Source organism: Pelobates fuscus, chromosome 6 (assembly GCF_036172605.1).
Source record: "Pelobates fuscus isolate aPelFus1 chromosome 6, aPelFus1.pri, whole genome shotgun sequence".
Lineage (NCBI taxonomy): Eukaryota > Metazoa > Chordata > Amphibia > Anura > Pelobatidae > Pelobates > Pelobates fuscus.
In genome coordinates, this window is record NC_086322.1 from 203,152,186 (window position 1) to 203,440,543 (window position 288,358).

The following is a 288,358-nucleotide window of genomic DNA, read 5'->3' on the forward strand; positions in this document are numbered from 1 at the left end:
AATGCTACTCTATGATTAGTATTGGACTGGGCACTCATTATGGAAGCAACATCTCCATGAAAAATTCACCAGTGGCAGAGTGGGAAGCAGCATTGAGGAAGTCTCTGTGGTGGAAAAAAATGTAAGTAAAAATATGTTTTACTTTATAAAAGATGGGGGGGGGGGGTCTTAAATTAAAAAGGGACTAGGGCACAATAGCATTAGGAATACAGGTTGGTATTCCTAATGTTATAGTTACATAGTTACATAGCTGAAAAGAGACTTGCGTCCATCAAGTTCAGCCTTCCTCACATGTGTTGTTGCTGTTGATCCAAAAGATGGCAAAAAACCTAGTCTGAAGCGCTTCCAATTTTGCCACAAACTAGGAAAAAAATCCTTCTTGACCCCAAAATAGCAGTCAGATGTCTCCTTGGATCAAGCAGCTATTACCCCACTAATTAGAAATGATATCCCTGTGTGTTATGTTTTTGTAAGTATTTATCCAATTGCAGTTTAAACATCTGTAGTGACTGACAAAACCACCTCTTCAGCAGAGAATTCCATATCCTTATTGCTCTTACTGTATAAAAACCTTTTCTTTGCCTTAGATGAAATCTCCTTTCTTCCAGGCTAAATGTGTGACCTCGTGTCCTACGTATAGCCCTGTTTATGAATAGATTTCCAGATAAAGGTTTGTACTGGCCCCAAATATATTTGTGTAAAGTTATCAATAGTCTTTAAATCAGTACCAATGCCACAGAAATTGTTTAAAGTTTATTTAAAATATGTCCAGCACATATTTGACTCATAGTTTGCACACAAAAAATGGTGCATTTCCATTGGAATATTTGAAACTGCATTTATTTTTACTAAGCCAAATAGAGCTCAGGAAAAAATAAAGCCAGCATATCACAGGAGAACCTATATGCCAAATCTTGGCCTCTCCTGAAAGAGACACATTTACTATGAATCTCAAGTGGCCTGTTCTAGTATTCATTCCATTTTGGTCAGAACAGGTAACACTTACAGCTATAGAATAAAAAGATAGATGATATACTCTGTTAAGGGAATTTTAAAAGACAATACAATTTAACCTTGATTTCTTAAAGAAGGAGAAGCAAAATACATCAAGAATGAAGACAAAATGGCAGAGACTTTTGAAGATTCATGTTGCTTTATTTTGAACAGGACACCATCGTCTTTTAATTAGAAGTATACATGTTGCCCACATTTCTAATGGTCGGTTAAAACGTTGTTCAGCTGACTTTGTTTTAAACAGAATACTTCTAAGATGTCCTGTACAGATTATATATAAACAAATGTTTCCCACTGTAGTCATGTGGTGATGAATGAAAACCAGTGAGTATATGTGATTTAACCAGCATAACTAGATGCATCGTTTTAACTTTTGCTTATAGTAAAGGAGTGAGATTTAAACAAAAAGTTTAATACCCATTGTTTGCACTCTTAAACAAAAGTAAATTATTTTATGACAGGTTCAATTAACGGACAGACATGCATGTATGTATCTGCAGGCAATTCAAGGCATATGAAATATATTTTGCTACGTCTTTTTTTAATCATGCTTTTTTTTAAGGAGTTACAAAAAGTCACATTACACACTTTCCTTGTCTTAGTACTCCCACTCCCTTCCTGAAGTTCTTGTCTCCAGTAAATGGTAGATAGTATATTAATACATGAAAGGTACATGCCAACTTGGAGCCATCCATCTAGTTCCATCTACAAATTGGACCTGTCTCAGGCATAAACAGAATTCCTTTCCTGCTCAGTAAAGGTTAGTAATTCCTAAAATACCATGCTTATCTTATATTCAGACAAAGTAATTAAAAATGTGCTTTATTCATGCAAAAAGTGATAGGTTGGATTAGTTACATCACAAGTCTTGGTAAAATATAACTACCTTCTGGCATTTGAAATGTGTGGAGATAAAAGACAAAAGAGATTGAATGAAGATGACTACTCAAAAGCCTTATTAAGAACTTTTTTTATAAATCCAGTCACAATGATACTGCTTGATTACCTTTCAGATTAAAATCAGTTGAATAAAAATTAATTGAGGATAGAATAAAACCAGTGTCTCAAAATGGCCGATACGCTTAATAGTCTTTAATATGTGTGCATGGACAATATAGGTTTAGTGCTAAGTGAAATGCAAGACAGGTAGTTAAGAGTATACTATTGTGATATAGAAAGGTTCTCTAGGGTCTCTCCTCTCTGATTGACAGCTGAGTAGGAGGTGGGACTATATTATATGAAATTATAAGAATGGGAAAAATTAAATCTGATAGTGGAGGGGAGTCCTGAGGAAAGTCTCAGACGGGGACTGAAACGTTGACCAGGCTTATTTTATCACAAAGTATTGTGATTATCCGTATGGGATAATGAAGAGTCTTTTTTAATTACTAAAAGGCCATGAGTGCTTCCATAATCTCTATTTATATATACATTTCTCAAAATTCCCTTACATTGTCTATAATCCTCTTATACATTCTGTAATATATATATATATATATATTTCTATATTGTACAGTATGTATAGGAGGATTATAGACAATGTAGGGAAATTTTGAGAAATGTTGAGAAAACACTGTTTTCATATATGTAACTTCATTATTTGGTACATGATAGTTTAAATGTTTTTTGATCGTAAACATTTTTTGTTTTATTTCCATATGCTGAGATGAACAACACAATCAAACATTACTTGAATTCTCAGGGCATTTTTTTTTTTTTTTGCAAACCGTTTGGGAATTAAATGGTGAATGGTTGAAATGTTCATTCTTGGTAGTTAGTAAAGATCCTTATGCTTCTGCATTTTAGGTATTTGTATTCATCATCCCATGGTAACATTAACCATTATGCAAACCACAACTATATTTGACATATCATCCATGTACAGTAACATTTTCACAGAAAGAGAAGTACACATATCTTTTACTTTCGTTTTTTTGCACCCACAATAGATGTCCATTGTGGGAAATGAGATGGTTGGTAAGCACTGTGCTCCTCATTTGGTAGGCAAATTATATGCTCATAGAGTAGAGATTGGTAGGTTAAATACATGCTTATAGAGTACTCTCTCCAGAACAAATTCCAGATCTTCCCTTTATTTTTTTACATCTAGAAAGAAAAAAAAAAAAACAGCATTGTATTATGTTTCCAATATTTTACTCATGGCTCATTTTCTTATTATAAGTATGCATTATTCCACATAGTGGACAAGAATGTGGTCCAAAAGAGTTAAATTGATGTCAATATTAGGTCAGACAACTACAACTACAGGGGACTTGGACAAATCTTATGGATCATAGTTCTCACATACCTTATCATTCTGAGAATAGTTAAAGAGAGCTATCTCAATGAGTTTAAAGGATCGCGTAAGTACCCTAACAACTGTGCTCAATGGAGGGCTTGTGGCAAATAAAGTGGGTTATAGATGCAGTGATTTGCAAAAAAACGACAGTCACCTATTTTATGGTAGGAATTTTATTTCCTCCCTGGCATCCAATATGTGTCCAAGTTGTGAAAACACATCATTAACCTATTCAGGTTTGGGTCAACAGCAAAGAGGAACTTTCTAAACAACCCTATTCACAAAACTATGAATGAGGCTGTTCATATACTAATAGCAACATGGTGTGTTTACTAAAAAAATGTTCAGGAGATCTCATCATCAGATCTAGTTACATGCTTTAAAAGTTTTTATCTCCTGTTCTGCAAACTTTAATCACACACATGTGGCTAGAAGACTATTAACAAAGCAGAAGATAAGACATTCTACATTAATCAAGATGTGCAATAAAGGAAGTTTAAACATTAGATTTCACTTTGCAGGAAGTGTTTAAGAAGGCAGTGTAAGTCACATGCAGGGAGGTGGAACTAGGACTATATAAAAAAGTTATTTAACTCCTAAATGGCAAAGAATTGAGCAGTCGAGCTGCAGAGATGTGATCTATACACCAAAACTGCTTCATTAAGCTAAATTTATTTGGTCCCTTTAGTGTCCCTTTAAAAGATAAGTATTGAATCAATTCATAATTTGTATGTTTTAATATTTTATCTGTATATGCATTAAATAAAAAAAGATCACATGCAGGTCTGCAGTAAGAAGCAATTACAAAGGAAACCAATAAATGATTTACCCTGGGATTACTCCGATTGTGCCTTAATAAATATGGCTTCAGCCATAGAATCTGGTCAAACATTAACCTTTAAAGTTACCTGTTTTGTTTACATCAGGGCACATCAGAACTTTATCCTTTAATACTTTAATGGGAGAATATATATATATATATATATATATATATATATATATATATATATATATATTTTTTTTTTTTTTTTTTTAATGTCTCCGGTTGTTTCTTCCAATTACTTGGAGTCACAAATCACTTAATTTTTCCAAGTAAACTACATTAATTATTGTTAATAAACTATATCGAAAGTACATACCCAATGAACTGCCTCCATAAGAACATACTTCCGAAGGGGGCTATAAATGAAGAGATAACTTCCTGGACTGTGCGTGAGCCTCAATCTTTTCTGTGTTTCCATCTAGCTACCAAGTTAAGGAGCAGCTAGGAAGGACTCTGAGCAGCAATCGGGCATAAGTTAAAGAGCACGACAGTATCTGTCACGACAGTAAACTCTTTGGTATGATAATACTTGGCTTAAGACAAAGCTCTGCATTTTCTGTATGTTGGTACTTTGTTTACAGTCATAATATTGATGGCATTTAAAAAAAAATCTGTATTCCAAAAAATACCAACCAATTCACTGGGAATACCCGTCAGATCAGCATAATGTTTTTCTATTTTCATTTTAGTTTACCAGTTACTGTGTATTACAAAGGCCCTTTTTGTAGACGTATACGATTATTTTTCTGATCTTGTCTTAAGTACTGCAATACAAGAGATGCAGTATAATCTCTCTAATAGTTTGTATTCCACAATTTGTTTGGTAAAAGGTAAAAGAACATATGAAAAAATTTGATTCTTTAGCTCTACCCAATTACATTTTTTATATAGTCTTAATTGGTGGAGAATAAGTCAAAGCCTTATTACAAGTGAATCCTTTATTACATTTGATTATATACAATCAGACAATAAGCTTTTGGAAAATAAGACTAACCCAGTAAACATCTGAAAAAAAGTATCAGACTTTTGGAAAGCATGTGAGTTCCAAATGATTGTCTGTCTGTCTTATATGGCCACAAGTATGTGGAACCTGGCCATTATACCTATATGAGCTTGTTAAACATGCTTTTACAAAACCATGGGCATTAATATGGAGTTGCAGCGTGCACACACACACACACACACATTTGCGGCATCCTCTCTTCTTTGAAGTTTTTTGGATTGTGTCTGTCACATCCTGTTCCTGGCTGAGGATCATTTCTGGCAATGGATTCTGGTATCCAGTACTCTTTTTACAATAGTGTTTAGTTTTTCTTGTTTTTTTCTGGTTCTCTATTCCATGTCTCATTTTCTTTATGCTGGCTTTTCTGGGTCCATTCCTGTATTCCGTTCCTGGAATTCCCAGTCTCTTGGATTCATTTAAATGTTTGTTTTTTGTTGCCACACCTGTTGCTTTGCCATTAATCCTTTTGTTTCAGTTGGTTCCTGCAGGCAGTTGTTTCATGCCCTCTGCCCCATTCTTTGCAGGTAAGTACTGTGTTTTATTATTGTTTATTTAGTCATGCATAACTAGGCAGTTAGGACCCACCGTAATTGGAGTACTTTGGCACAGTGGTGGGCTGCATACATCTTGGCCATTTATGTATGACTAAATCTCCAATGTTTATTGCACATATTAGTACTTAGTTATGTCTCCTCTTGTTTTGCCTTGTATTTCTTGTCTTGTTTTATTTTGTCTTGTATTTCCAGTTCATGTACATTCCTGTCCTGCCCTGTCCATGTCCTGTTCATGTTTCCCTCTTGTATTGTGTACATGCTCTGGGTTCTGCTTTCTGTCCTTCTGGTTCTAGGCTCTTCTAGTCTTGTCTTGCTATCTTCTTTGGTGCCTTTTCTAGTCTCGCCTTTTTTCTATCTGCTGCAGAGCCTCCCTATCCAGATCCTGGGAGGCCTGCATATTGTCATCTGGCACCTGGGTTCCGCAGATGTTGCATCAGGGCCCTGGTATGTGGCTGCACAAACACTGGTGCACAACACACAGTGACTCCTACTATCAAGATCAGGCATACTGGGTCCCGGTCACCGGACCGCCACCCCTGACAGTGTCTATGGGACATTTTTTCAATTCAGCCAAAAGAGCCAAAGCTCAAGATTGCACATGCTGATGTAAGGCTTGTGTATAGCTGCTTGACCATGGAAACAGTAATGGAGCTCCTGTACTCAGACTGAGTACCTGAGCCTCCTCTGCTGTACAGCAGCAATGTTTATAGCCCTGTCCCCCACACATTAGTCGAGACTTCATGTAGGGGATAAAATGTACCACATTTATTGCACCCACAGCACTCTAAGCACAGTTCAGATTTGAATTCCCCCCCTCAGGGGGTCCTCCATACAGTTCAATACAGGTCACAGTAATCCTCTCTCCAGCACCACTTTGTCTGGGGTCTTAATTATGTTAGTCCCAGCTAACAAGATAGACTCCCTGCTGCGTCCTCCAATCTTAGAGCCATGATGTACAAGTAACCACCAGAAATCAATTTTCCTGTATAGCACCCCACACATCACACACTATATGGACAAAAGTATTGGGACACCTGACCATTACACCAACTGTGACTTTTATGAAATCGCATTCTAAATACATATATATCAATATATTGTTGGTCCCTCATTCCAGTCGAGCATTTGTGATGTCAGGCACTGATGTTGGACCAGAAGGCCTTGTTTGCAATTTCTGTTCTAGGTCATGCCAAAGGTGTCCAATGGTTTTGAAGTCAGGGCTATTTACAAGCCAGTAACATTCTTCCATACCAAACTAATCTAGCCTTGTATGTATGGACCTTGCTTTGTCCCCAGGGCACAATAATGCTAGAATAGAAAAGGTCCTTCTCCAAACTGTTCCCACAAAGCTGGTAGCAAAGCATTGTTCAAAATGTCTTTGTATGTTGAAGCATTAAGATTGCCCTTCACTGGAAGTAAGGGGCATAGCCCAACCCTTGAAAAAACTGCCCTATTATACCTTTTCCACCAAACGTTACAGTTGGCACAAAGCAGTCAGGCAGGTTCTCCTGGCCTATCCACCAAAACGACTCGCCAATCAGATGGTCAAACATAGAAGAGTGATTCGTCACTTCACAGAACATGTTTCCACTGCTCAAGAGTCAAGTTGCGGTAAGCAACTTACACTATTCAATTTCACCAGATCGCAGCTATACTCTGATCTAGCTTGCAGTTCAGGTGTGTGGCTAGTGGTTTCTGGTCTTATCAAAAGGGGTTCCTTGAGCTCAGGGGAGAGGAGCGCCCTTAAGTCCTGGGTATTCCCAGATGCCTTCTCATCTTCCTGGTATCCTCTCCAAATAGCTCTGTGATTTGTGTCATGGGACAACAACTCAGGGTTTCTCCCAGTCATGCACTCGGTGTGCAGAATAGATCCAGGCAGTCTGCAGTGGGCATTCATCTCTGGATGTGAAGTAACGTAGGTGCCCGTGGCCCCCATATCCTGTTCCCACCATGACAATAGTTATTTTTTGATTCTTTAGAGGTTCAGGAGACCGGGTCCATAGTCAGTGCACAGGAGGCTGTCCCCCAAGACCCTACACTAACCACGGGCACAGGGGCTTCCATCACAAAAACCTTTTTCATGAAGGTTGCATAATTTATGTTGCTTCCAGAGACAATTGGGATCTCTGTAGGTACAACAGATGTTATGTGATTTTTTTTTACATACAGCATATTTTGGCACCCTGTGAGTATGCATGGTCTATCATTGGTTGGTCTGTTGTTGCTCCAAGACGCTTGGGGCACGTCTTAGAGAATAGAAATTTCACGAACTGGCGTGACAAAGGTGGCATCCTATGACATTGCACTTTTAAAGTCACTAAACTCTTTAATGTTATGCATTGTACTGCCAATGTTTGTCTATGTAAATCTCTGGAATTGCTGGATTTTATGCACTTGCTAACAACTGAAATTCAATAATTATTAGGGGTGTCCACATACTTTTGTCTATATAGTTTGATTTTGTTTTTAAGTTTTCTAAGTCATTTAATATCTATAGTGGAAGCTTTTGTTTTTTTCTCCATTTTTTTCATTTGATATTTTGTTATTGAATGCTGATTAGCAGCACTCTATATTATAGAATGCAAAGCAAAAATAAGTAGAAATAAAACAATACTGTTAATAAATAACCAATAGACTTCAGTCTCTGTTTTACCTTTTATTTATTCTTTTTTTTTGTAACCAACATTACTTCAGTATATGATCTTGTATAGTCATGTCTTTAAAGAGTGATTAAGTGACTCTGTGATGTACCAAGATCCAATGAAAGCAAGCCACAGAGATAAATAGGTGATATGGCAGGTGTGAGATCATGCAGTATGTTAAGAAAGGGTAAATGACTGCTTATCTTTCTTCTCCTTTATTTCAAAACAGAGACCTACCCTTTACAACCATCATCCACATGAAAGACAATGCTAGCCTATGAAAGACCAAAGCAATATATTTGAGAATCATTAGACAGCAGAAAAGTTAAAGGGTTTCTCCAGCAACAATGACAACTTCCATGATTTGAAGTGGTCATGGTGGTAGGAGTCTGTATGTGCAGTGTTTCAACTTGATAGGCTGCACATACAAAGACCCTCGACACACATACCTTAGTGTGGAATGTCCCAGGACTGTAGCAACCGTTGTCCTTTTTCCAGTATCTGGATGAACTTGTGGCACCATTTTGGGTTATAATTAACTTTATTGGATATCCCCATTTGTATATGATGCTATTTGCTCTCAGAGCTTGAGTGATGGGCTGAAGACCCTTTCTCTGAAGCATGGTAAAAGCAGATAGGTCAGTGGAAAGGGCATGTACTTGTCAGGCAACCTGTTATAGGATCTAGCTCTTGACATAATAAGGGCTTTCTGCTGAAAGAAGTGCACTATTGTGTCTCTAGGTACGCTTGGTGGAGAATTGTGGCCTTTAGGAATGTAATGTATGTGATCTATGATGATTTCAGAGCTAGGCATTTTCCTGCTCACTGTTGGGGATCCCCTCTAAAATACCCCTAATACGTATTATTTATGCATGACCTGTCTTCCATGTCGGCAATTTTCCAATGTTAATTTGCCACTTGATCTGCCACAGCAGAATGGTTATCTGCTAGCAGATTATGTGACCCAGCGATGTAATCTACTTTGGATTCTAATTTATTTGTTTGCTCAATTCATTTACATATTTGGTAAATTTGTAAAAGAGCAGAAGTGATTTTAGCAAAATCGCTGTGGAGTACCTTCCTGAGGTCTTGCATAGTGCTCCTTATTTTATTTGTAAATACCTGTGAGTTCAGGAGAGCTGTAGCAGAGAGCACAGGCTCCACCATGCTATCTAGGCCTTGTGATGGCGTCGACATTGGGGAATTCTGCTCACCTGTTCTTGTAGATTTATAGGTGTCTGGCATTAGGTAGATATTTAATTTAAATCTAAGAACACTTCCCATTTACTGCAGCTATCGGAAGAAGCCAAATGGGCATGCAAAAAACAAACTTAAATTACTGGGGTAGCCGCGGTTTAGAGACTCTCGGGGAGAGCAGCTGAATCAGGCAGCCATCGTCATTGTGCACTAAGTCACACCTCCACCTTTACATGTTTATGATTTTCTGATCGATTAAAGTAGTTGTCTTTACGTAAAAAAACATTTTAACAAAGCGGATGCCTAACATATACACTGTGTTTTATGTGCACTGTACACCTTTAAATTAGTATTTTACTACTGAACAAAAACATCTAGACCAAGCTAGCTGATCCTCCAACTCAGCTATAGTCACAACATTTTTTAACCTATGCATTGCACTTCAATATTTGTTTCACAACATTTGCCGAAATAGAAAACATACATAAAAAAAGTAGTCACTACTTTGTCTGATGTTGTTTCGTTTTTTTTTAAATTAGATCATAAATAAAGAAAAGAAAAACAGATTCCGAGAGAGAGATAGAAGAAAGGTTAGACCACTAGACAACAATTGATCTCGATTTGTTTTTTTTTAAAGGACATTCCAGATTCTTAAAGCCCTTCAGCTTGCTGACATGCTTTTTTTGTAAAGAGAGTGTCCTCATTTAAGGTATAGATCTCAATAGAAATTGGCAGGTTTATGAATTAACCTGTTACACCCCCTATGGATGTCAAGCAGACATCAGGCCCTGTTACTTCCTGGTTTGTTTATCACTGTGGAGTTCAACTGAAGAGGCAGGCAATTGGCCAGATCACCTGACTTGCAAAGACCTCTTTGTGACTGGACAGACAGGGAAATTCTAGGATTGGGAAGAATGGGAGGGCTGACAAAGGCTTCAGTCCAGAAATCTGCAGCTTTTGCAAGCTGTATATATATATATATATATATATATATATATATATATATATATATATATATATATATAGAAGATAGAATTGACAGCACTCCAAGGACTTCTTCATAAAAAATAACTTTTATTGTTCCAAAATAAAATATCAACGTTTCAGTCTAGCGATTCTAGACTTTCATCAGGACTTTCATGAAGAAGTCCTTGGAGTGCTGTCAATTCTATCTTCTATATTTCTGCCGAATAAGCACCGGGCATTCAATTGGAGCAAACAGTGAGTGCAGCACCTTTCGAATTTTTTTATATATATATATATATATATATATATATATATATATATATATATATATATATACATACACATATATAACTATATATAAAACCCCAATTTAAAAAAAAATGCATATTTAAAAGCATGCATGTTTTCATTTGGGTTATATTTTTATTTTATTTTTATTTGGGCAGTGGAGTGTCTTTTAAAACAATGTTATGGTAATTGTTAAATGCAATATAATCAGTTACTATAATGGCTTAACCCCTTAAGGACTAAACTTCTGGAATAAAAGGGAATCATGACATGTCCCACATGTCATGTGTCCTTAAGGGGTTAAATAATCAGCCTACCTAGAGCTTCACACAAGTTGATTGAAAAATCCATATCTATTACACATGTTTATATCACTCACCTAATAGACATACATTTTATTTTTAAATGATAACCATTTTTATTTATTTATTTCTATAATTTCCTATTATTTTCTAAATTAATTTACAATTTTCTGATCCTCAACAAAATAGTTTCAAATACCATAACTTTAAGAACATGCTTACACACTGCCAATGAAGCTATGAATGCATATTGTTTTCCTCTAAAATTATTCTGCATCATACTGGCTATCACACTATATTCTAACTAATATTCTAACTTAGATATTACAAATAACATTTTTTCATTCATATTCAGTGTTATAGTACTTATCGCTGGGTTGTAAATCTTACCCTAACCTTTAAGTCCATAAATGGGTTGTGTCTCCCAAATACATTTCAAAGACGTTTAAACAGGGAAATAAGTTTAATCATTAGCTGGCATGCGTAGAGTTATGTATTAAAAATGGAATGTAGCCATGTGCCATAATGTCTGACCTCTGCAATACACAGTATTAACTTAACATTACAAGTCTGTGGAAAAGATGCAGCACTTAAAACTCTTTGTAAAATGGCTCAACTGTCTAGGTAGTTATCTATTTTTGGAGTATTCACAAGACTTATTACGCATTGGAGAAAATGTCGGGGATGCATTAATGCCATTTATGACATAACTAATAACGAGAAGTCAAATAAATACTTTGAAGCTCATATGACTCTTAACTACATCAACATTCTCCTTGTCAGCCATTCTAACTGGCCTACTGATTCAAAGCCAGCCTTTACAAAATACATTCTCCTGGCCTGTGTTACTCACATATACAGTGAGAATTCAAAATTAATTCAAAGTGAATTTCAGATTTAAAGGAACAACCCTGTATTCCTAATGCTATAGTGTCCCTGTCCGTAGTTTTATGTGTGCCTCCCAACTTTTAATGCTTAAAGGGCTAAAGACTCTTTTCTACCTGAGGACCCCTTCAGCGCCGACTAACTCTCGTTAACCTGTGATACTAAAGGGATGGTGGGACCCAATGCGCCTTCATGGTGAGCACCACACCCTCATTCAGGCTTCTCTACAAGAAAGCAATGCATCAATTAATTTCTTTGGGTACATGAAAGATGTTAGACGTCATCATGCAACGTGTGTGGAAGGCCAACATCGAATAGCAGAGTAAACTCCGCTAGGACCCGGAAGCTCTTCTAGTGGCAACACAGCCACTTGAGATGGAGTAAACCCTGCTATGTAAACATTGCATGTATTACATTGCAGTGTTAAACAGACATGGGCACTGCACCATGAATACTTCAATGAGATGAAGTAGTCTGGGTGCCTATAGCTTCCCTTTAAGGCCAGAGTAGCTGAACTTAGAGCACCAGTTTGGCTGTTTTAATCTTAAATTTCAAATTCACTTCTAATTCACTTTTTATTCTCACTCTAGTAAATAACCCTGTTAATGTAAATCTTAAAGCCTTTCACAAATCTATCCTCTCTTTATGCCCTACTCTTTTTTAAGTTGTTCTCCACTCATATGAAGAAAGCTTTCTACTCCTCTTATTAATCCCCCCATCTAACAAATAATTTAGTTACTCCATCTTACTTTACTCACTACTCCTTGACCTTTGCTTCTATATCTTCCCCTCCATCTTCAAATGTTCTTTTAAAATGTATATCTACAAACCAGTTCATTCATCCAACACTCATAGACACTTAAAGGACCACTATAGGCACCCAGACCACTTCAGCTCAATGAAGTGGTCTGGATGCCAGGTCCCCCTACTTTTAACCCTGCAGCTGAAAACATAGCTCTTGCCGTGCATGCGCATTCGGGAGCCTGGTGCTGGATTAAGGTAAGTGGCTGAAGGGGTTTTAACCCCTTCAGCCCAGCGGGAGGGAGGCCATGAGGGTGGGGGGGGGCCTAATAACCCTATATTGCCAGGAAAACAAGTTTGTTTTGCTGGCACTAAAGTGGTCATTTAACCCCTTAAGGACACATGGCATGTGTGACATGTCACAATTCCCTTTTTATTCCAGAAGTTTGGTCCTTAACCCCTTCACGACGGGTGACGGACGAGGTCCGTCATCCTGGGGATGCCCTTAACGACGGGTGACGGACCTCGTCCGTCACGCGGTAAAATTAACCCCAGATCGCCGCAATCGCGGCGATCGTGGGGTTAATGGTGCTCCGGTCTGCCTCTGCATTAGAGGCAGACCGGGAGCACCGGATCGGGCTGTCAGAGTACATGTGCCCGCTCTGACAGCATGCCAGAGCGGGCACATGTGCTCTCTATACTCACCTCCGCCTCCCTGCACTTCCGGGTTCAGTGTGAAGTGCAGGGAGACGGATCTGCAGTGATCCTGCCCCCTGGTGTTAAAAAAAAAAGTTAAATTAAAATCCCACCCCCCCTTTACCCATATTAATAAAAAATTAACCCCTTCCCTGCCAATTGATCACTGACTACAGTGATCAATTGGCAGGGATTACATTTTAATATGATCTGATTTTTTTTTTAACCCCTGAGGGTTAATTCTTTTTTTTTTTAACCCTCAGGGGTTAAATTTATTTTATTAATTAATTTAAATATTTTAAAATTATAAATTTAGCTAGCTGGGGAGGGTGGAAGTTAGTGGGGAATTGGGGATTTAGTGTTAGGCTAACTAGGGGTTAACGTTAAAAAAAGTTTTAAAATAAGCTTTAAAAAGTTAAAAAATTAAGTAAAAAAAAAGTTTTAATAACGTTTAAGTAAAAAATAAAAAAAAATAAACCCTTTACCCAGTCCAAATAAAAATTAACCCCTTGCCTGCCAGTCTATCACTGCCTACAGTGATCAAAATACAGATCACAGTATTATACTGTGATCTAATTTTTTTTTAACCCCTGACGATTAACTTTTATTTATTTTTTAACCCTCAGGGGTTAAATTAATTTAATTAACAAATTTAAATATTGTATAATTAAATATTTTGCTAGCTGGGGTGGGTGGGAGTTATGGGAAAATGGGGAATTTACTGTTAGTGCTGCTTACTGCTAGTTAGGGGTTAACGGTAAAAGAAAAAGCTTAGAAAAATTTTAAATCTGTAAAAAAAAGTTTTACGAAAGTTTAGGAAACTTTAAAAAAATGAATAAGCAAAACAAAAGTTTAAAAAATAGTTTTAAAAAGTAAAAAAAGTTTTAAAAAGTAAAAAAATACATTTAATAACGCTCATTACCACTACACCTGGTACAAGCTAGCGGAAAAATGATCCCACGCTTAGGTTCAAAATATGCCTTTTGAAATACCCTGGGATGTCTTCTTTAAGAAATGGTATGGCTTTATGGGGTATTTGGATTATATAGCCTGGTAAAATACTCTAAAATGGGACATGGGCACAGCGTAAAAATTTAAAGTTTGAAAAAAATGGAATGGCTGTGTCCCAAATGTGCCCCTCCGATGTCCACATATACCTGGCAAAGGTACATACGGGGGTATTTTTGTACTCAGCCGACATAGCTGAGCAACATATAAAGTATTATAGAGTGGTGGTACACATAAGGTTTGCAAAATATACTGTGCAAACTCACTTTGTGTGTCAAAAAGGCAGAAAAAACGCTTATTACCACTACACCTGGTACAAGCTAGCGGAAAAATTATCCCACACTAATTTTCAAAATATGCCTTTTGAAATACCCTGGGATGTCTTCTTTAAGAAATGGTATGGCTTTATGGAGTATTTGGATTATATAGCCTGGTAAAATACTCTAAAATGGGACATGGGCACAGCGTAAAAATGTAAAGTTTGAAAAAAAATGGAATGGCTGTGTCCCAAATGTGCCCCTCCGATGTCCACATATACCTGGCAAAGGTACATACGGGGGTATTTTTGTACTCAGCCGACATAGCTGAGCAACATATAAAGTATTATAGAGTGGTGGTACACATAAGGTTTGCAAAATATACTGTGCAAACTCACTTTGTGTGTCAAAAAGGCAGAAAAAACGCTTATTACCACTACACCTGGTACAAGCTAGCGGAAAAATTATCCCACGCTAAGGTTCAAAATATGCCTTTTGAAATACCCTGGGGTGTCTACTTTAAGAAATGGTAGGCCTTTGTGGGGTAGTTTGAATTTAAAACTTACGAAGATGCTTGGAAATTGCACATAGGTCCAGCGTCAAAATTCAAAGTTCTGTAAAAACTGATATGGCTTGGTCTCCAATATGCCACTGTAGCTTCACAAAATAGTGCCAAAGACATTCATTGGGGATGTCTTTTTACTCAGAAGACTTATCTGAGCATAATTTGAAGGTTTTGAACTTAGTGGCACATATGAAATATACAAAATGCCCAGCAAAAATGCAATCCGTATGTCAAAAAATGCACAAAATTATTTTTTACCACATTCTTTGGCATATATTGGTGAATAAATGGGGGCATGCTAAGGCACAATATGCACCTTATGAGATACCCTGGAGTGTCTACTTTTACAAATGGTAGGCCTTTGTGGTTTTTTTTTTTGAACAGTCAAACTGTTATAATACCCCAAATGGAAGCATAGGCTCATTAAATCCGTCTCTCAAAATTCAACTGTGAATACTGAAAAGGACAGGTCTCCTGTATGGCACTGTAGCTTCACGAAATAGTGCCATAGACATACAATGGGGGTGTCCTTTTACTCAGAAGACTTAGCTGAGCATAATTTGGGGGGTTTGAACTTAGTGGCACATATGAAATATACAAAATGCCCAGCAAAAATGCAATCCGTATGTAAAAAATGCACAAAATTATTTTTTACCACATACTTTGGCATGTAATGGTAAAAAAATGGGGGCATGTTAAGGCACAATATGCACCTTATGAGATACCCTGGAGTGTCTACTTTTACAAATGGTAGGCCTTTGTGGGGGTTTTTGAACAGTCAAACTGTTATAATACCCCAAATGGAAGCATAGGCTCATTAAATCCGTCTCTCAAAATTCTACTGTGAATACTGAAAAGGACAGGTCTCCTGTATGGCACTGTAGCTTCACGAAATAGTGCCATAGACATACAATGGGGGTGTCCTTTTACTCAGAAGACTTAGCTGAGCATAATTTGGGGGGTTTGAACTTAGTGGCACATATGAAATATACAAAATGCCCAGCAAAAATGCAATCCGTATGTAAAAAATGCACACAATTATTTTTTACCACATACTTTGGCATGTAATGGTAAAAAAATGGGGGCATGTTAAGGCACAATATGCACCTTATGAGATACCCTGGAGTGTCTACTTTTACAAATGGTAGGCCTTTGTGGGGGTTTTTGAACAGTCAAACTGTTATAATACCCCAAATGGAAGCATAGGCTCATTATATCCGTCTCTCAAAATTCTACTGTGAATACTGAAAAGGACAGGTCTCCTATATGGCACTGTAGCTTCACAAAATAGTGCCAAAGACATACAATGGGGGTACCGTTGTACTCAGCAGAAGTAACTGAACACATAATAAAACTTTGTACAGGAATAGCACACAACAACTTTACAAAATACACATGAGAAGTTCTTTGTTATACGTTTGTGTGCGAAAACCCCCCAAAAACACAATTTTACTCCAATATTTAGCAGAGGTTGGCGGTAAAATGGCTACGTAGAAAGTGTCAAAACAACCTTAGGTAAATAGCCTGTGATGTCTACTTTATATAAATATATACTTTTGTGTGGCAATTTTGTTTTATTTTATGGCTATTAGGCTTACAAGACAAACATACCAAATTCTAAAATCGCTCCATATTAAAATTTTATTTTACTCCTTGTGCTTTGTGACCTGTAACTACCAAAAAAAACTTAAAATCCCAGACACATTATATATTCTGTAAATCAGAACAAATAAATGAATTTATTTTTAATTACTTTCCTTAACCTGCACTAATTATGCACACATTATGATTGCAAAAACTGTAAAAAAAAACAAAATTTTTCCTTTTTTTTTGCATTTTTCTGTATTTTTTTTATAATAAGTAAGCATTTATATATTTATATGTTATATCAAATTAAAGCCCTTTCTGTCCTTTAAAAAAACAGTATATAATATGTGTCGGTGCAATAAATGAGAGAGATGCAAATTGCAGTTGAACGCAAAAATTGCTTGTGTCATTAAGCGTAAGTCAAGCTTCTGAAGCTCTGTCCTTAAGGGGTTAAGGGGTTAATATCTGCAATATAACCTGTTTTACATCTGTGGTTGAATTCTTCTACATGTCTATGTCCATCCCATTTCACTTTGTGCTATAAGATCATGGCAAGAGCCCTTAAAATTCAGTTTGTTTGTTTGTTTGTTGGCTGTATTAAGTTGTATGAAAACATTCCCTTAATGTATCTGGCATTAATTTTATGTTTTATACCAATAAAAACAACTGTAATAATAATAATAATATAAATATCTGCTCATAAGCTAAAAGGCAACATAATACAATCAGCTCTTAATTAATTAATTATGAATTTCTGCAAAAAAATAAACATACCTTTTATTCGCATGGCACCATATAAAGGCTATTAACCCACTTATTAATAATCCCACGCCAATTCCAATAGCTAAATATGTGGCTTTGTCATCTGGATTGATAGATGCTAAAAAAAAATGTTCACATATTTCGCCTGTGTAGTTTGATAGACATCTGTAAAATAGAATAGGTGCAGTTTATTATGTAGAATAGGAATTTTAGGAATTTATTTGATTTTAAATATGCATTCCACAATGTTAAATAGCACAAATGTATATACCATACCTCCCAAGTATCCCTTTTTAGGAGGGATAGTCCCTATTTTGAAATCCAAGTCCCTCTTTTCTATCCTAATGGTCCTCTTTTCTAGGAGCTCCACTGCAATAATGCTTACAGTAATGCATGTTTAAAGTATGATAAACGTGTTTAGAAGCCAGTCTGTGTAAATAAGATACATTATTTTTGTTCTAAATTATGTTTTATTTGCATAAATTGTTATTAGAAAGTTACCTACAATTTCTTAGAATAGCACCACTCCAGGCCACACCCACACTCACACCCCTAAATTTAAGTGCATCTTTTTGTCCATTTGAAATGTTGGGAGGTATTATATAGCAGATATATTTAAAGAAAAAACGGTTGTGTTTAACATGCTATAAATGTTTATTTGTGAGTTGGTACTATCACACACCACTGCCAACTAGTAATTAACACTTGCATATGTTTCTGGTATGTACTTTCTCTGGTTTGTGGAGAATTATGGGAGATTTACTCTAACAACATGAATTACTTATTTATGAACCCAAACTGGCTAAAACCAAAATGAAATCCAAACAAACCTCATACAAAAATTCCAACACGTGAGATTGTTTGACTGAAAACTGGCCACATCACCATTATTACAATTATAAACAACCAACAAAAAAAGTGCAGTGGAGAAATGCAGGACTATAAACGTAATTATAGATAAATATGATTAACTATTAAATACATAAACCATAAATAAATTACATTAGTAAGGGCAGCATTATTCAAATTTTTCAGCACTAGCACCCTTTATTGCCCAAATGTGAGGATCATCAGACCCACCCTTCCACTAATTCTAGAATATTCTTACTTCTTACCTGACTACTGACCCCTAATAATGGAAAACTCCCCCAAAACAATTTGGGCAAACAGGGTGGATGGGTAGGAATCCGCTTCCAATATCACAAATGGTACTGGAGATTACTGCACACTTGCACCCTTAAATAACCCCAAATCCTAATCCATACTTTAAATTAATTGAAACTAGTATTACCTACTGACCCAATGCTAGCTAGTTAAGAAGTATTTTGTGACCCTGTCACTAAACTGCATTAGTTCCCCTAACAATGTCTTTGCATAGCTGAATTTGACAGACATGTAATAAAGCCATCAAATGAGATGTCTAACTTAAAATAATGTTTTCATACATTTTCTATAAATGTACCTGCACAGAGGAATTCTGAGCTCTTTGTGAAAAGTACAGTGACCATTAATACAAAAGTGTTGAAATTCGTCAAGACAAGGATTGTTATTTTGTTGTTTTGGTACCAATTCTTCGTCTATTAAAAATAAAATTGTCAACAATGTAGTAATACGTGTTATTTTTAATAACAATATGAACTCATCAGAACTACTAAAATTAATTTTACAGTTTCAAATATACAAATGTTTCTGCATCTTCCACAAATGCTTTTAGAACTGTAATTACAAAATGACCAGTTAGGCGTGATCACAGCAGCATAAAAACGTAATCCCATGTCTTAACTCATACACTGATCAATGCAGAGAAATCTGACTGAGGTATACAAGCAAAATGAAGTGTGGGGGATTAATATAAAACAGAATTGGAGATGCATGAGTATAATTTGTTGTTTAGAGAATATGCCTCTTTCTATACACCTGATTTGCAGCCTTTACTTCAGATCCGGCCCACAGGTTTAAGTACAAGACGAGCTAAAAGTTAGATCCACTTATTACAATCTAAAGGCAACACACCTGAGGCTCTCTTAATCCCTCTGCTCTATGTATACTTGTATGCTAGAATGTGCTGGAAAAAAAAGTATTATGTCATTCTACAGGTGACATACAGGAATGAGAGGCATATGTACTAGCCCTGATCCACACATACCATTACTAGTCTGCAAATGAATTCCAGGACTGGAAAGAATTTGATTCAAATGACCCACATTGTAGATACTCCTTACACAAATGACCCACATTGTAAATACTTCTTACACAAATGACCCACATTGTAAATACTTCTTACACAAATGACCCACATTGTAAATACTCCTTACACAAATGACCCACATTGTAAATACTCCTTACACAAATGACCCACATTGTAAATACTCCTTACACAGTTTTCTAGGGTGCCATTTTGATTCCATCCCAGCTTTTACTATTACTTATTATAATAGTATCCATATATTCAAGTATATGAGTCAGACCTGGAACCATGGCATTATATGAATATAACATTATTACTTTGCTACTAAAACACAGGCATCTATCCATATATATGATATATATATATATATATATCAGGCACAACTTGGAAAAAAATACCTGGATAATATCATGTAGGTGTCCCCCCCCATGCTGCCAATATAGCTCTGATGCGTCGAGTCATGAACTCCACAAGACCTCTTAACGTGTCCTGTGGTATGTGGCAACAAGACATTAGCAGCAGATCCTTTAAGTCCTACAAGTTGTGAAGGTGGGGCCTCCATGGATTTGACTTTTTGTTCCAACACATCCCACAGATACTTAATTAAATTGAGAAAAACTCCACTTCCATCAGGAAACACCATTGTATTGAATGGGTGTTCTTGGTCAACAGTCTTGAGATAGGTGGTATGTGTCAAAGTAACCTTCAAGGTCAAGGTTTCCCAGCAGAACATTTCCTACAGCATAACAGTGCCTCTGTTGGCTTGCCGTTTTCCCACAGTACATCCTGCTGCCACAGGTAAATGAATCATGCACATCCTGGTATTCACCTGATCGAAAAGTAAACATGATTTATCAGACCAGGCAACATTCTTACATGGCTTCTTGGTCCAGTTCTGACTCTCACATCCCCATTGAAGATGATTTTGCTTGTGGACAAGAGTCAGTCTGGGGTGAGTGTAATAACATATTTTATACTTTCTATAGACACATTCCATTGGTGACTGCTTGACATTACTATTTTCATACTGCTTTTAAAAACAGAACAGTTTAACCCCTTAAGGACAGACGACGGATATATTCCGTCATGATTCCCTTTTATTCCAGAAGTTGTGTCATTAAGGAGTTAATAAATCTACCCCAGGGTCTTTTCTAATGCTTGTGTCTGCACACAATGTGACACTGATGTAGTACTGGTGCACTGAGATGTTATGTTAAGGCCGGTTATTTCAATGTACCAGAGGCATCAGAGGTAGACTATGTGATAAGTAGGATGGGGAATGAGCAGTAAGCAGTTTCCTGATAGACCAGTTAGAGTATAAAGAAAATCCTCTACTGCAGTGTGAAAGGATTGCTAAAAAGACCAATAAGAGATACAAAAGGGGTGGAAGGACAAGCGATATAAGGTCGGTGTAAAAAACACTGGTATTGCAGGTACCCGTTCGTCTATTTTCTCCAGAACTGCTATTATAGCTCGCAGTTCGGGTGTTGATTTGAACGTTTCTCCAGATGAAGTACAGCATCCAAGTACACTGCTCAAAAAAATAAAGGGAACACTTAAGCAATACAATGTAACTCCAAGTCAATCACACTTCTGTGAAATCAAACTGTCCACTTAGGAAACAACACTGAGAGACAATCAATTTCACATGCTGTTGTGCAAATGGGATAGACAACAGGTGGAAATGATAGGCAATTAGCAAGACACCCCCAATAAAGGAGTGGTTCTGCAGGTGGTGACCACAGACCACTTCTCAGTTCCTATGCTTCCTGGCTGATGTTTTGGTCACTTTTGAATGCTGGCAGTGCTTTCACTCTAGTTGAAGGATGAGAATGAGTCTACAACCCACACAAGTGGCTCAGGTAGTGCAGCTCATCCAGGATGGCACATCAATGCGAGCTGTGTCTGTCAGCGTAGTGTCCAGAGCATGGAGGCGCTACCAGGAGACAGGCCAGTACATCAGAAGACGTGGAGGAGGCCGTAGGAGGGCAACAACCCAGCAGCAGGACCGCTACCTCCACCTTTGTGCAAGGAGGAACAGGAGGAACACTGCCAGAGCCCTGCAAAATGACCTCCAGCAGGCCACAAATGGTCAGAAACAGACTCCATGAGGGGGGTATAAGGGCCCGATGTCCACAGGTGGGGGTTGTGCTTACATCCCCAACACCATGCAGGACGTTTGGCATTTGACAGAGAACACCAAGAATGGCAAATTCGCCACTTGCGCCCTGTGCTCTTCACAGATAAAAGCAGGTTCACACTGAGCACATGTGACAGACGTGACAGAGTCTGGAGACACCGTGGAGAACATTCTGCTGCCTACAACATCCTCCAGCATGACCGATTTGGCAGTGGGTCAGTAATGGTGTGGGGTGGAATTTATTTGGGGGGCTGCACAGCCCTCCATGTGCTCGCCAGAGGTAGCCTGACTGCCATTAGGTACCGAAATGAGATCCTCAGACCCCTTGTGAGACCATATGCTGGTGCGGTTGGCCCTGGATTCCTCCTAATGCAAGACCATACTAGACCTTATGTGGCTGGAGTGTGTCAGCAGTTCCTGCAAGACGAAGGCATTGATGCTATAGACTGGCCCGCCCGTTCCCCAGACCTGAATCCAATTGAGCACATCTGGGACATGTCTCGCTCCATCCACCAATGTCACGTTGCACCAAAGACTGTCCAGGAGTAGGCAGATGCTTTAGTCCAGGTCTGGAAGGAGATCCCTCAGGAGACCATCCGCCACCTCATCCGGAGCATGCGCAGTCGTTGTAGGGAGGTCATACAGGCACGCGGAGGCCACACACACTACTGAGCCTCATTTTGACTTGTTTTAAGGACATTACATCAAAGTTGTGTTTTTCCACTTTAATATTGAGTGAGTGTGACTCAAAATCCAGACCTCCATGGGTTGAAAAATTTGATTTCCATTTTTTTAATTTTTGTGTGATTTTGTTGTCAGCACATTCAACTATGTAAAGAGCAAAGTATTTCAGAAGAATATTTAATTCCTTCAGATCTAGGATGTTAGTTTTGTGTTCCCTTTATTTTTTTGAGCAGTGTATATTCTCCAGGCAAAGTAGACAGGTACCCAAACATCAGCCTAAACTAGATGAAGGGTGTAACAGAAATGCTTTATTCAGGCTAACCGCCTGGTTTATATGCAGTGAATAGTGTTGTTGCGAACCCGAAATTTTCGGTTCGCGAATGGCGAACGCGAACTTCCTCAAATGTTCGCGAACCGGTGAACCGCGCGAACCGCCATTGACTTCAATGGGCAGGCGAATTTTAAAACCAACAGGGACTCTTTCTGGCCACAAAAGTGATTGAAAAGTTGTTTCAAGGGGACTAACACCTGGACTGTGGCATGCCGGAGGGGGATCCATGGCAAAACTCCCATGGAAAATTACACAGTTGATGCAGAGTCTGCTTTTAATCCATAAAGGGCAGAAATCACCTAACATTGACACCTGTCCTCAAAGCCCCTGATACACACTGACACAGAGCAGAATAGAGACTGTTCCCCGTCCTCAGAGACCATGATACACACTGACACAGAGCATAGGGTCACTTGGCAGATATGGCGGGGTCGTGGGAGGGGGAGGATGACTTTCACCTCTTCCCCTGTTAGATTCCCGTTGTGCTGTGACATCACCCTGTAAAACTATCCTGGATATTCTCTACAAGTTCTATGGATATGGCATTGATTTATGTAACAGGGAGATGGAAGAAGATGCTTGGTCGGTCCTCCTACTTGAAATTTGTGGCACTGTGCGGGCAAGCTAATGTGCCTCCAGATAGGAGTGGTGAGTTTAGTATTGTTCATATCAGTTTAATACCTTCCGCGTCTCCTATCAGTGGACGTGTAAATGGCAGAGATTTTTAATTGTTGAATCACCTCCCCTTTTTAGGCCAAGGTGGGAAGATGCTTAGACCACTGGTATATTGGTGCCATCTTGGAGGATTTTTTTTTGGTTGGTTTTTGAAGCCACAGTGCTGCACCAGTGGGCCTAAAAATTAGGCATGTACACATGCCTGAAAAATTTGGTATTGTTGCAGCCGCTGCTGTAGCAGCGGACAGAAAAATTGATGTTTGTTTCACAGGCAGAAAGTGCCCTAAAACATGGCGGCTTGAACCCTAGTTGGTGGCGGATAAGTCACGCAAGTCAAACGTCATTCAGAGCTAAAATACAGCAGTGGACCATTTTTAGCCCAAGGCAGCTCATCTCATCAGGCCTTTTTTAATCTAATGTATCGCCCAGTGTCAGTCCCTTCGGGATCCATCCCTCATTCATCTTAATAAAGGTGAGGTAATCTAGACTTTTTTGACCTAGGCGACTTCTCTTCTCAGTGACAATACCTCCTGCTGCACTGAAGGTCCTTTCTGACAGGACACTTGAAGCGGGGCAGGCCAGAAGTTCTATCGCAAATTGGGATAGCTCAGGCCACAGGTCAAGCCTGCACACCCAGTAGTCAAGGGGTTCATCGCTCCTCAGAGTGTCGATATCTGCAGTTAAGGCGAGGTAGTCTGCTACCTGTCGGTCGAGTCGCTCTCTGAGGGTGGATCCCGAAGGGCTGTGGCGATGCATAGGACTTAAAAAGGTCTGCATGTCCTCCATCAACAACACGTCTTTAAAGCGTCCTGTCCTTGCCGGCGTGGTCGTGGGAGGAGGAGGAGGATGACTTCCACCTCTCCCCCTGTTAGATTCCCGTTGTGCTGTGACATCACCCTTATACGCTGTGTAAAGCATACATTTTAATTTATTTTGCAAATGCTGCATCCTTTCCGACTTGTAATTCGGTAACATTTCCGCCACTTTCTGCTTATACCGGGGGTCTAGTAGCGTGGACACCCAGTACAGGTCGTTCTCCTTCAGCCTTTTTATACGAGGGTCCCTTAACAGGCAGGACAGCATGAAAGACCCCATTTGCACAAGATTGGATGCCGAGCTACTCATTTCCCGTTCCTCCTCCTCACTGATGTCATTGAAGGTATGTTCTTCCCCCCAGCCACGTACAACACCACGGGTACCAGATAAGTGACAACGAGCACCCTGGGATGCCTGTTGTGTTTGGTCTTGCTCCTCCTCCTCCTCCTCCTCAAAGCTACATTCCTCCTCTGACTCCTCTTCCTCACAATCCTCTTCCAGCGTTGCCGCAGGTCCAGCAAGCGATGCTGATAAGGCTGTTTCTGGTGGTGATGGTGACCACAACTCTTCCTCTTCCTCTTCATGCTCATCTACAGCCTGATCCAGCACTCTTCGCAGGGCACGCTCCAGGAAGAAAACAAATGGTATGATGTCGCTGATGGTGCCTTCGTTGCGACTGACTAGGTTTGTCACCTCCTCAAAAGGACGCATGAGCCTACAGGCATTGCGCATGAGCGTCCAGTAACGTGGCAAAAAATTCCCAGCTCCCCAGAGGCTGTTCTAGCACCCCGGTCATACAAATATTCATTAACAGCTTTTTCTTGTTGGAGCAGGCGGTCGAACATTAGGAGTGTGGAATTCCAACGTGTAGGGCTGTCGCAAATCAAGCGCCTCACTGGCATATTGTTTCGCCGCTGGATATCGGCAAAGTGAGCCATGGCCGTGTAGGAACGCCTGAAATGGCCACACACCTTCCTGGCCTGCTTCAGGACGTCCTGTAAGCCTGTGTACTTATACACAAAGCGTTGTACGATCAGATTACACACATGTGCCATGCACGGCACATGTGTCAACTTGCCCAACTTCAATGCCGCTATCAAATTCTTTCCGTTGTCACACACCACTTTGCCGATATCCAGTTGCTGCGGAGTCAGACACTTTTCCACCTGTGCGTTCAGGGCGGACAGGAGTGCTTGTCCGGTGTGACTCTCTGCTTTCAAGCAAGTCAAACCCAAGACGGCGTGACACTGCCGTATCCGGGATGTGGAATAGTACCTGGGGAGCTGGGAGGGTGCCGTTGATGTGGAGCAAGACGCAGCAGCACAAGAGGACTCAGCCGAGGAGGTTATGGAAGAGGATGGAGTAGGAGGAGTAGAGGAGGTGGCAGCAGGACTGCCTGCAATTCGTGGTCGTTGCTTGTCAGCCGTCAGCAGGTTTACCTAATGCGCAGTGTAGGTGATATACCTGCCCTGACCATGCTTTGCAGACCAGGTATCAGTGGTCAGATGGACCCTTGCCCCAACACTGTGTGCCAGACATGCCATGACTTCCTTTTTCACAATCGAGTACAAGTTGGGGATTGCCTTTTGTGAAAAGAAATTCCGGCCGGGTACCTTCCACTGCGGTGTCCCAATAGCTACAAATTTTTTGAATGCCTCAGACTCAACCAGATTGTATGGTAAAAGCTGGCGGGCTAATAGTTCGGACACGCCAGCTGTCAGACGCTGGGCAAGGGGGTGACTTGGTGACATTGGCTTCTTACGCTCAAACATGTCCTTGACAGACACATGACTGTGGGCAGATGAGCGGGAACTGCTCAAGGCGGGAGACGGAGTGGCGGATGGTTGAGAGGGGGCAAGAAGGACAGCAGTGGTTGACGTGGCTGAAGATGCTAGACCAGGAGGAGGATGGCGGCTTAGAGTAGGCGTGCTGCTTGTACTCATGTGTTGATCCCATAGGCGTTTGTGATGTGAGATCATGTGCCTACGCAAAGCAGTTGTACCTAGGTGGGTGTTGGACCTCCCACGACTCAGTTTCCTTTGGCACAGGTTGCAAATGGCATCGCTGTTGTCCGAGGCAGACACACAAAAAAAATGCCACACTGCTGAGCTCTGCAATGACGGCATTCTGGTGGTGGACACAGCATGCGTTGATTGGCGTGCTGTCGGGCTGACCCCGGGTGCCAATGCATGCTGTCTGACTGTGCCACTAGCTCCTTGCGATGACCCCCCCCTGCTTCCAACTCGTCTCCTCCTCTCTGTCTCCCCATCTGAACTTTCGCCCTGTTCTTCTTCTTGCCGAGCGGGCACCCACGTGACATCCATGGACGAATCGTCATCATCAACCGCTTCGCTTGTATCTGACAACTCAGAAAAGGAAGCAGCAGCGGGTACAACATCATCATCATCACACCGTACCTCCATGTGTTTAATGCTGCCTGCCTGAGACATATCCCTGTTATCTACATCCTCTAGCAATAATGGTTGTGCATCACTCATTTCTTCAAACGGGTGTGTGAATAACTCCTCTGACATACCAAGTAAAGCGGCTGTGGTGCTAGTTTTGGTGGTGGTGGCAGGCGGGTGAGTGGTATCTTGAGAGGTGCCTGAAGCTAAGCTGGAGGAGGATGGTGCGTCAAGGTTCCGAGCGGAGGCTGTACAAGATTGGGTGTCCTGTGTTAGCCAGTCAACTATGTCCTCAGAACTTTTCAAGTTCAGGGTACGTGGCTTCTGAAAACTGGGCATTATTCTTGGGCAAAAGGGAATCACAGCACCACGACCACGACGGCCCCTGCGGGGTGGCCTGCCTCTGCCTGTCATTTTTTGGGGGATTAGTGGTACTATAAGTGCAAGCTACTGTGAGACCAGATATGATTGGCAATGTGAACTGTAAGAGTTCTGCAGAGCACACACTGTAGGCCTGAGACACTTGCTTGAAGACAAGTAACTGCTATTCAATCTATAACAGTGAAAAACAAATTTTGGTTTTAAAAGCACGCTATAGAGACACCAGATATGATTGGCAATGTGCACTGGAACAGTTCTGGAGAGCACACGCTGAAGGAAGGACTGACAGAGCCGCTTGAAGGACACTGACTGGCTGCTATTAGCTTACACTAGAAACCTTTTTTCTTTGTAAAAGCACGCTAAAGAGACACCAAATATGATTGTCAACTGTCAAAGCACGCTAGAACAGGTCTACAGAGCACACGCTGAAGTAGGCCTGACACCCAGACGCTTGCAGACAACTAACTGCTCTTCTATTACAGTGAAAAAAAAAAATATTTCTTTTAAATCTAAAGCTTAAGCTATTGTAAAAACAGATATGAGTGGTGGCACTAGGCAAGAGGGCACAGTATCCACTGTGAACCTCACACAGAAGCTGGCAGGCAGGCAACTGCTCTTCTATTACAGTGGAAACAAAATTTTGGTTGTAAAAGCACGCTATAGAGACACCAGATATGAGTGGCAACTGTCAAAGTACGCTGGCAGGGTTGTGCAGGGCACACGCTGAAGGAAGGCCTGACAGAGCCGCTTGAAGGACACTGACTGGCTGCTATTAGCTTACACTGGAAACCTTTTTTCTTTGAAAAAGCACGCTATAGAGACACCAGATATGAGTGGCAATTGTCAAAGTACGCTGGCAGGGTTGTGCAGGGCACACGCTGAAGGAAGGCCTGACAGAGCCGCTTGAAGGACACTGACTGGCTGCTATTAGCTTACACTGGAAACCTTTTTTCTTTGAAAAAGCACGCTATAGAGACACCAGATATGAGTGGCAATTGTCAAAGTACGCTGGCAGGGTTGTGCAGGGCACACGCTGAAGGAAGGCCTGACAGAGCCGCTTGAAGGACACTGACTGGCTGCTATTAGCTTACACTGGAAACCTTTTTTCTTTGTAAAAGCACGCTAAAGAGACACCAGATATGATTGGCAACTGTCAAAGCACGCTGGCACAGGTCTGCAGAGCACACGCTGAAGTAGGCCTGACACCCAGACGCTTACAGACAACTAACTGATTTTCTATTACAGTGAAAAAAAATGATTTCTTTAAAATCTAAAGTTTAAGCTATTGTTAAAACAGATATGAGTGGTGGCACTGACTGTGCAAATGGGCAAGGCATCCAACCTGACACAGAAGCTGGCAGGCAGGCAACTGCTCTTCTATTACAGTGAAAAAAAATTATTTCTTTTAAATCTAAAGCTTAAGCTATTGTAAAAACAGATATGAGTGGTGGCACTGGGCAAGAGGGCACAGTATCCACTGTGAACCTCACACAGAAGCTGGCAGGCAGGCAACTGCTCTTCTATTACAGTGGAAACTAAATTTTGGTTGTAAAAGCACGCTCTAGAGACACCAGATATGAGTGGCAACTGTCAAAGTACGCTGGCAGGGTTGTGCAGGGCACACGCTGAAGGAAGGCCTGACAGAGCCGCTTGAAGGACACTGACTGGCTGCTATTAGCTTACACTGGAAACCTTTTTTCTTTGTAAAAGCACGCTAAAGAGACACCAGATATGATTGGCAACTGTCAAAGCACGCTGGCACAGGTCTGCAGAGCACACGCTGAAGTAGGCCTGACACCCAGACGCTTGCAGACAACTAACTGATTTTCTATTACAGTGAAAAAAAATGATTTCTTTAAAATCTAAAGCTTAAGCTATTGTTAAAACAGATATGAGTGGTGGCACTGACTGTGCAAATGGGCAAGGCATCCAACCTGACACAGAAGCTGGCAGGCAGGCAACTGCTCTTCTATTACAGTGAAAAAAAATTATTTCTTTTAAATCTAAAGCTTAAGCTATTGTAAAAACAGATATGAGTGGTGGCACTGGGCAAGAGGGCACAGAATCCACTGTGAACCTCACACAGAAGCTGGCAGGCAGGCAACTGCTCTTCTATTACAGTGGAAACTAAATTTTGGTTGTAAAAGCACGCTCTAGAGACACCAGATATGAGTGGCAACTGTCAAAGTACGCTGGCAGGGTTGTGCAGGGCACACGCTGAAGGAAGGCCTGACAGAGCCGCTTGAAGGACACTGACTGGCTGCTATTAGCTTACACTGGAAACCTTTTTTCTTTGAAAAAGCTCGCTACAGAGACACCAGATATGAGTGGCAATTGTCAAAGTACGCTGGCAGGGTTGTGCAGGGCACACGCTGAAGGAAGGCCTGACAGAGCCGCTTGAAGGACACTGACTGGCTGCTATTAGCTTACACTGGAAACCTTTTTTCTTTGTAAAAGCATGCTATAGAGACACCAGATATGAGTGGCAATTGTCAAAGTACGCTGGCAGGGTTGTGCAGGGCACACGCTGAAGGAAGGCCTGACAGAGCCGCTTGAAGGACACTGACTGGCTGCTATTAGCTTACACTGGAAACCTTTTTTCTTTGTAAAAGCACGCTAAAGAGACACCAGATATGATTGGCAACTGTCAAAGCACGCTGGCACAGGTCTGCAGAGCACACGCTGAAGTAGGCCTGACACCCAGACGCTTGCAGACAACTAACTGATCTTCTATTACAGGGAAAAAAAATGATTTCTTTAAAATCTAAAGCTTAAGCTATTGTTAAAACAGATATGAGTGGTGGCACTGACTGTGCAAATGGGCAAGGCATCCAACCTGACACAGAAGCTGGCAGGCAGGCAACTGCTCTTCTATTACAGTGAAAACAAATTATTTATTTAAAATCTAAAGCTTAACCAATTGTTAAAACAGATATGAGTGGTGGCACTGACTGTGCAAATGGGCAAGGCATCCAACCTGACACAGAAGCTGGCAGGCAGGCAACTGCTCTTCTATTACAGTGAAAACAAATTATTTATTTTAAATCTAAAGTTTAACCAATTGTTAAAACAGATATGAGTGGTGGCACTGGGCAAGTAGGCACAGTATCCAATGTGAACCTCACACAGAAGCTGGCAGGCAGGCACCTGCAATTACATTACACAGGAAAAAAAAAGCAGCCTGATGTTATAGCCCTAAAAAGGGCTTTTTGGGGTGCTGTCCTTACAGCAGAGATCAGATGAGTCCTTCAGGATTGTAGTGGACACTGAATACCCTAGCCTAGCTATCAATCTCCCTATCTAATCAGCAGCAGATAAACTTTCCCTCCTCTCACTAAGCATGCAGCTTCAGAATGAATCGAAAATGGATGCTGGGAGGGAGGTTGGAGGGTGTGGAAGGGAGGGAGTGCTGCTGATTGGCTGGAATGTGTCTGCTGACCGAGAGGCACAGGGTCAAAGTTTGCCCAATGATGACAAATAGGGGACGAATCGAACCACCCATGTGTTCGCCCGCGGTGGCGAACGCGAACACGCTAAGTTCGCCGGGAACTGTTCGCCGGCGGACAGTTCGGTACATCACTAGCAGTGAACAATGCACAGGGTTTCAGTTGACATATTCCAGGGCATTCCCCACTGGACCTGAGAGGGGAGAGTGACAAAATATATTCTGCATGTACATTGGCTCTCAGGTCCAGGACACTCCTACATACAATAATATAATCTTTCCCCCGTACTGGATAATTGGGATAATTGAGTCAAGCGCTATACTAAACTCAATTATCTTCCAACACAAAAAACATACATTTCCATAAAACTTAGAAAGTACCCCAAACTCCATGGGAACCCCATAAAAGTCATATCCCCTGATAGCCCGGATCTGGGGGACCAACATATTTAAAAATCACCCAGATTGGCTCAGAGGTTCAAGAGTTACATGGAGGTCTTAATTTGACACACCACACATAATGCTCCTGCCCAGAAATAGTTCCATGAAATTGGGCTGTGCGGTCGGTCTATTTCAAAAAGTACAAAAAAATGAATAAATCCATGAACGGTACCCCTGGCTCATAGGCAGCCTTTTCTTCCCCTTGTTCATGGTAACAAATATACCGAACATCGCTCTCCTGTCTGGTCTGTGAGAGGAAGCAGGCGTTTGTGTAGTTTGACCGGCGTTCGGGAAGTCAAGTGTACAATTTTGGTTCCAGACACTCGACAACCAAGTACCACTGCCTCCTTTCGTGTGAACAAGATGGCCACTGTTTTCTCTTGCACGTGGCATTCAACTATACCAATGGCGGCCACACAGAGAGAGCACTAAATTGGCAGTTTGCTTTGAAGTGAATGAGCAAGGGGGTGGCCGGTGTTCGGTAGTTTTATCTACCGAACAGGAAAAAAACAGTACTGAAATAACAGGGGTAGTTTCTTCACTGTCGGTAAAAGACACAAAGGAGGAGTAAAACACAAGTAGGTGTAAGAGATGGAATGAGGTGTAACTACACAAAAGGGGGTAAAATACACAAGGGAGCAAGAAACACAGGAGGTATACAAGACACAAAATGTTGTGTAAGGGACAAAAACAGGAGAGTGAGAGACACAAGGGGGGATAATAACATTTAAAGGGAGTGTAACGGACCGTTTCAGCATAAAAGGGGAAAAATGCGTTTAGGCGATAATCCCCTTTTCCATAGACCAGCAGCTACCATAAGTACCAACTTCCCGAACTCCCAAACTGCACAAATTCACCAACTCTCGAACAGCAGACACACGAACCCTGGAAGCAGCCGAACAGGAAAAGCAATATGGACAGCTTACACTCCTGGCAGTCGGCATACAGTCCCCTTCCCCCCAAGAAAGAGACACACTCCAGCTTCAGGGTTAAACAGCAACTCATTTACTCAGGGCTACCTGCCCAGTATTTATGCAGGTCTCCCACCTGGTGGACACTCCCCTAGGGGACCAAATGGAAGACTGTAACAAAGGACAGACATAAACCAATTACAGACACACAGCAGTAAACATTCCCACAATGCATCCTGGTTTCCTCTCTTCTGCCCTGGAGATAATTGTAGAGGTAATCCAATTACCTCCCAGGACAAAGACAAGACTCCATTACACATGTGGGGATCTAAATACAGTATTATGCTTTAAAATATATAAAGTCACTTTTATTCCACCCAACACAGACATGTTACATATCCCCAGATAGCTCAGGTCTGGGTGCACATTATTAAGTGACTGGCACCCAGACTACACGAATACAGTTTAATCGCCATGGAGCCAAAGTCTTTAATCACACAAATAGGCTCCATGGTATAGCTATCTGGGTTACTACAATTCCCATAGAAATACCGAATTCCAGTGTTCGGTTAACCTTGTACGATAGGACCCAGGCGACAGACGGCTCAGCGGTGTTCGTGCAATTAAGTGTCCATTTATAGTTCCATAGAATCCTCGCCGAACACCGCTGGTCTTTCGCACGATTAAAATGGCCGCTACCTCGTGGTCGGCAAACGAACAAAGGCCACCCAGCGTTCATCAATTAAGCTGCGGTTAACCGCAGCTTCTGGGCGGTTAATTGACGGCACACTCCATCTCCTAGGTGGTCCCTCATACGGTAGTTTGTTCGGTAGCTGGAATCTACTGGACACCCCGGCTGAAAGGCACGAATATGCCTTTCTGCAGGTAAAATAAAGCTTTTTAAAGTCTGGTCCATAGTCCAAAGGAAGCAGGCGAGCAACCAGGCTTCTCCAGCTCATAGTGGCGAGGTTGGTTTCGCCACACTTCTCCCCTTTACCAACTAGACTAACAGGGTACCTGACCTCCTGCCGGTCAGTGCCCTGGTTAGTCCAGCAACCCACCCACAAAACACAACTATTAGTACAGCCCCCCCACAATAACTGGGTACTACACCTGAAAAAATTACAAACTTGTCCAGGTCCAGGTGTCTCACCATGACTGTGTGGCTGCCCACCAAGGCAGTTAGGCTGCCTTGGTGGGTTGCTGAGGGGGCAGAGACCAGCGGTATTCTGTCCTGGTGCCAGCACTACCACGGAAGTAGTCTGGTTGGAGCCTGGTTGCTGGAGACTGACTGTCTCCCCTTTAGGTGCATAGCTCGGCTGCCGGAGGGGGAGACCGACTGTCTCCCCTTTGGATACATCGCTCTGTGGCTGGGGGACAGGACCGACCGTCCCTACCCCTTGGGCTGTAAGTACAGAGACTACGGTCCCATCTGCACAGTCGTGGGGCTTAACATCTCCCCTTGGTGGGTTAGGCTGCCGCTGGAGAGAGGGTGTAACAAGCTCCTCTCTCTGGACGGTAAACTGCCGCTGGAGAGAGGGGGTAGCAGGCTCCTCTCCCTGCCACTCTCTCTGCTGGTGGAAAGGGGGACCAGCTGTCTCCCCTTTCATTCTCTTGTCCGGCTGCTGGGGTGCGAGACTGACTGTCTCTGCTCCCGGCAGGACACACTGCCGCTGGGGAGGATGGACGACACCATCAGCTCCCTGGGGTACACACTGCCGCTGGGGGGGAAGGACTGCACCTTCTGCTCCCTGGGACAGACACTGCCGCTGGGGAGGATGGACGACACCATCAGCTCCCTGGGGCACACACTGCCGCTGGGGAGGGAGGACGCTGCTCTCCTCTCCCTTCGCTTCACACTGCCTTCTTGGCATATCACTTTGCTGCTGGGGGGCAGGAACAACAACCTCTGCCCCCTGTAACTCAGCCTGCCGCTGGGGAGGAAGGACTGCACCTTCGGCTCCCTGGGACACACACGGCTGCTGGGGAGGATGGACGACACCATCAGCTCCCTGGGGCACACACGGCCGCTGGGGAGGGAGGACGCTGCTCTCCTCTCCCTTCACTTCACACTGCCTTCTTGGCATCTCACTTTGCTGCTGGGGGGCAGGAACAACAACCTCTGCCCCCTGTAACTCAGCCTGCCGCTGGGGAGGAAGGACTGCACCTTCGGCTCCCTGGGACACACACAGCTGCTGGGGAGGATGGACGACACCATCAGCTCCCTGGGGCACACACTGCCGCTGGGGAGGGAGGACGCTGCTCTCCTCTCCCTTCGCTTCACACTGCCTTCTTGGCATATCACTTTGCTGCTGGGGGGCAGGAACAACAACCTCTGCCCCCTGTAACTCAGCCTGCCGCTGGGGAGGAAGGACTGCACCTTCGGCTCCCTGGGACACACACGGCTGCTGGGGAGGATGGACGACACCATCAGCTCCCTGGGGCACACACTGCCGCTGGGGAGGGAGGACGCTGCTCTCCTCTCCCTTCGCTTCACACTGCCTTCTTGGCATATCACTTTGCTGCTGGGGGGCAGGAACAACAACCTCGGCCCCCTGTAACTCAGCCTGCCGCTGGGGAGGAAGGACTGCACCTTCGGCTCCCTGGGACACACACGGCTGCTGGGGAGGATGGACGACACCATCATCTCCCTGGGGTACACCTTTGAGTCCCCGAAACGCACTCTGCCGCCGGATAGGGCGACCAATACCCTTGGCTGGATCTGCCATGAACCGCAGGTACTCATCTACATGTCCACTCACAAGCCGCACGCATTTCTCCGGGGGGTTGGGTCCGAAGAAAATCAGTCGTGATCTCAGCTCTTTGTCAAACTCCTCCTGCGTGTAGCTGGGTGCCATGCTTGCTCTGCTGCAGTTGGTTCCTTGTAGATAGGGGCGCTGTACGGGTACTGGCGTTGCCCTCACTTTGTAATCCAGAAATGGTGTTGTCTGTAGCTGTCCCTCTGGTTGTAGGAACGATCCCGCCGCTTGCCACCAATTGTAACGGACCGTTTCAGCATAAAAGGGGAAAAATGCGTTTAGGCGATAATCCCCTTTTCCATAGACCAGCAGCTACCATAAGTACCAACTTCCCGAACTCCCAAACTGCACGAATTCACCAACTCTCGAACAGCAGACACACGAACCCTGGAAGCAGCCGAACAGGAAAAGCAATATGGACAGCTTACACTCCTGGCAGTCGGCATACAGTCCCCTTCCCCCCAAGAAAGAGACACACTCCAGCTTCAGGGTTAAACAGCAACTCATTTACTCAGGGCTACCTGCCCAGTATTTATGCAGGTCTCCCACCTGGTGGACACTCCCCTAGGGGACCAAATGGAAGACTGTAACAAAGGACAGACATAAACCAATTACAGACACACAGCAGTAAACATTCCCACAATGCATCCTGGTTTCCTCTCTTCTGCCCTGGAGATAATTGTAGAGGTAATCCAATTACCTCCCAGGACAAAGACAAGACTCCATTACACATGTGGGGATCTAAATACAGTATTATGCTTTAAAATATATAAAGTCACTTTTATTCCACCCAACACAGACATGTTACATATCCCCCGATAGCTCAGGTCTGGGTGCACATTATTAAGTGACTGGCACCCAGACTACACGAATACAGTTTAATCGCCATGGAGCCAAAGTCTTTAATCACACAAATAGGCTCCATGGTATAGCTATCTGGGTTACTACAATTCCCATAGAAATACCGAATTCCAGTGTTCGGTTAACCTTGTACGATAGGACCCAGGCGACAGACGGCTCAGCGGTGTTCGTGCAATTAAGTGTCCGTTTATAGTTCCATAGAATCCTCGCCGAACACCGCTGGTCTTTCGCACGATTAAAATGGCCGCTACCTCGTGGTCGGCAAACGAACAAAGGCCACCCAGCGTTCATCAATTAAGCTGCGGTTAACCGCAGCTTCTGGGCGGTTAATTGACGGCACACTCCATCTCCTAGGTGGTCCCTCATACGGTAGTTTGTTCGGTAGCTGGAATCTACTGGACACCCCGGCTGAAAGGCACGAATATGCCTTTCTGCAGGTAAAATAAAGCTTTTTAAAGTCTGGTCCATAGTCCAAAGGAAGCAGGCGAGCAACCAGGCTTCTCCAGCTCATAGTGGCGAGGTTGGTTTCGCCACAGGGGGATAAGAAACATAATAAGGGGGATTAAAGACAAATGAGGGGGTAAGAGACCGCAAAAGGGTGATAAAGACACAAAAGCTAGAATAAGAATGTTAAAGGGCGGCGGGGCCTGAACGCAGAGCTGAGCAGATGCATGCAAGCACAGCTCCTGCTCAGCACAACCTTTCACTCGACTAAAAGGCACAAATTAGCCCAAAAAGGCGATAAAATGAGCTACCGGCGGGTAAATGAAGCTAACCTGAATAAATTGATACCACACACGAAGCAATTTACACCGGCTTACCGGGATCAGAATTTGAGGCCTAACAGGGTCAGCAACCTGAGTGCCGGGAGAGGCAGACGATCTCCCAACGGAGGGTCAGCAACGCACTGCAGCTCTGCTGTTCCCCTGCTACCCCCCCCCCCATGGACCGGTGGGGATATCCCGGTCCCCGTTGGAGACTCACACTTACCTACACCTAAACTACAGTCCGCCGGCAAGCCGCACGAGGCACCTAAGATGGCCGCCACGCTATATCCTGAACACGCTACAGAGGACCCGGGGCTCCAACATTGGAGACAGCGATTTGAAGCCCGGTTCGATCAAATCTGCAGGGCCTTCTGGAGGTGACTACAGCACAAATCTTCATCCCAAACCCCACATGAAAAGCAAGAGCATGCACCAGAGGCTGCCTGCCAGACTCACTTCCATCACGGGATCCATACAGAGGTGCACCCGCCCTGCCGCCCAACCATCCAGAGGGCACCCCACAAGCTTCATTACCACCCACCAAGCGACGTACCACAAAGCAGAGGAAAACGGAGAAGCGGCGGAGGGAAGTCAGACTCCTCCAGTACAAGAGCTCCAGCTACCGACCTACCTCTGACCCTTCAGAACAAGCAAAGACCAAGCGGAGTGCCCAAACAGCCACTCCATCAAACGGGACAATCATCCAGCATCGAGACCCCTCATAGGTACCACTTGCCCCATGATGTGCCCTGGGAGTTTCCCAAACCTGGGGATTGGCTGAGCCGGAGTTTCCCCGAGGACAGAGGTCTAAGCAACTAATCCCTGAGTCCCCTATACTATTGATGGACACCATCTTCTTATAATGCGATACCATACCGTCTTAGTTAGCCTGTATCCCAGCGGTTAATTAATGTATTCACCAGCGAGTAATAAACATATGTCTACAAACCTTTTAATATATATCTCGCAGACTATCACCCTATTACTAGGACATCTCACCTTTTGTACACTCATAACTTACTTAGTGCAGACAGTATACCTAGCTTGAGACGAATGTCCATAATAAAATAGTGCAGAACCATTAAGAACGCCATATAACGTGAAACTAGAATATGCATCTCATTAGGCAACGTGTTTTATCAATCTTGCGGGCAAGTTACTGTCTACCTATATGCATTATCTGTACCATACTTAATCAGCCTAGCTAAGGGTGTTTTCTGGTTATCAAATGTTACAACTAGTGGTTACTCCTCATGTCCTATGCATAATTGGTCTGACCTATATCTAGGTACGATATATCTCGTTAATAATCAGATGACTACTCATGCATATCCAACCTAAACCTGTGCTTCCTGATGCATTATTGTGATCTCTTACAATGTTTATTTTTCCTTTTACTTTTACAAAAAAATTGCAGATTACCTTGACATGTAAATTACTTTTGTCTTCCTACTGTTCATGGATATACTATTTGTCACTGCATACCTGTGTTATTACCACTGCACAAGAAAAATAAAGAATAAAAAAAAAAAAAGAATGATAAAAGGGGGAAACAATAGGATTTGTAAAAGGGGCAAAATGGGGGTTAAATGACACATAAGCCTACACAGACGAAGGTACATTTTGTGGGGCGTCATCGGTGAAATAATAGTACATTCTTTGATATTGTTGTGGACAGGTATGAACAAGGATGAACTGTTGGGCACAACTTAGCCCAGGCTAGATACAAATATAAAACTTCATACTCATGATACTGACTAAGGCTGATGCATATGCATTGGCTGAACATCAAGAATTAGACATGCATATCTTATTGTCTTATTGCCCAAATGGACTCTGACCTTTATCATGCTCAGTCAGTTATGTAGCCTGTGAATCATGACTCTCGTTATCTTCAGCTTAGCTCATCAGCCATGTAATTTAAGATTTACAGTTCATTTCAACTCATCTATCAGAATAACATTCACTTCTGCTAACATATGCCTTCGTGTTTATTTTACATTATCATTTATCTTTTTTTTTTTTTTAATTTAATGAAAAAACGTATAATTTGAATCAAAATACATTTTACTTCTAGGGCTAAATGTACCATCTATACTATTAAGTATTGATGGTAGAATCAGGTATTGTTCTGTAAACTTAGAAGATTATTACCCAGGGAAACATTCATGAAAACTGGCTACCAGTAGGTGTCAGTATCTGTCATCTAAAACTAGATACTGTAAAATTATCATACACCTTAATTCAAGCATTTTAACTGCTTTTGTTTAAAAAGGCACAATTTTACATTATTACATTTATTTTGCTAACTTACATTTATTAATTTAGCAAGAGAGTATAAAAATGTAATCTATATTAGGAGTATACCACATAGTTTTCCAAAACACAATTTTTATTTTTTTTAAACTCACCTACTCTTTATAAGAAGAAGAAGTCTAGCCTATTTAATGAAATCTCTAGCTATTTTAGACAGGACCCTCTTCACATTATGTTGCTATTACGACTTGCTCTTCCGCTCTTATTTGACGCCTGAAAATGTCGGCGTTATATACATGGTTATAACAACACATAAACACACAGACACATATAAACAAATGTTGAAACATACCTCCTGTCTTTGTTATTGTAAAATTCCGTCTTGGGGAGGCTGTTGATTGAGGCATAAGGACTGAAGACTCCTCGCTTAATGCAATACTTAATGCTGAGTTTTCAAACACAATAAAAATAATATCAAGATGTGGCTGATTTTGGACTTTCAAATATCACATTTATTGCACATTTATTAACTTTATACAAGCTATTTTTATATATTTAGTAATGTATCATTGTATTTAAATTACATCCCAATGTTGTATTTTATACCAGCAATTGTCCTGAGCAGCTTCTAATGCCAATCCTGTCACTAGGGGATACTTATATGGCTAGATTGCACAATCTTACTACCACCAATTTGGCACGGAAAGAGGTGTAATGTAGAGTTCTCAAATTGATACAGTTTAAACTGTAAAGATAAGAACCATTACCTTAAAAATTTAAATGCTAAAAAAGGAATGGTGGGAAATGCAAAAGGGAACTTTTTAAGCCACAATAGCTAATTTGGAATAGAATCTCCAAGTGCACTATTTTTCCCACTGTAGTATATTAGTATATTCACCACAACAGCTAGTTTTGTAAATAAACCTGTGTGATGATGGTTTATATTACGCTTTTTCGTTTTGGCATCTGTGAACACTAAACAAAATATAATTGGATATAAGACAAAGAGACACCTACCAAGCATGAGTATGGTAAAGAAAATCTGCCAAGCCATAGAAAGATCAGAGGAGCTCTTTTATTCATCAGACTGCAGTCCAGGTTTTATTACAAGTGCATGGATTGTATTTTTACTCATTGTCTAACACTTACAGTGACATCAGTTGTACCTAGCCAATCATAGTTGGTGGTAATTTTCAGTGACTCGATATGTCCCTTAGGCAGTAAAGTTACATTCCTAAAACTAAGCTATTCTAGAAGGTCATTCATACTTTACATTATCACAGTTCTTTTCAATACATCCTACCAGCATAAATGAAATTTACAAATGAGCTAAATTGACCCAAAAATTAACCCTAAAATGCTTGACCCTAACCCTAACATCTAAGTTCTAACAGCAAAGTTCAGCACAAATGCTAACACCTACCACTGAGTTGTAGGATCTTAGAGATGTATCAGATCCTTCTGCTGGGCTGTGCATAAAAAGTGTTAACCTGGAGTATGTAACCTTCATATACTCTAGGAAGGCAAATATTTAGGGATAATTCCCCAAAGAAAACACCTTGATTAGTTAATTAATTATCCTTGTACAGAATATGAATGCTACATACTACAATAGAGCACTTTTTGCTTACATGAAGAGGTGGTTCTTGTATCCAGTGAGCCTTAGCGTCTGTAGTTAGGTCGGGAACCCCCAGATGTAATATAAAAAAATGAAATAAAATGAAATAAAACAAATGACTCAGCATTACTCCAGCACCAAGTCTCCCTCAGCAATGCTGCGGCCTCTTCTCAAGTGAGATCATCGTAAAGCCGTGCCTTCAGGATGAGAGTACAATCCATTGCTCCTCGTAGAGGAGCACTGTCCACCATAGGTGCCTGTGCTTAAGATTCTGACGTAGAGATGATTCTCTATGGCAGACTGTGACGGCACTGTGTATGCACATGTGATGTCACTGTATGCTATGGTACGAGAGCTATAGAGTAACAGTCCAGAGGACTTGGAAGCGTGCATGAAGCTGTGAATCCAAGTCTTCTAATTATTAAAATTAAGGGTTTTACGGGATAGGCGGGTTGAGTAGGAATGAATGCACTATAACAAGTTTAACAAGATGAAGTTGTTATAGAGCATACAGTGCCTCAAGAAATTGTAAGAATTGGAATTAAATGTTTTAATATAGTTCTCTCAATCAAACTGATAATCATAGCTAGCTCAGGAATTGCTAAGGAATGGATCTTCGAAAAAAGAGAATTTTTCATTTAAGTCCTCCAGATTCCCTTCTTATCAGGAGAAGCCAGCAATATAGCAACTTCCTATTCTCTCACAATAGCAGGGTTATTTACTAAAGTGAGAATTCAAAGAGAATTTCAAATCAAATTAAAGCCAAACTAGTTGAACATAAAACATAGCTGCGATTTTTTTTCCAGTTTGGCTATTTTGACCTTACATTTAATATTCACTTTGAATGTACCTGTAATTTTCACTTTAGTGAATAACCCTGTAAAGTAGGGGTGCACAAAAGGTAGATCTTCAGATGTTTTAAAACTACAGCTTCCATAATGCTGTGCATGTCTTAACCCCTTAACGACGAGTGACGGACGAGGTCCGTCACTCAGGGGAAACCCTTAACGACGAGTGACGGACCTCGTCCGTCACGCGGTAAAATTAATCCCAGATCGCCGCAATTGCGGCGATCGTGGGATTAATGGTGCTCCGGTCTGCCTGTATTAGAGGCAGACCAGGAGCACCGGTTTGGGTTGTCCCAGCACATGTGTCAGAGCGGGCACATGTGCTGTGTATACTCACCTCCGCCTCCCTGCACTTTCGGGTTCAGTGTGAAGTGCAGGGAGACGGATCAGTGCTGATCCTGCCCCCTGGTGTAAAAAAAAATAAAGTAAAATTAAAATCCCACCCCCCTTTACCCATTTTAATAAAAAAATTAACCCCTTCCCTGCCAATTGATCACTGACTACAGTGATCAATTGGCAGGGATTACATTTGACTATGATCTGATTTTTTTTTTAACTTCTGAGGGTTTATTCTTTTTTTTTAACCCTCAGGGGTTAAATTTATTTTATTAATTAATTTAAGTATTTTAAAATTATAAATTTAGCTAGCTGGGGAGGGTGGAAGTTAGTGGGGAACTGGGGGATTTAGTGTTAGGCTAACTAGGGGTTAACGTTAATCAAAGTTTTAAAATAAGCTTTAAAAAGTTACAAAATTAAGTTAAAAAAAAGTTTTAATAACGTTTAAGTAAAAAATTTAAAAAAATAAAACCCTTTACCCAGTCCAAATAAAAATTAACCCCTTCCCTGCCAGTCGATCACTGCCTACAGTGATCAAAATACAGATAACAGTATTATACTGTGATCTAATTTTTTTTAACCCCTGACGATTAACTTTTATTTATTTTTTTAACCCTCAGGGGTTAAATTTATTTAATTAACTAATTTAAATATTGTATAATTAAATATTTTGCTAGCTGGGGTGGGTGGGAGTTATGGGAAAAATGGGAATTTACTGTTAGTGCTGCTTACTGCTAGTTAGGGGTTAACGGTAAAAAAAAAGCTTAGAAAAATGTTAAATCTGTAAAAAAAAGTTTTTACGAAAGTTTAGGAAACTTTAAAAAAATTAATAAGCAAAACAAAAGTTTAAAAAATAGTTTTAAAAAGTAAAAAAAGTTTTAAAAAGTTAGAAAATACATTTAATAACGCTCATTACCACTACACCTGGTACAAGCTAGCGGAAAAATGATCCCACGCTAAGGTTCAAAATATGCCTTTTGAAATACCCTGGGATGTCTTCTTTAAGAAATGGTATGGCTTTATGGGGTATTTGGATTTTATAGCCTGGTAAAATACTCTAAAATGGGACATGGGCACAGCGTAAAAATGTAAAGTTTGAAAAAAATGGAATGGCTGTGTCCCAAATGTGCCCCTCCGATGTCCACATATACATGGCAAAGGTACATACGGGGGTATTTTTGTACTCAGCAGACATAGCTGAGCAACATATGAAGTATTATACAGTGGTAGTACACATATGGTTTGCAAAATATACTGTGCAAACCCACTTTGTGTGTCAAAAAGGCATAAAAAAACGATTATTACCACTACACTTGGTACACGCTAGCGGAAAAATGATCCCACGCTAAAGTTCAAAATATGCCTTTTGAAATACCCTGGGGTGTCTACTTTAAGAAATGGTAGGCCTTTGTGGGGTAGTTTGAATTTAAAACCTGCGAAGATGCTTGGAAATTGCACATAGGCCCAGCGTCAAAATTCAAAGTTCGGTAAAAACTGATATGGAAATTTCCCGGTGGGCCAGCACACTAGGGGGCCGGTGCACGGCCGCCTAGTGTGCACCAGCCCCGGCTGCAATTACAGGGTGACCGGCAGGAGGGGAAGCGCTCCCCTCCTGCCGGTCACAGAATGTAGCGTGGCCGAGCAGGCAGACCGGGTAGGGGAGCTTCTGTTCCCCTACCCGGTGTAACAGGAAGCAGTAAGAGAGCCGAGAATGCTCCTCCCGCGAGCAGGCAGGTTGGAGCGTTGCTGTGCGTTACCATGACAACGCTCCGACCTGCCTGCTGTTCTCGCGGGAGGAGAGCTAAGTCAGCCTGCAGCCAGAGGAGCTGCAGGCTGAACAGCACGTGCCACCACTGGACCACCAGGGATTGAATTGAAGCTGTTCCCCCTCTCCCCTGGGCCTTGACCAAAGGTAAGGGGGGAGGGGAGTAATAAAAAAGTTTTTGTTTTTTTTGTTTTTTTTAATATAAATATATCAATGCTTTAACCCCCCATACACACACTACACTCCTCACCCTCACCAACAGCACCCCCCCACACACACAGAACCCCCACACACAGAGAACCCCCCCACACACACACAGAACCCCCCTACACACACAGAACCCCCCCCCAAACAGAACCCCCCCACACACACAGAACACACACACACACAGAACACCCCCGCACACAGAACCCCCGCCACACACAGAATTCCTCCATGCACACAGAATTCCTCCACGCACACAACCCCTTCACGCACATAGAACCCCCCACACACAGAACCCCTTCACACACACAGAACCCCCCCCACGCACACAGAACCCCTTCACGCACACAGAACCCCTCCACACATAAACAGAACCCCTCCACACATAAACAGAACCCCTCCATGCACACAGAACCCCTCCACACATAAACAGCACCCCTTCACACACACAGAACCCCTTCACACACAGAACCCCTCCACGCACACAAAACCCCATCCACGCACACAAAACCCCTCCACACATAAACAGCACCCCTCCACACATAAACAGCACCCCTCCACACATAAACATCACCCCTCAACACACATAGAAGCCCTCTACGCACATAGACCCCCCCACGCACACAGAACCCCCCCACGTACACAGAACCCCCCCACGCACACAGAACCCCTTCACGCACACAGAACCCCTTCACGCACACAGAACCCCTTCACGCACACAGATCCCCTCCACGCACACAGAACCCCTTCATGCACACAGAACCCCCCCCCCACGCACACAGCACACCTCCACGCACAAACGACACTCTCTCCACGCACTATGCTGGCGCGATGCATTACGGGGCTGGTATGGAATTTTTTTCCAGGGCTTCTTTTCCTTCCCAGTCCGGCCATGCCTATATGGCACTGTAGCTTCACGAAATAGTGCAAAAGACATTCATTGGGGGTGTCTTTTTACTCAGAAGACTTAGCTGAGCATAATTTGGGGGTTTTGAACTTAGTGACACATGAAATATACAAAATGCCCAGCAAAAAAGCAATCCGTATGTAGAAAATGCACACATTTATTTTTTACCACATACTTTGGCATGTAATGGTAAAAAAATGGGGGCATGCTAAGGCACAATATGCACCTTATGAGATACCCTGGAGTGTCTACTTTTACAAATGGTAGGCCTTTGTGGGGGTTTTATGAACAGTCAAACTGTTATAATACCCCAAATGGAAGCATTGGCTCATTAAATCCATCTCTCAAAACTCTACTGTGAATACTGAAAAGGGCAGGTCTCCTGTATGGAACTGTAGCTTCACGAAATAGTGCCATAGACATACAATGGGGGTGTCCTTTTACTCAAAAGACTTAGCTGAGCATAATTTGGGGGGTTTGAACTTAGTGGCACATATGAAATATACAAAATGCCCAGCACAAATGCAATCCGTATGTAAAAAATGCACAAATTTATTTTTTACCACATACTTTGGCATGTAATGGTAAAAAAATGGGGGCATGTTAAGGCACAATATGCACCTTATGAGATACCCTGGAGTGTCTACTTTTACAAATGGTAGGCCTTTGTGGTTTTTTTTTTTGAACAGTCAAACTGTTATAATACCCCAAATGGAAGCATAGGCTCATTAAATCCGTCTCTCAAAAGTCGACTGTGAATACTGAAAAGGACAGGTCTCCTATATGGCACTGTAGCTTCACGAAATAGTGCCAAAGACATACAATGGGGGTACCATTGTACTCAGCAGAAGTAACTGAACACATAATACAACTTTGTACAGGAATAGCACACACCAACTTTACAAAATACACATGAGAAGTTCTTTGTTATAAGTTTGTGTGCGAAAACCCCCCAAAAAAACACAATTTTACTCCAATATTTAGCAGAGGTTGCTGGTAAAATGGCTACGTAGAAAGTGTCAAAACAACCTTAGGTAAATAGCCTGTTGTGTCTACTTTATATAAATATATACTTTTGTGTGGCAATTTTGTTTTCTTTTATGGCTATAAAGCTTACAAGACAAACATACCAAATTCTAAAATTGCTCCACATTAAAAGTTTATTTTACTCCTTGTGCTTTGTGACCTGTAACTACCAAAAAAAACTTAAAATCCAAGACACATTATATATTCTGTAAATCAGAACAACTAAATGAATTTATTTTTAATTACTTTCCTTAACCTGCACTAATTGTGCACACATTATTATTGCAAAAACTGTAAAAAAAACACAACATTTTTCATTTTTTTTGCATTTTTCGGTATTTTTTTATAATAAATAAGCATGTATATATATATAGCCAAAGGTGAAGTAGGAGCACTCAAAAGGACTTTTTCCGTGAATTTAATGTGGTAAAAAAGTTTACAACAAAGTGTAACGCATCAAATCAATCGACGTTTCGACCCCTGAGGGTCTTTTTCAAGATCAAATAACAAGTGACATAAACAGCATTTAAATATAAAATACAGATGATTGACTCACCAATCGAGTGCGTGCAGCTAGCCGAACCCGGAAGTGCCCCAACACCTCACGTGGTACTGGGCGTGCGTAATGACGTGCATCGTGGTTGCTAAGCAGTGGAGCCGAACCCAGAAGTGTCCCGTCGTCTCCCGTGATACTGGGCGTGTATAGTGACATGTACCACAGTTGCTAGGCAATGGAGTGTAAACTCCGGTTGCAAAGATACACACCACAAACCCCCGTGTGAAAAAAATACTATATACAGAATTAGGAGATCTTGAAAGCGAGATCAAGATGTTATATGTTAAAAATAAAAGAATACATAATACGTATTCTATGGGAAGATTTCCTACTGTTCGTAATATAAGAATGAGACAGCCGAGGGGTCAAGGGTGCACACAGTGTAAACAAAGTGAAGGTGTATCTATGGTGACAGAGTGACGCACACTAATAGTGCTGCAATCTACTCAGCGAATATGTCTCAAAAAAATGAACAGATGTTAGACAGCAGAATATCCTAGAAAAGTGAAATGATAATAACTTGACAAGTTGATGAGTACAGTTAAATATCATATGGATATGTATAAATTGTACTAGTAATTCATCTCATAGCTCAAAGGTATATCCATATATGAAGATTAGGGCTCATGCTTTAACCAAAACTGTAAATTATTCAAAGGAACATCGTAAAGGAGATATATTCATTAAGTCCTTTTGGAGTAACAGTGTCCCAGCGGTGTATCCAATAGGTTTCACGCTGCAGTAACATTTTGGACCTGTCTCCTCCTCTCGGGCTCGGTGGAACATGGTCGATGGCCATGAACTTAAATGTGGGAAGTCTGTGGTTCAGTTGAAGGAAATGCTTGGCGACAGGTTTGTCTGATTTTTGGTCTCTAAATGCGGTGGTGATGTTTGATCTATGGCCGCGTATCCGTTCTCGAAGAGTTAGGTCAGTTTTTCCCACATATGAGAGACCGCAGGGACATGTAATTAAATATATCACATGGTCGGTCATACACGTAATATGCTGAGTAATTGAAATTTGAGTACCACTATGAGGATGAGCAAATGAATTGCCTGTGTTCATATGGCTGCACGTGACACATCCACTGCAACGATAGCAGCCTTTCTTACTGAGTCCCGTAGTTTTTCGGTAACAGAAAGTGGGATCACTTCTGACCAATAGATCTTTTAAGTTTTTATTTCGTTTTAGACTGATGTTCGGTTTTTGGGAAAAGATCGGTGGTAGGTTCTTATCTGAACCTAGGATCCCCCAATATTTATGTATAGCTTGTTGAATTTGTGGGGTGCCAGTATGAAGGGTTAGTGGTAGATACATTTTATTCGTTGACTGAGTTTTCAGTGTGGTCTCTGTAGGTGCCTTCGTCATATGTCCAATGGCTTTGTCCTTGGCTTTAGTGAGGACTTCATGGCTGTAGCCTCTGGCGAGGAATCTGTAACGCTCAATTATTGACAAGATGGAACACAACTGAAGATAACTGAAACTGAGAATGTTTTATTGCTTTAAATAAAGAAATAATCAATTTGAACTGTCTCTTTAATTCCTGGCAGAAAATAAGCAGCAGCAGAGTTGCAGTGGGTTTAGGATAAGGCAGAATTAGTCCAACCAGAGAGGAGTTCCCAAATAGAAATAATAAATGGCAGTTGATTGATTAGTAATTGTTGGAAACAAAGTTATTAGTTTAGGTGGAGGTGATAGTGAGCAAGCAGAGAAGTAAGATAGGTATTATCCAGCTTGAGCCAATTTGTTTTACTTAGCTTTTGTAGGAGAGATAGTCCAAATTGGTGAGATAGATTCCCACAGTGGATCGAGTTACAGCAGGCAAGAGAATATCCAAAAACAGTTCCGAGGTCGTAGGAGAGGAGAAGGAGGGTAAACGATTAAACAGTCCGGGTCCGATACACAGTAGAGGTAATAAGTAATTCAGTTTTGAAGTTCGCGGGAGCTTTCAAGTTGATCCAGCACTGTGGTGTTGACGCGGTCTCCCTATGTATCCTGGGAGCGACCGCGTCAGAGGAGGGGGAGTGGCCGCGCTCCGTCTACCCGGAAGTCCACGGTTAGCGAAAGCCGGAAGGTCTGACAGAATCTCTCGGTCATCTCTTGTAGTTGGTTAGCTTGTTTTACGGGGTCGCTGTTGTATCTCAACACACGCATGTACTGAGACACAGGAAGAGATTCTCTCAGTCTTTTGGGATGATAGCTGTTAAATTGGAGTAACGTATTTCTCGCCGTGTCTTTGCGGTAAAGGGTAAATCCCAACTTGCCTTCATTAGTGTGCGTCACTCTGTCACCATAGATACACCTTCACTTTGTTTACACTGTGTGCACCCTTGACCCCTCGGCTGTCTCATTCTTATATTACGAACAGTAGGAAATCTTCCCATAGAATACGTATTATGTATTCTTTTATTTTTAACATATCACATCTTGATCTCGCTTTCGAGATCTCCTAATTCTGTATATAGTATGTTTTTCACACGGGGGTTTGTGGTGTGTATCTTTTCAACCGGAGTTTACACTCCATTGCCTAGCAACTGTGGTACACGTCACTATACACGCCCAGTATCACGGGAGACGACGGGACACTTCCGGGTTCGGCTCCACTGCTTAGCAACCACGATGCACGTCATTACGCACGCCCAGTACCACGTGAGGTGTTGGGACACTTCCGGGTTCGGCTAGCTGCACGCACGTGATTGGTGAGTCAATCATCTGTATTTTATATTTAAATGCTGTTTATGTCACTTGTTATTTGATCTTGAAAAAGACCCTCAGGGGTCGAAACGTCGATTGATTTGATGCGTTACACTTTGTTGTAAACTTTTTTACCACATTAAATTCACGGAAAAAGTCCTTTTGAGTGCTCCTACTTCACCTTTGGCTACATATTTCTGACGCTGGTAGCACCTAAGGCAAGATAACCTATAGTCGTTTAAGGGTGAGTGTCTAAATCATCTCTATTTATATATATATATATATATATATATATATATATATATATATATGTTACATCAAATTAAAGCCCTTTCTGTCCTTTAAAAACGGTATATAATATGCGTCGGTGCAATAAATTAGTCAAATGCAAATTGCAGTTGAACGCAAACAGCAAAAAATGCAAAAAATGCCGTTGTCATAAAGTGAAAGACAAGCTTCAGAAGCTCTGTCCTTAAGGGGTTAAGAATGTCTTTAGAATGATAAAGCAAAATGGGAGTTGTAGTTCTACAACATTTGGGGATCTACTTTTTAGGCAGTCCTGCTGTAGAAGTTTGTGAGGATGAATAAGCGTTTGCTCTCATCTTCTTGTTTTCCCATTTCTTTGGACTATGGTATGGGAGCTGGATATGTTGATCAAAAGAATACTCTATTAACAACCTGGTTAATATACTCCATACTCTCACCCACATAAAGTAAACGATTAATGAAAAAAAAGCATGAGCTAATTCATCCGGGCTGTGGGATCAGGGCCAAATATCTAAACCTTCCCAATACCCATAGGTGGTCCTCAGAGAACTAAACTGTTACTTCTGGGAAAGTTCACAATCACAATCAATGAACTTCAAACCTTTATTTGAGCTAATTTAGAGAATTAATCCACATCAAATATTTAGGGCAAAATGTGCAAATCCTTGGTGAATGCCTCACAATTCACAGTCTAGTGAATAACCCTGAAATATGACTGTACTGTATATGGGACCTTTGACTGTTTGTCAATTTGCTCCCTTAAAATCACAAACAATTGCTTTCAAAATCCTTTTAAATGAGACAATGGGCAAAGTTAAGTGTGCAATCCTAAATAGGTAAAATAAAATCATCAATCAAAAAACATCGTATAATATTTACACAAATCTTACAGGGTAATGGAAAGGAATGCCATGGGTATATGTTCTAAGTTATACATGTTCAGAGCAATGGTAAAATGTATTACTATTGTAGCTCTTACAAAATGTATTCCATTCAAAGTCAGAAAATGTACTTACAACTCACTCAAAATAACAGTAGTCAATGTTACTATTAATATTAACATCTAAGTGGATAGAAAAACCCCAATTCCAAATACTCAAAATATACAATGTGTTAAATTCAACCAAAATGAGTTGGAAACGTACACTTAAGGCAGGTTCTGCAGAAAGTTTTAAAGAGACATAGAGGGGATGATACATTGCTGCCCTGGGGCCTCATAGTTCTTGTCTGCTGCTATTTGTAGTCTTTTATTTATTTTCATTGTGCTTGCAGCCAGGGCAGCCCAGGGGCTAATTGCATTGCTGCAATACATACTTTCCCCAAACTGGTTCAGGATTGACACCGTTGATCATGCTCTCCTTCTTCAAACTCTTCAATCGCTTGGTCTCTGTGACTCTGTCCTCTCGTGGTTTTCCTCTTATCTCTCCCAACGCTCATTCAGTGTCTCTTTTTCTAATGATACCTGTCTCTGTCCTTGGTCCCCTTCTATTTTCTCTTTATACTGCCTCTCTTGGCAAACGTATTACCTCTTTTGGATTCCGCTACCACCTGTATGCTGATGACACCCAGCTATATCTCTCATCCCCGGACCTCTCCCCTCCCGTCCTGCAACGTGTCACTGCTTGCCTTTCTTCCATCTCTGACTGGATGTCCTCACGCTTTCTGAAACTCAATCTCTCAAAAACTGAGCGCCTTGTCTTTCCTCCTCCTAATACTGATCCTCCTCTTTCGCTCTCCCTTCAAGTTTGTGGTACCAACATCAGTCCATCCTTGCAAGCGCGCTGTCTTGGCATCATACTTGACTCTGGTCTCACCTTTGAGCCTCACATCCAGCATGTTGCCAAATCCTGTAGATTCCATCTTAAAAACATAGCCCGCATCCGCCCCTTTCTTGCACCAGATACTACCAAGGAGCTTGTCCATGCTCTAGTAATTTCCCGCATGGATTATTGTAACCCTCTCCTGATTGGTCTTCCCAAAAGCCGTACTGCACCCCTACAGTCCGTAATGAACGCTGCTGCTAGACTGATTTTCCTCTCTAGTCGTTTCTCTCACACCTCACCCCTCTGCCAGTCCTTACATTGGCTTCCTGTATGCTATAAGAGTCAATTCAAGGTACTAACTCACACCTATAAAGCACTGAACAACCCTAGCCCCTCTTATATCTCCTCACAGATCCATAGGTATGTCCCTTCTCGATCTCTCCGCTCTGCCCGAGACCACCTCCTGTCCGTTGTCCGCACCCGTACGGCCAACTCGCGCTTGCAGGACTTCTCGCGGGCGGCTCCCTTCCTATGGAATAACCTGCCTACCGCCATCAGACTCTCCCCTAGTCTTGCATCTTTTAAGAAGTGCCTTAAAACCCATCTCTTTAGGAAAGCTTATTGCCTCCAAGACTAACCCCTACCTCACATACCTGTCTCTTGCCCTCTCCTAAAGGGCAGCCCACCTTAATTGATTGCAAATTCCTGTCCTAATGTGTTTTACACCCCACCTCCTATAGAATGTAAGCTCGATTGAGCAGGGTCCTCTTCAACCTATTGTTCCCGTAAGTTTATTTGTAATTGTCCTATTTATAGTTAAATACCCTCTCATAATATTGTAAAGCGCTACGGAATCTGTTGGTGCTATATAAATGGCAATTATAATAATAATAAATAATATGGATCCATACACAGACACCTACACAAATCATCTCCTTTACAGTGCATTTTGTGAGGAGGCCTCTAGAGGGAGCATGTGGACAGGTAAGGTACCTTTTCACAATGAGGAAACATTGCTGTGCAGTTACATAGTTACATAGCTGAAAAGAGACTTGCGTCCATCAAGTTAAGCCTTCCTCACATATGTTTTTGCTGTTGATCCAAAAGAAGGAAAAAACACAGTCTGAAGCGCAGTTGGTAATGTAGAAACAGATGTATCTAGAATATCTCACTAGAACAAGTGACTGGCTCAGTTTTAAGAGTTGGTTGCAAGCTGGTGCAAAGTATATTAGCAAAAAACAATTTTTGAGTTCTAACTTAACCATATCTGAAACAAATATGAATTGGTTGCAATAGTGGACTTCACAACTGACTTACCTTTTAAATAGCTGACGTTTTTTTTTTTTTAGGAGATACCGGCTATATTGGACATTGACACACCTGCCAACTATCCTGAATCCAGTCGCACAGTTCTAATTTGGCCTATTCCATTGTCCTTAAAAAGTGCAGAATAAATATGTATTTAAAAGTTATCAGGGCTGCATTAGATGTCTCCACTTCAGTAATGATTTACACATGGGGAGCTGTAGTTGGCCACCTTACAGGTTTTTCTTGGTATGCATGCTGACATCATAACCTCAACCAAGTTACTCAGCATGAGAAGTCGGTTCATGTTTTGCTAGTGCCACCAGAAAACATATTGAATACAGACATGCTTAAAAAAAATATAAAAATATATATATATATATATATATATATCAACCATAAATTAAATATCTATTGCAATGTATGCATACAAGTGAATGGAATGTTAGAGACAGTTCAGTTGGTCTTACAATTTCCAGCGTATGAATGAAGAGTTGTACACAGGTGATTGAAATGAATATGAGTGATATAACTAAGATATATTTCAGATGTTTTCTCTAATCACCTTAGAGATAGAGGAAGGGTTACTGCAGTACCCCAAAATCAAAATTAAATATCCAGTTAACTCTGTGCTTCTAACCTTGCATCCTGTTGCTCAAGGCAGGGTCAAATATAAGTACAGAAAAACTGAAAGAATGAAGGCAGCACAGCTAGATGCGAAATGTACACAAATAGTACAACATACAATTTATTTGAAGGACAAAAAAGAAACACACATTTTGGGTTTAGCCTTGATCAATGCTAAAATTGTTTTCCCTTAACCAATATCAAAACATAAAGAACATACAATACACAATATATAGAAATGAAACCAAAAATAGTAATGTAACGACCATAGTGATGTCCCGAACGGTTCGCTGGCGAATAGTTCCTTGCGAACATAGCATTATCGCGTTCGCCACCGCGGGCGAACACATGCGATGTTCGGTCCGCCCCCTATTCTTTATCATTGAGTAAACTTTGAACCTGTACCTCACAGTCAGCAGACACACCCCAGCCAATCAGCAGCACACCCTTCCTAGCAGACCCTCCCACCTACTGGACAGCATCCCTTTTAGATTCATTCGGAAGCTGCAACCATTTTTTTTTTCAATTTATTATTATTATTTTATTTTTCAGTGCATATAAATGTTACAAGCAGATACTCCCCCCAGACACTCTGTATTACTGCAGATACTCCCCCCAGACACTCTGTGTTACTGCAGATACTCCCTCCAGACACTCTGTGTTACTGCAGATACTCCCTCCAGACACTCTGTGTTACTGCAGATACTCCCTCCAGACACCCTGTGTTACTGCAGATACTCCCTCCAGAAACTCTGTGTTACTTCAGATACTCCCGTCAGACACTCTGTATTACTGCAGATACTCCCTCCAGACACTCTGTGTTACGGCAGATACTCCCTCCAGAAACTTTGTGTTACTGCAGATACTCCCTCCAGACACCCTGTGTTACTGCAGATACTCCCTTCAGACACTCTGTGTTACTGCAGATACTCCTTCCAGACACTCTGTGTTACTGCAGATACTCCATCCAGACAACCTGTGTTACTGCAGATACTTCCCCCAGACAATCTGTGCTACTGCAGATACTCCCTCCAGACACTCTGTATTACTGCAGATACTCCGTCCAGACACTCTGTTTTTCGGCAGATACTCCCTCCAGAAACTCTGTGTTACTGCAGATACTCCCTCCACACACCCTGTGTTACTGCAGATACTCGCTTCAGACACTCTGTGTTACTGCAGATACTCCCTCCAGACACTCTGTGCTACTGCAGATACTTCCTCCAGACACCCTGTGTTACTGCAGATACTCCCCCCAGACACTCTGTGCTACTGCAGATACTTCCTCCAGACACTCTGTATTACTGCAGATACTCCCTCCAGACACTCTGTGTTACTGCAGATACTCCCTCCAGACACAGTGTTTTACTGCAGATACTCCCTCCAGACACCGTGTGTTACTGCAGATACTCCCTCCAGACAACCTGTGTTACTGCAGATACTCCCTCCAGACACCCTGTGTTACTGCAGATACTCCCTCCAGACACTCTATGTTACTGCAGATACTCCCTCCAGACACTCTGTATTACTGCAGATACTCCCTCCAGACACTCTGTTTTTCGGCAGATACTCCATCCAGACACTCTGTATTACTGCAGATACTCCCTCCAGACACCCTGTGTTACTGCAGATACTCCTCCCAGACACCCTGTGTTACTGCAGATACTCCCTCCAGACACTCTGTGTTACTGCAGATACTCCCTCCAGACACTCTGTGTTACTGCAGATACTCCCTCCAGACACCTTGTGTTACTGCAGATACTCCCTCCAGACACCCTGTGTTACTGCAGATACTCCCTCCAGACAACCTGTGTTACTGAAGATACTCCACCCAGACACTCTGTGCTACTGCAGATACTCCCTCCAGACACTCTGTGTTACTACAGATACTCCCTCCAGACACTGTGTGTTACTGCAGATACTCCCTCCAGACACTGTGTGTTACTGCAGATACTCCCTCCAGACAACCTGTGTTACTGCAGATACTCCCTCCAGACACTCTGTGTTACTGCAGATACACCCTCCAGACACTCTGTGTTACTGGAGATACTCCCTCCAGACAACCTGTGTTACTGCAGATACTCCACCCAGACACTCTGTGCTACTGCAGATACTCCCTCCAGACACTCTGTGTTACTACAGATACTCCCTCCAGACACTGTGTGTTACTGCAGATACTCCCTCCAGACACTGTGTGTTACTGCAGATACTCCCTGCAGACAACCTGTGTTACTGCAGATACTCCCTCCAGACACTCTGTGTTACTGCAGATACACCCTCCAGACACTCTGTGTTACTGGAGATACTCCCTCCAGACACCCTGTGTTACTGCAGATACTCCCCCCAAACACTCTGTGTTACTGCAGATACTCCCTCCAGACACTCTGTTTTTTGGCAGATACTCCCTCCAGACACTCTGTATTACTGCAGATACTCCCTCTAGACACCCTGTGTTACTGCAGATACTCCTCCAAGACACCCTGTGTTACTGCAGATAATCCCTCCAGACACCCTGTGTTACTGCAGATACTCCCTCCAGACACTCTGTGTTACTGCAGATACTCCCTCCAGACACTCTGTATTACTGTAGATACTCCCTCCAGACACTCTGTATTACTGCAGATACTCCCTCCAGACACTATGTTTTTCGGCAGATACTCCCTCCAGACACTCTGTATTACTGCAGATACTCCCTCCAGGCACCCTGTGTTACTGCAGATACTCCTCCCAGACACCCTGTGTTACTGCAGATACTCACTCCAGACACCCTGTGTTACTGCAGATACTCCCTCCAGACACCTTGTGTTACTGCAGATACTCCCTCCAGACACTCTGTGTTACTGCAGATACTCCCTCCAGACAACCTGTGTTACTGCAGATACTCCCCCCAGACACTCTGTATTACTGCAGATACTCCCTCCAGACACTCTGTGTTACTGCAGATACTCCCTCCAGACACTCTGTGTTACTGCAGATACTCCCTTCAGACACTGTGTGTTACTGCAGATACTCCCTCCAGACACCGTGTGTTACTGCAGATACTCCCTCCAGACAACCTGTGTTACTGCAGATACTCCCTCCAGACACCCTGTGTTACTGCAGATACACCCTCCAGACACTCTGTGTTACTGGAGATACTCCCTCCAGACACCATGTGTTACTGCAGATACTCCCTCCAGAAACTCTGTGTTACTGCAGATACTCCCTCCAGACACTCTGTTTTTCAGCAAATACTCCCTCCAGACACTCTGTATTACTGCAGATACTCCATCCAGACACTCTGTGTTACTGCAGATACTCCCTCCAGACACCCTGTGTTACTGGAGATACTCCCTCCAGACACCCTGTGTTACTGCAGATACTCCCCCCAGACACTCTGTGTTACTGACACAGAGCAGAATAGGGACTGTTCCTCCTACATAGGGTCACTTGGCAGATATGGATTGACACCTATCCTTAGGATCCCTGATACACACTGACACAGAGCAGAATAGGGACTGTTCCCCCTACATAGGGTCACTTGGCAAATATAGATTGACACCTATCCTAAGGATCCCTGAAACACACTGACACAGAGCAGAATAGGGAATTTTACTCCTACATAGGGTCACTTGGCAGATATAGATTGACACCTATCCTAAGGATCCCTGATACACACTGACACAGAGCAGAATAGGGACTGTTCCCCCTACATAGGGTCACTTGGCAGATATGGATTGACACCTGTCCTCATAGACCCTGATACACACTGACACAGAGCAGAATAGGGACTGATCCCCCTACATAGGGTCACTTGGCAGATATGGATTGACACCTATCCTAAGGATCCCTGATACACACTGACACAGAGCAGAATAGGGACTGTTCCCCCTACATAGGGTCACTTGGCAGATATGGATTGACACCTGTCCTTAGGGACCCTGATACACACTGGGGGGGGACCTACTGTCCTCCCCCCGCCCCCACCCCTGCGCAGTGGGTGGGGGCCATATAAATAATGAGGGGAGGGACCTACTGTCCTCCCCCGGGCCCCCACCCCTGTGCGGTGGGTGGGGGCCATAAATCACAATGGGGGAAGGACCTACTGTCCTCCCCCTGCCCCCACCCCTGTGCGGTGGGTGGGGGCCATAAAAATAATCCTCCTACTGTCCTCCCCCCGGCCCCCACCCCTGTGTGGTTGGTGGGGGCCATAAAAATAATGAGGGGGGAGCTACTGTCCTCTTCCCGGCCCCCACCCCTGCGCGGTGGTTGGGGGCCATAAAAATAATGAGGGGGGGACCTACTGTCCTCCTCCTGGCCCCCACCCCTGCACGGCCATAAATGCCATAAATCACAATGGGGGAGGACCTTCTGTGCTCCCCCCGCCCCCACCCCTGCGTAGTGGGTGGGGGCCATAAAAATAATGAGGGGGGGGGCCTACTGTCCTCTTCCCGGCCCCCACCCCTGCGCAGTGGGTGGGGGCCATAAAAATAATGAGGGGGGTCCTACTGTCCTCCCCCGCCCCCACCCCTGCATGGTGGTTGGGGGCCATAAAAATAATGAGGGGGGGACCTACTGTCCTCCCCCTGGCCCTCACCCCTGCACGGTGGTTGGGGGCCATAAATCACAATGGGAGGAGGACCCACTGTCCCCCTGCGCGGTGGGTGGGGGCCATTAAAATAATGAGGGGGGGACCTACTGTCCTCCCTTCCGGCCCCCAACCCTGCGCGGTGGGTGGGGGCCATAAAAATAAAGGGGGGGCTACTTTACTCCCACCCTGGCCCCCACTCCTGAGCGGTGGGTGGGGGCCCTAAAAAAAACAATAAGGGGGGGACCTACTGTCCCCCCCAACCCCCACCCCTGAGTGGTGGGTGGGGGCCCTAAATAAAAATCCCCCCCAATCAAAGGTGACTAGGGGTCCCCAAGCCCCTAGTCACCCACCCCCCCACCCCAAAAAAGTTACCCCCTACCTACCCCTCTCACCCTAAAAAATAGTGAAGGGTGAATAAAATAACTAACCTGTAAAGAAAAATTCAACTTACCATTTGACTTCTTTTTTTTTTTCTAAAATCTTATTTTTTCAGCCCCAAAAAAGGCCAAATAAAAAGCCATAAGAACCGACACAATTTAAAAACAAACAAAAAAAAATTCCATCTTCACCCATGGAGGGCTCCGCGCAGACTGAGCTCTGCAGGGCGGGGGAAGGCTTATAAAGCCTTGCCACACCCTGCAATTAGGCTAAGAACACTCTGATTGGCTGGTTTAAGCCAATCAGAGTGCTCTTTGTCATTTTACACAGTGTAGGGAAATTCCAAAGAACTTTCCCATGCTGTGTAAAATGACACAGAGCACTCTAATTGGTTAGATTCCAAGCCCACCAATCACAGTGTTCTGTGTCATTTTACACAGCGTGGGAAAGTTCTTTGGAATTTTCCCACGCTGTGTAAAATGACAAAGAGAACTCTGATTGGTGGGCTTGGAATCTAGCCAATCAGAGTGTTCTGTGTCATTTTACACAGCGTGGGAAAGTTCTTTGGAATTTTCCCACGCTGTGTAAAATGACAAAGAGAACTCTGATTGGTGGGCTTGGAATCTAACCAATCAGAGTGTTCTATGTCATTTTACACAGCGTGGGAATGTTCTTTGGAATTTTCCCACGCTGTGTAAAATGACAAAGAGAACTCTGATTGGTGGGCTTGGAACCTAACCAATCATAGTGTTCCGTGTCATTTTACACAGCGTGGGAATGTTCTTTGGAATTTTCCCACGCTGTGTAAAATGACAAAGAGAACTCTGATTGGTGGGCTTGGAATCTAACCAATCAGAGTGCTCTGTGTCATTTTGCACAGCGTGGGAAAGTTCTTTGGAATTTGCGTGGAGCCCTCCATGGGTGAAGATGGATTATTTTTTCTGCGCTCGTTTTTTTTTTTTTTTTTTTTAAATTGCGTCGGTTCTTATGGCTTTTTTTTTAGCCTTTTTTGGGGCTGAAAAAAGAAGATTTTAGAAAAAAAGAAGACGTCAAATGGTAATTTTTCTTAACAGGTTAGTTATTTTATTCCCCCTTCACTATTTTTTAGGGTGAGGGGGTAGGTAGGGGGTAACCTTTTTTATGGCCCCCAACCACCACGCAGGGGTGGGGGCCGGGGGGAGGACAGTAGGTCCCCCCCTCATTATTTTTATGGCCCCCACCCACCACGCAGGGGTGGGGGCGGGGGGAGGACAGTCCAGTCCTTGCCGGCGTGGTCGTGGGAGGAGGAGGATGACTTTCACCTCTTCCCCTGTTAGATTCCCGTTGTGCTGTGACATCACCCTTATACGCTGTGTAAAGCATACTTTTTACTTTATTTTGCAAATGCTGCATCCTTTCCGACTTGTTGTAATTTGCTAACATTTCCACCACTTTCTGCTTATACCGGGGGTCTAGTAGCGTGGACACCCAGTACAGGTCGTTCTCATTCAGCCTTTTTATACGAGGGTCCCTCAACAGGCACGACAGCATGAAAGACCCCATTTGCACAAGGTTGGATGCCGAGCTACTCATTTCCCGTTCCTCCTCCTCAGTGATCTCAATTAAGGTATGTTCTTCCCCCCAGCCACGTACAACACCACGGGTACCAGATAGGTGACAACGAGCACCCTGGGATGCCTGTTGTGGTTGGTCTTCCTCCTCCTCCTCAAAGCCACATTCCTCCTCTGACTCCTCTTCCTCACAATCCTCTTCCAGCGTTGCCGCAGGTCCAGCAAGCGATGCTGATAAGGCTGTTTCTGGTGGTGATGGTGACCACAACTCTTCCTCTTCACGCTCAACTACGGCCTAATCCAGCACTCTTCGCAGGGCACGCTCCAGGAAGAAAACAAATGGTATGATGTCGCTGATGGTGCCTTCGGTGCGACTGACTAGGTTTGTCACCTCCTCAAAAGGACGCATGAGCCTACAGACACCAGATATGAGTGGCAAAGTACACTGGCAGAGGATGGCAGAGTACACGCTGAAGGCCTGACACCCAGACGCTTGCAGACAACTAACTGCTATTAGCTTACAGTGAAAAACTTTTTTTCTTTTTAAAGGCACGCTATTGTGACACCAGGTATGAGTGGCAAAATACACTGGCAGAGGTTGGCAGAGTACACGCTGAAGGCCTGACACCCAGACGCTTGCAGGCAACTAACTGCTATTCAATCTATTACAGTGAATGCAAGCTTAAGCTATTGTGACACCAGAAAGGGGTGGTGGAACTGGGCAAGTGGGCACAGTATCCACTGTGAGCCTGACACAGAAGCTGGCAGGCAGGCAACTGCAATTACATTACACAGAAAAAAAAAAAAAAGCAGACTGATGTTCTAGCCCTAAAAAGGGCTTTTTGGGGTGCTGTCCTTACAGCAGAGATCAGATGAGACCTTCAGGACTGTAGTGGACACTGAATACTCTAGCCTAGCTATCAATTTCCCTATCAAATGAGCAGCAGCTATACTTTCCCTCCTCTATCTAAGAATGCAGCTTCAGAATTAATCTAAAATGGATGCTGTACAGGAGTTGGGAGGGTCTGGAAGGGAGGGTCTGCTGCTAATTTGCTGGAATGTGTCTGCTGACCGTGAGGCACAGGGTCAAAGTTTACTCAATGATGACGAAAAGGGGGCGGATCGAACCGTGCATGTGTTCGCCCGCCATGGCGAACACGAACACGCTATGTTCGCCGGGAACTATTCACCGGCAAACAGTTCGGTACATCACTACTCCTATGGGTTAGCTAGTCCCTCTCAGCTGAGAGGACAGTGATAGAATATTATTATTTGTATGCTTCTTAACTGAGGTTTTAAGACAGTCATCTAAAATTAAAATGTTATATAAGGAAGCCTTTTTTACAGTTTGTTTCTTGTCCTCCATCTGGTAGGCAGCACAACAGTTTTTATTTAAAACTTCACCTGCCTTTAGTTTTTCATTATAGCATCCCTGGGGAGTTCCGCCTCTGCCCCCAAGGAAGAACCCAAATACAGCCAAAGTTGTTTGGGATTCCCTGGGTTAGAATTACTATGTTAGTTCATAGTAATTGAAGAATTGGACTTTTATAATTTAAGTTATTTCACTTGTAAGGCTAAAATTGAGGTGGCGATTGAGCCTGGTTACATTAAGTGTCTGTGTTTCTATTTGGGTGTTCCAGGATGGTTTCAGCTTTGTAAGTTGTTTAAAACTATATTTCTCCCTCTTCTGAGTCTCATTCTATGTCTAAAGTATATACAATATACTTTTTATACTAGTATATAAAGTTTATACAATTTGGAGGGTATATGTTGATTGGGCATCCTCACTTAAAAAAGTCTATTATATCCTTAATCTTCCTGATCTGTTGGAATTTTTACAAAAGGGATTGGATAATGGTTTGATTATTAGCTTTCTGAAAGCACAATTGTCAGCATTTTCCACAATGAGAATCAGACCACCCAATAAAAACTTCATACAGTGCTGCATAGTCTGACAGTTGTAACTTGTTAGCCTATGGATTCTTCATCCTTATGGGTTTTGACATTAAAGAGTGTTTTTATTATTAAAATTACGTCAGCCAGGAGAGCTTCAGAACTGCAAGGTTTTTCATCGGATTATCCGTTTTCCAAATTTATTGGGGATAAGGTTTTTTTTAGATTGGTGAGGTGGGATCCCTCACTCAAAAAAAGGCTTGCCAAAAAACTCCAAAAATAATCAATGTGAATGAGAGGCTGAATCAGTACTAATAGGATTAAGAATGACCTCCTCGGCGCTGGACTCTTTCCAAATATTCAAAAATAACATGTTGAGAAAGCACCAGGTGGGGTGCAAAATGTGTCCAGGCCGTCACTTACCATTTTATGGGTGGTCTTCTTAGGTGGTCTCTCCCCTGAACAGTAGCATACAGCCCTCATCATCCTTCCAGTTCCAGCATATATCCCTAGGTAAGGGATTGTTCAACCTCAAGTTCTTCATACCAGAGCAGGACATTGCTTTGGGTGATGTAAGTAGAATATTTTAATCCATCAATACCAATTGTTTGTATATACTTTACCACTGGATTTCCTATTTTGCCTTTTACACATATACCTACTCCATCCTGAAAAGAAGCTCCAAAGACACTCAACAATATTCATAGACATGGACTATTCCATCCAGGAATTCATAATAGAGCTGAGACAGCTCTAAAAAGTGTGAGTGTGCACTTTTGCCCATTTGTACTCCCTTCACAAACATCTACTCTACTGCACCATAATCTGTTTCTTGCTTTGTACTTATAGATTCACATACTAAGAATATCATCTGTATCGTATGTATATATAACCTTAAGCGCTGATCACCTCCTGCCTGTTATCTTTACTATCCACAACAAAAAGTCTGTTTGACTTTCTAAACTTGGAACGGTCAAGGTAAATATGTACAGGTGATACTCGAAAAATTAGAATATCGTGCAAAAGTTCATTTATTTCAGTAATGCAATGTAAAAGAGGAAACTAATATATGAGATAGACTCATTACATGCAAAGCAAGATACAACAACAGCTTTATAAGTAAAAACAAATAAACTGTGGATAAAATAAGTCCTAACCGCACAAGGGAGCACTGGCTCAGAGGAGAGGCTTGCAAACCCTTTGTTTTAGTCCCTCGAGATGATAACAGTCGTCCCTACAGGATGAGGCCTACTCAGGTGGTGAGTGGGGTGGATGGCCGCTGCCCCACTATCCCGCCCGACAGTATCATCGTGCTGGACTCCAACGGATGTGCAAACAAGGCTCCGCCCCCCCCCCTCCCCCCTTGGGCCGGTGGGTGTGATCCCGGCCCACACGCTGTAGCCCTTACCGCACCAGTGATCCCACTACTCAGACCACGAGGCCCCACTAAAATGGTGGCAAAGGCAAATCCACTAGCTCACAATGGGAACCAAGCCATCTTTCCTCCCTCACTGGTTAAGGCCCTTACACATGCAAGGCAGAAGTCACATACCTGCATGAGGCAGCCTGACAGGAGGAATCTCCGCGACACACCACTCCGATGCTTGCCGGATCAAAGCTGCCACGACGCACGGGCTCACATGAGGCGAAGGACGCGAGGAGACAGCTGACTGACAGGCACAGCATGGAACATCACCGAGCGACTCAGATACAGGCTTACCCAAGCGATCTAGACCGCAGTGCCTTCCGTGACTGAGCTACAGCTCCTGAAGACAGCCACACATTGAACAACCCAAGGACAGCCTCTATCTCTCCCCAGACCAGGGCATAGGTTGGGGTTAGACTGTCTGTTCATGCCACCCTTATTCCGACATCTACATGCCTGCTAAAGTAAATATATCTATAGTTAAAAATGTGATACGCAGGGCATCACACATAGCATCCTAGCATAAATTACAAGCGCATTATAATCGTCTATCTTGCTGTCAGTAATTATAAAAAGGGCAGTAATCCTGACAAGTTAGATTCCAGCTACATTTTGCCATTACCAGTAATGCCTCGTAGAATGTCTCAGCAAACCTGTTTACCTTAATTATAAAAAGTGATGTAATCCCGACAGTTTATGCTCTAGCTTCAACCTAATATTAGTGTCATGTATACTCTCATGGAATGTCTTTACAAACTGCTTGCTCTATATATGTCACTATGTTCTCCTTTACTAAGCATTCATACGGGAAAAATCCGTGATATACAAGCAAGGTTCTCATAAGTATATGTACCGATAGAAAATGTGCAGCATACTCTACTAACCTAATCACATGCATAATTAAGCCTGTTAGCTAACTAATTTGTTGTTTTCTATAATCGTACTACATCTAAGTTTAAATGTGTACCTTTCTTGATTCCTAACAAAAATGTTCACCAGTATTGACTATATGCCATTACAGTTCAGCTTCATGTTAAAATGTATCTTGTTTTTGCTGTTGTGGCAAAGTGAGAACGCATGTAACCCTCACGCACATCAAAAATAAAGAATTAAAAAAAATTAAATAAAATAAGTCCTAACCTAGCGCGTTTCGCCAAAGGCTTTATCAAAAAAATTTAGCCCATTTTTTTCTTTTCACAAGTCTATTGATCACCAGATTCTAAATACCAAGAAATCAGTTATGCAAGCAAAGTGAATATGTATTGAATACAATTGTTCATATGTTGCACTGTTCAAACTATTGAATCTGAAAGAGCAAAATTGTGTCACAGAGATGTGGATGAGTAACTGTGGAGAGGGCAAATGCCCCCTCCCCCGCCCAAGAAATAAGTTACATTTATGTCTGCCCAGCATGGCCTTAATGAATGATCTCCCTCACTAAATGTCTGTATGTAGAAATTTCTAACTCTGTGGTTGCATATGTTGGTGTGTCTGTCAGTATGGGGTTGTATGTTCACCCATTTGAGCACTTGTATGGTTCTTTTTATGTGTGGGCAGGGCCAGTGCATACACTGTCATACAAACACAGACATACAGTCATACAAAAACACACAGACAAACAGACATACAGTCATACAGAGACAGACGTCGTCATATAGAGACATAGATGCGGTTATACAGAGACAAAGACGCAGGCATACAGAGATATACAGACGTAGTCATACAGAGACACACAGGCATACAGAGACAGACATACATAGACATACAGTCATACAGAGACATACATACATAGGCATACATACATACATCCAGAAACATTCATACATAGACATACAGGCACATATAGACATGTAGATAGGCATACTGAGACAATACACAGTCATACAGACACAGACAGTCACAATTACATACTTACTTCTGTACAATCAGGTCCATAGGGAGCATGCTGTCCAGCTCTGTGGAGTCCAGTGAGGAAGCCCAGCCCATTCACCATCTGCGCTATATGGTACACAGGGAGCGGTGATATGATGTTATTCATATTCCCACCCCCTTCACACACCCTGCAGCATGAATGTAGGGTAGAAGGCTGGGCTGCCAGAGTGTAAAACCTGGGCTGCATGCAGGGTAGGAGGCACTTGCGCTCTGCCCCGCTTCAAGAAGTAGCTGGTTGGAGAGGAGCCTAGTGCACTTCCTTCATGTCAGTCAGCCTGACATTGCTCCACCAGAGCTGTTGCACCCTAAGGGGGCCAGCAGGGAAGCACCAGCACTGTATGTGGGTGTATATATGAAACTGGGTGTGGCTGTAGATGTTATTTGTCACTGCATGTTTGTAAACATGTGTATCCATGTGTCACATGTTCATCCTCACCTCCTGGTGTCTGTAATGACAAATGCCTTTCTGGCATTGACGGAGGTGTCACTCAGTAACCCTGTACCGGTGTGTCGGACTCCTGCGGCATGTTGAAGGACACTGGCCGCTGCAGATCCATTCCAATTTGTAACCCCACGTCTACCCACGCTATTGACAACGTCAACGTGCATGTGATGTCACACACGTTCTGGGGTCAAAGGCCGAGTACGGCCAATCGGATCTGAAGGAGATTTATTTAAACTCCTTTTTCCTTTTCCTCATTGCCCTGTTATGGTTTCCCTTAGTAGGTTATCTGAGAGTGTGTTCCTGAGCATTTATTTCTGGTTGTTGACTTTGGCTTAGTTTTGACTTCCTTTTATTCTGGCATCCTTGCTTTTGGCTTTCCCTATCGTTGTGTCTCCTTCTGTGTCCCTGACCTCGGCAAGTATTCTCACTATTCTCTGGTACGTTAAGACCGGCCATTCTAAGGCCCGGTAAGATGTTACCTTTAGTCCTACGTGTGATACAATTCTGCATGCTGGATCAACTAGTATCCTGACACCATGTTTGTATAAATGTCTGTATCCATATTCTAAAGATAATACCTGTCACTAAACCCAGCAGGGCCCATCCTGAATTAGGGTGCTGCATCCACACCTGATTTTCTTGCAATGTGTTGCAAAGTGAGACAAAGAAATTGGCATTGAAAATAAGATTTAATATTAAAACAAATATAAACATTTAAACAAATAGAATATGAGATCTTATTATCTAAAACTTTAGTAAATACATTTATTACAGAAAAAGATGAACATATCCAAAAGGTGATAATGAAGGATAGAGTCTGATGTGTTTCCTGATATTGCTTCCTTAATAAAAATATTATAAGGAAAACATTTGTGTTGTTAAATATATATTTTAATTATAAAGAAATATAGATGACACATGTCTGTATTGTTATATAGTAAACAGGCAATATTCTACGAACAAAAAAAAAATCACTTTCAGACAAGAACTACTATAATTAGATCAATAAAAAAATTAAGTTGCTAAACTACTTCTTACGTATTATCTAAATGCCTTTTTGGATTTGCATGCATAACAAAGATGAAAACAAAAAAAAGATAATTTTTATAGATAATACAACTGACAATGTATTTAGACATCTAAGATACAATCCATGCATACATTTTGAATTAAATTCTATATTAAAATTTGTATTTGTTCCAGTGTATTTTTAATACAAAAACGTAATTTTGCTTTCTAATAAAGAATTTGCCACTCACTAAGTCAGCCACAGGTGACTGACTCAGAGAGTTTTGTTCCTAAACCAAAGGTCTTATATATTCATGCATGAGATCTTACTGCGTATGCATTGGTTATTTTTGGCACTTGTTAATATTTATAACTTGCTAATAACGTTTCCATCTACTTATTGGGTTTGCTGTATTAATGTTATTGAGAAACTGACTGGTACATTTTAGAAGCTGTGTTATCCAGTTTTCAGCAAATTTCAGTTTTCCAATTAAATTCAAAAATAAAAATGTATGACTTTCAGCAAGAAATTGACACTAAATAAAATAAAAGTAATAATAATTTCAAAATAGTCATTATTTCAGCTATTAGGTATATTTAATCAAATCAATAGGTATATTAAATCAAATCAATATACTGTAATATTAATTCACAAGGCAGGTAGCTTTGGGGTGTTTAATCATAAGCCCCTCTTAATATATTCATATTTTTTTGCAATAATATACTGTTGTATATCATAAATGTTTCAGTATTTTATTTTTAACATTTGAAATTGTAAATTGTTTTATGAAATATAATGGAAATTAAAACAAATATAGACGTAATATATTTTAATAAAACATAATTTACTATAATAAAAATATAATTTAAATATAATAAAATGAGAAATACGTACTGCAATGAAAATTAGATAGAGAGAATCATTGATTTTAACGTAATCTATTTTCTGAGGCAGAAATAAAATATAGAAAAATAAATAAAATTGTAAAATAAATAGTAAAACAGTGGTCAACATAATTATATCAGGGTGTGAATAATGCCCTGTATATTTTTTTGTTCCTCTATAAAAAGATTGTTTAAACATTGTTTTAACACCATTCAAAATAAAAAATATATTGCATTCTGTCTATGATTTGGTATGGCAAGTTGCATATTGTTTGCTGCTGAGATGCATTTGTTACCCACTTACTGGGACATTTAGAGACAGTTTCAGAAAATGAGTTTTTTTGCAGTCATTAGAGTATTCTTCAGTAGCATTGCAACTGTAACTGGTCCAACACCTCCAGGAACTGGAGTGATAAAATCTGCCTTTTTCTTCACCTCTAAAAAAGAAAAAAAAGAAAACAAACATACACTTAATGTTGTGGAGAATTATAAACCAAAGATTTAGACAAATGTTAGATATTGGTATTTTACTTTGGATTGCAGATCACTACAATTTGGTAATGAATACATCGTTATGTGTTATGAAATTAAATGAAGTATATCTAAATGGGAAACTACTGTATCACCTTGCATAGGACTTTGCAAAAAAAACAAAAATGAAAAAAAATTTGCAAAATTAATTTGGAAAATTGCACTTTTTGCTTATACATAGTATTTAATTTATACATCTGCTATGTTTTCTTTGCAAGGCGATAGTTCTATTTATATGCACAATATCCCAGGTAGAGAAAATAAAAGAATAGCAGAAGTTTGTTGGTGTCATGAAAGTAAAGAGTTATTCCAAACATCATAAACATAACAGATTGCTCTAGTGGCTATAATATGCCAGGAGTACCCAGGCACCATTCCCCGCTAATGGACCAAATACATTTGTACACAGAACAAATACAGCCATGATCTACAAAAAACAATCCAGGCTTAGTGTGCCAAACAGTATGTGCTAAGATAGGAGACTGAGGATACAGCCCATTCACCAACGTGACCCTCAGGAGAATTCCCCAGTATTCCAATGGCCACTGTGAACCTTATAACATCCAAAAGCTAATTACAAATTGGTGAAATCTGAACAAAGTCTTTGTTTTGCTGGAATCCAGCATAGAGTACTCTAAACAGCTGTGACCTACAATATTGGATATTTTATACTTGAAAAGGCAGTGTATTAACAGATGGGATTCTATTGCATATTAAGACTGGCTTCAAGCTATTTTGGCTAGGAGCATTAACATTGTATTCCATTGAGATTACTGTATAACAGAGAACAGCATTTAGTATCTTGATGTGCTATTGCATAATATTACTTGGGAGCTAACATGAAAAGAATCAGCTATCAAGGATCACACCAGAAGAAACTGAGATAATATCCCTACAACACCTAAAAGATAGCAGTAGAGTTGCATTGTTTCCCAGAGTTTGTGTTTAGCTGTAATTTTTCCCTTACTCATTTACTGTACCCACACATATTATATACAGTTTTTCTTCCTTTAAATGGTCTTTTTACAGGGAGTGCAGAATTATTAGGCAAGTTGTATTTTTGAGGATTAATTTTATTATTGAACAACAACCATGTTCTCAATGAACCCAAAAAACTCATTAATATCAAAGCTGAATATTTTTGGAAGTAGTTTTTAGTTTGTTTTTAGTTATAGCTATTTTAGGGGGATATCTGTGTGTGCAGGTGACTATTACTGTGCATAATTATTAGGCAACTTAACAAAAAACAAATATATACCCATTTCAATTATTTACTTTTACCAGTGAAACCAATATAACATCTCAACATTCACAAATATACATTTCTGACATTCAAAAACATAACAAAAACAAATCAGTGACCAATATAGCCACCTTTCTTTGCAAGGACACTCAAAAGCCTGCCATCCATGGATTCTGTCAGTGCTTTGATCTGTTCACCATCAACATTGCGTGCAGCAGCAACCACAGCCTCCCAGACACTGTTCAGAGAGGTGTACTGTTTTCCCTCCTTGTAAATCTCACATTTGATGATGGACCACAGGTTCTCAATGGGGTTCAGATCAGGTGAACAAGGAGGCCATGTCATTAGATTTTCTTCTTTTATACCCTTTCTTGCCAGCCACGCTGTGGAGTACTTGGATGCGTGTGATGGAGCATTGTCTTGCATGAAAATCATGTTTTTCTTGAAGGATGCAGACTTCTTCCTGTACCACTGCTTGAAGAAGTTGTCTTCCAGAAACTGGCAGTAGGACTGGGAGTTGAGCTTGACTCCATCCTCAACCCGAAAAGGCCCCACAAGCTCATCTTTGATGATACCAGCCCAAACCAGTACTCCACCTCCACCTTGCTGGCTTCTGAGTCGGACTGGAGCTCTCTGCCCTTTACCAATCCAGCCACGGGCCCATCCATCTGGCCCATCAAGACTCACTCTCATTTCATCAGTCCATAAAACCTTAGAAAAATCAGTCTTGAGATATTTCTTGGCCCAGTCTTGACGTTTCAGCTTGTGTGTCTTGTTCAGTGGTGGTCGTCTTTCAGCCTTTCTTACCTTGGCCATGTCTCTTACCTTGGCCATGAGTATTGCACACCTTGTGCTTTTGGGCACTCCAGTGATGTTGCAGCTCTGAAATATGGCCAAACTGGTGGCAAGTGGCATCTTGGCAGTTGCACGCTTGACTTTTCTCAGTTCATGGGCAGTTATTTTGCGCCTTGGTTTCTCCACACGCTTCTTGCGACCCTGTTGACTATTTTGAATGAAACGCTTGATTGTTCGATGATCACGCTTCAGAAGATTTGCAATTTTAAGAGTGCTGCATTTTTTCTGAGCCTGTCAAGTCCTTCTTTTGACCCATTTTGCCAAAGGAAAGGAAGTTGCCTAATAATTATGCACACCTGATATAGGGTGTTGATGTCATTAGACCACACCCCTTCTCATTACAGAGATGCACATCACCTAATATGCTTAATTGGTAGTAGGCTTTCGAGCCTATACAGCTTGGAGTAAGACAACATGCATAAAGAGGATGATGTGGTCAAAATACTCATTTGCCTAATAATTCTGCACTCCCTGTAAAGATACCATTATTTTCTTCATATCATATAATTTACTATAAAAAAATTATAAAATATGATTAAAAAACACACTTTTTTAAACATTGACCCCCAAAATCTGTTACACATCTACAATTGCCCAAAAAACACCCATGCTAAATAGTTTCTAAATTTTGTCCTGAGTTTAGAAATACCCAAATCTTAACATGTTCTTAGCTTTTTTTTTTTTTAAATGTATCAATAGTGACATTGTAACACTGTTATCTGTCATAAATATCTGAATCACACCTCACATGTACATATTTTTGTTAAGTAGACAACCCAGGGCATTCAATGTGTCCAGTCTTTTTTAGTAGCCACTTAGTCACAAACACTGACCAAAGTTAGCATTTAAATTTGTTTGTGTGTTAAAAATGCAAAAAAAAAATTATGAACGCTAACTTTGGCCAGTGTTTGTGACTAAGTGGCTACGGAAAAGACTGAACATACCCCATTTGCAGTACCTTGGGTTGTCTTCTTTTGCAAAAGGTATGTTATCATGGGGGTAGTCACCAAAACAACTTAAGCTTAAGAAATCAGTTTTGGTGTATAGAATATGCCTCTGAAGTCTCATTGCTTAATTCTCTGCCATCTAGGAGTTTAATCACTTTGTATGTGCAGGCCTCATCACAACTCCCTGCATATGACTTACACAGCCTTCCTTAACACTTCCTGTAAAGTTAGATCTACTGTTTACACTTAATTATTGCAAGTTATGTTTAATTTAGAATTTCTTATCTCCTGCTCGGTTAATATCTTTATAGACCCTGCTGCAGGAGCCTCCTCTGTGATTAAAATTTATTTACAGAGCAGAAGATACAAACTTTTAAAGTAAGTTACATCTGAAAATAAAACCGTTTTATTTAGCTTTTGGCTGTCTAAGTCACAGCCTGCGGAGGTGTGGCTAGGGCTGCGTAAACAGAAACAAAAGGGATTTAACTCCTAATTGGCTGTCAATTGAGCTGTGAGCTTCAGAAGCATAATCTATACACAAAAACTGATAATTGACTTAAATTTGTTTTGGTGACTATAGTATATGTTTAAGAAGGCAATTGTATTGTTTAAGTTCTGTACCAAAACAAAACCGAAACAAAACTAAAAGGTGTGCAATGTGCTTTTTCCCACAATAATTTAAGGGTTTCTCATACATATTATATATTTTTTAAAGCACAGAAAATATTTTATATGTATACCTAGGAAACATAAAGTGGGAAAAAATGTAAAAAATGTGAGAAAAATATAGAAATAACACATTTGGATTATATTTTTTGCATCCCCAGTGCAACTAAACAAAAAGAGCTCAAAATGGATTCATGCATTAATCCTGATTATTAAATGTCTTATATTTTTACGATCTAAACACATTTTTAATAGTTAATGCTAACCCTACATCAACCTCCCCCCAACACCATATTACCCCTACCCATAAATTTATGCATACACTAATTCTAACCATATACCTATCCTTACCTTTACCCTACCTTATCACAAACCTTAAAACAGCATTAACCCTATCTCAACCCTTAGGTCGAAACGTTGATCCTTATTGGCAACATTTAAATACATAATTATTTTGAAAATCTACTGAGTGCTCTCATTGTCATTATTTTTCTTCATATATTCAGCGCAGAGCAGCACCTTGGTGTAAGTTGATTTTTATACTACTTCAGGATAGAGTGCCAAACTTATTTATATATATATATATATACCGTACATATATATATATATATATATATATATATATATATATATATATATATATATATTAAGGGTTTCTCTTGTAACATTGTGCTATATTCAATTTATGACAATATTACAAAGACATTTCAAAATTATCCAATTTTTTATGGTTGGTTTAGGGACATATAGCATGACATATAAAACAAAATATATTTTCTTGTAGTTTTTGTGGAATTGTCTATATCTGCATAATCACAAAATATAGAGAAAACATTTACGGCAATACTGCCAGGACTTTGAATTTTTTAGAAATATATAGTTGTAGCATGTTGTTTGCCTGAACTGAACTAAAAGGTGGAGTGCTATGGGACATGGATTCATATATTATTTAGAGTCTATGTCACACAATCAACAGAATGTGTGCACATATGGCCCACAAATATATGCAGCTAGAAAATTAGTAATGGTTAATCCAAATAAAATTCCTTTTAATCCACACCCAAACTATCTGAATAAATCCATCTGGGATTTACCGGTAGAGTCTTGTTCAATGAAATGAAATTTAATGAGGATGAACTGGCCTAAACACATTTTGGTACAGGTCTAGTGACAATTTTAAAAGAGCACTATAGGGTCAGGAACACAAATGTAGATTCCTGACCCTATAGTGTTAAAACCACCATCTAGCACCCTGGCCCTCTCTTTCCTCCCTAAATATAGAAAAAAATCTTACTTGTATTCAAACCTGCAGCTGCTACCTCTGCTCCTGACCTGCCTTTGATCTGTCTCTGTCTACTGACATCATCAGAAGTGGTGGTCTGAGTCAATCACAATGCTTCCCCATAGGATTGACTGATACTGTCAAGGGGGAAGATCAGGGGCAGAGCCAGGACAAATCAAACACAACCATGGCCAATCAGCATCTCCTCATAGAGATGAACTGAATCAATGCATCTCTTTGAGGAAAGTTCAGTGTCTGCATGCAGAGGGTGGAGACACCAAGGAAGCAACTTTAGTAGCCAACTGAAGAGTGGCCAATGGAGGTATCCCTCGGCTGTAACGTAAACACTGCATATTCTCTGAAAATACAGTGTTTACAGCAAAAATCCTGAAAGGAATGATTCTACTCACCAAAACAAATGCAATAAGCTGTTGTTGTTCTGGTGACTCTAGTGTCCCTTTAAGCAATTGTGAGAGTAAGAAATGCATGTGGTTAGACAGGAAGAAGACGCATACTTCTGCTAGGTTATATACTACATAACAGTAAATAGAGTGATATGTTATCAGTCAGGAAGAGATATATGTGGAGTGGGAGTGCCCGAGTTTTGTCATGCCTAGGGCATCACACGGCCAGAATACACCACTAAATGCCATTCGGCAGTTCTGAAGTGCCGAACCGAACCGAATGCAATTGGTCCGAATTGCCGAAGCAGACAAACTTTTTTAGTTACCCAAATTTACTAACTGAACCAATTGTTTGCCTATGCACATCCCTAGTGGGTTTATGGTGACCCAGTAGGGGAATAAGAAATTAGTAAACCTAGAAACACAGATCTGTTTTCTACTACTCTTTTTTTTCTTTGATCTATGATTCTTCATGAAGTCGAATGGTTATGATATTACATTTAGAAGAAGCAAGGTTAGAGCCAATCAATAAATAAGCAACAAAAATGTCTCTTATCTGATCCTTCAATCTAATATATAAGTGAACACCTATCTACATTATTAAAATAAGCTGACGTGTGTACGAATACTATTTTAACATGCAAATAGGAATAAAAGGGAGGTTTAGAGGCCACCATTGGATAAAAGAAAAGTTAAGTAATCTACAATGGGTAAAAGGGAGGAATAAGAGGTACACAATTAGGAAGGGACTGATAAGAGGCACAAATGTGCAAAGGGAGTTAAGAGACACACACAAGAAGGGGGGGTAGGTTAAAATACACAATGGGTAAGTGAGGTTTTAAGACACACAAGTAATAAAAGGAGGTGTTAAGATGTGCATAAAGGTAATTGGGTAGAGACACACAAAGGTAATTGGGTAGAGACACACAAAGAGTAAGATGGTTAGGAGACAAACCCAATAGAGTAAGAATACTTTGGTAGCACACACAAGGATACAAGAGAGCACAGAGACACACAACACAGTATAGTGCAATACAAAAAAAACATTTTACAGTTGGGCTCATTTCCAAATATTTAACCTGCTCCAGTTCACAAAAAAAAAACAGAAGTAGATCATGCCAAAATTGCATTAAATAATTTCACAAAATTGCATTATAAGAGCAACAGTGTAATTGAAGAACAATAGAGCTTATTAAACTCAATATAACCCAAAAAATCCTCATAGTGATGTTACATATCCCTAAACATATTTGGCAAACTCTGACGGCACAGGATATGAGCTATTCAATTATTACAAACAATCATGAAAGGGCATGTTGTATCAGAAAAGAAACTGTATGTTCCATTTTACCCTTCCTTATGATCTACTTATTAATCACAATATTTTAAATATAAGCTAATATTTTTTTATAGCAACAAAGTTGTGAAGAATATATCATGTAATAAAACAGAGATTGACAGATATTTTATTTGGGGAAAAAAACCTTTCAAATGTCAATTTTATTATGAGATGCTGTAACGGATCACCTGGTACCCCGACTTGGTACCTCCGTTAATGGATGCTCCTAGTGCTTCCTGAGGACTCCAAGCACTCTGGCAGACACCATAATCACCGAATCCGAGAAACCTTTAAATTCTCCCAAGCGTATGAATGCTGTAGACCATTGAATAGGAACCATACGAATAGGCTTGTACTCCTAGCAGTCAACTGGAACAGCATACAATAAATCCTTCCCCCAATAATGAGACGACACATCACTTTGAGGGTAAAACAGGAACTCCCGACTGGCTCATCCAGCCTGGCTTTTATTACAATAATCCACATACAGGCCACACCCAGGGGGAGGCATAAAATAACCAATCACATACATGGTTCAGCCCACACATCCCCTCCCCTCAGATAACATTAAACCCAATTATCCGGTACACTTTTCCAGCCAAGTTCTGGATGTACCCCAAAAACAGGGGGTACACCTTTAAATCCAGCATCGCTGGATAGCCCTTATTCAGGGGGACAACATATCCAAAATTCAAGTCATTCGGATGAACAGTTCGGGAGATATGAGGTTCCAAAGATTTGACCGACCGCATGGGTAAAGTATCCGAAAACAGTTCCATGCATTTTGGCCCTGCGGTCGGTCACAAACAAGGGAATGAAAACAGACGAATTGCCTGTGTTATAGAGCCTGGAGAGGGTTTGAATGAATTCCCTTGTTTGTGGGGTTCTTTCTACCGAACGGCGGGTCATTCGGTAGTTTCTATACGGATTTCTGGAAGTATGGAGGTCTCAGCGGTGTTTGCCTAGTCAAGTGTCCGATTTTAGTTCCAGACACTCGACGGCAAAACACCGCTGTTCGGTAGTTTAAGATGGCCGCCGCCACGTGTTTGTTTCCCGAATGGCGGCCACCCAGAGGACAAAGAATACATTACACTGATTGCCAATTACCCGTTTGCAACATTGTTGCAAACTGTAATTGGAGGCACACTTATTCCTGGGTGGTCTGGTTGTTCGGTAGTTTCACTCAATATAATGAATGAAGTGATTCTACCGAACAATCAGTTGAATGCTGCATACATATCACCCAGGTTAAACTTAACACATGAATACATATACAATATTACAGGCAGTACACTAGAATATGCTTCACAGTCTTAAAGGGACAGTAGTCCCAAAAGTCCCAATCTGTCCATCGCTGATTTTAAAGGGCCAGTAGCAGCAATATAAAGTACAATATGCCCCAAATAACCCAGGGGCCATAGTCAGCAGGTAGGAGGCTAGCAAACAGGCTTCTCCAGGGCCCAGTGGCGAGGTTGGTTTCGCCACATTTCTCCCCTTTTCCAAACAGACTAACAGGGTACCTGACCTCTTGCCGGTCAGTGCCCTTGTTAGTCCAGCAGCCCACCCACAAAACAGAAACAGCAGTACAGCCCACCCACAATAAATGGTTACTACACCTGAGTAAGAGAAAAACTTGTCCCGGTCCAGGTGCCTCACCATGGCTGTGTGGGGGACTGGTAGGCTGTTTTGGTGGGTTGCTGAGTGGGCAGAGCCCAGCGGTACTCTGCCCTGGTGCCAGCACTACCCCGGGAGTAGTCTGGTTGGAGCCTTGCTGGAGACAGACTGTCTCCCCTTTAGATGCACAGCTCTGCTGCCAGAGGGGGAGACCGACTGTCTCCCCTTGAGTTACACCGCTCTGCTGCTGGAGACCGACTGTCTCCCCTTGAGTTACACAGCTCTGCTGCTGGAGACCGACTGTCTCCCCTTTAGTTACACAGCTCTGCTGCTGGAGACAGACTGTCTCCCCTTTGGCTTAACAGCCCTGTTGTGGGGGGGCAGGACCGACCGTCCCTACCCCCTGTGCTGGAAGTGCAGAGACCACGGTCCCATCTGCACAGGTGTGGGGCTTACAGTCTCCCCCTGGTACATTAAGCTGCCGCTGGGGAGAGGTGGTAACCAGCTCCTCTCCCATTAGAACACTCTGCCCATTGATGATCTGCCGCTGGGGAGAGGAGGTAACAATCTCCTCTCCCATGCCTACTTTCAGTCTTTGTGGAGGGAGACCGACTGTCTCTCCTCCCAATTCAGTGTCCTGCTGCTGGGGAATAGACACTGCGCTCTCTATTCCCAAACAATCACGCTGCTGCTGGGGGGTAGGACCAACTACCTCTGCCCCCTGTAACTCAGCCTTCCGCTGGGGAGGGAGGACGCTGCTCTCCTCTCCCTGCACTTCACACTGCCTTCCCGGCATATCACTCTGCTGCTGGGGGGTAGGACCAACTACCTCTGCCCCCTGTAACTCAGCCTGCCGCTGGGGAATGGAGACTGGGCTCCCAATTCCCTGCAATTCACACTGCCGCTGGGGAGTGGAGACTGGGCTCCCAATTCCCAACAAATCACACTGCCGCTGGGGAGGGAGGACGGCCCCTTCAGCTCCCTGTAACTCGGGCGCAGAGACCACGGTCCCATCTGCACTGGTGTGGGGCTTACTGTCTCCCCTTGGTGCGCTAAGCTGCCGCTGGGGAGAGGGGGTAACAAACTCCTCTCCCTTACACACTTTCAGCAGCTGGGGAGCAGGGCTGACCCTCTGTACTCCCTGTAGGCAGGGCGCAGAGACCACGGTCCCAACTACGCTGGTGAGGGGTTTACTGTCTCCCCTTGGTGGGTTAGGTTGTCGGTGGGGAGAGGGGGTAACAAACTCCTCTCCCTTACACACCTTCAGCCGCTGGGGAGAGGGGATAACAGGTTCCTCTCCCTGAACCGTAGACTGCCGCTGGGGAGGAAGGACGACCCCTTCAGCTCCCTTTTTGTTTAAATCTGCTAGGCGCTGCAGGAAATCTGCCGTTGATTCCCTTATGAACTGCACAATTTTCTCAGAGGGGTTGGGTCCATAGAAATCCAGCCGTATGGCAATCTCTCTGTCCAACCGCTCCTGAGTGTAGCCAGGCGCCATGCTTGCTCTGCTGCAGTTGCTTCTTTTGTGGATAGGGACGCTGTACGGGTACTAGCGTTGTCCTCCCTTTGTAATCCAAACGACCTGTGTCTCCGAGCTGCTTTACCTCGCACTAGGACGCCATCCCACCGCTGCCACCAATGTAACGGATCACCTGGTACCCCGACTTGGTACCTCCGTTAATGGATGCTCCTAGTGCTTCCTGAGGACTCCAAGCACTCTGGCAGACACCATAATCACCGAATCCGAGAAACCTTTAAATTCTCCCAAGCGTATGAATGCTGTAGACCATTGAATAGGAACCATACGAATAGGCTTGTACTCCTAGCAGTCAACTGGAACAGCATACAATAAATCCTTCCCCCAATAATGAGACGACACATCACTTTGAGGGTAAAACAGGAACTCCCGACTGGCTCATCCAGCCTGGCTTTTATTACAATAATCCACATACAGGCCACACCCAGGGGGAGGCATAAAATAACCAATCACATACATGGTTCAGCCCACACATCCCCTCCCCTCAGATAACATTAAACCCAATTATCCGGTACACTTTTCCAGCCAAGTTCTGGATGTACCCCAAAAACAGGGGGTACACCTTTAAATCCAGCATCGCTGGATAGCCCTTATTCAGGGGGACAACATATCCAAAATTCAAGTCATTCGGATGAACAGTTCGGGAGATATGAGGTTCCAAAGATTTGACCGACCGCATGGGTAAAGTATCCGAAAACAGTTCCATGCATTTTGGCCCTGCGGTCGGTCACAAACAAGGGAATGAAAACAGACGAATTGCCTGTGTTATAGAGCCTGGAGAGGGTTTGAATGAATTCCCTTGTTTGTGGGGTTCTTTCTACCGAACGGCGGGTCATTCGGTAGTTTCTATACGGATTTCTGGAAGTATGGAGGTCTCAGCGGTGTTTGCCTAGTCAAGTGTCCGATTTTAGTTCCAGACACTCGACGGCAAAACACCGCTGTTCGGTAGTTTAAGATGGCCACCGCCACGTGTTTGTTTCCCGAATGGCGGCCACCCAGAGGACAAAGAATACATTACACTGATTGCCAATTACCCGTTTGCAACATTGTTGCAAACTGTAATTGGAGGCACACTTATTCCTGGGTGGTCTGGTTGTTCGGTAGTTTCACTCAATATAATGAATGAAGTGATTCTACCGAACAATCAGTTGAATGCTGCATACATATCACCCAGGTTAAACTTAACACATGAATACATATACAATATTACAGGCAGTACACTAGAATATGCTTCACAGTCTTAAAGGGACAGTAGTCCCAAAAGTCCCAATCTGTCCATCGCTGATTTTAAAGGGCCAGTAGCAGCAATATAAAGTACAATATGCCCCAAATAACCCAGGGGCCATAGTCAGCAGGTAGGAGGCTAGCAAACAGGCTTCTCCAGGGCCCAGTGGCGAGGTTGGTTTCGCCACAGATGCACGTGAATAATAAAATAAAATATAGAAATTCACACCTCCTTGTCCTGCAACTGGGCTCCTCCATATTGACAACTTGTCAATAACTGGTGCAAACTCTGTCCTTTTTTCCTGGCAGTCTGTTTAGATTTCTCTACTTTATCTGTATTTATGTGAAAAAACGTTTAAAGGGACATTATAGGCACCCAGACCATTTCATCTCATTGAAGTCATCTGGGTGCAGTTTCCCTGTTCTCATAACCGTGCAGGTGAAAACATCACAGTTTCAGAGAAACTACCCAGGTTTAAACCTGCCTCTAGTGGCTAACTACCAGACAGCCACTAGAGGTGCTTCCTGCTCTTTCACGAAGTTTGACACTGTGAAATGAAATTGAATGTACTCATGCTTTGAATGAGGGCATCCAGCTTTTTAAAATCCCCCATATGAAAGCATTGATTCAATAATTTCCAGTGGGATAGGACTAATGCATGCGGAATAAGATGAGTGTAGAAAGGCTTATTTTATTTGCTGGCAGAGGTGGTGCAAAGAGGCGGGAGGAGCCACTTCAGTAATAGGTTTTATTCAATGGTGTACGCTCTAGAGAAGTTAAAGTTTACCTTTAAGAACTAACTAACTCATTTTAAGTACTATTCTATCCTGTGCCTTATATAAATTGATTTGACTCTATGAAGAACAAAAATAAATAAGCTTGCACAGACAATAGTTACACATAAAATAATTCAATTTTTTTTTCATTTTGGGTTGAGCACCCTACCCTACACCTCAGCTTCAGAAGCCACTTTGGAAGTGACCACATGGAAGTATAAATTTGATAAGGTTTTGGAAAGTAATTTCATTTGAATTATAATTTTAATCTGGTAAAAAGCATGTATATGAAATGCATTGTGAGTATATACATCAAAGTAATTTTTTTAGGTTTGACACTGCATTTTTTCAATTGTATTTTTTTATCACATTAATGTTGCATTTTATGCAGTTGTGCTAAAAGTTTGCATACCCTTAGAAAATTGGTAATATATGTACCATTTTTAAAGAAAACATGAGTGAGCAGGCAAAACACATTTATTTTAATTCTTATGCAATTCATATTCAACTGAAGGTTATAACAAAATGTACAATTATAAAACAAAACATGGCAACAAGGATAAAAATGTGGGAACAAGAGAATGACCACCATTTCATCACCACCATCATGAAATACTGTTTGGAAATTTGATTATTTTCTGATAACACAATTGACTTGATTTTGGGCAAAATGCATTTTGGTCCAAAATGAATCTCAACGTCTAATAGCTAAAACTATGAATATTGTGGACAATAGTCACGTAGCTTGTGCTATTAAAATCTGATTCCAACAGTTCTGAAAGAGATTCTCAAAAGGGTGCCCTGGTATTCATGACAAATTTTGAGTAAAACAAAGCTACCCATATGCTCTCACTTTGCAAGAACTATGGCTATCAAGGAAAGACACTATTGATTTGATTGATTACTATTTAAGTTGCTTCAGGATCCTCACTCAGCAGGACAAATTCATGGTCTGTGAACCACAGAAACATGCTTTCCTTAAAGATACTTTAAAACTGTAGGTGGTCACAGATATACACACAAACACTGTATGCATTAAGCATTCTGACCTGAGAAAAAAATATCATAGGAAATAAGGACATATAATTTTTGGCAGTAAATATACTCTAGATATACAATTAATATACAATCAAGTTATGAATCTTTGTATAAATTATGCTGAGTAAAATGTCATTGTAACCATGGTTTCATTCAAAACTAATGAAATTAAATATATTTGCTACAAATTTTACCTTCAAAATCCACATCACCTATTAACATTGTTTTTCCTGTGACCGGATCTTCTATATAATTAATGCCCACATCGATTACAGTAGCACCTTCTTTAATCATGTCTGCTGTGATCAGTTTGGGAATCCCTGGAAGGAAAACCAAAGATATTGCATACATCACATAAGCTGTTAAATAAAAATCCAAGAGAAGGCAGAAAACTAAAAATATATTTCTGCAGAAATATAAAATTAGAAAAAAAAAATCCAAAATTATTTCCTCCAGTCGAGTTCCACTGTGTGCTAACATCCTGTCATAGATGGTGTGCAGGATGTCTCAAAAATTGACTAGCCCTCACACTATATGGAAATACCTGGCAATTATGTTTCAATATCCAAGTATGGTTTACAGTAGGGTTGGACGTCCTCCACTACCATCACCATACCCAGACACCATGGACTGCTACCAATGTGCAAGGAAAGAAAAGCATACTGACCAGTAGGAGAACACCAGAAATCTGGGCATTCGGCTGGTTATTTTATTAGGCTGCTGTTTTGAAATGGCCCTGGAATGAAATCAAACACTGTTTTTTTAAGCGTGGGCTGGTGGATACTTCAATAGTCGTAGTAGTGGAAAAGGTGTTGCTACTGCTGCTGTGGCTCTTCCCTTTTCTTATTTGAAAAAGGCCTGTCACTGTAGTGGTTTAACCCCTTAAGGACCGACTGTTTTTGTGATGTTGTACATTTGCGACCAGGCCTCTTTTTACACTTTTGTGGTGTTTGTGTTTAGCTGTAATTTTCCGCTCTCTCATTTACTGTTCCCATACAAATTATATATTGTTTTTTTCAGGACAAAAAGGGCTTTCTTTACATACTATTATTTATATAATATCATGTAATTTAATTTAAAAAAAAATAAAAAATGTGATGAAAATTGAAAAAAATACATGTTTTTTTAATTTTACTTGAAAAATCTTTTACTCATCTACAAAGGTGAATGAAAAAAACTGCTAAATAGATTCAAAATTTTGGCCTGAGTTTAAAAATACCCAGTGTTTACATTTTTTTGCTATTTTTTTGCATGTTATAGGGCTATAAGTACAAGTAGGATATTGCGGTTTCAAAACATACATTTTTAAAATTTATCAATAGTGACATTGTGACACAATTATCTGTCATAAATCTCTGAATAACACCCCACATGTACATATTTCTTTTAAAGTAGACAACCCAGGGTAGTCAATATGGAGTATGTCCAGACTTTTTTTAGTAGCCACTTAGTCGCAAACACTGGCCAAAGTTAGCGTTCATATTTGTTTGTGTGTGAAAATAGTAAAAAACTAAATTGAATGTTAATTTTGGCCAGTGTTTGTGACTAAGTGGTTACTAAAAAAGACTGGACATACCCCATTTGCAATAACTTGGGTTGTCTTCTTTTGCAAATGGTATGCCATCATGGGGGTAATTCTCATTCCTGGGCTACCATACGCTCTCAAAGGCAAAGAACCAACCTGGCCATTTTCAATGAAAAAATATTTGACCCATATATTTGAACCTGTAACTTTCACAAACGCTATAAAACCTGTACATGGGGGGTACTGTTATACTCAGGAGACTTTGCTGAACACAAATATTAGTGTTTCAAAACTGGAAAACGTATCACAACAATTATATCATCAGTAAAAGTGCTGTTTGTGTGTGAAAAATGCAAAAAAAAAGTCACTTTCACTGACAATATCATCGCTGTGATATGTTTTACTGTTTTGAATCACTAATATTTGTGTTCAGCGAAGTCTCCCGAGTAAAAAAGTTCCCCCATCAGGTACAGGTTTTAGGGTGTCCTAGAACATTACAGGGTAAAATACAGTGCTAGCAAATGAAATTCTCTGGACTTTCGGTCTGGGTTGGCAGACAGGTCCCTCAAATTGCAATCAGAAAATTACTTAATTATGTAAAAATATTACATAAATACGCACGTAGAATTTAAATAAATATGCATATTTATATGTTTGACGTCTACGTGTATATTTATATAATTATTTATGTAATTTTGTAAATGGACATATATATATATTTAATATTTTTATTTATTTATATATACATAGATACATATACAATTTCATTCTAAGAGTATTTTGATACAAATATATATATATATATTAATATCAAAATACAGTTAGAATAAAATTTCATATAGATATATAATTTAAAAAGAACTTATTATTATTTTTACATTTTTTTATTTAATTTAAATTACTTATTATTTGTATTTTATAATATATATACAATATATATAGTTATTATATATATATTATATATATATATATATATATATATATATATATATATATACGTGTGTAATTTAATTATAAGTGTATTTTTATATTCGTATAAGTACATATTTATATAAAAATACACTTAGTATGACATTATATATATGATATATAGACATATATTACATAGATGTAATATATGTCTATATATCATATACATATATATATATATACACTCATATATAATAATATTTTTATTTATTAATATTAACCTTTATTTTTTTATGATTTTACACTAGCAGGGAGACTGCCTGTCAGCACAGGCAGTCCCCCTGCAGGAAGACACATGGACACCTATTGTGACCAAGTGATCGCTCTGTTGAGCGATCACATGGCCCCAGGGGTCCTAATCCTCCATGGGGAGACTGTCTGGGCTGCAGGCAGTCTCCCCATACCGGGAGCACCACAGATCACCACCGGGGAAACGACGGCGATCGGGTAAATATATTTTACCGTTAGGACGGTTCAGGACCGTCACCGGTCGGCAATGCAAAAATGCTGATGATGGTCCTGAACCTTGCTCGGTCCTTAAGGGGTTAATCTAGCCTCATGTTTGTGTTTAAAAAAGGGATGTTGTTTGGTGGATTTACTACTACTGTAACATTATTGTGTTGATTACACTACACACAGCACACCTGAGTGCACAGTGCTTTCGACAATTGCACAGCACACAGTTAGAAAAAAAGACTTTGCAAACTGATCCTTCATGTTCATTGATGCTGAACCATGTGGTGATGGTAACAATGACACTGGGTGACCTATTGTGCAACTGGTAGCAGGCACAGCTGATGTTACAATTGCTCAGTTGGATGAGGAAAATCCAAAGCAGGTACAAAAGCACTTGGAGATGGTGAATGATTGTTTATTGTTTAAGGTATCAACTTTATTCAGCATAAACAGCAACATTATTTTGATTGAATTTACAAAGAACTAAAAATCACACAGCACACAGAGCACTGCACAGTTGTCGCACAAAATGGACTAAACACACATAATTTTTTGTCAAACTGTAAATTGGTCATTGCACACTGATGTTAAGTGGCACTGCCTAGGAGTAGACACAGCACTAACCATTACCACCACTCTCATACGAGGATGAATGAAGCAGGCTATCTACCACTTAAAGTTTGTGTAATTGCCACTGTGGCAGTAGCTAGGAAAGAACAACTTTTTAATTTCCATTTTTAAAATTAATACTAAACAACATACTCCACATTATTTTTTTTTTTTGTACACCCAGAGGAACTAGATTGTACTCCTGGGGATATTCATACCACAGGTTGGGAACCCCTAGTCTAGACCAAACAAATAAACAACAATGCTGTAAATGTGATACTACATCTGCATGATGCAATATAAATTAAAGATGAACTGTTTAATATTTCCTCTTCTAAGTAGTCACAGTGACCTTTCATTGCTTGGCACAAATTGATTAAAAGTTGAAAAACAAATTTGGTTTCTTGACACAACCCATAAATTAAAATTACCTGACAGGTTGGGCAGATCCTGGGAAATATGCTTCCCAACAGCATTTAAAGGGCTTTAGAACCAACACCTTATTTCAATAAACTAATTCAAATGAAGTGCCCTTCCTTTTGGAAAAGAACATTGAACATAAAGTTTCTAAGCCTTACAAAGATTGACATTTATTAATAGATACTGCTTAAGTCAGCAGGCAACAGACTGATCTCATTTTAATTAATATATAAAGTTTTTGGAATGAATATACAAGAAGAAATTCAATGATTGAGAATTACTGTACATGAATTTATAAAAAAAAAAAAAACAGAAGTAGTGGAGCAGACAGGCATTATATTGTGATGGATGCTAATAAATAAAGTATTGCACACATATACAGAATATCCTTCAATTTACTTAAACAGAGCATCTGCCATGTTCCATTGAATGAAAGGCTCACGTTGTCTTCAATATTCTTATAAAGCTTTCAAAATGGTTCAACACTGTTAGAATGACTTTCTTAATGATTTATCTACGTAAGGCCCCAATAAACTACATTGGAATTTTTGTAGATAAATAATTTGGAAAGTTTTCTAGCAAAGTATTCGTAAAGCATAACTTTGTAAAGGTCAGAGTGAGGAAACCAGCTAGGTTAAACATAAACCTTGGACATTTTTTTTTCTGTTCAATTAATGGCTTGCATGACAAAATAGACGAAAATAAACAATTATGCAAAAATTTCACCCTCCACTTTAAAAATGCCTCTTATTTCATTGGATAACATAATCTTATTCAGTAACTGCAATAAAGCATGTTTCTCTCCCAATTATTCAATTACCTTGTGAGCATTGAAGAGATGCATTATAAATCTGATAAGAGTCTTGTTTTATACTCATACTTTGTATTCATACTTTATTGTATCAATTAGCTTTGTATTTTTTAACAATCTCATTAAAATATTGTAAGTAATTATCAGTTTTTTATTAGCTTATTTTAATTTTGTATTATTCAACAGTGTAATTTTTCTCTTAGTTTTGACTCATTATTTTATGTACAATGTACAGTGCATTGCCAAATCATTCTGACAAGATGATCATATATATGCAGAAAATATTTGTGTTACCTTAAGGAGAGATTTGAGAAACATGATCTAGTAAATATGTTTATAATGATTGGTAGTGTAGTGGGTGGTACATATTGTACATACATAAATATTTTAATGCAAAATAAGGCATAAACTGTATTAAAAAGGAGAATTATAGATATTCTGTGTACAGTTTGTATTTCGTATACAACATGAGAAACATACCTGCAGCCACAATAACAATATCTGCCAATTGTGTGTGACATTTCAGCAGTTGTTTTGGGGTGTATCTATGTGTAATTGTCACTGTAGCATCACCTACAAGGGAAAAGGGACTTTGTGTCAAATTAAGCAGCAGCATATCTTTGGAATGTTGTATTGTACAGAAGCATGTTTATTGTCAGCAATACATTTAAAATAGGAAACCTTTGTAGAAAATACACATAGTTTATAAATGAGAGAATGATTGGCTTCTTCAAACTTTGTCATGGCAGTGGCTCTGTGCTCACAACTGTGTCTCAGGTGTCTAAAGCCACAAAGATTCAATCTTGCCAGGCCTATTTCAGCAACAAAGTTCAAAATTATACTTACAGAATCCCATCAGATAATCATATTTTCTAAAACATTGTAAAAAAACAAATTAAATGAGCATCTTGTAATACCTTTTTTATTGGAGTAACAGAATGTTGGCATGACAAGTTTTCAAGAAAATCTCCCTTAAGTCTAAAACATTTCTTTATACTTGAGAAAACGAAGATCTCCAGAAAACTTGTAATTCCAAAAATCTATTAGTCCAATAAAAGAGGTATCACAAGATGCTAATTTTATGTATTATTTTACACCTGCATCACTGGACTAATACAGCTACATTCTCTATTCTAAAAGCCTGGTATTCTCACATATGTATAATCAAGCTTATAGATAACCTGCTGTCAGGGCCGGTGCAAGGATTTTAGCCGCCCTAGGCAAAAGAAAAATTTGCCGCCCCCCCCCCCCATGTGACATCACAATGCCCCACCCATATGATCTGCCATATGAACTAACGGCAGTGCTGCACACTGTGTTTACATTAAAAGCCTGCAGGGACACGCTATAGACACCGGAACCACTTCATTAAGCTGCAGTGGTTCTGGGGACTATAGTGTCCCTTTAATGTGAGGTTAATTAGAGATTAGTGTCACTAATAATATACTAGATTGCCTACTTACAACCAGATGAAGATGGTGATGGGCACTGGCTGCAGTTTCGCACCACTGGTCTGGTGTAGAACCGGATCTCTGGAGGCTGTTTGTAACTGCGGTCACAAAATTCAATGTTCTGGGAGAACAGGAAGCAGCTCAAGGTCTGGGCCCCAGGGCCTGACGGTGAGTATTCCCATAAGGCCCACCCATAAATCCAACTATATGTTCCACCCATTAAATTCGCTCACAGGGAGTGTAGTGTGTAGGGGATGTGTTATTTGTTATTGTAGAGGATCTAATGTGTGTGCTTATGGAATGTAGTGTATAGGCATACCAGTTTGTGTAGGTGATGCAGTGTGTTTGTGTGTAGTGGAAGCAGTGTGTGTTTGTGGTTGTGTGTAAGGGATCCATTGTGTGAATCTGTGTTTGTATGCATAAGGGATGCAAGGTGTGTGTCTGTAAGTGTGTGTATTGAGTGTGTGTAAGAAATGCAATGTTTCTGTGTGTATGTAAGAGAAGCAGTGTGTGTGTGTGTTTGCATGTGTGTGTAAGGGATGCATTGTGTGTTTCTGTGTATGTATAGGGATGCATTGTGTGTGTGTGCGTGTAGTGTGAAAGAGCTCTCCCTTCTGTCCCTTAGAGCTCTCCTCTGCCCCTTAGTGGTCTCTCCTCTCCCCCCTCCCCTGGGGGTCTCTTCTCACACCCACCCACCCACCCTCCCTGTGTTTTCCTCACCTCCCCTTCTCCTCATCTCCACTTCTCCTCACCCCCCTCCTGTGTTCTTCTCACCTCCCCCCCGTGTCTTCTCACCTCCCCCCGTGTTCTCCTCCCCTCCCCTTCTCCTCACCCCCCTCTCCCTGTGTTCTTCTCACTCCCCCCTACCTGTGTTCTTCTCACCTCACCCCCCTCCCTGTGTTCTTCTCACTCCCCCCTCCCTGTGTTCTTCTCGCCTCCCCCTCTCCACACACCCCTCCCTGTGTTCTTCTTACTCCCCCCTCCCTGTGTTTGTCTTACTCCCCCTCCCCTCTTCTTCTTACCCCCCTTCTTGTTACTCCCCCCTCCCCCTTTCTTCTTACTCCCCCTCCCCTCTTCTTCTTACTCCCCCCCTTCCCTCTTCTTCTTACTCCCCCCTCCCCTCTTCTTCTTACTCCCCCCTCCCCTCTTCTTCTTACTCCTCCCCTCCACTTGTCTTCTTCTTACTCCCCTTCCCCCCTTTCTTCTTACTCCCCCCTCCCCTCTTCTTACTCCCCCCTCCACTTGTCTTCTTCTTACTCCCCCCTTTCTTCTTACTCCCCCCCTCTTCTTCTTACTCCCCCACCTCTTCTTCTTACTCCCCCCACCCCTCTTCATACTACCCCTCCTCCCTTCTTAGCCCCCTCCACTTGTCTTCTTCTTACTCCCCCCTCCACTTGTCTTCTTCTTACTCCCCCCTCCCTTGTATTCTTCTTACTCCCCCCTCCCTTGTTTCCTTCTTAATCCTCCACCTTCCCTCTTCTTCTTACCCCCCCGTTCTTCTTATCTCCCTCCCCTCCCCCAGTTCTTCTACCCCCCTCCCCCAGTTCTCCTCCTAATCTCACCTGCCCTTCCTGTAGTGTGGCTGAGCTCCTCTCCGGTCCGCGGTACAGGAGTTTCTGTTTCCTGTACCCTGATAGGAACAGGAGTGCACTTCCTGTCAGTGTGCACTTCCTGTCAGTCCGGCCGGGTCGCGGACCGGAGAGGAGCTCGGCCACGCAACAGGGGAGGTGAGGCAGTGCGGCAGGCGGCTGCAACATTTAAAGGGCCGGCGATGGGGGCGCAGGGCGCCCCCTCCTATATGGCGCCCTAGGCAGCTGCCTAGTTCGCCTTATAGGAAGCGCCGGCCCTGCCTGCTATGGTGCAGACTAGGTTATTTTAAATGAAAGTACATCAAATTTAATCTCTACATTGTGCTAGCAGAACTGCTAGCATAATTTATAGATTATGTAATAAAACTGAGAGACCAGAACTAAGTTCACAAGCTCCCCCACTGAACCAGCAGGAATCTAGTTCACACACCAATGGACCATCAAGAAAGGTAAGCATGATGGAGGAGAACATACACACACACACACACACACAAACTTTAGCCACCACCATGCAACTCTCAACCAGCACACATAGGCAGACTTTGCCTCCCCCATTCTCAACTCCCCATCACACACACATCACTGACAGAAACAGAGCCAAGGTGTTTAGGAGAGCACCCCAATCTGGCACCCTACTTAGGGCCCTGGGCAACCTTAAACTGACAATAGAGCAAGATGATAGAGCTAAGAGAGAGTGTTATAGTCCCTCCTCGGCCATTTTACCTGTTTTTCACCCATGATATGTGATAAGGAGCTATTATTGCTTTAAAGAATATTGCATTGTTTATATTGCAAGGTTAAAGAAAGCCTCTAGTGACTGTCTCCCAGACAGGCACTAGAGATGCCTCCTCTATAGTAGGTATGTAAGGACAGGGTGTACTATAGTATATAGGATGCAGTTTTTTACCCCAAAATTTGTGTTAAAAAAACTGACTGCTTTTTATATACAGAATGCTGCCTATATTCTGTGCATGTAGTAAATATTGCTATATATACACACCCCCATGATCAGGCACAGTGAGGGAGTTCAAAGATCTTCCGCATTCCTAATTGTAAGCTTCTTTAGGTAGAGAGAGAGCCAGCAGACCCTCTGGCTGCACTTGTGCCGGGTCCGCTCTCTCGCACGAGCCAGACTTGTCAGAGCAATGCTCCGGCTCTGCACAAGTCAAAGCTTGTGATGAGAGATCACACCTGACAAAGGTGCAAGCTGGTTCCTCACAGAAGCACTGCACAACCAGGGATTTCTAGCGGCAGCTTTTTACCACAAGACCAACAGGGCATTTTTGTCCCCCCTTCCTGTCTCTTACCTGTGGTCAACATAAAAGTATAATAAAAATAATATATAACAAATTATAAAGCTGTTCTCTCCCCTCCCCCAACAGATCACATTCATTATCCCACCCTACAAATTTACACACAAACTGCATTCTCAAGACACCTGATATTTGTTGTGACCCAGGGCTCTTCACCTCGAATGCTTACACTAAGCCATCTAGAAGCATACTCCTGCTTCTCTATCGATTGTTGGGCTACAGATCTCCCAGGATCTAACACTCTCAGACATAATTACTATAAAGAGATCCATCTCTCAAACAATGTACCCTTTAACCAATCTTCACTGCCCTGTCTTATCTTTTCCTTCTTTTGAAGTTCATACCATCCACCTATTTAAATCTGCTTTTGTAAGAATATTGCCTCTCTAGTCAGTCCTCCAACACTTTTCAACCAGGTTTCCCTATTTCCTCTTTTTTCTAGCAGTTAAAAAAAAACAAAAAAACGAGCAATCAAATAATAAAGATATATCAAATGGTACTACTTGAACCATTAAGTCTGTAAAGTTTAACTGTAGAGGTATTCTAAGCCTCTTACAGTTATAGCTATATGACATTGAAGAATTCCGAAATCTTCACACCAACCCCTATAACTAATGATGGCATATGCTTTCAGAGTTCAAGAAATAGGGTCTATGAGAAAGAACATGCTTAGTCAATGCCAAAAAAGGGCTGCCAGATAGCCCAGGGGCTCCTGCAGTAGATCTTCTGCCATCTAGAAGAAAATAGATTGAATCACCTTGATGTACAGTGTTCCAGTGGTTTCACACACAAAGCTAAAGGTTAATTCAATTTAAGGTAACTTATGGAAGGATTTTATAGTATGTCATGCATGAAACACTCAATATGATTATGTAATACAGTATGTACCACATTTAAGGAATCGTTATACATACCCCCAGGTCTCTCATGTTTTCCATCCGTATGAAGTAGCATTGAAATTGGCATACCAACATTTTTAGATCTTCCTGCAACTACAACATTTTTCCCAAATGTTTCAATCCCTATAAGATTAAATTGGAGGTAGATCAATACGGTGTATAACGCAAAATCATTAAAAATATAATGCATATATACTATTTTTATAATATTAAACAGATGTATCAGATTCCATTTTTTAATACAAAGATGAAAAGGAGAACTAGCAAATTCAGACCACTCAGTGCTAAAAAAAAATGGGGGTTGTGTATAAAACTGTGCATTCTGAAAATTGTTGCAAAGATGGAAAAGGGGGGCAGAGTCACTAAAGCAAAGGTTTCCATGCTGAGTGTCACAGTTTAAGCACTTTAGACAATTTTCAGAACATGACACTTTGTATATATAACCTCCAATATATTTAAGAACAAAAATGTTTACCAATTTACCAAGGAAAAACATCTTATAAGAAAATGGTGATATTTCTTGGTGTTATGGGTCATCCATAAATACCAAGAAATATGACCATTCCCATTTTCCATTTCTCAGAAAAAAATCTCTAATCATTTGATTGTAAAAATTAGTTGATTTTCCCCAAAACTGTACCAAAAATAGAATACATATTACTTTATAGGCAAATGTGCAAGGGCCATAGTAAAAGAAAACTACAATATTAATGTTTACCCTGATTGTGGAGTGTAAAGGATCTGAGAATGATTAATAAATGTACGTGGTGCTACTTTCCCACCACGTCTATTTGTTGTCTTCCTCAATACCCTTCCTATTGTGTTTTTATACCCCAACTCCTCTAGACGCACCAGGGTCCTCAACTACCTACTGTTGCCGTTACACTTTGTTATTGTCTCATTTGGTAAATTCCCCTTTCATCTGAAGCACTGCGGAATAAGCTGGCGCTATGTAAAAACCAATAGTAATAATAATATGAGTCTAGATTGTTTATTTTGACTTTGAGAAAAAATTAGAAATCACATTTTTCCATTCAACGGAGGAGGAAACAGAGGTATGTGAGAGGCTGCACTTGATAAAGTTGAGCATTTTTTTAATCTATAGTACTATGTAATAGACTTGAATTTATTGATACTGATTTTTCAAATAGTATTGAATCATTTGGAAAGATTATTAAATTGCGGCAATAGTAATGTATTTGCTGATACCAGGATCTGTCATCAGAAAACCAGATAATTAATGCCAATTTAGACTGAAAATTCAGTAAAAGAAAATCATCCAATAAATTATCCGTGTTACAACACAGGAATGAGCTAAATTAAATATATCACTATTTCTATAAAGTGTCATGGCAGCTTTGGTTCTCTTTTCATGTGCTATTTTCAGGTGGAATGTTGTATGTTTTACTAAAACTCTATTTATTAGTATAACTGACCATTAGACTGCATTTAGCCCCATACATGTACCATATGACTAATGTGCAAGAAACAGGGCTGCCTCTTTTTTGTTTTGTAGGCATTATCATCTCACCAGTTCTTTTGATAATTTCCCACACTGCCCCAGCAGTGGCAGGTATTATGGAGTCCTGATCCAGGCAAAGTTTTCCAATATTGACAAAATGAAAACCATCAACATCTTTTTTGGGTGCAACAGCATTGCATATAACGCGCTCGCTGATGTGATCTAAAAAAGATAAAGAACGTGTATATGTCAATACTTTTATTATTGTTTTTGTCATTCAGAACATTTGTATTGTTATCAGATATTGTACTTTTATTTAATTAACTTTTACATTGCCCCTTGTTTAAATTAGGGGTGAGAAAGTAGAGTAGAGGTTTCCAGAAATGAAATCTATTATTCCAGCAGGATGACAAACAACTGTTGCTTTTAGCAGTACATACCACTATTAAACTTTCATAGCTTAACATAGGATGCCAAAAGTGCCTCTTTACATCCATCACTACTTGTTTGATATGTGTAATATATCACATGTACAAGGAGTTTGAATACCCTCACAACATAGATGGAGTCAGAGGCATTGCTAGGTGGCAATAAGACCACAGACTTCAGAAAGAGAGCACATTTTATGGCCTTTCTGCCCTACATTTTTCTTCTATTTAAAACTCTCTAGCAATTTAAAGGGTTACTCCAAGCATTATAGCCCCTTTTGTATTTTGAAGTGGTCATGTTGCCTGGATGTGAAGCATTTTGCTATGAAATGCTACACATACGTAGTTTAACCTCTTTGCTGTCAGCGGTGTAACTTCACCTCTGACAGAATCAATGGGGCATCATTAGCCAGCCTTGAAAAGTGATTGAGTAAAAGACAGGTTGATCTTATTGTTGAAAGACTGAAGACTTTTTCAGGTTACTTTACACTGATCAGCCACACAATTATAACCACCTATTCTATATTGTGTAGGTCACATTTTTGCTGCCGTAATAACTCTGATGCATTGAGGCATGAACTCCACAAGACCTCTGAATGTGACCTGTGGTATCTTGCACCAAGACGTTAGTAGCAGATCCTTTAAGTCTTGCAAGTTGCAAGGTGGGTCTCCATGGATCTGATTTGTTGTTCCAGCATATCCTACAGCTACTCTATTGGATTGAGATCTGGGGAATTTGGAGGCCAAGACAAAACGTTGAACTATTTGTCAAGTTCCTCAAACCATTCCTGAACAATTCTTGCAGTGTGGCAGGGTGCATTACCCTGCAGAAAGAGGTCACTGGCATCAGGGAATACCATTGCCATGTATGTGGTCTGCAACAATTGCTAGGTAGGTGTCAAAGTAACATCCGCATGAATGCCAAGACCCAAGGTTTCACAGCAGAACATTGCCCAAGCATAACACTGCCTCTGCCAGCCTGCCTTCTTCCCATAGTGCGTTCTGCTGCCATCTCTTTCCCAGGTAAACAACACCCACTTACCAGGCCATCCACCTAATCTAAAAGAGAATGTGACCAGGCAACCTTTGTTCTTTGTGCCAGGGTCCAGTTCTGATGCTCACGACCCCATTAAAGGTGCATTTGGTGGTGACCAGGGAACTTCATGGGAACTCTGATGCAGCCTCACAGAAAATTGTGATGCACTGACACTTTTTTGCCATGACTAGCATTAGGTTTTTCAGTCTGATTGGACCTGATGGGCTACCCTCACTTCTTATGTGCATCAATGAGCCTTGTGTGCTCATGACTCTGACACCAGTTCACTGGTTGTCCTTCCTTGCACCACTTTTGGTAGTTACCACCCACAGGATACTGGGAAGACCTCACAAGCCTTGCCATTTTGGAGATGTTCTGATCCAGAACCCAGTCCTCTAGCCAGATCTTTTTGCTTGCCCATTTTTCTGCCTCCAACGCATTAAATTCAAGAACTGACTTGCTGCCTTAACAGGTGCCATTGAAGTGATATAATCAATGTTATTCACTTCACCTGTCAGTAATGTTATATTGTTTAATGATCTGGCTGATCAGTGTATAATGGAAAGACAGTTGACCATGGATGGAAGAGCTGCTTGAGGAATATCTGCAAGTTCCTGGATGTGGCATGTACGAACATGGTTAAAATTGTTGGTTTTAATGGAACATTAAGCAGTGAGGAAATATTTATGTGTCTTGAAAAACCTGAAGAACAACAAAGCCTTGGGTTCAAATGGTTACACAGAATTTTGTCATCTGTGTGTACCTCCTCTGCAGACTCTCTTTAGCTATGTCCTAAAGGGAGGAGGGTTTCCTAAGGAGATGAGAGAGGCTAGTATAGTCGTACTGTCAAAGGAAGGCAAAAAAAATATCAGGTTACATAGTTACATAGCTGAAAAGAGACTTGCGTCCATCAAGTTCAGCCTTCCTGTTTTTTGCTGTTGATCCAAAAGAAGGCAAAAAAAAAAAACAGTTTAGAGCACTTCCAATTTTGAAACAAACTAGGAAAAAAAAATCCTCATTGACCCCAGAATGGCAGTCAGATTAATCCTTGGATCAAGCAGCTATTACCCTACATTGAAAAATGATGTCCTTGAATATTCTGTTTTTGCAAGTATGCATCTAGTTGCTGTTTGAACATCTGTATGGACTCTGAAAAAAACACTTCTTCAGGAAGAGAATACCACATCCTTATTGTTCATATAGAAAAAAAAATGTTCTTTGCCTTAGACAAAATCTTCTTTCTTCCAGTCTAAACGCATGACCTTGTGTCCTATCTAAAGTCCGGTTTGTGAATAGATTTCCACATAATGGTTTGTATTGGCCCCGAATATATTTGTATACTGTCATCATATCCCCTCTCAGGCAACGTTTTTCTAAACTAAATAGGTTTAAATTTGATAACCTTTCTTCATAGCTGATCTGTTCCATTCCTTTTATTAATTTTGTAACCCGCCTCTGCACTTTTTCTAGTGCCATAATATCCTTCTTTAGAACAGGTGCCCAAAATTGCACAGCATATTCAATATGTGGTCTTACCAGTGATTTATAAAGAGGCAAAATGATATTCTCATCCTGAGAATGAATGCCCTTTTTCATGCATGACAATACCTTACTGGCCTTGGCCACTGCTGATTGACATTGCACAGTGTTGCATAGTTTGTTGTCTATAACAATTCCCAAGTCTTTTTCATGTGTTGCTTGTGCATTCTTTAACTTTGCATTTTTCAACATTAAATTGCATCTGCCATTTGAGTGCCCAGTCCCCCAGTCTATCTAAATCCCTCTGCAGCAAAGTAATATCTTGCTCACATTGTATTACTTTACAGAGTTTTGTGTCATCTGCAAACACTGAAACATGACTTTCAATGCTTTTTTCAAGATCATTTATAAATATGTTAAATAGAAGGGGTCCCAGGTGTCAGAACTATAGAGCGATGTCTCCCATAAACTTGGATGTGAAGATCTTTACGAGGATATTAGTGAATAGACTGTCTCACTTCCTTCCTTCCACTGTCAACCCATATCAGGTAGGATTCATTATAACAGAGATGCTCCTAATGAATGACTGATTGTGATGGACCTAATGGATTTTTCACATTGTGATAACATGTCATCAATGTTTATAGGGAAGTCTCTGGAAGTCTTGGGGGAAGTTGGAATATTTGATAAAATTATTGCTGCAATTAAGAGTTTCTATATAAGATTGCAAGCTCACGGGCAGGGTCCCCTACATTTTGTATTGGTCCTTTTATATTGTACTGTCTTTTCCCAATTGTACAGCGCTGCAGAATATATTGGCACTTTATAAATACCAGCAATAAATACAATTTACACAACACCGAACCTACTGATAAGCTGGGTTACTGCAGATCTATACAGTACCATACTAACCAAGCTATCTGCCTCACACCCTTAGCATGTCTAATGCTTCCATACAAGGAGATGACCTGTCAGTTACCAGCACCCGGACCAGATCAGGCTCGCAGAGAAGGCAACTCATACCGGCAAGCCCAGCTTCAAGCTATATATCCTGGACAATCCCCATAATCACCACGGAACTCAAAAAGAGGAATATGCCATTCCTGGCTACAGCCATTAAAGCTGAACTCTTTCGTTTGTTAAACACTACCGAGGACAACGTAAGGCCTGGCCCTAGTTCAGAGTTTAATGTGCAAAACAGCCTGGAGCAACTGCACGTTATGATGGCCTCCCTAGTGTCTTCTGTAGCAACTATTAATAATAGGTTGGATGATCTGGAGTCTAATAATACTCCAACCATTTTGGAGGTTCCAGTACCAATAGCCCAGCCTGAGCCTAACCCAGGAGGTAACATTAACCCTTTACCCGCTAAAACTGCCAACATCATAAACCCTATTCACCTCATACCCCAGAATCTCAAACGTGACATAATAGAGGGGAAGGACATTAATCTGGCTTCACTACTGATAGCTTCTCAAGACGTAGTCGAGAACAGGTCATATATGTTTAATGATCTGTCAGTAGTTATGAAGTCTAGCGATCCAAGACTAAATAGGAAACTTAACATCCCTGAATTTGTCCTGGCATTCGTCCTATACAGAGACATTATCTGTACGGCTTTTCCCCTCTGTAGAGAAGAACTTGAACTATACCTAGACAAAGTCATTGACTTAGCATATAACTATGGAGGCCATGCCTTTTACGACTACCACAAATCATTCGCATCCAGATCTGCCGCATCACTGTCCCGAAACAATACAAACACATACTGAGGTCAGTTAGACACCGAACTGTTTCTAAGGCATTTTGCAGGCCTCAAAACACCTTCCTGCGCCATATGCACATCAGCAGCCCATGTGATTAACTTTTGTCCGGAAAATGTAGCAATTCCCTCTACCAGTAACGCCAACGCTGATTACCAATCCAACACAACCCAGAGAGAGTTTAGAGACAAATTAGGCAGCCCAATCGTTTTTCTGGGTAAAGCACAAGTCTGCAATAATTGCAATGCCGGTGGTTGTAGTTATAGTACTTGTAGGCTTCTTCACGTGTGCTCACTTTGTTTCAGGGCGCACGCTAAACCAATGTGCCCAAACAGGCTGTACCCCAAACGATCCTCCACTCCAATAAACATTCCTAATTTACCTGTCTAATCATCCTTCTTTACATCTGGTAGAATTTCTCACATCTGGTTTTACTAATGGGTTTCACACAGGTTTTGTTACACTCCCCACAGGTATTTTGTAATGCCCCAACCTACAGTCAGCACTCACAGATCCCAGTAGCATACAAGAACTCCTTCTTAAAGAAATCACCAATGGTTTCATGATAGAGCCTTTCACAACACCACCTTTCACCTCCTGGAGGACGAACCCTCTAGGAATCGCCACAGGGAAATTTAATAATACAAAGAGACTCATAATTGATTTTTCTGCACCTTACTCTTCCACTACACCTAGCTTGAATGCACTGATCCCGTCAGAAGATTTCTCCCTTCAGTACGCAAGAATTGACGATGCCATACAAGCCATCATTCATTCCGGAAAGGCTGCCTGATTAAGTAAATCTGACATTACTAACGTGTTTAACCCCTTAAGGACACATGACATGTGTGACATGTCATGATTCCCTTTTATTCCAGAAGTTTGGTCCTTAAGGGGTTAAATTACTACCCATTCATCAGTCACTCTGGCACCTACATGGAGTTAAGTTAAGACAGGTATTATTTCGCTACCAGACTAACTTTCGGCTCCAAAAGTAGCCCCAAGATATTTGATATCTTTGCCGAAACTTTAACCTGTCTCCTACAGAACAAGTGCAGATATCCAGTAGTCATACACTACTTAGATGACTTCCTCACTATCGAACAACACGACTGCACACCAAACAGCCTAAATCACATGCTCACTCTATTCAAAGATTTAGGAGTCCCTGTAGCCCCGGACAAAACAGAAGGTCCCAACACAGAGATTACATTCCTAGGGATAACACTCAATTCTGTTTCTATGCAAGCCAGCCTGCCCCAAGAGAAAGTAGACAGAATTCTTTCTTACATCAACATCTGCACTTCACAAGGCTCTTGCACCAGGAAACAACTAATGTCACTACTCGGTTCACTTATTTTTGCGATGAGAATAATTTCACAGGGCAGGTCTTTCATTTCGAGAATCCTCTCTCTCTTGCACGGTCTCCCTGACGACGACTCCACAGCTCTCATTAACGAACCAGCTAGAGCTGATCTTAAAATGTGGCTTCTATTCCTGTCCTCTTGGAATGGCAGGTCACTATTTGTTCCCTCCATTTCTGACGATTCCCCTGTAGTTTGAACTGACGCATCAGGTGCCATAGGTTATGCAGCGATTTTTGGTAACGACTGGGTACAGGACTCTTGGCCAATAGAGACTACCTCGCTAGAAAATTTCAATACCACCGCAGCACTATTCGAAATCTATCCAATCGTAGCTGCTGCACACATATGGGGTAAAGAATGGAGAGTGTAATCGGTCAGGTGCTTTTCAGATAACTTGACGGCATGTAATATCATTAACAAAGGACGCTCTCAGTCCCTTACCATTATGAACTTGGTAAGGAGACTTACCTGGCTAGTAGCAAATCTACAATTCTGTATAAATTGTATTCACGTTCCAGGTATTCAGAATAACGCAGCTGATGCACTCTCAAGCACTAATTTGCAGGAATTTTTCAAACTTCATCCGTCAGCAAACTCGTAACCCAGGGAACCTCCAAGCTTCACAGACCTAATAATGCGTTAAATCAGAGTTTGCAGGAATCTATGATCTGCAAACTTTCTTTGTCTTAGGGATGAGCATAACCACCTAGCAAAGCTAGTGGGTATGCGGCAGCCTCCCGGAGTCAAATGCCAGAGCTGAAAAGGCTCGCGCTGTGCATCTGCACACAACAGCCTTTCAGCCAATCAGGTAATCAGGAGAGCCGTGCTGAGTGCGGCGTTCCTGATTACCTCAGATTTTTAAAATTGGGAAACTGCGGATGGTTAGCACATCCCACGAAGTACTAAGGATAAATATTTCCGACAGTGTACGGGAATATATTTAAACGTCTAAACACAAATAAAACAGTTCAAGATGCCAATAGTACAGGGGAACAAGAAAATATTTAATAAATCATGAAGACATACAAGATAGACTTGAAACTTTGTATAAAACAGCTGAACTGAAAAACAAGGCAACAATGTATGCCAAAGGAGAGTAACAAATGAATAGTGGAAACATTCAACAAATTGCAACAAAATAAGTTCAATAAAAGAGAAGAGAAATGTTGAAACGAGTCTCAGCAAACATATTCTTTATGCAGGGAGTCCATGCGAATATTGAACCGACGAGACTACTTGCATCCACTTCTCCTATTTAGGTAGATCTTTGTTTTGTTGGTCCTGTCTTGGAGTACGGCTATAGTCTGTAAAAAACAAAACAGAGAACGGTTATCAAATGTTGAATAAGCACCAGATAACCTTATGTTTTAGAAAGCAAACTACCACCAGCAGGCAAAACTCTTAACTTGGAGGAGGGTGGGACGGGCGCTATTGCTAGGTGGTTATGCTCATCCCTAAGACAAAGAAAGTTTGCAGATCATAGATTCCTGCAAACTCTGATTTGTCCTCCGGGAGGCATAACCACCTAGCAAAGCTAGTGGGTAGAATAGCACACACCTGGTGGTGGTCCTAAGAAACTGAAGGCGTTCAACTTCTGATGGCCTCCAGTCAAATCTAACAAAGGTTTTACTGGACAACCATCTTGCAGCTTTTAAGATAGTAGGGAGAGGAAGGCCCTTTCCTGCTGCTTTAGTAGCCGAGGCTCCCCTAATTGAATGGCTTTTGAACACTGAAACATCAATTCCAGCCGTAGACATGGCGGAAAGTATCCAGCCTCTAATTGTATTAACCTTGGCTGGACGAAAGGGATTCCTTGATGTAATGAATAATTGACTGATATCATTTCTAAATACAGCAGAAAGTTGAAGGTACGATTGTAACAAACTGACTAAACATAAGCCTGGATCGGAAGAATCTTGGACCAAGTCCAGTTCTACCAGACCAGGAGAAAAATGGGATGTTTTTTGTCTGCCTTTTAGTATAATATGGAAACCTCCCGGGGTCCTGGACAACCAAGGTTCTGAAATATGGATTTGAGTTAACTCTGTGTCAGGATCGGGACAGGGATCCAACACGCAGAGTACAAACAGTAGCCAGATACGTATACGTATACTTAGAATGGCCGGACTAACGTAAGTAGTACAGTATAGAATGGTCAAAGACAAGCCGAGGTCGAGGGTAACAGAAGACAGGTAAGCGAGAGACAAGCCGAATCAAGGGTAACAGAGATAAGCAGAGTAAGGTAAACAAGCCGGGTCAAAACCAAAAGGGATAATAGAATACACAAGCACTGAGTGACTAGAACAAGCTAGAACCACGACAGGGCAATGAGCTAATGAAAGAAGCTCTGTTAAATACCCTGTTCAGAGCAGTAACCATGCCTCCGAGGCGTCCTGATTGGTCCTGCAGCAATTGAGTGACAGGTCGTTCTTTGGAGTGACAGGAGGAGTGTCCTGATGACAACTTCCTGCCTAGATGCTGTAAAAGGCAGTCACTCCCTCGCGGCCGGCCTTGCATGACCGGATAGACCGTGGAGAAGGGAGCCATCAGGCCGTCTGGATGGAGGAACAGCTAAGTCTCTACCTCTTTCAGAGGTAGAGACCACAGGTACCCTGACAGTACCCCCCCTCTCAGATACGCCCACCGGGCGGAATACACCAGGGCGAGAAGGGAATCGAGAGTGAAACGCCCTGCGGAGACGGAGAGCATGCACCTCCTCCTGAGGTACCCAACTTCTCTCCTCAGGACCATAACCCTTCCAATCGACCAGATATTGCAGTTTCCCCCGGGAGATTCGAGAATCAACGATGGAATTGACCTCATACTCCTCCTGACCCTCCACCTGAACTGAGCGGGGAGGGGCGATCGTGGAGGAGAACCTGTTACATATTAATGGTTTTAGCAAGGAAACATGAAATGAATTAGGAATGCGTAAGGCATTAGGCAACGCTAAACGATACGCAACTGGGTTAATTTGAGACAGTACCCTGTACGGTCCAATATATGGAGGAGCAAATTTCATGGACGGCACTTTTAACCGAATGTTTCTAGTACTTAACCATACTCTATCGCCTGGAACAAACACCGGTGCTGCCCTTCTACGTTTGTCAGCGTGTTTTTTAACCAGCGTAGAATTGTGCAGAAGAATTTGTCGAGTTCGGTCCCACAACTCTCTTGAATTGGCAACATGAACATCCACCGACGGTATCCCTTGAGAAGAAGACTCCGAAGGAAGGATGGAAGGATGAAAGCCATAATTCAAGAAAAAAGGGCTAGAATGTGAAGAATCACAAATGAGATTGTTATGTGCAAACTCCGCCCAAGGAATCAAACCGACCCAATCGTCCTGGTGTTCTGAAACGAAACAACGTAAATATTGTTCAACTTTTTGGTTAGTGCGTTCAGTCGCTCCATTGGACTGAGGATGATAGGCAGAGGAGAAATTCAATTTGATGCCTAGTTGGAAGCAGAATGATCTCCAAAAACGGGAAACAAATTGGGAGCCTCTGTCAGAGACAATTTGGGAAGGTATCCCATGCAAACGGAAAATCTCCCTGGCGAATATCTCCGCTAACTCGGGCGAAGATGGGAGTTTAGGTAAGGGAATGAAGTGAGCCATTTTAGTAAATCTGTCTACCACAGTGAGGATGACAGTCTGCTTTTTAGAGATAGGCAAATCAACAATGAAGTCCATTGCCAGGCAGGACCAAGGCTTTTCAGGAACCTCTAAAGGGTGCAGAAATCCGCATGGAAGCGAATGGGGTAGCTTGGTCTTGGTACAAACTTCACATGCCCCGATGAATTCTTTAATATCCTTGCGTAAGTCAGGCCACCAAAAATCTTTAGAGACCAGCGCATAAGTCTTGCGGATGCCAGGATGCCCAGCCACCTTGCTGTTATGGAGACAGCGTAGCACCTCCAGTTGGAGAGCGGCAGGAACGAAGTGTCGATCCCCAGGGGTCTGTTTGGGTGCCAAATGCTGAAACTTCATGATCTCAGAAAGCAATGGAGAGTGAATCCTGAGATTCGTGTTCGCGATGATATTCCCCTTAGGAACTATGGAGGACAGAAGTGGTTCAGTTATAGTGGATGGTTCATATTGACGAGACAAAGCATCGGCTTTAGAGTTCTTAGAACCAGGTCTATACGTAAGTACATAATTAAAGTGAGTGAGGAACAAGGCCCAGCGAGCCTGCCTGGCGGACAAGCGCTTAGCCTCCCCAATATAAGACAAGTTCTTATGATCCGTTAGAATAGTAACAGGGTGTAGTGTCCCTTCCAGTAAATGTCTCCACTCCTTTAAAGCCTTAATGACCGCTAACAGTTCCCTCTCCCCGATGTCATATCTGCTCTCAGGCCCAGAAATTTTTTTAGAGAAGAAACCACAAGGGTGTAACGGTTTATCCACCCCTAACCTTTGAGACAGAACAGCCCCAACTCCTGTCTCAGAAGCATCGACCTCGAGCAAGAAAGGCAGAGTCGTATCAGGATGAACTAGAATGGGAGCTGAGGCAAAAAGTTCCTTGAGAGTCTTAAAAGCACCAAGAGCTTCCTCAGACCAGAACTTAGTATCAGCCCCTTGTTTGGTCATATTGGTAATAGGCGCAATGATAGAGGAGTAACCCTTAATGAAGCGCCTATAGTAGTTGGAAAAACCAATAAACCTTTGGATAGCCTTGAGTCCTTTGGGCAAAGGCCAGTCTAAAATAGATTGGAGTTTACCAGGATCCATTTTAAAACCTTCCCCAGAAATCACGTACCCAAGAAAGTCTACCTGAGACTGATCAAAACTGCACTTCTCCAATTTGCAGTATAGACCATGTTGCAGAAGTTTGTGTAACACCTTTCTGACCTGTCTCTGGTGAGTCTCAATCTCCTTAGAGTGTATTAGTATGTCGTCCAGGTAAACAATAACACAATCATGCTGAAACTCCCTAAGTACCTCATTAATCAAATCCTCAAATACTGCAGGAGCATTGCATAGTCCAAATGGCATAACAGTGTATTCGTAATGGCCATACCGGGTATTGAATGCCGTCATCCACTCGTGACCTTGCTGGATTCTCACCAAATTGTAAGCCCCTCTGAGATCTAACTTGGTGAAGATTTTGGAGCCCTTAAGACGATCAAATAACTCGGTAATCAGTGGGATAGGATAGGCATTTCTGACAGTTATTTTATTCAAGCCTCGGTAATCGATACAAGGTCTCAGCGTGCCATCCTTCTTCTTAATGAAAAAGAACCCCGCCCCGGCCGGAGAAGAAGACCTCCTGATGAATCCCTTTTCTAAATTCTCCTGAATATACTCTTCTAGAACCGAGTTTTCCTGAACAGACAAAGGATATACATGGCCCCTCGGAGGCATAGTCCCGGGTAGAAGCTTCATTTTACAGTCAAATGACCTGTGTGGCGGCAAAGAATCGGCATTCTTCTTGTCAAACACTGCCCTTAAGTCTAGGTAAAGGTCTGGTATTTGTCTTTCTGTGGACTGAGTAGGATTCTCCTGTATGTTAATATTAGCTAATGGAGAAACCTTGCACAAACACCGATCCTGGCAGCCTTGGCCCCACGAGTATCTCCCCTAACTCCCAATCGATAATAGGGTTATGTTCTTTCAACCATGGATACCCCAGAACTATGGGAACGGAAGGAGACGAAATGAGCAGAAGAGATAACTTCTCCACGTGTAGGATACCAACATTTAAATCAATGGGTATGGTCTCACGAAAGATAACAGGGTCTAGTAGTGGTCTACCATCTATGGCCTCAACGGCCAAGGGTGTCTCCCTTAGCTGGGATGGGAAATTGTTTTTACTAGCAAAGGCTTGGTCGATAAAATTCTCAGCAGCACCGGAATCTATCAAAGCCATAGCCCTTACTACTTCCCTCCCGCAAGTTAAGGAAACTGGTAGCAGAAGCCTGTGATCTTTATAATTAGGAGTAGAGGACAATATAGAAACACCCAAGGCCTGTCCTCTAGAGAGACTTAGGTGCGAGCGTTTCCTGGGCGGTTAGAACAGTTCGAGAGTAAATGACCCTTAGCTCCACAATACATACACAAACCCTCTCTTCTCCTGTACTGTCTTTCCTCCTCAGAGAGGCGGGTATACCCTATCTGCATAGGTTCAGGAAGCAAAGATACCGTGGAGTCAGGACTTGGAAAAGCGGGGGCTAACCTAAAAGAAGGTCTCCGGTTCCTCTCTCGAGTGTTCTGTCTCTCTCTTAAACGTTCATCTATACGAGAGATGAACGAAATTAAATCCTCTAAATTCTCGGGGAGTTCTCTGGTAGCAACCTCATCAAGGATTACTTCAGATAAGCCATTCAAAAATACATCCATATACGCCTGCTCATTCCACTTGACCTCTGATGCCAGAGACCTGAACTCTAGTGCATAATCCACCAGTGTTCGGTTCTCCTGTTTCAGACTCCTGTTTCTGGCTGCATTAACCTTTCTACCTGGAGGGTCAAATGTTCTTCTAAAAGCAGCTACAAAGGCGTTATAGTTATAAACTAATGGGTTATCGTTCTCCCATAATGGGTTGGCCCATCTCAGAGCTTTCTCAATAAGTAGGGTGATAATAAATCCTACCTTTGCCCTATCTGTAGGATAAGAGCGAGGTTGCAATTCAAAGTGGATACTAATTTGGTTTAAGAAACCACGACACTTCTCAGGAGCCCCACCATAGCGTACTGGGGGGGTAATGCGAGAAGAAGCACCCACTGTGGCTACCTCTAGACCTGAACCGAAAGGAGAAACAGGGGTATTACGTATCTCCTCTGGTGGGTTATTGGCACGAGATAATAGAGCCTGTAGCGCAAGCGCCATCTGATCCATTCTGTGATCCATGGCTTCAAACCTAGGATCAGGAGAAGCCAGCTGACTGTTTGTACTTGCAGGATCCATTGGCCCTGTCGTAATGTCAGGATCGGGACAGGGATCCAACACGCAGAGTACAAACAGTAGCCAGATACGTATACCGGACCTTAGAATGGCCGGACTAACGTAAGTAGTACAGTATAGAATGGTCAAAGACAAGCCGAGGTCGAGGGTAACAGAAGACAGGTAAGCGAGAGACAAGCCGAATCAAGGGTAACAGAGATAAGCAGAGTAAGGTAAACAAGCCGGGTCAAAACCAAAAGGGATAATAGAATACACAAGCACTGAGTGACTAGAACAAGCTAGAACCACGACAGGGCAATGAGCTAATGAAAGAAGCTCTGTTAAATACCCTGTTCAGAGCAGTAACCACGCCTCCGAGGCGTCCTGATTGGTCCTGCAGCAATTGAGTGACAGGTCGTTCCGGAGGAGTGTCCTGATGACAACTTCCTGCCTAGATGCTGTAAAAGGCAGTCACTCCCTCGCGGCCGGCCTTGCATGACCGGATAGACCGTGGAGAAGGGAGCCATCAGGCCGTCTGGATGGAGGAACAGCTAAGTCTCTACCTCTTTCAGAGGTAGAGACCACAGGTACCCTGACAGTACCCCCCCTCTCAGATACGCCCACCGGGCGGAATACACCAGGGCGAGAAGGGAATCGAGAGTGAAACGCCCTGCGGAGACGGGGAGCATGCACCTCCTCCTGAGGTACCCAACTTCTCTCCTCAGGACCATAACCCTTCCAATCGACCAGATATTGCAGTTTCCCCCGGGAGATTCGAGAATCAACGATGGAATTGACCTCATACTCCTCCTGACCCTCCACCTGAACTGAGCGGGGAGGGGCGATCGTGGAGGAGAACCTGTTACATATTAATGGTTTTAGCAAGGAAACATGAAATTAATTAGGAATGCGTAAGGCATTAGGCAACGCTAAACGATACGCAGGTCGTTCCGGAGGAGTGTCCTGATGACAACTTCCTGCCTAGATGCTGTAAAAGGCAGTCACTCCCTCGCGGCCGGCCTTGCATGACCGGATAGACCGTGGAGAAGGGAGCCATCAGGCCGTCTGGATGGAGGAACAGCTAAGTCTCTACCTCTTTCAGAGGTAGAGACCACAGGTACCCTGACACTCTGCTCCTCTAGCTGCCAGGGCCAAGGACAGCAGAGAAGCCAACTTAATAGCAGTCCATCTTAAATCAATTTTAGCATTATCCAAAGACTTAAGGAAATTTAATAAGACATCTACATACCAAGTAGATGTGTAGCGTGGGGTATATGGGCGGCAGACGGCTAACCCTTTTAGTAATCTCAAATACAGGGCATCCTGAGTAAGGTTGGGGATCAGGAAGTTTAAGGCAGATCCGTAGGTCTTGATTGAACTGACAGATAAACCAGAATGGAACTTAAGGGTAAGAAATTCTAACGCCAAAGGAATGGTATCAGATCCTTGTGTGTTAGACAGAAAAGAAACCTCCCATTCTTTGAATTCCTCAATCATCTTTCTATATCTTACCCTAGTTCTACGTCTTAAAGATGAGTTAATAATATCCAAGACCTGATCCGATAAAAGGGGATGTGTTAACAGCCTACCAGGGCTGCGATCCACATTAGCTGCGGGAGCTTGAGCAGAAGATCGCTGGTTCCCTGAAAGCAGTCCACTGTCATGCCTAATGGGATCTTGGTTCCCTTGACTAACTGATGGATCAAGGGATACCAGGGTCTGGAGGTCCATACTGGATAAACGAGAACTAAGCTCTGCACCCTGTCCCTGATGATCTTCTCCAGCACTTTCATCAGTAAAGATGGAGGGGGGAAAGCATAAGGGGCTGGAACATCCGTCCATTGGAAAGACATATTTTCCAAGCTCCCTTTGTCCAGGTTCGGGAGACGAACCTGGGGGTTTGAGCAGATGTTTGGGATGCAAACAGATCTACCTGTCTCTAGCCAAAATTGCTTTCTATCCGTTGGAAAAGAGCAATCTTTAATTGAATCGTTGCCAGGGACAGACTTTGGCGAGAGAGAGAGTCTGCAAGCTCGTTCGCCTCTCCCGGAACATATTCTGCGAAGACCTGAACGTTGTTTGCTAAGGCCCAGGACCAAAGATCTAGAGCCTCTAAGCAAAGACCCCTTGATCTTGTACCCCCTCTGTGGTTTATATAAGCCACCGCTGTCCTGTTGTCCGAATGGACTTTTACCAACATCGGTGACTGGTTTAGAGGAACTAGGCCCTTGAGAGCTAATTTTATAGCTCGTAACTCCAAAATGTTTATATGGAGGTGACTCTCTTGGTCTGACCAGATTCCCCTTATGGCGTTCTGGGATGTAAACGCACCCCACCCGTGACTTGAGGCATCTGACGTCAGAGTGACTGTCTCAGGCTGCTCTAACAGTGGACGAGGAATTGGAATTTCTAACTCCAGAATGGACTTCAGTTCTTCTCTGACCTTCTTGGGGAGAACAAATTTTGATTCCCAATGGCCACCCTGTCTTAGTCGGTTCCCTAAAAACAGCTGACTTCTTCTGCAAAGTAAGGGGGAATTGTTGTATGCTGGTATTAAAGCTATTAATTTCCCGATAATCTTTGCTAGGTCTCTCAAGGACCAACTCTGGTGCCTGAGAGATGAGTTGAGATGTACCAGTAGTTTGTCCCATTTGTCTTGAGGGATTCCAAGAGACATAGTCCTGGTGTTCAGTATGAAACCCAGAAAGAGGATGCTTTGAGTGGGAATTAGGACTGATTTCTGTAGGTTTACTACAAATCCTAGGTCTTGTAAAAGGGAAGCAAGGTAATCCCTTTGAGAAGCAAGGGCTTCCCCATCTGGATGCATGAGCAGGATGTCGTCTAGATAGTATAGACACATGAAACCTTTTAGTCTGACATGAGCTATCACTGATTTCATAATTCTGGAGAATGTGTATGGTGCGTTGGATAGGCCAAACACCAAAACGGTCCACTGCCACACTTTCCCTTTCCACTGAAACCTGAGAAAACGCCTGTGTTTCTTGGCTATGGGGACTGAATGGAAGGCATCTTTTAGGTCTAACTTTATGCAGAAAAAGGCTTTCTGTACTAAGCCTGGAAGATCTGATAAACCCTCCATCCTGAACCTTTTCCTTTTGATGAAAGCGTTCAGAGGCCTCATGTTTAGGACCGGTCTCCAGGAACCGTCTGACTTTGGGATTGGGAACAATGGGCTGACCCATCCTGTAATAGACGTGTCTGCCAACTCTATTTTCCCTTGACTTAAAGCTAAGGAAAGGGAGGCATCTAGCACTGGGTTCATCTCTCTGAGGGGTGCAAACTTCTGGACTGGGAACCTTAAAAGGGGGAGTTGTAAACCCCTTTGAAAAATCTTTAGGACCCATTTGTCTGAGGAAATATCCTTCCAATTTAGTGGCATATGAGGAGGCACACTTACTTGAATGCATGGGTTTTCTTTTGGAAGCTGAACCGCCTCTGGAATGCGCTCCTCTGACACCGCCTGGGAGCTTATGTCTTCCACTGTAGTGGCGTTATTGGGCCTGGTGAGAGGCTTCTCGGGACGCTCCTGCAGCCCTATAGGGGCGACCCTCTGTCCGAAAGGGCTTTTTGTAGCCAGGGACAGTCTTCTTGAGCTCTGAAAAGGATCTCCTTGCCTTGTAACGGCCTTTAACCTCCTGAATGAACGAGGGACCGAATAGGTGAGAATCCTCCAAATTTGGGAACTCATGCGATTTGGGGGCTAGGTCGGACAGACCAGCTGCATGGAGCCAGCGTGATCTGCGGATGTTCGATATATAATTAAAGGCTTGGCCAATAATTAGCACTGCCCTACCAGACGCTTTTAAAAGGGCCATCTTAGATGCTAACAGAGATGAAGTGGAAGGTTTCTGGACATTGCCTTCCTTTTCTGCCTTATCCAGCATCAGTAATAGTGGGCCCACAGCATCAGCAATTTTAAACTGTATATTGCGAAAAGTCTGGTCTGTGGGATCAGAGGATACGCTGCTCCCTGTGATGGATAACAGCGCAGGGTCTACCTCTGGGGCCATTAAAGCCTGATTGTCCGGGATACCGATGTGGTTCCTGAGGAGAAGGTCATCTTCCTTAACCAAGGGGGATCTGAAGGCTAGTTTAGCAAAATCTCTAACCTCAGAGTCGTGCTCCATAGCCCATCTGGAGTGAAATAATTTTGATGGGAGAGTCTTTCCTAGGAGACTTACTCTGGCCATCTGAACGTTGCTTAGCTTCCCTCTCTCAGTGGAAGCCGCTGAACGAACCACTTCCTCGGATTCCCAGTCTATTTCTGGAGAGACATATCTGGAACTGGGACGGCTTTGGGAGGAAGAGTGAGCGAACGCTCTAGAAGAGGAAGGAGAGGGACTATCTAACCTCCAACGAGATTTGCCCTTTTCCTCTGGAAGGTGTTTCTGGTGCTCAAACGAGGGAAACACACTATTCCTTTTTTGGGGTCCTGTCCCCTTAAATTTTCTCTTACTCAAACGAGTATGAAGGGAAGGAGAAGCGGAGAAGTTTTCCTCAGACGAGGAACTGGCGGAAGAGACCAGCTGTCTTCCTTTATGCTTTTTATTTAAAACTGGGACCAAATCCTCCTCAGATGATGAAGAGGAAAGTTCCCTGGCAAGGAAAGCTCTTTTATGGAGCTTTCTAACATTGATGGGGCTGCCTTTAAGAGAGGCATCCACTAAATCTGTGGCAGACACAGAAATAGAGTCCTCCATCATTGATGCCATTTTAAAAATCTGAGGTAATCAGGAATCCCGCGCTCAGCACGGCTCTCCTGATTACCTGATTGGCTGAAAGGCTGTTGCTGTGCAGATGCACAGCGCGAGCCTTTTCAGCTCTGGCATTTGACTCCGGGAGGCTGCCGCATACCAACTAGCTTTGCTAGGTGGTTATGCCTCCCGGAGGACAAATACTCTGTTACACCTGTTGCTCGCACAGGCTGGATTATCACTTAATACAAAAAAAAGCCTATTCCAGAGCATATGATTTGTTTAAAAAATTTGCATGTGACTATTATGTAATAAATGTTTTTTTCCACAGAAACCATGGTCACATTTACATTTTTTTGCCACATATCTCTTAAATTAGCCTACAATACAATCAAACTTTACTTAACAGGCATACAACACTACATGTTAACTAGTTATCCCAACAGAACGCCATTGCTAACATCCTACCCAGTCAAAAGTGTCCTTAAAGGTATTCAGAGACTAACAGTACATAACCCCATTAGGAGACTTCCTATAGATAGTATACTGTTTAGGAATATCTCCGATTTACTAGACAAGTCCCCTTTTGAGAAGAATTTTCTGTGGAGAAGGCATCCGACATTAAGTCATGCCTTTAGCAAAAACACCTTACTATACACCAGGACCACTATATTCTATCAATCGCTCATACCAAAACAAGCCAAACTGGTCCAACAGTAGAGATTAAATATTATCCTACCTCTACCAAATTGTGTCCAATCCACGTTCCGGATAAACTAGTACAAACTCAATTTTCTACAAACCCTGAATCCCTACTATTAGCCTTTCAAGGGAAACCCCTATCATTCGTACATTACTACTCCGGGTAGGACACAACCCGCATTCGTTCTCAGGCCATTCGTTCCATATTGGAGCAGCCACAGCAGCCTCCGGTAATCACAAACCAACACATATCATGAAAAATATGGGACTGTGGAAATTATCCGCATACAACAGATACATCCCTAATCCAGAGAAGGAAATAAGATCAGCTTTCTGTGAAATGTCTAAGTAATGTATTGCTTAAATAAACATGTCTGATCAATATGAATCGTTTCTTATATTTTTGCCCTCTTTTACAGGTCTAACCTATCGTCAGTTTCGGCACACCTCATCTGACTTTGCTCTTACTAAATGTTCTTCATATCATATCATACGTCCTCTAAATACGCCGTACACACACACACACACATATATATATATAGATATATATATATATATATATCCATATATATATATATATATATATATATATATATATATGTATATATATATGCATGTGTATATATATATGTGTATATTTTTTGGCTTATTTTTGATGGCTATGTCAATTTTGGTTGCTTTCTGGCTCCTTTTTTGGTGATTGACGGTACATGGCAGACAGCTCTTATTTTTTATTTTTTATCTTTCATTATTTTTTATTTTATTTTTATTTATTTATTTTATTTTATATATCTCTTACTTTCATTTTTATTCAATATTTTTTATAATTTTTGTATTGTTCATCTTTCTTATTATTTCTTATTTCTCATTTTTTTATTTTTATGTTTTGTGGTTATTTTATTATTTCCTTTTATTACTTTTTTCATTTATTTCTTCATTCATATTTATCTTTCATTTTATTTTTATTTTCTCTTTTCTTTTTTAATTTCTTTTATTTATTGTTTAGTTAGTCTCTATTGTTTACTTTTTAACGCATGCGCTTGTTCGCATGAGCTGGTGGAGTCTTTTGTGACACTCAAAGAACTTGGTGTGCCGCCCGTGCATGCATGCGCCCTTCTGCCGGTTATGCTCGTCCTTAACTGGATAGTGTGAGTTACCTGACTTGTGAGAGGGCTTGATGGACGTGGTGACGCACAGCGCGTTCACGTGTGGGGCTCGATCTACCGTGGGTACATAGGGCCGCCGGAATGGAGGATTTATAAAGATATTTTGCCAAGTATGGGTTTATAATTTTCTATTTTAGAGGATATTAGTTACTCTTTGTATGGAGTTTCTTTATACATTTGATGTAGATTTGCCCACAGTGTGTAGTTACATTAGTGGACCTCCTATCATGACAGAGGGATGTGCACACTTTTATGACCTCCTCTGTTTGATCTGATATGTGGGTTACCTTGTTTCTGTTTGTTATATATGCCATGTACTGCCTCCTTTCGCCATGTTTTTGAAGGAGCTGGTGAGCTGAACCAATTAGTCCATTAACTTTCAATTGGATTATTATGTGTTTTAATTATATCACTGTGTGTTTTAATGAATTTTGAAATTCGCATTAATTGATTATGTGTATATATAAACGTTTACTTTTTGATGTGGTGTTAGCTTGACAAAGACTTGGGTACAGGTCGAAACATTATGGTATCCATTAAAGCTGTTTAACATATCACAGTGAGTGCCTGAGATTTTTTCCTTGACATATATTTTATGGGATATACTGATCCATACTCAGTTAGCACCCTGTTATTTTTATTATTGAGTGCAACCCTCTTTTCTCTTTTAGCAGCCAGTCACTTCCTACACTGAGCCACGAGGCAGAGAGAAGTGGGAGAGTCATACGACTCCCAACAGCCTCAGGCAGTTGACTGGACCCCATGGAAACCACCCTCCTGCATCCTAAAGGTATGAAGCAGGAGGGTGGCTTAAATTGTACAGTTTGCATGCATTTCTTGAGATGGGAAGCAGGTGGAATGTAAATAATGCTACCTTTCAGCATTTAAAGTTGTTCTTGTGTTTTATTTAGTTTTTTTATGACATTCTTATGTTCACAGAAAAGAGTTGATTACATCCCTAGGGGAACTTAAAAGGACATAAACATGAACATTTTATATCATTACACATAACAGTAAGGACAATAAAAGTATAATAAAAATGGTATTCAGATTAGTGTAGATTAAATATTGAATAACATGTCTTTGTTTACATTTCTTTTTTCACTCTCAGGTACTCCATCGTAACTTGTAATGTGCATTCCAGATTTTATCTGGCTACATTAATTTAAATGGTAGAAAAGCAGCAATGCTCAGCAATTCTGAAGATTATGTAACAAAGAGAAAACTGAAGCAAAGGATGAAAGTAGAACAATCAACGAAACAGTCCATTAATTTGCAAGTCTCTACTTTTAGATATTTGCTACATAAGTATCCTTTACATCTACCGCAGTTAGAGTCTCCAATACAATTAAAAGGGCACTGCACTGCTTAAATAAAATAAATACAAATCACCATTTGGTTGATATATACAAATATATATTCATTTAATTATGCATTTATTTTTTATTGGGAGTGTATTTAAAAACAGCTTTTAAAAGCTGCAGATCTCTTGTCTGCTGAATTTGCAATCCCTTCTTCCCCACCTCAGGCATTGTTTGTCTGTCCAATCAAATATAGTTTGACTGAAATTTCGCCTGCCCTAGTGCCGCTTTGTGCTGTGACTCTCTAGTAGGCTTCGGTGATCGCGTGCTCCTGTGACCAGCTGGTGGTCGCAAGACCTAAAACATTCTCCCAGACTGGCTGGCGGATATGTGGGATGGGTCGGCAGTGTGTTAAAGTGGTGAGAGGTGGGGCAGTGTATTAAATTGGGGGGAGGAGGGGAGGTGTATTAAATTGTGGGGAGGGAGGTGGGGCAGTGTATTAGAGTGAGGGGGCAGTGTATTAAATTGGGGGAAAGAGGGCAGTATGTTAAATTAGTGGGAGGAGAGCAGTGTGTTAAATTGGTGGAAGGGTGGGGGTGCAGTGTATTAAATTAGAGAGGGAGGGAGCAGTGTATCAGAGTGGTGAAAGGGAGGGGCAGTGTATTCAATTGGGGGAAAGAGGGCAGTATGTTAAATTGGTGGGAGGAGAGCAGTGTGTTAAATTGATGGAAGGGTGGGGGTGCAGTGTATTAAATTGGAGAGGGAGGGAGCAGTGTATCAGAGTGGTGAAAGGGAGGGGCAGTGTATTAGAGTGGTGGGAGGGAGGGGGCAGTGTACTAGAGTGGTGGGGGCTGTGTTATACATTGGGGAAGAAGGGATGGCAGTGTATTAAATTAGAGTGTTGCGAGTGGAGATAGTGCAGTTAAATAGAGTGTAGGGAGGAGGGGCAGTGTATTATAGTGGGGGGAGGGGGCCGCAGGTGGCTGTGTATTTAATTGGGGGGCATAGTAAGTAAATTGAAGTGAAGCTTTTGAGTAAATTATATACATGTACCGAGGATTGCATATTGTTAGCATGAGAATTATACAAGTAATTTTAGTTTCTGTTGGTCTAGGTCAGGGGTAGGCAACCTTCGGCTCTACAGATGTTTTGGACTACATCTCCCATAATGCTTTTACAGCCATATTGCTGGCAAAGCATCAAGGGAGATGTAGTCCACAACATCTGTAGAGCCGAAGGTTGCCTACCCCTGGTCTAGGTCATACTATTTTTTTTCTTTTTTGTTTTTGCAGCCCACATAAACTTAAACCTTGTTTATTTTGCCCGGATTAGCCTTTGAGTTTGAAATGCTTGCTTTAAACGTTGAACTTTTTTTGTGCAGTTAATACAAATTTCTTTTAGTCTGTGTAGGTGGCTGAATGTTAAAAATGAATCAGTGTGTAGGTTCTGGATTAACCTTTAGGCATTGAGATCGAAAAGCATCCCATCATTATTCACAGAGTAATGAATTTCAAGTGTGTAAATCCTCACAGAAAAAATTTAAACTCTTCTGCATTTTTCACACCTAAAGGCAGCTTCTTTATTTTGAGAGGAATGCTCAATTTCTTATTATATCGAGAGAAGTGCTCCACTACTCTGGCTCCAGGCTCTCTGATATAATGGTAGGTTTGGAACCCCTATCTTTCATGTACAGGTTAAGAAGATGAGAAGCATTATTCTATTTATTTAATAATAATAATAATATTTTATTATATAGCACAGTAGTGACTTATTTAGGTTTTCAGTTGCCCTAGATCAGTTTAAAGCTGTATGCCACCTCCACGTACACACAGCAACATACATACAGCCAAATACATACATACACATGCTCACATACAGACAAAGAACAGCATTTGACACAGTCAAAATATACAGAGGCACAACAGACTCAGGACAGAGTCATATACGTATGAATAGACACACACAGTCATATACATAGACAACCACTTGCATAAAGACACATTGTCATGCTACCTGTGGGTGCCCACATTGTCCATAAGGTGTGACCATAGCGATCTTGGCCTCCACTGATGCCTCTCACAACACTATTGTCTTAACAGTAAGATACGCCGACAGGCTACTATCAGTGGCTACACAATTAGTCCAAGATGGTAACTGATTTGCAGAACCGTGGTTCATGGGTAGGCACAATTGAAAACCAGAACAGGTACAGTGAAGTATTCAGGATTATGCTGATTCCCTGTGAATCCCTGTGATTCATTTATGGACATCACCTGGACTCCTACCTACAGGCAGGGGTGTATCCTGGTTTTGTGCTGCCCTAGGCAGGACAAAACTCAGACGCCCCCATCCAGCCTGCCCGCGCCACCCCCACCCAACCCTTCCCCCGCCCCACCTTCTAAATACACACACACACATTCACTGACAGATACACATACACTAGCTAACAGAAACACACACACACACTAACAGACACACTCACTAACAGACACTCACTAGCAGATACACACACACTCACACTAACAGACACACACACAGTCAGACACACACACACACACACTAAGACATACAGACACACACACACTAACAGACATACACACACACACACTAACAGACATACACACACACACACACACTAACAGACATCCACACACTAACAGACACACACTCACACAGTAACAGACATACACACACACGCAATCACAGACACACACTCACACAATAACAGACACACACTAACAGACATACACACACACACACACTAACAGACATACACACACACACACTCACTTTTTTATTTTTCTTATTTAACCCCCCCAGCCTCCTTACCTTTGGGAATGCTGGGGGGGGGGGTTCCCTCTCTCCCTGGTGGTCCAGTGGCTGCCGGGCAGCGCTGGCGGGCGGCTGGCGAGGGAGCACTTCCTCTGAGCTGTCTGCTCAGCTCCCTCGCGCGCCGCAGAGTGAGGCTGGGAGCCGGAATATGACGTCCTATTCCGGCTCCCAGCCTCACTCTGCGGCGCGCGAGGGAGCTGAGCAGACAGCTCAGAGGAAGTGCTCCCTCGCCAGCCGCCCGCCAGCGCCGCCCAGCAGATCGCCCGCCCAGAGGGCTTGTCAGTTAGCCGCAAGGCTATCAAGGCATTTGCCCTGGGCATTTGGGGGCGGCGTTTTTTGCCGCCTCCTGGAAAATGCCGCCCAAGGCAAATGCCTTGTTTGCCTCGCGGCTAATACGCCCCTGCCTACAGGTAAGAACCAGTCATGTGGTGCACGCCCGAGCAGTTGCTTGTTTGTTTTACAGCTTGCTGTGACTCCCGGTGTTGCTTGCTACTATCCTGCTTTTATCCCACCCCTGTGGTTGTCTCCCTAAGCTCATTGACTCACCCCAGATTCCTTGCTCTATAATAAGGCCCTGTGCCACTGCAGATCTATATTGACCCTATCTCTGCCCCCAGGCCTCTCTTGAGAGTTGTGCTTGTTAGAGTGTGGTGGATAACCACACACATTCACTTGCATATGCACACAGCCACTTATATACATAAACACACACACACACACACACACAGACATACAGAGACACATACAGTTACATAAATACACAGACACTCATACAAACCTCCAATTATAGGCACATACATACACAGACAACTACATAAATAAACACAAACATGAATACTTACATAGACACATATAAGCATACCCACAGAAACAAACATGCATAGATACATACATCCAGAGTCACATGCATATACACATTTTTAGTTATTAAATCTCCCTCTCCTGCCCCTGCAGCGCACCACTGTTGGTGCTGTGGGAAGATAAATCTTTAGTTATGGAAGACCCCAGGGTCTGGTGGTTTGGGTGTAGGAACTCCTTTCTATTTCCCCTCTGTGAGCAACACTGTCAACAAACAGCAGGAACTAACTCCACACCTGCTGCCTGTATCAGTTGTCTCAACTAGTGGGTAACTGTGAGAAGAATGAGCCACTTGGCCCAATACCTTATGGCCTGTTGTTCTGGGCTTTGTCAGTTTAGGCTGTCAGCTTAGGCCACACTACATCCCTGCAAAGGATAAATAGTGGCCTGATCATAAGCAAAACAACATATAATGTATCTTCTTGGTCCACCAGTACAAAAGTAGGTACAGTAATTATCATAAAAATAATATTTTCTTTGTAAAACGCACTGACTTTTAATTAGTACATATTGTATAAGTAATGTGATCATATGTAATATACTATAAAAGTGGAAGGCATTTTTCAGCTCTCCAGATGTCTTGGACTACATCACCCTTGATGCATTTCCAGTAGTATGGCTGTAAGAGCAATTTGGGAGATGTAGTTCACAACATCTATAGTGCCTAACCCTATACTATACTATAATAATATACCAAGTGTAATGTTATTGAGTAAAGTGCTGAATAAATGTGAGTCCAACCTGTCTAATATTGTTTAAGTAAATATTATTGATTAAAGTCGTAAGAACTATTTTGTCTTATGAGTACCTCCTATTTGCCCCTCAGCCCCCACCCCAACCCCTGCTTTGTTTTACACACAAGAATAACAGCTGGACTTATCCTACATATATGTCAATAATGAAAGAATGTGTAATAGTATCTTCAGAGACTTCACCAGTCACTAATGTGTCATGTATCCACTTATATTTGTGCACCTATAGATTGTCATCAAAATTCATATTTTACCAAACTCATTTGACATTTTTGGGAGAAGTTTATAACTAGAATTAAATTCCTGTGTCTAATATCTTACTTGATGTTTAGTCATATATATATATATTTGTGTTAACTCAGACACAAAATAGTGTGGCATGTTATATATTGTTTTTTTATATAGTGTATAGTATAGGAAGCACGGTCATTCCATATTTTATTTCATATTTAACATACACTTGGAAAATAATCTATGGTTTAAACTATGTGGAATTAAAATACCCACTCATAATTTCAAATATGCAGTCACATAACCAATACCAGTTATAGTACTTGCCCTAAAAGCTTACAGGCTTTCAAAATGCTTATAAAACTCTGCCAATTTTGCATATGTTTCCTGCACAGACTGATCTGTAAAGTAAGGGCAAACCCTAAAAAAACTGTGTTTTCCAGCTGAAACACTGCCAGACTACCATCATAGATGGAATTCAAATGAGTCATCTATGACTGTTAAGTCTACCTTTAAACAAGCTACAGGTAATTTCAGGATTTATACAATTAAACAATGTTAGCCAGAGAGTAACATGTCACTGTCATTTATCTAAAATAAAATAATGAAGCAGCCAAGATTAAATTATAACAATATAAATCTATCAGTCTGTCTGTCTTTATCTATCCGTCAGTCCTTCTGTCTGTCTATAACTTGCTTGCAATGTCATACTTCCTGTGATTTTGAATTATCACACTTAGTGATATTTCTCAGCTCCATAATTATTGTTCAGCAGTGAAAATGGAAAGGCTGACACACTACATGCTTTAACCAAAACTAATTTGATATCCATAAATTTAGTTTCATGCTCTCACATTAGCCATTACTCCTAATATTTTGGGATTGCAGATGTTAGTGGATTACAATAATAATTTAGATTAAAGAGTTTTGGAACTTGTGTGATTTAAAGTTTGTAGTTAAAGGTTTGGGCCATATTTTTGAGATTATTATTAATTATATTTTTATATAGTGCCAACATATTCTACAGCACTTTACAATTATTGAAAGTGGATATTTAGAGGTGAAGAAGGCCCTCTTCAAGCAAGCTTATGATTTATAAGGATTTGAGGAAGGCAGATCTATATCATTAGGTGTCTTGTCTAAGGTCACTTATTGGTGAGTTGGTCTACCTGGTATTTAAACCTGGGTTTCCCAGTGATGTTACCACTGCTCTAACCAGGCCATAACTAATCACTTACTGGTCAGGCCACATGAAAAAGAATACAGCTTCAAAACCAACTGTAGTTTCCTATGAGGATGGATCCAGTCATCCATCATCTTTATTTTACCTCTAGTGAGGCATAAAGACCAGGCCCATGATCACACCCTCATGATCATAGATCTTCATGTTTCTGGGTACAATTTATTTGCACTATGTGTCATTTTGACAATGATCCAATGGCACACAATCAAATGACACAAAGTATTTTTGAAACACATCGTCCGTGGTCAATTTGTATTTGATGCTATCTCTCTGCACATAGGCTGGTTCTAATAATACAAATTCAAATGCTGCCCACTACCTTGTAGCGTTACAAACATACTTGGTATTGCCTAGTTTGGAAGAATGATCTTTCTTTGAGACCTAAAGTCCTTGAGGACTTCGAATTTGGTGCCGCTCTTTTACAGGAGCTGAAAACGGTATGTTTCTGGATGCCAGAACAAAGCAATAAACTTAAAATCTAATTCACTTTTATTTGTAGAAAACATCATTTGTACAGTAAAGAATTAATACAGAGGTGATTTGTTACTGGCTTGCTTATGTAAAGAATTCAGGTGTGACTGCCTCACCTTACTTTAAACATGTTGATTTGTGGAGATCTGCAGATGCCCTCCCTTTTTTAACATTTTCTTGTGAAATTCTATGGCACACGTGGGCCTTTCCCCCACATGATGTGTGTGTCAGAATGTTCCCAGCTGATAAAACAGACTAGAGCAGTTCAAATAAATGTTGCAAGTTGTGTTTTACTGCATTCCTACAGTTCATGCTGTAGTAGACATGAGGTAGACTCTAAGTACACATTTTACCATGCAGAATGGAGTAACATTGGTATCATACATATAAGATAGCAGTTTGTTGTCTAATTGTCTAATTGTTATAAACAACAAACTATGCAACAATATGCAATGTCAATCAGCAGTGGCCAAGGCCAGTAAGGTATTGTCATGCATTAAAAAGGGCATTCATTCTCGAGACGAGAATATAATTGTGCCTCTTTATAAATCACTGGTAAGACCACATACTGAATATGCTGTGCAATTTTGGGCACCTGTTCTAAAGAAGGCTATGGCACTAGAAAAAGTGCAGAGGCGGGCTAATATATATTCAGGGCCAATACAAACCATTATGTGGAAATATATTCACAAACCGGACTTTAGATAGGACACAAGGTCATGCGTTTAGACTGGAAGAAAGAAGATTTTGTCTAAGGCAAAGAAAAGGTTTTTTTTTACTGTAAGAAAAATAAGGATGTGGAATTATCTGCCTGAAGAAGTGGTTTAATCAGAGTCCATACAGATGTTCAAACAGCTCATTTATTACACGTGAGTTTACAGAGGAAGAGGTTCTATTTCAACTGTCAAAAGTAAAGACAAATAAGTCAATGGGACCTGATGGAATACACCCAAAGCTATTAAAAGAGCTTAGTGGTGTACTAGCAAAACCATTAACAGATTTATTTAACCAATCATTGATAACAGGAGTAGTCCCAGAAGATTGGAAGTTAGCGAATATTGTGCCCATTCACAAGAAAGTTAATAGGGAGGAGTTGGGCAACTATAGGCCAGTAAGCCTTACTTCAGTAGTGGGGAAAGTGATGGAAACCATGTTAAAGGATAGGATTGTTGAACATCTAAAAACACATGGATTTCAAGATCAGAGACAACATGGGTTTACTTCAGGGAGATCATGCCAAACTAATCTTATTGATTTTTTGATTGGGTAACTAAAATTATAGATCAGGGTGGTGCAGTAGACATTGCTTACCTAGATTTCAGTAAGGCTTTTGACACTGTTGCACATAGAAGGCTTATCAATAAACTACAATCTCTGAGTTTGGATTCCAATATTGTTGAATGGGTAAGGCAGTGGCTGAGTGACAGGCAACAGAGGGTTGTAGTCAATGGAGTATATTCGAAGCTTGGGCTTGTCACCAGTGGGGTACCTCAGGGATCTGTACTTGGACCCATTCTCTTTAATATTTTTATTAGTGATATTGCAGAAGGTCTTGATGGTAAGGTGTGTCTTTTTGCGGATGATACTAAGATATGTAACAGGGTTGATGTTCCAGGAGGGATAAGCCAAATGGAAAATGATTTAGGTAAACTAGAAAAATGGTCAGAGTTGTGGCAACTGACATTTAATGTGGATAAGTGCAAGATAATGCATCTTGGACGTAAAAACCCAAGGGCAGAGTACAGAATATTTGATAGAGTCCTAACCTCAACATCTGAGGAAAGGGATTTAGGGGTGATTATTTCTGATGACTTAAAGGTAGGCAGACAATGTAATAGAGGAGCAGGAAATGCTAGCAGAATGCTTGGTTGTATAGGGAGAGGTATTAGCAGTAGAAAGAGGGAAGTGCTCATGCCATTGTACAGAACACTGGTGAGACCTCACTTGGAGTACTGTACACAGTACTGGAGACCCTATCTTCAGAAGGATATTGATACCTTAGAGAGAGTTCAAAGAAGGGCTACTAAACTGGTTCATGGATTGCAGGATAAAACTTACCAGGAAAGGTTAAAGGATCTTAACATGTATAGCTTGGAGGAAAGACGAGACAGGGGGGATATGATAGAAACATTTAAATACATAAAGGGAATCAACACAGTAAAGGAGGAGACTATATTTAAAAGAAGAAAAACTGATGGGGCGGGGCCTGGACGCAGAGTTGAGCGGCCGCAAGTCATAGCTGCTCTGGCTCTATGCGGCAAATTTTATCGACTTATAGCCACAAAACGACACCAAAACTAACTAAAGGGCGACTAACAAGGAGCTGCTGAAGCGGGCTACACGATGGCACCAAATATATGGCACCAACCGCTGAAAACCCAGCGACACAGCCCGAGGCCTACCAACATGGCTGGCACGGGGAGGCGGCCGCTCCCCCGTTGCCCCTGACGGCTCACAAAGTAAGTCCGGGTCCAAGTTCCCCCCCCTATGGACCGGCGGGGGTTATCCCGGTCCCAGCCACCCACTACCTACAACCAAGCGATGGAGGAGATACCAGGCAGCGACCGCCACACAGTCCAGCCACGGAGAAAATGGCGGACTCCACGTGGGCCTCCAACGCACGGGACCCACTGGAACCACTTGAAATCCGACTAGATCGGCTGTTCGCAAACTTCTGGAGGAGGCTCGAGGGCAGTCAGCAAGCCATGAACACGGCACCTGACTCACCTCAACCCCCCGATGCTCACCTCACCCAAACAGCTAGACGTCTCATAAAGACCCCCCCTGAGCGTCGACGGATCCGTATGAGGCCTAAGACATATAGGCAGAAAAACAAAGGCCGCCAACGAAAACCCCAAAGCAAGCCCCAGGGATTTATCTGCTATCCCTTAAAAGAACCCTGCCGAACACAGATGCAGGGCCCCACACAAACCTGGGGCTGGGGGACCCCTCACCAACCGGGATCGCTAAGCTTTACCCCAGTGAAGGGAAGAAAGACCAGTGGACTCTGGGTTCGGGCTCCCATCACAACCTATAACTGGAGGGCTGCAGTACTACACAGCACCCAGGGAGGCTTGGAGTACTTTCTACACGCAGCGGGACATGACACCCACAGAGGTACAGACCATCCTACACACACCATGTTCGCGCTGGAAAAGGATGATTTGAAGTGGCCCATGTGCGGCATTGGCTGACTCTGATCTTTCCTGATTGCCGTTCCTCAACCGAACCCTAAGCAAAAGTAACTGACGACAACTCCAACTCCCCTCTCGACACCTCCCCAGCCCTGCCATACAGAAGTCTCGACTGATCAGAGCAAAGGGACATGATGAACATAACTGGGCTTCAAGCTACTACCTGTTTTTGTATTTAATATTGTATTTAATATCTTGTTTATCGCTCTAATAACGGGGTACCTCAGAGGCCAATGGTCCACTAACATCACCTGATAACCCACAGTCCATGCTAGATTTTACTCATAGCTTGGCATACTCTTGTTCATTTACCACAAAGGGCAGGGGCCGAGCCTGGGGATATAGCTATGCAGCTTAAAGTGGACAGGGATACAAGCTACCTGTGTTGTTCCCATATCTTCTACATGTTTTAAAATCATACCCAGTGGAATGTTTTACAAAAGCTAGATTAAGTTGTCTCACGCTCAGCATGTTTAAGTTTACCTACTCCTAGTTTAATCTATTGGCAATGTGCATGTTTTTAATACCTCGCTGATCAATTATTGGCTTTCTGCGACTAAGCATGTTTTCTTAAAAAAAAAAAAAAAAGTGCAGCAAATCTTGACCTTTTTTGTTCTAACATTGTCACTATACCTCTTATCATAAAGTCACTAAGAAAGATTGTAAAACATCAAGAACCTAGACAAACTAGCCAAGAATGACACTCACCTGTTTAAACTTTGTACATCACAATTATGCCATATCCTGTATTATCTACGTTCCTATCTTGTTAAAAAAAAAAAAAAAGTGCAGTACCTCTTGACTACCTGTGCCAAATGTATAACATGATTGAACCAGTCACTGTACACAACTGTATTTAACCCTGCACTCAAAAAATAAAGAATTTAAAAAAAAAAAAGAAGAAAAACTACCACAACAAGAGGACATTGTCTTAAATTAGAGGGACAAAGGTTTAAAAATAATATCAGGAAGTATTACTTTACTGAGAGGGTAGTGGATGCATGGAATAGCCTTCCAGCTGAAGTGGTAGAGGTTAACACAGTAAAGGAGTTTAAGCATGCGTGGGATAGGCATAAGGCTATCCTAACTATAAGATAAGGCCAGGGACTAATGAAAGTATTTAGAAAACTGGGCAGACTAGATGGGCCGAATGGTTCTTATCTGCCGTCACATTCTATGTTTCTATGTTTCTACTAGATGCATACTTGCAAAAACAGAATATTCAAGGATATAATCTTTCAATGTAGGGTAATAACTGCTTGATCCAAGGATAAATAAGACTGCCATTCTGGGGTCAAGAATGAATTTTTTTCCTAGCTTGTTGCAAAATTGGAAGTGCTTCAAACTGTTTTTTTTTTTTTTTTTGCCTTCTTTTGGATCAACAGCACAAACAAATGTGAGGAAGGCTGAACTTGATGGACGCAAGTCTCTTTTCAGCTATGTAACTATGTAACATTTTTCACTCACTCAACATTACAAAGATTAGCGTAATACATATTAATTAAGTAGTGTTAGTGTAAAGTGATTTTCTCCACTGGTTTAAATGTATTTACATATAAAACAATACAAAAATAACTTATCCTTAAAGGGTTTCTCCAACCATCATAACCACTTCAGCCTGCTGTAATAGTTATGTTGTTATGTTGTTGCAATTCAGTGGCATAGGAGCAAACTGTTTAATGGCTTACCGCTTATCTAGACTTGCGTGATTCCAGGTCTCCTGTGAAGCAGGGCTTCTGATCGTGCCCCTCATTTATTGGCTGAGTGTAGGATGTCTGCTCCTAGCCAATTAATTAAAGTCTGTGAATCAAAATCTGCACAGAATTGACATTAGCCAGTCCAGATGGCACTCTAATAACCCTGTTGTGGTGTAACTCCACCTCTGGCAGCAGAGGGTTTGTACTTCTGAGGCGCTGCACATGCAAACTCCAGGCATTATACCTACGTCAAATCACTGAAGTGGTCATGGTGCTTGAGGTAACTCATTTAACAGGTCACTGCCCTTTCAGTGAACTGACTATCAATCAGCAATATCGATCTAACCCCGCTTTGGACACCTTTTTCTAAATCAGTGGAAGGATTTTGTTTTATTTTTTCCGACTGTTGCTAGTGACGAACCTACCAATTTGCACTAGAGGTCCTGTTATTTTCTCATACTTTGCTGCCATCTATTGGTTAATTTGTATGTTAGGTGCCATGGCTACATGTGATCTTCTTTTATCTCATAATGTAAATGTAAATTATGTGTTATCACATGTTATGCACCATTAATGGTGGAAATTTGTGCATTTACCCACAACATTTCTGATTCATTAAAGTATGTATGTAGCTAGGTATTTGGTTCACTTACATCCTAACCCCTGTTTGGTCTGAAAAACAAATAGGAAGCCATTGCTAAGGGACCTATGAAATATTAAGAAAGAGACAGCACTGTATGTGTTATTTTGAATAATTTATAAATATAGTTGAGCTGTAATATTTGCAGTGTTTAATGGAGTTGAGCGAACCCGAACTGTAAGGTTCGGGTTCGTACCGAGCATTACGATTTTTTGACCCCAAAGCCAGTGCAGCATGTGTCCCAGCCTCTATACAAGCTGGAGTCACATGAGCTCTTATTAGTGTAGGGAGAGGATGCTGCAGCTGTAAGGGACAGATTAGGAAATAATTCTGATGTTGAATCTGCAAACTACAGCCAGGCCCGGACTGGCCATCGGGCATACTGGGCAAATGCTCGGTGGGCCGTGATGGCCGGTGGGCCGAGGCCGGCAGGGGAGATCACAGGATCGCCCCTGCCAGCCCCTGCAGGGCCAGTGCTACCTGAGCGCCGGCCCCGCTGTGTGCCTCCATGGGCCGGTGGGGAGATCAAAGATCTCCCTCACCGGCCCAGAGACACTGAGATGCGGCTGCCGGCAGGAGAGGGAGGGAGGCAGGAGAGAGGACCGGCGGAGCTGTAGCCAGCAGCTCTGCCGGGTCCTCTCGCGAGGTCTGAGCGTTGCCGCGGTTACCACGGCAACGCTCAGATCTCGCGATAGTGAACTCTAGCCTGCAGGCTAGAGTTCACTCTCACCACTGGACCACCAGGGAAGGCAGCATGGCTCTCCCTCCCAGGCAGAACGGCCCCTCCGCCCCTCCTAGGCTAAAGGTAAGAGGGGAGGGGGGGATATAACTTTTTTATTTTTTTATTATTAAAAAAAATATATATATTTCAATTTAAATAAAAAATACATTCACACACACACACACAGCACCTCCAGACAAACACAGCACCCAGACACACACAGCACCCTCCGACACACAAAGCACCCAAACACACACAGCACACCCAGACACACACAGCACCCAGACGCACACAGCACCCCAGACACACACAGCACCCAGACACACACAGCACCCAGACACACACACAGCACCCAGACGCACACAGCACCCCCAGATGCACACAGCACCCCCAGACACATTGTGCCTCTTTATAAATCACTGGTAAGACCACATACTGAATATGCTGTGCAATTTTGGGCACCTGTTCTAAAGAAGGCTATGGCACTAGAAAAAGTGCAGAGGCGGGCCAATATATATAATGGGCCAATACAAACCATTATGTGGAAATATATTCACAAACCGGACTTTAGATAGGACACAAGGTCATGCGTTTAGACTGGAAGAAAGAAGATTTTGTCTAAGGCAAAGAAAGTTTTTTTTTTTTACTGTAAGAACAATAAGGATGTGGAATTCTCTGCCTGAAGAAGTAGTTTTATCAAAGCCCATACAGATGTTCAAACAGATGCATACTTGCAAAAACAGAATATTCAAGGATATAATCTTTCAATGTAGGGTAATAACTGCTTGATCCAAGGATAAATCTGACTGCCATTCTGGGGTCAAGAATTAATTTTTTTCCTAGCTTGTTGCAAAATTGGAAGTGCTTCAAACTGTTTTTTTTGCCTTCTTTTGGATCAACAGCAAAAAACAAATGTGAGGAAGGCTGAACTTGATGGACACACACAGCACCCAGACGCACACAGCACCCTCAGACACACACAGCACCCAGACACACACAGCACCCCCAGACACACACAGCACCCAGACACACACAGCACCCCCAGACACACACAGCACCCAGACACACACAGCACGCCCAGACACACACAGCACCCAGACACACACAGCACCCCCAGACACACACAGCACCCAGACACACACAGCACGCCCAGACACACACAGCACCCAGACACACACACACCCCCCAGACACACTCACAACCCCCAGACACACACAGCACCCTCGCTCACACACACAGCACACTCCCACACACAAACATATATATATATATATATATATATATATATATATATATACACATATATATATATTTTATATATATATAAAATAACCCTCAGTGAGTTAACAAAGAAAATTAGAAACCTCGAATGTGACGGCAGATAAAAACACCCTCACACACAGCACCCCTCTTACATACACACACACTTTTTATGCTCCAGATACACGCTAGATCCCTTACCCTATATGCACTCTTAATCCTCTATACACACACACACACAATCTCCTATACACACTCTGGGTCCTTTACACACTAGAACACCTACACACACACACACACACACACACACTGCATTCCTTGTCAGAAAACACATACAACATTCTCTAAACACACCCTCTCTACAACCTCTACACACACTACATCACCTATACACACACACACTACAGCCCGTATACACACACTCGCTACATCCCCTATAACATTATGCCCCCTAAACACACACTCTCTACAGCCCTTAGCCACACATATTACACCACAAACACAAATGAAATTGACCTATACACAATACCACACCACACTCTACATACACGCAATCCCTCAAGCTGGCTCCAAACACATGCACCATACACTTTCCTGGCCCTTTTGTCCTCTGGTATCCCACTTGTGGAGACACCAGAGACAATTTAAAAGCAAACACAGCGCAAGCATGTTATTACATTTGCTTGCGCTGTGCAGAACAAATTCAGGGCCTTTTTCTAATGCCAGAGCTCTTCAGCGCGGCTCTGCGCATTGAACCAACATGCTCACTTTGAGAGGGGGCGTGCTTGTAATTAGTGATGACAAAACACACCCTCTCTGGCCCGACCCCTTCTTAGGGGGCCACTCTGATTGAAAAATGCCCGGGCCTAATTTTTTTCCCAGTCCGGTCCTGACTACAGCGATTATTTTTGTGGGTGCTATACTATATTTTTGTACTCTGCCCTGAGCCCAGTGCCAAAATGAAATAAGCAATCAGTCTGTTTGTTAGGTGGGCACTTGCAACTGCATGTGTGCCAGGCACATTACTTTAATTCTGTACTGGTAGCTCCGTGGGCAACATCTAGGCATTTTTAAATACTGCTGTGACATTGCAGTTTGACAAATTCAAATTTTTTTGGTGCTAAAAATTTAATTTGGGGCATGCACTTCATATCTGAGAGTCAAATAGAACCATCAAAAAACTGCTGTGACATTACAGTTTGACTAATTCACATTGTTTTGGTGCTAAAAAGTAAATTTGGGGCATGCACTTCATATCTGAGAGTCAAATAGAAACGTCAAATACTGTGGTTACATCACACTTTGAAAAATTCACATTTCTTTGGTGCTAAAAAGTAAATTTGGGGCGTACACTTCATATCTGAGAGTCAAAGAGAACCGTCAAATACTGTGGTTAGATCGCAGTTTGACCAATTCACAATTTTTTGGTGCTAAAAAGTAAATTTGGGGCGTGCACTTTATATCTGAGAGTCAAATAGAACCGTCAGATACTGTGGTTACATTGCAGTTTGACCAATTCACATTTTTTTTGTGCTAAAAAGTAAATTTGGGGCGTGCACTTCATATCTGAGAGTCAAATAAAACCGTCAAATACTGCTGTGACATAGCAGTTTGACTAATTCACATTTTTTTGGTGCTAAAAAGTAAATTTGGGGCGTGCACTTCATATCTGAGAGTTAAATAGAACCGTCAAATACTGTGGTTACATCGCAGTTTGAACAATTCACATTTTTTTGGGTGCTAAAAATTAAATTTGGGGCATGCACTTCATATCTGAGAGTCAAATAGAACCGTCAAATATTGCTGTGACTGTGCAGTTTGACTAATTCACATTTTTTTTGGTGCTAAAAAGTAAATTTGGGGCGTGCACGTTGTAACGGATCGCCTGGCACCCCGACTGGGTACCTCCGTTAATGGATGCTCCTAGCGCTTCCTGAGGCCTCCAAGCACTCTAGCCGACACCACAATCACCGAATCAGAGAAGCATATGAATCCTCTCAAGCCTCTGAATGCTGTAGACAGTTGAATAGGAACCATACGAATAGGTTTTCACTCCTAGCAGTCAAACTGGAACAGCATGCAATAAATCCTCCCCCAATAATGAGACGACACTTGACTTTGAGGGTAAAACAGGAACTCTGGACTGGCTCATCCAGCCTGGCTTTTATTTCCATCTCACACATACAGGCCACACCCAGGGGGAGGCATAAAATAACCAATCTGAGATATGGTACAACCCACACATCCCCTCCCCTTAGCCTGAGAGATAATCCACTTATTATACAGTTTAAAACATAACTTTTACACAATATCTATAACTTCAAAACCATACATAACATTCACATAAAAATACATATCCACAATCAATCCATTTAGGGGAACAACATATTAAAAATGGCATGAATCAGACCAGGGGTTCAAAAGTTAGTAATAGTATCTTTTAAAACCCCTGTCAGCATGACTTTCCAGCTCAGACCGGTTTTTACAGAGCCTTCTCTGTGCTGGAGAAGTAATCAAATTATCTCCAGCACAGAGACAGACTCCATTAACCACATGGTTACAGAAAGACATAAAACACTTTAAAATACAGAAAGTTACTTTTTATCCATAACACACAGACATTTCACATATCCCCAGATAGCTGGGATCAGAGCGCACAAAACTACCGAATAGCGCGCAGATCCTATTCACACAGTACAATTGCCATGGAGCTAAAGTCTTTCCCATAGTCTTTCATTATATGAATAGGCTCCATGGTATAGCTATCTGGGTTAACACATTCACATAAAGTCTGGTCCATAGTCCAAAGGCAAGAGGCGGGCAAGCAGCCCCCTCCAAGGACACGTGGCGAGGTTGGTTTCGCCACACTTCTCCCCTTTTCCAAATAGACTAACAGGGTATCTGACCTCCTGCCGGTCAGTGCCCTGGTTAGTCCAGCAACCCACCCACAAAACAGCAGTACAGCACAATAACTGGTTACTACACCTGGGTAGAGGAGAAATTGGTCCATGTCCAGGTGCCTCTCCATGGCTGTGTGGGGGACTGGTAGGCTGCCTTGGTGGGTTGCTGAGTGGGCAGAGACCAGCGGTACTCTGCCCGGATGCCAGCACTACCACAGGAGTAGTCGGGTTGAAGCCTGGTTGCTGGAGACCGACTGTCTCCCCTTTAGATACACCGCTCTGCTGCTGGAGACCGACTGTCTCCCCTTTGGCTAAACAGCCCTGACGTGGGGGGGCAGGACCGACCGTCCCTACCCCCTGTGCTGGAAGTGCAGAGACCACGGTCCCATCTGCACAGGTGTGGGGCTTACAGTCTCCCCCTGGTACATTAAGCTGCTGCTGGGGAGAGGTGGTAACCAGCTCCTCTCCCATTAGAACACTCTGCCGCTGGGGAATGGAGACTGGGCTCTCTATTCCCTGTTCATTAATAATCTGCCGCTGGGGAGAGGTGGTAACAATCTCCTCTCCCATACATACTTCCAGTTTCTGCGGAGGGAGACCGACTGTCTCTCCTCCCAACACAGAGTCCTGCTGTTGGGGAAAGGAGGCTGGGCTCTCCGTTCCCTGCTGGATACTCTGCCGCTGGGGAATGCCCAATTCCCAACAAATCACACTGCCGCTGGGGAGCAAGGACGGCCCCTTCAGCTCCCTGTAGCTTGGCCGCAGAGACCACAGTCCCATCTGCGCTGGTGAGGGGCTTACTATCTCCCCTTGGTGTGCTAAGCTGCCGCTGGGGAGAGGGGGTAACAAACTCCTCTTCCTTACACACTTTCAGCCGCTGGGGAGAGGGGATAACTGGCTCCTCTCCCTGAACTGTAGACTGCCGCTGTGGAGGAAGGACGGCACCTTCAGCTGCCTTTTTGTCTGCTCGACCCTGCAGATACGCTGCCGCTGTTTTCCTTGTGCTCTGTATGTATTTCTCCTCCGGGGGTTCTGGTCCAAAGAAAGCCAGCAGCATTTTCATCATAGCGTCAAACTCCTGTTGACTGTAACTGGGCGCCATGCTTGCCCTGCCGACGTTGCTTCTTTTGTAGATAGGGGCGCTGTACGGGTACTAGCGTTGCCCTACCTTTGTAATCCAAATGAACTGTGTCTCCGAGCTGCTTTACCTCACACTAGGACGCCATCCCACCGCTGCCACCAATGTAACGGATCGCCTGGCACCCCGACTGGGTACCTCCGTTAATGGATGCTCCTAGCGCTTCCTGAGGCCTCCAAGCACTCTAGCCGACATCACAATCACCGAATCAGAGAAGCATATGAATCCTCTCAAGCCTCTGAATGCTGTAGACAGTTGAATAGGAACCATACGATTAGGTTTTCACTCCTAGCAGTCAAACTGGAACAGCATGCAATAAATCCTCCCCCAATAATGAGACAACACTTCACTTTGAGGGTAAAACAGGAACTCTGGACTGGCTCATCCAGCCTGGCTTTTATTTCCATCTCACACATACAGGCCACACCCAGGGGTAGGCATAAAATAACCAATCCGAGATATGGTACAACCCACACATCCCCTCCCCTTAGCCTGAGAGATAATCCACTTATTATACAGTTTAAAACATAACTTTTACACAATATCTATAACTTCAAAACCATACATCACATTCACATAAAAATACATATCCACAATCAATCCATTTAGGGGAACAACATATTAAAAAATGGCATGAATCAGACCAGGGGTTCAAAAGTTAGTAATAGTATAAACCCCTGTCAGCATGACTTTCCAGCTCAGACCGGTTTTTACAGAGCCTTCTCTGTGCTGGAGAAATAATGGTCGATCTGTGCCAGCTACACGCACAAGTGAAACACCATCCTCAGGTGCGAATAGGCAACAGAACCTTCAGCGTTATTTGCTAGGCCCGAATGCCGCTCTACGAATGGTGAGGCCAGAACAAGTACAGGCGATATTAGATTGGAGGGCTGACAGTGCCTCCAGTTCCTTCACATTGTCTCCCATCCGGCCCCTGATGAAAGCTCAGAGTTGGCACCTGCAGCCCATGGCCATCTGTCTTTCACCTCACCCCCTTGCAAATCAGCCAAGCAGTCTGAGCCAGAAGTCATGCTGCAGTCTCATATGCTTTTTGATGACTCTGCTGGCAGGGTTTCCATGGGCCATCCACCTAGCCCTGCCCCAGAAGTGGAAGAGATTGAGTGCACTGATGCACAACCACTTATGTTTCAGGATGTGGACATGCGAGGACCACATCAGCACGTCTCTGATGATGACGAAACACAGGTGCCAAGTGCTGTGGCTCGCTTCAGTGTGCAGACCGGCAAGGAGGGCAGGGTTGAGGAGTGGGTGGAAGATGATGTGGAGGATGATGAGGTCCTAGACCCCACATGAAATCAAGGTCATGCGAGTGACGTGTGAGATTTGGAGGAAGAGGCGGTGGTCACACAGAGGAACCAGCACAGCATAAGGGAGCAGGGTGCAAAAGCGGAGTGGCTGTCCCATAGACAGTACGCCTGCTACTGCCCACCGCACCCGGGGACCGAGCACACAAAAGCCAACTCCAAGGCGTGGCAGTTCTTCAGACAATGTGCTGATGACAAGACACGAGTGGTTTGCACACTGTGCAATCAGAGCCTGAAGCGAGGCATAAACATTCTAAACCTGAGCACAACCTGCATGACCAGGCATCTACATGCAAAGCATGAGCTGCAGTGGAGTAAGCAACTCAAAAACCAAGAAAGGTCTCACTTCTGGAGTGACAGTGGCACCTGCCACCCCACAAACAGAGGATGTGGCAGCAATGCCACCACGTCCGCCATTGTCCCCAAGCATCTCCACACTGTCCCATGGAAGCGTTCAGCTGTCCATCTCCCAAACACTGGAGAGAAAGAGGAAGTACCCCCCTACCCACCCGCGATCCCTGGCCCTGAATGCCAGCATTTCAAAATTCCTGGCCTTTGAAATGCTGTCATTCCGTCTGGTGGAGACAGACAGTTTTAAAAACCTGATGGCGGTGGCTGTTCCACAATACATGGTTCCCAACCACCACTACTTTTCCAGGCGAGTCATCCCTTCCCTGCACAACCAGTAAGCACGAGCAGGGACGCTATATCTCCCTAACTGTAGACTGGGCAAATGAAGTGGCGGCTGGGCCTGAGGCGGATAGCAGTTTGGCGCATGTCCTTCCACCACCGAGGATTGCAGGGCATTTATTTTTGCCTTCTGTTGCCTCCTCCTCCTACTCCGCTTCCTCCTCCTCTACCACCTCCCCATCCGGTCAGCGTAACACCTTTACCACCAACATCAGCACAGCCAGGGGGAAATGACAGCAGGCTGTTTAAAACTCATATGTTTAGGGGGAAAACCCAACACCGCGCAGGAGCTGTGGACGGGCATAGAACAACAGACCGATGAGTTGTTGTTGCCACTGAGCCTCAAGCCCGGCCTGGTGGTGTGCGATAATGGGTGAAATCTCGTAGCTGCTCTGGGCCTAGCCGGTTTGACGCACATCCCTTGCCTGGCCCATGTGCTGAATTTGGTGGGGCAGAAATTCCTGAAAAACTACCCAGATATATCAGAGCTGCTGCAGAAAGTGCGGGCCGTCTGTGCGCGCTTTTGGCCTTCTCACCCTGCTGCTGCTCGCCTGTCTGCGCTGCAGCGTAACTTCGGCCTTCCCGCTCACCGCCTCATATGCGACATGCTCCCAAGGTGGAACTCCAACTTGCACATGCTGGAGAGACTGTGCGAGCAGCAGCAGGCGATAGTGGAGTTTCAGCTGCAGCACGCACGGGTCAGTCGCTCTGCGGAACAGCACCACTTCACCACCAATGAGTGGGCCTCCATGCGAGACCTGTGTGCCATGTTGCACTGTTTTGAGTACTCCACCAACATGGCCAGTGCCGATGATGCCGTTCTCAGCCTTACTATCCCGCTTCTATGTCTCCTTAAAAAAACGCTTTGGGCGATGATGGAAGAGCATGTGGCACAGGAGGAAGAGGAGGAGGAAGAGTGGTCATTTCCACGGTTATCAGGCCAGTCATTCACAAGTGGCTCGGAAGGTGGGTTCCTGCAACAGCATAGGCCAGGTACACAATTGTCCAGCCAGGGCACAGTTCTGGAGGATGAGGAAGAGAAGGATGAGGAGGAGGAGGAACTGTGTTCACAGGAGGGTGGCATCCAACACAGCACGTGGGCATTACTGGAGCGGGCTGGGGGGATACAGAGGACACAGACAATACAACCCCCAAAGAGGATAGCTTGTCGTTGCCTCTGGGCAGCCTGGCACACATGAGCGACTACATGCTGCAGTGCCTGCTTAACGACTGCCGAGTTGCCCACATTCTAACTTGTGCTGATTACTGGGTGGCCACCCTGCTGGATCCCCGTTACAAGGACAACGCGCCGTCCTTAATTCCCTCACTGGAGTGTGAATACCCTCAGCAGCGCTGGTAGACGCGCTGCTGAGGGTATTCCAAACTGACACCGGGGGCTCAGTGGAAGCACAAGGCGAAGGCAGAGGAGGAGGAAGAGGTCAACAACGCAGCTGGGGCCCCGCCAACACCTCACAAGGCAGGGTTAGCATGGCCGAAATATGGAAAAGCTTTGTCAGCATGCCACAACAACCAGCACCGCCAGCTGATATGGAACGTCTTAGCAGGAGGCAGCATTTCAGCAACATTGTGGAACAGTACGTGTGCACACGCCTACACGTACTGACTGATGGGTCTACCCCATTCAACTTCTGGGTCTCCAAATTGGGCACATGGCCTGAGCTTGCCCTTTATGTCTTGGAGGTGCTGGCCTGCCCTGCAGCCAGTGTATTGTCTGAACGTATGTTTAGCACGGCAGGGGGCGTTATCACAGACAAGCGCAGCCGCCTGTCCACAGCCAACATGGACAAGCTCACGTTTATTAAAATTAACCAGGCATGGATCCCACCAGACTTGTCTGTACCTTGTGCAGAATAGACATTTATACCGGCCTCACCCAGCCATTTTATACTCAAGTGCACTTATTCTTTGTTTTCTTTTTTTATATGTCCCAATATTTTGGGGGCTACACCAATTTAAAAAAACCAAAAAAAAAAAAAAAAAAAAAAACAAACAAATAAAAAACAGTGTTGGCTGCCTCCTCCTCCTCCACCGCCGCTTCCACTCACACCGCCACGGTCACTGCCTCCTCAACCTCCTACTCCACATCCACCTCCTCCTCCTGGTTCAAGATTATTATTTTTTATTTTTATGTATTTTATGTTATTTTAAGTTATTTCCCTATACACATTTGTCCTACTTTTACCCCCATTTTACTTCCTTTTGCAGCCCTCAAGCCCTTTCCAGGACTTTTTTAGAGCCATTTTAGTGCCCAAAAGTACGGGCCCCCATTCAATGGGGTTCGGGTTCGGGGTCAAGTTCGGGTCAAGTTCGAGTCCCGACCTCAAACTTTTTGCCAAAGTTCAGCCGAACCTTGCGAACCCGAACATCCAGGTGTCCGCTCAACTCTAGTGTTGAACAACTAGTCATTGTGGCCTAGAATTTGCAATTCACTTGCCAAATCTTCACAATTGCTAGTCCGTTGAATTATTGGGTATATAAAATGTAATTCTTTATCTTATGTGGTGCTTTTGGGATCTCTGGTGGTTCTGAATGAACCACCTGATATGAATATAAGAATTAGAGTGATTTCATTCTATTCTGGAACCAGAAAGCAGCAGTTATGCAATCGGTTCACAGCAGAGCCCCATCTTAACTTGCAAAACTACCATAAAGGCAGGACCGACTTTAATAATGATTGGACAAGGGGCAAGCATTTGCTAGGGCCTCCATAGACCGTGCCCCACTCCCTTACATGCAATCACGCCCTCCACCCAAACAGAGTGGCAGAACTAAAGTATAAAATGATTCCTGGTGGAAGAATTTTATTTGGCCCACCCAATTGCAAGGTTGGACAAAAGGTAGAACCCTATCAGTCTGACAGGTGGGGTTCTACCAATTTCCCATGCTTGCAGGTTGTATTTTGAATGTAAACATTTTTTTTGTATGAAGTATGTTTGGCTGAATGTGTTTGTATGTGGTGTTGGAGTTTGGATGCAAGCATGCATTTATGTGTAGTGTTGTTTTTTGAATGTGTGTTTATATATAATTGTGGTGCTCAGACACACTGACACACATGCACATACACAGATACAAACACTGACTACTTACTGACACACAGACACATACAGATACACAGACATATAAACTGACATACTGACACACACAAATACATACACTGACAGACATACTGACACACTGACAGACATACTGACACACACAGATACATACACTGACAGACATACTGGCATCCACAGATACATACACTCATAGACGTGCTGACACAAACACAAACACATACACTGATAGACATACTGACACAAACACTGACAGACATACTGACACACAAAGGCACATACACTGACAGACATAGATACAAACACTGACAGACATACTGACACACACAGACAGGCATACAGACACATACACAGGCACATACACTGATAGACACTGACACACACACACACAGGCACATACATTGACAGACAATGACACACACACACACACACACAGACATACTGACACACACAGGCACATACACTGATAGAGATACTGACAGAAACATTGACATACATACTGACACACACATGCACATACACTGACAGACATATATACAAACACTGACAGACATACTGACACCCACAGGCATTCATATTGACACCTGCAGACAGGCATACTGAGGTACACACAGACACATACACTGACAGACACACAGGCACATACACTGACAGACATAGGCAGACAGACATACTGACAAACACACACACACACACAGATACACACACACAGACATACTGACACACACACAACAAAAACATACTGAAACACACACACATACTGACACACACAGAGACATACTGAGACACACACACAGACATACTGACACACACAGAGACATACTGACACACACAGACATACTGACACACACAGAGACATACTGAAACACACACAGACATACAGACACCTGTAAAACATTTGTTAAACCCACCCTCCAGTTTCCTACCTTTTGCTGGAGGGTGGCATCCCTGGGGTTCAGTGTGGTGTCTGAGGCTGATGGGAGTGAGGAGCCCCCATCCTCACTGCCTTCTCCTCACTCCCGCTCTGCTCCTCCTGCTCCCTCCTGCACAGCTGCTCTCTTTATGGGAGGAAGTGACTTGCGGCAGTCACTTCCTCCCATGTTGCCGAAAAGCAAGGGCCCTAAATGCATGGGCCACCCAGTGGGCCTCCTTAGAGTGCAGGGACCACATAAACTATTGAGGGCAGTGGGGCCCGCAGGGCAGCTGACTTGGGCCTCTCAGGAGTAACTGGGCCCGGGGTAGCTGTCCTGTTTGCCCCGCGTTAAAGATGGCCCTGCATAAAGGTACAAAGTAGAATAGTTGACTGCCTAAATCTGTTTTGTTTTTTTCAGCCATTCAAATAAGGGTGCAGTTGGAGAAAAGTCACTAGGAACCAAATGACAACAATGAATTGGCTTTAGGTGTGGTGGTGGATATACTCTGTCTGCTGTACCAGTGTCACTGTAAACTTGAACCTTGCTCATCATGTCTTCCTATGTCTGGAGAAAGTGCTGTAGTTCTCGGTTATATATGAAACTACCTGACTGCCCACGGAGAAATTATTCCACAACCATCACATCCCTTTAGGTCCACACAGATAAACACATACAGATGTTTCTTCTTCTGCTTATTCATGTTTCCTCCAGCCTCTACAGTGTGTCTTGGATTCAAAACCAATTCAGACACACACTTCACTATCCTGGGAGCAGAAGATGACTGTATCAACTCTGTTGGTGACCATCCTTTCACCTCTTCATACAAACACAGTGCTGCTTTCAAACACCAAAAGCATACGATAACACACTCCTTCACTCAAACACCAATACTACACACAAATGTACATCCGCATTTCAAAGACAACATTACATCCAAACACACCTCTGCAATCAAACGCAACCATTAGATACAAACATACCCCTATACTAAAACACAAAAATTCACATTCATTCATTCAAACACCAACACTACACACAAAAGCAAACTTGTATTTAAAAGCAAACACTACATACAAACACAACACTGCATTCAAACGCAAACACTACACACAATGGTAAGCACTGCATTCCAATGGTAACAGTATATACAAACACTCCTACATCCACATCCATACTCTATTAAAAACATGCTTTCATTTAAACAAGCAATGCTCACAAATACAACCCTGAAAGGATGGGCAAATGGCAGATCCAGAACTGGCATAGCATCGCTGGAATTGTACAACAGATGGGGATCTACATTATGGCCACTCTTGCATTAGAGGAGGTGCAAAAAACTTTCTTGCACGAGGGCTCTCTCCACCTTAGCTCCGCCACTGACATTTACTTTTTAACTTAATTTATTTATTGATTTATTTTCATCTTTATATCTGCAAACTATGCTAATAATATCAAATGTAGATTTCCATGACTGCTTTATATTCCCAGAGAGAAGACATACAGTTGTGCTCAAATGTTTGCAAACCCTGGCAGAAATTGTGAAATTTTGGCATTGATTTGGAAAATATGACTGATCATGCAAAAAATGTATTTTATTGAAGGATAGTGATCATATGAAGCCATTTATTATCACATAGTTGTTTGGCTCCTTGTTATATCATAATGATAAGATAAATCACACAAAAGGCCCTGATCAAAAGTTTACATACCCTTAAAAGTTTAACCTTTTTACAGACACACAAGGTTACAGACCCCCAAGGTTAAAATGTCAATTAAATTTTAATTTCTCACACCTGTGGCTTTTTAACCTCTTGACCAGACCGCTTTTCAATTTTCTTACCGTTTGGGACCAGGGCTGTTTTTACATTTCTGCTGTGTTTGTGTTTAGCTGTAATTTTCCTCTTACTAATTTACTGTACCCACACATATTATATTCCATTTTTCTTGCCATTAAATGGTCTTTATAAAGATACCATTATTTTAATCATATAATATAATTTACTATATATATATATATAAAAAAAAATATATATGATAAAAAATAAATTACTAAAAAAGACTGAACATACCCCATTTGCAATACCTTGGGTTGTTTTATTTTGCATAAGGTATGCCATCATGGGGGTAATTCTCATTCCTGGGCTACCATGCGCTCTCAAACGCAAAAAAAACAATCTGGTAATTTCAATGTGAAAAAACTGAAACCAAACCTTATATTTGACCATGTAACTTTCAAAAACACTATAAAACATGTACATGGGGGTACTGTTGTACTCGGGAGCCTTCGATGAACACAAATATTAGTGTTTTAAAGTTTCACAGTTTTGAAACACTAATATTTGTGTTCAGCAAAGTCTACCGAGTAAAACAGTACCTACCATGTACAGGTTTTAGGGTGTCTCACAGGGTTATATATAGTGCTAGCAAATTATATTCTCTGGACTTTTGGCCTGGGTTTTCAGCACTGGCTGAAATACAGCGTCCGCAGGGGTCGCAGCTGCGACCCAGCCCGTCATTCCAGGTGGCCCGGTCGCCCTGTCGACCCCTGTGACTGGGGTGGCTGCCAGCATTTTGGTGCAGCCCGACTGCGCGGAAAAAATTATAGAGCTTTATGGTCACAATCATAAGCGCTATGTTTGGAGTGGGGACAACAAGGCCTATAGTGAAAAGAATAGAATCCCCACTGTGAAGCATGGTGGTGGCTCACTGATTGTTTGGAGGTGTGTGAGCTCTAACGGCACAGGGAATCTTGTGAAAATTGATGGCTAGATGAATGCAGCATGTTATCAGAAAATACTGGAAGACAATTTGCATTCTTCTGCATGAAGGCTGCACATAGGACTGATACCGGAGAAACTGACGGAAGCCAAGCACAGAGAGATGGACACAGGTTTCTTCAGGAAGGAAGAGATTCTTTATTGGATCACCGATCGGGACTCAGAGGGACTAACGTCACCAAAATACAGCAAGTTCTGAGCCCAGGACAATAGTGCAGGCTCCTTATATAGGCACATAACTCCTCCCATATTAAGCTCCACCCGCACATTCTCTTAACCAATCAACACAAATAAGAATTAACTTCCTGTTTGACCGCATGGCTTGTCCAGCACAATGGAGGAGGGGGAATACTATATCCTGTATTCTTGCACATGCTCCGTACACTACTGATCGTATCTTGCCTCGTGCAACCAACTGATCGATACGTCAGCATATGCACGTACACATGCCACGTGGTAATCTCGGCCTACTAAATTTATTTTTACCGAGATTCCACCACATTCCCCCCTTTGATGCCTCTTGATATTTTACAATTACTTGAGGCATCACTTAACCTTGGTTTGCATACACCGCAAGTTACCTTGAACCAGACCAGACTTATCTTATGATGTGAATCTTTTAACACTCATCTTCCTGCATTGGTTCTCCCTGATCTAAAGCCTTATACTTATAAATCGCCATGATCTGTGCAGCAGCCTTCCTCTCTGCTATATTTTCTATTAGGCTTTGCACAGACCTAACTACTAGGGGTATAAGACACGGCAGGACTAGACACAACATTAAAATCAGTAGGACTCCACCTACCACTGCCTTAAGCCCTCCAAACCACTCATACCAGCTACCAAACCAACTACTTGGATTATACCCTTTCCATACCTGAGTAGGCACATGCGCTAGTTTAACCATATGGCTAGTAAGCTCAGCTATTGCTTGCCCTTCGTCATCTATTTGAAGACAGCAATTGCTCAGGTTAAACTTCCCACATACACCTCCCTCTACTGCCAAAAGGTAATCCAAGGCTAATCTATTTTGGTAGACTGCTGTCCTCATCCTGGTGTTATGCTTCGCTAGAAGATTGAGCGCTTGTGATGTCTCATTAGTGATAATCTCAACTACCGCCTGTAATCTTATAATACGGTTGAGCATATAAATAGGGGTTCTGTAACCAAAGGTACCATCCTCAGCCCACGTGGCTGGCCCATAATAATCTATGATACGCTGGGGAGGCCATTCATTATCTTCCCAGGTGCCTATCCCTATGGGTCCCCTTTTCTTCCTATGATTCACATCATACACTTTAACACCTAAAGTCTCACCTGTTTCAATCGGTAACAAGAAGAAGGATGGTTTGAGCATACCCAACACACATGCCCCTTCCCAGTCCTGTGGCAGCTCCGAATAGGCTTTCTTACCACAGATCCAGTACAAATTTGCTGGGGCTCTCCAGGTAGATGTGATGGATAAATCAAACCACACATCCTTTAAATTGGCGTATCTAGCAAACGGGTTAGATGGTTCTGAGACATTTGAAGCCGACCACCAAGTTGTATTCTTTGTATCATCATCATAAGCTTTTTGCCCTAGACAAGTTAATTCTCCTACAGAAGTATTATACATTATTCCTTTCCTTGCTATGCAAACATAACCTATGATGGAGGTCTTTAATCTCCACTCAGATTTACCTCTAACACTCATATGATAATCGGCTTGTGTAGATATCAATTGGTCAACTGCCTCAGAACCGGACATTACCTCCTTTGCTTCCCAAGGCCATTGGTCTCCCATGTTAGTACCTCCACACACATAGCAGTTGGTAACATTAAGACTACCGGCAATACTTTCAGCTAAATCGATGAACAGGTTTTTAGCATTATGGGGGATCTTATTATCTATACTCATCTCTTCATAAAAGGAATGGTATACTTGATGAGTTTGGGAGGATACCGTATCAGTCTCTATCCCTATAAACAATAATGTCCCAGGATCTAAACCCGTCCCGTATATCTGAAACCCAAATAAATTGCCATATTTGTCTAAGAACTTATCGGGGTTATTTATAAGTATATGGATGGGATTACATTCCATAGACTTACAATATGGGCTAGTCGGCAACTTAGTCACTATCATGTCTTTGTCTACTGTCTGTCCCCAAGTCGCCCACCCCACACAAGACCAATATGGGCAAAAGTTATAGTCTTTATTTGGGCATCTAGGACTTACATATTTATTTTTACTACTGGGACAAATATATTTATCATTAGACCCATACGTCCTCTCCCATCTAAGATCCCCACATACATTCCACGGCTTTCTACCACTCGATATCGCTTTACACGCATCAAATAGCAGAACACCCGAAGAATGTACGGATTCTAACACCGTCTTATTAATTAGGGTCCCCTGAGGATCTCCATTCCTGAGAGTCAACCAAATTGTACGAGGTTGATACTCTGGACTGAAGCACTTAGGTTCTCCTACTCCTAAATGGCACACACTATAGTCTATATTTAAGTATCTACATCTCGATACATCTCCTTTACACTCGTATTGTGAATGCCAAATTAGGGTTTGGGAAATATGGTTACCTGTTCTCGTAGTCTTAATGCATACCTCACAGCTAGGAGAATCGGTACCTCTACCTTCCTGAATATAAAAACACATATAAATAAACACTATCAAAAGCACATCTTTCGCCGTCATCCTCAGTCTTCGTCCGTGCGAAGGCGCCTCAGCTTCCAGGATGTGAGGGCTGCAGGGAATGGAGTTCTGCTCGTCTTCACAGGTGTCCCTTCGAGACTTTCCTGGCTTATATACTATGGTTGGTAAGCGGACAGGCTTTATTATGGCCTTCTCACTCACGCACCAAATCCCTGTAACAATAAAATTTGTAATCCACACGATTCCTCGTTACTCCGACTGAGTAGTGCGTTTTAACCGGATCTTGCAGGGATTCTCTGGATCTGCTGTAACTTGCCAAGAATCGACTGCTGCTGGCTTAACCCTGGAGTGATGTATCCACGGAGTCACTTCGGCTACTTTTATCGCTGTAGGGGTAGACAAAAGAACAACATAAGGACCTCTCCACTTGGGCCCTAACGGTACATTATTCCACTCTTTAATCCACACTTGATCTCCTGGATGATAACTATGAACAGGGGGATAAATATTCACAGGTAATCTATCTTGTACCCATTTCTGTACCTCCTCCATAGTCTTACCCAACTCTACAACCTGCTGCCGGGTAATTCCTTCTCCCAACTGACTCAAATCCCCCCTTAAGTTACCAAGTACGGGAGGTGGTCGCCCATACATAATTTCAAAAGGAGAGAGGCCCATTCTTCTGGTAGGGGTACTGCGGATTCGCAATAGAGCTATGGGTAAGAGAACGTTCCACTTAAGTTGGGTTTCCTGACACATTTTAGCCAACTGGTTCTTAATAGTTCTATTCATTCTCTCTACCTTACCAGAACTCTGGGGTCTATATGCAGTATGAAGCCTCCACTTTATACCAAGCATATGAGTCAGTTGTTGTAGGCACTGATGAACAAAAGCTGGACCATTGTCCGATCCTATAGAACAGGGTAGTCCATATCGGGGTATTATTTCTCGTAGCAGGAATCTTACAACTTCTCCTGCTTTCTCTGTACGAGTAGGACATGCTTCTACCCAGCCTGAATAGGTGCACACAATTACCAGCAGGTAACGATGTCCACCCGATTTAGGCATCACTGTAAAGTCTATTTGTAGATCGGACATGGGGAGTCCCCCCATAAACTGGACTCCTGGTGGCTTTACTGGTCCTTGTCTTGCATTATTTTTAGCACACGTTACACATCTGCGTACAATGGCCTGAGTCAAGTTGGACAATCTTGGTATGTAGAAATGTTTTCTGAGAGATTCTTCAGTACTGTCTCTCCCAGAATGTGTCCCGTTGTGATAATTTTGGACAATTTCTACCGCTAGTGATGCTGGTATGACTATTCTTCCATCTTCTAGCTGATACCACTTGTTCTCCAAATACTTTCCTGGTTCAGTCTTTAACCACTCCTCTTCTTGAGCTGTATAAACTGGAGTCCATTGGGACAGTGGAGTTGGTATAAGAGCAGCTATATGCCCCACATACTCCTGTCTTCCTGATTCAGCAGCACGCTTAGCTGCACTATCTGCCATCCGATTTCCCTTGGTTACATCACCATCTCCTCTCAGATGTGCTCGACAATGTATGATACCGACTTCTTTCGGCTCCCACACTGCTTCCAATAGTTGTAGGATTTCAGCTGCGTACTTGATTTCTTTTCCTTCTGAATTCAGTAGTCCTCTTTCTTTATACAAAGCTCCGTGGGCATGAGTGGTTAAAAACGCATATTTGGAGTCCGTGTAGATGTTCACTCTTAAACCTTCAGCCAATTGTAACGCTCGTGTTAGTGCTATTAATTCTGCCTTTTGTGCTGATGTTCCTTTCGCCAGTGGCCGAGCTTCTATCACCTTGTCTATTGTCGTTACTGCATATCCTGCATAGCGGATCCCTTCTTTCACATAACTACTGCCGTCGGTATAATATTGAACATCGGGGTTCTGGATGGGAAAATCACGAAGATCTGGTCTACTTGAGAATACTTCATCCATTACTTCCAAACAATCATGTTGACTTTCAGTAGGTTGTGGCAAAAGGGTAGCTGGATTTAAGGTGTTTACAGTCTCTAAATGCACTCTTGGGTTTTCACACAACATTGCTTGATACTTGGTCATACGGCTGTTACTAAACCAATGATTTCCTTTGTAATCCAACAACGTCTGTACTGCATGTGGGACTCGTACATAAAGTTCTTGACCCAGAGTGAGTTTATCGGCTTCAGCTACTAGCAGGGCGGCTGCAGCTACGGCTCTTAGACAAGGTGGAAGTCCGCTGGCCACTGCATCCAATTGCTTAGACATGTAGGCAACAGGTCTTTGCCATGATCCCAAGTACTGTGTCAATACTCCCACAGCCATTCTTCTTTGCTCGTGTACATATAAGTAGAATGGTCGTGTGTGATCAGGTAGACCTAATGCTGGGGCACTCATCAAAGCCTTCTTCACATCTTCAAATGCCGTTTGCTGTTCTTGGGTCCATAAGAAGGGGTCGTGCTCTGTACCTTTGATAGCTGCGTACAGAGGTTTTGCTAGTATCGCATAGCTGGGAATCCATATCCTACAGAAGCCTGCTGCCCCCAAGAATTCTCGCACTTGTCTTCTATTCTTGGGTATTGGTATTTGGCAGACAGCCTCTTTTCTCTCTGGCCCCATAATTCTTTGACCTTCAGAGATATGGAATCCCAGATACTTGACAGTTGGCAAACACAACTGAGCCTTCTTTCTAGACACCTTGTATCCTGCCTTCCAGAGAATGTGCAGTAGATCGTGCGTTGCTTGCTGACAGATCTCTTTTGTAACTGCTGCTATCAACAAGTCATCTACATATTGTAACAAGACACACTCTCCTGGGATGGACTCAAAATCCAGTAGATCTTGACTTAGGGCTGAACCAAATAGGGTAGGTGAATTTTTAAACCCTTGGGGCAGTCTTGTCCAAGTCATTTGGCGTTTTGAGCCCGTTACAGCGTTCTCCCATTGGAAAGCGAAAATACATTGACTTTCTGCGGCAATTCGGAGGCAAAAGAAGGCATCTTTGAGATCTAAGACTGTGAAGTAAGTAGCCCCGCCCGGAATTAAAGCAAGCAGGTTATATGGATTGGGTACAACTGGATGTATACTAACAACCGCATCATTGACTGCTCTCAAGTCCTGCACAGGTCGATACTCATCTGTACCGGGCTTTTGAACAGGCAGCAATGGGGTGTTCCAGGGGGAAGTACAGAATTTTAGGATACCATACCGTATGAACTTATCCAGATAGGATTGGATGTTCTTCTTAGCCTTCTGCGGGATGTGGTATTGTCTTAGGCTCACTGGATAAACCCCAAGTTTCAGTTCAATTTTTATAGGTGGAATATTGCGGGCCAGTCCTGGTGGGTTGTTCTCTGCCCAAACTCCTGGTATGTTAAATAATGTCTCATCACTCCTAGGGTTTTGGCTAGTCAACGCTGTATAAAGTCGCCACTCTTCTTCCTTTGGTACAGATAATGTCATGATACCTGAAGGTCCATTAAACTTTAAAGATGTTGTTCCATTTGGTAGGAACGTAATCTGCGCTTGTAATTTTGATAGCATATCACGTCCCAGCAATTGGACTGGACATTCAGGCATATAAAGGAATTGATGTTTTATTACGTGGCCTCCCAATGTACAGAGTCGACTTTTAAGAACCGGATTTTCAGCACTTCTTCCAGTTGCTCCTATCACAGTAATAGTCCTTCCAGATGGAGGAGCAACTAGATTAGTCACCACTGAATGTTCAGCACCAGTGTCGATCATGAACGCACTCCTTTTCCCCCCTATTGATACATCGACCATAGGCTCCGCTCGACCAAGGGGGATGGAGCCCGGTCGGTATCAATAGTCCTCCATGACCGTGTCAGCCAATCCTACAAAGTCCCTACCTTCTCTATCGCGGGACCTTTGCGCTGCTGGAATATACCTGTCTTCCCTAACACTTCCTCTGTTCCCATTACTCCCTCTATAACCATTACTCCCTCCGGGGCCTCCTCTACCTCTCGCTCTGCCTCTAAAGTTTACATAACCTGTCCTAGGTCTGTCTCTCTCAGACTGTTCTCTTCGCGGACACTCATTTCTCCAATGCCCTTCTTCCTTACAGTAAGTGCACTGATTTCTACTTAGAGGTTCCTCATTCCATCTACTATCGCCTCTATCTGGGCCCCGTCTATCTACGCCTGCGATCGCTACCGCTAGCATATCAGCCTTTTTACGCATCTTGCGCTCTTCCTCTTTCTTGCTTTCTGTTTCCCTATTCATATAAACTTTGTTCGCTACCTCCATTAGTTGGGTGATTGACATACCTGCAAACCCTTCTAACTTTTGTAGCTTGCGCTTAATATCTCCGTAAGCTTGGCTGACAAAGGCGGAGTTCACCATTCGGGAATTGTCTGCGTCTTCCGGATTAAAGGGGGTATACAAGCGGTATGCCTCCAATAATCGGTCATAAAAGACACTGGGCGCTTCATCGCTTTTCTGAATCACCTCAACTGTCTTCGACATGTTAATAGCTTTCTTTCCTCCGGCTTTCATGCCAGCAATTATAGCATCTCTATAGGCTCTGAGTTGAACCATATCAGCACCATTTACGTTCCAATCGGGATCAGTGTTGGGATAATGTGTTGCGGCCCATGCTGATGGATTGGCTTGGTTTAAAGTACGGGCTTTATCCTCTAGTGCTTTAATGGCTGCTTGATTTATTCTTGTCCTTTCCTCATTGTTAAATAAAGTCATTAATAACTGCTGGCAATCAGCCCATGTCGGGTTATGTGTCTGTACTATTGAGGTGAACAGATCAGTCATAGCTTGTGGTTTCTCAGTATACGAGGAATTGTGGGTCTTCCAGTTTAAAAGGTCGGTTGTTGTGAATGGGACGTATACAAAGACTGGGTCAGCATGTGCCATTTGGCCTGCGGCATCGAGATAGGCTGGCCCAGGATTCAGACGAAGAGGCATCTGATAGTGTCTTAATTGTTGGGCACCGGTCAACTGTCGGGTCTGTATGGGGCTACGTGGAGGGGCGTCAGTCATAGGTTCCAGTCGGGGAGAAATAAGGTATGGGGATGTGGGAGCTTGGTTTTGGGAAAAGGTGGTAAATAAAACACTTCGAGTCGAGCTAGATGAAGCTTGACCGGAAGTCTGAAGTGGCGCCAAATCAGGATATTCGTTTTTAATGGGGGTTGGTTCTGATTCCGGAAGGGGAGATTTAGTACGAGGGGGGGTGGATCCTGTACTGGAGGAGGAAGCGGAAGTGGATGGGGGTAATGAGGGGAGGGTTGCAGGACTTCCTGCGTTTGCGTCACTTCCTCTTAACGGAAAGTAAGGGGGCGGCAAAGGGATCTCGGACTCAGGGGGCGTGTCCAAAATGGGCCTAACACCAGTCCTAGTGGACGAACAAGTCCTAGCTACCATGAGGCGACATTGCTCCTCGTGGCATGTCCGGAGCCATTTTGGCGAGTCATTTACGGCCTGTCTCCAACAATCAACATAAGGAAACTGGCCGTAAAGTTCAGGCCTACCTGATACAGCCACGTGTAAGCGCTGTACCAGAGTTGGATCCAAACTGCCACGTGGCGGCCATGCCGCAACCAAAGTAGGCCACTCCCTAGTACACAAAGTGACCAAACGTACAGGAGACATTTTAACCCCAAAATCACAAGTTTTGAATCCCTTTTTAAAATTCTTCACCATACAACCTAAGGGATCCGGGATCGTTGACTGCGACGCACCCATACTTAACAATGGAACGTCGTCGACAACGAATACTATACACGCGTACTATTCAACAGTCACACCCGTTTCCTCTGGCAACAGCACCACGTGGTACGGTTACCAAGTGAAACGTACACAATAACAATAAACACTCAGGGAATTCCCGTACACACACAGCTGCTACACCAGTCACTATATAATCAATATTATGCCCTTTGGCGTAACTATACAGTCACCCACGCTATAATTCTCTATATATGAATTACCCGTCTATAACACACCCCAATAACATCGTCTTTTACAAATAGCGGTTACAGTACGGTTAGCATAGGTCAAAGCACAAGTTAAGGTCACAATACAATTATTAGTGGTTATGGTGTTAAACATGCACTGGACGACAATGATTAGTACTTATATACAGTGTCAGTAAATATACAGGGTTATGGTACCGTGCACTATAATACAGCAACACACTATGAACACTCTCGCTAGACGGCTGAGCTCGCGCTATCTAACAAGATATACACTTTACTAAACAATCGTTAACACATTTACAATTCCCAACTAAACTATTGGCCAGTACCTTGAATGGACTACCTAAAAACAATCTACATACGTTTTGGTTAGCCACACTGCCCAATCACCACATATATAGCGAGCTAGAGGACCGAATTTACACAGACGCCTCTTAGTCGCACTATCAAAAGTCTAGTGGGTTCCAAATTTACACGCCTTCCCACTTAGCCCAGATAGGATGAGAACTAGCGAACCGAATTTACACAGACGCCGCTTAGTCTCCCGGTCCCTCCGACCTAGCGAACAAAATGTACACCCTAGAACGCTAGTCTAGACAAGACACCGGTGTCCGGCTAGGGCTATTTACACCAGAGCCCCGCCTGACTAACAGAATCAAACGGTCTGACTAAAGAGCGTTCGATCGAGCGGTGCGCCTTCGCTCCTTCCCTCCGACAGAGGGGGCAGATACACAGATTCAAAACCCCTTTGGGCCTACCGCACAATCGGTATACCCCTAGTGGGTCCTGCTGTCTAAAACAGCAGTTGTCTTACCTCCTCGTTCCTGAACCTGAGTTCACACTCATCGACGGGGACACCCCAGCACTTCTCACGTAGAGGCCGATGATCTCCTGGACAACAGACCAGTGGCGCCGAGACGAAGGGAGGTCCACGCAGAAGTTCAGGGGTGCAGCCGTAGAGAACGTGGGCAAAGATAGACCGTCTCACGCCTCTGCCTCTCAGCTACCGTTGAACGATGAGCTTCCCGGCCAATGCACCAAATGATACCGGAGAAACTGACGGAAGCCAAGCACAGAGAGATGGACACAGGTTTCTTCAGGAAGGAAGAGATTCTTTATTGGATCACCGATCGGGACTCAGAGGGACTAACGTCACCAAAATACAGCAAGTTCTGAGCCCAGGACAATAGTGCAGGCTCCTTATATAGGCACATAACTCCTCCCATATTAAGCTCCACCCGCACATTCTCTTAACCAATCAACACAAATAAGAATTAACTTCCTGTTTGACCGCATGGCTTGTCCAGCACAATGGAGGAGGGGGAATACTATATCCTGTATTCTTGCACATGCTCCGTACACTACTGATCGTATCTTGCCTCGTGCAACCAACTGATCGATACGTCAGCATATGCACGTACACATGCCACGTGGTAATCTCGGCCTACTAAATTTATTTTTACCGAGATTCCACCACAGGACGTCTTAGACTTTCCAGGATGACAATGACTCTCAGCACAAGGCCAAGTTGATCCTCCAGTTTTTACAGCAGAAAGAGGTGAAGGTTCTGGAGTGACCATCACGGTTTCCTGATGTTACGGGTTTGTGGTGAATGGGCTCAGTATGCAGAGATTTGGACAGACATAGTCTTTAAATTTAAGGTCTTTATTATAAAGCAAATAAGTATAATGAAAAATAGAAATAGAAAATAAGGCAATATTTTCATAGGAATTAAGTATTTTACCAGAGTGTTATGGACGTGATGTTTGGTTTACATGCAACTAACTCTATGGTTTATTTTTCTATTGCACATGTTTCCTGTTGGGGTGAGTGCTTTCTTCTTGTATGTCCAGAAACAAGGCTGCTTTACACTAATAGCTTGCAGTGTCTTTATTTATATCACATGAAACACAGAGTTTCAGCATTGGGCAAATGATGAAAGAGGCTTGATTGAAGTTGTTGCAGAATTGCAGGAGTTAAATCAAGGCTGGAACAGGGTTGCAGGAGTTAATCAAGGGATTGCTGGTGTTAACCCACACAGGAACAAAATTGCTGGCATTAACCTACACAGGAACAGGATTGCAGGGGTTAACCAGAGCCATACAGCCAAAGGTTAATTCAGGAAACAAAGTGTATAACCAGAGTCCGGGCAGGCAAGGGTTAATTCAGGAAGTCCAGGCAGGGTGAGGGTAATCAGATAACTTTAGGAAGACAACAAAACAACTGAGCACAGAACCTAGAGAGTTCTGCGCTTAAATATGGGAGAGATAATAGGATCACTGTCACAAGGAGGGGTCTCAGGGCCTATATATTTGGAAGGCTCCTCTGGGTGAGTAGGTGTCCACACCTCCCTATATGGGCGGGATGCTATGTCAGTTTGTTCATTTAACTTGCAAAACACCATGCTGCTTCCATGCTTGTTGAGCTGGATTCCCCAGAGCTTTGCCAGGCTAAAGATATCCTGGAGCAGCATGGGGAACACACAGCATATATCACCCAACATGCCCACAGGATTAGAGGTAGGCATAAGAGTAGATAGGGCATGCCTGCCTTGCCCTGCATGTTGCAATACACATGGTATGGGTGCAGGGTCCGGCGGGCGTGGAGAGAGTGCGGTGTGCCTTGCACTCATGCTGAAGTACTGCAGTATAAGCTGGTGGCCTGAAGAAGGGCCTGGTGCGTCTCCGACTCCCAGGATGAAGAAATCCATGTGGCGTTTGGTGAGTGAGCACAGCGCGCCAGCCTCTCCAGCTGTTCCGTGATACCTGACCTTAGTATCATCGAGCCACTCTGGGGAGATCTCTGGGGAGCAGTTTATGCAAGACAACCAAAGACTTCTCATGACCTGGAGGCATTTTGCCAAGACTAATGTGGAGCTATACTGCCTGCAAGAATTATGGGCCTCATAGACCACTATTAATAAAGAGTGCACGCTGTCATTGATGCTAAAGGGGGCAATACACAGTATTAAGCACTAAGGGTATGCATACTTTTGAACAGGGGTCATTTAATTTTTTTCTTTGTTGCCATGTTTTGTTTTATGATTGCGCCATTCTGTTATAACCTACAGCTGAATATGAATCCCATAAGAAATAAAAGAAATGTGTTTTGGCTGCTCACTCATGTTTTTTTTTTTTTAAATGGTACATATATTACCAATTCCCTGAGGGTATGCAAACTTTTGAGCACAACTGTAACCTCAATCTCTGCAACAAGCCCTCTGACCCCTGAGATCATAAAAGTTAATATACTAAAAAACCAATATGCCATTGTTTAATCCTCTGCAGATCCGATCAGAGACTATTTTCCCACTTCCACTCCATTTTTCCCACAATATCAGGATGACAGGAGATAGGCATATTATTTTATGGGGGATTGTTGCTGGTGGACTGGAAGAAATGATGATGTAAATAGGCTTGATATCAGGGTGACTATCAGTTATAGACACATGTACAGTTGCAGCTGGCCACTTTTAATCATCATGAAAGCATAAAGCAACTTGTTCAGCCTTGATTTCTTCATTGACATTCTTTTTTTTTTTTTTATTCTTTATTTTATTTGTGCATATTGAGAACAAACATGTTTGCACTACCACAGCTGGTGCAAGCAAATACATAAACATAGCATTAGAATATTGGTATGGCATCGAAAAACATAGCACATTTTTGTGTGATGATTAGAACATGTAACGAGTCGTTCATTAAACTGAAGTTGAATAAGCTTAGTACAGGCTAGCTTAGCATGTCTACTGTGGGGGGTCACGTTGGGGTCTGTCAGCGTATTGCAGTACACATACAGTGGTCCTAACGTGTATACTAATGATTAAAGGCTATTAAACACTGCCTAACTAGTTCAAGACAACTGTTAATGCCACTGCTGCCTACGTAAATACGGCATCATCTCGGTAGTTTGTCGGCACGACATTAAAGCAGCAGTACATTTTGTCATCGATGTAGGCAATAAACATAAAAATTATAGACAGGTGTAATTACACATTTTAAGGTTAAGCAAAGATAACACTTTAGAGATTAGCCAGACACATGAGTCAACCGTGTAGCTGACAGCAGGGGGTGCTCTGCACTGTGGTTACTGGGTGCGCTATGTGAATATATGTAAATATCAATTTGTCTTAACGCAAGAGTGATAATCATCTAAATAAGTAGTAAGGTCATTCGCGTAGGGCTTGCTAAGTTTGGTGTCCGCTGGTACACGGTTTAGGATTTATAGTGTGGTGTGTTATTAGGTTAAGATGGTGTCCAGCGATGCCATGGCGGGCTCAGAGTTAAGTGATATAGCATGGATGTGCTGGTGCCTGTGGTTAGCTGTGTAATGTTGAGCGTAATAGTAATATGGCAATCAAATAAATCCAATCCTAGTGACCCAATACTACATTATAGTCCCCTGGGGTCTCCCAGGTGTAAGTCCCACTTTGGGTTGCCAGTAAGTAGAAAATTGTGCCTCCATAATCATCCTGAGTTCTTTGCCATGGCTCAGGGTGCTTGAGGGGTCTCCCGGTTAGGAAACCAGCATCCTGTTAGGTCCTGTGTGATTCACCCTATGCCTCGTTGGGGCTGAGGGCATCCCTGCTGCGGGTGTCTATGTTGCTGTGTTGCGGTACGTTCACTGAGCGGGTCCCTTTGGCGCTTGGTTGCTGGACTGTGCGGATGGAGCACGGTTACCCCTATTGCAGTGGATGCCTGAGGGGGTCGTGGCTTCGCCGGTCCGCTCTGCTTTACTGCTCTGCGTGTAAGAGGTGAGTGCTGTGCCCTCCGCCGCCATCTTATGACTTTGTCCTCTGGCGGAGCTGCTGGCTGCCTCCGAGGGGTGGGTGTTGGCTGCCGGGGTGAGTAGTTGCCTGCTGTTCATAGCGCCCTTTGTTGCCACTTGTGCTTATGGGGGAACGCTGTTGGGGAAGTCCTGGGGTGAGCCCCTGTCGAGGCTTTGGGTTACTCACCCGTGGTTGAGCGTTGGAGTGCTGGGGCTTGCAGCGGGCTCCTGGCCTCTGCCCCCCCTGCTTTCAGTATCGTGGGTTTCGTTGTGGAGTCTCTTAGGACCGATGCTGGTGGGACCACCTCCGGTGCGACCTTGTGACTGTCCATCTTGGCCCAGAAGTCGGCCAAAAGTCGGTCTATCCTAACCGATAGCGGGAGTAGGCAGGACTCAGGCGCTTGGGCACGCGTGGCTTCCGACATTTTAGGTGTCGCTGTCAAGGCGGCATCGGGGCACAGGGATTGGTGTCTCTGCTCTGTGTTACTTGCGTTTGTTGCCGGGATAAATGTTAAATGTATTAAATGAAAACTGTTCTCACGTCATGATTTGAGAGTTCTATCTGATGTCCTAAATGCATTGAATTTAACATCCTCACTTACAATATCAAAAAGAATTTGCAAATAATCTGCAGGAATTTGCAGACACTTCCTTTAGCACCTAAGCCCATTATTTTATGCCTTTTGTTACAATTTCTGTATGTTCATTTCACCAATGCAGCTTGTTGGTGCCTTATATATAATGATACTAATAATATTAATAATAACAATAATAATAATAGTAATAAAAGTGGAAACAGTGCAAGGCTTGACAGCTCCATATTGAGTGAGGGATACAGGAACAATTGCACTGGATCCCTGGTTATGAGGTGGTTTCTTGGGTCTCTTTCATAAATAAAATGTAATTGAAAGGACAGTCAACGTTATGCATCTTCACAGATCTAATGCATTGGATAGATGTTGGCCTTGTTATTATGTTAATATTCCTCATTTTCTGCTGAACTATGTACACACACTGCAAATGACAGTTTCAGTCCTATGGGGAAGCATTGTGATTGGCTCAGACCACCACTTCTAATGATGTCAGCAGGCAGGTCAGAGGCAGACGGGGCAGAGTCAGCAGCTGCAGACTTGAATACAAGTAGTAAGCTTTACTATATTAAGGAGGTTTGGGGGAGGGGGTAGATTGTGGTTTTAACACTATAATGTCAGGAATACATGTTTGTGTTCCTGACCCTATAGTGCTACTTTAAAGTAAAAATAACTGAGCCAGTCAGGTATGCTTTTAGTTTGGCTACTTTGGACTTCAATTTGAAATTTACTTTGAATTTTCTTTGAATTCCCTGCAATTCTTACTTAAGTAAATAACCCTGTAATTCTCACTGTAGTGAATAACTATCACAGATTTAAATTGAATCAAAAAACTATCAAAATGAATTACATTTCTTTACAGAACTATTGTACTGCAATTTGGAAATATTTGGTTACTTTTCTATGACATAGAAAATCTGTAATAATTGTATCTGCATCCAGAGTAATAAAACATAGTATGAACTATATACCTGGCAATGGTAACTGTACCAGCAGTCCACTAACACTGGAATCATTGTTTAACTTAGCTATGACATCTAGCAGTTCTTCCTGTGAGATATTTCTGGGTCTCTGGATCACCTCCGTTGATATTCCTGAAACACAAGAATATTTTAATTGATATGTGTGCCTAGCATCTGCAAAAAATCTATTCCTAGAAATTCCAAATAGGAAGCTTCCTTTCAAGACTTTCCCTTTACACCGTAACAATAGATGAGGGATCCTTCTGACAGGAACAGTTTAATAGATCAGTAAATGCATATATAGATATGTAAATGCAATTTTCACATTTGTCCAATATGTATGTTAAAAAAATATTTACTATTTCCTTGCTGCCTGATAATTTTATTGTTGCACGGCCAAAACATTCTCCTCTTCAAAACCACCTACCTACCTCACCTAATTTTCTTCTGCTGACTGTCCATCTTAGCTGTTCTCCTACTAGAATTGACACTAGTATGGTATTTCCACCACTCTTGATCGCACTGTAGACATCTTTATCAGCCACTGTCTGATTTGTCCTCCTTGTACTTGCTCAACCTCTCTATATTCTGCTTTCTCTTTCACCACCTCACACCAGCACATTTGGCTTGAGGCATACGGGCTCTATTCTAATAGATAAGATAGACATATATCTTCTAAATTGAATAGCACCTGCCTTATAGAAGTCAAAGGCAAGTTCAATTACATAGTTACATAGCTAAAAGGAGATATATGTCCATCAAGTTCAGCCTTTCTCACATTTGTTTTTGCTGTTGATCTAAAAGAAGGCAAAAAAAACAAAAAAAACAGTTTGAAACGCTTCTAATTTTGCAATAAACTAGGAAATAAAATCCTTCTTGACCCTAGAATGGCAGTCAGATATTTCCTTTGATCATGAAGCTATTACCCCACCAATGAATACAATGGTTTGTATTTATTCCGAAGATATTTGTATAATGCTATCATATCCCTTCTTATACAAGAAATAAGCTTATCCCGTTTTACAGAAGAAATAGCAATATAATAATGTCTTTACATAAGACTGTAGAATAGGGAAATGATGGTGTTTACATGGGGCTTCAACATTTCTGATTTGAAAGTCTTTAGAATGTACGTTTAGTATCAATGTAACATGAGATATGGGGTATTTAGTGCACAAATGAATTAAAGCAAAGCAACACCTAAAAACTTTTTAAATGTATTTTGGGCCAATAATAATGAATTTGAAGGGACTTTATCTCATGGCACAGTTTAGTCCGAATGGAGATAGATATTTGCCGTTGCGATAAAATTTTATTTAATTACTTATGTACTGACTTTGACTTTTGATTTACTCTTAATTTTCACCTGCCAATTCTAGACTGTGTTATTAACAGATTTAGGAACTTTTCACAATATTTTTTGTTAACACGTTAATTTATCTTGTAGAGAACATTTTTTAACTTCTCTGAGTAGGCACATTGAAGTAACCTAATACTCCATCTGCTCTTTTCTATGTTGGTCATTTACCTACAGTTGTTGCAGCTTTTATCTTGTTCTTTACGTAAGTATGACTTGCAGGGTTGTCTCCCACTAAAATCACACTGAGATGGGGTCTTTTGTTTCCAAGTGTCAGCCAAGATGCAACATCCTTCTGAACTTCTTTATGTATTTCTTTCGCAAGTTTTGTACCTGAGATGACTGTTGCTTTGGACCTGCAGATTATAATGAACATTTACAAGAAGAATATTAAAATCTTTAACATAATATTCATATAGAAGCCACAGAGAAACTTCCTTATTTGACATATTCTGAGTACCTAGTGAGCTCAGCCAGGGGGGGACCAGTGTCAGAGACCAATGTACCTTACTGATTATAAGAACATACTACACTATATTGTGTTTCCTATCCTCTTATTTCACATATTGACTACTTTGATTGTGACCTCAGGACACCTACAAGGTGCTGCTAACCATTTTACATTCTACTTTAGATAAGTAGCATAATACAAACATGGGATGGTCTGTGAAATTCCCCAAAATAAAACACGTGTATGAAAAAACACACAAAAATATATATATTTTGACCAAGATTCGTGATTAATTGGTTAAATAAAAAGTGTTAATATGATCTTAATTAAATAGCATGGGGATGTACTTTCTATATATGCATACATTTGTGTATTTTGTTTTTTGTTTGTTTTTGTTTAATATTTTTTATTAAAGTTTTACAAAATACAAACATGTTGGAATCCGTTTACAATAGGAAATACAGACATGAAAACTAGATCATATACAAAAAAGAAAACCAACATAAACAACAAGACCATGAACAAACATAAAAAACAAACACAATTGTCTCAGTGTTCCATTACTCCACCCTACTCGTTTACCCCCTCCCTCCATGCTTCTATATGTAAAGATCCAACATATGTATTACAAATTTACTAACTGACTAGACTAGATAATGAGTTTCTTTCATTCTAAACCAATCTTCCCATCTATTATTATGCTCTTCAATAATACCTTTGTTTAGATAAATTTTCTGTTCCATTAGACAAATTTCATCCACTGTTTCAAACCATTCTTTAATAGTAGGAGAGTAAGATTGTCTCCAATTTTTTGGAATTAACAATTAAACCGCGTTTATCAGCCTAATTGTTATAGAATTGACGTAAACTCCTACTGATTGATTTGAGTTATGAATTAAAAGCAACAATCGGTTTGTGTCAAATGATCTGTTTGTTACATAGTTTATCACACTTGTATTTTTTTCCCAGAAGGGTTTTATTTTGGGAAATTGTCCACCAAATGTGAATAAATGATCCATCCTATCCAGACAACGCCAACATGTATATGATATACTTTTATTAAATTTGTGCAAGGTTTGTGGTACGATGTACCATCTAGTTAAAAGGTTTAAATGCATTCTCCTTAATTCTTACAGGCACAGAGCATTTATGATTTACTTCCGATATTGTCATTCGTTTTTCATCTGAGAGTGATAAACCTAAGACTATTTCCCAGTTCCTAATCTAGTAAGGTTTAGTAGGTATTGGGCTATCCTTTAGATTTCTCTAAATCTTAGTTATCATTCCTCTCTGGTTATCATGTACTCTGCACATTTGCTCAAATAAGGTATATGTGTGGTAGTGGTTATTATTATTATTATTATTATTATTATTATTGCCATTTATATAGCGCCAACAGATTCCATAGCGCTTTACAATATTATGAGAGGGGGGATGTAACTATAAATAGGACAATTACAAGAAAACTTACAGGAACAATAGGTTGAAGAGGACCCTGCTCAAACGAGCTTACAGTCTATAGGAGGTGGGGTATAGGACACGTTAGGACAGGAAATATCAATCAAATAGGGTGGGAGTGAAGCAGAACTGGAGGAGAGAGTAAAGCACTGCCCTATAGGAGAGAGCAAGAGACAGGTATGTAAGGTAGATGTTGCTCTGGGAGGCCATAAGCTTTCCTCTCTTAAATGATTGAAGACTAGGGGAGAGTCTGATGGCAGTAGGAAGGCTATTCCATAGGAAAGGAGCCACCCGCAAGAGGTCCTGCAAGCGCGAGTTGGCCGTACGGGTGCGAACAGTGGTCAGGAGGTGGTCACGGGCAGAGCGGAGGGAACGAGGAGGGGCATACTTATGGATCATTGAGGAGATATAAGAGGGGCTAGAATTGTTCAGTGCTTTAAATGTATGGGTTAGCACTTTGAATTGACTCCTATAGGATACAGGGAGCCAATGTAAGGACTGGCAGAGGGGTGATGTGTGAGAGGACCGACTAGGGAGGAAAATCAGTCTAGCTGCAGCATTCATTACAGACTGTAGCGGGGCAATACAGCTTTTGGGGAGACCAGTCAGGACAGGGTTACAGTAATCCATGCGGGAAATTACTAGAGCATGGACAAGCTCTTTGGTCGCATCTTGCGTAAGAAAGGGGCGGATGTGGGCTATGTTTTTGAGTTTGAACCTACAGGATTTGGCAACAAACTGGATGTGAGGCTCAAAGGTGAAGCCAGAGTCAAGTATGACGCCAAGACAGCGTGCTTGCAAGGATGGACTTATGTGAATATCACTGACTTGAAGGGAGAGCGAGAGAGGAGGATCAGTATTAGGAGGAGGAAAGACAAGGAGTTCAGTTTTAGAGAGATTGAGTTTCAGAAAGCGTGAGGACATCCAGTCAGAGATGGAAGAAAGGCAAGCAGTGACACGTTGCAGGACGGCAGGGGAGAGGTCCGGGAAGGAGAGGTATATCTGAGTGTCATCAGCGTACAGGTGGTAGTGGAATCCAAAAGAGGCAATAAGCTTGCCAAGAGAGGCAGTATATAGAGAAAATAGAAGGGGACCAAGGACAGAGCCTTGGGGAACTCCAACCGAGACAGGACGAGGGGAGGAGGTATGTTTGGAAAAGGAGACACTGAATGAGCGTTGGGAGAGATAGGAGGGGACAGAGTCACAGAGGCCGAGCGATTGAAGAGTTTGAAGGAGGAGAGCATTATCAACGGTGTCAAAGGCAGCAGAGAGGTCAAGGAGAATTAATATGGAGTAGTGACCTTTGGATTTAGCTGCAATTAGGTCGTTAGTGACTTTGATGAGAGCAGTCTCAGTAGAGTGGAGAGGGCGGAAGCCAGGCTGAAGAGGGTCAAGGAGAGAGTTGGAACTGAGGAAGCGAGACACATGGGTAAAGACAAGTCTTTCCAAAAGCTTTGATGAGAAAGGGAGCAGGGATATGGGATGATAGTTAGAGGGGTAGGATGTTTTTTTCAGGATAGGTACTACAGTGGCATGTTTAAGGTCAGCAGGAACAGTGCCAGAAGAGAGTGAGCAGTTAAAGATGTGTGTTATGGTAGGCACAAGACAAGGGGAGAGAGATCTGATGAGGTGAGATGGGACAGAATCAAGCGGGCAAGTGGTGGGGTGAGAGGAATGGAGAAGCGCAGCCACCTCTTGTTCAGTAGGCGGGGAGAAAGTCCGAAGGGTAGGGAAGGCAGGATTTATGTGTGGTTGAGAAAGAAAATGGCAAGGAGGGGAGAATTGTTTCCTTAGCTGTTCAATCTTGTTGGCAAAGTAGCATGCAAAGCTATCAGCTGTAAGGTTAGTTTGGGGGGTGGCCACAGCAGGGCACAGAAGTGAGTTAAAGGTGTCAAAGACGTCTGGGATTGCGGTAGCATGAACTAAGGAGAGAGGAAAAGTATGACTGTTTGGCGAGGGCAAGGGCTGCTCTGTATGAACGCAACATGAATCTGTAATGGAGAAAGTCTGCCTGGGTGCGGGACTTCCTCCAGGAGCGTTCAGCACAATGGGAGCAACTCTGCAGATAGCGTGTTGATTTAGTATACCAAGGTTGGGGTCGTGTCCTCCTTGAGGTGCATGGTTGTGTAGTGGTTTTTGATTCTTTGACTACTATATAATTTGAAATCTCAGCATGCTAATTTTTTGCAAAGTTTTAGCTTTAAAACTGTAATTCACTCCTTGCAATATGTGTTTTAAACTTTTTTAAAAAAATGTGTTTTATACTTGAAAAACAAATTGAAATCCTAACCATATTGGGCATTTTAAGGAATAATTAGTGCAAGCTTTTTGAGTTAGCTTTTCTGTGGGATTTGTGTAGAAATTATTAAATGGATAAGTGATTTTTTTTTTCAATTTACATTTATATTTAATGTCAAGAAAACCCTATGAATGAACACATAGCAAAAGTGCCAAAAGGTTCTTGGTCACAAATGTATTACATCTCAAAAGAGCCTTGGTCCTTAAGTGGTTAAGCAAAACTAAAGAGGTTTGGATGGGGAGAAAATTATAGCATGAGTATGAGGCAAAGAAAATCTAAATCAAAGCCTATCAAATGCACTTAAGTTATGTTAAGTTAAATGCCCATGATGTTTCTTTATTATAGACACTGATTAAATGGCAACACAATGGAGCTGAAGATTTAAAAACATTGAATCTGCTTTTACATATATCAAATTTGGTTTTACCATGATATGACAATATATAAAGAGAAAAAATTATGGCATATGTTACAATAATATAGTCTTACATATTTAAACGGACTCTATGTGAAAACTAAAACACTTACATAAAGCCCAAAAATATATGCAATGCTTACTGAACCTTGTTGTCTGTTGACCGAGCACATATTTGCAGCAGCTTCTGACTGGTAATTCTTTTCTGGAATACATAAAAAAAAAAAAAAAAATACAAACTTTAAGGCAATAAGTGGTACAGCATCTTTTGCATTGCAAATAATGAATCTAAAAACAAAATTCTAGGTTTTTCTTTGCTATCATTTCGTTAAATTTTGTTATTTAATTGAGAAAAAATGTACTACAATTGCAAAATCATCTTGAGATACTTTACATATGGAGCATCCACTGATCAGCCACAAAATTAAAAACACTGACAGGTGAAGTGAATAACATTGATTGTAGTGATTGTATCATTACAATGGCATCTGTCAATGGGTGAGATATATTAGACAGCAAGTGAACTCTCAATTGTTGAATTCCATGCGTTGGAAGCAGGAAAATTTGGCAAGCAAAAAGATCAGAGTACCTTTAACAAGGGCAAAATAGTGATGACTAGACGACTGGGTCTGGCATCTCCAAAATGGCCATGTTTATTTATAAGCCTGGAGAACCTAGAGGTAAGTTTGTAACTAAAGTGCTGGGCCAAAAACTGATCTATCGATGTTGAACCAGCTAATAGTTTGCCGGTTAAAAAGGATTTAATTCTCAGGTAGTTAAAAAGCTCTCTGGAGTGGAGGTTGTATTTAGACTGCAGAAAGGGAAATTAAGAAATTGTCTATCTGTCTATTAGTTCTGAGAGGTCTCTCACCCCAGAATTCTGCAATTCTTGGGTGCTTAAGTCCACTATATAATATTTTAAACATTCTATAGGAGCATGACAGGATATTTTATCCAAACCTAATTTTTTCTTTATAGATTTTATTATGGAGAGTAATGCTTTAATTATCAGGTTATCTGTTCTTATACTATTCAAAAGCTCAATATCTCACTATATAAGGTAAAATGGTACTGCATTCTTAAGTCCTGTTTTTTCTAGATCTATCCAAGTTGGTCTGGAAGAAGAGAAATTATCTCAGGCGACAAAATCTACCATTACACTTACTACCCTCCCTCCTTCCTCCTTGTAGAACCTCAAGGGCTATTGTAGGTCACCTGTTCTGCAAGATATATTCAGCGAATTGTCCATGAAATCCGCGTATAGTCCATCACCGGGATGTTCCTAAATAAATATAGCAGTCTAGGCAATAAATAGGAATTAATTACCTCTATTCTGCCTATCCATAACAGCTCAGTTCCCTTCCAAGCCCTAATATGTTTTTTTAAATTGAGTGGCCAGTGCTGAGTAATTGAGCCTATTAATTCAAGCCTATTAATTAATTAATCCAGAGATAGCCTTACACCCAGATAATTTATGTTCTTCACCTCCCAGTCTAGTATATATTTCTCCTCAAGGGCATCCATCCTGGATCCACTCAAGCCCTTTGTTAGAATTTGGGTCTTTTTAATATTTGCTTTATAGCCGGAAAATTTACCAAACTCCTCTAATAAATGAAAGAGTTCCAGTATGGATCCGGCAGGGCCCATAAGGGATAGAAGCACGTCGTCAGCATAAAGTGTGATCTTAATTTCAGAGGTATTAATAGTTATGCCTTTGATATCTGTGTCTAATCGCTACTGCCAGAGGTTCAATGAAGAGGACATACAGTAGTGAGACTAACTGACATCCCTGCCTAGTCCCATTCCGAATGGGAAACTAGTCTGACTGAAACATAGAACCCAACACTTTGGCTTGCGTGTCCCCATGTAAAGCCATGGTGTAATCCTTAAAGGTGCCCCCGATGCCAAAGAAGCCCAAAACCTCCTCCAAATACCTCTAACCAACGCGGTCAAAAGCTTTCTCTGCATCTGGGGCAACCAGGGCAAAGGGGTATGTATGCTGACTTGCATAATGGATAACATTCAGAATTTTCCTAATGTTGTCCGACTTGCTCCACCCACAAAACCAGACTGATCAAGATGAACAATAACTGGTATGACCCCATTAAGCCTATTGGACAAGATTCTGCAGTACACCTTTATGTCTAAGTTGATGAGTGATATTGGCCTATAGTTACAGATCTGAGCATGGTCTTTGTCTGGTTTGGGGATTGGTATAATGGATTCCCGAAGCATCTCTGGTGAAATTGTTTTAGATCTTGCAAACTCTGTAAAGGTCCTCAGCATAAAGGGCAAAATTAAATAACTAAGCTTCTGATAAAAAGCTGAAAAGAACCCATCTGGGCCCAGAGAGTCACCACTCTTTAATGCTCGTATAGTGTCATGAATCTCCTGTAGAGATAAGGGACTATTTAACTGAGTCATTTTCTCTTCAGAAATCTTTGGAAGATTTAACTTATCTAGAAATTGCTGTATTTCCAGGATAGAGGGGGCGATAGAGTTCGGATTATACAAGTTTTTGTAATGCTCTCCAAATGCTTTACCTAGTTGAGTTGGAGATAAAAGTTTTTATTTCAAACAACAATTGTCATAATGACTAGAGATTTGTTCCTGTTTTGTAGTTTGTTTGTAAGGTTTCTGCCTGTTTTATTGCTTCCATGTTACCATCCCTGTTTTAGTATTATCATTGCTTTATTTAATTTTACTTGGGTTCTTTCTAAAATCTTCTGTTTGTTTACTTTAATATCGCTTAAAGGATCACTGTAGGGTGATATCTGTAGAGATAAGGGACTATTTAACTGAGTCATTTTCTCTTCAGAAATCTTTGGAAGATTTAACTTATCTAGAAATTGCTGTATTTCCAGGATAGAGGGGGCGATAGAGTTCGGATTATACAAGTTTTTGTAATGCTCTCCAAATGCTTTACCTAGTTAAGTTGGAGATAAAAGTTTTTATTTCAAACAACAATTGTCATAATGACTAGAGATTTGTTCATGTTTTGCAGTTTGTTTGTAAGGTTTCTGCCTGTTTTATTGCTTCCATGTTACCATCCCTGTTTTAGTATTATCATTGCTTTATTTAATTTTACTTGGGTTCTTTCTAAAATCTTCTGTTTGTTTACTTTAATATCGCTTAAAGGATCACTGTAGGGTCAGGAACACAAACATGTATTCCTGACCCTATAGTGTTAACACCACCATCTAGCCCCCCTGGGCCCCTCATGCCTCCATAAATATAGTAAAACTCTTACTGTATTCAAGCCTAAAACTGTAAGTCTGCATGCTGTTAGACTCAGAAAAACAAGCAGTCTGCTGACATGTGGTAGCCTGATCCAATCAGAGTGCTTCCCCATAGGATTGGCTGAGACTGACAAAGAGGCAGATCAGGGGCAGAGCCAGCATGATTCAAACACAGCCCTGGCCAATCAGCATCTCCTCATAGATATGAATTGAATCAATGAATCTCTATGAGGAAAGTTCAGTGTCTGCATGCAGAGGGAGGAGATACTGAATCACAGGATGCTGTGCACAGTGCCTGTGCACGTATGCCTCCATCAACTCCGAAGTCCCTCTGGTTCACTCTGAGTGACTGCAACTGGAGGTGTTCCTAGCTTTCAATGTAAACATTGTATTTTCTCAGAAAATAGGGAGCTTTAATTCTCACCTGAACAACCTCATTAAGCTGAAGCAGGTGACTATAGTGTCCCTTTAACATCCCTGGATCTAGGTGGGACTTATGAGACCTCTCAAGCTTTGCTAGCTCTAACTCATTCAAATCTTCCACTTTCTGTTTTTTTTTTATATAAGTACCTTGTTTTATAAGCCAACCTCTCATACAGAATTTAAAAGTACACCAAAGGGTAGCATCTCCAACCTCTCCATTATCGTTAAGCTCAAAAAATTATCTGGCCTGGGGACGGATATTTGTAATCTTAGATCCAGATCTAAGAAGGGTCTGATTCAATATCCAATTGTTTCTAGTTTTATATTCAGAGTTGTTTTTTTTTATCTCTAATAGAATTGGTGCACGATCTGACCCTGTTTTAGGTCCTATTCCCGCGCTAATAACCTGTTCCAAAATGTCTGCCCTGCTCAAAAAATAATCGATTCGTGTATATGACTAGTGGACGTTTGAGAAGAACAAATAGTCTCGATCATCTGGATGCTGTGTTCTCCAGCAGTCATATAAGCGTTTTTTGATCAAAAAGTTCTGCATCATAGATGCCCCGGCCTTCTGGGTTGCATAATTTAACAACAATTTATTACTGTTCCTATCCATTTTACAGTCAGTAATACAACTAAAATCCCTGCCGATGATGAAACTCCCAGACGACACGCGGTCAATCGTTTGAATAAGACTCTCGAGAAACCTATGTGGAAGTTGGTTAGGAGCATAAACAATAACCAAAGAGTATAACCTGTTGTTAATACGTACTATCAGTATCAAGTATCTTCCAATTGGATCACTCTCCTCATATACAAGCTCAATCTTCAAAATACCTGAGAAAATAATAGCTACCCCTCTTTTTTTTTTATTTTTCCTCTTCAGACTAGAACTATATATTTTTGGGAATTTTTAAAATCTCTACAGCCTAGAAGGAGGGTCAACCAAATGGGTCTCCTGAATGAATCTTATATCGATTTTACTATCCATGAACAATTTATACAGATAACCTGTCTTCTGACTGAATTTAGGCCCGTGACATTTAAAGACAGTATTTTAAGTGACATCTAGCCAGTTCCCAGTCCCCACCTTTTTCCTTCCCAGGCGCCAATCACAGTCATCTATCCAAACATACACACTCATTCCATTTCCAGAAGGCCACATTCTTGGCCTCTGGGAAAGCAACAATTTTGTTTAGTCTAACTATATGTTCTCTCTTTTGTATGGAGGGCCTCTAAATAAAGTCTCCATACATTCCCTGCGGCCGCTGCAGGAACCTGGATCAGGCAAACAAGGCTAAATAACTAATATATGTATAACAATATTATTTCTGAACCGGAAAAAGCCCAATATTGAAGAGAAAAAGAGAGAAAATGGGGAGGAAGAAAGAAAAGAAGCAAACAAACAAACAAAACATTTTTTTTTATCCCTTCCCTTTTCCTCTACCCCTTAATTCAAAAGTCGGTAGGCGCTAGTCCTGTGGGAGGTTGTAGGTTTGCGAATGTGATCATTAGTAATTAATAAATTTTAATATTCTCATATAATGTGTGCAGGACATATGAATATCGTGAATATACTTCAGTAAGTTAATCATTTATACTCAAACGTTCCTATTGTGTCATAATGTATCTGTATAATGATCCTGAGGTAAGTCTAAGTTATATGCCTGCGTGCCGAGAGTCTGCAATCCTTCGAAAATAATGAGCTCAGAGTTCATAACATTGTATGTTATCTACTTATAACAGTATCAAAAGTAATAGATATTTGGTTCCTATATCTCTAAATTGTGTCAACCTTCAAAAGATATTTATAGTTCCGAAGGTTATATCAGATAATGAATCAGTTCAATCCGACCGCATTGTTATTATTATTATTTTATTATTTATATAGCACCAACAAATTCCGTAGCGCTGTACAATGGGTGGACTAACAGACACATAATTGAGATCAGACCATTGGACGTACAGGAACAGAGGGGGTTTCCAAATGCACAAAAACGTTTTTTTGTTTTTTTTATTAGATTATAAACAATTTGGGCATTTTTAAAATTCTTTTATCTACTGGAACTTTTTTTACTTACATATTTATCCAAGAGAGAATAATGTATATAATTAAAATCCCCTGCTATTACATAAAGACTTGTCTTCACTTTATCTGCTTGTCTGCTGTAGGAGACTCAAAGAGTTCTTATTTGGAAGGTATAAATTGACTAAAGTAAAAGTTTCACCATTAATAGTGCATACCGTAATTATAAATCTACCATTCTGTATCTTTATATATAATATTAACTTTTAAAGTATTTGAGAAAAGAATCGCTACACCACATTTTTTTCCATTTTGTCTTGATGCACACATTTTTTTAGTGGGAATCTTTTATTTTCCATCTTTTTTCATCAATCTTTCACCAATGAGTCTCCTGGACAAATGCCACATGAATATTTTCTTTTGTGCAGATAGTCTTGAAATGTCCAACGTTTTTGTGGTATATTAAGACTAGTGTTGTCGCGAACCCGAAATTTTCGGTTCGCGAACGGCGAACGCGAACTTCCGCAAATGTTCGCGAACCGGCGAACCGCGCGAACCGCCATTGACTTCAATGGGCAGGCGAATTTTGAAAGCAACAGGAACTCTTTCTGGCCACAATAGTGATGGAAAAGTTGTTTCAAGGGGACTAACACCTGGACTGTGGCATACCAGAGGGGGATCCATGGCAAAACTCCCATGGAAAATTGCACAGTTGATGCAGAGTCTGCTTTTAATCCATAAAGGGCAGAAATCACCTAACATTGACACCTGTCCTCAAAGCCCAGCCCTGATACACACTGACACAGAGCAGAATAGAGACTGTTCCCCCTACATAGGGTCACTTGGCAGATATGGATTGACACCTGTCCTCAAAACCCCTGATACACACTGACACAGAGCAGAATAGGGACTGTTCCCCCTACATAGGGTCACTTGGCAGATATGGATTGACACCTGTCCTCAAAACCCCTGATACACACTGACACAGAGCAGAATAGGGACTGTTCCCCCTACATAGGGTCACTTGGCAGATATGGATTGACACCTGTCCTCAAAACCCCTGATACACACTAAGACAGAGCAGAATAGGGACTGTTCCCCCTACATAGGGTCACTTGGCAGATATGGATTGACACCTGTCCTCAAAACCCCTGATACACACTGACACAGAGCAGAATAGAGACTGTTCCCTGTCCACAGAGACCATGATACACACTGACACAGAGCAGAATAGGGACTGTTCCCCCTACATAGGGTCACTTGGCAGATATGGATTGACACCTGTCCTCAAAACCCCTGATACACACTGACACAGAGCAGAATAGGGACTGTTCCCCCTACATAGGGTCACTTGGCAGATATGGATTGACACCTGTCCTCAAAACCCCTGATACACACTGACACAGAGCAGAATAGGGACTGTTCCCCCTACATAGGGTCACTTGGCAGATATGGATTGACACCTGTCCTCAAAACCCCTGATACACACTGACACAGAGCAGAATAGGGACTGTTCCCTGTCCACAGAGTCCATGATACACACTGACACAGAGCAGAATAGAGACTGTTCCCGGTCCACAGAGACCATGATACACACTGACACAGAGCAGAATAGGGACTGTTCCCTGTCCACAGAGACCATGATACACACTGACACAGAGCAGAATAGAGACTGTTCCCCGTCCACAGAGACCATGATACAAACTGACACAGAGCAGAATAGAGACTGTTCCCCCTACATAGGGTCACTTGGCAGGTATGGATTGACACCTGTCCTCAAAGCCCCTGATACACACTGGGGGGAGCTACTGTCCTCCCCAACCCCTGCGCGGTGGGTGGGGGCCATAAATCACAATGCGGTGACCTACTGTCCTCCCCCCCTCGGCCCCCACCCCTGCGCGATGGGTGGGGGGCATAAATCACAATAGGGGGGCCTACTTTCCTCCCCCCCGGCCCCCATCCCTGCGCGGTGGGTGGGGGGGCATAAATCACAATGGGACGGACCTACTGATAGGAGTGGAGTATTGTTCATATCAGTTTAATACCTTCCGTGTCTCCTATCAGTGGACGTGTAAATGGCAGAGATTTTTAATTGTTGAATCACCTCCCCTTTTTAGGCCAAGGTGGGGAGATGCTTAGACCACTGGTATATTGGTGCCATCTTGGAGGATTTTAATTTTTGGTTTGGTTTTTGAAGCCACAGTGCTGCACCAGTGGGCCTAAAAATTAGGCATGTACACATGCCTGAAAAATTTGGTATTGTTGCAGCCGCTGCTGTAGCAGCGGCCAGAAAAATTGATGTTTGTTTCACAGGCAGAAAGTGCCCTAAAACATGGCGGCTTGAACCCTAGTTGGTGGCGGATAAGTCACGCAAGTCAAACGTCATTCAGAGCTAAAATACAGCAGCGTGTGGACCATTTTTAGCCCAAGGCAGCTCATCTCATCAGGCCTTTTTTAAGCGAATGTATCGCCCAGTGTCAGTCCCTTCGGGATCCATCCCTCATTCATCTTAATAAAGGTGAGGTAATCTAGACTTTTTTGACCTAGGCGACTTCTCTTCTCAGTGACAATACCTCCTGCTGCACTGAAGGTCCTTTCTGACAGGACACTTGAAGCGGGGCAGGCCTGCCTGCACACCCAGTAGTCAAGGGGTTCATCGCTCCTCAGAGTGTCGATATCTGCAGTTAAGGCGAGGTAGTCTGCTACCTGTTGGTCGAGTCGCTCTCTGAGGGTGGATCCCGAAGGGCTGTGGCGATGCATAGGACTTAAAAAGGTCTGCATGTCCTCCATCAACAACACGTCTTTAAAGCGTCCTGTCCTTGCCGGCGTGGTCGTGGGAGGAGGAGGAGGAGGATGACTTCCACCTCTCCCCCTGTTAGATTCCCGTTGTGCTGTGACATCACCCTTATACGCTGTGTAAAGCATACTTTTTAATTTATTTTGCAAATGCTGCATCCTTTCCGACTTGTTGTAATTCGGTAACATTTCCGCCACTTTCTGCTTATACCGGGGGTCTAGTAGCGTGGACACCCAGTACAGGTCGTTCTCCTTCAGCCTTTTTATACGAGGGTCCCTCAACAGGCAGGACAGCATGAAAGACCCCATTTGCACAAGGTTGGATGCCGAGCTACTCATTTCCCGTTCCTCCTCCTCACTGATGTCATTGAAGGTATGTTCTTCCCCCCAGCCACGTACAACACCACGGGTACCAGATAGGTGACAACGAGCACCCTGGGATGCCTGTTGTGTTTGGTCTTGCTCCTCCTCCTCCTCCTCAAAGCTACAATCCTCCTCTGACTCCTCTTCCTCACAATCCTCTTGCAGCGTTGCCGCAGGTCCAGCAAGCGATGCTGATAAGGCTGTTTCTGGTGGTGATGGTGACCACTTATCTTCCTCTTCCTCTTCACGCTCATCTACAGCCTGATCCAGCACTCTTCGCAGGGCACGCTCCATGAAGAAAACAAATGGTATGATGTCGCTGATGGTGCCTTCGTTGCGACTGACTAGGTTTGTCACCTCCTCAAAAGGATGTATGAGCCTACAGGCATTGCGCATGAGCGTCCAGTAACGTGGCAAAAAAATTCCCAGCTCCCCAGAGGCTGTCCTAGCACCCCGGTCATACAAATATTCATTAACAGCTTTTTCTTGTTGGAGCAGGCGGTCGAACATTAGGAGTGTTGAATTCCAACGTGTAGGGCTGTCGCAAATCAAGCGCCTCACTGGCATGTTGTTTCGCCGCTGGATATCGGCAAAGTGAGCCATGGCCGTGTAGGAATGCCTGAAATGGCCACACACCTTCCTGGCCTGCTTCAGGACGTCCTGTAAGCCTGTGTACTTATGCACAAAGCGGTGTACGATCAGATTACACACATGTGCCATGCACGGCACATGTGTCAACTTGCCCAACTTCAATGCCGCTATCAAATTTTTTCCGTTGTCACACACCACTTTGCCGATATCCAGTTGCTGCGGAGTCAGCCACTTTTCCACCTGTGCGTTCAGGGCGGACAGGAGTGCTTGTCCGGTGTGACTCTCTGCTTTCAAGCAAGTCAAACCCAAGACGGCGTGACACTGCCGTATCCGGGATGTGGAATAGTACCTGGGGAGCTGGGGGGGGTGCCGTTGATGTGGAGCAAGAAGCAGCGGCACAAGAGGACTCAGCCGAGGAGGTTATGGAAGAGGATGGAGTAGGAGGAGTAGAGGAGGTGGCAGCAGAACTGCCTGCAATTCGTGGCGGTGTCACCAACTCCTCTGCAATGCCACGCATTCCTTGCTTGTCAGCCGTCAGCAGGTTTACCCAATGCGCAGTGTAGGTGATATACCTGCCCTGACCATGCTTTGCAGACCAGGTATCAGTGGTCAGATGGACCCTTGCCCCAACACTGTGTGCCAGACATGCCATGACTTCCTTTTGCACAATCCAGTACAAGTTGGGGATTGCCTTTTGTGAAAAGAAATTCCGGCCGGGTACCTTCCACTGCGGTGTCCCAATAGCTACAAATTTTTTGAACGCCTCAGACTCAACCAGATTGTATGGTAAAAGCTGGCGGGCTAATAGTTCGGACAAGCCAGCTGTCAGATGCTGGGCAAGGGGGTGACTTGGTGACATTGGCTTATTACGCTCAAACATGTCCTTGACAGAAACACATGACTGTGGGCAGATGAGCGGGAACTGCTCAATTCGGGAGACGGAGTGGCGGATGGTTGAGAGGGGGCAAGAAGGACAGCAGTGGTTGACGTGGCTGAAGATGCTGGACCAGGAGGAGGATGGCGGCTTAGAGTAGGCGTGCTGCTTGTACTCATGTGTTGATCCCATAGGCGTTTGTGATGTGAGATCATGTGCCTACGCAAAGCAGTTGTACCTAGGTGGGTGTTGGACCTCCCACGACTCAGTTTCCTTTGGCACAGGTTGCAAATGGCATCGCTGTTGTCAGAGGCAGACACACAAAAAAAATGCCACACTGCTGAGCTCTGCAATGACGGCATTCTAGTGGTGGACACAGCATGCGTTGATTGGCGTGCTGTCGGGCTGACCCCGGGTGCCGATTCATGCTGTCTGACTGTGCCACTAGCTCCTTGCGACGACCCCCCCTGCTTCCAACTCGTCTCCTCCTCCTCTCTGTCTCCCCATCTGAACTTTCGCCCTGTTCTTCTTCTTGCCGAGCGGGCACCCACGTGACATCCATGGACGCATCGTCATCATCAACCGCTTCGCTTGTATCTGACAACTCAGAAAAAAAAGCAGCAGCGGGTACAACATCATCATCATCACACCGTACCTCCATGTGTTTAATGCTGCCTGCCTGATACATATCCCTGTTATCTACATCCTCTAGCAATAATGGTTGCGCATCACTCATTTCTTCAAACGGGTGTGTGAATAACTCCTCTGACATACCAAGTAAAGCGGCTGTGGTGCTAGTTTTGGTGGTGGTGGCAGGCGGGTGAGTGCTATCTTGAGAGGTGCCTGAAGCTAAGCTGGAGGAGGATGGTGCGTCAAGGTTCCGAGCGGAGGCTGTACAAGATTGGGTGTTCTGTGTTAGCCAGTCAACTAAGTCCTCAGAACTTTTCAAGTTCAGGGTACGTGGCTTCTGAAAACTGGGCATTATTCTAGGGCAAAAGGGAATCACAGCACCACGACCACGACGGCCCCTGCGGGGTGGCCTGCCTCTGCCTGTCATTTTTTTTGGGATTAGTGGTACTATGCGTGCAAGCTACTGTGAGACCAGATATGATTGGAAATGTGCACTGGAACAGTTCTGCAGAGCACACGCTGAAGGAAGGACTGACAGAGCCGCTTGAAGACAAGTAACTGCTATTCAATATATAACAGTGAAAAACAAATTTTGGTTTTAAAAGCACGCTATAGAGACACCAGATATGATTGGCAATGTGCACTGGAACAGTTCTGCAGAGCACACACTGTAGGCCTGAGACACCCGCTTGAAGACAAGTAACTGCTATTCAATCTATAACAGTGAAAAACAAATTTTGGTTTTAAAAGCACGCTATAGAGACACCAGATATGATTGGCAATGTGCACTGGAACAGTTCTGCAGAGCACACACTGTAGGCCTGAGACACCCGCTTGAAGACAAGTAACTGCTATTCAATCTATAACAGTGAAAAACAAATTTTGGTTTTAAAAGCACGCTATAGAGACACCAGATATGATTGGCAATGTGCACTGGAACAGTTCTGCAAAGCACACGCTGAAGGAAGGACTGACAGAGCCGCTTGAAGACAAGTAACTGCTATTCAATCTATAACAGTGAAAAACAAATTTTGGTTTTAAAAGAACGCTATAGAGACACCAAATATGATTGGCAACTGTCAAAGCACGCTGGGACAGGTCTACAGAGCACACGCTGAAGTAGGCCTGACACCCAGACGCTTGCAGACAACTAACTGATCTTCTATTACAGTGAAAAAAAATGATTTCTTTAAAATCTAAAGCTTAAGCTATTGTTAAAACAGATATGAGTGGTGGCACTGACTGTGCAAATCGGCAAGGCATCCAACCTGACACAGAAGCTGGCAGGCAGGCAACTGCTCTTCTATTACAGTGAAAACAAATTATTTTTTTTAAATGTAAAGCTTAACCAATTGTTAAAACAGATATGAGTGGTGGCACTGGGCAAGTAGGCACAGTATCCAATGTGAACCTCACACAGAAGCTGCCAGGCAGGCAACTGCTCTTCTATTACAGTGAAAAATATATATTTATTTTAAATGTAAAGCTTAACCAATTGTTAAAACAGATATGAGTGGTGGCACTGGGCAAGTAGGCACAGTATCCAATGTGAACCTCACACAGAAGCTGGCAGGCAGGCAACTGCTCTTCTATTACAGTGGAAACAAAATTTTGGTTGTAAAAGCACGCTATAGAGACACCAGATATGAGTGGCAACTGTCAAAGTACGCTGGCAGGGTTGTGCAGGGCACACGCTGAAGGAAGGCCTGACAGAGCCGCTTGAAGGACACTGACTGTCTGCTATTCGCTTACACTGGAAACCTTTTTTCTTTGTAAAAGCACGCTAAAGAGACACCAGATATGATTGGCAACTGTCAAAGCACGCTGGCACAGGTCTGCAGAGCACACGCTGAAGTAGGCCTGACACCCAGACGCTTGCAGACAACTAACTGCTCTTCTATTACAGTGAAAAAAAAATATTTATTTTAAATGTAAAGCTTAACCAATTGTTAAAACAGATATGAGTGGTGGCACTGGGAAAGTAGGCACAGTATCCAATGTGAACCTCACACAGAAGCTGGCAGGCAGGCAACTGCTCTTCTATTACAGTGGAAACAAAATTTTGGTTGTAAAAGCACGCTATAGAGACACCAGATATGAGTGGCAACTGTCAAAGTACGCTGGCAGGGTTGTGCAGGGCACACGCTGAAGGAAGGCCTGACAGAGCCGCTTGAAGGACACTGACTGTCTGCTATTAGATTACACTGGAAACCTTTTTTCTTTGTAAAAGCACGCTAAAAAGACACCAGATATGATTGGCAACTGTCAAAGCACGCTGGCACAGGTCTGCAGAGCACACGCTGAAGTAGGCCTGACACCCAGACGCTTGCAGACAACTAACTGATCTTCTATTACAGTGAAAAAAAATGATTTCTTTAAAATCTAAAGCTTAAGCTATTGTTAAAACAGATATGAGTGGTGGCACTGACTGTGCAAATCGGCAAGGCATCCAACCTGACACAGAAGCTGGCAGGCAGGCAACTGCTCTTCTATTACAGTGAAAACAAATTATTTTTTTTAAATGTAAAGCTTAACCAATTGTTAAAACAGATATGAGTGGTGGCACTGGGCAAGTAGGCACAGTATCCAATGTGAACCTCACACAGAAGCTGCCAGGCAGGCAACTGCTCTTCTATTACAGTGAAAAAAATATATTTATTTTAAATGTAAAGCTTAACCAATTGTTAAAACAGATATGAGTGGTGGCACTGGGCAAGTAGGCACAGTATCCAATGTGAACCTCACACAGAAGCTGGCAGGCAGGCAACTGCTCTTCTATTACAGTGGAAACAAAATTTTGGTTGTAAAAGCACGCTATAGAGACACCAGATATGAGTGGCAACTGTCAAAGTACGCTGGCAGGGTTGTGCAGGGCACACGCTGAAGGAAGGCCTGACAGAGCCGCTTGAAGGACACTGACTGTCTGCTATTAGCTTACACTGGAAACCTTTTTTCTTTGTAAAAGCACGCTAAAGAGACACCAGATATGATTGGCAACTGTCAAAGCACGCTGGCACAGGTCTGCAGAGCACACGCTGAAGTAGGCCTGACACCCAGACGCTTGCAGACAACTAACTGCTCTTCTATTACAGTGAAAAAAAAATATTTATTTTAAATGTAAAGCTTAACCAATTGTTAAAACAGATATGAGTGGTGGCACTGGGCAAGTAGGCACAGTATCCAATGTGAACCTCACACAGAAGCTGGCAGGCAGGCAACTGCTCTTCTATTACAGTGGAAACAAAATGTTGGTTGTAAAAGCACGCTATAGAGACACCAGATATGAGTGGCAACTGTCAAAGTACGCTGGCAGGGTTGTGCAGGGCACACGCTGAAGGAAGGCCTGACAGAGCCGCTTGAAGGACACTGACTGTCTGCTATTAGATTACACTGGAAACCTTTTTTCTTTGTAAAAGCACGCTAAAGAGACACCAGATATGATTGGCAACTGTCAAAGCACGCTGGCACAGGTCTGCAGAGCACACGCTGAAGTAGGCCTGACACCCAGACGCTTGCAGACAACTAACTGCTCTTCTATTACAGTGAAAAAAAAATATTTATTTTAAATGTAAAGCTTAACCAATTGTTAAAACAGATATGAGTGGTGGCACTGGGCAAGTAGGCACAGTATCCAATGTGAACCTCACACAGAAGCTGGCAGGCAGGCAACTGCTCTTCTATTACAGTGGAAACAATATTTTGGTTGTAAAAGCACGCTATAGAGACACCAGATATGAGTGGCAACTGTCAAAGTACGCTGGCAGGGTTGTGCAGGGCACACGCTAAAGGAAGGCCTGACAGAGCCGCTTGAAGGACACTGACGGTCTGCTATTAGCTTACACTGGAAACCTTTTTTCTTTGTAAAAGCACGCTAAAGAGACACCAGATATGATTGGCAACTGTCAAAGCACGCTGGCACAGGTCTGCAGAGCACACGCTGAAGTAGGCCTGACACCCAGATGCTTGCAGACAACTAACTGATCTTCTATTACAGTGAAAAAAAATTATTTATTTTAAATCTAAAGCTTAACCAATTGTTAAAACAGATATGAGTGGTGGCACTGGGCAAGTGGGCACAGTATCCAATGTGAACCTCACACAGAAGCTGGCAGGCAGGCAACTGCTCTTCTATTACAGTGAAAAAAAATATTTATTTAAAATCTAAAGCTTAACCAATTGTTAAAACAGATATGAGTGGTGGCACTGACTGTGCAAATGGGCAAGGCATCCAACCTGACACAGAAGCTGGCAGGCAGGCAACTGCTCTTCTATTACAGTGAAAAAAATTATTTATTTAAAATCTAAAGCTTAACCAATTGTTAAAACACATATGAGTGGTGGCACTGACTGTGCAAATGGGCAAGGCATCCAACCTGACACAGAAGCTGGCAGGCAGGCAACTGCTCTTCTATTACAGTGAAAACAAATTATTTATTTTAAATCTAAAGCTTAACCAATTGTTAAAACAGATATGAGTGGTGGCACTGGGCAAGTGGGCACAGTATCCAATGTGAACCTCACACAGAAGCTGGCAGGCAGGCAACTGCTCTTCTATTACAGTGAAAAAAAAACATTTATTTTAAATGTAAAGCTTAACCAATTGTTAAAACAGATATGAGTGGTGGCACTGGGCAAGTAGGCACAGTATCCAATGTGAACCTCACACAGAAGCTGGCAGGCAGGCACCTGCAATTACATTACACAGGAAAAAAAAAAAGCAGCCTGATGTTATAGCCCTAAAAAGGGCTTTTTGGGGTGCTGTCCTTACAGCAGAGATCAGATGAGTCCTTCAGGATTGTAGTGGACACTGAATACCCTAGCCTAGCTATCAATTTCCCTATCTAATCAGCAGCAGCTAAACTTTCCCTCCTTTTTTTAATTTTCGAATTAATCGAAAATGGATGCTGGGAGGGAGGTTGGAGGGTGTGGAAGGGAGGGAGTGCTGCTGATTGGCTGGAATGTGTCTGCTGACCGAGAGGCACAGGGTCAAAGTTTGCCCAATGATGACGAATAGGGGGCGGATCGAACTGCGCATGTGTCCGCCCGCCGCGGCGAACGTAAACACGCTAATTTCGCCGGGAACTGTTCGCCGGCGGACAGTTCGGTACATCACTAATTAAGACCTTGTATATTAATTGAAAAAAATATAACCATTTCTAAACCATTCTAGTCTAGTCTAGTGTTTTTTTTGGCTTTTTTGGATTTGCTGGGGAACTTTCGAGACTGGCATAACATTAAAAATAACATATACAAACCAAATACATATTACATAAAATTTTGACATAACTATACTATTCATACTGAAGCCTCTAAAAAAGAATTCTCGCCGTGTCCATCTAGTGTATGCTACTATGCACACTACAATCTGTCTAGGATATTAGGCGGGAGGGCTAGAGCATAAGGGGAGAGTGTACTGCTTATACATTCTTTTTTATTTTCTTTCCCTTCTTTTCTTACTATAAAATTTAGTACTATCCAATCTACTACTATCTGTTTGAGCCGTTACTAAATATATCTTTAGGTTCTGTTGTATTTGCTCATATTATATGGATTAATGGGTTAGAAAAGTAGGAGAAGAAAGAGAAAAAAATATCCTCTCTCAGTCCTTCTCTATCTCTGGCTTTTCTCTCCATCCTTTACCTTGCCCAAATTTAAACCAAAGGCATTGTAAAAGTGGCTATATAACTTATAACACATTTCCTTAAAAAGACCAATAAATATTAAACCCTTTTTTTTTTTTTTTTTTTAATTCTTTATTTTTGATGTGCGGGTGGTTACAGAGCATTGTCATGCGCCACAACAGCGTTCAGTAACATAAAGATACATATAGGTTAAGCAGTGGCATAATATACTTGCACAAGTTTTCTTTTTTGTAAAACATGTTAAGCTAAGCAGTTTTGTTTACACGATAGTAATCTATGTGATATCAGGTTAGCTCCAAAACGAATATTACAATAATAATGCTAATAATAATAATGCTAATAATAAAAAAGGCTTATACGAGTCGAGAACGTACTGAGTGTTGAGCAGGCTCATACTATTAATGCCTTTAAAATGAAGATGTAAATGTACAGGCTACAACAACGTTTAGGTAGCAATTGACACTTAGCTAACATATGGCATCAAGTACAGGTTTAGCAAGTCTAGGGACGCTTAAGGCGAAGTCATTGTGGTTTTAGGTGGTGCGGTATGGGTGTCTGAGAGACATAGTGAGGGTATTGAAAGGTCGTCGAGTTAGAGGTTTCATCATTATATTACGTTTAGCAGTGAAGTTGGGTCCCTCTCAGTCTCAAGCATGATGTGCCGTGTCGAGTGATAAAGCATTAATTGTGTCGTATCCCTACCATAGTGTATGTCTTATCTGGGGCACGATGTGAGATAGACGTGCAAAACTCCCTGCCTTAGTGTGCGCCTGTTCTATGGAGACGGTCCGCGCTATCTGGAGGAAGGCAACCCTGGCCTGTAAACCCTTAAGAAGGAAATTATGAACCAACGAGCTATTTGAGGCTAAGGACGAAAGCCAAGGGAGGGTGTAGTGTCGTGTGAGCCCTGTGCTGGGTAATTAGCTGTGGGCCTGCCCGGTGATGGTTTTTACGATGCCCCCTTACACCTAGAGTAGTATGATGGTATTAAAACAGTCGAGCATAATACTATCTGCTGTTCCGGCGTTTGGGTAAGCGTGGGTAGCGATTCGTAGTGAGGTAGTCATAGCATGCAACGGTAATGAGTTTGCAGTAGGGAGTATGGCTAAATTGTGTACCCCGAATTCGAGGTAGGCACAAGTGTTAAAACAGATTTACTTTTTGGCTAACCGATGCTAAGCTATATCACGGTACCAATTCCACTATCAGACTCGTCTATGCCTCGCTGGATAATAGTATGATATGCTCGGGTTGTCGGGGCCAGTGCTTGGTGCTATCAGAATGCCCATCTATCGGTGCCACTAAGGGAATGGGTTAGGCAATGCTTAAGGTAATAACAGATAACAAACCACATATATATAAGGGCCCAAGTGTCTCTGGGTGATCAACCAGTTTGCAGAAGAGTTTCAGGTAACCTGCTTTTCAATCCGGCTGGTATCCGGGATGCGTTCAGCTGTCGTCCGTCACTCGGTGCCCCCAATGTATTACGGAGGGTAGTCCATTCCATGGGTTGTGCGTTCAACAGTCCATATTGTCCATGAAACAGCGACAAGTGGGAGAGAGAGAGACGCAGATCTTCGTGTGGTTTCACGTGTGGCTCGGTGACGGCACCGCATGGGCAGATCTTCTTGGGACAAATGTTGCGGAGGTGGCCGGGTTCCAAGCATGGATGTTGGCGGGTTTGTTGGGCTGCTGCAGTGCGTCCTGTGAGAGGCCCCATGTCGCCAGGTGCTTTCTTGCCTCCGGTAGGTCGGCTATGAGGTAGGTTCTTTCGCCATGAAGCACCTGTAGTTTGTGGGGTGGGCGCCACTGATCTTTTATGCTGTGAGCGCGGAGCAGGGTGGTGAGTGGTCTGAATGCTGCGCGCCCTGCCATTGTTCCCCGGGACAGGTCCGAATAGAATGTAAGGGACATGTCCTCGAATGCATACGGTGTGTTTCCCCTGGTGGCTGCCATAAGCGCCATTTTGTCTTGGCGTTTTTGGAACTTAACTATTACATCCCTGGATGCCGACACTGGGGCTGTTGTGGGTTTGGGTAAACGAAATGCGCAGTCTATGTGTATTCCTTTGGCCTGTTTCACGGGGAGGATCGTGCTTACCAAGCATCGTACGAGGTGGGGCACCTCTGTGTCTGGAATGGAGTCCGTGATTCCACTTATCTTAAGGTTTTGGGTGCGCCGTGCATCTTCTATTGCCGCCATTTTTTGTTCCACCTGCAGGTGTTGTTGTTGCAGGGAGACCACTTCATGCTGCAGCGTGGTAAGTTGTTGTGTGTGGCTCATGGAGTCCCTCTCCACGGCACCCATACGATCCGACAGGCCCTGGATGTCCTTCCTCATATCCGCCATGTCAGCCTGGATGCCGCGTCGGAGCTCCGCAAACAGCTCCTTCATTTCGGCCTTCGTGACCGGAGCAGCATCTGAGTGCATCTTGGATTGAGCTTGATGTCGCGCAGCGGGTATGGCTACCTCTTCTTGGTCTGAGGTGAGACCGTCAGAATTAGTGAGGTCGTCCGCATAGTCGGCATATTCCGCCATGTGAGGCTCTAGGGCGCCATGTGCTCTCCGCCATAGATCCCCTATACTTGCGCCGGGTCGTGGCATGTCCGATTTGAGTTTTTTGTTCTTTTTGCCCATTGCTACCGTGATTGCTGGGGCAGTTAGCCTGTTTCTGTTGAGTTTGAGGGGTAATGGATGTCGATTTTGCCCGTATAAATGCTCGTTTTCCACGGAGCTCGTTTGAGTTGCGACCGCTCGGTTCAGTAGTTGGCTCCGCCCCCAATATTAAACACTTTTATCCTTTGTTGGATTTCCTTACTTGATTTGACTTTTTTTCTTTTTACATAGATTAACCGTTCTCCTATCTTCTTTATGTTAGTGTTTTCAGTTTTTTTTAATTGTGAGTGTTATAAATATTATAAGTGATTTCTATCTATTACCACAATTCTTGAAACATATTTATTGGTTAAGTGTTCTTTGCATGCTTATTTTTTTTTTTTTTTTCAATATATAGTGTTTATTGGTTTTATATAGAAAATAGTACAGGAGTATTAAACAAAAGTATTATACAAAAGTATTGTACAAAATGATACATCATGATACATCAATCATTGCAGCTGATGACACGGATTAAAGGTTTGGAGCATGAAAATTTCTTCGGCTGTAACACTAAGATAACATGTAGTTACATTGTACAGTAATGCGACAATTGAACAGGTTTACAGTATGTACCGAGATATATTTAATAAGGGAGCTGCAAAAAGTACGAGCTGTATGATTAATATAAACAAAATTTCAACTACGTGCTCATTACAATACATTTTGGAGTAGAGACATATATGTTACAAGATGCATGTGAGTCTGCGGACTAATCCTATGGCATCCCTTCCCATACCTAACGGTTGCCAGAAGGCATTTGGCAGGTGTAGCCACAAATTAGATCCTTCCGCAAAGCTTAATTCTTTTGTCCTTTATGCCCGTGGGCAATGTGATCAATTCCAGTCGTTATACGCTAGGTAATGGAGTTGGTTTGGAGAGTGAGCAATGATGTATCACTTAAATAAAAATATAAGAGGAAATACTCGAGTGGTTGAAAGATGTGAAAAGTTGTGAACTAGAAGGGAGAATGGGGGTATGGAACGGGGGAACATTTTACGCCAAGGATGTGTACGTGTTATGTTTATTCTGGGTTAAATCAAGTAAAGTGATGTGGTGTGATGTGATGTGACTTGACGTGACCCCAGACTGGGATCACAGCTGTTGGCCAATGTGATAAATTTTATGTTAGATGGGAACAAGGGGTGTCTATAAGTGGACAGGACCTATTGTGGTGTTACAGTCGAAGCCATAAATGGTTCCCAGTTATGCCACCTGTCCAGGAAGATGTTCATATTGCCCCTCTTTACCCATTCTCTCTCATGGTGGTATGTGGAGTCCGTTCTACGGAGTACCTCCGATATTGTAGGACATGTGATGTTTTTCCAGTGGGCTGCAATGCTAATTTTTGCTGCTAGGAGCACATTCAGCACCACATCTCTAGCTGGTATATCTTTTAATCCTGTAATGATATGAAGTAAGTAGTTCTCTGGTGTCAATGGGAGTTTATATTTACAGAGTGCGTAAATGGTTTTTCAAATTTCCAGCCAGAATACTTGTATTTTATCACAGTACCAAAATATATGCTCTATAGAACCTCTTTCAGTGTGACATCTCCAACATAATGAGGAGGACTCAGGGTAAATTTTTTGAATTCTACTCGGACCAAATACCACCTCATCAACATTTTAAAGTACGCTTCCCACTGTGTGACAAAGTTTGATGACTGTTTTGTGTAGGTGATGGCTTGTTCCTACTCGTGGAGAGTAGGAGCTATTCCTAAAGTTGACTCCCATTAATGCATATAGGGCAGTTTAGTGGATGCATGTAGATCAGCCAGCGCTGAGTAACATAAGGAGAGAAATTTGCAGGAAGGTCGGGTTAATGTTGCATTGTACCACTTAAAACCCAGTTTGCTGAGTGATGACGGATTGATAAACTTAATTGGTTCGGAAAGTAAGATATGTTTGATACGTAAGTATAGGAAGATACCTCTGGGCGATAAGTTCTATTCTTCCTGTAGATCAGGGAACAGGCGAATGCCATATTTGTTAAGTAGCTTATGTACATGCGTTATTCCTAAAGTCGACCAGTGTCGTGTAGGAAGGTCGGGGGATATGTTAGAAAGGGCTGAGAGAGGTGCGAGGTAAAGTGCTTCTCCTCTGGGCCACAATGCTGTGCTCCATGAAGTCCAGGATTTTATTAAAAAGTGTGATGCTGGGAGCGTGGAGGGACTTGTTAGGGAGGATCGTGTCCACAGGGTATCAGAGAGGGAATGTATACCTCCGCAGGCGGCTTCTAATTTGACCCAAACTGGATTGGATTTGCCTGTTAGGATATTAAGGCCCTGCGCCAGTAATGTTGCCCTATAATAATGTGATATGTTAGGGACACTAAGTCCACCTTCTTTGAATGGTCGCCATAGAGAGTGAAAAGCAACTCTTTTTTCCAGATATGAGCATTTATAGCCATTTGAAAACGTTTGATAAGAGAGTTAGGTAAAGCTATGGGGAGTGTCCTGAATAGATAAAGTATATGGGGTAGGATCATCATTTTGATAGAGTTTATTCTACCAAACCAGGACGTGTATAAATTATTCCAAGAATCCATTTGTTTGGAAAGCTTGGCTAGGACAGCGATATGATTTTCTTTTATGGTTAGTGTTTTGGAGTGTGTTAATTTGATTACTAAGTAGGATCTTGCTGTTGATTTCCATTCAAAGGGGTATGTACCTTTCAGATCAGACACTACTTGTCCATCGAGTCGTATGGGAAGAATTTGAGTTTTACCAATATTGTTTTTATAATAGGAGACAGTGCCGTAGTTAGTTAAAGTATGTAGAAGATGTGGAATAGATTCTTTCGGATTAGCGAGGAAGAGGACTACATCATTGGCAAAGAGAGCTAATTTTTTTCTCTCCAGCCGGAGTAACAAGGCCAGGTAACTTTGCATCCAGTTTTATGTTTTGGATCAGAGGTTCCAAACTCAAAATGAATATCAAGGGCGATAAGGGGCCCCCCTGCCTAGTGCCGTTTGAGATTTGGAAGCTTCTGGAGGTGAAGCCAGAGTTGAACACTTCGGCAGAGGGGGCCGAGTACAGGGCCATAACACTATTAAGAAAGGTTTTGGAGAAACCAAAGGCTGTTAGCGTAGTGGCCATGTATTCCCAATTCAGGTGATCGAATGCCTTTTCTGCGTCTAACGCCATTATGACGTCACTCTTATTTTGGCTGTTGGCCCAGTCAATTAAATCCATGCAATATCTTGTGTTGTCCCCCACTTGTTTTCCAGGAACAAAACCAGCTTGTTCTTCCGATACTAGTGTGTTTAGGAGGGGTTTAAGCCTATTTGCGATCAGTTTGGCATATAATTTTACGTCGGCATTAAGCAATGAAATTGGTCTTAGATTGCCACAGAGCGTTGGAGGTTTATTTGGTTTAGGTAATGTAATTATGTAAGCTTCCAACATTTCTCGTGGGAATTTGCCTGTTATTCTAATTTTATTGAACAGGTTGGTAAGGTGTGGAGTTAGTTGTGTTGACATTTTGATATAGTAGTAATTTGAGAGCCCATCGGGCCCGGGGGCTTTGTGTTTGGGCAGGGATTGTATTGCTAGGGCTACTTCTTCTTCAGTAAATAAGGCATCTAAGAGATCATTTTGATGTGCCGTGGTGTGTGGAAGTGATTCGTGAGAGGTAATGCGATATTTCTAATAAATTCGGTATATGCGTTTCTTTGTTAGCAGCAAGATTGTAGAGGTCCTCATAGTAGCGGGATAGTTCAATCGACAATGCCGTTGGGATTATATAGTCTGACATTATCTTTGGAAGAGATATATGGGATTTTCGTTTGTAAGTATTTTATTTTTAGTTGATTGGCTAGTAATTTGCCTGCCTTGTTACCTTTTATGTAGTATGTTTGTTGGGTTTTAATTGCTTGTTTGGTATAAGTTTGGGCATGAAGATTTTGGATGTCCCCCTGTATTTTAGCGATTTGTTGGGATAAGGATTTGGAGGGGGCTTTTTTGTTGGAATTTTCTAGAGTACGAAGTGTCTGATGAAGTGTGGAATCTTTGGAGAGAAATTGCTTTTTGGCAGTGAACCCTAATTTAATGAGTTCACCCCTAACGACCGCTTTGTGCGCCATCCATTGGGTTTCTACCGTAGTATCGTCGGTGGTATTTACTAAAATGTAAATATTGAGTGTCGTGGCAATTTGTTGACTGTTGGCGGGGTCATCTAGAAGGGATTCGTTTAGGCGCCATTTACTCCTTCCTTTAGTTAGGTATGGCACTGTCAGTGTGATCAGTATGGGGGCATGATCTGACCATGTTCTAAGCCCTATGGATTGGTCTAAAAGATGAGAAAGTGTAGATTTGTCAATCAGGCACAGGTCAATGCGTGTGTAAGTGAGGTGTACCGGTGACAAATATGTATAGTCTTGTGCAGTTGGAAATAGATTCCTCCATGTGTCATAGAGGTCATGCTCATGTATAAGTTGAGAGAATAATTTACTATTGTGAGTGGATAGTTTGCTAGGGGTTTTGTTTCTGATATGTTGGATATCCAGCGAGGGATCAAGGGTACAGTTACAATCTCCACATATAATTACATCGCCGTGTTTGATGGAGGTTATCTTTTTGATTGCTTTATTGAGGAAAGAAAATTGTGCTTCATTAGGGGCATAAAGGGAAGCCACTGTCACCAGTATGCCATTTAGTTCTCCTACTAGTATCAGTAGCCTCCCATCTAGATCTGTAAAAACATTTGCGCACCGTGAATAACCAGTCGGTGTGAAAAAGATTGCTACTCCCTTAGATTTACTCTGGGAATAAGCAAAGTACGCTGCAGGGTACTTCGGAGATCGTATCTGAGGAGGATTTTGCTTTGCAAAATGGGTTTCCTGAACACAAACTATAGCTGCCTCAGACCTGTGCATGTCTTTTAGTAGTTGCTTCCTTTTATAGGCCTTTGGCATTAAGGGAAAGAATCTTTTATGTTTGACTGGGCATGACTGTTGTTCGGTTATAAGGCGGTGAGAGAGCCATTCGTGCCCTAGGAAATGTTGTTGCAAACGATTACCTTTAAGCAGATAGAATATCGGCCCTTCTGATGGCATACAATCGGTTATTACGTCCAAATGTGTCGTGGCGGTACTGTGGCATTTGTTATTCTTGGGTGATGGGATTACCTGGGAGGTAGCATCAGGGCCGCCATCAGGGGGTGACAACCGTGACAGTTGTCACGGGCCCGGCGGCCCTGGGGGGCCCGGACTGCTCTGGCAGTCCTGGGCCCCACTTTCCCTCTCTGCATACATAGATCGCGAATATCGCGATCTATGTGTGCAGCCGCGGGCCCCCGGCTCCCTGTTGCCGCAGAGGGGGCCCAGGCATCCAGCCTCTTCTCTTCTCCTCCCTGCTAATAACTCTCGCGAGACCCGGTTGCCATGGCAACGCTCTGCGGGTCTCGCGAGAGTTATTGGAGGAGAGAAGAGGAGAAGCTGGAGGCCTGGGCACCCTCTGCGGTAACAGGGAGCCGGGGGGCCCCACCATGCCACCGGACCACCGGGGATGGAATCTCCCCCCTCCCTAGACACAGGTAAGCAGGGAGGGGGAGAAACAATTTAATTAATTACATTTTTTTTTTTTTTATAATGTTAAAATGACCCCCCTCCCCCTCCTCATTACAAATTTACACACACACACTACATACACTGACACAACACACACACACACACACACTACATACACTGACATAACACACACACTACATACACTGACATAACACACACACACACACTACATACACTGACAAAACACACACACTGCATACACTGACACAACACACACACACACACACACTACATACACTGACAAAACACACACACTGCATACACTGACACAACACACACACTACATACACTGACACAACACACACACACTACATACACTAACACAACACACACTACATACACTGACACAACACACACACTGCATATACCAACACAACACACACTCTGCATACACTGACACAACACACTCTGCATGCACTGACACAACACACACTGCATACACTTACACAACCCACACTTTGCATACATTGACACAACACACTCACCGCATACACTAACACAACACACACTCTGCATACACTGACACAACACACACACCGCATACACTAACACAACACACACCGCATACACTGACACAACACACACACCGCATACACTAACACAACACACACACCGCATACACTAACACAACACACACACACTGCATACACTGACACAACACACACTCTGCATACACTGACACAACACACTGCATACACTGACACAACACACTGCATACACTAACACAACACACTGCATACACTGACACAACACACTGCATACACTAACACAACACACACTGCATACACTAACACAACACACTCTGCATACACTGACACACACAGTGCATACACTAATACAATACACACACTGCATTCACTAATACAACATGCACTCTGCATACACTACACACTAACACACTCACTGCATCCACTATACTGACACACTCTGCATTCACTACACTAACACACACTGTGCATCCGCTACACACTAACACACTCTCTGCATTCACTACACTAACACAGACTCTGCATCCGCTACACACTAACACACTCTCTGCATTCACTACACATTAACACTCTGCATTCACTACACTAACACACACTCTGCATCCGCTACACACTAACACACCCTCTGCATTCACTACACATTAACACACACTCTGCATTCACTACACATTAACACACTCTCTGCATTCACTACACTAACACACTCTCTGCATTCACTACACTAACACACTCTCTGCATTCACTACACTAAGACACTCTCTGCATTCACTACACATTAACACACACTCTGCATTCACTACAAATTTACACACACACTACATTCATTACACTGACACACTCTGCATTCACTACACACTAACACACACTCTGCATTCATTACACACTAACACACACTCTGCATTCACTAAACTATGCATACACTCTGCATTCACTAAACTATGCACACACTCTGGATTCACTATACGACACACACTCTGCATTAACTGTACACACAGCATCCACTACACAAACATCCTGTATTCACAGTACACACACTACATCCACCACAAATTGAAACACTCTGCATTCACTATACACAGACACTGCGTCTAATACACACACTACATCAACTACAGACACTGCATCCACTAAACACATTTCATCTAGTACATACAAACACTACATCCACTACACAAACACACACTACATCACTGTACACACACTACATCCACTACTCAAACACACTCTGCGTTCACTATACACACTGCATCTGCTACACTAACACACTCTGCATTCACTGCACAAACAGTATCTAATACACACAAACACTACATCCATTACACACATTCTAATTCACTTACACTATACACACCACATTCAGTCCCGCATCATTGTCAGCGGACTAGGTAGGGCGTGGGCGGGCCCGGGAGGGAGGGGTCGGGGGGGGGGGGGGGCAGACCTTGTGCTTTGTCAGGGGCCCCAAAATTTCTGATGGCAGCCCTGGTAGCATTGTTAGTTAAGTCTAGGCGTAAAACAAGAAGGGGCGGAGGGGGAGAGCAAAAGAAGAAAGTACAACAATAACTAAAGTATATACAAACAGAAGCCTTCCTAGGGTTACCGAAATCGGTCAACTTTAGGGTAGTAAAGGTTGTACCCATAAGTGACTCAGGGAGGGTCTTGAAACTCATCCCGACCCATGTCATGCTTTCACAAAGTTACACAGTATAAGAAATTGTAATGTCAACAGAAACATAAAATTTTGAAGATACTTATAAACTGCCCATTGGGACTGATAGTGCTGGGACGCAATGTCTCCAAATGATATCCGCAACGAGTGAGAATTGCGGAATAAATTTGGTTATCATTACTCAGCCTATAATCACGGTTGGCGAAATTAGACGTTGGATCTGAATACTGCCTGGACGTGCAGTCTTCGACATATGAGCAGACCAGCAGCTGACCCTGTCATGATTGCTGAGCTGCTCAGAATATCATGTATAAGACAAGTTGCTCGTCATCATTTCCCAAATAATTCTGAATTACAGTGCAAAACATATTAAACATGGTAGAAATATATGTGTTTAAGAACAGTAAATTATGTATAGGTCGCACGCGAGATAGAATTAGGGTGCACCTGAAATAGGGGTATACACTTTGGCTTGTAACATGTGCGATGATGGAATATATACTTATACGGAGAAGTTATACTGGTCATAAGCTGCGACAGCATCGATCATTTTTTTGCCGGTGGTTGCTACTTACACCAGTCTGACCCATAAGGACTCTGAGGCATGAGAGCTGAAATAATATTGCATCAGAGCAAGTGGACAAATTAAGTAAAGAGCCTATCTTGTAATCAGGGCAGCCAGAGACTATCAGGTGCCACGGGTATAGAAAATTTTGGCCGAAAACACCCTGGAATGTATCGACATAATGTAACATGCGACATAGAGCTAATAAACATACATAGACAGTGGCACATGCAAAGTAATGGCCACACTACACATTTGTTTACCAACACGACCTTCATGTAGATATGCACAGCAAGAAAGTTCAGGGAGTCTTGGCTGGAGATTTTGCCATTTACCAATCCGCTTGGAGTCGTCGTGGGGAGGCTTTTTCGGACATATCCTGATGAGTAGGTGACCCTTTCCATAGGTCCCAGGTTGTGATCAGCTTCATTCCTTCCGCCGAATCATTCGCAGTGTAGTTTCTGCCTTGTCGCCATATAATCAGTTTGGTGGGGTAACCCCATCTGTAGACCACATTATTGTTTCTAAGAGTCTTGGTGACTGTGATGAATTCCCTTCGTTTCTCCATCGTGGCCACCGACAGATCGGCAAATAATGCGACCCTTTGGTGGGGTTCGGGAAGTGATTGAGCTTTCCTTGCTGCTACCAGTAAAGCTTCTTTATGCGCATAGTAGTGAAACTTCACGATAACATCCCTTGGGACTTCAGCAGACAAACAAGCAGGTCGTGGTAGCCTGTGCATGCGGTCATAGGCCCATGCGGAATCAGGTAGGCCCGGGACCAGGGATTTGCATATAGAGAGTACGTGGGCTGGAAGAGCGTCGTGGGATACATCATCCGGAATTCCTCTAAACCGGACATTCTGCCTTCTTGACCTGTCTTCCATATCGGCAAGTTTAGTTTTTAGTAATGAATTTTCTTCAGACAGCTTCTGAATCTTGTCCACTACTTCATTGTGGGCCACACATAATTCGTCGGTTTTATTTTCCAAGTGGCTGGTTCTATCGCCAATATTGGAAATTTCTTTCCTTAAATTCCCATTAATACGGTGGACGTGTGCAGTTATGGTTGCTCTGAGCTCTTGCAGCATCCAGTGAAGGCTGCGCTCCGTTACAGGAGTTCAGAGTATTTGGAGGAGCTCGATTCATAGTCGGATTGACCGTCTGATAAGTTAGATGTTTCGTCGCCATCTTGGATTTCCTTGCGGCGCTCAGACTTATTCAATTTAGCTGATTCGAACAGCTTTAGTTGTTTTGTAGGAGACATTATGTGCCCTTATACCCCCAGGGGTAATTAGGGTATGTGATTTGGGCGATTTAGTCGTTAGTTGCTGTGTGTAAAGTTGCTTTAGGTCGGGTAGACGGCGGAGCTCCTACACCATGCGACCGCTCTCACCGGAAGCTGGACACGCCCCCCCTTTGCATGCTTATTTGTGATGGAAAAAAAGAAGAAGAAATCTGTGATCACCTGCAATTTTCTTTATAGTATGTTTCAAACCTTGTCTATCATTACAAATGTAATATATAATTAGCTTCCTATGGCTTTCATGTGATACCTGAAATAGTACTTTTATTATTAAAAAAAAATAATAATAATAACTGATACCTTTGATGGTCGAGCACCTTATCTAATAAAATATGAATATATATATAACCTACTTACACCTTCATCTGTTTATTTTTCAGTATTTCGCTTAGTGCTCTAAATAACCTTAAAGGATCACTATAGGGTCAAGAACACAAACATGTATTCCTGACCGTATAGTGTTAACACCACCATCTAGCCCCCCTGGGCCCCTCATGCCTCCATAAATATAGTAAAAATCTTACTGTATTCAAGCCAGAAGCTGTAAGTCTGCATGCTGTTAGTCTCAGAAAAACAAGCAGTCTGCTGACATGTGGTAGCCTGATCCAATCACAGTGCTTCCCCATAAGATTGGCTGAGACTGACAAAGAGGCAGACGAGGGGCAGAGCCAGCATGATTCAAACACAGCCCTGGCCAATCAGCATCTCCTCATAGAGATTAATTGAATCAATGCATCTATGTGAGGAAAGTTCAGTGCCAGCATGCAGAGGGAGGAGATACTGAATCACAGGATGCTGTGCACAGTGCTGTCCTGTGCTCTGCTGACAGCAGATCTGAGTGGATGGAGGCATATTATGCCTCTATCACTGCAAAGTCCCTCTGGTTCACTCTGAGTGACTGCAACTGGAGGTGTTCCTAGCTTTCAATGTAAACATGAGAAAGGCTGCAGGGGCTATAGTTCTCACCTGAACAACCTCATTAAGCTGAAGCTGTTCAGGTGACTATAGTGTTCCTTTAAATCTGTGTAAATTAGCCCCTAAACATTCTTTGTATAATATATGTGTATATAATTATATTATTATCAATATCTTTCTTATTCATTTGGACACTTTCTCTCTTACCTCCTGAACAAAAAGGAAATAAAATTAAATCAACATTTAAAACTTTTTCAAAGATTGTCTCTGTATTTTGTGATATGTACAAAGTATTTTGTGATATGTACATTTGATTAGGTAGCAAAAAAAATTTTTTTATAAAAAAAAGTTATCCTTTAACCCCTTGTGTGACACGTCATGATTCCATTTTATTCCAGAAGTTTGGTCCTTAAGGGGTTAAAGTCTCTTTCTCCTTTAATGGTTTTTATCTACTTCCTATATCAGGCATAGGCAACCTTTGGCACTCCAGATGTTTCGGACTACACATCCCATGGTGCTTTGCCATCATTATGGGTGTAAGAGCATCATGGGGCATGTAGTCCACAACATCTGGGGTACCGAAGGTTGCCTATCCCAGTCCTATATGTTCTCTTTTTTTTTATTCTTTTGCGTTATCTTCATTCCCTTCTCTCCTCTCGCTTGCCTTCTATTTCAGTAAGGAGCTCATATTTCCAGATTTGATCTTTTTAGCCAATCATTGGCTTTTTTAACTGAATCTAAAACTTCTGTTTGTCCATGTGTAGTTATCCATAAATTGTTTGAATGGAACCAGGAATATTTTATATTTTGGTTTCACAGAATATTAGTTACGGGAAATAACTTTTTCCTGTGTGACCTTGTATAGAATAAAAGTTCTTAGAATATAATTATATATTTAAAAACTTCTTCTATGTTGCCCTTTGTGCGGTTCGCTCGAGTGATTGCTTCTTTAAATTGGAATGACTGGCAATTTATAATGACGTCTCTTGGATACTTCTCTGGGATTACTTTGGGCTTGTATAGACGGTGGTATCTTTCGATGTTGGTGAGAAAATTGGAAACTTCTATTTTCAATGCTTTTCATAACTTGTCTAGGTATTCTGGGATTTTGACTTGTGTAATAGACTCTGGCACATTTTCATTTCTCAAATCATTGCATTTTGAGTGGTCTTCTAAATCGCCAATCTTAGCTTCCATACTTCTCAATTGATTCAAAGTAGTTTTGTTATTTAAGTATGGATTCTTATGTTCTTAATTGAGAAGTTTATTAATTTATTTGTAGTATGGCAGTTCTTTAAGCTGTTTCTTAATTTCTGCAGTATTCTTAGTAGGTTGGTTTGTTATTGCATCTTGTTTACTTTATGTTATTGTTTTTCTTTAAAAATTCAGCTGTGATCAGATTATCAATAGAATTTGGGGAGTTGTGGGTTGAATCTTCCAACCCTGATGAGGAGAGTGACAAGTTATCTTGTTTTTTATCCTTAGTTGGCTTGTTTGTTGGGAAAAAGAAGTTTGAAAATTCTTTATCCGTTTTTTTTATTTTTATTTTTTTCTCTTCTCGTAGGAATTTTTTCTATAGGTTTTGTAGTTATTTTTTGTTAGGGTTAGTTTCCTACGCATAAATAACAAAAACAAAAGAACAAAAAAAAAACACATTCCAGCGAACCCGGACAGCAACTCTCCACCTACGTTGACCACACACCAAACCCTCACTCTATGACTGCAGTGCTGTCTAGCCTCCCCCAAGTCCACCACCAGGTACGCTTCAGCTCTCCTTCCCCTCTCCTACAAGTCTCCGCACCACAGGATCCACATACAAAATGCCTTGTTGTTTCTCTTAAATTAGTGGTCTTGCTTTATATCTCATGTTTGAATATTTGTTTAAAAAAATATATATTTCAAGGAGTTCAGAAGGTTTTTCGCTTAGATTTGATTATTTTTATAAATTCAAGCCTTTTCTGATTCTATTTTTTTTAAATTATAGTTTTGTCGTTCCTTTAACACATTTTGCTGTAACAAATATTGTAATTAAGGTGCAGAATAAGAACTGTAAATCAAGTCCTTCTGCAACTAATTAGCAGAAGATGACCCTATTAGTTGCATTAAGTGACAGTTTGGGACATGTGACTTGCATTACAAATTCATTTCTGGAAACACAGTTGTTACAGAATCAATGTGTACATCTGGAAAATCAACATCTTCAAAGCATCTTCAGACCACTCAAATGCAACATAGCTGATAGGTATCTTTCTGAAGTTAACATTACATTTGTGTTAAATTGCTTGCTCTGTATGTGCTACTTAATACTTAACAAACTGATAACCAAGTGAAGTGTCTAATATGTATGAAAATGTGTGTACATACGCAGATGCCAGAGACCAGTGCGAGTTACAGTCCTTGGAAGCAGATACATTAACTACCCCGATTAATATGGCTTCAAATACCTTATCTCAAGCACACTAGGAAATGTATGTCACAATTTTGCAGTGATTAAATGTTATCTGCCTGTTGAAATGTGTGTGTGTGTATGTGTATGTATATTCCCATTTGTACATTTATTGAGAGAATGAAAGCTCATTCTGGGACATCCAAAATGTCATGATGTTATGTTGCAAAATTATTTGTACAACTACCTCGTACAGTGATATGAAATATGTAGACATTATAAATAATAATAACAATAAGTGTTAGTATACCCACAACTAATAGTTCCCAGCTATTGATAAATTAACATAATTTAATGCTGTAGTATCTGGGTGCTAAAATAAAAGAAAATGTAAATAAAAATATAGCAAGGAAAATACAGTTTGTGTTGTATATATGTGTGCTGCCATATGGAGAGGAAGTGCCTACAGATCGAGCACTGCAGTCATCAGTTTAAACTAGTGAAGTGTGAAGGGAAGGGAAGGGAAGGAGGCGGCAGCTGCAATACATATAACTGCTGAAGCCATCATTATCCCTAATCTGTGTCTGAAAGACAAAGAGATCCCTAAACTGAAACAATGAAAATGAAAATGGAAAAAACACTGAAGGTCACGTACATACCTAGAAATACATAAATAAAGATCTATATTTACTATCATGAGCCCTCTTATTTATAAAGTACTAACATGTTCTTAAGTTCTGTATGATTGGTTTATTATTGGCTTTTATGGAGTGACGCACTAATATGTGTTTTCTGCATTTATCCTGAAAACATTGAGTATAATGCAGCGAAATACCTCACGCATAACAAATTGCTACGAAAGATCCATATAATAAACGCTTGCTACAGTTATATATAAAAGTCTCCAAAAAATCATATAAAAACATTCACAAAGCAACATATAAAATTAGGTTCTAGCCAGAATGCATGTGTCATATAATATGGTGTATTTTGGGAAGGCTGAGGTATATTGTCAGACATAGCTCTGATTATTTAAGAACCCCTACAATTATAATATAGTAATTGAACATCACTAATTTTAGAATATGTTAGTCTATATATTATTGTTATTATTATTATTATTATTATTATTATTATTATTATTATTATTATTTTAGAAAATGTTACACAATTATTACTATTTTTTTTTTTTACGATTTATTAGTATCTTACCAGCTTGAGAACTGAGCGGGGACCCACCGAAGGGCAGACTAATTGAGCTGTTGTCCGTTCTCAGCACTCTCTTGCGACTTGTTTTTCACTCTCCTTACTATTTTTATTAATATTAATTTCAGGCAATATAATCCATATGAATTGCCATTATTTCCACAAACTTAATTTTAGAATGCAATGGAACACCAATGAATGCAAGACTTGATAATCACATATATTTAGAGTATCTGTATCACATTTATAAATTGCAAATAAGATGCTAAAAATCTAAATGATTAATTTGCATGTTAATAAAGGGGGAGATATATGTTTATCAATCATGTGCTTAGGGAAACTGGGTTTGGTGGAAATGGCAGTGTACAAGTGAAGTAAAGGGTCAGTAGTTCAAATTAACCTATTATACGAGTTGGGTCTTTTTTTTACATTATGAATGTCCTGACAACATCATATCAGCCACCAGATGTATGGTAAATGTTGCAGTCATCCTTCTCATAGTCTGCTATATATTTGTATGTCCCACACATTAGAACACTAATGTAGTGTTAGTTTAATGCACTGTAATATAATAATAACAACAACTAGAATTTATATAGCACCTTTCTCCCAGTGGGACTCAAAGTGCTCTTGGAATTAACCAAATTGGCAGCTGAACAGTAATAGATGTTATTATTACCCACCCAATTGATGGTACTAATTTCATTTACCTCGGAAGAATGAAGGTCCACTGGGATTTGAACCTGTGACCTTGCATGTTTGAACAGGTTTTGTAGTCAGGGAATTTACCGGATTGCACCTACCTTATGCCCACTTTCAGTCTATAACTTTAATATTAGCCTTAAGATTATCTTCCTATTTTTTATGTTTACTCAAACAGAAGTTTAGTTTGCCTCAATATTTTCTGATCTATACTCCTTAATGCTCATCTTATGGGCTTCATGTATGTCTTATATTGTACGTATACTGTTCCAATCTCTTACCTCCCTCTCTCTATCTTGAAAATATGAGTAAAATGCAGAAAAATACCTTACGCATAACAAATGGATACAAAATATACATATAATAAATACTTGCTACAGTTAAATATAAAAAAATCTCCAAAAAATCATAAAAATTCATAAAGAACATATAAAAATAGATTCTAACCAGAATGCATGTGTAATAGGACGTGGTGTATTTTATTAACTGTAGCCTGGGGAGGCTGCACTATATTGTCAGATATAGCTCTGCTTAGTTAAAATAAAAATAATAATAAAAAAGCAAACACTCTTTCGATAGAGTCCCCATGCAGAGCCAGCTTTGTCCTTTAAATATTCATTTAGCATCCAACATCTGCATGTTTATCACGAAGACATTATTGGTAATATCCCACAAGACCCTCTTTCATGCTAAGTGTTAATATAAATGAAATGCTCACAATGACCTTCAGTATAATAGTATTGCTATAAAGCAGGGATCGTGTACTTATATAAAGGTGCCTAAAGATGAAAACCGATCCACGAATCTATTAGTTTACCTTGGACAGACTGACAGAGAGACAGACCGACCGACATATATATATCGATAGATATACCATTAGTGTTCATTGATCAGTCACTTCCTCTCACCTCTTCTGCCACATGTGCACACAGCACCTCCTGCTCCACATGACTGCGGTCCCAGACTGTGTCCTCCTCAGCAGGTACAAAGTAGTTTTGGTAATGGTAGATATCATGGCCACTGCGTGCTAACTGAGCACCCTGAGGAAGAGGGTATCCTGGAGCTGGGAAGAAGGGACTCTTGGCGCTGTTATCTCCCCTGCAGCCTCCAAGTCATTAAGAGCATCGTGTGCAGTGTGGTACCCAGTGACAAGTCTGGAGTGGGAAACTGCACAGTCTGTACAAGGCCAGCCCACCCAGAGCAGTGATTGGAGCGTTATCCTTCTCACCTGCACGCAGTCTGCTACATGATTGGTCAGGGGGGAAGATGCACAAAAGGTATCATTTGTTTTCCTTGAATGCATGTTCGATGCTCATATCGTCGGAGATAGTCGATAATGGGAGATGAAGGTTTAAATAACTGTATGGATTTCTTCCATCCTGACTGCTGCGAGCTGCTTTGATGTATTGGTAGTAAATACAATAAAGGGTGCTAGAATGGCCGGATTGTATTAACCTTCATCAAACCTGTCCTAGATAAGTTTCTCTACAGAAGTAAAGGAAATTAAATGTGCTGTGATATGAAGAAAAATCTCAGTCGAACACTAAGATAGATCTACTATAACGGATATATTTCACATTACCTTTAAAGGTTTTTTTTTTCCATTGGGATCCAAATCACTGTATATTCTAACCTGGGGAGAATTTATTTTGGAAGATTGGAATGTTTGCTTTGTATGAGCATTCCTAATAAAATAATAAAACCTCGTATAAAGGGTTTATCCACTAAACAGTGTGTTTGCAAAATTACAAAATTTTGTTGAAGAGTACATTTTGGGAAACATATAATGGATTCTGCTGGAACGGATATGTTTTCAATTCGCTGGTCCAATGTTTAACAAGTTGGTTATAATGATATGTGTAAGGGAAACAGCCCAAAAGTGATTTAACATAAGGATGGAATTTCTATTTGATTTTACAAAATGTTTTTGTTATTAATTTTAAATATATAGTTAATGAACGAATATATACCTGATTGCCTTAATATGTAACACATTAACAAATGTATGGTTTTTGTTTGTTTGTTTGTTTGTTTTTTGTTTTTTTGCAATCTCCTGAATTCCCTTTTGAATAAATTTAATAAAACATTTTTTTTCTTCTGGTTTTACTGCACCAAATCTATTTGTTCTGATAAGCTAAAGATTGAATATGGTTTGGAACAGTAGTAGATTTTAAAAATCAATGCAGCTCTGAGCCAGCCCCTCAGAGATATCAATCAAACAGACAGAAGTAAATTCTGCTACCTGATACCAATTCTGTCACTATTTTCTCCTTCCCAGAGAGAAAGCTGTACACTCTACAATCTACAATCTAGTCTCTTCACTGGATGGTGATTGGCTCTCTAAATAGTGAATCAAGCTGTATGTGAACTGGTTGTAGCTGCAGAATAGCGGTTTGCAGTGTAAATAATTATACTTATTTGCATTTGATTTGAAATTTGACTTCCAAGAAACATTCCATGAGTCTCTCTAGAGATAAGTTTTTTGTTTATCATAACTAGAGCAACTGATTGCTTAACAAGTTTTGTGATAACACTATTAGTGTTATGAGCTGATGGTTTGCATTTTAGCTATGCCTTATAGAAGTATTTAGACCCTTTAAAATTGTGCATATTTTCTCCAAATTACAAATGATACGTACTCGCACATGCCCAAAATTAATATTTTTAGAAAGAAAGTTGTTTTCGCTTACAGCAGAGGGAAGGGTCCTCTACAGTAAGAACATTAAAGATGTGGAATTCTTTGCTTAAATATATCTTATTAGATTCTATGGATTTGTTTAAAAAAGGTTTAAATGTTTTTTTTGGCAAAATCTGAATATTCAGAGATCTAAAGTATATGTATGTGAACAGGTTCTTCATCCAAGGAGAAATCTGATTATTGAGTCAAGAAGGAATATTTCCTTGTTTGTGGCATAATTGGAAATAGCTACAATAGTTTTTTTTTTTTTTTTTAACTTAATGCACTTTATTATTTCTTCAGCCTAGATTACTATGTATCTATATGTTTTTATTATTATTATTATTATGATGATGATATTTATATAGCGCCATAAAATTCTGCAGCGCTTTACAATGGGTGGACGAACAGACATGTAGTTGTAACCAGACAAGTTGGACACACAGGAACAGCGGGACTGTGTTGGTCACCTCTATAGGTGCAATAAATACAGATTGTATGAGTGTGCTTTTTTCTGCTATTCAGTAGATTGAGGCAGCCTTTACATGTGCACCAATGTTTAAACACACTGCTTGTAAATAATATAACAATCTTTTTTTTTTACTTACTCTTGAATGTGCACTTGTACTGCACTATAAGCCAACTCAGGAACCACATTCTGCCATCCTAGGGCAAGAGAACACAATCTGTAAGTAATTCTGCTGTCTGCAAAGAGTTAGGGCAGTGGTAGACAACCTTTGGCACTCCATATGTTGTGGACTACATCTCCCTGATGCTTTACCAGTATTATTGCTTTAAAAGCATTATGGTTTTGTATTAGGGCAGTGATGGCGAACCTGTGGCACGCCGGGCCCTCTCTGTGGGCACGCGGCCATAGGTTCTCCATCAATGCAGAGTAGGCACCTGCCTGCCCAAAACGGCAGGCGCCTACTCTGCTTCCGGGTCGGGAGGCAGGGGGAGGGATCTGTGATGCAGCTCCCCTGTCCTCCCGCGCGATGCTGTGTAGAGCATTGCCGAGCATTACCATGGCAACGCTCCACAGCGTTGCGCATCGCGCGAGGCGACAGGGGAGCTGATTCACAGATCCCTCCCCCTGCAGTGCTTACCACCACCGGACCACCAGGGATGGATGTGCCGTCCCCCCCCTTCTTCATTAAAGGTAGGGAGGAGGGAGGAGGGGGGGGGAGGTACAGACACACAGCACCCCTACCCCCCACAACAGTACCTCTACCCCCCAAACACCCCTATCCCCCCAGCAGTACCCCTTCCCCCCACATCAGTACCCCTACTACCCTACAGCAGTACCCCTAACCCCCACAACAGTACCCCTACCCCCCAGCACCCCTATCCCTCCAGCAGTACCCCTTACCCCCCAGAAGTACCCCTACCACCCCCAACAGTACCCCTATCCCCCCAGCAGTACCCCTACCACCCCCAGCAGTACCCCTTCCCCCCAGCAGTACCCCTACCCCCCACACACAGTACCCCTTCCTCCCACAACAGTACCCCTACCGCCCAGCACCCCTATCCCCCCAGCAGTACACCTACCCCCCAGCAGTACCCCTACACCCCACACACAGTACCCCTTCCCCCACAGCAGTACCCCTACTCCCCCACAGCAGTACCCCTACCCCCACAGCAGTACCCCTACCCCCACGACAGTACCCCTACCCCCCAGCACCCCTATCCCCCCAGCAATACCCCTACCCCCCCAGAAATACCCCTACCCACCACAACAGTACCCCTACCCCCCAAGAAGTACCCCTACCACCCTCAGCAGTACCCCTATCCCCCCAGCAGTACCCCTTCCCCCCAGCAGTACCCCTACCCCCACACACAGTACCCCTAACCCCCCAGCAGTACCCCTTCCCCCCACAGCAGTACCCCTACTCCCCCACAGCATTACCCCTACCCCCCACAACAGTACCCCTACCCACCAGCACCCCTCTCACACACACATTACCCCTCATACACACACACATACAGCACCCCTCTCACACACACACACACAGCAACCCCCCCCACACACACAGCACCCCCCACACACACACAGCACCCCCCCACACACACAGCACCCCCACACACTTACACAGCACCCCCCACACACTTATACAGCACCCCTCATACACACATACAACACCCCCACACACACACGCACCCTCCCCACACACACGCACCCCCCACACACACACGCACCCCCCCCACACACATGCACCCCCCACACACACGCACCCCCCCACACACACGCAATTGCCGTGTTAGCACTTTAAGGGAAAAAAAAGTTGGCATGTAACCAGCACCCCTACCCCCCACACAGCACCCCTCTTACACACACATTACCCCTCATACACACACACACAGCACCCCCACACAGACACACAGCACCCCCCACACACACGCACAGCACCCCCCCACACACACACAGCACCCCCACACACTTACACAGCACCCCTCATACACTTACACAGCACCCCCACACACTTACACAGCACCCCTCATACACACACACACAACACCCCCCACAAACACGCACCCCCCACACACACATGCACCCCCCCACACACACACGCACCCCCCACACATGCACCCCCCCATACACACGCACCTCCCCACACACACGCAATTGCCGTGTTGGCACTTTAAGGAAAAAAAAGTTGGCATGTATTGCAGTTTGGGCACTCGGGCTCAAAAAGGTTTGCCATCACTGTATTAGGGCTTCTTCGGTCATGACCAATCTTTTTGTAACACTTTCCTGCTATTATCACCGGTTGGTCAATGTGCAGTGGCTTTGTCCTGTGGCCTAAATCATAGAGTCTCTTTTCTGCCTGGCACTTCGCAGGAGATTATATAGTCCTTGCGTGTAGCATATGATGCTTTTCACTTTTTGGCATGTGTTAGTTAAGACAGACCTGAAATATCCAAAATTATCTTACCCTCTCTATAAATCTATTGCTCCTTCCCCAATGAATAGTGATTCTCCAAGAGTGTCTGCAGATATTTTCTACAAACTAGCCTTACTTGTAGCCTTACTCCTGACCAGGACTCTCTCTCTCTCTGCTATGATCAGGAACTCTGAAACAAGAAATAGCCAAGTGAATAGCCCACCTGCTCCCCAACAACTGGACGACACACAGTTCTGGGAGTATAACTGATTTTAATCAGGCCACACATGGCTTTTAGGCAGTGACCCCTAGCATGGGGTCTCCACATCCAAATTGCAAGGGCTTTCCTCCCAGGATCCTCTGTTTTTGAGAGATAATTGAGTGAGAAAATTATAACTCACTTATCTCTCAGATACAGGAAACCTACACAATATTACAAATCATCATAAAAATAAACTTTCATAACATAGAAACCCCAAGAAAGTAATATCACCGACAGCTTGGGTCTGAGTGCCCACTTTGTCAAAATAGAACTCAGATCCCTTCGGTTGGTCGGGAACGCCGTTCGAATGAAGTTTTAACCGGTCGGCCATGAGGTGTTGCCCCAAAATAGTTCCATAGAAAACAAGGCAACGACTGGTTATCTTTCGGGGGTTCTCACACAAACACTGACAAATGCTCCCCTTGGCTGTTAGGGAGCAAATACTCCTCCTGTTCGGTAAATCCTATCTTCCGAATGCCGTTAGTCTAGGTGGTCGGGAAGTAGGATGGGCAGTGGTACCCTCTCAGCCCAGGTTCACAGAGACGCGAGGCCGAAAACAGTTTCAGACCTAGTACAGTTGCCTGTGTTCGGGAGACAAAATGGCCACCATTCACTGGACCACACACTTTCACTCTGGATAAGCACTTGAGTTAATCACCAATTTGCGGTTAACAGCCAGGGGAGGTCGGTGTTCAAATGGTCATAACAGGGAAGACCACATACCATTATTTCGGGAGACAAACAAGGGGGTATGGACACCAGGGAAGGGAGTTTGCTACATTACTTTTTCTGGGTTTCACATCGTAAACATATTGCAGAATAAATACCTTTATAAGAGGTAGTCTTCAAGCTGAACTGTGATACCAACAATCACTTCCAATCACTTCCACCGATACTTGCATCCAACAATAATCTGAACATCATCTGTCAATGCTGATCCTATCCCTGTGTACTATACACTTCAGTTTTCCCATGTTTGATATGCTGCATTAAATTGCCAGAAAACTTATAGCATATATATTGTGAAGGCCCTCCACAATTACATGCATTTTTGTGTTTAGCTCAAATTGATTACTTGTGAGTGGTGAGGAGAATTGCCAAACTCAAGAAATCAGGACAGGGCTCAGGACAGGACTCCAAAAATACATACAAATAATTTGATAGCACACCTATAGATGCACACTGTCACACCATAACAACTTCACCTCAAGTTTTTATGAAGACAGGAGTGTCTGAGAGCTGAAATATTTTTTTCCAATGCTTTAAACCGAAAGTTGGTTCCCTATTGCCTGACTCTTCTGCCTCCTTTTTTTCTTTCCACCTAGCAACCACATTATTAGGAAGTTATGCTAAGCAGTCAGTGATAGATGAAAGTGTCAGCTGACACTCTCACCCTATCTTTGGTCGGTCGTAAGAGATATAGTATGTAGTGTTACTTTTATATAATTTCTAATTACTCTTGTGTCTGTCTCCCTCCAAGTCAACAGTGCTACCATCAGCTCCACCATGCAGAATCACTGCCTAGGTGTTGTCTTTGACTCCGACCTCTCCTTCAAGCCTCATGTTCAATCTATCGCCAAATCCTGTCATTTCCATCTCAAAAACATTGCACGCATCCGCCCCTACTTAACGCCAGATGCGACTAAGGTGTTGGTCCATTCCACTGTCCTTTCTCGCCTTGACTACTGTAATCCACTTCTCAGTGGTCTTACATGCTCCCCACTTGCGCCGTTACAGTCTATAAAGAATGCGGCGGCAAAGCTCATGTTCCTGTCCGCCCGCACCTCCCATGCCTCACCCTTCAGTCAGTCCCTACATTGGCTTCCTATAAAATATAGAGCTCAATTTAAAATGCTGGTTCTTGCTTTCAAATCTCTACATAATTCTGCTCCCACCTATCTATCCTCCCTTATACACAAGTGTGTCCCGTCTAGGTCCTTACGATCTGCTGAAGACTTACGTTTATCTTCTGTCCGTACTCCCACCTCTGATGCTCGCCTTCAAGATTTCTCGAGGGCTGCACCGTTCCTGTGGAACTCACTTCCCTCCCCCGTTAGATGCTCACCCAGTCTCCACTCCTTCAAAAAATCTTTCAAAATCCACTTCTTCATAAAAGCGTATCAATTTAACTGTTAATAGCTCCCAACTGATTCCTCTTCTGCAACTGTCACTAGTCTAATACTATCCTTACCTTTTTGTGTCATTTTACCCCACTCCCTGTAGCATGTAAGCTCATTGAGCAGGGCCCTCAACCCCTCTGTTCCTGTGTGTCCAACTTGTCTGGTTACAATTACATGTCTGTTTGTCCACCCATTGTAAAGTGCTGTGGAATTTGACGGCGCTCTATAAATATCATAATAATAATAATTAAAAAAACATCTAATGTAGGTTCAGTGATCTTACCATGAAGGAACAGATTCCATTAAAAATAAATATTTTTAGTGTTTTTTTTATCTATACTGGAAAGGTGAGCTGGCGATGTTCACAGCTGAGAAAATGCAAGAATCAAGCGAATTGGTATTTATAGGTGAGGAGTTATAGGAATGTAGCATTTGATTATATTACCCTCACCATAGTTCCAGACAAGAATTTACTGCATGGCAGACTCTCCCTGTGTACATGGGATCCAGACCTGTAAGGACTTCGGGAAGGGGACTCCAGAGCAGTGATTATCTGAGTGGGTCCAAGGGACCATTATGTGCATTGTTGCTTTTTAGTGCTACTTGTTTGTAAGTAACATAACTTACATTACTTTTTTATTATTGTAGAAATTTTAGACTATGATAGACAGAAAGCATCAGCTTACACTCTCACCCTATCACTGGTCTCTCATTAGGACATATAGTTGGTACTGTTAATTTTATAGCATTTTTTATTATTGAAAAAAACAAACTAATGAGGGCTCAGTAATCATAACATGAAGGAACAGATTTAATAAAAAATACATATTTTTAGTGCTCCTTTAACCTCACGTGGCGACCATTTTGTTGGAGCTGTGATGATCATTTATGTTGGCGCTGCGTGCGCTTCCACGCGTTCTGGGCGGCCTGGACCTTCGGTTCCTTTCCCCCGCTCTACCTACGTGCTGGCTGTGCTGCCGGCTCCCCGCCCTTCCTTATTCAGTTTGTTTCAGGTTTTAAGGCCACCTAGGCCCAAAGTTGTTGGTGGGCCTAGGGCCTACCACGTGTGGGGTAAACCCCTTACTGTATATAATCTAGTTATAGGGTACAGCCCAATCCATGTTATTGGCCTCTACTGGGCCCTGCTGTGGTGTCTGTCTGCACTGCTGGGCCTACTGTCCTTTGCTTGCTAGGTGAACCCCTCTTGCATGCTGGGTGACCCGCAGCTGGCTTCAGCAGGTAACACCCTTACAGTGTTTTACTTCTAATCCAGTAATACAGTCATGGCTGACAATGAAGAGTTCTGTGCCCCTGAAGGCCTCCAGGCCTGGCTTCGTGCTGCCATAGCGGACTCGTTGCCCAAAGCCCTCGCTGCCTTCCACGATGATGCCCTACCAAGCCCCCTGGACCCGGCACCTCTCAAACTCAACGCAACGCCAATGTGGCACTGTCCTCCAAACATCGCAAAGCGCCCATTTAGAAATTGCATTGTAAGTTGGCGAATTTGGTGGCCAAGGAACTGGGTCCTGATGCCAAAGGACTACTTTTTGGGGACGTCTTCATGAAGGAACTGAACTGGCATGTCGCTATACATATGTCCCTCAACAAGTCACAGATGTTCCTCAAGAAGGTTTTTCAATCAGGGGATCCTTTTTCTTCCAGGGCTGGTCAACAAAGGGGTGGTGCCACCAGCAGATCCGCCTTCATGGGCAACAGACTCTACCTCTTGGAATTATCCTCCTCCTCCCGGTACCAGTACCGCCCACTGTTTTCCCGAGGTGCCTCCAGAGGACGCGGTGCATCCTCCACAAGAGCAAGATACACCTCAGGTAAGAGTCAATCCTTATTTGCCAAACTTACCCATTGCGGGCAGACAGTCTCATTTTTCCCCTCAGTGGGAGGCCATAACAGGGGACTCGTGGATTCTGGATTCAGGATCGATTTTGTCAAACCTCCAAGACAGTCCTCCACACTTGTCCATTCAGAAATTCTGTACCTGCTGGACAATTACGCAGTGGACAGGGCGCATTACTTCCTCATTTCTTGAGCAATATCTTCCTTCCTTCCTGTATGGAAGAAGATGGGGGACTTCCGCCCCGTTATCAATCTGCGTGCCCTCAACGCATATGTCGTCTACCGACATTTAAAGATGGAGGGCATCATCTGCTCAGAGATCTACTCCGGGAGGGCGATTGGTTCGCTCGACTGGATCTGAAGGATGCCTACCTCATATTCCCTATCCACCGAGAGGGCAGTTGCTTCCTTCCGTTCTCCTTGCTGAAACACATTTGGCAATTCACATGCCTTCTGTTCGACCTCAGCTCGGCTCTTTGGTGCTTCACCAAGCTGCTGAAACCAGTCATGGCGACCATGAGAGCCAGGGGGATCAGATCAATTGTTTATCTTGAGGATATTCTGTTGATCGCACAGGACCCCGCCATTATGCATCGGCAGACATCGATCACGATCCGTCTGCTTCAGGACCTGGGTTTCATCATCGACGTGGAAAAATCGGAACTGAACCCTTCTCGGTTGTCCAGTTTCTGGGTTTCATGGTGGATTTGGTTCAGGCGGTGATCCGCCTTCCGATGTCACTCAGACGGAATTGTTCTTCAGTTGGCTTCCCGGATCCCCTCGAGGTGGTGGATGTGTTTCTCCAAGACTGGCCTCCCTCGGGGGTGTATGCGCTTCTCCTTTTCTCCATGATACTTCGGACGTTGCATCTGGCCAAGGTCCTGGGAGTGTCGCTTCTCCTGGTCACACCACTTTGGAGGAGTCAACCGTGATTCCCTCTCTTGCTGAAGTTGTTGTGCAAAGACCCTCTACTACTCCCTGTCTCTAGGTTTTTCCTATGGGATCCTAAGAGAATCCACATCTTTGATATTAGAGGAGCGCCTACCACTGGTGGCTTGGACCGTTTGGGACCGTTGGGCCTAACGACAATGGCTAGAGAGTTACAATGGGACACTTGGGTGCCTGGCACCAGACTGTCTTATCTGCATGCCTGGTGATACTGGCATGGCTGGTGCCTGGAGAGACATTTGGATCCCTTTACGGCCCCTATCATGGCTGTCTTGAATTTCCTGGTGGAATTGTTCTCTCAGTTTAAGGACCATTAATGTTTTCCAGTCAGCTATCTCGGTGGCTCATGTGCCTTCTGGCATTGGTGACCCTTAGGTCTGCAGACTGCTACGGGGTGTACGCCTACAGAGACCCCCTACTTCTCGCTATTTCTCATTTTGGGATGTATTGCTTGTTTTGCAATTCCTTGAGGAATTGCCTGATAATGGTTGAATTGGCCATGCACCAGCTTTCAGCTAATTTTGCTCTTCTATTGTGTTGTGTTGTTTTGTCGCATTTCGGATGTTCGTCTCTTTCTCCTTTTCACCGGATGGTGTGTCTGTGTCTATTTCATGCAGGACAAAATCTAATTCATCTTCTGTGTCGTATTCCTACTTTCCAGATAGACCAAGTCTCTGTGTGGCACATTGCCTATGGACGTATATCTCTAGGACCTTGTCCTTTCTGTTCATAGACAACTGTTGATTTCCTACGTACGACCGTTTAGGGTTGTTTCTTCCCCTACGATCGCTCGTTGGATTCAATGGCTTCTATCAACGGCTGGCGTGGCGAGTTCCTTTGGGGCACATTCGGTTCGGGGGAGCTGCAGCTTTAGCAGCCCTAGATGCCCTTGTGTATATTCTCGGCGCCTCTGATTGGTCTAAGGAATCGACTTTCCATACTTTTTATTTCCATCCATGGTCTAATTATGTCTGGGCGTTACATTTTGCAATTATGAAAGCCTCCTGTCTTGCCTTAAAGTTAGGGATTATTCTTGCCTCGGTGAGGGAATAATCTAAATTTTATTAAAGACAGGAGGTGAATATTTCCCTGCCTTGACGTTCTATTTCCCTGGAATTGTTTTTTTTTTCTCTTTTGTTAATTGGAGATGTTGTTATATTTTTTAATGTATGGTCTCATTTGTTTAATAAATATTTTCTATTATACGGTCTTGGTTGTCCGTGTGCATTTGTTCCTCCTGTGCTATGCTGTTGATGTAATGTTGTAAGTGGTATGACATTCTGCCTTGGCAGTTTACGTTCACGATTTTTATTTTTCCTTGCAGTGTAATCTGGTTTCCTTCTGGTTTTAGAGATTTGTTCTCAAGATGTGCCTGTTACAAGTTGGATTAATTGGTTTCACTTGCTCTCCTGCTCGGCCTCATCAAAGAAAGAGGACGTGGAAGGGTCTAACTGAGGGATTTCATACTGCTCTTATTTTGTTCTGATTGGTTATTTGAAAAAGTTCTGTTAACTATTTCTTTGCTGTTGGAGGTTTTCAGCAAAGAAGGTAAAGCAAATATTTACCTCCTGTCTTTAATAAAATTTAGATTATTTCCTCACCGAGGCTAGAATAATCCCTAATTTTTACAATGGCAAGAGACAGATATTTCCACACTTGCTGTAGTTTTCACCCTCCACATATTGGTTTGTACATCAATTATCATTATTATTATGATTGTTTTATTTATGATTAAAAGACAATATTATTTATTATATTATTTTTATTGTTTCATATTCAGATGTTGGAAAGGTGTTGCGAGTTCTTTCACTTATGACTTCCACCTTCTATTTTGTTTCAGTGTAACTCCAAGAGGTTTTGTTGAAGATACTCTTTTGAAGATACTCTACTCAGGGGCAATTGTCTATTTTCGTTTACTGGTTGATGAGGACAAGAGTTCCATGTTTCAAGTTTTAGTCAAATTGGGCTTCCTCAATTAAAAAAAGAGGAAGTGTTTCATGATGTTGAGCTTATTATATGCTTTTCTAACTGTTAATTGGTTGATATTATTGTTATGGTTTGCTGCTATTGGAATTGGAGTAAAGAAAGAATGCCAAACATTCACTCCCTGTCATTAATACAATTAAGATTATGTCACTTAAACTAGAATAATCTACAATTTCCACCCAAAAGGCTCAATGCGCTCTGGACCCTATGCCTGAATTCTTGAATGTGCACTTGTATGCGTGTGGGTATTACAGCTTCGATAGTCTGTATAACAACCACACATGGTATTTTATAAAAAGATGAGCTTGGGAGTGGCTTTTAAATTAGTACTTTTTGAAGAACAACTCTTTTCAGGTACCAGAAAAATTGGTTAAGACAAAAAATATTGTGTTTGTGTGTAAATGTTATGGAGTATAGAGTAATGGTTCAATGTTGCTCTGTGCTTACCTGCTAGTAAATCACTTAACCTGTGTCTGCTCTTTCTATGAAAAACTGTAGGCCTATTTTATCACATTGTATTGCTTTTTCAGATGTTTTACACAGACATCAATGAGTTGATAGTAAACTCACATATCACAATGTGTCTTTTCAGAGCCATTGATGATACAGAAGATTCCTATTATTTACAGCACAAAGAGAGTTGAATGGCATTTGTTTGTAGTTTGAAAGAGATAAACAGTGTATTTTGTGAATTATATAATCTGCATTCATGTAAAACTATTTTACAATGTTTAATGTGATGTTTACAAATAAATATAAATACCACGTTAATGGCATTTTTTCTACAATCATTTACTGTAAATTGCGTTATTAAAGCAAAATATAGTGGAATAAGCACACAAGGCACACATTCATTCATATTTAATGAATTATATGTTGATAATACATTACAAGCAATAATAAATATAATAATTATGCTTGCATTTTATTGCATTTGCTATAAAACCGCAATGAACTTCACTAAAACAGGTAGCTTAGCTTACCAAATGTTATATCACGTTGCAAAGTTTATACCATAAGACATGCTTTATGCACATTGTATGGGTTTCTGGGAATCGTAGATACATTTTCCGTTTAGAAAGCCTTAGTATGCTTAAAATAAGTGTCCTTTAAAATAATAGCCAATAGGGGGGCGGGGCCCGACCGCCATGCTGACCGGTCGCGGGCTAGAGAGGCTCCTGACAAAACTTGGTCCCTTGTGGCACAAAACCCTAGCATCACCGTAATCTGGGTGACCAGGAGATGTCTAATGTATCCGGGCAGATGCTGGAGCCATCGCGGTCCCTGAGATCGGGAGTTTCGGAGCCCCCGGTGGGCAATATGAGGCTTTGGGGACTGCGGCCTACGGGGGTGAGGAGCGGGATGGACGGCCGCCATCCTGTTTATGCACCTGGCTGCCACGCAACGGCCTTGAGATGCGCCTTGCGGGACCCGCTTCCCCCCCCATGGACCGGGGGGGGGTTATTCCGGTCCCCACCGCTGAGAATCACCACCTTGCAAGGGCTCAACAACAAGCCTACCTGGCGTTGTGAACCATACGCCTGGTCATCAAAATGGCGGCAACACGGCCTATGATGAGCTTCACGTGCAGTCCTCCTCGCCTTACCAATCGCTTGAGATGGCTGCTCCAAACCTCGAGCTCGTTGCACACGCTGTGCCCCTCTTTGTAGCACCATAGACCCGACGGACTCTGCAGTACACTGTGTGTGGCAGCATACATAAGGCCAGGACTGCCAACGATCAACTCACTCACTGCTATTAGCTACAACATCGCTATACTAATTAGCACAGAAGAGAGCCAAGTTCCGACGCTGCGGCCCACATCAAGCTTCCAAACTGCAATAAGACACCGGGCCCTACCAAGACACCCCAGACAGCACGCTGAACAGCCCTTTGCAGCACCCCAGTGGCATGGGTTGAAGCCGGGAGGGCCAGCCTCCAAGTACCTGCTGCCAAGGCCAGTGCGGGACTTTGTACACATACCCCCTGTCTAATCTATTTCAGTTGTAGAGATGCACATTCAGCTCATCGTGGTGCCTCATAAGCCCCTAGCCTCGGTGGTTAATAACCCTGTTAATAACTTTGTTGACAATCTATTACAATCTTGTTTGTTTGTTTTTGGTTATCAAAGTGTGCCTGTATACACAATCCTTCACTACTCATACTCATCCAGCTCATGGCATACATAGCATTATCCTGTTTACTCATGAGACAAAATGTGTTGTTCACTCCTGTCACAAAACTGCATTATGTGTTTCCATGCAATTATATGCCATTGAGCGTTATAGATAAAATCGTATGCCTAAGCTTGTTAAACAACCAAAAAAAAAAAAAAAATGTGCAGTTATTCCCATGCCATCTGTGTACCAATACTGTATTTCTTAACCGCTTATACATGCTGTTGTGGCATGGTCAAATGGATGTTACCACCTGCATAATGAAAAATAAAGAATTAAACAACAACAAAAAAATAATAGCCAATAGAAAATGGGGTCACTTCAAGAGGCAGTGGGGCATTTCCTGTCTTGGAACATAGCTCTCTATGCTCTGGCACTTCAAAGTCTTGCATGTGATATGCCCACCCCTGCAGGAAATTAGTTTAATTCTTAATATTACCTCTATGCTGAAATAGATAAATATTATAACACACATGTAAAAAGCAACATAGCCATATGAAAACTAAATATACAATTTGTCATAAGAAATCTGTGCTGCCCTATTCTATTCTAGCTCATAAACCGGCTTCAGTTTTGCCAACACATTGCTCATTTATATTTTTTTGTTTACGTTCTATGGTTCTTATGTCATTCTGGGCAGAATGAAGCCGTGTAAGGTCGTAGAATCTATCTGCTGCAGGTTCTACATTTAACATTTTGACCCAGAATTGTCCTTGAATACAGAAATTGCCAAGTAATTGTATGCACAATATATTTGAAACTCTATGACTCTTCTTCCTTTGTCCTTTAATGTAATCTGATGGGTCTTGAGAGTTGACAGTGCCTCAGTGCTCCTGCAGAGAATGATAATGGAATTTACCCACAGTATAGAATCTCGTGATTTATAATGATAATCACACTCATTGCTGGAGAGCAGTAAGAGCCAATCACTTTTACCCATGCATCATTCTGGATGTCACTTTAAGGTCATGATAATGATGAGGTGAACAAAATTCTCTTATAACCTAACTGTTATTAGGGATAACCACACATGAGAAGGATTTGGGAATTGTTGTAGACAACAAATTAGGCAGCAATATGCAATGTTAATCTGCAGTTGCTAAGGCCAGTAAGGTTTTATCATGTATAAATAGGGGCATAAATTCTCGGCATGAAAATATAATTTTGCCTCTTTATATATGCTGGTAAGACCACACCTTGAATATGCTGAGCATTTTTGGGCACCTGTTGGATATCTTGAAACTAGAAAAAGTGCAGATATGAGCTAGAAAATTGATTAAAGGAATGGAACATTTTAGTTATGAAGACAGGGTTAATCATTGAAATCTCTTTTGTTTGGAAAAACGGCGCCTCAGAGGGGATATGATAACATTATACAGATATATTCGGGGCCAGCACAAACCATTATCTGGAACTCTATTCATAAACAGGGCTATATATACAACACAAAGTCAAGGCCGGCGCTTCCATAAGGCCAATTAGGCAGTGGCCTAGGGCGCTCTCCTGGAGGGGGCGCCCGCAAGGGCTGTAATACTCCTCTGAACCCCCATGAGAATATGCAGAGCGAGTGCCGCCTCCCCCTGTGATAGAGCTGCCGGCAGCGTGCTCCCCTCACTGCTCCTGGCCTGCTCCACGGCTGCTCGGCTGTGTAACAGGCTTTGAACACCCTGGGGGCAGGGTAAAAATGCTTCAGATGGGAAGAGGCGGGGTTAGATACAGTAGGGGCGGGTTAAGGTTTTGTGGGAGTTACCTTTGTTAGATAGATGTATCTAACAAAGGTAACTCCCACAAAACCTTAACCCGCCCCTACTGTATCAAACCCCGCCTCTTCCCATTTGAAGCATTTTTACCCTGCCCCCAGTCTGCCTCTGCCCCCTCCTCCCAAGACCCTACCTACAGTTATCATGTCCTTTGAAGAGGAGGGCAGAGCTTCCCCGTGCTGCTCCCCTGTCCTGCTTAGCCTGTGGGAGGGAACACAGAAAGACTGGATGTGGCGAAACCGACCTCGCCACGTGTCCTTGGAGGGGGCTGATTGCCCGCCTCTTGCCTTTGGACTATGGACCAGACTTTATGGGAATGTGATACCCCAGATAGCCATACCATGGAGCCTATTCATATAATGAAAGACTATGGGAAAGACTTTAGCTCCATGGCAATTGTACTGTGTGAGTAGGATCTGCGCGCTATTCGGTAGTTTTGTGCGTGCAGATCCCAGCTATCTGGGGATAGGTGAAATGTCTGTGTGTTATGTGTAAATGTGACTTTATGTATTTTAAAGTGTTTTATGTTGTTTTGCAACCATGTGGTTAATGGAGTCTGCCTTTAGTCCTGGGTAATTGGATTACTTCTCCAATTAACTCCAGGGCAGAAGGGAGGAAACCAGGGTGCATTGTGGGGATGTTTTTCTGCCAGCCAGAAAGGAACAAAAGATACTTTTAGTAACTTTTTAACCCCTGGTCTGATCCATGCCATTTTTTAATATGTTGTTCCCCTGAATGGATTGATTGTGGATATGTATTTTTATGTGAATGTGATGTATGGTTTTAAAGTTATGAAAGTTGTGTAAAAGTATATTTTACACTGTATGCATAATGGGATGATGTGTGGGAGGTAACATCTATGTCATTGGTTCTTTTATGCCTCCCCCTGGGTGTGGCCTGTATGTGTGAGTTGGAAATAAAAGCCAGGCTGGATGAGCCAGTGCAGAGTTCCTGTTTTACCCTCAAAGTGATGTGTCGTCTCATTATTGGGGGGAAGGATTTATTGAGTGCTGTTCCAGTTGACTGCTAGGAGTACAAGCCTATTCGTATGGTTCCTATTCAATGGTCTACAGCATTCATATGCTTGGGAGAATTTAAAAGGTTTCTCGGATTCGGTGATTGTGGTGTCTGCCAGAGTGCTTGGAGTCCTCAGGAAGCGCTAGGAGCATCCATTAACGGAGGTACCCAGTCGGGGTGCCAGGCGATCCGTTACATTGGTGGCAAGCGGTGGGATGGCGTCCTAGTGTGAGGTAAAGCAGCTCAGAGACACTGGTTGGATTTACAAATTGAGGGCAACGCTAGCAGTCGTGCAGCGCCCCTGGGAGCAGACAAGTATGGAAGGTTCTGGCTCTGGAGATGATTGGCTGGCCGAGGTGAGGCAGCGAGTGGCCGAGTATGGGGATGATATACCCATGGAGACACGCCGGGTGATCTGGAACCAGGTCATGGCCGAGCGAAACACAAGGCTGGACCGAGAATTCCGGTTGGCAAAAGAGAGGAAGTATGCTCAGCAGCAGGAGCCTTACAGCAGCCGAGTAGAGGCTGCATCCGAGGAGGTTAGCCGTCTTTCCCTGAGGCGGCGGGAGGAACCCGAAGTGGGGGTCCTCATAGACTGGTCCTGTGAGGAACCACAACAGGCAGGTAGAGATGGGACCCAGGTCTCTCCACCGGGCCCACCGGGATGCTGGGCAGCCGGCCCAGATCCCCAGCAGCAGCCAGAGTTGCCAGGTGGGGAAGCAGGTGGCCCTTACTCACAAATGTTGAGGGGCCTCACGGATTGGTCCTGGGAAGACCCACAGATGGCAGGTGGAGATGGGACTGCGGTCTCTCTACCGGCCCTACAGGGATGCTGGGCAGTCGGCCCAGATCCCCATCGGCAGTGTGCGTTACAGGGAGCTGAAGGTGCCGTTCTTGCTCCCCAGCGGCAGTCTACGGTGCAGGGAGAGGAGCCTGTTATCTCCTCTCCCCAGCGGCTGAAGGTGTGTAAGGGAGAGGAGTTTGTTATTCCCTCTCCCCAGCGGCAGCGCAGCTCACCAAGGGGAGACAGTAAGCCCCTCACCAGCGCAGATGGGACCGTGGTCTCTGCGCCCTGCCTACAGGGAGTACAGAGGGTCAGCCCTGCTCCCCAGCGGCTGAAAGTGTGTAAGGGAGAGGAGTTTGTTACCCCCTCTCCCCAGCGGCAGCTTAACGCACCAAGGGGAGACAGTAAGCCCCACACCAGCGCAGATGGGACCGTGGTCTCTGCGCCCAAGTTAAAGGGAGCTGAAGAGGCCGTCCTCCCTCCCCAGCGGCAGTGTGATTTGTTGGGAATTGGGAGCCCAGTCTCCTTTCCCCAGCGGCAGAGTGTCCAGCAGGGAATAGAGAGCCCAGTCTCCTTTCCCCAGCAGCAGGACACTGCATTGGGAGGAGAGACAGTCGGTCTCCCTCCACAAAGACTGAAAGTATGCATGGGAGAGGAGATTGTTACCACCTCTCCCCAGCGGCAGAGTGTTCTAATGGGAGAGGAGCTGGTTACCACCTCTCCCCAGCGGCAGCTTAATGTACCAGGGGGAGACTGTAAGCCCCACAACTGTGCAGATGGGACTGTGGTCTCTGCACCTACAGCACAGGGGGTAAGGACAGTCAGTCCTGTCCCCCAGCAACAAGGCTGCTTAGCCAAAGGGGAGACAGTTGGTCTCCCCCTCCAACAGCGGAGCTATGTATCCAAAGGGGAGACAGTCGGTCTCCAGCAGCAGAGCGGTGTATTTAAAGGGGAGACAGTCGGTCTCCAGCAACCAGGCTCCAACCAGACTACTCCTGTGGTAGTGCTGGCAACAGGACAGAGTACCGCTGGTCTCTGCCCCCTCAGCAACCTACCAAGGCAGCCTACCAGTCCCCCACACAGCCGTGGTGAGGCACCTGAACCTGGACAAGATTCTCCCTCACCCAGGTGTAGTAACTGTTTATTGTGGGTGGGCTGCTCTGCTGTTTCTGTCTTGTGGGTGGGCTGCTGGACTAACAAGGGCACTGACCGGCAGGAGGTCAAGTACCCTGTTAGTCTGGGGGGTAAAGGGGAGAAGTGTGGCGAAACCGACCTCGCCACGTGTCCTTGGAGGGGGCTGATTGCCCGCCTCTTGCCTTTGGACTATGGACCAGACTTTATGGGAATGTGATACCCCAGATAGCCATACCATGGAGCCTATTCATATAATGAAAGACTATGGGAAAGACTTTAGCTCCATGGCAATTGTACTGTGTGAGTAGGATCTGCGCGCTATTCGGTAGTTTTGTGCGTGCAGATCCCAGCTATCTGGGGATAGGTGAAATGTCTGTGTGTTATGTGTAAATGTGACTTTATGTATTTTAAAGTGTTTTATGTTGTTTTGCAACCATGTGGTTAATGGAGTCTGCCTTTAGTCCTGGGTAATTGGATTACTTCTCCAATTAACTCCAGGGCAGAAGGGAGGAAACCAGGGTGCATTGTGGGGATGTTTTTCTGCCAGCCAGAAAGGAACAAAAGATACTTTTAGTAACTTTTTAACCCCTGGTCTGATCCATGCCATTTTTTAATATGTTGTTCCCCTGAATGGATTGATTGTGGATATGTATTTTTATGTGAATGTGATGTATGGTTTTAAAGTTATGAAAGTTGTGTAAAAGTATATTTTACACTGTATGCATAATGGGATTATGTGTCACACTAAGGGGAGGGGATGTGTGGGAGGTAACATCTATGTCATTGGTTCTTTTATGCCTCCCCCTGGGTGTGGCCTGTATGTGTGAGTTGGAAATAAAAGCCAGGCTGGATGAGCCAGTGCAGAGTTCCTGTTTTACCCTCAAAGTGATGTGTCGTCTCATTATTGGGGGGAAGGATTTATTGAGTGCTGTTCCAGTTGACTGCTAGGAGTACAAGCCTATTCGTATGGTTCCTATTCAATGGTCTACAGCATTCATATGCTTGGGAGAATTTAAAAGGTTTCTCGGATTCGGTGATTGTGGTGTCTGCCAGAGTGCTTGGAGTCCTCAGGAAGCGCTAGGAGCATCCATTAACGGAGGTACCCAGTCGGGGTGCCAGGCGATCCGTTACACTGGAAGTATGAAAGCACAGGCGGTACTAAACTAAGTGACTGGACTGATTCCAGCCCACCTGAGTGTGTGAGGAATGGTGGAGGGCAGCTTGGTGTTTGTGTGTCTGTTAGACATTGTGTGTGTGTGTGTGTATGTGTGTATTAGGCAGTGTGTGTGTCTATTAGATATTGTGTGTGTGTGCATTAGGCAGTGTATGTGCCTGTTAAACATTGTGTGTGTGTGTGTGTATTAGGCAGTGTGTGTGCCTCTTAAACATTGTGTGTGTGTGTGTGTGTGTATTGTATGTGTGTCTGTTAGATATTTTGTGTGTTTATTAGGCAGTGTGTGTGCCTATTGGTATATGTATGTATTATAGGTATGTAATCTTCATATATTTCAATGTATGTATTAGGGAAGGACAGGAAGATTTTTTTAATTTATTTAGGGCTGCCTTGTGGGAGTTGGTGTACATCCGGGCAGGGAGTGTATCTCTGGCAGGCATACCAGGATGCTGTAAATAGACCTGGCTTCAGTTCACAGGGAGGTGTGAGGAGCGGCAGAATCCAGCCGCTCCTTACAATGCTCAGGAGTCATGGCCACCATGGGATTTAGCGAGACATCATACCCGGCGGCTAACACTACGTAAAGGCCAGGGTGAGCATGGGACAGGCTGCTGGTAATCTGTGCTGTGTGTGAGTGTCAGACAATGTGTGTGTATTAGTCAGTGTGTGTCAGTGTGATTGTGTATGGTTCAGTGTGCAGTGAGTTTGTGTGTCGGTCAGTGTGTTTGTGTATGGGTCTACTTTAGTCCCTTGGAAAAAAATTCCACACCCCTGTATGTATCGATAAAGCAGCTTGTGTATGTGTGTGGGTGAGGCAGTGTGTGTATGTATTTGCCAGTGTGTGAGTGTATGTATTAGAAGTGTGTGTGAGTACGAGGTAGTTTGTATGTGTTCATGATGTTGAGCTTATTATATGCTTTTCTAACTGTTAATTGGTTGATATTATTGTTATGGTTTGCTGCTATTGGAATTGGAGTAAAGAAAGAATGCCAAACATTCACTCCCTGTCATTAATACAATTAAGATTATGTCACTTAAACTAGAATAATCTACAATTTCCACCCAAAAGGCTCAATGCGCTCTGGACCCTATGCCTGAATTCTTGAATGTGCACTTGTATGCGTGTGGGTATTACAGCTTCGATAGTCTGTATAACAACCACACATGGTATTTTATAAAAAGATGAGCTTGGGAGTGGCTTTTAAATTAGTACTTTTTGAAGAACAACTCTTTTCAGGTACCAGAAAAATTGGTTAAGACAAAAAATATTGTGTTTTTGTGTGTAAATGTTATGGAGTATAGAGTAATGGTTCAATGTCTAAGCTTGTTAAACAACCAAAAAAAAAAAAAAAAATGTGCAGTTATTCCCATGCCATCTGTGTACCAATACTGTATTTCTTAACCGCTTATACATGCTGTTGTGGCATGGTCAAATGGATGTTACCACCTGCATAATGAAAAATAAAGAATTAAACAACAACAAAAAAATAATAGCCAATAGAAAATGGGGTCACTTCAAGAGGCAGTGGGGCATTTCCTGTCTTGGAACATAGCTCTCTATGCTCTGGCACTTCAAAGTCTTGCATGTGATATGCCCACCCCTGCAGGAAATTAGTTTAATTCTTAATATTACCTCTATGCTGAAATAGATAAATATTATAACACACATGTAAAAAGCAACATAGCCATATGAAAACTAAATATACAATTTGTCATAAGAAATCTGTGCTGCCCTATTCTATTCTAGCTCATAAACCGGCTTCAGTTTTGCCAACACATTGCTCATTTATATTTTTTTGTTTACGTTCTATGGTTCTTATGTCATTCTGGGCAGAATGAAGCCGTGTAAGGTCGTAGAATCTATCTGCTGCAGGTTCTACATTTAACATTTTGACCCAGAATTGTCCTTGAATACAGAAATTGCCAAGTAATTGTATGCACAATATATTTGAAACTCTATGACTCTTCTTCCTTTGTCCTTTAATGTAATCTGATGGGTCTTGAGAGTTGACAGTGCCTCAGTGCTCCTGCAGAGAATGATAATGGAATTTACCCACAGTATAGAATCTCGTGATTTATAAGGATAATCACACTCATTGCTGGAGAGCAGTAAGAGCCAATCACTTTTACCCATGCATCATTCTGGATGTCACTTTAAGGTCATGATAATGATGAGGTGAACAAAATTCTCTTATAACCTAACTGTTATTAGGGATAACCACACATGAGAAGGATTTGGGAATTGTTGTAGACAACAAATTAGGCAGCAATATGCAATGTTAATCTGCAGTTGCTAAGGCCAGTAAGGTTTTATCATGTATAAATAGGGGCATAAATTCTCGGCATGAAAATATAATTTTGCCTCTTTATATATGCTGGTAAGACCACACCTTGAATATGCTGAGCATTTTTGGGCACCTGTTGGATATCTTGAAACTAGAAAAAGTGCAGATATGAGCTAGAAAATTGATTAAAGGAATGGAACATTTTAGTTATGAAGACAGGGTTAATCATTGAAATCTCTTTTGTTTGGAAAAACGGCGCCTCAGAGGGGATATGATAACATTATACAGATATATTCGGGGCCAGCACAAACCATTATCTGGAACTCTATTCATAAACAGGGCTATATATACAACACAAAGTCAAGGCCGGCGCTTCCATAAGGCCAATTAGGCAGTGGCCTAGGGCGCTCTCCTGGAGGGGGCGCCCGCAGGGGCTGTAATACTCCTCTGAACCCCCATGAGAATATGCAGAGCGAGTGCCGCCTCCCCCTGTGATAGAGCTGCCGGCAGCGTGCTCCCCTCACTGCTCCTGGCCTGCTCCACGGCTGCTCGGCTGTGTAACAGGCTTTGAACACCCTGGGGGCAGGGTAAAAATGCTTCAGATGGGAAGAGGCGGGGTTAGATACAGTAGGGGCGGGTTAAGGTTTTGTGGGAGTTACCTTTGTTAGATAGATGTATCTAACAAAGGTAACTCCCACAAAACCTTAACCCGCCCCTACTGTATCAAACCCCGCCTCTTCCCATCTGAAGCATTTTTACCCTGCCCCCAGTCTGCCTCTGCCCCCTCCTCCCAAGACCCTACCTACAGTTATCATGTCCTTTGAAGAGGAGGGCAGAGCTTCCCCGTGCTGCTCCCCTGTCCTGCTTAGCCTGTGGGAGGGAACACAGAAAGACTGGAAGTATGAAAGCACAGGCGGTACTAAACTAAGTGACTGGACTGATTCCAGCCCACCTGAGTGTGTGAGGAATGGTGGAGGGCAGCTTGGTGTTTGTGTGTCTGTTAGACATTGTGTGTGTGTGTGTGTGTATGTGTGTATTAGGCAGTGTGTGTGTCTATTAGATATTGTGTGTGTGTGCATTAGGCAGTGTATGTGCCTGTTAAACATTGTGTGTGTGTGTGTGTATTAGGCAGTGTGTGTGCCTCTTAAACATTGTGTGTGTGTGTGTGTGTGTGTATTGTATGTGTGTCTGTTAGATATTTTGTGTGTTTATTAGGCAGTGTGTGTGCCTATTGGTATATGTATGTATTATAGGTATGTAATCTTCATATATTTCAATGTATGTATTAGGGAAGGACAGGAAGATTTTTTTAATTTATTTAGGGCTGCCTTGTGGGAGTTGGTGTACATCCGGGCAGGGAGTGTATCTCTGGCAGGCATACCAGGATGCTGTAAATAGACCTGGCTTCAGTTCACAGGGAGGTGTGAGGAGCGGCAGAATCCAGCCGCTCCTTACAATGCTCAGGAGTCATGGCCACCATGGGATTTAGCGAGACATCATACCCGGCGGCTAACACTACGTAAAGGCCAGGGTGAGCATGGGACAGGCTGCTGGTAATCTGTGCTGTGTGTGAGTGTCAGACAATGTGTGTGTATTAGTCAGTGTGTGTCAGTGTGATTGTGTATGGTTCAGTGTGCAGTGAGTTTGTGTGTCGGTCAGTGTGTTTGTGTATGGGTCTACTTTAGTCCCTTGGAAAAAAATTCCACACCCCTGTATGTATCGATAAAGCAGCTTGTGTATGTGTGTGGGTGAGGCAGTGTGTGTATGTATTTGCCAGTGTGTGAGTGTATGTATTAGAAGTGTGTGTGAGTACGAGGTAGTTTGTATGTGTTGGTGTATGTATGTATTCAGCAGTTTGTGTGCATGTATGTACAAGGTACTTTCTGTGTGTATGTGTGTTTCTATGTATAAGGCAGTTTGTGGGTTTGTGTATGTATAGACTGATTACTAAGAGAGAGAGGAATACTCCACACATACAGTATTTCAGCTTGCTGAAGTGCTTTATATGTCTGGAGTTTGTAATTTTCTTGACAGTTTATAAAAATGCAGATTTAAAAAAAAAATGACCTTTTATTATTGGGGCAAAAACACCTCCCTGTCTGTCACACAGCTAGGAAGATTTTCTTTCACTACATTTAGCAGAGCTATCAGAAGAGGCAGACATGCTGTACTAGTGTGTGCCTGCCTTCTCCCTTGCTCAATGGAAAACATCAAGAAAAGCTCTGATCGAGTGTGCATGCGCACAATTATGATTAAGGGGATGCAGGAAAAAGCATATTTTCTTTGTGGGTATATCTACTGAAATGTGGAATAAAAAAAAAATCAGTGGAATGCTTCCTTTCGCATACAGTGAATACACTTGTGACACAATGGAAATCTCAACAGGGGGCGCCAAATTGATCTTTGCCTAGGGTGGCAGAATTTCTTGCACCGGCCCTGCGCAAGGTCATTTATTTACACTTGAAGTAAGGAGATTTACAGTAAGAACTATAAGGATATGGAATCCTCTGCCTAAAGAGGTGGTTTTATCAGTGTCCATACAGATGTTTAAACTGCAATTGGATAAGTACTTGCAAAAACATAACATACAGGGATATAATTTCTAATTAGTGGGGTAATAGCTGCTTGATCCAAGGAGATATCTGACTGCCACTTTGGGGTCAAAAAGGAATTTTTTCCTAGTTTGGAATTTTTTCCTAGTTTGGAAGCGCTTCAGACAGTGTTTTCTGCCTTCTTTTGGATCAACAGTAAAACATATGTGAGGAAGGCTGAACTTTATGGTGCAAGTCTCTTTTTAGCTATGTAACTATGTAAGGCAGGATTAGGCAGACAAGAGGTTAGCCAAGACAGGATCAGGTAATGGTTAACCAAGGCAGGATAATGCAGGCAAGGTTAACCAGGGAAACAGGCAGGATCAGGCCTGAAAAAGGTTAACCGGGGATCTTGGCAGGAAGGTTAACCAGACTAGCAAGGGTTAATTCTGTATTAAGTTATATTGCCTAAGCTTATCATATGTAAGCTCTAGCTATTAATAGTTTTTATTATATTTTTTCGTTATCATATTTAATAATGTTTTGTTTTTGCCCTTCTATTTTCCACTACTAAATATGGCTGCTTTATGAACTGATCACCTAATTGCCGTATATCCCGCTCCCCACTCTTCTGAGCGAACATTAATACATCAGCATATGATCGCCAGACAGTCCCACAAGAATGACGAAACCGGAAGTGACCTGATCGGTAACCCAATAACCGGAAGTGACGAACCGGAATTAGCCGCAAACCGCGGCCATCTTGTGAAGGTCAAAGAAGACGTTTTAGGAGTTTGTGGCGACGGCTGACATTTTGGAGGTGGCGGGAATACACAGTTCAGGACCGGAAATATCCCTTATATGGAAATAAGGGGAGGGATTGATTAATACACACTGTAATGAATTTTTTATTGTTTGCTTTATAAAAATGTGAATGTTTTCAGTTGAAACTTGTATCTGCACCTGAGGAAGACCCTCTTTATTGGGTCGAAACGCGTTGTGCTTTTTAGTGTATTTTATTGAGAATAAATTTATTTTTCACCTGTACCTGGCTATCTGGTTCCTGATCTACCTGACTGAGGACTGCAAACACCTCTTGGGGGACCTAGCTCTGATCTATGTTCATCTTAATGATTTACTCTGCCTACACAGTTTAGAGCAAACTTATAAATGCTCATCAAATTGTGAGTTTGACCAAGCTTTACAAATTTAATATTATGTGTTAAACATATTACCCTATGTTGGCGTTCTATTTTTACAGAACTTAGGGAGGTCCTACAAATTTGTGGAGCTATATCCTACCTGCGTAATCACCTGTTCTTGTTCTCTCATTTGTATATGTAAGTGTATTGAGTGACTATACATTAAGGTTTTTTTTGCTGCATGCTACAATATTAGCACATTCTTCAATTAGCACCACCCCTTTTCCTTTCTTATTTGTTTATAGGGGTTAATTCAGGTATCAAGGCAAACAAGGCTTCTAAAGGAAAAAGAAAAAGAGATCGTAGGACACAATGCCTGGGATACACAGGTAAGATATATCAGAGTAGACTGTTACTAATAAAAACCATAAGTTTATTTTAACATCATAGACAAACAAAAAAATAAATAAAAAACACACACACATAACCCAAAAAAGAGGAAAAAATAAAGCTCAAATGGCTAGGAAGGGAAAGCCAAAATAAAGGGGCAATGCCAGAGGTTAGTTGCTCCTATATGGCATATGTACCACATAAGAATAATATCTGAAAAGCCTATAATGTCTACTAAGTGGATATCCCTAATGTACAATCCATCAGTGGTAGAGTCCTAAAAGGAATAATGTCTACACTATAAAGACATAGGCTAAATCTATAAATCCTCTGGTCCCAAATGTTTCAGAACTCCAGGATTAGCAGAACTATTGGTAAATAGTGATAGCTATTAGGAAAAAATCCCCACTGCACTGTTAGATATATTAGTCAAAAAACTATCCACTACTAATCCTATATGAAGCTATAAAATCATAGAGATCCTTTAGATCTCTAAATCTAAAGATCCTTTAGATTTTTCCCTCTTTTGGCAGTTATAGAGACTCACGGGGGGATTACATCTTTCAAGTGGCGATCTTGAGTAAGCAATGGGCAAAATCTGGCCAAGATCTTTTTCGCTGTATCCCACCCTGCATCATAATTTGCCAAACACCTGATTATTTTTTGGGGGCAGGGTTTGGGTTCATCCTCCAAGAGGATCTCGCGCTCGCTCTGAAGTGCTCTTTGGTATGCCTTTTAAGGCACCTGTTAGGGTACCCTCTAGCTTTAAATCTAGCTTTTAACAGGGCAGCCTTATGTACGAAGTCCTCAGAGGAGGAACAGTTTCATTTAAGTCTCAAATACTGCCCCACTGGAATGCCTCTCTTGAGTGAGGTGGGGTGATAGCTTTCCCAACTTAACATATTGTTGGTAGATGTAGGTTTACGGTATAGGGTGGTATGGATCTGTAGTTCATCCGTAATAGTAAATATACAGTCGAGAAAGTTCAATGTGGATATGCCTATCTCCATGGTCAATCGTAGATTTAGGTCATTCTCATTAAGAACTTCCACAAATTCAGTGAAAAGTTCCTTCGTACCAGTCCATATTACAAGGATATCGTCTATGTAACGTTTCCATAAATAGACGTAATCCATGTAGTGTAGCTTCTAACCTCTGGGAATTTACAAGACAACTGAGGAAAGAATCAGGGTGGTCTGAGTTTAACCCCTTAGTAGCCAGACCGCTTTTCAATTTTCTTATGGTTTGGGACCAGGGCTGTTTTTACATTTCTGCTGTGTTTGTGTTTAGCTGTAATTTTCCTCTTACTCATTTACTGTACCCACACATATTATATACTGTTTTTCTTGCAATTAAATGGTCTTTCTGAAGATACCATTATTTTCATCATATCATATAATTTACTATAATAAAAATATAAAATATGTAAATAAAACAAAAAAAAACTATTTTCTAACTTTGACCCCCAAAATCTGTTACGCATCTTCAACCGCCAAAAAACACCCATGATAAATAGTTTACATTTTGTCCCAAGTTTAGATTACCCAATTTTAACATGTTCTTAGATTTGTTTTGCAAGTTATAGTGCAATAAGTACAAGTACCACTTTGCTATTTCCAAACCATTTTTTTTTTTTTAAAATGAACGCAAGTTACATTGTAACATTGATATCTGTCAGTAATCCCTAAATAACCCTACACATGTATATATTTCTTTAAAAGAAGACAACCTACGGTATTGTCAGGATCGGGACAGGGATCCAACACGCAGAGTACAAACAGGTAATAGGACTAACCGGACCTTAGAATGGCCGGACTAACGTAGGAGAAAGTAAAGAATGGTCTAGAGACAAGCCGAGGTCGATGGAACGAGAGAGCAGGTAAGCGAGAGACAAGCCGAGTCAAGGGTAATAGAGGTAAGCGAGGTATAACAAACAAGCCGGGTCAAAACCAAAGAGACAGAATAATAACAAGAGCACTGAGTGACTAGACAAGCTAGAACCACGACAGAGCAATGAACAAATGTAGAAAGCCCTACTTTATACCCTGGTTCCAGATAGGTAATCACGCCTCCGACGAGTCCTCATTCGTGCTCAGGACTTGATTGACAGGTCGGGACGGGTTGTCGTCATGACATCGGCTACTGAGCGCCGCGTCATAAAAGGAAGTGGGTACCTCGCGGCCGGCGTGTAAACGACCGGAAGAACCGCGAGGAATGAGTGATTCAACCCTTTTGGGAGGAAGAACGTCCAAGTGTCTCACCTCCTCAGAGGTAGAGACAACAGGTACCCTGACAGGTATTGAACTTAGGGTATTTTGACTCTTTTCATGCAACCATTTACCACCAATCTATGCTAAATTTAAAAAAATAAAATAATTATTGGTGATTTTTTTTTGACACACATAGCAATTTAAGAATACATGCACTGAGAACTTTAAGGGTTACTGCCAAAGAACACCCCAATATGTGTTCAGCAACATCTCCAGAGTACAGTAATACCACCCATGTATATGTGTGTCAGGTTTTCTGTGGGCTAAAAGATCTTATTTGGAGGGAAACACATTCCAGTTTTCCAACTTGGAATTTTCACAGCTGGCCATTATGCACCCATGTCCTATTTAGGACATTTTTGAAGCCGGCCAATGTAATTTATCCACATCAAACCATTTTTTTTTTTTAAAGTAGACAACCCAGGGTATTCAATATGGGGTGTGTCTAGTCTTTTTTAGTGGCCACCTATTCACAAACACTGGCCAAAGTTAGCATTAGATTTGCTTGTGTGTTAAAAATGCAAAAAAAGAATTATGAACGCTAACTTTGTCCAGTGTTTGTGACTAAGTGGCTACTAAAAAAGACTGAACATACCCCATTTGCAATACCTTGGGTTGTCTTCTTTTGCAAACGGTATGTCATCTTGGGGATAATTCTCATTCCTGGGCTGCCATATGCTCTCAAAGGCAACATAACCAATCTGGCAAATTGAAAAAAACGAAAAAGTAAGCTTTATATTCTACCCTGTAACTTTTAGAAACACTACAAAAACCTGTACATGGGGGGTATTGTTATACTCGGGAGACTTCGCTGAACACAAATATTAGTGTTTTAAAACAGTAAAACATATCACAACAATGATATCATCAGTGAAAGTGCCATTTGTGTGTGAAAAATTTAAAAAACGTCACTTTCACTGACAGTATCATCGATGTGATATGTTTTACTGTTTTGAAACACTAATATTTGTGTTCAGCGAAGTCTACCAAGTAAAACAGTAACCCCCATGTACAGGTTTTAGGGTGTCGTGGAAAGTTACAGGGTTAAATATAGTGCTAGCAAATTAACTTCTCTGGACTTTTGGCCTGGGTTGTCGGGTCCCCCAAATTGCAATCAATAAAATGACTTAATTATGTAAACATATTACATAAATATGTACGTAGAATTTAAATATATATACATACTTTCAGAGCTATCACATGGCCCTTGGGGTCCTTTTTTGCAGAGGGGGGACTGTCTGGGCTGTCAAACGTAAGATATAACAACTAGGTGATCTATTGGAGAAGGAGACACAGATCTGGTGGGACATCACCAGCTTTGAATTTTTTTTTTTTTTAATTCTTTATTTTTGTGGGTACTTGTAAACATCATGTTACAATGCGTGCATTAAAGACTGTCAGCAGAGGTTACAAGTGGTAGTAATAAACAGCATCATATGCAAGGTATACACCCAAAATTTTATATTTAAAGTATTGTCTAGCGTGGATTCCTCCTGTCTAAACATTCAGTTAGCTCAAACATGGGTCGGAGGGTGCCGGAATTAGCTTGTGCTCCCTACTTGTTGTCCCGTACAGCTATGTCTGGGGTTGGTGGAGCTTAGGGCGCATGGACATTGAGCAGTGAGCGGTTGTCGTTATATGTGCCCTGTGGTTGCCCGTGCGCTCATATAAGGAAGGGGCATGATAAATTAAGGTAAAATAAGGTGGGGGGGTAAGTGGCTGGTCATAGCGTCTGGTTAATGGCTTTCGGAGCCAGGTACATGGAGCATATGTACATGTGTATATTGGAGCCGAAGGTGATGGGGGATATAGGTTAACCTTCTCCGATAATACTATATAAAATGAATGCAACAAAAAACATATGCATCATAAAACATAAAACATATCCTTGCGTGGCAGCATTATCAGCAGGCGTCGTCGGGCTCAGGTAGGGAGAGTGTCTGATCTCGCTCTGGTTCCCCTAGGCACGAATGGGCTGATGTTAGCTACAGTCCATGAAGGGCTGGTGTCCGCCAGGGTCGCTGCTACCGGCAGGCCTAGGGCTCGGAGGAAGGTCAATGCTTCGGTCTTGTGCGTTAAGATGTGTTGCTTGCCGTCGTTCTCTGCCATCAGTCGGTGCTGCCCCCACTTGTACGTGATGGATGTCTCCCGTAGTTGTTGTGTAATCTGTCCCAGTGACCTCCTCCATGTCAGAGTGTATCTGGATATGTCCCTGAAAAAGGTTAGGTGTGCTTCCTCAAAGGGGACCATGAGAAAGTCTTTGCTGGCACTCATGAGTGCCCCCCGGTCGGATTCCCGGTTAAATTTAAGAAGTACGTCCCTGGGAGCCTCCTGTAGTGCTTTGGGTGCTTTGGGGAGCCGAAAACAGGAATCTATGCCCATCTGCTTTATTTGTTTGGGCAGCAGTAGTGTAGCCAAAAGCCATCGGCAGTAGTGTGGTAGTTCAGCGTCGGTGACTGTTTCTAGCACACCTCGGATCCTCACATTCCGTGCTTTTGCCCTGTCCTCCATATGTGCTAGTTGAGTGGATAGGGCACTGCAATGCCTTTGCAGCGCTCCCAAGGCTGCGTCAATGGCAGTTTGGGCAACCCCTGCACCCTTGAGACCTTCTTCTACTGTTATTACCTGGCTTGTGAGTGTCGAGACCTCCTCCTTGACTTGCACCATGTCGGTGTGGAACATAGCTTGTATTTCTTTGGCTAACGCCTTAATGTCGGCTTTCGTGGTGGGAGCTGAGTCTCCTGGTTCCGAGGGTGCCCTGGGCTTGACAGGCACCCTTGGTGGGGGTAAGTATGCTGTCGGGCTCTAGCCCTCTGATGATGGTGAGGTGGAGGCCTCTGTCGGCGCCATCTTGCCGAGGTCAGGCCTCGTGGCCGTGCGCATAAAGACTCCTATGTCTCTGGATCCCGAGCCAGGATCGGCTTTATATTTTTTTGCCTTCTTGCCCATGCTGTTAGGCATTCGTGGAGCATTGGGTAGCCGGTTAATTTTGCCGTTATCCCCGAAATTTGGCGTTTGTGTGAGCTGTTTCAGCGGAGCTACTGCGGGACCACCAGCTTTGAATTTTATGTTTCCAATAATTTGATACCAAGAGGATTGAGATTGCAGAAACCTTTGGCTTACAAAAATAAGGATGAAAATATAATGAAGAAATGGGATCAATTACTGGATAAGGGGTCCCTACTCCTAATTATTTTTCTGAGATTGAACAACTTAAAACAAAATTATCCATAGAAATCCAAGGAGGTGAGCATGCAGAGCTCTTGGATGGAATTGAAAGAAAAGTTAAAGATCTGGACAATAGGATAAGAGAAGGAAAAAAGTAAAAATTATGAGGGATAAAGAAGACTACGACAAAGGGATACAGAGAGATTGGAGAAAACAGAGTAAAAGAAAGTCAGAATGGACAGAATATCCACATCGAGAGAGAATTACTACTCCCAATAGAACGATTAAGACAGTGAGGAATCAGAGAAGGGGGATGGAGAGAAACAAACCAGACTCCCAGAGAGAGATACAAGGGAGATCACATTATAACCACCACCCCCACGATTTCCACGCCAGAAAGATTACCCATCCTGGGAACTATTTTATATGAAATGAGAGATGGAAAAATGGGACTCCATTTAATCAAAAGAGGTTCCACAAGGAAAGGAGAGAAATTCTAAACCAACCACAAACTGAACCATCTACCGTTGTACCTAGTCAATCACGGGCAGCTTTACCAACTTCCTCACTGAATGAGAATGATTTTTTAGGCCAATTTCTAGAGACAAGAGAAGACGCGAGGACGGCACTCAAGAAATCATGGAGGGAAAGGAGGGATCCACCATGGTCCCCGATCCAAAGAAAGAGACAAAGAAGAGAAGAAGACAGAGAAGATCAAAGCAAGGTATAGCAGATTCAATAAGAGATAATGAAGAAGACAATAGTGTGTTTAATCTATCCAGTTATAATCTCAATGAACACGAGATGAGCATATTGAAAAGGGGCCTGAAATTTGCTCCCAACACAAGCAATTCACATTTTAATACCTTCATTGATCTCCACAAATTCATTAGAAAACTCACAGTTAAGAAATTCTTTTTGGAAAACAGATATACCAAAAATGCCAAAGAAGAGGGGTATGTTCATACAGATCTCCATCCACAATCTGTTTTCTATCCGCAACAAGTTAAAGGAGATACCATTAAGGTCTTTGAGAAATTGGTTGAAAAGGATCTGAGAAAAAAAAAAAAAAGGAAGAAGGAGTAAAGACAACCTAACCTTCAAGGAAAGGAAAGTGTTAAAATCTCTGATGAGCAATCCTAATATAATTTTAAGATCTGCAGATAAAGGTGGAGGAGTGGTGGTGATGGACATTTTAGAATATGAGAAGGAGACTACGAGACTACTCAGTGATTCAAATAAATATGTACCCCTCGCAGACAATCCACATAAAGAATTCATGGAAGAATTTCTAGAATTGATCAACGAAGGTAAAGAGAGAGTAATCCTCAACAAAAGAGAGTATGATTTTATCCTATGCAAACACCCAAGAACAGCGGTCTTTTATCACATGCCAAAAATCCACAAGAGCCTCACAAACCCTCCTGGGTGGCCAATCATCTCGGGGATTAACTCCCTCACATCAAATTTGTCGCAATATGTAGACTTGTTCTTGCAACCTATGGTCTCCCAACTCCAATCATATCTGAAGGACACTACACAAGTCTTCAATATTTTATCAACTATTGGATGGAAGAATGAATACTTTTTAGTGACTGCAGATGTTACATCGTTATATACGGTGATTGAACATCTGCAAGGATGTGAGGCTGTACAACACTCTTTTGCCAAATACTCTGAGTTAAAGAACGACCAAATTAGTTTCCTTGTTCAGGCCATTGCCTTCATTTTAAGTCACAACTCATTTTGGGCACAACATAAGTTTTATCTCCAGGTGGAGGGCACCGCCATGGGAACCAGGTTTGCACCTGGTTACGCCAATCTTTTTTATGGGGAAGTGGGAAGAAGAATTCATTTGGAAGGAATCCCCATATAGTGCAAACCTGGTCCTATGGCAGCGGTATATTGATGATTGCATTTTATTTTTGGGGGGATTTATCCTCCCTAGAAGATTTTAAGAAGTACCTCAATTTTAATCCGTACAACCTCAAATTTACTTTTACTCAATCTCGAACCTCAGTTGAATTCCTTGATTTAGAAATATATATCAAGGAAGGGATGATACATACGAAAACATTTAGGAAACCAGTCGATTGCAACAGCTTCATCCCCTCAGATAGTCACCACAAAAAAATGTGGCTTGATAATATCCCCTATGGACAATTTAGGCGCATCAGTAGAAACTGTACAGAAATGGATATATGTGTGCAACAAATGGAGGAGATGAAAGGACAGTTTCTCAGGAAAGGTTATGATCCAGAGATGTTGACAAGCTCAATGGAGAGAGCCCTGAAATTATCAAGAGAAGACACACTGGAAAGTAGAGCAAAACCTCAGCAATTTGATAGGGAGACTCCAGCATTCGTAACCCAGTTTAGCAATCAAGCAGGGAGCATAAAGAACACCTTAAGCAAACATTGGAGAATCTTGAAGGAAGGTGATACATTGGGCACAATTCTGGACAAGAACCCCAGGGTCATTTATTCCCGAGCGCCAAGTCTCAAAACTTTATTAGCTCCAACTATTAAAGAAATAAAAGTACCAAGTGAGAACCTAGAAAAAGTGGGTTTCCACAAATGTAAGAACTGTCCTGGTTGTAAGAACAATCCAGCACAACCAGCTTTAACCAAGAAATTCAAAAATATGAAAGGGGATGAAGACTTTAACATCAATACTAATTTGGATTGCAATTCAATGGGAGTCATTTACCTCCTAACATGCCCCTGTAAAAGACACAATGTAGGACGAACCAAGAGGAAACTGAAAACTAGGCTGGGAGAACACATCCATAACATCAAGAAGGGATTAATCACCCATAACCTGTCTAGGCATTTTGCCATCCATCATGCTAAGAATCCAGGCTGGCCTTGGGTTTTTGGCCATTGAGAAAGTTAACGTACATTGGAGGAGAGGAGATGTTGAGCAAGCTTTAGATAGAATGGAAGCTAAATGGATTTTTAAATTAAATAGCCTGGAACCTTCAGGCCTGAACATTGACTTTGAGCTCAATGCCTTTCTTTGATCAAATAATCCTTCCCCCTTTCTTTTTTTTCCCTATATATATGGGACCTGAGTGTGTTAGTCTGTGATGATTTCCATGCTTTCTAACAGTTGTTTTATGTTTTGCAGATCACTCCATTTCCAATTCAAGTAGAGTGTTATACATGATTATATGTATTTTTTTTATATGTACTTTTGTATATGCACTGTTTGTATATTTCTGCTATACAAAAGATTAGCAACTTTATGCTGCATAGCTTGATAGCATCTAGCATACCTCCTTACTAGTTTTTATAGCGAGATTTTTTAGAATGTTTTAAATTGTAATAGTCTTTTTTTCATGATTTTTCTCCTGCAAGTTCTTATAATAGGTTTTTAATTATTCATGTATGTTAGTATTCTATTATATCAGATGATTTACATGCATTCGATTTGTAATTTTGTATTTCTATATGTATTTATTTATTCACATTTGTGTCAATCCACCAGCTATTTTGTGTCCTATGTGATCCAAACACATCGTAATTGATTCATGTTCCAAATGAAAGGCTGATGTGTTGGCAGATAAGGGGTTAATTTCTGAATAAGTCTAGCAGACTCAAGAGTATTTAATGGAATGAGGGATCACCGATGCCATCCTCTGATGAAGTGATCGTCGATCACGAAACGCGTTAGGCGGCATAGTGCAATCGATCCCTGAAGCAGCATACTGGAACGCATCCGGAGCCGCAGTGGAACACACGTGGCGGAGATACAGTGTTACAGCAGCACGAGGAGGTCAGGACTCACTCCTATCCAGCCGGCAAGAGAGCGACCATTTCACCCCTGGACCCCCGGTCTGTTAAACCTGATTTCCATTGTTTGTTTCATTGGGACTTTTGCTTTTTTATATAGTCTTTTATATTGATGTGTGCTTTGTTGACAGGTGTTATTTGTACTAATAAATATTACTCTTTTGGTAATAATTGACATAGGAATTTTAACCCCTTCTTTGGATGCCAATATTTTTTATTCAAGTTTTTATATGCCTATTCCTAATGTGTACTGGTTCTCCACTATATGGTGTAGAACCATTACTATAATATACATTTCAGCTAGTTCTGGATTCCCCCTACCAAATATTGTGGGAGGTAGGACCTCACTAGCTGATACATGCTCAATTGATATTATCTATCCATTTTTTAATTGCCATTACGTATTTTATTTCCATTTCCACTGAGTCCTGTCCATACTATTGGTTTGTTCCAATAGACACCCAGTAACAACGTAAGAGGTCTGAACATCCCAGAAAGATGGTTGCACCTGTTGAGATCTCTTTGGACAGCAAAGGCCTCATTGGTCTTCCTCCAGGAGACCCACTTTATGGGTCTGAACGTCCCGGAAAGACAGTCGCACCTGTTGCAATCTCTTTGCCCCATGCTACGCGATACAGGGTACCTGACTAGATACTTTGCCAACCACAATGACTCCAAGAAAGCCAAAGTGGCAATACTCTTTGCCTACACCATACCGTTCATCTGCTCAGCAGAAAAGGCAGACCAATATGTGTAGCGAAGCACTAGTACTAACAAGGACCTTTCTCCGCTGGATCCCTAGTAATTGGAACTTTGGAACAATGCACAGTAAAGTCAATAGTTCTATCCCTCCCCAGTAACTGGTACAACTGATTTTTATGGTGCCAAACTTGACCTTTTATGCACAGACCCCAGCATGGGGTCTCCATGCAAAATAATACAACCCCCTCCCAGGCGTCAAAGACTGGTAACTCAATGATCTTAGTTACAGGGAAATAAATGAAAAATACCCCAAAACCACATTCAAACTACACAGGAACCCGACATGTCCTATATCCCAGAATAGCTTGGATCTGAGTGCCCAAGTTGTCCAAATAGTGCTCAGATCCATTCAGTGTAAGGGAATCACCATCCAAGCAAAGTTCTGACCAAATGAAGAGAGGACCAAGTCTGCTACAGTATGGATGATAACTGTTTCTTAAAGGCACAATAGCTGGCAGACTATACACTTTCGCCTCCGCATTTGCACCAAATTTTAAAAAAAACACCACTTTATTTACAAAACTTTAAAGCTTCTGGATCAATTCCTTGAGGGGCTCCTTATACTTGCAGGGGATCTTAATGTTCCTCAGGACCCACGAGTAGATACCTCCAAGGGGCACAACTTGCTTCCAGTGGTCTGACTCAAGATCACCCAAATGCTCTACAAGCCACAGGCTTGGCAGATTGCTGGCATGTCCTGCACTGAGATGAAAAGGATTTCTCGTACTTTTCACCTGTGCACCATGGACATAGCCATCTTGATTATATTCTGATCTCGCAAGCATACCTGAATGAGTGCGATATTCAAACCTCCGCCTGTTTAGACCACTCTCCTGTCTTGGCTCTCCTAAGCTCTCTGCAGTATAAACCAAAAGACAGACAATGAAAACTCAACAGTTACTCAGTGACCTGCTGGCCCTTGAAGAGACCCGATTGGTTCTACGACACTATTTCAAAGAAAAGAATTCCCATAAATGTGTCGTTCGGGGCAATATCGTAAAGATCTGCACTACACGCAAGAAGTAATATAGCCAACAACTAGTGGACCTATACTCAGAGGTCACTCATTTTTGTTTCCTCATGTTAAATATTGCAGACACACAAAAACAGAAATTTTTACTTACCGTAAATTCTTTTTTTCTTAATATGGTGGCAGTACCAGTGGGTTTTGCTCCTTCCTGTGGACAAGCATCTAACAAGCTTAATTAAATCAACAAAACCCCTCCCCCTTGCCCTATAAGAAGGGCTATCTGGCAAAACCAACCTCAGTAAGTATCAAGAAAAATCCCAAATAGAACTCATACTGAATCAAGAAAATGTAATATAGAGGGAGGTAAGCTGTACTGCCACCATATTAAGAAAAAAAGAATTTACGGTAAGTAAAAATTTCTGTTTTTTCTGTCATATGGTGGCAGTACCAGTGGGATATAGCAAGATCCTTAACTAGGGCGGGTTCAATGTCACCGTAGGTCGCAACTTATACGCCTAAAAAGCAGTTTCAGAGGATGAGAACATCTCTAACCTGTAGAGCCTTATGAAAATGTGGAATGTAAGCCCAAGAACAGATGGCCACTAGAAAAAACAAGTGTTCTTACTGACCCAGAGGCAGCCAATACTCCAAGCGTCCTGAGAGAAGCCGGAACTTTAAGACCACCGGGAGAAAATGGCCAACCAACATACTCGCCTGAGTCAAATGAAACAAAAGAGTTGCAGGAATCACTGTATCCTTACACCTTTTATGGGAGGATAACAAACAGAGGACCAGAATAACTGAGCTCTTCAGTCCTAGGAAAAGAGACATTACAAAGCTCCTTCAAGCTACACTTAGTACCAACCCGTAGGGAAAAAAAAAAATGTTTAGCGTGAAGAACCACCGTGTCCATATGCAATACTGAAAAATCATCTGGGGATGAAAACGACTGAAGCTCTCTGAACCTATTAGCTGATAAGATGGCCCCCAAGAAGGTGTCCTGGAGAAACAAAACTTGTGAGGGAAACCCTTTAACAGGATCGAATGGGTGTTACCTAAAAAGAATTAAAAAAAAATATATATATATCGGGGCGCGCGATGATGACGTAGGCACGCTACGTACGGGCGCTCGATAGGGCGGAGCTATGACGGGCTATAGCGGGTAAGCATGGCGGGAAGTTCGGAGAGGATCTATGCGGGGAACAGTATCCAGGAACGTCGAGCAGTCAATGGTGAGAGGGTGCCCGGCACTCGGTGACATACCACGGAGGAAAACTACAGAGGAAGGGGGGAGGACAAGCGCAAAACAGCAGCACTACGTCAGCGGATAAGCAGATAAGTGAAATACCATTGTATAAAGTGTATAGAAGGAGTTATAACGGCACTATAACGGCACTTTAATAACACCAATAACACTCTGAATAACACTACTGGAAGTCACTAAACCGTAGGTAGTATCCAAACAGATCTACTAAAGTAGTAACGAGTGGGACGGCCCCTAAACCTGTATAAGTGGTATAAACTCCTCAACTAATATTTTCCCTCCTCTACTACAAGCTGGCAAGTTTTTTTTTTTTGGAAATATCTTCCCACTTTTCTGACGGATCTCCTGGCGGAATAGCTAGTGGAAGTGGTGGGAAGTTCGGAGAGGGCTTACGCGGTGAACAGTACCCGGCAACACCGAGCAGTCAATAAGTGAAAAATACTGTAAATATTGTAAAGAGTGGATAGAAGGAGTTACAACACTCTGTATAACACTCTTGGAAGTCACTAAGCTTTAAGAAGTCACTAAGCTGTAAGAAGCACCCAAATAGCCCTATTATAGTAGGAACGAGTGGACCGGCCCCTAAACCTGTTTAAGCTGTACAAAGTCCTCAACTATTATTTTCCTCCCTCTCCTACAAGTTGGCAAGTTCTTTTTTTTTTTTTTTTCTGAAAACTTCTTCCCACTTTTCTGGCGGATTTTTTTGTCGGAATAGCTAAATAGCAGATTTATATAGCAGAAGTCTAAAGCAGAGATGGCCTCTAAAACACAGGAGAAAGTCACTGTAAAAAGGGATAAGAAAAACCTTAAAATGGGAAGAGAAGTAACTAATTTTTTCTCACCAGAAAGTAAAAAAAAAGCAGAAGAGGATGTGTTAACAACTTCAAGATCAGACCAGACACTAAACAGTTCAGAAATCTGTGTGAATAACCAAATGTCGGCAGAATTTCTGGAGAAATGTCTAAATTCTCAGTCAGAAACACTAATGAAGCAAATAAATCAAAATTCAGAGGAGATTCTGAACCAAGTGAAACTCCTAACTGAGAAAATAAATATGGCTGAAGAAAAAATAAATTGTCTGGAATTTCAAGAGAAATTACTGAAAGATCAACAAACCCATATGGAAAAAAAAAATTAAAAATTTGGAGACAAAAGTAGGAGATCTAGAAGATCGCTCTAGACGAAATAACCTGCGACTAAGAAATATCCCAGAAAAAATCACCCAGGATAAGATCCCAGAATTTCTGGATAACTTATGGAAAGCCTGGGGGATAGAGAAAGAGAAATTTACCCATTCTCTAGAAAGGTGTCATAGACTGTATAGAGCCAAAAATATCCCAGAAACAAAACCAAGAGATATAATCTGCTGTTTCCAATCATTCCAATTCAAAGAGGAAATCTTAAAAGCAAGCAAAGTCAGGAAGCCGCGAGGGGAAGAATATAACGATATAACTGTATTCTCAGATTTATCTTATCTCACCAGAATGCAAAGGAAAGCATTCGCCCCTGTTACAGAAACCTTGAGAGCTAAGAAGATCAAATACACATGGGGGTTCCCCACTGCAATAAGAATATACATACAAGATCAGCTAGTGGTCCTAGACTCAGTAGAAAAAGCTGTTATATGGTTAAAAGATAAGAAGCTGACGGAATAGGATAAAGCAAGAAGGGTGGGGAGGTGGGAGGGGAGAGTGGAGATAAGAAGGGATAACAAATGAGAGTCGCTATTAGCTATAATCTATTTTTTTTTTTTTTGTCCACATGTATATAGACAATCACTTGTATATAGAATAATATAGAACCAATATCACTACACTAGGATACCGAGCCAATACATAGAAGCAAGGGCAATTAGAAGCTATTGGTACTCCTATAAATTAGGTAAGTTAGTAAGCACAATTAGAGAGAGAAGGAGATGAAGGAAGGAAGAGGCACCACACTATAACACTCAACATAATAAAAAGAAACAGCCTTAATATATGGAAAGAAGGTATGAGTAATTTGAACCAATAAGACACACTTAAATAAAAGGAGAGAGGCACCACAAGAAGTTAAGAAAGATTATCACTTGAATAATAATGAAATAGAAGTATTAAGTTAAAAGGAGAGAGGCACTATAAGAAGTTAAGAAAGATTATCACTTGACTAAAATTGAAATAGAATCAATTATTAAAGGAGAGAGGCACTACAAGAAGTTAAAGAAGATTACCACTTGATCACAAACGTAATAGAATAAATTAGTTTTTTTTTTCTCTTTCTCCCCTCCCCTCTTTCCTTCCATTACCCACACCACCACGGTGGCCCAACACAGCTCGCCCATAAGTTCTAAATAGAACTTAGTGATTGCCTTGATAAGGCAACCAAGTATGTGCAGAAGACAGTCCCTTATAATTAGAGACTCCAGCATAAAAGTTAGTATGAATGTGTGTGACTGGTGCAAGAATATGAAAGGTGTATTGCTACGAGTTTATAGAATCTTCCGGAGAAAAAGGCAAAGAGTTAATGAACCAGAATAGAGTATGGTAAGATTTGCTACAATTAACATACAGGGCTTAAATATCCCACATAAGAGAGTGGCCTTCAGAGAGTATTTAACGACAGAGAAAATACAAGTATTTTTGATACAAGAGACGCATTGGATGTTAGGAGACAGTATTGGGTGGCTTGGTAATAACTTCCCTCTAATAGTATCCGCCTCTAAGAAGGAGGAAAAAAAAGCTGGTGTGGCTATAGGTTTTTCCAAAACACTTCAAGTAGAAATCAAACATAAGGATATCGATATAGAGGGTAGATATATAATATTGATCTGTGAAATTAACGGGGAACTATATACAGTGATTAATGTATACTTACCGAATGTAAATCCGATGAGATTGTTCTCTCACATATTAGAAAGAGCGGATAGAGTAGCCATGGGCTGTGTGATAATAGGGGGAGATTTTAACTGTGTTTTTGACTTTGAGTTGGATAAATCTAATATTAACAAGATTTGTGTGGATAAAAATGCCTTGAGAAACGCTAGTTCCTTCCAGAATATAATTCAGAAAAATAACCTCTATGATACTTGGAGGGTCAGGAACCCGCTCGCAAAGGAGTTTACATTCTACTCTTGGCCGCATAATACTCATTCAAGAATTGATTTTTTTCTAGGAGATCCAAAAATAATAGATAAAGTAATAGACATACGTATAAATATAATGATTTGGTCAGATCATAATAGCGTTATAATGGATATAAAGGATGGGATACGTCCCTATCCTAGAACTACTTGGAAATTAGACGATTCAATACTATATAACAACGAAAACCTAAACTCATTAAAATTAGGGTCACAACATTTTCTAGAAGACAATAGACCTGAAGACACCTCAGAATTAAATAATTGGTGTGCATACAAAGCCTTTATTAGGGGACAATGTATAAACATTAAGAGTAGAGTTAGGAAAAAAGACGGACCGGGTCTATCTGAATTATATATTCAGTTGTACAAAGTCTTCAGAGAACACAAATTAAATCCAGATAAAGAAGGACAATTAAAGATCACTAATCTCAAACAAATTATTAAGAAAAAAATATTAGCAAACATCGAAAAGAAAATGATCAAATTAAAAATCAGATATTATTATCGACAAAATAAAGCAGATAAAATCTTATCAAATCAACTGAAAAAGAGAATGGCAGATAACCGCATAGATAAAATGGTATATGAAGGAAATATATACAGAGCCCCAAACGAAATTGGAGAGATCTTTAACCAATTTTATAGATCACTCTATAATTTACCAGACAGATCTACGGAGGAATCCATAGACAGTTATATAAAAGATCTTGAACTACCAAAAATATCCCCAGATCAGCTAGACTCAATAAACAAGGACATCTCAAAAGAAGAAGTAATTGAGGCAATAAATAACTTAGCGAACTATAAAACTCCAGGACCTGATGGTTTTAGTAATAAGTTTTTTAAGTTAATGAAAGATATAATTGCCGAGCCACTAACAAGATCGTTTAATGAAGCCGTAAAAGAAGGAGCATTTCCACAAGAGATGCTAAGAGCCAACATCTTACCAATTCTGAAACCAGGCAAAATAGCAACAGATGTTAAAAGCTACAGACCGATCTCATTGATAAATGTGGATGTCAAGATCTTTGCTTCAATTATTGCAAAAAGATTAAAAACAGTTTTGCCTGAAATTATCAACCCAGATCAGGTTGGATTTGTTCCTGGTAGAAATTCAGGAAATAATGTCAGAAGGCTATTAGACTCAATGGACCTGTCTGATAAGACATGTAATCCCCTCCTGATCCTGTCATTAGACGCAGAAAAAGCGTTTGACAGGGTCAGTTGGGGATTCATGTTTAAAGCTCTGAAGGCCTTTAATATAAAAGGATGGGTAAATGAAGCGATAGGTTCCCTGTATAAGAAGCCAGTGGCAAGATCCATAGGCCAAAACATATGTGCAAATTGGTTTAGTTTGGAAAACGGCACAAGGCAAGGGTGCCCTTTGTCACCAATTTTGTATGTCATAACAGTAGAAATCTTTGCTTCAAAAAATCAGACAAAATATACTAATCAAGGGTCTACCAATCTCAAAAGGGGACTTAAAGATCTCTCTATACGCGGACGACACTCTATTGTATATCGCCGATCCAGAAAAATCCCTCCCACATGTCATAACAGAAATAGAACAGTATAGCACAGTATCTAATTATAAATTGAATCTCTCTAAATCTACCGCAATGTATAGGAACGTGTCATCAGATAAGATAATCAAACTACAAAATTAATATAACTTTGCCCAACCAGAAGAATTTACTTATTTGGGGATAAGAATAAATAAAAAATTAGAAAGAATCATGGAATCTAATTTTATCCATCTTTTGAAAAACACTAATAGAGACTTAACCCCTTAAGGACCAAACTTCTGGAATAAAATGGAATAATGACGTGTCACACACGTCATGTGTCCTTAAGGGGTTAAAGGAATGGCGTCAGGTGGAGATATCATGGTGGGGCAGAGTGAATACTCTGAGGTATTATGTGCTCCCTAAGTGGATTTATCTATTTAGGATGCTACCATTATCTATACCTAAACCTTGGATAAAAATGATTAAATCTTCTTTTGCTAATTTTGTGTGGAGGGGAAAAAAACCTAGAATTAAATTAAAAACAATGAGTTGTAACATAGACAAAGGGGGACTAGGTTTCCCAGATATGGAAAAATTCTATGAAGCCGGAATAATCTACCACACTGCAATGTTACAAAGGGAGATATATCTAAAGGAGGCTTGGGGGAAGATAGAATTAGAAGTATGTCAATCCAAAAACTTATCTAATATCATATGGAATAACAAAGCATACGACTATTCGCTTTCATTTGTGCTGAATCAAATTATCCCTACATGGGAAAAAATAAAGAAGAAAGCAGATATTAATAATAAGATTCTGGGGTTCCAAAATATAGAGAGCCTTGAAATAGACATAAGTAATATCTCTTTAAAAACATGGAGAGAAGTAGATATTGGGAAGGTAGAAGATTTAATGCAGAATGGTGAATTAAAAACTTTCGAGATATTGACAAGGATATTTCTCCTCCCAGATAGAGAGGTTTTCTCTTATTTAAGAGTTAGGAATTATATGAAGCATAAAATTTTTTTAAACAGCGGAGAAACATACAATGTCTTAAAAGTGATATTCTCTAAAAAAGAGTTTAAAAACCTTTTCGCTAAATGTACAAAAGTATGCGATACAATACAAACAGAGAACCGCCCAACGGCAATAAAAAGCTGGGAAAAAACTCTGAAATGCACTATAGAATTAGAGGAATGGTACGATGCTATATCAAAAACAAATAAATATGTACACTGTCTCTCTCTGTTGGAAACTCACTTTAAAGTGATTAATAATTGGTATCTGGTCCCTTCAAAAATATCAAAAATGTTTAATAACAATAATGATCTTTGCTGGAGATGTGGAAAAGAGAGAGGAGATTATCTCCACATTTGGTGGAGGTGTAAAAAAGTAACTCCCATATGGTCTATGACTAATTCATTATTACTCAGTTTAAATGGAGTAGGAATAAAAGTCAATCCAGATATGATGTTACTACATATAAGGTGGCCCGCTCTTAGTAGAATGAACCAAATTTTGACAACACATGCCTTAATAGCAGCAAAGATCATTATTGCTAGGAATTGGAAAAAGACACAAATATTTACAAAGATACAGCTTATTCAGCAATTAAAATACCAGATCCAAATGGAAATAGGGATGAACAAAATTAAAAACCAGTATAAAGAACTTGATAAGTGGGAAGAGTGGCTCAAAAATTTGGAGAAACTAGAGATAGAACTCACTTGGCAGTAAGTTAGAAAAACGAAAGGAAAGAGGATAAACAAATAAAAAGAAGGGCACAATAAATAAGAAAGCTGAGAAGAGGAAAATAGAGAGAGAAAAGGGCAAAGAAAAGGGGAAAGAAAGGTAGCAGTACTGTATGGTGTGAATGGGAGTATGAATGAGGTTAGGATGTTGTTTTTCTTTTGTTTTTGGCAGTTTTTTCCCTCTTCGTTCTTCCAATTTTCCCACGGCTAGTCCCGTCCCCTCTAGGTAGAAGACCCCTGAATAAATAACGACAAGTAATAGGAAAGGAAGGAGAGAGGGAGGCAGGGAGAGGGAGGAGGAGTAAGGGGGGGAGGGGAGGGGAAGGAGGAAGAGGATAGGAGAAAATAATAAAAGCTCAACCTGGGTCATATAGTTAACTGCTTGTTTTTATTAAGTAGAGTTGAGCCAGCAAACGTTCATGATGACCAAGATACCCGACCATATATGAAGATATATTTGAATTATAAAGAGGCGGGTATAGTCTGAAAAAAAAAAAATCAAAATTCAAGGACAAAAATACCAGGAAGGGAAAACAGAACTCTAGGAGGATGTCTGGACCTGGCAGATTACAAAAAAACTCAAGCTTAAAATCTGGATGTAAACTCTAAGAACAGCAGGATTCTCAGGCTTGAAGGCCTGGACCTCAAAGCAGAAAACGCCGAAGCCTGCCGAACAAAAACCAGAAGACATTAAAGCAAGGGTTTTTGGACGAATGAAACACACCAGCAGGGGTGTTCCCAAAATCCCCCCCAAAAATGTCTAACCCTTATCAGAAAGTAGACCTTTAAACAGGATATATAGTTGCCAAGCAACATAGTCAAACAAATCTTCCCGCAGACCTAGATGATGATGAAGAACCCTAGCCGTAGTCAGGCTATCAACCTGAAACTCTACAGAACCACTAGGGTAGATCCCTATACATCATGAGACCGATAGAGCTTTGAACATTTGGGAATCAGAATCTTTATGCTCAGCATGGAATAAGAACCAGGATAAGGCTCCGATAGACCTAATTTTCTAAGACAACTAGAAAAAAAGTAAGCGGAAGTAAGACACATTACAAAGAGAGTAATCCATCACCGAGGGACCTGTACTGAAACAGGAAGTGACTTGGTCGTTGAAAAGTTTGTCAACAGAGCCCTGGCTGGAACAACAATTTTCCACTCCAGAGAGTCAAATTACACGGACATAAGGACCAAACTTCCTAATTCCAAATACCCTCTCTGAGCTAGACGGCTATGTCAATCCCTCTGAAAGGAACTACCAAAATATCTACTAGATGAATTTGCACCTCAGCAAGATAACCGCATGCAGGAGAGAGAGAGAGAGAGCCTAACCGGTTCCTCCCTGCCGGTTGATGTACCAACCCTGTAGAAGAGTGCGCATGAATATTTACAGCCTTCTGCCGTATCTACGGAATGAAGAGATGAAGGGTGGCAATACACCTTAAAACCCCTGGAATCTGCGGATTTTCCCTTAATCATTACCACGAAACATGAAGGGGAAAAAAAAGAGCATCTGTAGCGATCCCCAACCAGAAAACATTAGACGGAAAACAGACTTCCTGAAATGAACTCTATCTAATTAGAAAATTGGATCCGCTACTACCAACACCCCTTCTTCTATGATCGGGGAGAGAAAACAGTGGGATTTCTTTTTTTTTTTTTTTTTTTTTTTAACATGTTACGAGATCTAGGGACTCTTATGAATAGGCAATAGAATATATGGATTGCTGGGGAAACGTCGGTCTCAGAAATTTTTCCCTCTGTACGCTCTGTCTGATCTCCAAAAATTAAAATAATCGCCTTAATATACACAACAGTACTTCTTCAGACAGTACCGAGGTTACACGCTAATCACCTGCTACAAGTAACGGAATTTATTAGACCACTGCAATTTCTGAAACGACTGGGGCAGAGGTTAATCCTGTTCTGCAGTGTGTTGATGAAAAACACCTACATTTTGTGTGTACGTTAACCGTCCAAATTGCCAGAGATATCAGTAACCTATACTGAATCTTGTATGAACAGAAAGCATACCTACACAACCTATGCCATATACCAGGGTTACGCAACTCCTGTGGAGATGATATAGATACAGATATAGATATATGAGCTACTGTGAAGATGCCATCTCTATACAGTCTAATGAGCATACATCTCCTGGTAACTCATCCATAGAGAAACTAGTGAAGACATATACTGAGGCCCTGTCTTCCCAGTACCTCATACATAAGGCATATAGAGTATACCTATATCCCAGAAACTAGTGAGGCTTTTTTTTTTTTATGGAGTATAAAAAAGGAAAAGAACCCCCCTAAAATAGCCTATAGTGGTTACTAAAGTTGAGACCACACATCAACTCGACAGAGTATATAGTAGATGCATATACTAAGGCTGAGTCCTCAAGTAACTCCTAACAGAGCATGCACGGAGGTTGAGTTCTCATTCCTAACGAATACAGTGCATACAACTAATGAAGCGGAGGCCACACTTCAAACTCGGCATAGAGCATATAGTGGGTGCATCTACTAAGGTCGAGTGGATAACAAAACAATGCGACATAGAGCATCTAGTGGATACATCTAAAGAGGTTCTTGTCCTTATACAAGGACTTTATAGTGTGTACCCCTACTGAGGCTGAGTCATCTTAGACACTCACACACAGAGCATATAGTGGGTACATATACTGTGCACAGCAACTCGTCATAGTGCCTATAGTGAGTGCATACACTGCTCACAGAACTCGTCCGAGCATAACGTGAGTACATTTACTCTTACAGCAACACGTCATATAGCATATAGTGAGTACATAAATTGCTCACATCAACTCGCCGTAGTGCCTATAGTGAGTACATATACTGCTCATAGTAACTTGTCATAGAACATATAGTGGTAACATATACTGTTCACAGCAACACAACAGTGCATATAGTGAGAATATATACTGCTCATAGTAACTCGTCATAGAACATATAGTGATTACATATACTGTTCACAGCAACACGTCGTAGTGCATATATTGCATACATCTTCTGCACACAGCAAGTCGTCATGGTGCATATAGTGAGTACATATACTGCTCACAGCAATTCATCATAGTGCATATAGTGAGTATATATACTGCTCATAGTAACTTGTCATAGAACATATAGTGATTACATATACTGTTCACAGCAACACATCGTAGTGCATATATTGCATACATCTTCTGCACACAGCACTTCGTCATAGTGCATATAGTGAGTACATATACTGCTCACAGCAATTCATCATAGTGCATATAGTGAGTATATATACTGCTCATAGTAACTTGTCATAGAACATATAGTGATTACATATACTGTTCACAGCAACACATCGTAGTGCATATATTGCATACATCTTCTGCACACAGCACTTCGTCATAGTGCATATAGTGAGTACATATACTGCTCACAGCAATTCATCATAGTGCATAAAGTGGGTACATATACTGCTCACAGTAACTCCTCCTAGAGCATATCGTCATCTTCGTCCTCTTCTTACCACGTGGCTTCACACTTTGCAAATGAAGTGTCTAAACTTTTACAGAGATCATTTTGAAGGAAAGATTAATTCACCTTACCTCAAAATGCCTCTGAACCGTGTGGGGGGTTGGTGACACGGCGTACCACTTCTGGCAAGCATCCATGCTGTCAGTGGGTACTGCACAGCTTCGTCTATGCCGAGCATCAAACTTCGCTTTTTTTTTTTTTTTATAAAGTTTCGGCATGCGCATGCGCACCACCGGACACTTTTGGTGGAACGCATCACCTCCCGGGCGTGCGTTCCACCGCTGTGCGCAGGTCATCAAGACCGCCTCCAGAAAGTATTCGCCGGAACCTTCTCGGCATAAGAGGCAATGTATCCATTTGCTCCGTAACCATAACGGAGGTAGCATGGTCTCTCAGCTAACCGCCCGGGCAGCTCTCGGACCGGAATCCCCCAGACCAGCAGCCTGTGTGTCTCACCCTCCAGATGCTGTGTCCTTCCCTCTCGGGACAAGAAAGGAAACTGAGGTTGGTTTTGCCGGATAGCCCTTCTTATAGGGCAAGGGGGAGGGGTTTTGTTGATTTAATTAAGCTTGTTAGATGCTTGTCCACAGGAAGGAGCAAAACCCACTGGTACTGCCATCATATGACAGAAAAATAATGGTTTATCATGTGTTTTAAAAAATATCTCTTCTTTCTGTGCTGCCGCTGATAGCTGCACTTTGTCAGTCTCACTGAAAAGGCTAAGGTTAGTGATATTTTAGCAATATCATTACACTTGAGTACTAAGGATTTGGGGGTTTCACCAGTGAGGAGGTATTTTAATAGCTAATTTCATAGGAAGATAAAAACAAACACACTAGGGACTATATGTGGATGTTTGTTACCCTCTGCCCCTTTTACTTTTTTCCATCTTCTTTAACATTATTAACTTTGGCCAATTCTAGAAAGGCTAAAATGTTATGGTTTTTATCTTTTTTAACACAATGATTAATTCTCTATATTCTTACCAAATGTTGCATTATGAATTCTAGCCACTAGGTTGAGCTATATCTTATATGTTGACTATTCCTTCTATAACCTGTGTTTACTTCTTCAGTTACCTACATTGGGTTGTGTGTCCTTTATCTTTTATCCTCTCAATCTCTATAGAAGAGAGGTTTATTCCTTGAGGTCCAAATGCACTTCAGTATGGATTATCAAATAAAATCCGGTACCAGTTTGAAGCTTTCAGATTGCAAAATCTGGCCATTTTTCTCAAGATCAAAATTTGAATTATGCAATATAGCCTTCTGTTTACTTTGGATATGCAAAATGCATACATTTAAATGTAAATCTATATACATGCACACTTCAGAATATATTTTCTTGATTAAAGAAGAAGTGCACTTTAGTGAGTATGGTGTCAGGTGTGTCCTGGTACCCTACCACCAGGCCCGGACTGGCCATCGGGCACACCGGGCAAATGCCCGGTGGGCCGCGGTGGCCCTGGGCCGAGGCCGGCAGGGGAAGGTCCCAGGATCTCCCCTGCCGGTCTATGCAGGGCCGGCACTATCTGAGCGCCGGCCCCGCTGTATTCCATGGAGGTTCGGTGGGGAGATCAAAGATCTCCCTCACCGGCCCACATTCTATCAAAGGCGGCCGCCGGCGTGGAGAGAGAAGGAGGGAGCCAGCCTGCCAGCAGAGGAACCCGGCGAAGCTCTATCTTGCAGCTCCGCCGGGTTCCTCTCGCGAGATCCGGAGCGTTGCCATGGCAACGACCGGATCTCGCGAGAGTGAACTCTAGCCCGCAGGCTAGAGTTCACTCATCGCTGGACCACCAGGGAAGGTGCACCATGCCGGTCCCCCCCTCCCACTCACCTGCATGCCGGTCCCCCCGTCCCACTCACCTGCATGCCGGTCCCCCCCTCCCACTCACCTGCATGCCGGTCCCCCCCTCCCACTCACCTGCATGCCGGTCCCCCCCTCCCACTCACCTGCATGCCGGTCCCCCCCTCACAGGCTAAAAGGTAAGGAGGGGGGGACATAATGCTTACTTATGTTTTTTTTGTTTTTATTTACCCCCCACACACACACAATCCCTTCTAACATGTATACAGAGCACTCTCACACACATCACACTCAGCACTCACACACACACAGCACTCTCACACTCAGCACTCTCACACACACATCATCCACAGCACTCTCACACACATCACCCACAGCACTCTCACACACATCACCCACAGCACTCTCACACTCAGCACTCTCACACACATCATTCCCAGCACTCTCACACACATCACACTCAGCACTCACACACATCATCCACAGCACTCTCACACTCAGCACTCTCACACACATCACACTCAGCACTCACACACACAGCACTCTCACACACATCATCCACAGCACTCTCACACACATCATCCACAGCACTCTCACATCTGCACTCACACACATCACCCACAGCACTCTCACACACATCATTCCCAGCACTCTCACACTCAGCACTCTCACACACATCACACTCAGCACTCACACACACATCATCCACAGCACTCTCACACACAGCACTCTCACACACATCATCCACAGCACTCTCACATCTGCACTCACACACATCACCCACAGCACTCTCACACACATCATTCCCAGCACTCTCACACACATCACACTCAGCACTCACACACATCATCCACAGCACTCTCACACTCAGCACTCTCACACACATCACACTCACTCTCACACACATCATCCACAGCACTCTCACATCTGCACTCTCACACACATTACACTCAGCACTCACACACATTACACCCAGCACTCACACACATCACACCCAGCACTCACACATCACACCCAGCACTCACACACCACACCCAGCACTCACACACATCATCCTCAGCACTCTCACACACACATCACACACAGCACTCTCTCACACACGTCACACACAGCACTCTCACACACACACATCATCCACAGCACCCACACACACAGCACCCACACACACATCACACAGCACCCTCACACAAATCAATCACACACAGCACCCAAACACACCTCACACACACATACTGCACCCCTCACATACACACAGAACCCCCCCGACACACTGCACCACACACATACACAATACTTCCAAACATATTTATATATATACACACACACACACACACTAGATTCCTTGTAAGCAAACACATACTACACTCCTAAACACACACTCTCTACAAACACTACATCACTTATACACACACACACACTATAGCCTGCATGCACACTCTTGCTACATCCCCTATACACATTCTCTACAACCCCTAGCCACATATGCATTACATTACACCACAAACACAACATGCCTAAAACCGACCTTATAACACAATACCACACCACAATCAGCTCACTCTGCACACACACACAATACCACAAGCAGGCTCCAAACACATGCACAATACTCTTTCCTGGCATTTTTGTCTCCTGGTATCCATTTATAGAGACACCAGAGACAAGTTGCAAGGAAACACAGTGCAAGCATGTTATTAAATCTGCTTGCGCTGTGCAGAACAAATGCAGGGCCTTTTTCTCATGCTAGAGCTCTTCAGCAGAGCTCTGCGCATGGTCTGCCCTGGAAGAGCATTGAACCAACATGCTCACTTTGAGAGGGGGCGTGTTTGTCATTGGTGATGACAAAACACACCCTCTCTGCCCCGCCCCCTTCTTAGTGGGCCGCTGTGGTAAAAAAATGCCCGGGCCGAATTTTTTTCCCAGTCCGGCCCTGCCTACCACCCATTATAAGTAGTTAGATCATTTGCTGATGACTGACTGCTAACCAAGATCTGCTGGCTGCTGGCCACTTGTGCCAGTGTGCACCTTCTTGGAGACTCCTAGCAATCTGAGGGCAAGCACTGCAGGGCCAGCTGATCACTCTCAGCCAGAGAGCTAAACCCTCCATGGCTGGATTTTGCTCAGGCAGATAGTTTGCTGCTCTCATAGAGGCAGGGACTGGCACCTGGAAGACCCCAGATTAGAAGTCAAACCTTTTGCTAATGGTTTTACTTCTTACATGGGTTGTATTGGGGGCAAGGCCAGATTCTGACAATTATAATTACAGAAGCTTATCAGCAGAAAACACTAAAAAAGTTTACCTCCCAAGCTTCATGTAGAGGGTGGAGGTGGTGCTGGAGGGAAACTCACAGGATATAGCTATCAGAAAACACATAGCCTATGCCAATATCTCACTTTCATCTTTCAAGTAAATCCATGCCCCCTAACAGCAATTTCCAGTGAAGCAGGGTGGGGTAAAACATGCCCAAAAAGGGAGCATGGCCTAGACTCCAGCGTGGATGGTTGCATGAAAGCAGAGCTCTGCAACTAACTGGATAAGAACGGAGAAACAAATGGAGCCGGAGCAGCGGAGCAAAATGGCACCTCATTCAAGCGCACGAGGTAGTCAGTCGTCATGCCCATTTGCATCAGAGGGCTCCACGGATGATACTGACATCAGAGCCCTGCTCACACAACTCCCATCCAATACAGACCTTGCTGCCATGTTCCAGAGACTGGAGGAGGACTTCAGTGACAAAATCCAGGTGGTCAGCAATTGGGTGCAGGCCCTGGAAGATGGAGTGGCTGCTGAGCAGCAATGGACTAAATGTCACACTAACCAGAGACTGCACTCTGAGGATTATACCTGCAAAGAAAGCTGGAAGAAGTTGACAACCATGGGCGGCAAAATAATCTGTGGGTCAGGGGTATACCGGAAAGCCTGGAGGGGACCACGGAAGACCCCATATAGGTACTGACTGCCCTCTTTAACCAGATCCTCACTAGGCCCCCGGACACAGCTATTAAGTTCGACAGGGCACGTAGAGCCGCGAGGCCTAGAAATGTACCGCAAGATAAACCCCGCAACCTCATATGCTGCATCCACAACTTCCCACTAAAGGAAGAAATAATCTGTAAAGCACGCCAAATCCGGGAGTTGAAATTTGAAGGTCATCCGGCCGACATTTACCAAGACCTGTCTCCCACCACCTTACTAGCTAAGAGGGCACTAAAATCCATCACCCAGATCCTCTGGAACTTTCCTTTTGCTCTTCTGGTGACACAGCAAGACAAGACATACTCTATCACTGCACCGGCAGACATACCGGATTTTCAGCAGGCTTTGGGCCTACCACCCACCGACATAGAAGATTGGACCGGGCTCTCTTGCTATTTTCCCAAAGAAACGCAGACGACAGGGCCCGCCAGACAATCCCTTCACACCAAGAGATAAAGTCGCCTGAGGACTCTTTATGGTGAAAACATATATCCTTTGCACTATTACAATCTACGAAGTGGTGAACCTCCTAGTTCCTAATGTTTATATATATATATATATATGTTGCCATTGTTTCATAATTACTTTATATTAAATGTTTTAGCCGAGCTCTTGAGGCCCTAGTTTCTGTTCATGATAGACTAAGTTTAAGGATGAATGCTTATGTTCATATGTTGCACATATGTATCAGATAAGGGGTGTAGTTTATACCTCCCCTAATAGTGCCACGGTATCCATCCAGTTCCCCTCAAGATTTCTAGGTTATCCACCCCCAGAGAGGTGCCCTATGACTACTTGTGGACACTGCGACGTCTCCCACAGGTGTGGCACCATACTCACTGTTAGTATGAGCAAGTTCGATGATACTTCTGTATATAGTTTATGTTTTTCTTTCTCCTTTACCTTGCCTTTATGTTTTTATTTTATCATCCTGCACAATATCACTCACCATGGTGTCATCTCTAGGGCTCCAACCCAAGCACACTATATACAACATCCCCCATATGGCCCAGATTACCCTACTGTCTCTGAATGCAGGCCCGGACTGGCCATCGGGCACACCGGGCAAATGCCCGGTGGGCCGCGGTGGCCGTGGGGCCGAGGCCGGCAGGGGAAGTCCCAGGATCTCCCCTGCCGGTCTATGCGGGGCTGGCACTATCCGAGCGCCGGCCCCGCTGTTTTCAATGAAGGGCCGGTGAGGAGATCAAAGATCTCCCTCACCGGCCCACTTGGACAGACCTGCGGCACATGCGGCTGGGGAGGGAGGTAGAGGACCCGGCGGAGCTCTATCTTGCAGCTCCGCCGGGTTCCTCTCGCGAGATCCGGCGCGTTGCCATGGCAACGACCGGATCTCGCGAGAGTGAACTCTAGCCCGCAGGCTAGAGTTCACTCACCACTGGACCACCAGGGATGCTGTCGGAGTGCGAGTTCCGGTCCCCCCCTCACTCTCCCAGGTTCCAGCGTGCCGGTCCCCCCCCTCCCAGGCTACAGGTAAGAAGGGAGGGGGGGACATTATAACTGCTTAATTTTTATTTTTTTACCCCACACACACACACACACAATCCATTCAAACATTCACACACAGCACTATCACACAGCACTCTCACACCCATCACTCTCACACCCATCACACCCAGCACTCTCACTCCCATCACACCCAGCACTCTCACTCCCATCACACCCAGCACTCACTCCCATCACACACAGCACTCTCACACCCAGCACTCTCACTCCCATCACACACAGCACTCTCACACCCATCACTCTCACTCCCATCACACACAGCACTCTCACAGCACTCTCACTCACATCACAGCACTTTCACACACAGCACTCTCACTCCCATCACACACAGCACTCTCACACCCATCACAGCAGTCTCACACCCATCACACACAGAACTCTCACACACATCACACTCAGCACTATCACAAAACACATCATACACAGCACTCACACACATCATACACAGCACCCTCACACACACATACTGCACCCCTCACATACACACCAAACCTCCCCAACACACACATACACAATACTTCCAAATATATATATATATATATATATATATATATATATATATATACGCACACACTACATTCCTGACATACACACTCTGGATACCCTATACACACACTAGATTCCTTGTAAGCAAACACATACTACACCCCTAAACACACTCTCTACAAACACTACATCACATATACACACACACTATAGCCTGTATGCACACACTTGCTACATCCCCTATACACACACATTCTCTACAGACCCTAGCCACATATGCATTACATTACACCACAAACACAACACAACTAAAACCGACCTTATTACACAATTATTATCACACCACAATCAGCTCACTCTATACACACACACAATCCCACAAGCAGGCTCCAAACACAACACAATACTCTTTCCTGGCATTTTTGTCTCCTGGTATTCATTTATAGAGACACCAGAGACAAGTTGCAAGGAAACACAGTGCAAGCATGTTATTAAATTTGCTTGCACTGTGCAGAACAAATACAGGGCTTTTTTCTCATGCTAGAGCTCTTTAGCAGAGCTCTGCGCATGGTCTGCCCTGCACTTTGAGAAGGGGGCGTGTTTGTCGTTAGTGACGAAAAAACACACCCTCTCTGCCCCGCCCCTTCTTAGTGAGCCGCTGTGATAAAAAAAATGCCCGGGACGAATTTTTATCCCAGTCCGGCCCTGTCTGAATGTACAAGGCCTCAATTCCCCAGAGAAATGTACTATGCTGGCACAGGAACTAGACAGGCAAAGGGACGATATTATGTTTTTTCAGGAAACCCACTACAAAGGAGACTTCCAACCAAGATTTAGATCTAAACGTGTGCACCAGACATACTATAGCAACTATAGAAAGGGGAAACTGAGGGGGATTGCGATTTTAATGTCATCCCATATTTCTTTCACAGAGCTCGATCGCAAAACAGACTCGAAAGTGAGGTTGTTTGTTTGTTAAAGGGAATATGCCCCAAATTTGGGCCATTTATACTTTGCCCGCGCATCCCTGAGGAAATTGGAAGGGTTCTCAGAGGGGATTCTAATTGTGGGGGGAGACTTGAACATTGTGATAGAACACTCACTAGATAGCTCCTCTACTGTTAAAGACGCCAGACATCACTATTTTCTAACACACTGCATGCACATCAACTGATGGATTGCTGGCGATTGATACAAATACAGGAAAGGAACTACACATTCCATTTCCCAGTGTCCAATAGCTATTCCAGGATAGACATGTTCTTCTTGGGCCACAGGCACCTTCACCTGCTCAAAGAAGCATCTATCATATCACATGGTGTGACCATGTCCTTATCTTCCTAACCATAGGCCTACAGGGGGGACGCTTAATGGAATACAAACTGGCATTTAAATGAGACCCTCTTTTAGGTGATCCGTGGGTTATAGAAGACCTCCGCACAACACTAAACAACTACTTTATAGAAAACACCACACCGGAAATGACTGACCCCTGGTTATGGGAAGCCCATAAGGAGTCATCAGGGATACTTTGATTAAGTGGGGCTCTAGAATTAAAAAGGAATGCATAAACAAACTAAACTCCCTTACCACAGACATACACGAGACAGAGGCCATTCAAAACAGCCCCCCAAACAGGAACATTTCCAATGCCTAATGGCACATAGGGTAGAACTCTGTTCCTTTTTGGCTCTAAAGGCATATAGACTGGTCCAAATGATGAGGAGCTCCTTTTATTCACACAGCAAAAAAAATAGTGGGAATTTATTAGCTCAGGCTCTAAAAACAAAACTCCAGAAAACCTTTATAACCAAAATAAACAATAGAGATGGGAAACAATGCAACACTATTGAAAACATAACCTCATCCTTTAGTGACTTCTACCATGACCATAAATAATACCATATAATTTGACCCCTCCCGACTGCACCCCCTCAAGCTTGAGGGAATATATAGCCTCAAATCTCCCACTTATTGTCTCTAGCACTGTGACAGACAAACTAGAGGAACCATTCTCCAGTGCAGAACTTTCCTTAGTAATTAAAACCATGCCAAAGGGCAAAGGTCCGGGCCCAGATGGCCTAAAAGCACACTGCTACCAAACATTTGCGTCCAATATGGGACCACATTTACTCAAAACAATCAATGGGATGACCCCAGGCTCCCCGCTCCCTCCACCGATGCTACGAGCATTGATTACTGTCATCCCTAAACCAGGGAAAGACCCTACAGCATGTGGCAGCTATAGGCCTCTCTCTCTTATTAACTTAGATCTGAAGTTGTTTGCCAAATTTATTGACAACAGACTTAACGCCCCTTCTGCCTGGACTGATCCATCCTGATTAGGCTGGACTTGTACCTGGTCGCGAGGCCAGGGATAACACCACAAAAATTCGCAACATTATACATGGGGTGACCACAACCAAAACTCCAACTTTGCTTGTAGCGGTTAACGCCGAGAAGGCATTTGACAGGGTGGATTGGTTCTATCTTTGACTACCCTAGAGGCATTGGAGCTTGGGCTGAGGCACTGGATATTGAGCACATTTGGTGGCTGAGCAAAGATATCAACCCATACTGGGGACAAATACTTGCAGACATAGCAGCAGTCATCCCACTGAAGGCCCACCTAACCCCGTCTCAGAGCTTGCTCGGTTGGCCCAACTCTCTAAGAGAGAAACATAAGCAGCAACTGCTGAATCTACTGTTGGGGTAAGCAAATGCGCACATCCCAGTGTACAAGCGTCAGACGGAAATACCAACTAAAGAACAGTGGGTGCACAGAGTACAGAGAATGAGGGAATTAGAGGAAATACACTGGTCAGTAACAGGGAAAAAAGACAAATACTTAAGAGTATGGGAACCCTGGATTCAATTTAGGAGGGGCCCCACTCTAGCTGCCAACTCACCTGGACAACAGGGCTTGAATTCAGTGAGTGAACATTAGCCCACCAGAGCATATACCATATCACTATAAGAAAGCAGAAATTAATGTTGGAATGTTGGAATCAGTCATAGGCAGGATCCCCCCTCCTTTCCCACCCTAGTTATATCCCACTACTGTTATCGAATCTATACTTTGCGGAACCACAGGGTAGGTACCACCTACAGATAATTTGGCATTGATGAAGGCTCTAGCTATACAGGTCTACCCACAGCTGGGCTCCTGAGGGGCTATTACATAGTTACCGGAGAGTAGGGGGACAAACATGTGTTTGGAGAGTATTAGCTAGAATTCCCACAGCTTTAACCCCAAACGCAGCTGCATCAGGATGATTAAAGCAACTTGTGTTGCATAATTGTATGGTGAATGCTTACACATGTGCTGGATGCAAATTGATCTGTACATGCCCTGTGATGTTATCTCTGCATTTCCCTTTTTTACTTTATGTACACCCCTCTATCTAATGTTATGTTTCTTATAAAAACAAAAACACTTATATTAAAATATATATATATATATATATATATATATATATATATATATATATATATATATATATATATAGATAGATATTATTATTCTTTTATTTTATTTTTTTAAATCAATAGGCCTATTCCATAGGCATGGGCCTGGAGCTGCAGCTCCATTAGCCCCTATGTTAATCCAGCCCTGATTGAGGGGCACCAGAAGACTCATGGCACCATAACCACTACAGTTCTCCTTTAAAGGGAACTGACACTTCTTTTTAATATTCTCTTCACCAATCCCCTATATTTAACAATTAAGTCCAAGCATTGCCCAAACTAACAGAACTTGTACAATCTTTTTTTGAAAAAGACAGAGACACATGGAGATCCATTTTGTCTGATCAGATACAAGCCTGTTTTAACCTCTGCTGTACATTCAGTACTGCATTAATCTTTCTCAGAGACGTTTGTGCCTGTGTTTTGAGAGATTAGAAACAGCTGACTTTGCAAGATGCTAGGAAAAAGGAATAAGGTAGGGAAACAATTACATCTCATATATTTATAGAACTGATTGTGCTGCACATTTAAAAGTATGGCTTAATATAGTATTTTTCTAAATGCTGGTGAATAGGGCATTAATGTAATTCTGAATATATATATATATATATATATATATATATATATTTTTTTTTTTTTTTTCTTTGCATGATTATAATTAAATCCAAGATGCAGGGCCGGATTAACATAGGGGCTGATGGAGCTGCAGCTCCAGGCCCAGGCCCATGGAATAGGCCCATTGGTTTAAAAAAAAAAAAAAAAAAAATTTTTTTTTTTACTTTTTTTTTTTTTTTTTTACACACTACTCTTAGGGTTGCCAGATATTTCTCATGTATTTCTTAGGGTTTCCAGGTATTTCTCAGAAGTATTTCTCAGGTATTTGAGGCTGCCTAGCTGGTGCCGGTATTGCAGTAATACCGGCAACACAAATGTCTGTCTCAGTATAAACATAGATTATTCTGCAATACCAGCGCCGGCCAGTAGGGGTCGCTGTTTGTGTGGAGAGAGGCAGTGATAAGAAGTTACGGCATCTCCCTCCCTGCCTCTCTCTACTCACTGATCCGCGGGGGAGCAGCTCTGCACAGAGTGTCCAGACAGCAGCTCCGAGACATGGGGACGCTGATACATTGGGACACTGGGGAACATGGGGACCCTGAGCATGGACGTCCGCAGGAATTTTTCCGTGGGGGGGGGGGGGGCATAATTGTAATGACATCCATGCTTGGCCCCTTTTTGACAGTGTCATGAAAGGGAAGGAGCATAGTCATTTTCACATAAAGCAAGGATGAATAGCGTTTTCACAACTATGGTGTCAGGAATATATGTTTGTATTCCTGACACTATAGTGTTCCTTTCATCAAATTACAGGAACATTCTGGTCACCATAACAACTTTATCTAAATGAAAATGCTGTGATGCAAAGAGGCCCCTGCGTGCTCTTTCTTTGAAGGGGTGACACTGCTCTCAAATGGTTTACCCCCAAAGGCTTCCTTCAGCTCCAGATCTCCAGGTCGCTCAGTGGTATTCGACTTCTGAAACAGAGTGTCAGGAAGTGCAGATTGACGTTGGGCATGGGTGCCGCTGATTGGCTAGAGTGGTCAGCTGACACTCTAAGCCAATCGCTAGTTCCCGATTCATAAAAATGTTTTAGCCAACAATGTTTTAGCCAATCAGCGGCACCCCTGCCCAGCGGCCCTCTGTGTTTCCTGACACTCAGTAAATAAAAGTGAACACATTAACATTGATATTGTTTCCTGTTCCCTCTTCCTACTCCTTGCTGCCTCTTCCTACTCCTTGCTGCCCCTTCCTACTCCTTGCTGCCCCTTCCTGCTCCATGCTGCCTCTTCCTACTCCTTGCTGCCTCTTCCTACTCCTTGCTGCCTCTTCCTACTCCTTGGTGACCCCTCCTGCTCCTTGCAGACTGTCCCTACCCCTTCCTGCATCCCCTTCCTATTCCTTGCTGACCCCTCCTGCCTCTTGCAGACCCTTTCTACTCCTTGCTGACCCCTTCTGCTCCTTGCTGACCCCTCCTGCTCCTTGCTGCTCCTTCTACTTTACCCTCCTGCTCCATGAAAACCTTTCGACCCCTTATTGCTTCTTGCTGCCCCTTTCTATTCCTTGCTGACCCCTCCTGCCCCTTGCAGAACCTTTCTGCTCCTTCTACTTTACCTTCCTCTATGCGGTCTCCCCCACCCCCCATCCCTCACTTACCTGCTCTGTAGGCTGCCTTTGTGCTGCTCCCCTGCGGTTTCAGTCATGAGAGAGAGGCAGGGATTAGCTGTAGCTTTCTGCCTTTCTCAATTCGCAGCGCCACCTACTGGCCAGCGCTGGTATTGCACTGTATTCTCACACTAAAATGAAAAATAGCAGCACAAGCTGAAAAATCCGGGGGGGGGGGAAGTACCCCCCTTTACCCCCCCATTCGAACGCCCATGACCCTGAGACACTAGGGACACAGTGGCCCCATGTCTCCCAGTGGCCCCTAGTCTGTGTCCCCATGTCTCCCAGCCACTGTCCCTAGTGGCTCAGTGGCCCCATGTCTCTCAGTGTCCCCATGTCTCTAAGTGTCCCCTAGTGTCCTAGTGACATCAGGACACTGGGAGACATGAGGACACAGACTCTAAGGGACACTGGGAGACATGGGGATACAAACACTAGGGGACACTGGGCGACATGGGGACACTGAAAGGCATGGAGACACAGGGAGACATGGGGACACTGGGCGACTTTGAGACATAGTGTCCCTGGTGTCTCTCAGTGTCTGTAGTGTGCCAGTGTCCCTAGTGTCTCAGTGTTCCCTAGACTCCCAAAGTCCCCTAGTCTCCCAATGTCTCTGTGTCCCCATGTCTCCTAGTGTCTCAGTGTCCCCTAGTATAAAAGAAAAAATCTCAGGCACTCACTGTGATAGATTTAGGCAGGTTTATTGGACACCGCAACGTTTCGACCTGTACCCAGGTCTTTATCAAGTCTCCAATGTCCCCTATGTATCAGTGTCCCCTATGTCAGTGTCTCAGTGCCCCATGTCTCTATGTGCCCGTAGTGTCTCTGTGCCCGTAGTGTCTCTGTGCCCGTAGTGTCTCTGTGCCCGTAGTGTCTCTGTGCCCGTAGTGTCTCTGTGCCCGTAGTGTCTCTGTGCCCGTAGTGTCTCTGTGCCCGTAGTGTCTCTGTGCCTGTAGTGTCTCTGTGCCCGTAGTGTCTGTGTCCCCTAGTATAAAAGAAAAAAATCTCAGGCACTCACTGTGATAGCTTTAAGCGGGTTTATTGGACACCGCAACATTTTGACCTGTACCCAGGTTTTTATCAAGTCTCCAGTGTCCCCTATATATAACAGTGGCTCAGTGCCCCATGTCTCCCCGTGTCCCCTCGTGTCTGTCACCCAGTGTCCCCAAGAGTCTCAGATTTCCCAGGTCTCCCAGTGTTCCCTAGTATCTGTGTCCCCATGTCTCCCAGTGTCCCAATGTCTCTCAATGTCCCCTAGTGACATAGGGACACTGGGAGACACCGAGGACACAAACACTAAGGGACTGGGAGACATAGGGACACAGACATTCCCCCTTTTTGTGTATGTTCGCCCTTTCAGCCGTTCTGGTTAGGTGATTTGTGTCAGTAGCCCACCATTTTACCGCATCCATAGACTTCCTGCTTTACTGGACACTGCTGTTAGGGGGTATGGGTTTACTTGAAAGATGAAAGCATGAGATTAGCAAAGGGTATGTGTTTTCTCATAGTTGCATCCTATGAGTTTCCCTACAGCATCATCTCCATCAGATACATGACGCTTAGGAGGTAGGACTGTTTTAGTGTTTTTGGTCAATAAGATTTTGTAATTAGGCCCATCATAATTATCAGCACCAGGCCCACTGGGCTCTTAATCCGGCCTTGCCAAGATGTACGCAGAAAATGTCTTTATAAGACAAATTAATGTAATGAAACACTTGATTTCAGTGCCAGCTGGCACATTAAAATAAAATAATAAATGGGGGCAAATCTACTAAGCTGTTGAAACTAGCAACTGGGTAGCAATGGCTGTGGTGGGGCCTGTGAAATAACAGGAAACATTGTTCACCCCAGAAATAGTAACAAGATCCCCCAAAAGGATGGCTAGGGGTCATCAATCATCTAGCCACCCATCCAATAAAAATTACCAATCAGGGAGTAATGAGTCAAATTACACAGCGTGGGAAAATTCCAAAGAACTTTCCCACGCTGTGTAAAATGACACAGAGCACTCTGATTGGTGGATTTCAAACCAACCAGAGTGCTGTTACAGGTAAATGTAGAGACTTACCTGTCAGTCTCTTCATTTACCTGTCAGAGCACTCTGATTGGTTGGCTTAAACCCACCAATCAGAGTGCTCGGAGCCTAATTGCAGGGCAGGGCAAGGCTTTATAACATGGATTATTTTGTTTTGCGCTCTTTATTTATTTTTTATTGTGTCGGTTATTATGTTTTTTTATTTGGCCTTTTTTGGGTCTGAAAAAATAAGATTTTAGAAGAAAGAAAACATTGAATGGTAAGTTTTATTTTTTTTTACAGGTACCTAGTTAACCCCTTAAGGACACATGACATGTGTGACATGTCATGATTCCCTTTTATTCCAGACGTTTGGTCCTTAAGGGGTTTAAGGTCCCCCCTCATTATTTTTAGGGTGAGGGGGGTAGGTAGGGGGATCATTTTTTTGGGGGGGGAGGGGGTGACTAGGGATTTGGGGACCCCTAGTCACCTGGGGGGCATTTCTTTTTAGGGCCCCCACCCACCGCTCAGGAGTGGGGCCGGGGGGGACAATAGGTCCCCCCTCTATTAGTATTTAGGGCCCCCACCCACCGCTCGGGGTGGGGGCCAGGGGGGAGGAAGTTAGGTCCCCCCCTTATCAGTATTTAGGGCCCCCACCCACCGCTCAGGGGTGGGGGTCAGGGGGAGGACATTAGACCACAGACTGCTCACTGTTTAATAGACATGCCCCTACTCGCGGTATAGCGAGTAGGGGCAAAATTTACTAATACTAAGTAATTTTTACTTAGTTTTAGTAAATTTGGCTGAAAGACCAGTTTAGGTCTTTCAGCCTTTTGGTAGATAACTCCCTAATACCGTGGGAATTAGGGAGTTATCAACTAAGCGGCTGCAATAGAAGTCCCGAAGTGCCGAAGTCCCGAAATTCCGAAGTGTCAAAGTGTCAAAGTGTCAAAGTGTCAAAGTGTCAAAGTGTCAAAGTGTCAAAGTGCCAAAGTGCCAAAGTGCCAAAGTGCCAAAGTGCCAAAGTGCCAAAGTGCCAAAGTGCCAAAGTGCCGAAGCGCCGAAGCGCCGAAGCGCCGAAGCGCCGAAGCGCCGAAGTGGCCGAAGTGGCCGAAGTGGCCGAAGTGCCGAAGTTCCGAAGTTCCGAAGTTGCCAAAGTTCCGAAGTGTTGAAGTGCCGAAGTGTTGAAGTGCCGAAGTGTTGAAGTGCCGAATTGCCGAAGTTCCGAATTGCGAGAGTCCCGAATTTCAGAATGACGAACCGAAAATGTTCCCCATGCACATGCCTAATATTCATGGCCAATACAGACCATTGTCTGGAAATCTATTCATAAATAGGACTATGCATTGGACACAAGGTTATGAATTTAGACAGGAAAAAATTTGATTTTGTCTAAGGCAAAGGGAAGGTTCTTTTACAGTAAGAACAATGTGGAATTCTCTGCATGAAAATGTGGTTTTATCAGAGTCTATACAGATGTTTAAACTTAAATTGGATAATAAAAACATAATATACAGTGACATCATTTTTAATTAGCGGGGTGATAACTTTTGATCCAAGGAGATATCTGACTGCCATTCTGGGGTCAAGAAGGAATTTTTTTTTTAGTTTGTTGCACAATTGGAAGCGCTTCAGACTAGGTTTTTTTTTTGCCTTCTTTTGGATCAACAGCAAAAACAAATGTGAGAAAGGCTGAACTTGATGGATGCATGCCTTTTTTCTGCTATGTAACTATGAGGTGAAGACCTCAGGGAAGAGAAAGAGATTCAGTAGTTTAAGCAGTAAGTATTGCAGTTAGCATATTAATCTCCCATGATAAAATAGTGTAGGACACACCGATATTGGGGTACTGTGGCGTAGTAACACAATATGGCCATATAGTGTACCTGAATATTTGTTTGCCAAAATACGTGATTTTAAGTAGCCTTGTAAATATGTAAAACTATATTTTTGTGTGTGCTGTTCCATAATCTGTACTAAGAGAAATACATTGGACAGGAGGCATTATCTACAATAAAAACAAAAGAAAACTGTTTTGTTTTTAGAATTTATGTACTTAAAAAAAATGTTTTGGGGTTGTTTCACTCTTTGTCTTTCACTTTCTCATATTTTAGTTTAGCTACTCTAATTGCCTTTTTGCATGCATTGTTGGCTTCCTTATTCTTATATAGGATGTCTCTGCTCTGTCTGATTTAAATGCTTTAAATGGCCTTTTTTTATTTTTAATCTCTTGGTTTGCTTTCCCACTAAGCCACATTGGTTACAAAAACGACTGAATTTACTGTTGTTTAGTGAACAAGTGAGTGCGCTGGATACATTTGGAACAAATATGCACAAAATCAGTGTAGTATACTAAATCATCTGTAGATGGCAGCAAATGACTAATTTGTCCTTTGGCTCACTACTATTTATCTAAGATCTACAACTTTAATTAATATGTTACTTAAATAACTCCCTAGCAAGAACTTGATTATTATATTTTAAATTCGGGTGACAGACTTCCAATTTGTGCATTTATCTATTTTTTTTTTCACAATTTCAAGACTTTCAAATTAAATTCTGCTTGAAGATACTGGTAACAAGACACATTGAGATTCTCAGATATGTATAAAGATTCATACTGGAGAACATGATGTGTAATACATGATGAGTGAAGGTTAGTCCATAAAGGCAGGTGGTGCAGTGCCCCACCAGTTTCTGTTGCGGTAAAAAAAAAAAAAAAATGAAAAATATAACAAAAAAGCCAACTACATAATTCTAATAAAAAAAACAGCAATTTTACTTACCGTAAATTCTTTTCTTTGTATAGTGGCAGTACTCACAGTTGGGATGTTCCTTCCAATCTGGGACAAGAAGCTCCCCCTTCTTCCAGTTTTTATGCCTGTGCTCCGCCTGCTGCCTCCATAAATCCTGTATGCCCTGTACACACGCCAGTAATAAAAAAGAACCCAAACGGAGACCGAATCATGCAAAATTCATTTAATCTTTACAAAAAGTGGAGGGAAAGCCAGTACTGCCACTATACAAAGAAAAAAGGAATTTACGGTAAGTAAAATTGCTGTTTTTCCCTTCGTATAGTGGCAGTACTCACAGTTGGGATATATCAAGATCCCTGTAAAAAATAAAGGGTGGGGACTCAGCAGGCCACAGCTTGCAACACCTTACGCCCAAAATCAGCCTCAGATGATGAGAATATGTCCAGCCTATAATGCTTGATAAAGGTATGCAATGAAGACCAAGTAGCCGCCTTGCAGATGTCTTCAGGCGAAGCTGCAGCTCTTTCAGCCCATGAGGTAGCCATAGCCCTAGTTGAATGAGCCCTTAATGGGAATTTAAGGGGAATCCCTTTGGAGCGATAGGCCAACCTGATGGTATTTGTCAGCCATCTAGCTAATGAGGGTCCAGAGACAGCATTACCAGGATTACCTGAGGATCTAAACTCCTGAGTTTTCCGAAGGTAGCATTTCAGGGATCTCCTAACATCTAGGAGATGCCATTTCTTTTCTAGCTCAGATGTGGGTGATTGACAAAAGGCTGGCAGAACAATAGGCTGGTTGATCGTAGCACTTGAAATAACCTTAGGCAAAAATGAAGGTCTGGGATGTAGAACTACTTTTTCTTGATGAAAAATGGTGAACTCCGGCGAAGATGAAAGAGCTCGGATTTCCCCTATTCTCCTAGCGGAGGTAACCGCCACCAGGAAGGCAGTCTTGAAGGTAAGGTGTAGCGGAGGGCAGGTATTAAAGACCACGATCTCCGCTGGTTCCACGAGTAAATCCACAGTCAGCGCTGAAAAATAAGGCAAGTCCCCAAATCCTCCCAATAACCGGACGAAACACAGTTTGGGAGTCAACTAACTCAGTTTATTCACAAGCTGGCATATTTAAGCAGTTCCCCATGCAAGGGGTTTCCTTACAGATAATTCAGGGGATTTCTCCCAACATGCATTGTTCTTTTCCCAACAGGCATTGCTGCACGAGAGGGATACTCCCACTAAAATGGACGATTAAGTGGATTATCCCCTCGTGCAGCAGAACTGACAATTTACTTTAAAATACACATTTTCGACAATATTCGGTACTTTGAGATGACCGAACGTTCGGTAGATAGCTGGGGTCGGAGCGCACCTTTCGTGAGAATACCGCTCAGATCCCAGCTGAATTGACCGAACGCCGCACAAATATAGTTTTGCATAGAAGTTCCCCTCAATCTGTCGAACATATCTAGGGGAACGATTCTACCGAAAACCGGGCTCCCGAATGGCTTGGAAGTGCAGCGGTGTTCGCATCATCGAGTAGCCGTTTTTAGTTCCAGGCACTCGACGACCAAACACTGCTGCCAAATAGACAAATCCAAGATGGCCGACCGCCGCATGGTCGGTAGTCGAACGACGGCCACCCAGAATAGTCTATAATTACCGATTGCAACATTGTTGCAATCGGTTAACAAGTGCCACACGACCATAAGTGTGTGATCTACCAGGGGGGCCCTTATTCGTTCGGCGAACGGCTTAGATCGCCGAACGAAGTACTTGTATGCTGGTAGCTTACGGCTGCCAGCATGTGAATCACCATAACATAACACATACACAGCAAATATACATGGCACATATTACAGCCTCCAGACAACCTTCCCATATTATAGTTCAACAGTGGCTAGGTTTGCCACATAAGGAATTTGATGGAGACTTGAAACAAGGGTTCAAATGGTGGTTCACAAAGGGCCTGAAGAACCAGAGACAAATCCCATGTAGGAAAGGAAACCAGCCTGGGAGGCCTCTTCAACCGTACGGACTTAATAAACCTTTGAACAAGAGGGTTAGATGCAATATCCTGAACCAGGAAGTGACTAAGAGCAGAAATCTGGCCCTTGAGTGTAGATACCCCTAGGCCGGCTTCAAACCCATCTTGCAAAAAAGAAAGAATTTTCGGAACTGAGGCTTTGGCCGGATCAGAATTCCGGAGATAACACCAGGTTATGAACTTCATCCAAACCCTGAAGTAGATTCTTGAAGTGGACGAGCAGACAGATGACAACAAAACGTCACAGAGACGGTCAGAAAGACCCTGACCTTGGAGTATCATCCTTGCAGCAACCATGCCGTCAGGTGAAACATTGCTAGGGTTTCTTCTGGAAGCTTCACGTTCTCTAAAATGTGAGAAGAGACCGGGAGGTGCCAACGAGAGATGGCCATGTTTTCCACTTCCGAAAACAAACTTCTGTTCGGCCAGAAGGGCAGGACTGCCAGAATTCTTGCCTTTTCCCCATCTTATTTTCTGAACAATTCGTGGTATAAGGGCTATAGGAGGGAAGACATAAGCCATATCGAAAAACCAAGGGATCGATAGACCGTCTAGGACATCTGGGTAATCTCTTGAATGAAGTGACGCAAATCTCTGCACCCTTCTGTTTCTCTATTTTTATTTTTTATTTTTATTGTGCATGGTTTGACAAAAAAGATATACACTGCCACAACAGCAGACATAATCGCGGCGATATCACAGATTGATACATACGTGGCATTGAGGTACAGGCACATTTTTTTTTTTTTTTTTTTTGAATTCTTTATTTTTGTTGTGCAGATTAGTACAGTGATGCCGGCAATGCCACGACAGCAGAAGCAAGCAAGTTTAAATCAACATAACAACTACATGGCATTTAGAAAATCAGCACATTTTTCAGTATTAGTAATTGGACAGGCAGATATGTCTTAGCAAGTAATTGAAACTAGACAAACAGGCAATGCTCAACGTTTAGACTTAAGTTTCATATTGTGAAAAAAAAACAAAAAAAACACTGGGTCGCAGTTAACTGTACGGGCACCTTACCACTTGTGCAGAGAGCGTAGTATGCTAGTGCGCGGACAAGACATTGTATGTGTCAGTGAGTAGTAGAGAATTGTTGTGTAAGTAGCTCTCTATATTAGCTGTCACGTGAGTACTCGTGATGCAATTAGGCGCTAAACAGAAAAGAAAAGTGCTAGTATGGCATAAAATAAAAGCTTGTGTCTTAACATGGGTCTGGAATGCATGCAGCGCCCAAATAGCTGGTATCAATGTTAGCCAGGAGTCAACCAACCCCACATATGGGCCATTGCAGGAAGGTAGTCTCATTAACTGATCTGCGCAACCATTCGCGCTAAGGGAGATAGCCTATCCTACCTGTCGTATGTTAAGCAGGATTTAACACAGGCAGTTTTATACATATAAACATGCATTGTTTAAAAATTGAAAAATTAAATAAAAAAGGCGTTATTTAAATCGTGCATTAGATAACAGGCAGAATTTGTACCACCATAACAGCTAGTGCTAGCAGGATAACAAACAGACAGTAACAGTGGTATGGCTTCTCATACATTGCACATTTTGTGTATTTTTACGATCAATACAAGAGTGAATCCATAACTAGAAGTATGTGAGGGCCATTTGGGCTTAATAACATAAGGTAGTAGTGTGCAGGGCACACTCACAGTAGAGTAACATGAAGGAGTTAATACCCGTGGGTAGTAACCTAGCGAGACAGGGTGGTGATCCCTAAAAAACTGGTAAGGTTTAACCTATACCCTTTGCATAGAGTCTCCCACTGCTGAATGGTAGGTAGTATGGGCCTCCCCGATCAGCCACCCATCTCCCCCAGACCTTTGCACAGTCCAGCGTTACAGTCTTAGGGATCCCGTCTGTAGCTGCAGCTGGGTGCAGGGCTCTAGATCTTCCTCCACGCTGCTTCCCTTCGCTGGCTTTCTGGGCAAAGGATGAGCTTCCAGAGGAATGTCTCTTTAGAGACTGCTGTCCGCGGCTGTGAAGGGACTCCGCAGGTCGGGGCTTTTGGCGGGAATAGGCCTGTTGCCTTCTCTTCCTCTGCTCTGTTGGTGCCTTGATCAGGCCTCTTTTAATGGGTTGTTGTACGATGCGGTGTCCGGGAGGTCGGGTTGGGGCCACATGTTTCGTCGCTGGTGTCTTCGCTTGAGGGTGGACCGCGCTCCAGAACTGCGCCCAGAATCTTTCAAAGGCTTGAGCTATGCGGTCTTCTCCCTGTGGGTGCTTTGCTTCAGGCTTTCCTCCGGCGGCCATCTTGGAGCTCACGTGGCAGTACAGCCACTCCGTGTGCCCTGTCAGGGCTTGTGGATGTGAGCCAGTAGGTGCGCCAGCGGGGACCGGGATAACCCCCGCCGGTCCAGAGGGGGGGGTTCGAGGTAGTTGAGTGGTTTCCGAGTCGTGTGCTCACCGGGTCGGGAGATCGGCCGCCTCCCCCAATCACCGGGTACAGTGGGCTGCAGAGGTAGCTCTGGCTGGAACGATGCCGGTGTACGGTGGGTGCCGGTAGATGCAGTGACTCTCCACCGGTACTCCAGGTGGGTCACTTTACCATTTGTATGTAGTTTTGCCTGAGATTCTGCAGTGTAAGGTCGGAGCTGTGAGAAAACACGTCCGGCCATCTTGCTGGTCAGGCCCCGCCCCCCTTTCTGTTTCTCCTTGTTGCCAACAAGTCCATCTCTGGCCTGCCGAAGCGTGCAACCAGCTCCAGAAAAACTTCGTTTGATAGAGCCCAGTCTGCTTGAGACCAATGGCTTCTGCTGAGGTCGTCTGCAATAACGTTTAGAGACCCTTTGATATGGGTAGCTGATATTGCGAGAAGATTCGCTTGGGCCCAAGCCATTATGTGGTAGCAAAGATCTTGAAGAGCTTTTACCTTTGTGCCCCCTTGGCGATTCAAGTAGGCCACCGTAGTGGCGTTGTCCGACTGAATCCTTACCGACTGATTGGTGATGAGAGAACCGAAGGAAATTAGAGCTTCCCAAACCGCTTTTAATTCCCTGAAAATTCGAGGATGCGCATGCCTCTTCTTTGTTCCAAAGCCCTTGATGGAAATGAGAGCCTAGATGAGCGCCCCAACCCGTCTGGGAGGCATCTGTGGTTATCGTAATCCACCGTTTTAGTGCGAACGACAGGCCCTTTGAGATGTTGTCTTTTACTTTCCACCAGTTCAGTTGTCTTTTCACCGTGTCGGATAGGCGGAAGGGAGAGTCCAGATCTTCCTGTTTCCGCGTCCACTGGGACAGAATGTCCCACTGTAACGGTTTGGATGCCGCTTTTGCCCAGGCGACGGTCGGTATTGTAGCAGTTAGGAGGCCTAGCAACCTCATAGCATCTCTGATTGAGCTTAAGTTTCTTTGCAGCTTTGATACTGCTCTGAAAATCCCCACTTGTTTATTTTCTGGAAGAAAAAGAGATAGGGACTGTGAATCTATCCAAAGCCCCAAGAATACTAAACTCCGAGACGGAGTTAATTCGGACTTTTCCAGGTTCAGGATCCAACCGTGATCTTTTAAAACCTTCCTTGCAATCTTGATATGAAGTTCTAGCAGTTGTCCTGACTGGGCTTTCAGGAACCAATCGTCCAGGTATGGAACAATCGCAATACCTTTCAGACGTAAAACTGCTGCTACGGGTGCCAGAATTTTTGTAAAAACTCGAGGAGCTGAAGATAGGCCAAAGGGAAGAGCCTTGAACTGCAAATGGAGAATCCTTCGCCTTCTCATTAGAACTGCAAATCTGAGAAACTTCCGGGAAGATTCTGCCACTGGTATATGCAGATAGGCGTCTTTTAAGTCCAACTTTGCCATGAAATCTCCCTTTTGTAATAAGTGTGTTACAGACAGAATGCTCTCCATACGAAACTTCTGGTATGGTATGCAGGTGTTGACTTGCTTCAGATCTAGGATCGGACGAAAGGATCCATCTGGTTTTTGCACTAGAAAAAGGCGTGAGTAGACTCCTTGAAATTCCCAACCTTTGGGTACCTTCTCCACCACATTTTTTCTTAATAGGATGAGTGCTTCCGTAAGCAGAGCCTCTGTTTTTACCTTTGAAGGATAGCTTGACAGAAGGAAGGATGGCCGGGGACTTGATGAAAACTTTATCCTGTAACCTTCTGAAACGGTTCTTAAAATCCACCCATTTGAAGTACTCTTTCTCCATTCGTGGGTGAAGAACCGAAGGCGTCCTCCCACTCTTTTGGCATCAAAACTTCCTCTTTTTGTCTTGTCTGTTGGATTCATGCCTAGACCACTGGCTGTGGTTGCCACCCTGTTTGTGGAACCTGCGAAACCGCCCTTGGTAACGAAAGGACCGCTGGCCCTTGTACTGGAATCTCTTATATCCCTGGGCTCTTGGTTCCAGCGGAAGGGCTTTCTTTGTATCTGACATTTGTTTAATAATGTCTTCCAACGGAGTACCAAACAGCTTGTTCCTCTCGAAGGGTAATTCACATAAAGCTGCTTTCGATGCTGAATCCGCTGTCCATGTTCGAAGCCAAATAGCCCTCCTGGCTACTGATGATAACCCCATAATTCTTGCTGATAAACGAAGAAACTCCTCAGCAGCATCCGAAAGGAATTCATTGGATAGCTTCAGCAGGAACATGAGATGGGAAGGGTCCGTATCGGATTTTCCCATAAGGGAATCTTCCAGTGCTTGAAGCCAAACACTCTGGGCTCTGAGCACTGCTGAACCCGCAACTTCAGCTCTGCACTGAAAACCTGCGGCCTAGTATATTCTTCCACATGAAGTTTCGGCTCTTTTGTCCATAGGATCTTTGAGGCCTGAGACTTCGCCAATGGGTATAGTGGTTTTCTTAGATAGTTGGGCAATCTGAATATCGACTTTAGGAAGATCTTCCCACTTTTCCTCAGACTGTAGTTTGAACAGCAGTTTAAAATGCTTTGAAATGAACGCCCGTCTTTCAGGATTCTTCCATTCTCTGTGAAGGAGATCCAATATTTTTGGAGACATAGGGAAACCTTTAACCTTCACACTGGTAGGTTCCGTCTCTTGAAAAGCCGCACTCACTTCTTTAATGAATCTTTTCAATTCTTCTGGTGGAAAACCCTCCTCCACACTAGAAGCCAGGCTGGAAATATCCGAAGGGGAAGAAAGGGAACATTCTCCAGAAGAGACGTCAGACTCAGAAGGGGATCTATTCCTCCTACGTTTTTTAGGCAATTTCTCTTGAATTGCTGGGTCTTTCTTCATCGTATCTTTAAAAAAAGACTCAAATGTCTGGGACAAATTTTCCTGAAACCAGCCCAGGAAGGATGCCATATCCGACTGTTTTGTTTTTTCAAGTAATTCAGAAGCGCACTGGTTACATGTCTTTTTGCGACATCCGTCAGGTAGAGGAACAGCACATTCCAGACAACTTAAGTGCTTAGACTTGCTTGTGGCTTTTTTGGGCACAGAAGTAGACATCTTGTCCTTATCTGCCTTGTCCGGAGCTATAGGGCTGGACACATCTGTGAACCAGAATAAGGAAGCAATTAATAATAATATAAAGAAAATTAACGCATGCATTATAATAGGTGATAAAGAGGAGAGTTTAAATAGTTAAACCTCACCTTTATCCACCTGAGATCCGTGTAGGAGGGTTGGTGACACGGAGAAACCAAACTGTACACCCACCCTTGGGGTCAAAAGGGTTCAGCACAGCTTAAATACCCATTTAGAAATTTTGCGCCAAAACTCCGGATCGCGCATGCGCAGTAGCGCGATACCGGGTTTGGTGGAACGCAACGCCACCCGGGCGTGCGTTCCACTGCTGTGCGCATGCGTAAAGTCCCACGAGGAGGACCGCCCGGGAACTCCTGAAGAAAAAACCACATAAATAGCCCTACCTGGTCACGTTCCGTAACGCCAGACCGGAAAAACTCTGCCACTCAGCTCCCGCCCGGGGAGATATCGGGCGCACACCTCCTCGATCAGCAGCCTGTGCTGATCGCACCTTCTCCACCAGACTGGGGAACCTGTCCGTCCCGTTGTCGGGACAAGAAGAACTGGCGTGTGTACAGGGCATACAGGATTTATGGAGGCAGCAGGCGGAGCACAGGCATAAAAACAGGAAGAAGGGGGAGCTTCTTGTCCCAGATTGGAAGGAACATCCCAACTGTGAGTACTGCCACTATACGAAGGGAAAAAAGACAATGTTGTGCAAAAAAAACTGAAAACAAAACACATAAATTACCACTTCTGTATATATCCTCCCCCTTTACAGCAAACTGAAATACAAAAAGCATATCTAAAATAATAAATATATAAACAAATAAAAAATAAATAAAAGTGTAGTCTGTGTACAACTGTACAAATGTGTATCTACAAAATAAAGCAACAAGGGCCAAACATAGAGTAGTACAATAATACACTTGGAGATGTTAAAATGAAAAGCCAATCATCAACTATCTGGATGAGTTGGAGCAAACATCTGGAGGAGTTGGATCAAACGCTCCTTCCCACGTACGTTTGCCATGGACTGCTGGAGGAGTGTAGAAGCCGGCCTCCTGCCCACCGACTATGGTCCAGGTCTGGGACACCGTTTGGGAGTAACCCTGCCCAGTCGCCACTAGTAGCTTTCCCAGGGTGCTCCTGTTTCGGCACTGTCCCTTCATGCAAATAGAATCGAATGCTGGCTCTCCGGTGGCTGTTCGCATGAACCAAACCCACGAATAGTCCCAGCGGTACTTTGCCACGACCGCTATGGAACTGTTTTAAGCATTAGGTTCACGGACAACTTGGTTTGCGGTTTTGAACCACTTTGAAATCAGCCAGGAGAGCGCTTTTTGGAGGGAACGTGCCCGAGACTAAGGGGAACAAACGCTACCTAAAAGCCAGACGGAGCACCCAGTATTGCCACCGGAGGAGCTAACGAAAGTTGACCCGCAAAAGCACCAAACGCTCTGGAACTATTTTGGGTATAGGATTATGTGTGCAGCCGGTCAGAAATTTAACACAGTGGGGTTTCCTCTACACTGCATGGATCTGAGCACTATTTGGAAAACCTGGGCCCTCAGATCAGGGCTATTTCGGGATGTATTATTTGTGGGGTCATTTTATGTTTTTATGTTTTTATATTTTTGTGTTTTCCTCTCCTGGGAGATAATTATCTTACTGGTCTTTAATGCAATTATCTCCCAGGTCCATTGTGGTTAGGACAAGGGAGACCCCCTGCTAGGGTCTGTGTATAAAAAGGCTGTGTTTGGATGCATTAAAATCAGTTGTACACCCAGAACTATGTTTCATCTTGTTACTGGGAGGGAAAGGGCTATAATCACTGCTCAGCACCTTGTTCCAGCTCTTGAAGGATCGACGGGGAAAGTCCTTGTAAGGACTAGAGTTACCAGGACTATGTGTCAACCAGACCCTGGAAGGGAATAGAGTGAATCCCCTATCCTGTTCCAGGATGTAGAGGTTCCAGGAGGACCCCAGTCAAGCCACGGCGACTCGGGCAGAAGCACTGAGAATTTCCCCTGTTCCAGCTAGGAAGCAGTCCTTGGCTACAGGGAGATCCACACATATAAAAGAGTATAGATATAAACTAAATAAAGATATATATTAGAAGTATATATCTATATCATATATCTATATCAATCCAATACATATACTATATGAAATGGAAGTAGAATGTATGACTATGTGAATCTTATAGAGCCTAAATGGAAGCTGATGATGCAAGGAGATTGTGGATAGTAATGCCGGGACGGAGGGAGGATAAAATAATAATAATAATAATAATAATAATAATAATAATAATAATGTTGTAAATAATTTATTAATAAAATTATAAAAAAAAAAAAAACTGAAAAACAAATCACTTATGAGTTATAAAAAAACAAACTAAATTGAAATCAACATTTAGACCCTTGGGTTGAAGGGTCTGTAATTTATAAATCCAAAATCTCTCTCTGTCTCAGTTTCATCATCAAGTCACCTCCTCTCTCATCTAGTTTGACTTGTTAAATAATGGTGAACATAAGTTTTGAGGGGTCAAACATGGGGCATCGGTTACAATGAAGGGGAACTGAATGTGTAGTTTTACATTTCCTAATATTATTTTGATGTTCTAAGAAACAAACTTTTGCTTGTCTGCCTGTTCTATCCACATATTGTAAACCACACCTGCAGGTGAGTAAATACACCAGGTTGGTAGTAGAACAGGTCAGGTGACTTTTAATCTTAAATTCCTCCTGAGTAACATGACTTGTGAATGAAGGAGTATGTCTAGGTAGAAAATGACATGCCTTACAAAGGCCACATGGAATGAAACCATCCTTAATTTGAGTGAAGGAAGAATCCTTTTTGTTTTTATTTTTAAAAGTGCTTGGTGCTAAATAATTCATTATTTTTTTAAAATATTTTTATAATTTATATTAGGTCTTTGTGGCAAGACCTAAATATTTACCTTCCTGTAGGATGGGCCAATATTTCTTAATTGTTCAATTGATTTGAAAGGCATGGGAGTTATAATTTGTGTTAAAAGAAAATTCAAATCTTTTATCTAGCTTCTTAGAGTTTAAATTTTTATCTTAGAGGATATAACCTCTATTCATGCCTCCTACTTTGCTACTTTTATCTGTAATTCATTCTTGGAATATCCTTTTTCTAAAAATGTGTTGGTTAAAATAGATGCCTGTTCGTAAAACTGTATCCGTATAATTTCGTTTCAGTCTGATGAATTGACTCCTTGGTACACCTGATAGACTTCTTGTTATTTTATCTTCATTCTTTATTACTTTTTAGTTGATTGTTAAGCTAGTGTTACTTCTTTCACTGATAGCCTTATAAATTTCTGTTCACTGTTTGATTTTCACATATCTTTTTATCCCAAATGTTATCTTCTCTGGTTTTTCCCCATCTCTAATTACCTCAATATCTCCCTGTTTTCCCACCCATAATGTTTTTTTTCTAACCCCAGACCTTATATTTCAGACTGGGCCACTAATAACAGTATTGATTATCAACACCCAGTACTCACAAGCAACCAAGCCCTGCAGAAAAGCATAAGCAGAGGCATCATCTCTGGAAGGCTGCCCACCTCCCCTCCCCCCAGAACTAATTTGCATATGCCCACCCATAATCCTTTGCAGTTGTAACATCACTGCAGATTTAACGATCCACAAACTTCAGGTGGAAGGGGTTTTCAATCACAATTGTCCCCACCATAACATACACTATATATATATATATATATATATATATATATATATAGTAGCAGGATTGCAGGGCTCTTCACAATAAACTTCAAGTGCAACAGTTAGGATAAAATAGTACTGCAGTTTATTGTCACTTTCCACAATTTATACAAGGTTGTGCTCTCCCACAAAATAAAACAAAAAGAAAATAAATCCTACTCCAACTTACTAAACAACAGTATTACTAACTATCCAACTGACCAGCTAATCTGGTTCCCAGTTTTAAACAAAATGAAATACAGCACTTTTAGCAGGTTTCACACAGTACCTTTTTCTCAGAGTCTCAGGCTTAACTACCTCCTCTCTCCCAGCTGTTAGACTCCCTGATGTCTTCAGAGGCTAACCTTTTAAAACCCTAGGGCTGGTTAATTACATTCACCTGGTTGATAACATTCAAGGGGTGACTCCCCCCAATTAACCCCATCATGCTGGGAATAGAGATCGCTCCAATCTATTACTCACATAGAAAGCCTCTCTGACCTTGCCACATATCATCCCCCCCAGCTTAACACTGGTGTGTGAAGCGGCCTTAGACGAAAAGTCATGCACTCTAGATAATGCATCCGCGTTAGCATGCAGTAGACCAGCCCTGTGCTTTACAAAAAATTTAAATGGTTGCAGAGAGGGGAACCAACGGGTGACCTTGGCATTCTTGTCTTTATTGTTCTGCATCCACCGTAGTGGAGCATGGTCCGTGATAAGGGTGAAAGATCTGCCCAACAGATAATATTTCAATGTTTCTGTTGCCCATTTAATGGCTAGACACTCTTTTTCTACTGTTGCATAGTTTTGCTCTTTTGGCAGTAACTTGCGACTTGGAAATAGCACTGGGTGTTCTTCATCACCAATCATCTGAGATAGTACCGCCCCCAGGCCTACATCGGAAGCATCGGTTTGCAAAAAGAAATGCTTCTTAAAATCTGGGGCTACCAAAACGGGTTGCATGCATAGAGCTGTACGCAAATCTGTAAAAGACGTTTCTGCATTATCATTCCATTTGACTGTATCTGGTGCCTTTGCTTTAATCAAATCAGTGAGAGGGGCAGCTCTGGTTGCAAAGTGGGGAATGAAGCGTCTATAATAGCCAACTAATCCAAAGAAAGCTTTAACCTGTTTCTTTCTTAGAGGGCGTGGCCAATTTTCAATTGCCTCAACTTTAGTCATTTGCGGCTTTACCAGTCCTCTCCCTACAGTATAGCCAAGATATTTGGCTTCCATACAACCAATGGAACATTTGGAGGGATTAGCAGTAAGACCAGCTTTCCTTATGCTGTTTAATACTGCTTCTACCTTTTCCAAATGGGAGACCCAGTCTTGGCTATAGATGACTACATCATTTAAGTATGCTGAAGCATACCTGGAGTGAGGTCTTAGCAGTTTGTTCATTAACCTCTGAAAGGTTGCTGGGGCTCCATGAAGCCTGAATGGTAAGACCGTATACTGGTATAGACCCTCAGGGGTCACAAACGCAGTCTTCTCTTTAGCTGATTTTGTCAGCGGGATCTGCCAATATCCTTTTGTTAGGTCTAGAACACTTAGAAATCTGGCCTGTGCCAGTTTCTCAATAAGCTCGTCCACTCGGGGCATAGGATAGGCATCAAATTTAGAGTGTTCATTAAGTTTTCTAAAATCATTACAAAAAACACACTGACCCATCTGGTTTAGGTACTAAAACTATGGGGCTAGACCACTGGCTATGTGACTCCTCAATAACTCCTAGTTCAAGCATTTTTGCTACTTCCGTTTGTATCGCACCCTTTGTGGCCTCAGGAATTCTATAGGGCTTTAATTTTACTGTAATTCCTGGTTCTGTGATAATGTCATGGCAGATTTCACTAGTTCTGCCAGGAATGCTAGAAAATACATCTTTATTTCTGGATATCATTTCTTTGGCTTCCATCTGCTGTTCAGGGGTGAGATCAGCGCATATACTAATGTCAACAATTGGGGATTTGTCTACAGCAATCATACAGCTTTCCCTATCCTTCCAGGGCTTTAATAAGTTTATATGGTAAACTTGTTCAACTTTCCTACGATTAGGCTGTCTAATTTTATAGTTTACTGGCCCTACTTGTTCAATAACCTCGTACGGGCCTTGCCAATGAGACAGGAGTTTGCTCTCAGCTGTGGGGACAAGTACCATCACTCGGTCCCCAGGTTGGAAGGACCTTACTACTGCCTGACGGTTGTAGATAACCTGTTGGCTCCTTTGAGCTTCTTCCAGGTATTGCCTGACTATTGGAGAAATTTGTGTAATGCGCTCTTTGAGTTGATCTACATAGTGAATCACATTCTTTCCAGGTACTGTTTGTTCTTCCCATTCTTCCTTTGCTATATCCAATAGACCCCTTGGGTGTGTACCATAAAGGAGCTCAAAAGGGGAGAACCCTACAGAAGATTGGGGAACCTCCCGAATAGCAAACAGCAAGTACGGTAAGAGAGTGTCCCAATTTTTCCCATCTCGACCTACAACCTTGCGCAACATGTGTTTTAGGGTTCTATTGAATCTTTCTACTAAGCCATCGGTTTGAGGATGGTACACTGATGTCCTCAAGGCTTTTATTTGCAATAATTGGCATAGCTCTTTCATTAGTCGGGACATAAAAGGGGTACCTTGGTCAGTTAAAATCTCTTTTGGTAACCCTACCCGAGAAAATACCTGGAGCAATTCCTTTGCTATGGTTTTGGAAGCAGTATTGCGAAGCGGAATAGCTTCTGGATAGCGTGTGGCATAATCCAATACAACCAGAATGTACTGATTACCCTTAGCTGACTTTTCCAATGGTCCCACCAAATCCATAGCAATTCGCTCAAAAGGGGTTTCAATTATAGGCAATGGGAAGTTAATGCTCTTAAGTTAGGTTTTGGGGCTGCTAGTTGGCAGTCTGGGCATGAGGAACAGTACCTCTTGACCTCTTCATATACCCCAGGCCAGAAAAATCTCCTTAGAATCCTTTCCTGAGTTTTTTCAACCCCCAGGTGCCCCCCAAATAAGTGAGAATGAGCCAGATCTAACACCTTCCTTCTGAAAGATCTGGGTACCAAAAGCTGTTCAATCTCTAGCCCCTCATCTTCGATAACTCTATAAAGCAAGTCATTTCTAAGAATGAAATGGGGATACATCTCTCTGGATTTCCCATCAACCATAGTACCATTAATTTCTATAACTTGGTTACGGGCATTTTGCAATGTTAAGTCATTAACTTGTTCCCTTCCAAATTGACCTGAACCAATGCCCAAGTCCTCAATATCAACCTGTTGTAGGGTTTGGACATGGGGTTCAATCAATATTTCAGTTGAAGGTGTGGAATTAGTACTTGGACTAGGTAAGACCACACCTTCATTACTCTTTGCTTCATTAATCAAAGCCATTTGTAAATTCATAGTTCCCCTATGCTTATCTTCCCTTCGTTCATGCCTTGACTTGCGCCTTTTACATTGATCATAAAACAAGTCAGGGTGTGTAAATGGAAAAATACATAGAGGGCTCTCACTTATGGATTCACCCTGGGTCTGAATAAGGCTTTCAAAGCCTGGGAAATTGCGCCCGAGAATAAGAGCATGTGGCAATTTAGGCACAACTGCTGCCAATACTGTGTATGTTTGGCCAAGACAGCCTATTTTTATAGAGGTAGTAGGGTATGATACAGTACAGCCATGCACACAAAGTACCTTAACCTTCTTTTCTGGGATCAATTGAGAAGGCTGAATCAAACTGCTTGTCACTAGGGTAATGTCACTACCTGAATCCACAAGAGCCATGGTTGCCTTCCCATTTAACAAAACAGTTTTAGCATATATGCATGTTTCAGTATGTTTCCCCACCAAACAGATCAGTCCACAAAAGTCCTCATTTACAGAATTATACCCACATTCCATAGGTTCTTGCAAATGTGGACACACAGCCTTTATGTGTCCTAGCTCCCCACACTCAAAGCAGGTAACTGGGGTTCTCCTGGTCTGTATCAAAGGCTTTTGAATTGTGCCATAGTTCAAGGTCTTTGAGCCTGGAATCAGTCCTTGCAAGAATCTCTGCTTTAAGAACCTCATAGCTTGCAGCCGCCTCTTCCTCTAGGTCAAAGTAAGCTTTTTGAGCATCACCAAGCTGAAAAGGTGCAACTATGCCAGCCCATTGAGCATGAGGCAATTGCTCTCTGATAGCAGTTCGCTCAAAAGCAATGAGATATGCTTCCACATCATCTTGCGGCATCATCTTTTGCAGATACTGATTTGCACGTATTGGCTTTGAACCGCTGCTTTGCTCCTCTCTGGTAGTTTTTGAGAGTTGCTGCACAATCTCCTTCAGGACAGTCCTGTCCTCTTGCTGTGCCTGTAACACAGCCCCCATTTGAGCAGTTATCAGCTGGTTAGCTTCCTGTTGCACTGTGGTAGCATGTAGCAAGGCCTTTAACACATCCTCCATGTTAATACAGGGTTCAAACAGCTAATCCCACTTCTGTCACCACTTGTGGCAGGATGGCCAGGCTCTTCACAATAAACTTCAAGTGTAACAGTCAGGATAAAATAGTACTGCAGTTTATTGTCACTTTCCACAATTTATACAAGGTTGTGCTCTCCCACAAAATATAACAAAAAGAAAATAAATCCTACTCCAACTTACTAAACAACAGTATTACTAACTATCCAACTGACCAGCTAATCTGGTTCCCAGTTTTAAACAAAATGAAATACAGCACTTTTAGCAGGTTTCACACAGTACCTTTTTCTCAGAGTCTCAGGCTTAACTACCTCCTCTCTCCCAGCTGTTAGACTCCCTGATGTCTTCAGAGGCTAACCTTTTAAAACCCTAGGGCTGGTTAATTACATTCACCTGGTTGATAACATTCAAGGGGTGACTCCCCCCAATTAACCCCATCATGCTGGGAATAGAGATCGCTCCAATCTATTACTCACATAGAAAGCCTCTCTGACCTTGCCACAATATATATATATATATATATATATATATATATATATATATATATATATATATATATATATATATATATATGTCTATTATTATATATGTGCATATGTATAATTTTCATATCTATATAGCAAGACACATTTTTCTCTAAATAATGTTCTCCCTTCTATTTTTCACTTTCATGCTAACTTCTCTCATTACTAAAATTAGCCTATCCTTCTGCTCAACTGTCCCTGGAAACACCATCTTCATTACTTCCACTTTACTCCCCTCTCTATTCACCCCATGCACTCTACATATACCTTTCCAGTATCTCCTCCAACTCCTTCCAAATCCTCTATATATGTGCCCTCCTACAAAACTTTCAAATCCTGCTCCCACCTTCTCTCCTTTTTATCCTTCTGTTCCTAGCAGCTGGAAAGCACACTCTTTTTGCAATATAACAAAATCCACTGCTGTCCACGACCTCTTCATCTCTCGTTCCCTAGATTTAATAGCCTTAACAGAAACATGGCTCTACCCCTCTGACACTTCTACCCCTGCAACTTTATCCTTTGGTGGTCTTCACCTTACCCACAACCCAAGACACTCTGAATGTAAAAGTGGTGGTGTAGGGTATTTCCTCTGACCTCACTGCTCCTTCAAACCTCTACCCCCCCTCCCCTCTCTTTCCTATCATTTGAAATTCATTCAATTCACCTCTTCAAACCCTTCTCTGCTAACATTGCCATTATTTATCACCCCCTGGTTCCCCTCTCCTCTTTCTTGACTACTTTGCTGCCTGGCTACTCTACTTCCTGTCTTCTAATATTCCATCACTAATTCTCGGGGTACTTTTGACCTCAGCAGCCTCCAATTTCTTCCTCCCTCAGGCTATCACAGTGGGCTAATTCTCTTACCCATGTAGCTGGCAATACCCTCAACCTCATTTTCTTTTATGCATGTACAGTATCTAATATCTGCAACACTCCATTTCCTCTCACTGATCACCACCTCTTATTGTTTTCCCTCAAGTACCTCCTCATTCAACAACCTCAGCTTAACCCCCCTCAACTCAGGAGGAACCTTAATTCTATTGACCTCCAGCAGCTGTCAGCTGATATTGATGCACAACTGTTATCCATCCCTTCCCTCTCCTGTCCCTCACTGGCCATCTCCACATATAACACTACCCTCACCTCTGTTTAAACGCTGCTGCTCCGCTCCAAACATGCAGCTCGAGGAGGACACGCCCCCAACTGTGGCATACTAAATCAACACGCTACCTGCAAAGATGTTCCCGTTGTGCTGTACGCTCCTGGAGTCTTGCACCCAGGCAGACTATCTCCATTATAGATTCATATTATGTTCATACAGCGCAGGCCTCTCTCTTTTCCTCTCTCATTAGTTCATGTTCCCGCAATCCCAGGCATCTCTTTGACACCTTTAATTCTATTTTTCGCCCTGCTGTGGCCACCCCCCAAACTAACCTTATACTTGTTTTGCATGCTACTTTACTGCCAAGATTGAACAGCTAAGGAAAGAATTCTCCCCACCCTGCCGTTTGCTTAACCACACGTTGCTTATGCCTTTCCTAAACTTCAAACTTTCTCCCCGGCTACTGAACAAGAGTTGGCTGCGCTTCTCCTTTCCTCTTGGCCCACCACTTGCCCACTCGATCCTGTCCCATCTCACCTTATCAGATCTCTCTCCCCCTGTCTTGTGTCTTCCTTAACACACATCTTCAACTGCTATCTCTCTTCTGGCATTGTCCCTGCTGATGTTAAGCATGCCACTGTAGTACCTATGCTGAAAAAAAAAACATTGCTTGACCCGTCCTCCCCCTCTATCTGCCATCCCAAATCCCTGCTCCCTTTTTCCTCAAAGCTTCTGTAAAGACTTGTCTTTACATGTATGTCTCCTTCCTCAATTCAAACTCTCTCCTTGACCCTCTTCAATCTTGTTTCCGCCCTCTCCACTCTACTGAGACTGCTCTTATCAAAGTTACTAACAACCTAATCACAGCTAAATCCAAAGGCCATTACTCCATTCTAATTCTTCTTGACCTCCCTGCTGCCTTTGACACCGTTGATCATGCTCTTCTTCTTCAAACTCTTCAATCACTCAGTCTCTGTGACTCTGTTCTCTCATGGTTTTCCTCTTATCTTTCCCAATGCTTATTCAGTGTCTCCTTTTCTAGTGATACCTCCTCCCCTCATCCTGTCTCGGTTGGAGTAGCCCAATGCTCTGTTCTTGGTCCCCTTCTATTTTCTCTTTACACTGCCTCTCATGGCAAACTTATTTCCTCATTTGGATTCCACTACCACCTTTACGCTGATGACACCCAGATATATCTCTCCTCCCCGAACCTCTCCCCTACCATCCTGCAACGTGTCACTGCTTGCCTTTCTTTCATCAATGACTGAATGTCCTTTCGCTTTCTGAAACTCAATCTTTCTAAAACTGAGCTCCTTGTCTTTCCTCCTCCTAATACTGATCCTCCTCTTTCACTCTCCCTTCAAGTTAGTGGTATCCACATAAGTCCATCCTTGAAAGTGCGCTGTCTTGGCGTCATACTTTATTCTGGCCTCACCTTCAGTATGTTGCCAAATCCTGTAGATTCCATCTTAAAAACATAGCCCGCATCCGCCCCTTTCTTACACAAGTATGAACAAGGAGCTTGTTCATACTCTAGTAATTTCCCGCATGAATTATTGTAAGCCTCTCCTAATTGGTCTTCTCAAAAGCCGTATTGCCCCACTACAGTCTGTAATGAATGCTGCCGCCAAACTGATTTTCTGCTCTAGTCGGTCCTCTCACACCTCACCCCTCCTTACATTGGCTTCCTGTATCCTATAGGAGTCAATTCAAAGTGCTAACCCATAAAGCACTAAACAATTCTAGCCGCTCATATCTCTTCACAGATCCATAGGTATGCCCCTTCTTGGTCTCATCCTTGCAGGACTTCTTGCAGGTGGCTCCTTTCCTATGAGCCTGCCTACCTCCATCAGACTCTCCCCTAGTCTTCAATCATTTAAGAAGTGCCTTAAAACCCATCTCTTTAGGAAAGCTTATGGCCTCCCAGAGTAACCTCTACCTCACATACCGGTCTTTTGCTCTCTCCTAAAGGGCAGCACTCTATTCTCTCCTCCAGCTTGGCTTCACTCCCACTTTATTTGATTGCTCTTTCCTGTGCTAATGTGTTTTATACTCCACCTCCTATTGACTGCAAGCTCGTTTGAGCAGGGTCCTTTTCAATCTATCGTTCCTGTGTTTTCTTGTAATTGTCCTATTTATAGTTAAATCCCCCCTCTCATAATATTGTAAAGCGCTACGGAATCTGTTGTTGTTTAGTCGTGTCCGACTCTCCGTGACCATATGGACCATAGCACGCCAGGTACATCTGTCAGTCACTGCCCCTCTGAGCTCCAACAACTTCCTGTTTGTGGCTTCAGTGACCTCACCTATCCATCTCCATCTCTGTCGTCCCCTTCTTCACGTGCCTTCAATATTTCCCAGCCTTCTCTAGAGAATCCTGCCTTCTCATTATATGGCCAAAATATTTGAGCTTCAGCCTCATGATCATAGCTTCCAGTGAACAGTTTGTCTTGATTTCCTTTAGTACGGATTTATTGGATCTTCTTGCAATCCAAGGGATTCTAAGCAATTTTGCCAACACCACAGTTCAAAGGCATAAATTCTACGACGCTCAGCCTTCTTTATAGTCCAGCTCTCATATCCGTATGTTACTATTGGGAATACCATAGTTCTGACTATGCAGACCTTTGTTGATAGTGTAATATCTTTAGTTTTTACCAGCTTGTCCAAGCTTGCCATGGCTTTCCTCCCCAGAAGCAAACGTCTTTTAATTTCATGACTACAGTTGTGGTGTAATCACCAAATTAATATAAATATTACACAAGGTTCGTCTACATTAAAAGGTATTTATTTAGAAGGCAACACACAATACTATAACACACAGCCCAGACCCACGGAGCAACAACCCTTTTAAATCTATCTATCTATATAGTAATCCCCTTCCCCACACGTTTGATCTCACCCACGGTTAGGCCTTCACCATCTAGTAATGGCTCACTGCTGCAAGTTCAACATCCCATCCACCAAGGAAGAAAAGGAAGCAACAGAGTATAACATGGTTCACCAAGATAGCACATGGCGTCTGCACATCTGCTCAGTAGAACAGCCAAGAAGGAACAGAGAGAAATGAAGATAGAGAGGAGTGGCTATCTCTCTCCTGACTTGTAAAGGTATTGAATCACCTACTTAACATATCAAAGGGTAAAGCTTATCCCCCTGTAAGAAAGATCTACATGAACTTGATCACATGACCCCTGGTCACCATGTTAGTTTGATGACAGAATGTCACCACATTCCCTCACTTTTTCTTCTCTTATGTTGAGCACATTTAAAAATAATAATATTTCCCTCTTATCTATCTAAACTATGAGATCTGAAGTAGGAAAGGGGAGCACAGGAATTAGTGTGAGTGAGATGAGTAAGGTAAAAGAAAACAGTCAAATAGGGGTTGCATCACCCCACATTCCCCCACTTTTTCTTCATCTATGTTGCTCCGTTATCTAGTTATCCCTCTAGTACAAGAGAACCTAGTGGGAGCAAAAACCTGATATACAGGAGAAATTCAACCCACCGTCCCTCCGGAATAGTTCCCTCAGCGACATAAGTTCTCCTGTACTTTCCTATGGCTGTCAATTCACATTTTATACAAATTTGTCAAAAAAACAAAACAAAACAAAAAAAAGAAATTTAGGTCAATGTGTGTGTGTGTGTGTGTTAAATATGTATGTATGTGCAATGTACTAGTGGCAGAGTTTGTAGAGTGTGTAGGACTGGATGTGATATTTGCGGAATTCCATATTCTTAATCCAGTTCCGACTCCTCCCAGAAGGGCTGCAAATATGTCCAGTTTTTCCTGACTCCCTGCTTTGCCTAAACCACTGCCGCCGTTGTTCCGGACACCTTGGAAGAATAGAAGGATTATTAAAATGTAGACTAATCTTTTTAAACTGACTCCCTTATTTGGAGTATCTTCTGCCCGCATTGCCTGTCTCCCATCCCTACTGTGATACAGCTTATACTTATCCATCCTGTAACAAGGATCCACCACAATCTTCTGTTGACACACATCATCATCCTAATGCAGCTTTGCCTTGCTCTGTGGGAACACTAGATCTCATCATTAGAAATGTATAGCTATATGGGAGACTGGAAAACTCAGAGAAAGAATCAAAACAAAAGAAAAACAAACATACATACAGATGTAGAGAGATACAAAAATTATGAGAGTTATTGATTGCTGGGACCCCCCAATTGAACAATCTTTTCCTCCTCTCTCATCTGTTCCCTCAGTGCTTTCACATCTGCCTCCAATCTTTCAGTCTGTCTCTTTAGGTCCCAGTAGTCTCTATTCCCTTCTTTATTCCTCCAATTATCCCAGTCCCGTCTATTGGTCTGATGCTCATCCCATCTATGGTTCCTTCTCCAATTATTCTCCCAATAACTGTTCCTGTTGTTTCTCCGTTTTTCTCCCCAATTGTGATTATCTGTCCTTTTTAGCCTCTCCCAGGTATTTTTATTATTCCAATTATTATTGAGAACCTTAGGCCCCTCCCATCTATTTCTCCAATTCTCTATTCCATGACTAGGTCTTGGAGTTCAGTGATCTTAGCACTATATGCATCTCTCTGTTGTTCTGTTTCTCTTAACTCCTTTTCCAACCCCTCAATCATTTTGTTTGTTCTTAGGGCAGCTATTTTAAAACAATTTCTTTCATCAAGAGCATCTTCCATTTTATTAGTGGTTACTAAATTAGCTTGCTGCAACTCGAGTACCATGCTTGCCAAACCCCCTATTGCAGCAACAACCGCTTGTGCCACCAAGCTTTTCCTTTTCTTAATATTGCACTTTTTATTAGTAACAATCTGTGTCAAAACATAAAAAAAACTGAAACTGGCTCCAAAGAGATTAACAAACTCTTGTCTTTTAAGAAAAAAACTTCACAGTTTCAATACAACAAATGCCCACAGAAAGCAACACACAAAACCACCCTTTTGCCTTTGTTTAAGTGCAGTAGGGGGGAGGAGGAGGGAGTTACAAATAAACAGAATGACTTAAAGGAAGAGATGGAAACTGGAAAATACCTGACTGTAACTTCAGCACAATGATAATTCCCAACCATATAACAATTTAACATAGGCACCTTTACTTCATAATATTTACCTCAAATACAAACTGTTCATTTTCTATTAAACACACTCCAGTGTAAAAATGGAAATGTTAACCTGGCTAAACAGTAGCCAACACTCTGTATTAGCCCCAATACCTTTATCATGTAAACACAATGTAAATTATATTTACCTTAGTATGGTGAAGGTAATACTTGCTAATTAACTTCAAAACCAGTAAATTAGCCCAAATTAGCATATTAAAATATAATCGCAAGGCTTGGAGGGTAGGAGTTATACCTAAACTAGATTATTCAAGACACACAAAAAAAGTATAAAGTATGGAAGCCTATAGTGTATTAAAATGCAGGCCTGAAAAAAAATTAAACATTTTTTTTTTTTTTTTTTTTTTTTTTTTTAGGCCTGTACTATGATAGCCAAAACACAACAAAACTCAACTCAAATATATGAAACACACAAAAAACAATAGTATGTTCAACATTGAGGCCTATGCTGGTAGTGTATTAAAATAAAATAAAATGAAGGCCTGAGAAAACACACAAAAAAACTAATCAGCATTCGAATACAAAAAGAAACCGCATGGAAGCCTACTATAGTGTGTTAAAATGCAGGGCTAGGCCTGTACTCTGATAATGAAGGCCTTAAAAACTACTAGGCCTGAACTATGGTAGTCTAAACACAACAAACTCAGATATTTGAAACACGCAAAAAGACTAATACTCTATTCAAAATTGAGGCCTGATGCCCAAGCTTGTATAAAGAATCAAATCAGCATTCAAATACAAAAAAGAAGCAGCATGCAAGCCTATTATAATGCAGGGCTAGGCCTGTACTCTGATAGCCAAAAACCCAATAAAACTCAACTCAGATATTTGAAACATATATTCAAAATGGAGGCCTGATGCCTAATCTGGTACATTAAAATGGAGGCCTGATGCCTAATCTGGTATATTAAAATGGAGGCCTGATGCCTAATCTGGTATATTAAAATGGAGGCCTGAACTAGACTCCAAACACAATCAGCCCTGGATTTCCCATGCAGAGGATAATTAAACAAAGTACTTTTTTTTTTTCCTCCCTCCCCAAAAAGTAAATCTGACTATCTATTAATGTGTTATTACCTCATAAATAACCTTTGTAGAAGTCTAAAATTCGTTGGTCGCCATATGTGGTGTAATCACCAAATTAATATAAATATTACACAAGGTTCGTCTACATTAAAAGGTATTTATTTAGAAGGCAACACACAATACTATAACACACAGCCCAGACCCACGGAGCAACAACCCTTTTAAATCTATCTATCTATATAGTAATCCCCTTCCCCACACGTTTGATCTCACCCACGGTTAGGCCTTCACCATCTAGTAATGGCTCACTGCTGCAAGTTCAACATCCCATCCACCAAGGAAGAAAAGGAAGCAACAGAGTATAACATGGTTCACCAAGATAGCACATGGCGTCTGCACATCTGCTCAGTAGAACAGCCAAGAAGGAACAGAGAGAAATGAAGATAGAGAGGAGTGGCTATCTCTCTCCTGACTTGTAAAGGTATTGAATCACCTACTTAACATATCAAAGGGTAAAGCTTATCCCCCTGTAAGAAAGATCTACATGAACTTGATCACATGACCCCTGGTCACCATGTTAGTTTGATGACAGAATGTCACCACAACAGTCACCATCTGAAGAGATCTTGGATCCCAGGAAAATAAAATCTGTCACTGCCAACACTTCTTCCCCATCTATTTGCCAGGAACTAAGATTGCTGTTTGCCATGATCTTAGTCTTTTTAACGTTAAGCAGCAAGCCTGCTTTTGCACTCTCTTCTTTTACCCTCATCAACAGGTACTTTAGTTTTTCCTCACTTTCAGTCATCAGAGTAGTATCATCTGCGTATCTGAGTTTGTTAATATTTCTTCCAGCAATATTGATTCCAGCTTTGGATTCATACAGCCCAGCCTTACGCAATATGTATTCCGCATATAAGTTGAATAAATAAGGTGACAAAATACAACCTTGTCGCACTCCTTTACCGATCTTGAACTATTCTGTTGTCCCATGTTCGGTTCTGACTATGGCTTCTTGGTCCACATACAGATTCCTCATGAGGCAGATGAGATGATCTGGTACTCCAATCTCTTTAAGAACTTGCCACATGTTGTTGTGATCCACACAGGCAAAGGCTTTAGAATAGTCTATGAAGCAGAAGTAGATGTTTTTCTGGAACTCTCTGGCTATTATCCATCATACATTGGCAATTTGATTTCTTGTGCCTTGTACTCTGTGGAACCCAGCTTGTACATCTGGTAATTCCTGGTCCATATATTGTTTGAGTCGAGCTTGTAGGATCTTAGGCATTACCTTGTTGGCATGTGAAATTTGTGCAATTGTTCGATAATTGGAGCACTCTTTGGCATTGTCTTGTTGGTATGTGAAATTTGTGCAATTGTTCAATAATTGGAGCACTCTTTGGCATTGTCTTTTTTGGGATTGGGATGTAGACTGACCTTTTCCAGTCTTTTAGCCACTGTTGAGTTTTCCAACTTTGTTGACATAAGGCATCCATCTCACTTCGCTCTCAAAGATTTCTGGTTCCATCTCATTGGACCAACTATTTAGGTCATCAGTGCTGTTTAGATCCTTCCTGTATAGATCTTCAGTGTATTCCTGCCATCTCTTCTTTATCTGATCTTCTTCTGTTAAGTCCCTGACATTTTTGTCTTTTATCACATCCACTTTGGCATGAAAGGTAACTTTTAGTTTCACAATTTTCTTGAATAGATCTCCTGACTTTCCTATTCTGTTATCTTCTTCTATCTCTTTACATTGCTCATTGTAGAATGTCTCCTTGTCTCTTCTTGCTATCCATTGGAATTCTGCATTCAGTTGGAAAAATGTCTTCCGATCTCTACTTCCTTTCGCTTTCCTTCTTTCCTGGGCTATTTTTAAAGCCTCATCAGATAGCCAGTTTGCCTTCTTAGATTTCTCTCTTTTGGGGAATTTTTTTCTTGTGGTTTCCTGGATGATATTGCAAACTTCGGTACAAAGTTCTTCAGGCATTCTATTGACCATGTTTATGCCTCAAATCTATTCTTTACTTCCACTGCATATTCACAAGGGAAATTATTTATGTCTTATTTGATTGGTCTGATGGTTTTCCCTCTTTTCTTCAGTTTAATTCTGAAATTTGCAATGAGAAGCTCATGGTCCGAGCCACAGTAAGCTCCAATTATTGTTTTTGCTGACTGTATAGAGCTCCTCCATCTTTGGCTGCAAAGTATACAGTCAATCTGATTTTATTAAAGACACGGAGGCTCATTTTATGCATAACTCTTTCTTTATTTCCTCAGCAGCAACTATAAAGGAATATAAATATTATCAAAAGTGAAAGAAAAAACTGAACAGGCACAACAGGCAACCAATCACATAGTAGAGGAAGTAGCTATATAAGTCCTGTGTCTCCCACAATCCCCCTCTTTCTTTGCTGCTTCCTCAGACAGCTAAGTATCCATGTTTAGCTCTCTTACTTATTGCACTTTGATTGTGGTATTTCTTATTATTATTGCTATTTACTGAATTTACTTTGGTGTTGCTTTTATTGATGCATCCCTTGTTTAAGTTGTATATGCATCATTTTTATTTATTGTGCTCCGCTTAGTGTGCCTTGGGGATCCCTGGGGGTTTTTCCCCTTTACCGGGAGATTTTTCTCCCTGCCTTTCCCTTGCTCCCTCTCACGGGTGCAGACAGTGTTTTTTGCCGCGGCCGGTCCTTTCAGCACGACCGCGGCTACGTGCACTTCCCTGCCCGCTCACGGACTTCCCGCGCGGGCAGAGTGCACGCGCCCCTTCCCCCGACGGGTGCACGGCTGCGAGCACTTCCCTCGCGTGCAGCGCCCATTTTGGGACGGACCTCCATGCGGTCTGCCTCCTAGTGCCGTGCAGTCGGTCGCCTCGATCCCTCCCAGGCACACTAACGGTCTGAGTATTCCTTATTGCTTTTCTCTGTGGGTTACTCAACCCTTTTAGTTCTCTCCTGCCCTATTTCATTAGTTTACAGTTTGCTCTTACAAATTATTGCCATCATGCAGGATAGGGATGATGGGCCTGCAGATCCCTCTGGGGATTTTACCATGGAGACTACTGAGAGTGCTATGGCCTCTCAGGAATTTCAAGCTTTGCTTGAAGCCACTATGGCTTCCTCACTGCAGAAGGCTATTGCCTCAGCCATGGGGGCTGTCTCCTCCTCATTTACCCACTCCCTGCATTCAATGGTTTTACCTGCAGTAACCACCCCAGCTTCCCAGGGTGGGGGGTCCCCTTCCCCTGCCCAGACAGTGCCTGGGGCACGTAAGGCTAAGGCCAAATCCAAAAATGTCGGCTCCCACTCCTCGCTGCAGGTGCTACCTGCCATGAATGACACGCTGGAAGCGGTCACTGATAGCGCGCACCCCACGCGCAAAAGAGCCCCTGGCCGGGCTAAAAAGGCTAGACTATGGAAAAGGGATAGGGCCCTAGATGATGGGTCGGATACCGACCGGAGTGTGGAGGACGAGTCCGACCTTATGGGATATGACTCCTTTGACGAAGGTGAATCTGGCGAGGATTTTCCCCTTACGGGCGTGACCCCCTCGGGCTCCTCTGCCAAGGCCAGTGGCCACTTGTTAGAAGCCTCTGGGGATACCAAGGCGATTCTTGACCCGCAGGGTAACCCCCTGTTCGACCCTGACGACCTGCGGCACCCCAGGTCCGCTGAGTGGGTTCCCCCAGACCATATTGCCCAGTACGTGGCTAAGCGTATTCGCACCCCGCTCTCTAAAGAAGGCCGCAATAAACTGCGCGCCGAATGCCCGAGACCTTCCCTCCCCGGCGCCGCCGGCAGAACCCCGGATATTGACCCCCAAATTGCCCAATTCCTCAATAAGTCGGGCTGGAAGCCCAAGAAGGGCCTTGACCACTCCCTGAAAGGGTGCCAGGACAAGATCCTGGATACTCTGGGGCCCCTATCGAAGCTCTACGTGCTTCTCGAGGCTGCCAAATCTGGGGACTCAGTTTTGGATATGGATGTGGCCATTGGATGGGTCCAGCGGGCTATATGCCTGCTGGGCAATGCTAATACGGCTATGTCCTCCGAGAGGCGTAAGGCGATCCTCCTAAAGATCGACCCTAAGCTGGCCGCTATGACAGTGACAGAACCTGACCCGACTGAGGAGGGCTTACTGTTCGGCTCCTCCTTTGTCAAAGACATGGGCTCCTATGTAAAGACCTTTACGGCAATTGATAAAGCGCAGGCGAACATGAAGCGCATGTTCGCGC

General features: G+C 42.5%; 2 protein-coding genes and 1 pseudogene across 2 annotated transcripts; all 3 read right to left on the reverse strand.

Annotated features, from left to right (window-relative positions):
• Positions 1-2,780: 2,780 nt before the first annotated feature.
• Positions 2,781-39,740, reverse strand: EPGN (epithelial mitogen). The gene is made up of 5 exons (XM_063425301.1): positions 39,667-39,740; positions 39,002-39,094; positions 19,052-19,166; positions 17,602-17,754; positions 2,781-3,120 (listed from the first exon to the last, which is right to left on the reverse strand). The coding sequence occupies exons 1-5, from the start codon at positions 39,701-39,703 to the stop codon at positions 3,066-3,068; spliced, it is 453 nt and encodes a 150-aa protein (XP_063281371.1). The 5' UTR covers positions 39,704-39,740; the 3' UTR covers positions 2,781-3,065.
• Positions 39,741-66,780: 27,040 nt separating this feature from the next.
• On the reverse strand, positions 66,781-195,061 carry MTHFD2L (methylenetetrahydrofolate dehydrogenase (NADP+ dependent) 2 like). Its single transcript, XM_063425303.1, has 9 exons — positions 195,041-195,061; positions 160,238-160,294; positions 155,638-155,822; positions 154,119-154,241; positions 91,684-91,836; positions 90,168-90,275; positions 85,381-85,473; positions 80,305-80,430; positions 66,781-67,090 (listed from the first exon to the last, which is right to left on the reverse strand). The coding sequence occupies exons 1-9, from the start codon at positions 195,052-195,054 to the stop codon at positions 66,978-66,980; spliced, it is 972 nt and encodes a 323-aa protein (XP_063281373.1). The 5' UTR covers positions 195,055-195,061; the 3' UTR covers positions 66,781-66,977.
• Positions 195,062-286,179: 91,118 nt separating this feature from the next.
• Positions 286,180-288,358, reverse strand: part of LOC134566119 (craniofacial development protein 2-like) — a 6,670-nt pseudogene continuing 4,491 nt past the window's right edge.

Coding starts and splice junctions, on each gene's coding strand:
- MTHFD2L (XM_063425303.1), bottom strand. Junction 155,823..160,237: donor CTCGGTCAACAGACAACAAG/GTTCAGTAAGCA, acceptor TATAATCTGCAG/GTCCAAAGCAACAGTCATCT. Junction 85,474..90,167: donor AAAACATGAGAGACCTGGGG/GTATGTATAACG, acceptor TTTCCCTTGTAG/GTGATGCTACAGTGACAATT.
- EPGN (XM_063425301.1), bottom strand. CDS start 39,703: ATGGCTTGGCAGATTTTCTTTACCATACTCATGCTTG. Junction 39,095..39,666: donor CTTTACCATACTCATGCTTG/GTAGGTGTCTCT, acceptor TTGAAAACTCAG/CATTAAGTATTGCATTAAGC. Junction 3,121..17,601: donor TGGTGCCATGCGAATAAAAG/GTATGTTTATTT, acceptor TTTTCTTTCTAG/ATGTAAAAAAATAAAGGGAA.